At 42.5% G+C, this 235,448-nt stretch overlaps 11 protein-coding genes across 13 annotated transcripts in view; 10 read left to right on the top strand and 1 right to left on the bottom strand.

Moving 5' to 3' along the window:
* Positions 1-6,496: 6,496 nt before the first annotated feature.
* LOC308303007 (interferon a3-like) lies at positions 6,497-12,706 on the top strand (the record flags this gene model as incomplete). The annotated part of the gene is made up of 4 exons (XM_080747326.1): positions 6,497-6,520; positions 10,839-10,988; positions 11,598-11,675; positions 12,608-12,706. 4 exons carry the CDS (start codon positions 6,497-6,499, stop codon positions 12,704-12,706), a joined length of 351 nt encoding a protein of 116 aa, XP_080603452.1.
* Positions 12,707-20,687: 7,981 nt separating this feature from the next.
* On the top strand, positions 20,688-30,882 carry LOC308303331 (ras-related protein Rab-37-like; the record flags this gene model as incomplete). The annotated part of the gene is made up of 9 exons (XM_080747686.1): positions 20,688-20,849; positions 28,556-28,666; positions 29,145-29,186; positions 29,460-29,526; positions 29,661-29,713; positions 29,996-30,061; positions 30,186-30,242; positions 30,432-30,508; positions 30,777-30,882. The coding sequence occupies 9 exons, from the start codon at positions 20,688-20,690 to the stop codon at positions 30,880-30,882; spliced, it is 741 nt and encodes a 246-aa protein (XP_080603812.1).
* Positions 30,883-34,480: 3,598 nt separating this feature from the next.
* On the top strand, positions 34,481-55,092 carry nherf1a (NHERF family PDZ scaffold protein 1a). Its single transcript, XM_080747685.1, has 6 exons — positions 34,481-35,069; positions 47,534-47,704; positions 48,928-49,081; positions 51,042-51,085; positions 53,113-53,250; positions 53,391-55,092. Exons 1-6 carry the CDS (start codon positions 34,593-34,595, stop codon positions 53,547-53,549), a joined length of 1,143 nt encoding a protein of 380 aa, XP_080603811.1. The 5' UTR covers positions 34,481-34,592; the 3' UTR covers positions 53,550-55,092.
* A 2,333-nt stretch (positions 55,093-57,425) lies between these two features.
* Positions 57,426-128,075, bottom strand: LOC308303006 (caskin-2-like; the record flags this gene model as incomplete). Its single annotated transcript, XM_080747325.1, has 21 exons — positions 57,426-57,522; positions 59,008-59,257; positions 59,779-62,070; positions 62,856-62,994; positions 68,907-69,008; positions 70,905-71,015; positions 72,297-72,370; positions 75,871-75,946; positions 76,189-76,316; positions 78,883-78,969; positions 79,381-79,509; positions 81,937-82,054; positions 85,749-85,843; positions 86,457-86,565; positions 87,706-87,814; positions 90,378-90,508; positions 97,202-97,297; positions 98,085-98,230; positions 98,851-98,948; positions 103,084-103,135; positions 127,982-128,075. 21 exons carry the CDS (start codon positions 128,073-128,075, stop codon positions 57,426-57,428), a joined length of 4,533 nt encoding a protein of 1,510 aa, XP_080603451.1.
* A 9,687-nt stretch (positions 128,076-137,762) lies between these two features.
* On the top strand, positions 137,763-141,164 carry mettl9 (methyltransferase 9, His-X-His N1-histidine; the record flags this gene model as incomplete). Of its 2 annotated transcripts, XM_080748048.1 has the most annotated exons (6): positions 137,763-137,884; positions 138,166-138,333; positions 138,739-138,929; positions 139,024-139,233; positions 139,750-139,934; positions 140,253-141,164. In XM_080748048.1, 5 exons carry the CDS (start codon positions 138,223-138,225, stop codon positions 140,462-140,464), a joined length of 909 nt encoding a protein of 302 aa, XP_080604174.1. In that variant the 3' UTR covers positions 140,465-141,164. The 2 variants fall into 2 exon arrangements, with proteins under 2 accessions (XP_080604174.1, XP_080604173.1); XM_080748047.1 differs by lacking the exon at positions 137,763-137,884 and having other exon boundaries at positions 138,151-138,333.
* A 230-nt stretch (positions 141,165-141,394) lies between these two features.
* kdelr2b (KDEL endoplasmic reticulum protein retention receptor 2b) lies at positions 141,395-152,929 on the top strand. Its single transcript, XM_080748046.1, has 5 exons — positions 141,395-141,682; positions 148,818-148,918; positions 149,462-149,620; positions 150,201-150,453; positions 151,468-152,929. Exons 1-5 carry the CDS (start codon positions 141,592-141,594, stop codon positions 151,500-151,502), a joined length of 639 nt encoding a protein of 212 aa, XP_080604172.1. The 5' UTR covers positions 141,395-141,591; the 3' UTR covers positions 151,503-152,929.
* Positions 152,930-154,621: 1,692 nt separating this feature from the next.
* LOC308303005 (uncharacterized protein) lies at positions 154,622-164,169 on the top strand (the record flags this gene model as incomplete). The annotated part of the gene is made up of 7 exons (XM_080747324.1): positions 154,622-154,646; positions 155,224-155,363; positions 160,725-160,826; positions 161,218-161,313; positions 161,418-161,528; positions 161,621-161,744; positions 162,195-164,169. The coding sequence occupies 7 exons, from the start codon at positions 154,622-154,624 to the stop codon at positions 163,892-163,894; spliced, it is 2,298 nt and encodes a 765-aa protein (XP_080603450.1). The 3' UTR covers positions 163,895-164,169.
* Positions 164,170-166,251: 2,082 nt separating this feature from the next.
* LOC308303732 (TERF1-interacting nuclear factor 2-like) lies at positions 166,252-171,326 on the top strand. 2 transcript variants are annotated; one of them, XM_080748216.1, is made up of 7 exons: positions 166,252-166,633; positions 167,337-167,539; positions 167,877-167,978; positions 168,477-168,572; positions 168,669-168,779; positions 168,938-169,061; positions 169,180-171,326. In XM_080748216.1, exons 1-7 carry the CDS (start codon positions 166,609-166,611, stop codon positions 171,096-171,098), a joined length of 2,580 nt encoding a protein of 859 aa, XP_080604342.1. In that variant the 5' UTR covers positions 166,252-166,608; the 3' UTR covers positions 171,099-171,326. The 2 variants fall into 2 exon arrangements, with proteins under 2 accessions (XP_080604342.1, XP_080604341.1); XM_080748215.1 differs by having other exon boundaries at positions 168,938-169,083; positions 169,180-169,308.
* A 1,010-nt stretch (positions 171,327-172,336) lies between these two features.
* LOC308303730 (uncharacterized protein) lies at positions 172,337-178,421 on the top strand. The gene is made up of 7 exons (XM_080748213.1): positions 172,337-172,488; positions 173,248-173,444; positions 173,568-173,669; positions 174,259-174,354; positions 174,556-174,666; positions 174,787-174,910; positions 175,498-178,421. Exons 1-7 carry the CDS (start codon positions 172,461-172,463, stop codon positions 177,582-177,584), a joined length of 2,745 nt encoding a protein of 914 aa, XP_080604339.1. The 5' UTR covers positions 172,337-172,460; the 3' UTR covers positions 177,585-178,421.
* Positions 178,422-179,804: 1,383 nt separating this feature from the next.
* On the top strand, positions 179,805-202,912 carry daglb (diacylglycerol lipase, beta). The gene is made up of 15 exons (XM_080747065.1): positions 179,805-180,230; positions 181,168-181,319; positions 182,612-182,786; positions 183,136-183,403; positions 191,592-191,714; positions 191,855-191,982; positions 192,405-192,531; positions 193,310-193,393; positions 193,720-193,797; positions 194,053-194,133; positions 194,513-194,640; positions 197,203-197,271; positions 200,462-200,534; positions 200,903-201,156; positions 201,343-202,912. The coding sequence occupies exons 1-15, from the start codon at positions 180,136-180,138 to the stop codon at positions 201,536-201,538; spliced, it is 2,031 nt and encodes a 676-aa protein (XP_080603191.1). The 5' UTR covers positions 179,805-180,135; the 3' UTR covers positions 201,539-202,912.
* Positions 202,913-211,873: 8,961 nt separating this feature from the next.
* spag9b (sperm associated antigen 9b) overlaps positions 211,874-235,448 on the top strand; it is a 59,390-nt gene continuing 35,815 nt past the window's right edge. Inside the window, exons 1-4 of the mRNA XM_080746928.1 lie at positions 211,874-212,470; positions 227,602-227,722; positions 231,755-231,825; positions 232,308-232,402. Coding sequence (XP_080603054.1) covers positions 212,171-212,470; positions 227,602-227,722; positions 231,755-231,825; positions 232,308-232,402 — 587 coding nt within the window. The 5' untranslated portion in view covers positions 211,874-212,170. The remainder of the gene's footprint in view (positions 212,471-227,601; positions 227,723-231,754; positions 231,826-232,307; positions 232,403-235,448) is intronic.

Genomic DNA, 235,448 nt, shown 5'->3' with positions numbered 1-235,448 from the left:
ACCAGCAAAGAACTGGTTTGGGTTCTTTCTCCCGCCTATGGGATGCATTGAGCTTTTGGTTCCGAACCGTAAAAGTTGGTTCGGAACCGGAACCACAAAATCTTTGGTTCCTCTTGTTCAATCTTTGGTTCCTCTTGTTCAATCTTGGAACACAAGCCGGTTCGCAAGAACGAACCAAGGTTCCAAGAAAGTTGAACCGGCACTGGTTCTGGAACCGGTTCTTTGCCGGTGGAAAAGGCCCCCTAGAGTACAGTAATGCGGACAGCGAGAACAGACAAGATTAGCAGATCTACAAGCTCACAATGTGGCATGTAGGTCGGCTATTCTCTACTCGGGTCACCGTCCATGCGTCAAAGTATGAATCGGGCTTAACTCTTGGTAGTGAGGTCAAAAACAAAAGATATTGAAGCAAGCTGAAGGTCATTTTCACAAGAGAAGGTCTTACCAGTAAAGATAAGCTATCAGGAGATTATGGAAAGGAATAAGAGGGTGCGGAAAAAATATAGTATGGAAAAAAGTAAGTAGAGTATTAAAAAGTATTTAGTCCCATAGATGTTGAAAGTTGTGAATGGTCTATTATTGTGTGGATTGTGGAACATGAGGTACCTGGCAGCTTCAATCTCCTCTTCTTTCTCCTGCACTCCAGGTCTCCTTTGGCCTGCGAAAGCTCCAACTGCAGCCTCATCACCTTGGTCTCCTCAGCCTGAGACAGCAGTGAAAAGATGTAAAGTAAGAACAAAAGAAACAAAGAGAGAGCAGCAGGAGAAAGAAAGAAAGACATGAGGAGACATGAAGGTCAGAAAAAGGATGGGAGAGTATTTGACAGACAGGGTGAGTTTGAGGTGGGATAGGTATGTGTAAAAAAATGCAAAATGGTTTGCTACATCAAACATATAATTTTCCGAATGTCTGAGTGAGTGTCTGTCTGTCTGTCTGTCTGTCTGAAACAGCGTTTCTCATCAGTGGCTGGAGCAATTGATCTGAAATCGCATCACCATTAGCATATGAACACACCTGACATAACTGTGAAGCCCGTTTGTCACTTTCACAAATCATATGCTGTATATTAGCATTTTTATGGTGCACATCCCATAACCCACACACTGCACATCATTTCGGAGCTCATATCTTTGAACGGGTAAGGGCTAGTTTCCTGTAATTTATGATTTCTGTAGCATTGTCTTAACCTGTATGTATTGATGTCATTGCTCTAACAGCTACAGGTGGAGCCAGGGGTGCTGCTTGATGTGTAACCTTGAGATGTTAGTCTGTGTTTATACCAGAGCTGTGTTCAAAAGGTAGGTCCCATTTGTATATGGTATTTTGAATTGTGTGTTCTATATTACATGCTTGTGCTAAATGGTAAATGGTGCATTTAAACAACGCCTTATCCAAGGTGGTTTACATTCAACCATTCACAAGGCACCAAGCCGCGCCACCAGCTTCTTCCTGCAGAGGGCGCACATGGTGTTTTATTTATTTTTGAGCGGTGGTCACAACGCTCCTATACGTGGCCGTGTGTGTGGGTCTGTCTGTCTGTCTGTCTGCGTGTCTGTCTGTCTGTCTGTAGCCTGCAGTAACCTTTTCTGACCACACATGTTAAGGGAGGGGCGCTGTTGTTCAGGCCAGGCCAGACCAGGCACACACACACACACACACAGGGGGGAAGGGGGGGGGGGGGGGGGGGGGAACCACCGCTCAGTTCACACGGGTGTGATTTTTTCATTCTGCATGAATGTTAATAATTTCTGCTTTGATCCATCAATAAATATGATAATGAAATGTAACAGTATGTATATTTATAATAGTTTTCTGCTGTTCAGACCATTTCTTTAGAAGCATTATATCATTGTAGAACATACAGAAACATTTGTTGAGTATATATATCTTTCTTTTTTTAATATCAATAAATAATACAAAGGATGCGTAAAAAAAGACATACCACGCTTTCCTCCAGGTGAAAAGTGTTGGCGCAAGTAATGATGAAGTCAAAGGTGCGACAGAAGTGGTTCGAGTTTTGAGCGCAATCTGCCACATGTGTTGAAGAAGACTAATCGCTAACTTCTACTCTACTAGAACTACAGAAATGGCACCTTTAGTGGTCCGTGGGATGGCAACACTGGTTTTTCTTTTCAACAACCACCACGACCCGATCCGTGGTTGGAGCGTCGCTGGTCCAATGGCTCGTTTTGGATCGATGGACAAGCTTGTTCTGGGAGCTCTACCGGCTGTTTGTGAGAATCCGAAATTGGTACCCAGTATCTGTTCGCCGCCGTGCTCGTGGCCTTAATCCCGTGCTGCTTTGTGGGCATGATTTGCCTTCCCGCGGCCTCTACCTCCATGTCTGGAGAAGGATTGAGGCCTTTGAGGATGAATCCTACCATCCCGCAGAGAGTTCCAAGCTCTGGGTGGAGTGTTCTTGGCTCTGTTTTTTTTTATCTGATTATTTATCTCCACACAGAGCCAACATGGCGAGGAGTTTAAAAAAACGTTTTGCAGGGATTTTGCGGGACATGGAATCGATGATGATCCGCAACGATGACATGAGGAGGTCATGTGTGGCAAAGTACGGGGAAGACTTCTCTTAAAAATATACTGCAGACCAGTTAGCACCATAGAGTTAGCACCGGGTGGTCGGACTCGGCACACAGGTCCCGCAGAGAGTTCCAAGCTCTGGGTGGAGTGTTCTCGGCTCTGATCGACGACTGACAGCCCTCCACCTCCTCCACCAGCTCCTCCAGTCTCCCAGCTGGTTCTCCAACACCCGCTGCTGGCCACAGCTGCTGGCCTGCACAGGGAGGAAGGACATCAATTTACAGTTACAATACACTGCACTGTAGGGATATCTACTTTTCTTTGATGTCCTTTGTGTAACCCCTAGAGGGGGACATAGGAAAGTGATGTCATAAGTGACACAGGTATTTAAGGGCTTTCTAGACAGGCAGCTACCAGGTCTGAAATCTGCAGGTAGCGTGTTGTTGAGAGGAAGATGTGTGAGTGCTGCTCTGTTAACCAAGACTCTTTTGCTTGTGTTTTGTATCTGCTCTTTTACTGTTATTTTGGTTTTATGGTTTACAATGAGAATGGGTTTTATAAATGTTTGGGGTGTGGCTCCACCCTCTCCATATGGTGTAGGTAAGGTATTTAAACAGGAGAAATATGTATGTGCAGAGGTGAACATCAAAATGGTTTGCCACATTTCCTGTAATTTATGATTTCTGTAGCATTGTCTTAACCTGTATGTATTGATGTCATTGCTCTAACAGCTACAGGTGGAGCCAGGGGTGCAGCTTGATGAGTAACCTTGAGATGTTAGTCTGTGTTTATACCAGAGCCGTGTTCAAAAGGTAGGTCCCATTTGTATATGGTATTTTGAATTGTGTGTTCTATATTACATACTTGTGCTAAATGGTAAATGGTGCATTTAATTTAAACAACGCCTTTATGATCCAAGGTGGCTTACATTCACCCATTCACAAGGCACCAAGCCGCGCCGCCAGCTTCTTCCTGCAGAGGGAGCACAAGCACATGGTGTTTTGTTTTATATTTTATTTTAATTCATTCTGAATGAATGTTAATAATTTCTGCTTTGATCCATCAATACACATGATAAAGAAATCTAACAGTAGCCTATGCATATTTATAAAACTTTTATGCTGTTCAACACAGACCATTTCTGTAGAAGCATTATATCATTGTAGAACATAATCCTACAGAAACGTTTGTTGACTAAATGTTTTTTTTTTTTTTTTTTTCTTAAAAAAAATTATCCCGCTCCCTACCTCCGGTTCAGCCAATCCAATCAACTGTGGGACACATCCACTCATGGGCCCCGGCTGCAGCTGGACGCTTCTCAATCACAAGCTTCAGGGTGTTGTTGTTTGATACACGTATCTGACGCGTCCACATGTGTTGTTGAAGAAGAAGACTACTACTTGTCTACTTCTCTACGACTACTAGAACTAAAGAATGGCACCTTTAGTGGTACGTGGGATGAGAAGGCAGATTTTTTTTGCGCAACAACCTCCACAACCCGGTCCGTCGTTGGAGGATGGTCGGCGGGGTCCAATGGCATGATGCGCAGCGAACTTTGGACGTCGGCTCACTTCACCTCCCGTTTGGCAAAGTCGGATGGCTTGACTCCAGTCCAATGGCTCGTGTTGGATCGGTGGTGTCGCCTTTTCTGGGAGCTCTACTCGCTGTTTGCGAGAATCAGAAATTTCTTCCCACGATCTGCTCGCCTCCGTGCTCCCGGCCGTGCTCCCCTGCAGATTTTGGGGCATGAATTGCCTTCCCGTGGCCTCTTGCTCCATGTTTGGATAAGGAGGATCGAGGCCTTCGAGGATGAGTGCTACCAGGCGGTCGGCAGAGCCGAGAACACTCCACCCAGAGCTTGGAACTCTCTGCGGAGCAGCAGAACCTGTGTGCCGTACATCGGTAGGTTTACAAACAGCTTTTCCACATTTTGTCCACTCAGGTGCATAACATCTCCTCATCACCAGGCCTAATTATGCCTTGGCTGACAATCAACCAGGCCTGGGAAAGGCGTGCCCTTGGTGCCCAAAATCATTCAATTAACCAAACCAATAAGCAAACTACAACTAATAATGCCAAATAATATTACAACACAAATATTATAAAGCAAATTACAATAATCTAAAAGAAAATAAGTGCTAATTTGCAAGGCTAGGCCCAGCCAGCCAGCCTGAGCCAGGCTATATCACAGTTTATTTTTTCCGGCCATAGGCTATTAGTCTAGTAGCCAGCCCATAGAGCCCCATTGTGAACCCGGACATTTTGAGTACCCTAAAGTTTTATGTTAGAAATGTTGAGTATGGGTCCCCAGCATGTAGAAACTGCCGGATGCTAACTTGTATATGTTGAGCAATTTTCATAATTAGCATAATCAGCTTTAATTAGCATAATCACCTAGGCCTATAATAATGGATAATATGTCAAAAACTGATTGGCTGATTTGAACAATATTGGAGTGGTTTTGGGGGTTATTGAGGATGCTGAATCCATTTCTGACATTTTCTAAATTCAAAATGGCTGTTTTAAACCGGAAATGGCCATATACCAACTTAAATTTGGTATGATTTTGATCATTTTTTGTTGAGTTTCCAAATGATGAAGTGACTATTTTTGCTAGGCTATTGTGGCAGTCATTGTTCTAATCATTTTGTGTGGATTGGCTATATTTGGCTTTTGAAATGCAGATAATGTATAAGCATATAAATAACCACATTTATAATTTAATTCATAATCAAAATCAACAAAAAAGTATCAAAATCATCCCAATTTAAGTTGGTATATGACCATTTACAGTTTAAAGCGGCCATTTTGAATTTCGTAAATGTCAGAAATGGATTCAGCATCTTCAATAACCCCCAAAACCACTCCAATATTGTTCAAATCGTCCTATCAGTTTTCGACATATTAATCATACTAGCCCTTACCCGTTCAAAGATATGAGCTCCAAAATGATGTGCAGTGTGTGGGTTATGGGATGTGCACTGTGCACACAGTATATGAGGGATGGAAAGTAACTTTAACTGGTGCTTGCATGATGTACTGTAGGAGCATCAATGTAAGAAACCCGTTTCGTTTAATGGCTACAGAGATACTGTCTATTCTGAATCCATTGCAAACATTTGTTTTGCACCAAAAACATTCCTTGGGCTAGAAATGGACCCCCATATCACTGTGAAAAGTGATGACTCATCACTAAACCATCATTTTATGGGCTGTTTTTAGCCCAATGAATGTTCTTTTGTGCAAAACAAATGCTTGCAATGGATTCAGAATAATTAAAAACACCTAGTTAGACCCCTCACATCCCACTTAAAGCATATTTTTGGGGAGTGATTTTTTCCCCCTATAGTATAGTGAGTGAATGAGACCCAGAATTACCCTAGCTGTCAAAGATTTTCCTAGGGAAACTGAATTTCAGTCTTTGTGAGATGTGTTACTAGACACCTTTAAAACACATTGGTGAAGCAATGTTTTGGTAAGGAATTTATTCCAGGACTTTTTAAGATATCCCCTGATTACTACAATCAGCGGCCATCTGATGCTATATTTATGTAAAACTAAATTGCAAAAAAAAAAAAAAACTCTGTCCAACTTAAGTCTCTTAGGAGTAGCCATAAATCATAACACCGGTAGAGGTCGCTAATATTCGGACGTCTCTACTGGAGTTATAAGAGGGAGTCAGAGGGCTCTCGCTGGTTGAGCTCCAACGTCCATATTCATATAATGCACACTTGCCCAAAATACTGAAGTGGTATAGATACATTGATGACGTATTCTGTCTGTATCAAGGGTTATCCCCTTCTGCGGTGGAGGAAGTCATCAACAGCGGGCAGATAGGTCCATAGGACCTCACCTCGGAGCTAACAACAGATCGCCAGCGGAGGGTGAGGTTCTATATGGGGCTAGGCTGCGGCGCGCCAGGAAACGACATTGATGTTCCATGGATTGAATTGTTGCCATAATGACTGAATCTACTACACCACAGGTAAGGAAAGAATTTGCCTACAGTGGTGGAAAAAGTACTCAAATTCAATACTGCATTATAGAAAAACGGTTGTCGCTAGCCTACATTATTTTGCATGCTTTATTCCCAGTGAGCAATAGTTATATGTCTATTAGACGTCTAAAATCGGTCTAATCCAGTGTTTCTCAAACTTTAAAATTTCAAGGTCTCCCCTGTCCATACTTCGACCGAAACCGAAGATTTCGATTAGACCAAATGAGAGTTCGTAAATGTCCACGTCGGAAAACACAACTCACCGAACCTTTCAGTCGAAGTATAGACAGGCCTTAAAGGAGTAGTTCACCCCCAAAATGACTTTTTTTCTATTGATTAGTCATGCCATGGAGAGTAGAGTTCAATAATATTTTTTGGTTTTTGTCACATTCCTAAGACAAAAATTTGATTCGAGTAAATTTACCCCCATTGATTCCGGATGGTGACCCGTTTCGAAACGGGTCACCATCCGGAATGAATGGGGGTAAATTTATTGTTATCACATTTTTGTCTTAGGAATGTGACAGAAACCAAAAAGAATTATTGAACTCTAGTCTCCATGGCGTGACTAATCAATAGAAAAAAAGTCATTTTGGGGGTGAACTACTCCTTTAACTCTCTGACTGTTTACAAATGGTACAAAATGGTTCCATTTGTACACGGTCAGAGTTACAGGTTGTATGGGTCCATTTAGACCCCCCTAAAGGAACCCACAGAGTCCCTGGAATCCTCTTTGAGAAACACTGGTCTAATCAATGTCTTGTCTAAAGAAGACTGTTGTCTTGTCTAAAGAAGACTGTTAGTGCCTCTTGTATGTGAAAGGTTTTTATAATGATTTTTCTTTCCTTGCAGCGAGAACTAACCAAGAAAGGAAGGATGAACTCGACAGACACTCAGTATCTGCAACCAGGAGCATCATGAACAACATGTCATTTCATTAAAAATGTAAAAGATATACAACTTTTATTTACACAAGTTAAAATATACAATAAAAAATATATATACTGGTCTGTTGTACGTGGTTGTTCCAGGGACTCAGTCAGGGGTCTGATTTGGCAGGGGTCTCGGTGGACCATACCTATTTCAGACAGGTCGGGGAAGTAGGGTTCTACGTGGTTAGTTCTTTAGCAAATTCTCAGCTCTTGTGATGTTGTCAGCCAACATCTGTCCACGAACACACAGCTCCTTTTCCCTTCGCTCCAGTGTTCTTTCGACGCTGTCTCTCTGTCTCTCAGCAGCTTCATGTTTTACTTCTCCAACATTGTTTTTATACTTTTTATTTTATACTATTTTGTTTTTATGGAGTTTGAAATAAATGTATTTTTTTTTAAACCCACGAGTACCTACTGTTTCTGTTATTTATTTTTTGTAATGACTGCAGAAAAAGTGTGATGCCGTTTTATTTTTCTGACCCTTTCTGAACATTTAAACAATGTTCCTCAGTTGAAAGCAGAACAATGTCCTTTTCTATTTCAGTGTTTGGTCGTCATTTATTTCCCACGCACTGTATAGCCTATACCTGCTGCTCATTATACTGGAGCTACTTTTCGCTTTCACTTCGATTTGAAATCGTCATCGCACCAGAAGTGTCCAAAGTCCACATTCACATGGTTTCATCATCTGTGCTTGATGCATTTACTAATGGCGAATGGCAGCTTCTAATGGAAATTGTAATTGCTTTCATAATGAATGTAGGTCTGTGAGATTATGTACTGTATGGTGTAAAATGTTTGTTGTTGCAAAAATTACTGTATTTATATTAAACATTAGCAACACAAGCAGATACCCTGCATGGTATGGATATGTGTGGGTTTACTACAGGAGTCAACAGGTGGTCTGGGACCATAGGGGGTCCTAGAATTGCTACTGTGTAGCAAATGTAATTCATTTCCAATTGTCAGGTTGGGGTTCCCAGTGTGTCAAATAATTATGACAAATTATATTTTATTTACACTTTAGCGCTCTGCCAGCTTGTGTCAAGTCTGAAGCCATCTATGATGAAAAGTACCATTCACTCTGGGCACTATAACTATTCATTTGTGTTTTTTATAGGCCTATAGTCGGTGTGAAGTTATCCATTTGACCACAGTTTTTGTTATGGTGTGTGCGAATGGCCCTTTAATCTGCAACAGAATTGCATATATTTTGGGCCCTTGCTTCATCTTGGCTATTATAAACGTTGAAGACCCCTGTTTTACAACATGGGGTTATGAGTTCAATCATTAGTCCTTGGGCGCTGAATAGCCTTATCTATAAAGCAAACAACTATGAGCTACAAACTTGGGAAATGAAGCTCACTTTATGTCTCACATTTCAAAGTCCGGCATATTTCAATATTCCGAGGTACCAGTGCGTTTAGGGCAGGGGTCTTCCGTGACCCCTAGGGTGTCATCGGGGATACTGCAGGGGGTCCCCGAAATTGTTGGAGAGAAAAAAAACGTTATATATAGGCTATTTTTATATTATGTATTTTTATTAAAAAAAGAGGAAAGAAATGTAATTTGTCTTTAAATTTAATAAAGAAAACATGATTATTAATCTATATATTAATCTATTGTTTTAATAGTGTTGAATGTACAATAACAAGGTATGTTTATACACAATTGTATACATGCATATACAATATATGTTGTAGCCCCACCCCCACCTTACGAGGTAGGGGGTCCCTGCTCCATCTCCCCATCAGTGTGAGGGTCCCTGGCCTGAAAACGTTGAAGACCCCTGGTTTTGTAGCCTCGTGAACAGAAGGCAGGAGGAGTCAGTTTACAGGCTGCTTTGAGACAATGAAGTTAAGGAGAAGAGATTGGAGGGTAGGCTATAGAAAGTTTGACAGCTAAGTTAATTCTCCATTTAGATTAATTATGAAAACACATTTGGTAATGAGGGCCATAGAGCTAATTAAGAATGTTTATCAGCTGTACTTTCCAAGCTATCGGACCAGTGGACGCAGCTTTCTGAACTGTTTACAACTGCTGTCAGGTCCGGAAAGTGAAACAGGTGAGCCTTATTCGATTTGTTCAACTATAAATTCAACAGAGACATGGCTAATAATGGTATACTGGTCTCCGAAAACCTAGTAATCTGTCTATTAGTTAAAAAGGAAAAAAAACTGCCATTCAACATGTTCACAAAGATATTCTTCTTTTGCTTGTGTCTAAATTCATTCAGGCATGGGTTGTCGCTAAGTTGCAGATGGATGGATCATAAATTCAGACAATATAGTGATAACTCCTTGCTTTTGCTGGCTAGGCTGGTAAGTGGCCTTATATAGGATCATGAATGAAACATGTTTTTAAACTTTTGACATCTCGCACTGTCATAATGGATGCTTAATTTTTGTGTCAAACGTAGGGTGGAGCTTTTACAGAGGAGGATTCTGCTGCAGTTCCCTTCCCACATGGCATGTACACTCATGCATTACAAGCATCGGTAAGTTCTGATTGATTGATTGACTACTGTATTTTTAGCATTTCGCAGACGAAAAGCACAGGACAGTTGTAGACTACAGTTATAGTTCTCACTGAGTCATAAAATGTATTTTCAATTCTTCATATGGGAAACGTGCACATCTCCAATTCTCCATCACCCCATATGATGAAAACATACATAAAAGTGGTGTAATTCTTTAGTGCTGAATTGTATAATTGTATAATTATACATATATAATTATACAATTATATAATTGTATAATTTGTGCTGCTTCATTTTTGAGATACTAAGTTTGCTGAGCCTTGCACCCCCAATCTTTTGTCTCGAAATCCCCCCAAAATTGTGTCATTGTCTGCTCTAATTTGTGCGTTGAAATCATCAATTTTGTTTATATATATAAATATGTATATTGTTATGAATTAGCAGAATATAGCAGCCTAACAGTGGTGTGGCCTACAGAGGGCGGTGTAGAGCAGCAGTGCTTAATATTAGAACATAGCGGCAGAACAGTATGTAGAATAACTAAAAGAATGTACCAGCACAGATTATAAAATTGCAAGCAATTTCCCAGAATTGCATTCTTTCTATTTAATTGATCAACCCCCAAGAATAACTAACCATTACTTGAGGAGTAATAACTACTGCTGCCTGCATTACATTTATGTACTTACATATATGTAATGCAGTAGTATTTATTGAGGTGTTAACATGTGTTAAGTGTTTAATCAATCAAATCTACAAAGTATTACACTATTAGTTTGTCACTGCATTGCTACCTCCTATATAGAATAAAATATTGGTATTATGTTCTCATAATGTAATAATATTGGCCTAGCTCTACTGTAGTGGTTTTTCAGCCGTTTCTTTCTGTTCACAGCCGGAGGACAAGCTTGCCTTCATTGTGCAGACCATAGAGGAGATGGCTGAGCTATTTGAGGAGGACATGGACTCTGTGTCGTGGGACGACAGCAGAGTGGAGGACTTTGTTAATGTCTTAGTCCAGCAGGGCGAGGGCCTACGCTCCTGTGTAAGCATTGATGTTAACTAAAATTGTATTTTTCTTGTGTTTTGTGAAATCCTGCAGACAGTGGTGGGAAAAGTACTCACATTTTTTACTTAAGTAAAAGTATCAATACTGACCAAAATACCTAGAGTGGAATCCGCCAATGCATTTCAATGAGAATGGAGCGTTTTTTTTTTTTGCAGAAATCCTCTACTGGCAAAAAAAACCCCGCTCCATTCTTGGCATCACAATTTATTTAAAGTACTAAAAGTAAAAGTACAAAATGTTTGAAAATAGCAGATCCACAAGCTCACAGCGCGTTGCGATAGATCGGCTATTTTTAAATAGCATAGGTATGAAATAGGGATAAAGTGGTTTATGTATGTTTTAACATATTATAGAGTAGAAATAAAAGTATTGGAAATTGGAGATACTCAAGTAAAGTAATACAGTACTTAAGTAAATGTACTTACTTACTTTACACCACTGCCTGCAGAGATGTAAAATAGAATATTATATCACAATTATGTTATGGCCTCTGGCTTCCTGCCAAAGACTAAGTGTATTGTTGAAGAACTAATTAAGCGTTGGATCAGTGAGATGACCAATTATGGTCTTATTATTCTGTCTCAGGTGGTGAATCGGAAGAAAAAGAGCAGGAAGCTGCACTTGTACTTCAAGAGGCTGTCACACCATGTCCTGGAACACATGGTGAGAATAATCTAACCTCTGTTTGAGCTCTTCTGATTGAGGTTTATTAATGTAGGCCAGGGGTCTTCAACAGGGGGTCCGGGACCCCTAGGTGGTCCTCAGAGTCACTACAGGGGGTCCTCCAAATCATTGAGTGATAGAAAGTTTTTTTCTCCATTTTTTTATATTAACCCTAGTGTCCATATTCTCAGAACTTAAGCCAAAAATAGCAGATCTACAAGCTCACAACGCGCTTGTAGATCGGCTATTTTCAGCAAAAAGCTTTGGTGTAGAGGGGAAAAAGAGCAGACTAAGTACAGAGTGAAAGGTCAAGTTTATTAAGTGTGGACGGTTCAAGTGGTTAAATATCTGAAAACACAAATTGACATGAATCCAAAATACACTGATTGTGCTGTCAAACATTGAAACTATATGGAATCTATGAGAAGGTTGTGGGGGTCCCTGCTTCATCTCTCTCTCAACTAAGGGGTCCTTGGCCTGAAAACGTTGAAGACCCCTGATATAGGCGTTGACATTTAGGCCTGACATATGTTTTCTGAAAAACGTCAAATATTATTCAAAAATGTCAAAAACAAATATGTTGCTATTACTGTACATGTACTGTATTACACACAAATCATTTGTTCCCTGCCTGAATGGGTTAACCGAGGCCGATTTTAAAAGCGCCTTCTAAAAAGATTTATTAGAAAAAGACATACTGTTAAATATACAGTATTTAGACAAAATAGACAATCTACGAGCTCACAACGTGTTGCAATGCAACAGGCAACACGTTGTGAGCTTGTAGATCTGCTATTTTCAAAAAGTAATTTTAACAGTAGAAATCTTGTATAGGGGTCCCTGGCACAAAAATGTTGGGGTCCACACAGCCAAATACGTTACTAATTTGGGAGTCATTTACCTGACTGCTCAACACTGTTTCCTGTGTGCAGGGTCACAGCGCTGAGGCCTGGGAGCTGATCAGGAAGGAGATCAGAAATCACCTGCTGAGACTTGACCTGCTGGCTTCTTCCACATTCAACACAAACTGAAAGCTCACATTGTTTGACACTCAACCTTTGCATTTCTCTTGAATTTGATTTATTATCCAATTCATTTATTTTTATATTTATTTATTTATTGGTCCATGTATTATTTATTTGGTGAATTAAGGTAGATAATTGCAAACATAATTTATTGTACTTGTTATTTATTTATTGCAATTCAATATACAGATGCCACAAAACATGTATGTTTATTTACATATGCTATTTATTTGAACCTGTTACAGCAATTAAAAGATGAAAAATCAGTGATTGTTACTATTCCTTTTTATATTAAATACCGGTAAACATCTATCATGTGAGAAAGGGATACTCAATGGAGTGTATAGCTCGCCAGGTCGGATTGCCTACCCATGGTTGTGTAAGAGGCAGAATGTTGGCAACATTCCATCAACCTAAAAGGCATGTATGTTGTAATGTTGTATGCATGCACTATTGCACTTACAGAGTGGCGGAATTAATGCAACTAATTGTCATAGCAGAATTGGGTGGCATTTATTTTATTACATAACATTGTCAGATAATCGCAGTATGATCAAGTATCAGGAGGTTCTCTTATTGTCTGTGTGATGCACGTGTACAATTTCACATAGTACTCATATTATGTAAAAACCTGGAATTAAATAAATACAGAGATCATTATATCCAAGGTTTTATTGCAGTTTAAGCGATACAGGTTAAATCCAGTGCAGGTCCACGGAGCAAAGCAACTGCATACATACAGCAACAACATGACTCTAGCACCTCGGTATACCCATGTTCTATACCTTCTCATAATGTCCTGAGTCTGAATACTGAGGACATGATATAATATTTATAATAAGTCAAGGAAATACTGCTGGATATCTACTCCAATCTACTCCAATCCAATATCTGTTATTACGTCAGGAAGATAAGGACCCCAGTGTATTCCATTCATATATGAATTGTACACTTATCCATGCCAGAATCAATGAATGCAAAAATATGTATTTTTACGCCGTACTCATTAATCAAACTGCGACTGTCAACTCCCTGGTCCCTGTCTATTACACTTCAAGTTCTCAACGTCTTTTTCAGGCTTAAACTCCTGTCCACCTGTGACCTGAATAGGTTGTTCCACTATCAAGTGCAGGTGCAAGATAGAAATGGTTGTGACTTCTTAACCACTGTGCTTCTCTGATCACTCTAGCTGACCACACAAAAGTGTAGATCTGTCATGATGACAAACACCATATACTCTGTTACATGCAGTGTGCATTACAAAAGGTTATAATTTGGCATAAACTATTAGTTTTGTTGTGCATTATATTATATAGTATAGGACGCATGCATAAAGTGAATGGCAAATCGACTGGCAAATCAAGTGGCAAATTGAGTTTAACGTTGTTTAATGCAATCAGATAGGACTTTGCGTTCCCGCATAACTTCCGGGTATGTCACGCGCATACCCTCTATAGTGAGGATCCATTTTGTAATACCATTTGTAAATCATATTACAATGGTACATTTTTTTAGCCAAGACCCAAATGGGACAATTCTTACATTCTCAGAGTCTAAATTCACACTGAGACTTTGCTATGTGTGCGGGATCAGTGAGCAGTGCACTCAGTAAGCCAGGTGGTCTGTGTATGGCTCTCTAGAGAAGTGATCTCAGTCCCTTTCCCATGGGGCCTCCGCTCCCTCAGGTTCAGTGTACACAGAGATGTCCTGGTAAATGTCTCCTCCGCATGTCTCTATCGCCAGGCCCTGCTCCCGGAAAGAGACAGGAAGGAGAGGACAAATTTGAACGCTGTCTCGGTCTGTGGTCACAAGATGGCCCTGCCCCTCGTCTTAAGCAGCCACTAACAAATAATTACTTTTATAAATAATAATGGAAAAAAACAATCATCGCTATCATTCAAATGAAACCGAATGAGCTGAGGCAACGCCAGACAGACAAACATGGACAATCGTGCTCACTGGATTGAGTTGTGTGTGTGTGTGTGTGTGTGTGTGTGTGTGTGTGTGTGTGTGTGTGTGTGTGTGTGTGTGTGTGTGTGTGTGTGTGTGTGTGTGTGTGTGTGTGTGTGTGTGTGTGTGTGTGTGTGTGTATGAGTGCATGAACACAGCTGCGTGGGAACAAACCATGTTTCCTGTTTGTAAGTCAATTTAGCAGAAGTGTCAAGTTCATTTTTGAATAGATGGGTAAACACACAGTTACATTACATTTTTCATGATCTATAAAATATCATAATGGCAAAGTCTACCAACTCTTACAAACCTCATAGATGTGATCAATTTCAGGCTCCTCATAAATGGCTTCCTGTTTTTTCACCTGTAAGAGAAAAACACATTGTTCAACATAAAATAAAGTATGTGTCTGCACATGTTAATCCTTTTGAATTCAACCACCCAGGTCATAGCCACATGGATTTACACTCAAGTCATTTTGATAAATGGACAACTCTTCTTGAATGTGTCCTGCACTCTACTCACCAACAGATGGTTGTGGATCAGTGCAGCAGCAATACACATAGCCAACATCAGACCCTGAATGAAGATAAGACCATCTTTCATCTTACTCCTGTAGACTGCATTGTCAATGTTAATGCGTCCTATGAGTGTGCCAGAGAGAGAGAGAGAGAGAGAGAGAGAGAGAGAGAGAGAGAGAGAGAGAGAGAGAGAGAGAGAGAGAGAGAGAGAGAGTCTGTCTGTGTGACATATATACTGATAACTGAATTCACCAACAACCCAACTCAAATCTTTGTTGAGCAACAGATATTGCACATTCCTTACAATAACATTACTGAGCCCTTTCTCCCATATAGCTACTCACTGAAGACTTGTAGCTCAGTTCCTGGTCCCCATGTGTTGTTCATTTTACAGAAATACACTCCACTGTCCTCTATGTCCACATTTTGCAGGGTGATGGAGGCGGCCCTGTTGGGGGTCCTTCCCATTATACTGACCCTCTGTCCGGTCAACACTTGCCTCTCTGCGGGTGCCATGTCGTAACGAGAGGCTTTGTACCACTGGACTGGCAGGCTGTGGTCCCGGCACGAGCAATGGATGACCACGTTTCGGCTGGTTTTCACCCCATAGAAGCGTGGCTTCTGGCTGACCTGTAGGTCTGGATTCAGGGCCTCTGCTGGGACAGTAGGAGGTCACAGCTTTTAGAGCTAGTCACATGTCACAACTCTCTCTATCAACTATTTGCGGTGGTTTACATTTTTTAGGTCAAGACCCAAAAGAGGGATTAGGTGTTTGCCCCGTGACCCAAAATAGTGAAAATAGCAAATTTGCAAGCACACAATGCATATATATATATACTGTATATATATATATATATATATATATATATATACATATATATATATTTTTTATTTATTTTTTGATGTAGGAAAAGAAAATAGGATTTTTACTCGAGTCATGACCCACATGGTCCGTGACTCACATATGGGTCAGGACCCACTGTTTGGGAAACAGTGAACTATTACATTATGTTAACACCAGGCCTAGAATTTCGTTGTTTTAGGGGCAAGGCCAATTGGCCTTTGGTGTTGTCAGTTTTTTGAAGGCACAAAGGCCAAATGCTAGGGCAGGAAGGCCATCAAATAAAATAAATAAAAAGGTTTAGACCATTGAAAGAATTCATTGAATTTAGGGGTTAAGGATGATTTTGAAATGTAGATTATCTGCAGTGAAAGAAACCTCAGCCCTGCACAAATCAAACTTACTGCATTTGTCAGGGGTCATCAACCCCTGGGCTTGTGATGGGCATTTTCCTCAAAATATATTTTTGCCACGGACATACAAAAGGAGTGGTCAATAATACCATACTATGATATGAATAAAATACTAAATTTATACTAGTCAAGTAGACATGATGGAGAACACGTGTGTTTTTAAAGAGGGAAAGTGGTTAGTCCTCATCCCAGTAAGTAGGAAAGCTGAGAGAGAAGGCGTAGATGGAGCAATTTATAACCCATTTTCAAAAATTGCTTTAAAAGTCAAGTGTATTATTTCCATGGCCATCTCTGAACTTTTGTCTAATTTCTTACCTTCTTCACTTTCTATTTTTTCCTAAGTGATGGCTTTAAACCTTTCAAAGCACTAAAGACAATTAGAGAAGAATTGTCATATTGACGTCATCTACCGGTCATTATCCATTTGCGTAAAAAACCCGGTTCTTTATTAATAATACCATACTATGATATGAATAAAATACTAAATTTATACTAGTCAAGTAGACATGATGGAGAACACGTGTGTTTTTAAAGAGGGAAAGTGGTTAGTCCTCATCCCAGTAAGTAGGAAAGCTGAGAGAGAAGGCGTAGATGGAGCAATTTATAACCCATTTTCAAAAATTGCTTTAAAAGTCAAGTGTATTATTTCCATGGCCATCTCTGAACTTTTGTCTAATTTCTTACCTTCTTCACTTTCTATTTTTTCCTAAGTGATGGCTTTAAACCTTTCAAAGCACTAAAGACAATTAGAGAAGAATTGTCATATTGACGTCATCTACCGGTCATTATCCATTTGCGTAAAAAACCCGGTTCTTTATTAGAGTGTTAATGTCAAAGGGCATTTGAGAAACGTAGCTCTTAAACTCTTAAGTTAAAATTAAATCATTCATTGGCTTGGAAGATATTTTTTGGTATGTTTCTTTGCCATGACATTTCTGGGTGTACTGGCACCAGTGGCCAGTGGTTCTCAAATGTGTTTCAAAATAGTAAAACAAAGGCAAAGAAGTTTATAGCAATAAGGGGTAAGGCATGGATGAAGATATACTGTAGCTGAGAATTTCAACAAAAGACATTGTTGTCTACATGACAAGTAAGAGACACTGGTGTCTACATATTGACAAGAAAGAGACAGAGGAGAAAGTGGTAGGCCTACAGTCAGCTGGGGCATTAAGGCCACAGTGGCCTTAGGGCATGCCATTTCTTTGAGGGGCACAAGGCAAAACTGAGGGGCAACGACGGCCATCACATATTTATAGTCACAGTCCACTGTCCAATTGACAGAGAAAGAATGAAGAATGGATCCCCAGTTAGGAGAGAATGCTAAGTTACTTATGTAACATTCATAATGTGTAATCATAAGAAATTATAATGACAAGAGGAAACCTCTGGCTGCTCTGCTACAATGATTTTAATCAAGTCACTAAACAGAGTTTCAGTCATCATCATACAACAGAATGTCATACAAACATAAATGCAGACATACAGTATAAATAGTATAAATGTAATTTATAATAAAAAGGATTTACTGATGAATGAACCTTTAGTCATAGTATATAGCTTATTTTGCTTTTTTCTTTTGTGCAAAATGAGACTTCCTCATTTTGGTGACAGATGGCCGGGAAGTGCTGGTGTTGTGACTAAAGTAAAATGCAAAACAGTTGCATTTAGTTAACTATATGTGGTCAAAATACATTTTTAAAGATTAGACAAAGTAAGCAGGAGCACTATGATAATTGATTATTGAAATGATTAAATAAATAATATATGATTTTGATACTAATATAATGCACTTAATGTAGCCTAATGTGCTCCGTTCTTCAGACACTAATCAAAATTAATTTAGTGCGATAAAACTTACCTGAGAAACTGGCCAAGGCGAGTATGTATCCACAGCATCCAACCTGAAACCAGTACATGACGAAAATAAAACAGAGGTATAGCTGTTCTCAGGTAAAAGTATGAAGAATAGAAATCCTCTTCACAGTCCTTATGAATGTGGAGAGAAGTGGTGCCTTCAGTGGTGGGTGGTCCCAGCTGCTTAGTTCCCCTTTACATCATGCAGTCTGCAAATAGGGTAAACCAATTTGACCAACCTACTTTAGAGAAAGCCTAAAAGTTGGAGGTCTATTACCTCACATGGAGACCCTTTGAAAGATCTCTTTAGAGTTAAACCAAATATGAAACCATGACAAAAATACAACTAGAAAGATGCAATTGGAAATTGCGAGTGTGGTTGCTGACGGTTGCTGACTATATTCTACAGTAAGCTAACTGTCATGTGAAGCTCGACCAATTGATTCCCTATTGATTCCCACTCCCATTGAATCCCTACTGATTCCCACTCCCATTGATTCCCTATTGATTCCCTATCCCTGCCATTTCCAATGGCAGCGGAAAGGTTACCCTGTAATCCATTAAGTTTCCCGGAAAGGTTACCCTAGTAATAGATAAAGTTTCCCCAGGACTATAATGTGTTGCCCTGTTGGGCAACCACACTAACTAGTAAGGTGCAATTCTGGGAAAATGCAAGTGTGGTTGCATTGACGCAAGTCACGAGGAATCCACTGGGAAATGAATTCCGTCTTACCATTTTTATGACGTATTGGATGTCACAATCCTGGCTGATTGTTGGATATATAATGATTGAACTTATGGTGTAAACCAGGGGTCTTCAACGTTTTTCAGGCCCCTTAGAGCTGAGCCCTGCACACAGCCCTCCCTCAGAGGCCTCACAGCCTCCGAGTCAACCGCACCCACTCCAGAGACACTCCAGTTTGCACAGCTTTATAGAAAACGTCTTGTGGGGGCGCACGCTGCATGGCCTACTGGTCCAGGCGCATGCCATTTAGGCATTGCTACATAGGCATGGATGCCTGGCGGTGTCGCCGGTTCGATTCCCTATCCGGACGACCTTTGCCGCGTGTCACTTCCCATCTCTCCCCCCATTTCCTGTCAGTCTGTACTATCAATAAAGGCATAAAAGCCCCCCCCTCCCCCCCAAACATGCAGTAATCCTGGTCTCTATACTGCCTCCCCCTGGCCAGCCGGGGCACCAGATGGAGGGGGAAGGAACTGTTGAACGCGCTATGTTCAACAGAGGAAACTCCCCCGTCAGGTGAAAAAAAGCTGCTTGGACTCCTCATGCAAAGAAGGAAGCATGAGTTCAGTCCGTTGTCTCCCCAGGTTGGCAGAGGGATTGTAGCGCCCAGGATTACATTAGATAATTGACACCGGGTGAAAAACTAAACTGTATGGATTACACATCAATAGTCCTCATCAAGGATTCCTCTATGTTATCATTGATTTGCAGACAGTTTCCACAATCAGTTACCAGTGCTTCTCAAAGAAAAATATATATAAAAAAAAACTGAAATGTTTCAAGAAATATTAATTTCTTTTTTAATAGGGTTAAAGTGGTTAACAAATTTAGCTGCAGGGGACCACTTAACCCCCTCAAGGATCTGAAACCACACTTTTGAGAACACTGTAACTTACACATTACAGTGGTAATTACACACCTTGTAAGACTTTAATATGACATAATAATATAGTAATGATAAAATAATATAATCCCCTTTAGTTGTTACTAAAATATACAGTGGTATATTTGTCCCTGAATTTGCACATGTGAAATGTGTCTTCTGCCTTCTAGACTAGTGCAGTAGCCTACACATGGGTGCAGCCAATGACAGCGTGACATTAACATGCACATCCAATCAGACGAGGAGGTATCTCAAATCTTCAATAACTGGCTGTACTCATGCCCATCACAACACCACATTCACATTCAAAGCGATGAATAGGTCTAGTGACCACTGTCCACTGACCAGTCCCAGGCTCCAGCTGTTTTGGCGGGGCTGGGGGCGGGACTTAATACCCCCCTCCCACACACTAACACGCACACACATACACACGCGAGCCGGAGCTCTCCGTGGTACTGATTTAGTATGACATGTTTTGGTCACGACTGTAGGCACAGAGCCTACGGCTGGTGATTCACTCTATAGCAGCACTTGGGAGGCTCTATTGTAGTGCTCAAAGCCGGTTGGCTGAGGAGCTCCAACTCAAGTAAACGCAGAGAGAGAGAGACAGACAGACAGACAGACAGACAGACAGACAGACAGACAGACAGACAGACAGACAGACAGACAGAGACAGAGAGTGGGGGAGGGACAGAGTAGGAGAGTTGGCGTGGAATGGTGGTAGCTATATTAATGCATTTCCTCTGGCTCTTCCTTTAAAAACGTGGAGACGGGAGGACAATGGAGCGGATGGAATCTATGGAGCCGATCTCGGCGAACTATACCACGGCTTACCCCGAGATCCATCCCGATAGCACTTTATACGGATCTGAGACCACCACGACCACTGAGAGCCCGAAGACCCCCGTTGCTCCTGCATACGACGAGGATTTAATGCACAAGGTACTGTGTGAAATAGAATGGCGATCTTGTCTATATAATTGGACAACTTGAAATTCATAATTTATGTCAGTCAAAATGCTCACTCCATGGTGCTGCAATTGAGTTGGTCGGTTTCATTCAGGAATGTTTTCGTATATCAGGCAGAACAACACCATCAATCCTGATGCTTGAGTGGACAGTTTTGCAGTTTTAGGACTGCTGAAGCAGCAGCTCACATTACTCATATCAGTCTCTCCCCAAGCTGAGGTTCGGTTCAGTTGGCTCAGTCTGACAGAGGCAGTTAAATCAATCTGGGCTTGTGGCTCATTATATTTTGTCACTGGTCTGTAATGGCCTACATCATTTCTCCATTCCCTCAGCTCCTCACAGTCACACGTTAGATGCGCGTCACTGGAGTAGTGCACTGACTGCACTCTATATTGATTTTATCTCCAAGAGCTACTACTATAGTATCCACCTTGGATAATGTTTGGATAGTGTATTGTGAGTTGGAAATAGTTGACGTTTGGGGGGGGGGGGTCCAGGGGGATCAGACCAGATCTACAAACTCACAGCTTGCTACAAGCTCACAAGAGCTTGTAGCTCGGATATTTTGGGGAAAGAAAGATTTGGTGTTGATGGAAATTATGGTGGACCTAGCATAGAGCTCTGGGGGACCCCCGTCAACTGAGAATATAGGGTTTAAGTGGTTAATTGTCATTAATTGTAGTACTAGGACACCATAATTGTGTTTATATGTGTGTCTGGTTGTAAGACAGGCACACAGACATATGTTGCCCTCTATAAAACACCTGTTTTATAGAGGGCAACATTTACTATTAATCTCATATCTCCGCCACCATTGGACCTATCCATGCCAAACTTTGCACACACACTCCTTGGTTGCCAAACCACAACCTCCACCTTCTCACACGCCCCTCTTCTAGCGCCACCATGAGGCCCATTCTTGCAAAACACATTTTTGGCCACTGCTCCTACAGATTTTCCCTAAAATCACGCAAACCGGTACACAGTAACTCTAAAGTCATGTCATCAACATGGATCTGTCCCATTTACCATATTCCCTCCTGATTGGCTACCATTGCCTTCTAAAGTTTGTGTATGCAACCTGACAGTTGCTTATCTCCCGATTAGGGAGTCTTACTGGTATTATTTCTCATACGGTAGGTTGAGATAATATGTACAAGAAAACCTGTCCAATTGAATGTTTCCTTCACAGCAGAGCATCAAACTTTTCAGTCCATTTTGACCGTCTGTCTCTCTGCTGTCCCCCTACCCACCCCTTCCATTTCACTCATAATACCTCTTCTCTCTCCACCTGACTCGCTTTCTTTTTTTCACACACACACACACACACACACACACACACACACACACACACACACACACACACACACACACACACACACACACACACACACACACACACACACACACACACAGTTAGTGCATGATGACCCCAACATTACTAGCTTGTACCCAGGGGGCAACCAGACTTTTTTTAGGAAACCTGCATTTGCCCCGACATAAAAGGTTGTCCACCAGAAATATTATCTATGACCCAGTAGGATCACAACCTATATGGACAACCCGGTCAATTTGTACGGCAAAGTTCCAATATGGCCGCCTCAATATTAGCCCCTATTAGTTTTAATGGGGGGTGAATAGGGACAAATTTTAAACTGAGGGATATTTCCACGAGACTTCACAGGTTGATCAATGGTATACATATGAACATTTTTTGTATTGCAAGTTTCCATGAAATCCAATATGGCCGCCACAATATGGCCGCCATAATGTAAGGACCCAGAAAATAGGTTTTGCCTCTAACTTCTGAACCAGATGAGCTAGAAACGCAAACTTGGTGTCTATTTCATGGTGTCTGACCATGGGAGACTCAATGGAATAGCTAATTTTATTATTGGGTGTGTCTGGACCTTTATTGTGCATATTTGCAAGATGGTGGATTCCCAAAATAGAGCTTTAACATAATTTCTACCATGATTGTTGACTGCTTTTGCAAATACAAGCAATATGAATCCATTTGCTAAGATTTATGGCACAGAAGGGACTTATACCTGTATTATTCTCGAGTTTGCATGTTGTCAAAATGGCTGTAAACGAGATATTATATTTCCTGTCCGATTCTACTGTATGTAGTTGTAGCAATGACTTCAGATAAAATCAGAGACCAAAACAATGTATCTTAGAAATTATGTTTTTTATTTAAAAAATTAATAAAAAAAGAGAGAGATTATCTCAATGAAATGAATGCAACTGCCTTTTTGGGTCTTTCACACATATGCTTTCCAACAACTTCAGCTTCAGGGAAATTATAATGAACACATGATTAAAACAGGCTGCATTATAATGCAAATAATTGCTAGTCACTATCACTGTCATGTGTACCTATCCTGCTGCATCTTGTCTCCAGTCCTTGGCAACAACACCCCAAGTAGCATGCAATTCCCTTCTTCGCACATGAAGTTCAATCACCCGAGAGAGACTTGGAGTAGAACCGCTGCTCCTTCACTTGGAAAGGAGTCAGCTTAGGTGGTTCGGGCATCTAGTACGGATGCCCCCCGAGCGCCTTCCTAGGAAGGTCCTCGATGCACGTCCCACTGGGAGGAGACCCCGTGGCAGACCTAAGACCAGATGGAAGGATTATATCTCCAGACTGGCCTGGGAACGCCTCGGTATACTCCCAGAGGGAGTGGAGGAAGTTACGCAGGATAAGGAAATCTGGAAGTCTCAGTTGGAACCGTTACCCCCGCGACCCGATTCCGGATAAGCGGTTGAAGATGGATGGATGGATGGATGGCACATGAACAGTTTTTCTGGCAGCCTTTGATACAGCTACATGATATTGCCTTGTCCATTGATATAGGCCAGGCTGGCTCTGTAGATGGACAGGGGACTGCCTTCCCATCACTGAGAGACCATCCATATTCAGTGAAGCAAGGGATGTCTGGCTTCGCGATGTGTGCAGTTTTATCTATTATGGCTGCAAGAGCAGCTCTTTTCAGGTGCAGGCCAAAGGCATTTTCTGTAGGTGGCAGCAGCTTCAACAGGGTTGATCGGTTATTTAGGAACTTGTACACTCTCAGCTTTGCCAGGTCAAAGTCCTCCGAATGGTCAGCTTTTGATGCATATACAGCTATTGTGAGGTCTCTAGCCTGATTCTTGACATCCTCTGAGAGGGAATAAGAGGAATTTTCACTAAACTCCTGAAGTGCAGGGAGATCTAGACCCATGCTGGTCTTGAACCATGCCTTCTTTCCAGTGAAAAAGGGATAGCTGGTGGTATCTCTGCCACTCAGGCTGTGAATAAAGGGCAGGGCACGACACTGTGCGAGTCCAAGGGCTGAGACCATGTGATGGATAGGAAGATATGCATCCTGCTCTGTTCTCACCCACAGCTCTGGAAGGTCTAGGAGGTGGGTGGCAGCATGATATAGATGCCTATATCATGCTGCCGCCATGGGAAGGCAGTCCCCTGTCCATCTACAGAGCCAGCCTGGCCTATATCAATGGACAAGGCAATATCATGTAGCTGTATCAAAGGCTGCCAGAAAAACTGTTCATGTGCGAAGAAGGGAATTGCATGCTACTTGGGGTGTCGTTGCCAAGGACTGGAGACAAGATGCAGCAGGATAGGTACACATGACAGTGATAGTGACTAGCAATTATTTGCATTATAATGCAGCCTGTTTTAATCATGTGTTCATTATAATTTCCCTGAAGCTGAAGTTGTTGGAAAGCATGTGCATGTCTATGTGTGAAAGACCCAAAAAGGCAGTTGCATTCATTTCATTGAGATAATCTCTCTCTTTTTTTATTAATTTTTTTAATAAAAATATAATTTCTAAGATACATTGTTTTGGTCTCTGATTTTATCTGAAGTCATTGATACAACTACATACAGTAGAATCGGACAGGAAATATAATATCTCGTTTACAGCCATTTTGACAACATGCAAACTCAAGAATAATACAGGTATAAGTCCCTTCTGTGCCATAAATCTTAGCAAATGGATTCATATTGCTTGTATTTGCAAAAGCAGTCAACAATCATGGTAGAAATTATGTTAAAGCTCTATTTTGGGAGTCCACCATCTTGCAAATATGCACAATAAAGGTCCAGACACACCCAATAATAAAATTAGCTATTCCATTGAGTCTCCCATGGTCAGACACCATGAAATAGACACCAAGTTTGCGTTTCTAGCTCATCTGGTTCAGAAGTTAGAGGCAAAACCTATTTTCTGGGTCCTTACATTATGGCGGCCATATTGTGGCGGCCATATTGGATTTCATGGAAACTTGCAATACAAAAAATGTTCATATGTATACCATTGATCAACCTGTGAAGTTTCGTGGAAATATCCCTCAGTTTAAAATTTTTCCCTATTCACCCCCCATTAAAACTAATAGGGGCTAATATTGAGGCGGCCATATTGGAACTTTGCCGTACAAATTGACCGGGTTGTCCATATAGGTTGTGATCCTACTGGGTCATAGATAATATTTCTGGTGGACAACCTTTTATGTCGGGGCAAATGCAGCACACCTTCCTTTGCCCCCTGGGTATTGATGCTCAGTGCCACCTCAGGACCCACGGTTATGTTGCAACTTGCAAGTCACCAATTTATCCTCACATAATCTTTCTCTCTTCTCTGTTCCTCACTGTCAGTGTCTCTTCCCTCGCCGCCATGTCTCTCTTCCTCAATGTCATATCTAATATTTGACAATTTGGACAACGTTTAATTTGTCATTTTAGAGGTATTAAAAAGTCCTTAAATTGTCACTTTAGAAATGTGCAGATACCCTCTATACACTTAAACTTTATGTTGGTTTGTTTACTGTTGAGTGAGAAAACAATGCTGCACATTAAGTTAATCATCTGGGGACCCCCCCAAAAAAATTGGGGACCCCCTGGGGGTCCCGACCCACAGGTTGAGAACCACTGAGTTAGGGTTTGGTGGCAGCATGCTGTGACCTGATGACATCATTATGACAGCTTCGCTCTCCATCACAACAACAACTGAAGGAGGAGCCTCTGAGCTCTGGAGGGCGTTCAAATCAAAGGATCTCTTGTCCTTTCCCTGTCTTTTCATGCTCTCTCTCTCTCTCTCTCTCTCTCTCTCTCTCTCTCTCTCTCTCTCTCTCTCTCTCTCTATTTTACTCAGTGATGGAAAAAGTACTCAATTATTTTTACTTAAAGGGGAAAACCGCCCATTTTCAATATTGAACTATGTCATTAATATACTTTAGAGTATATTCAATCCTCCAGTTCTAGGCAACACAGAAGGGGGGGAACTTTTTTTTAAATTTCCACACTCCTCTAAGGTATTTTAATGACATAGTTCAATATTGAAAATGGGTGGTTTTCCCCTTTAGGTACAGAGTATCAATAGGCCTACTGCATTGTAGAAATACTGTTACAATAAAAAGTCTGCATTTTTTTTATTTTATCACAATGCGACGCGTTGTGAGCTTTTAGATCTACTATTAACCCTAACCCTAACCCAATAGCAGAAGTAGGTATATATGTAAGGCTACATTGGTCAGTGTATGTTTTGTAATAACAATCAAAATCTAAAAAGTAAAGTTTTTAAATAAATGTAGTAGAGTGAAATATTTTCCTCTGAGATGTAGCGGAGTAGAGGTAAAAGTATTGAGAATTGGAAATACACATTTTTCTACAATAGTAAAAATACCTCAAAAAGTAATATACTAATACTTAAATATAGTCCTTGAGTAAATGTTACTTTCCACCACTGATTTTACCCCCCCTCCTCTCTCTTGCTCTGTTTTTTGCATTGTCTCTGAAACGTGCATAATATCACTCCATGTCAAATTCCCAAACATCTGTTGTGCTTCCACCTAATTAGATCCAGTCCCCAGGGGGTTGTTATGAGCTTAGCTCACTTCCATTCTAGCCCGTTGTCACCGCAGTAACAGCATCATACCTCTTTCTCGCTATACTGTAACTAACTAGGGATGGGACCATATGAAAATGTCATGTCACCATTATTGTGACCAAAGAAATTGCGATTTACGATATTTTCGTGATAATCAAAATATCCCCAACATCCATTATCCTGGGGATAAATTGCAGATCTACAAGCTCTCAACGCATCGCGGCATGATACGTTGTGAGCTCGATCGGCTATTTCTTGGCTAAGAGATTTGGTGGAGAGTGAAAAAAAGACTATCAATTACGTTATTTCCAGGTCTGTCTTACCAATTAGTGGGTTTACTTTAAATGGTACCAGATATGCAGCTTTTTAAATAAAAGTGAATTGATCCCAGTGCATGGCGGAGGATAATTTCACAATAAATTCAAATCTCCACGATACGATTATTGTGAGTGTTTCTTTATCACGATAAACGATCATAACGATTATCGTTCCATCCCTATAACTAACACAAACACAAGCACATACGCACGCAGTGGTGTAGAAGTAATGGCAGTATTTATTTGTGATGTGTGCACATGCATGTGTGGGGTTATGCATCGGTTTCACCCCTCCCCCCACAACCTTATATCCAGTATCAACATACTGTATACTATGATGTAATCATGTTCTCTCTAATGTCAGCTGGGAAAGAGACAGCTGCGTACAAGTTGGCTCATGGATCAACTGAAATGTTGATATTGGACTTCAAACCTACACTGTTTACAGGATTATAACTATTTCTTTCCTTTACAAATTGCTCCAGATAAGATAACACCAAGGGCATCTTAACAGTCTATCATGTACAGTATGTTATAGGCTGGTTTCCAGAAAGCTTTGAGCATTTTATTGACTTTCGTAACCAAATATATAGAGCTCTCAATGGAATACTGTTCTCCACTTTATGTGACTTTATATTCCCTTAGTGGTCGCCCTCGTTCAGAACGCTTATGGCTGTTGCTTAGGAAATCCCTGATAAAGTTAATATGGTAATGCAACTTCAGATGGTGATTATGAAGGCTCAGCTCTCATCTTTCAGCATTAATCCGTGATCTCATAACAGCCTGACTGCATAAGTATTAAAAAAACGCAATTTATTACAGCTCTGAATACCTTTCTTCTTGCATGAATGGAGTTTCTGAAATGCTGAGATCAAAGAAAGCATTGCAAATCTGGTGTTTTTGGAAAAGCTGTTCCAATGGCAGTATCCAGTATTCAGAAACACTAATCCATGTCAGCCTGTCCATTCGTATGTCTGTCTGCCCATTCCTCTGTACGTGTGTCTATCTCTCAGTCCACCCATGTGTCTGTCCAACCATCTGTCCATCCGTCCGTCCATCCATCTATCCATCCGTCCGTCCATCCATCCAATCCGTTGATGTGCATATGGTTCAATAGGGAAGGTGCTTACCAGTGGCCTTGATGACAAGCGGCACTTTCTTTCATGCTGTGTTTTATTCATAGCATGAAGGTTGTGTCCTTGAACTTGCTGTGAATCGCACTCTGTCAGTGTTACTTTGTCAAGAGCTTTTCCTTTTTTTTTGTGTATTGTGTGCGTGTGCGTGAGTGCGTGCGTGTGTGTTTGTGACAGAATATCCTGCTGAGCTTGTTGATCTGCAATTTCTTGGCAAATGTTCCGCCCCAGGATAATGGATGTTGGGGATATTTTTATTATTGCGATAATATCGTAAATCACAATTATCGTGACATGACATTTCCATATTGTCCCATCCCTATTTGTGACAGACTATCCTGGTTGGTGACAGTGGAGTGGGAAAGACGTCTCTGTTGGTGCAGTTTGACCAGGGCAAGTTCATCCCAGGCTCCTTTTCAGCCACCGTAGGAATCGGCTTCACGGTGTGTATGTGGTATTTCTTTCTACATCGCCGTTGTCGGGCAGAAATCCTGTCCAAAAGTCCAAAGTTTAAAACTAGAGAAAATAGACGATCTACAAGCACACAACGCCTCGCACTTTGACATGCCACAAATGGGGACTCCAGATGGAAATTGGTAAAGTCTGTCTGTGGGTTTTGTAAATACTTAACCAATGGAAAATATTAACGAGTGCTGCTGACCAAACAGTAACTGCATTGGCTCCATTGGAACACAGGTTCTTTTTTCATTTCCTGACATGTAACAGCTTTGGACATACATGTTTTCTGCCCGACAGTGACAATATGTGTCTCTGTTGGTGTACAAGTATTGATGTAGGTACAAATAAATTGGAATTTGTCCGTCTCTATAGATAATTGCATCACTCAATTGTCATTCTGCCGTAGCCTCTAATAATCATTCTAACACCTGTCCCAATTTTCCTGTTCACTGCCTCCCTCAGAATAAAGTGGTGACTGTGGACAATGTAAAGGTCAAACTACAGGTCAGTAAATCACTTCCTTTTATGGATACTTGGTGGATTTCTGAAACAGTGGCCTATTTGTCAAGCACTGGCTTTTGTACTGGTTTTGTACTAGAGCTACACATTTGTTTTCCAAAATAGCAGCTATACAAGCTCACAACGCGTCGCAATTCGGCACCTTGTGATCTTGTAGAACAGCTACTGTACACTCAAAATACGGTATTAAGTACAGTATGTTATCTAAACATTGGCATGTGTATAATTATTTAGATGTTGTCCTCACTGTCTTTACAGATTTGGGACACAGCAGGCCAAGAAAGGTTCAGAAGTGTGACACATGCCTATTACAGGGACGCACAGGGTGAGGAGATTAGACCATCACTCACAAACAACTGTACTTTTATCCAGGGAGATTTCTTTAAATAATAATGTAATGTTTGATTGCAGTAATTTACGGTATTAATACCTTCATTTTGTATTGTTCATCCTCTAAAGCTTTGCTCCTGTTGTATGACATCACCAGCAAATCGTCCTTTGACAATATCAGGGTGAGTCATGCCTATTTCATACTACATTGTTGTACGCTATAAATAGCTAATCTACAAGCTCACACAAGCTTGTAGATTGGCTATTTGAATTTACCTCATACAGTGTAATATACATCGGGTTTCAGGCACATGGCTCAGCCATGACATGTCTTTGAGAAAATGAGGAAGCTGAAGTTACCTGTAAATATTCTTTCTTTCTTTCTTTCTTTGTTTCTTTCTTTGTTTCTTTGTTTCTTTCTTTCTTTCTTTCTTTCTTTCTCCTTCATTATCTCTTTTCATTAGGCATGGTTGACTGAGATCCATGAGTATGCTCAGAGGGATATAGTCATCATGTTGCTGGGCAACAAGGTGAGGAGGAGAGACAGTATGTATCAAGTGGCAACAATTGAATTATTATTAGTGTGGTTGCCCCTGCAGGGCATACCGACTATAGTACTTTATTCCATCCATCCATTGTAATTCTCTCTGCTAGGCTGACATGGTAGGTGAGAGGGTGATCCGAAGAGAGGAAGGAGAGAAGCTTGCCAGAGTGAGTTTATATTTACAAACCAGGATGGGCCGAAAAAGCAGATCTACAAGATCACAACGTGTCACATTGCAATGCATTGTGAGCTTATAGATTGGCTATTTTTGGTGTGCGAAACCATCATAGCACTAGATATAAACCAGACTTAAGCCTGCAATGCTCTATATTTGATTTCTCCTTCTGCATGTTTAGGAGTATTCAGTCGGATTCATGGAGACCAGTGCCAAGACCGGAACCAATGTGGAACTGGTTTTCACTACTGTGGCAAGGTCAGTTAGCAGTCCTCTCACACATATGTTTCTGTGATATTCACACACTTTAGTATTAACCACTTGAACCCTGTCATCCATATTCTGGGGGGACCATTAGCCAAAAATAGCAGATCTACAAGCTTACAACATGCCACAATGCGACACACAGAGGGCTTGTAGCTCATATATTTTTAGCGAAGAGATTTCATGCGATGGAGAAAAAAACATTTGTGAAATTGTTCACATTGAATATTTGTCCTGTACTATGTTGTTCTTTCTCCTGCAGGGAACTCAAGCACAGTTCGGTCCAACAGCCCAACGAACCCAAGTTTCAGATCCATGAATTCATTGATGCACAGAAGGAGAACTCGGGCTGCTGTAGCTATTTCTAAATCCTCTCTCCTTGTCGATGTTCTTCTGAGTCCTCCCCTGCTCTCCTCCTACGCTTGCCAGTGCCAACACTGGCAAGTGAATGTGTGAATGAACTTTGACGAATACAGACTCAGAGAGACCCACTGTGAGCAACTGAGAGAAGCAGACAGGAGATTCTCATCACAAATCATTCCATGCCCCCAAATTGGGATGACCAAGCCCAAAAATCAAAAAGGAAAGGAGAAACCAATTTGCAAGAATGGACAATGGAGAGTAATAGTATAGTTACCCCAAATCAGTGCCATAAACTAATAGAGAATGCAGAAGTAAAGACATTTGCATCTTGAGAATAGATCTATGTTAATGTGGTCCTTTTTTATTATAATCTTTATCCCACGATTTTTGTAACCCATTTTTTCACCCAGTGCCAATTGCCTAACCTGTAATCCTGGTTTCTGCTCTCCCTCTGCCACGCCTGGGGAGCCCCGGCTGGCCAGGGGGAGGCAGTATAGAAACCAGGATTACTGCATGTTTTTGTGAGGGTATCTACCCTAGGAGACACGGGGAGAACATGCAAACTCCACACAGAAAGGCCCTTTCGCCAACCCCACCTAGGGTGTGGGCGCTGATGACGCGGAGGAGGAAACACGCCCACATCGGCCCCCCGTGGCCCCTAGCAAATTCTGCCCGAACCCGACCATACCCGAACCCGACCCCACATTTAGGGTAAAATGGAAAGAAAATATATATTTTTTTATTATTTTATTACTATTACTCTGTGATAGAGTTCTCAAATTCTTTCCAAACCCGACCATAGCCGACCCCGAGCCTAAAATGTATGCTAACTAGTCGGGCCGGGTAGGGCCTCGGGCCGGCCCAGTTAGGGCCCATTTAGGGCCGGCCTTAATTTTCAGGCTCATCGAGAACTCTAGACAGCGCTACCAACGCTGTCGCCTCTCCATGTCAATGTGGTCCTGTGCCAACAGTGTAATCGACTGCTACAACTTTACTGGGAAACTTCAAGTGTCACTGAATCTTCTCTGGATTGAGACAAAGGCCATACACTGTGTTATGGATATTATTTAGTGCCAAGTGAATGGACTGAATCCCCCCCTGTCTATCTGATCTGAGCTGAGATGTTGTGTTCACTTGGCATTTGTTTCTTCTTGATGCACTGCAGGCAGCTGCTCGCACGCACGCACGCACGCACGCGCGCGCACACACACACACACACACACACACACACACACACACACACACACACACACACACACACACACACACACACACACACACACACACACACACACACACACACACACACACACACACACACACACACACACACAGGAAGCTCAGGGACACAATTGGTCACACTGAGTGGGCAAAACAAATGGGTTTATGGTGCTTGGCCAGCTAAGCTACAAAGCTCTGACTGTAGGCTCTGAGTTTGTTTTCAAGCTTTAATGAAATAGGGTTTAAAAACAAATACGGCAGGATGTTTTGGTCATGTGGTCAAACTAGAACTAGAAATATAAACCAAGATGAAACGACAAAAACCACAGTGACTGATTGAAAATACATATACATGCAATACATGTAGTAACACCTAATTGAATATGAACTACTTGTACAAAGGTTTACATGGTGGCTGTGGTGTCCAATTTTATGTCATATCCTCATATATGCCTCTTTCAAATAGTACACAGTGTAAACATTTTTACACAGAGCGTTAACTTAACAATGAGGATTCTGTTTGAATGCATTGTTGAATGTTTTGACAACCGTTGATGTGGTGTTTTGACATGCATGTTTTATTTGATTCCAATAATTTATATATTTCTGTCTTGTTTCATTGTCATTTCATGACATCGCATATGATTTGCAATAGTTCTACCGATTTCTATGTTTTGACTGAGACTTATTTTGAAAATGTGTTTACTGCATTGCATGGTACAAAATCTCTGTGCAGACTCAGTGCATGCAGTGCATATTTAAACCCTCTCATCTGTTACTAGATATCTCTGTTCTGATTTGCTTAGCTGTTGTAGAGCTAAACTGCTTTTTAGTGCTTCATTTGGCTTTGAATACAGAGGATTTGGGTATTACTTTGTTTTCTGGAGCTCCAACATCTGGCTTTGTCTTGTTCCCAAACTGGTGGGAATAATGACAAGTTAAGTTAAGATGCTTGATAAAATTAACTAATAAATACCACAGCTCACTTCACACTAGGCCTACAAAGACAATGCACTTCAAATTACAACGCTTTGGTGTAGTGTAATCATGTGCAATGGATTCATGATCAGGTTATACTCTAGACAACTTGTGAAATTCCTGGCTGCCTGTTAACATGAAATATGGTATAGCCTGTTGACCCCACTATATGCAATTATAGCCTATTATGGTCAGGATAGAATAATTATCACACATTCTTTACAAACAGTAATACGTTTATATTGCTTGGGCCTGTTGAATCTTTACTACAAAAGTATATATTAAAGGAGTAGTTCACCCCAAAATGACATTTTTTTCTATTGATTACTCACCCATGGAGACTTCAGTTCAACACAAATAGGTCCTACATTTGGGTCCCATCCGGAATCAATGGGGGTACATATACTATTATAATTTTTGTCTTAGGAATGCGACAAATACAAAATAATATTATTGAATTCAAGTCTCTATGGCATGAGTAGACTAATCAATCGGAAAAAAATGTTTTTGGGGTGAACTACTTACTCCTTTACGTAATTTGACAGTTATTTAAACATTGTGGGCTGATAGGCTGTTGTGTTATCAATATATATTTGACATACCCTATGCTGCATAACAATAAAAAACTATTTCTGAAGCTCATCGCCACACTTTCTACTTCTAGGTGCTCCAAGTGTTGTTGTTAGTATCATGGGCATAGAGTGGATCATGCACAATTTGAATTTGCAGTGCACTATACAACCACAAGAGGGCATTGTTGTCATATCAACCAACGGCCAGTCAGAGGTTTGGATTGGAACAGAACCAAGACAGCGTTAAATGCAAACAAACAACTGAGATGAGGGTCGTTTTACTTTATAGATTGTGGTCCCCTTCAAAAACGGGTCAAATGGAGTGTCCTTTGTCTAATCTAATGCGTATCAGATTTTCAACCGGAGCTTGGGGAAAGAAAGGGGTTTGAATAACTGCTCATAACTTCGATTAGACCGATTTATATGCAGCACTCGCCATTGGTCGTTTGGTGAAGGTTTAACCCTAAATGAGCTCACTGATTGGTCTTGTCACCCGTCAGCTAGAGAAAAGTCACCGCCTAAACAGAGGCGTCACAGCTGCCATACCTTGGCTACAGGGTGTAGCTACTGGTGTCTGTGGGCGCGCGTGCAAGACACCAGTCATATTGCCATACCTTAGCTTTTTCTGAACTGACGCCACTGCGCCTAAACGTGGTTGCGCTGCCTTGGAGAGGCGCGACAGCCAGGATCAACCGCAACCTATACGCGAATAGCGGCGGCTTGGCGCAACAACAACAGGGTGAAATAGTTACAAGATTGCAACATAGTTTCGGGGAGGATCTAAACGCTCCATTAGCAGCAGCGGAAAGTGAATGCTCTGCTGGCAGGAAACTGTGGAGGGCTGCGCGCAACAGGTGTCAGTCAGCTGTACATTGTGTTATAGCGTAGCCTACTAATAAGTCGCTGAAACGGTTCGGGAGACGGTTTGGGTCTGAATTGCCAACATGTCAAATCTCCGGCCCAGATTGTGTTTTTTAGAGAAGGGGCCGAGCGGTTACGGCTTCCATCTCCACGGCGAGAAGGGCAAGACGGGTCAGTTCATCCGGCTCGTGGAGCCCGACTCCCCGGCAGCAACCTCCGGGCTGCTGGCCGGGGACCGGCTGGCGTTCGTCAACGGGGAGAACGTGGAGGGCGAGAGCCACCAGCAGGTCGTGGGCAGGATACGAACCACGGTCGGGGCGCTGGAGCTCATCGTGATGGACGCCGAGATCATGGAGCTTCTCAAGAAACACAACTTGCAGTGCCGCAAGGAGTTCGTCACAGAGGGCATCCCTGTGCCCAGCAGCGGAGAGTCCGACCACGGGGACGCACAGAGCAACGGCACCCCACGGGCGTCCACGTCCTCCGAGAAGGAGGAGGGCTCCCCTGCTCCGTCTGAGAACGGAGAGTTCTCCCTGGAGAGGCTGAGTGTCAACTCAAAGGTAAACAATGTTATTTTTATTTTGTATTTTTCCCCAAAAAAAATCTGTCTGTCCAAGGTGGAGTGCATATTGACTTGGCCACTGCTTCCCAAACACTGTTTCGGGACCCATTTGTGGGCCCCTTAACTTTTGGTTTCCAATCTTTTTAATTTTTTATTATTACATTAAAAAAAAAGTTATCCTACAAACATAACATATTGCCCCACAAACCAAGCCAACAGATATGATGTGAACCTGTAGTCATTACATAGCCTATTTTCCTGATTTGTCATATCAGGATGTAGAGAGGATGTGTGTACGGTACGGTACTCCTAAGGTTACATGAAAATATATCCCCTGCTTGGTAGCCACTTCCAGGGTAGCTAGGCTCAGACAGAGATGGGACAAAACAGCAGAATAACACTTAGGCCTGAACAGATTCTTTGTGTGGTAATTGTCGGTAAAACTCCACGTTTCCTCTTTGAGCACCTGTTCAGGTTTGGCTTGTCAGACCAGAAGCTATGCTACTTTGAGTTTGATGTAGGCCAACCAACTGGAATGTCCCACCTAAATTACCTAATATTCCCATAACTATTGGCAAGGATTTGTTTATTATGGCCCAGGGACTAAAAGGGTGTCAAAGTCTTCACGGCACTTACTGTATGCCCTAAATAGTTTTAGAACATAATGAGAGCCTTGACTTCATTCAGGTCCATGGCATGTTGCTGTGTCTGTCTGCTTCTTTACAGTTTGTGAATATGTTGTTTGTACTGATGGCGTTTGTTGAAGGACACGCATAGTTTATGATTTAAGTCAAAACAACAGCTATGGCTTCGGTCAACATACTTAACTTCTCTCAGCATCTCCTTCTTCACATCTAACCAAAATGCTAGCCCCATATAGAACCTCACCCTCCGCTGCATACTGTTGTGCTCCGAGATGAGGTCCTACGGGGATATCACCAGGCTGGGGTAGAATGTGTCCACCGTTGTGCATGTTTTATGTATCTTGGGATGGAAAGTCATACTCTGGGAGCGTGGAACTACCTTTACTTTTTGGATACAATCTCGGGAAGAGGGTGATCTACCTCGGCGTCGAGGCATTCTACCCCAGCCCGGTGATATCCCCATAGAACCTCATCTCGGAGCACAACAGTATGCAGTGGAGGGTGAGGTTCTATATGGGGCTAACCTAATGCCAGCTCCCAGAGGCATCAGGGGTCAGGGGATTAGAACACCATCCAGGTTCATCCACGGCCACCAACGCTGAACCAACTCCTCAGGTGTCAGGTGCTACTTCTGACACATGTCAGTTGGCTAGGAGGACAATTGAGGAATTTGAATGCTACTTTACGTGCAGTATCTCATTCATTACTTCAGTGCATTTCTTTAGACAAGCAAAGGTTTCCATTGCACAAGTTTATTCAGCCATGAGTTTGCACAGATCACCATACAAAGGTCTGGGTGATTATTTTGCAGTTGCACAACAGCAATAAAAAAAAAGAAGAAAAAAAAAATCTTTTGGCTGTGCTGTGCATATCTCTTAGAATGTGATACTGCCCCTAATTTAGTTCAAGGCTTATCCTATACAAGCAGAAAACACGGTGGTTGTTATCAATTTGCCTGCCGTTGCCAGGGTTATTGCTTTGACAACCCGTCGCAAATTGGCCAACCGATCAGCATTTTCAGGTTTTGGTACGCGTTATTGTGTAAATGTTAAATGTTGCATTTATATAGCGCCTTTATCCAAGGCGCTTTACAGAGATTGTGCATCGCATCACATTCACCCAGTCACACACACATTCAATCATTCATACACTGATGGCGGAGGAAACCATGCAAGGCACCAACCTGCTCACCAGGAGCAACTAGGGGTTCAGAGTCTTGCTCAAAGACTCTTCGACACTAACTCTGGGGGAGCCCGGGATTGAACTCAAAACCCTTCTGGAACCCTCTGTGTTCTAATAACGGCTTCTCTACCCCTGAGCCTCTGTCGCCCCACTGGGTGAAATAGGCTTTCTCTCCCTCCCTACCTGTCTCCCTCTCTCTCTCTCACTGACCGAGCTCTGGACTGATGTCACATACAACCTCCGTCCGTCCGTCCGTCCGTCCGTCCGTCCGTCCGTCCGTCCGTCCGTCCGTCCGTCCCTCTCTCCCTCCCTATATCTCTTTACATTTGGCACAAGCTGTCAGAAAACCTGATTTAAAAGGCTGTGTTACATCAGATTTTTTTACACAACTCTGTCCTTACTAAAGACATACCTTTACATTTTTAGGCAACTTTAAGAAATGGGTAAAAAATAGACCCCCCCCCCCCCATGTCGGATGGTAATGCTACAGTATGTGAGCTACAATGAAGAGGAAGGTCATAGAGGGAGCTAGTCTGGCTCAATAAAATAAAAAGTACATTCTAAAAAGTACATTCTAGAGCCCGTCCAATACATCGGTCTGGCAGTTTTACTTTTATCAGTCATTATATGACTTTTTTGACAACATCGGTATTGGCAGTTATGCAGCTGATGTGTCCCAATGATGAACTACTTTCAACCTTTCCGTCCCTATATTTTCATTCTTGCTGAAAATGTTCAAAGGTTTTACTTTTTTTTCTTCTTCTTCAAAAATAGCAGATCTACAAACGACACATTGTGAGCTTCGGTCTGGCTCTTGTACATTCCTCCCTGATGGGGCACTTGGCAGAGCTGGTCCACTTACCTGATACAGACCTTTCCTTACTAGCCTCCCAGGTTTCTATTTAATGTACAGTACTCTACTGCCGGATTACATGAAAGTAGCCTGAAAGTGTGGAGTTATCACAACTTGTTTTTTACTCCGAAAAACAAAACAAAACGTATTCTTACAAATAATATTTTTTGCCCCACTAAACTCTCTGTTGCAAACTACCAAAACTGTAAACACTGACTGCAAAGAAAAACATCTTTGCAAGTTTTAACCTCTTAAAACCTCATACTTGTGCTGTACGACAAGCTCACAGCTTGTGTATCTGCTCTTTATACAATTTTTCAATAAAAAGAGAAAGAAAATAAAGTCAACATTTGCACAAAATAGGGATGTCTGGGTTAAAGGACAACTTGTAATTGTTTGATTGTAATTAAAGAAAAGAAAAAGTGAGAGTTAAAATGTTTTCATTTGCCTCGTTCTATTGTTTTATCGAGTTTACTGTGCTAAAATGTGGGGCATGCGTACGCATGGGGGCATGCGTACAAGTGGCGAAATATGTATTTTTAGACACAATAAGCTAGCAGTTTCTTTATTGCTATTTACAGTAAGACTTCTAGCCCCCATAAGTCACGTCCAACCATGAAAGGTTGCGTTGTATCTTGGGAATGGGCTTATTCTGTGTAAAATGACATATTTAGCCACTTGTACACATGCCCCCAACCACTGAAATAAGAATCTCTAAAACAGTAGAAAGAAGTAAATGCAATAATTTTAACACTCATCTTTTATATTCTTTTATTACAATCTAAAATATGAACCCTTGTTGTAAAAAACTAAAGTTGTCCTTTAATGTGGATAAAGGGTTAACTCTTCCCACATTCCCAGATTGGCAAAAAAGTGAACTAAAGTCTGTGCTAGGAAATAACTCAAGCGTATGTAAAATGTACTACTGAGGAAACCCGATCCTTTCGGTTCACGTGGCGTTGGATGAACGCATGAGCCAAGTGAACATGTCATCATATTATGGTAACATCCTGGCCTCTGGTGACTCAGTCCACTGCCAGCCTGACAGCAGTCCACTGGTTGCCATGGCGATTTCCCACAGCAGAATGAGGCATTGTCCACAGTGTTTGCCTGGGGAGAAAGGGACTCGGCCGGGAGGAAAGGAGAGAGGACTCTCACGCCTCAGCAAGGAGGCCACGCTGACCCTAAAATGCCTACACCCACCCCCCCACACTTAACACACACTCAGTGAGACCTGCGTTCTCGCTGAGTGCCAGCAAGGACTGTGTGTGTGTGCGCGTGTGCAAGCTCCCGCGCTCACACACACACACACACACACACACACACACACACACACACACACACACACACACACACACACACACACAGCATGCATTCATGTGTGCATGCGTGTGGCCATGGGTGGGAAGGGGACTGGCCAGTAGATTAAACAGCAATTTGTTCTCTACTTGAAAACTTGAAAAAACTACAAACCACGCGACCGAATGACAAGTTAAGTTAAGAAGCTGACCAATGCTCTTTGTTTAAAAGTGATTTGTTGTTTGTTGTTATTATTCTTTTGAGGGATTAAACAATTATGATTCATTCATGTAGTATAGAGACAGGAAACCGAGAGGGTTGGATCATCAAGTGTCAATTTAAGCTGAAATTGAACCTGGAATTATTGCAGTTATGTTGTCATCTACACACATTAGTTGATTGAATACTTTATTAACAGTCTGCAAGTAGTATAGAGGTATGATTATACAATGGCGCTAACTAAAAGGATAACACTAAAAGCCCTGAGGGCTTATTTCCATTGTGGTCATACATAGATATTCCAACACAATATCTGTTATTGTTATCTAATATTGTTCACAGAAGACATTCACACATTATATTTCTCTTGTGACTTCATGAGTACACATAGGGAGTGACAGAGGACTTTCGACTTCAGACTTTTACAGACCTTGAGGCTGGTCTTGCTTCACCAAGCTTTCTCCTTGAGGTTGCACAACACCCTTATCATTCGGCATAACATTTGATCTGACGTTTTATTGAAACTAAAAGAATAAAGCTGTCTTACCTAATACAGCCCATTGTATTAGTAGTTACATAACGGTTCTACATTTCTGGATTCAAGTTTCACTTCAGGTCATTTTATCCAGGGGAGTTGCCTTTGCCAACCGGTTTCCATGGAGATGTTTTTATCAGGGCTGCTTTCCCAAATAAACCCTTTTAAGGGCGTTTGACATCATCCGACCAAATCCTCCTTAAATTTAAATCACAGCTTGAACTGTGATATTAGCCCCCCCTCCCCCACAAAAAGCCAGCAGAACTGTCAAGATTAGCCTGTGACTTGACAGGGATTATGATTGCGTTTAGTGTGAATATTATGAGTGTCTTTGAAGTCTCTCTCTCTCTCTCTCTCTCGCTCTCTCTCTCTCGGTTGTAGCTACAATCCTTAACTTTTATGTCCTATCCTGGAATCGTACCTCAGGCCGCCCCCCACCAACGTGAGATCAGAAATTTCCACTGTTCAGCTGTAACAGAAATCCTGATTGGGCAGGGAATAAATTGTGCATGTAAAATTCATGCAATACTTCTTTTCAACAGGTAGTGGTCCCTACCTTAACCCTAACCCAACCACAGGATATACTGAACATATATATTATTATTAGAAGAGCAGGTAGACTAACTACAACCACTGACAGTTGTGTTAGGTACTGTATATTATATTAACATATTACTCTGCCATACAGATTGTTAAAAATATCATTTTATTCACTAATTTAAGACACATTTGTATACTGTGCATTTTTGTGCACACATTTTTTGTTCATTGTGTGCACTGTGTGCACACACACACACACACACACACTCACACACACACACACACACACACACACACACACACACACTCTCTCTCTCTCTCTCTCTCTCTCTCTCTCTCTCTCTCTCTCTCTCTCTCTCTCTCTCTCTCTCTCTCTCTCTCTCTCTCTCTCTCTCTCTCTGTGTGTTGTCAGTTCACTGACAATAGTTAGAAAACCACTTCCTGTCTAAACTTCTCAAATTGCTCCAACTCCTTCTGTGTATGTGTTCGATGGTAATGACGTTTGCACCATTATAGTCTGATCACACCCTCTCAGGCAACACAAACAGCTGGTACGTGTAATCATGTTCATGTGGTGAGAGAGACTTTTGTAGTCCTTCTTAGACCACCAATTACAGATGTTGTTGAAATCAATTTGAAAAAAATTTAACGTACAGTAGGCAAAAATGTAAGGCCTATTAAAAAAAGAAGAAAAGAATTAGCTGATGTACAAGCTTACAATGTATCACAACACGACATGTTGTGAGCTTGTTGATCTGCTATAGTTAGGCTACGACTACTGTATAATGACATGGCCAAAATACTAGACACCTAAGGCTGAAAGTGGTTATAATCGGGACACATCGGCTGCATAATTGCCAATACTGATGTTGTCAATAAAGTCTAATGACTTTGAGTGATTGAATACTAATAGTACAGGAAGTACAGTCAACGCTAATGCTAAAAGGATAACATGAAAAGCCCCAGGGTCTTGTTTTCATTGTGGTCCATTGTACTCTACATGTGACAAGCATGGGTGTATCTACTCGAACAACAGCCCTGTCTGATTTGGCTGGTGGATACTGATGGGTCACCACCACGGTATTACTGTACATTTTAAACTTGTCATTACCATTTTTCTTGTTTTACGGTGTTAGGGAAAGTATTGGCATTTTGGCTAAAAGTACTAATGGAACTTTGTAAATGTAAATAAATGATTAGTATCAAAATATTCCTTTTTCTGTTTTGAGTGAGCAAATTGGTTACACTATGCAATATGGAATAATATTATAGTATGGGTTGGGATGAATACAGGCATTGACACTAAGGCTTGCCCACCTGCCCCCGGTAGGTAAATAAAACCTTCGGGCAGGTGGAGTTTGCTTTCAGGTTGCCCGACCAGGCAAGTGCTTATTCGAGAAGGGACGCAACTGTCTAAAAACACAAAACAAGATTTCTGTCTAAGCACCTGAACGTAGCCAGTCTTCTGGTCAGTGGAATAGTTTTCCTATAATGTGCTGTTTTCACTGTTGCTACACTAAAATAGGTGTGAACCCATAGCCATATTCAGTCATAGCTATGTAGGTATTTGGATAATTTTTTTTTTTATAGGTATGACAGTTTTTATCGCACAGCCCCAGAAAGTAAAACAAAACTAGAAGAGGGCCATGTGAGAAATGAGGGGTGGGGTCTCCGCGCCGGCAAGGCGGACGAATAGGTACCGGCCCCGGCTGTCCCGGTCGCTCCTAGCCGGAGTTACGGCATTTTATGTGAGCTGCAAAATAAATGTTAAATTGAACGGTAATTCAAATTTGATCTATCATTTTATAATGGACAATTTACTTTTGGGGCAAGTGGGCATGACCTTTGGGCAAGTAGAACATGACCTGTACTTGCCCGATGTGCAAGTGCCTCTGAGACCATATGTCAACCCCTGGAATAGGATTGTGAATGTGAACGTAATATTTTGTCACAGTAAAATCATTGTAATAGTATTACCCATTATTTTAAAAATGATAGTTTTTAAAGTTATTACTCAAATATAACGGATGTATCCATTTGTACAACATTCTCATTTAGCTGTGTCATAAGGCTGTCGTGTAATGATTGATATCAAGGTGGGCCGTGGACTAACTATCCTAATCCTGTACCGTGTGACATGCAGTGGTCCCTTGACCTTTCTCAAGTTGAACATTATTTCAGGAGTCATGTGCAAGTGTTGAGAGTGTCACAGTGCATGTAATGTCTCTGTATTGCTGAGGCTACACAAATGTTTGGGGGTAAAGACCCCCATTTCTTCCACACTTGTCAGTTTTTAATATATAAGTGATTAACATACTGTACTTGTGTACTGTAGGTGAGTACACGTTAGATTTATATTTGACTTGATTATTTTCTGATATTATCACAGGCAATTGTCAAACTACATTCCTTTCTATCATTGGGTTAGTCCTCTGATGTGGTAGATTTATTTTTAGACTTGAGACACGTAAACAAAAGCATCAACGTTTAGTTGAAGGTCATTCAGTAAGTTAGAAATGATTATGGAGTGATTAGAGATGAGCTAGAGCCCTCACATTTTACTAGAGCAAGCCATAAAGCCATTAACCTTTGATATTGAACTCTGTGATATTCAACAGTGTTAGAGGGAATGTTTTCTGTTGCTGCCTTGTGCTACTGGTGCTTGAGCTTAAACAGACATACAGTAGTCAGCCTGAGCATCATGTGATGAAGTGTCCTGAACAGTGGGAAGACACAAGCCAGAGGCACTGAATCAGATACAGTATCATGTCACAACAAAGCACGTCCACAGACGATAATTGTCTGGACGCCATTATCACAATAGTCTGACTCTGTAATGTATTACAGCTCTTAACCACTTAAAGGAGAATTATCTGGTAAATCGCTTTCTTACATTGCTTTCTTGGTATTTAGCCTCCAAAAAATAGGTCCAGGTGTTTTTTTTATCCAAGAAAGCATTATTGTCCATTTCGGCCGAGCCTTGGGCCATATGCAATTCTGCTTATTTACATCGCTTTAAAATCCACTTTTTCGCCTCATATCGGCTCTCTATCAACACACTGTTGTTGTAGCAACAACATTGCACTGCAGGCTTGCGTCATTGTTGTGAATTGGCCATAAAACGATTCGGTCACGTCCTAAATCTCGTCTCGTGTTGAATCCAATAGGATTCTGAAGTCTCGCGAGGGGGGATTTAGAACCTGACCGAATTGTTTTTACGGCAGATATCCACAATAACATTACCATGGAGGAACTTCTGCATGTTAGCTCATCTGCGTTTTTATAAACAGCATAGAAGTATAGGAAAAAGGGATTTAAGAGCGACGTAAATAAGCGGAATTGCCTATGGCCCAAGGCTGCCGTTGTGAACTGTATACGGTTGCCGCGGCTCGGCCGAAAAGGGAAAATAAGGGTCCATTTGGTTCCATCTGGATCCTTGCATGCGTTTTTCAGATTTAGAAGACGGCCTCAGGTCTTAATCGGTTAATAAAACCTAGGGTGTCTTGCTCTGGGGAAAACATCCGGCGAAAATAACAGAATCTACAAGCTCACAAGCGTGTTGTGAACTTGTAGATCGGCTAAATGGAGCCTTAGGAGACCCTGGTCAATGTGTAAGTGATTAACAAAGAACGCTATCCAGTCTTACTGCATCTCGGAAATGCTGATGAGTGCCAATTTATGTCATGTTTGTTAGCCTACTTTTATGTCACAAATAATGCAATTAATGATCTCATGCTGTGGACATGTACCCTTTTAATAGCCTGTAATCCAGGAAAACACACACACACACACACACACACACACACACACACACACACACACACACACACACACACACACACACACACACACACACACACACACACACACACACACACAGACACACACAGAGTACTGTATGTGCCAGATGGCTGTTATTTACTCCTCATGGAGCCTATAGCATGGCAGAGGCTTGTCTGTGTTTACCCACTCATCTGTAAACACGGCTGTAGCCATGTTCAGGAAGAGACCAACTAGAAATGACTGACAGTTGGCCCATCTCTAGACAGTCAGTGAAGGGCAGTTTGTATTGAAGTTGTAGCCTACTGACTGATTGGTCAAGGTTAGTATAATAGTGTTTGTTTCCCAAACATACAGTAATCAAATCTACCAGAAATGGGTTGCAGACATTTTTGTATGGGTTGGAAATAAATATCTGTCTGTTTCTTTTTTCTTTTTCTTTTTTTCCTAACAGGACAATCAGACCATAGTACTTTCTTTCTTTCTTTCCATCTTTCCGTCGTTATTTTGCAGCGCTACTCTTCCCACAGCTTTGGTGACAAACACTTGACCGGCTGGCGGCTTCATCGGGACTCGTCTGCTTGCAATTTGTTAAAAGATACGTTATATCGTTTAATGTTGTTTTTCTGGTGTTTCTGCTTTAGGGCGGGAGTCAAACATTGGAGAGAGGCTGGACAGCAAGAGATTTGTGTCTCTGGTTTGACACAATAATTGTCAGTGTTTGAACACAATGTGTTAAAGAGTAGTGTGTTGTCCCAAATTAGAAGTGGAAATGCTTTGAAAATGACAGATCCTCTCTTAATTAACTGTGCGGTCAACATGAGGGCCTTTGAGAGCCACATGTACAGTTGGTGAAGTGTCTAAAACATTGAGTCTGGCCGGTAGGAACAGAAGAAATGAAAGAGAAAAGGGTGAACTGATGGAGAGAGATAGGGGGATAGATTTAAGGCGTCGGTAAGCGAAGGAGACGTCTCCGTTCTCGACTCTGGAAATACTTCCAAGGTCTCCCTGAGATCAGCTGTAGATTTACAGATTGGCAGAGGAACAGAGAGAGTAGGAGGCTATCTGGCTTGTTCACCTCCTGTGCCTTGGGCAGATTCCCTCTCCCCCTGTGGTGGGGTAACCGGATTATATGGCTCCTATTCACTTGCACTTACTTCAAATGCCTGTCGAGGGATTGTTGGGGACTGTTTAAGGATCTCCGTGTGTTCGTGTATCTATAATGGAGGGGATTGAGAGTGTGATCTTGCAAGTTTATGTTTGTGCCTTATGTTGCTACAACGAACTCTGAGAACCTTTCAATCATTTCTATGTCATAACCACTATATAAGAAGGAAGATACTGCAAGATGGCTTTGGCTGGAAAGGACTAAATTGGGAAGGATAAGACAGAAGGTTTATTTTGATCAAATCTCATCTCCTGCCAGATGTCTCACACCATTTGCGCATTCCGGAAATTTCATCAATCATAAACCATGCTGACTTATAAACCGGTCAATTTAATATATAAGCCATTTTGCAAGTGCGCAGATAGTGAGGCTGTCCGCCCATCTTGAGTGGATGTTAAGGCTGCAAAGGTTACTCTTAAAGGGCTGAGTGTCAGGGAATCATTAACGGATGGCTGGCGATAAGCGAAGCCGCTCCATAGATAGGAGCCTTGTTATCGGCAAATGCGAGTGCAACTGGTGGTTGAGGGACCTTTTTTATTAGGGGCTCAGATGTTCCCTGCCGTTGCTGTGTAATGCATATGATGGCTGTAAAATATAGTACTATGTCTTCATACTGGGGGACACATGAGCACAATGGAGTAAAGTACACAGTAGGCGTACAGGCCTGGACCGCTTGCAAAGCAGTCCAGGCATCGAGGCGCGTCGTGGATTCGTCCGATCCCGATGACTGGGATGCCTGTCACTCCCCATTTCCTGTCATTCTACTCTGTATACCCGTATTTTCCGGACTATAAGGCACACTTAAAAGCCTTTAATTTTCTCAAAAAACTACAGTGCGCCTTATAGTCCAGTGCGCCTTATATATTATGGATCATTCATTGACATTGACATTCCCTTTAGCACAGCTCCATCTGTTGGATGCATAACGCAACGGTAGCGTCTATTATGTGCGCCTTATAGTCGGGTGCGCCTTATATATGAAAACAGTTAGAAAATAGACCATTCATTGACAGTGCGCCTTATAGTCCGGTGCGCCTTATAGTCCGAAAAATACGGTACTATCAATAAAGGCAGAAAAAGCCAAACAAAAAAAAAGTACAGTGAGTAAAGTACCTCAGTGCACACATCTTGAGTTAAATTAACACTGAGGATTTAACTGCACAAAACTGCAGGATATGATGTAAGCATGTACAGTATCATGGTTGTTCATTCATGTTTTAAGCATAAAAAAGGGCTAGAAGTGACATAGTGAAAACTGACAGACAGTTTAAAACATTAACAAGGACAAAACGGAAATAGAAATTGTAACAAATTAGATGCTTAATTTTGAAGCAAAATATAAAAACTTGTTTTGTTTGACTTGATTTTCATTTGGCAAATTCAGTTTCTCCTAATTTGTGGACATCAAATTCTGCTTTAACATGAAATACTTTGCGTTCACTTTGTATTCGGTGGTTCAGCATTTTCTCTCTTTTTAGAAATCGCACACTCCAACTGGGAAATGATGAATGCATTATTTTGTGTGTGTGTGAATTTATTTCATACTGGTATTTGTGATAAAATAATTAGCATAGCTGCAGGGCCAAACTGCAGCATAAACCACATAGACTATTGTAGTGTTGTTGCCTTTTATGACAGGAAGTCATGTCAGCAGTTCTACACAATGTTGTGTACAGTATGCGCACACGCACACGCTCCACACACACACACACACACACACACACACACACACACACACACACACACACACACACACACACACACACACACACACACACACACACACACACACAGTTTATGAATATGAACAGTTGTGCAAATAATGACCTACATTAATTTGTTTTAGATGGATAAAAGAAATAACTAACTTTCCTTGTTCTGCTTTTTAAAATCATTAATGATATTTTGATTGTCTACATAATCTGTCAGGCACATGCCACAGGAAAGGGGAAGTTGGTTTGTGCCTCGACCTCTTTAGTTAGAACAAGCATGTAGTGTTAAGGGGCAGGGTCATTATAATTGTTTCCCTTTGTAGCACGTTACCTTTTGCTGAAAGATTTACTTCTACTTTTGCCATAAGGGCAAAGTGCTTTTTGTTTTTACATAATCCTAATCTTCAACTAAATCTTTTGAGATAAACACCCCATTATTTTTCGCTGCTAATGGTCAGAATTTGTTGTCTGGAAATGATGTGTGAGTCTCATTAAAACACACCACTCTCGCTCTCTCTCTGTTTCCCTAGGAGGGGAAAGCTGAGTTGCGACCTCGTCTGTGCCATATGAAGAAAACACCAACTGGCTACGGTTTCAACCTGCACAGTGAAAAGAATAAGCCAGGCCAGTACATCAGGGCTGTGGATGATGACTCGCCTGCACATGACGCAGGCCTAAGGCCCCAGGACAAGATTGTGCAAGTATGAAATACACAACCACCAACTTGATATGTGTTCCTATTAGTTGCTTGTTATACTACAAAATACAAGCTAACTGAAGAGCTAGTGAACTCATTCATGACTCATTCATTCTCACTCACAGTCACACCTTCTCGGACGGACACACACACACACACACACACACACACACACACACACACACACACACACACACACACACACTGGTATTGCTAGTAAACATGTGGCATTTTAACCCTTACTCCTAATACTAACCCTGACCCCCACCTTAATCTGTTACCAACTATAGCTCTCTAAATAACTTTAGCCATAAAATGACCATTTCCCTCATGGGGACCCAAAAACTGCTTAGTCAAGCTTATGTGGTTTTCACATGATTGCACTGTACACACACACACACACACACACACACACACACACACACACACACACACACACACACACACACATATTTGTGTCATATTTATGCGTGTGTTCCTGTATGTGTGTGAGATGAGAATGAGAAATTCATCTTTTGTTGACCGGTCTCTCAGGCCATGTTGTACATAATAGCCCCAGAGTTAATCCACTTACTGCGTCTCTGGGGTGAATTATACCCTGGTCAAACAGTCTACGGCACCTTTCCCACCAGCCTGGGAGGAAAAAGGTGAAGAGGAGCGAGAGAGGAATGTCTTTTGCTGTTTTTACTTTCCATTAATATGATTGATCATGCACCAGCTTTAACATCATGTATGCAGATTGGGAGGGAAGGTTGTGGGACAGTGGAATGTATATATTATATACACACACAGTCTCAAGCACAGTGTGTGTGTGCACGTATAGTACTGTAGGGTCTCTGTTGTCTGACACTGGGAGTGTGGGAGTCGGGAGATTTTCCTCCCACAGGGATTCCACAGCCTCTGACCTCTCTGGCACTCCGATTAGTTCCAAGAAGGCTGGGAGTATACGTGACTGAGAGGTTGCCCATAGATACGGCACCTTGTACAGCCTTACCAGATCATTCTATCACACCAGCTGTTTATACTCTGCTGTCCGGATCGAGGGCTGCATACTGTACTTTTTATATATGTGCTGAAAAGCTATTTGTGCTTCATCTTTGTTTTATGTTGTATAATTTTTCTACCCATTTCTTTCTGTCTTTGGGGATGATGTAATGCTTTTTCAAGGGTAGGCAAGAATTGACAAATCCTCTCCTCTCCTCTCCTCTCCTCTCCTCTCCTCTCCAGGTGAACAGCAAGTCTGTTATTGGCATGCAACACTCAGAGGTAGTGGCAGCTATTAAGGCCGGCGGGGACGAAACCAGTCTGTTAGTGGTCGACCCTGAGACGGATGCTTTCTTCAGCAGTTGCAAGGTGATCCCCACTGAGGAACATCTCACTGGTAAGTACTCATACCATTCATCCATTACCAATGGCCACTTTGTAAATGTATATAAGTCACCCTGGCATCGTTGTCATTCCTGAGTGTATCCCGCTGAATACAGATGTTATGCCGTGTACAAGGTTGGATAACGAGGGCAACGGATACCCATAGCTTTGTTTAATCGTTCAAAAAGACAACCAATAAACTCCTGGATCTCCTCAAATGTGAGCTTTGTCAAACCATCCACAGCTACTTTTATTGTAACCACGCATCACCAGTCTTTCCACCTCGGAGGAAAGCCTGGTATTTGTTTACAACAGGCCGGATGGTATCCTAGACCGGATGGCAGAAGAAGCGGCGTTGCTTTGTTTTGGTTCCCCCTGTTTAAATGCTAGAGAAGTGTAGTCTTGCCAGTCGCTGCGAGTTGGACTAAAAAAGATGGATATACCTAACAAACTTTTAAAAAAACAAGCAAAATTATGCCGCATCAAGGGTTTTATTGCATACGTACTAAGATTATGTCCTTGAGCGTGGGGAATTGTTTTGTGTTAAAACTGTTTCCGGTTCCATAGCTAGAAGGTCCTGGGTTTGATTCCCGCCGGGGGGCGCTGGGGGCATGTTTCCTCCTCTGTGTCATCAGCGCCCACACCCTAGGCGGTGTTGGTGAAAGGGCCTTTCTGTGTGGAGTTTGCATGTTCTCCCTGTGTCTCCTAGTGTAGATTACCCTCACAAAATCATGCAGTAATCCTGGTTTCTATACCGCCTCCCCGGGTCAGCCGGGACTCCCCAGGCATGGCAGAGGCAGAGCAGAAACCAGGATTACAGGTTAGGGGTTAGGCAATTGGCACTGGGTGAAAAAGATGGGTTACATAATCTTTGGATAAAATTATAAGAAAAATAAAAGTTTCCGGTTTGTTAGTTCCGGCCAAAGTGTAGTCTGTTTTGACTACAAAATGATGTAGGACACCATCGGCTCCCGACCAGATCAGAAGCCCGAAATTGGAAGTGATCCCAGGATACTTACGGTACCATTTAAACCCTCTAATTGATAAGACGGACCCAGAAATAACGTACTTGATACTTAAAAAAAAAAAAAAAAACTCTCCACCAAATCTCTTTGCGACACGTTGTGAGCTTGTAGGTCGTCTATTTTTCTGCAAATGTTCCCCCCCAGGATAATGGATGTTGGGGATATTTTGATTATAGTGTTAAAATCGTAAATCGCAATTTCTTTGGTCACAATAAGTGTGACATGAAATTTTCACATCGTCCCATCCCTTCTTGCAACCGGTTGCTCGGGGGGGGGGGGGGGGGGGGGGGCTATTGAGTAGGGAGAAGAACTAGGTCAGATAGTGTGTTTCCACGCTACTCCCTCCCGGGGGAACTCCTCTCCGCCAGGTGAAAAGAAGTGACTGGTGACATAACATGCGTTAAAGGAGGCACGTGGTTATCTGCAGCCCTCCCCAGGTCCCGCTGCATCGCAGAGACTTCATTTGGTCAACACCTTAAATTAATAGATTAGGTTTAACATTACATTACTGCCAATGTGGAACCACCCTGGCAAATGAAATGGTACAGTACAGTCCCACTGGAATTCCTTGGCTGTGGGGAGGGAGATGTCTCAAGGCAAGCATGTGTGGCTGCTCCTGGCAGTGCTCACCTTTTGTTGGTACACAACTATGAATAGCCGAACCTAGGTGTTTGAGCCTTCATCAACTCTCTTCAGCAGGGATTTTTCCCCTACCATCCTCAGCAACTGTGTTTTTTTTGTCGAGTTGCATCCGTATTTGACATGGTGAGTTCCTTAACAAGTGAGGCCGCCTGCGGTGGCAATTTAACTGCTCTGATCAGCAGTCGTATAAGCCCAAGGGAAGGTATGGCAGCTGACTGAGATAGGAATTGTAGTTCCGAATGTGAGTTCCATTGAAATGTTGTGATATAAACAAAGAGCTAATGAATTTACTTTTTTCCATCCTAGGACCTCTTCCTGAGCCTGAGCCGCATTCAACATCAGATGATGAGGTGAGGACTTTGCGTGTGCGAGTGTGGGTGTGTGCATGCTCGCTCTGGTGACACTATCTCATCAGTGTCCTCCCTGACATGGTGTCAGAGTGATCCACAGATAGCTCTAATTGTCCACTGGAATATTTCCTCCTCAGTGCATGTAGATAGCAGGCTGGAAAAGCCCTGCTGGCCCTCTGTAGACCTTCCTGGTTGGAGAGGAGAAGTTGTGGACTAGTGGTGGGCAAAACCAGCCATTTCAGTGAATGAATCATTTCGTTCATGTTCACGGCATTGATCAGTTCAAATGATTCGTTCACCGTTCACATTCCGTTCGGCGGCCTCGCGCAAAGACATGCATCTCTCACGCTGCCATCTCTCATGCACACAGACTAGCGACCATTACTGTCCATTCACTGATTTCGCTCCATTGATCATTGGCAAGGCGGCGGACCCACGCATCTACTTTATTCCTTTCATACTTAAATGTGGCATGCTAATGGGTCACTACCTGACTGTCTTTGTCCAGGAACAACAAACACAATCACATTAACACAACACAACAATAGTTTATTTCAATTCAAAATGCTAATGAATGCATGACGTCCGCTGACTGAGCGCACTCTGAGTGTGCGGGAGGCGGAGGGGAGGGGTGAATGAAAGCGTCAACGTAACGTATTGAGCACATGAGCGAATCGTTTACAAGTCTCAACGAATCACTCATGAACGACACATCACTATTGTGGACAGACAGTGTGTGTTGTGAGAAAGAGCCTGTTTATCAAAAGTACCCACACATGCACACACACTGCTGCGAGGAGAGAACCCCCCCCCTCACCAACTCGCATTCATGCACGTGCCTACACACACACATGCACACCAATGACACCATTGGAAACAGGGATTGTCCCCTGATTACATTGTTGCTGACCCCTCACTATGGCAACGGTGGTCGCCGTGTCTTTCTCTGTCTCACTCAGTGTCTTGTAGGATCATGGGATTGAAGCACCTGTAATTCCCAGGCTGTGTCTGGGATTATGCTAATGAGATGACTAACAAGGCATATTTACTCTCTGTGTGCATGCAGACAGACACACTCAAACTCCTGCTTGCCATGAGGGCAACTGCTGGGCTACTAATTAATTTGTGATTACATAATGCTGCACTCATTGTATAAAACGTATAATGGAAACCTATGACCTCATGCATGCTTCGCTTTATCAGTTGTACAATGCGATAATAATAAAAAAACACACACACACGCAGAAAACAAACAGATGGCCTTTGTTTTACCTACACATGCATGCTGACTGGACCTGTTGAAGGAAATGCCTCTGTCCCGATTAAGTTAGAGGGTCATGTCGGGGACAAAACATGTTGAACACTGCGCAAGTGTATAAAACAATTGCTGTTTTAAAGAATAATCCTCAATTCCGTCAAGTGGCTTGAAATGCTTACAAGGAGCTTTATCTTTCTGAAATGTGTTGTAGCAATTGACCAAAGCCACTTACAGCACCATGAGTGTATTTTTAGAGACGGCAGCCCAGAGGGAATTGCATGCCTGTTGTCGTTGTGTACCAGTGGGAGTCAGGCCGGGTAATAGGTTATGGCTCAGGACAAAGCGGCAAAATAATGTCAACATTATCTACTGTAGGACTGAAGAATATAAGGATTTCTTTCCCGACAGTGTGTTCTACTTGAGTGCATGCAATGTTTAGTGAATGTGTCATAGTTTTTAAGCAAATATTAGAGGGTTGTTTACGATTGAGTGGAGAGGTTTAGCTGTGTCGCTTTTGCCCCCTAGTGGACAATATCACACAGTACATTACAGTAATTCATGAGTGGCAGATCCACAAGCTTAAAACTTGTTGCTTCTCTCTGCGTTTTGAGCTTGTAGATCTTGGTGCTTTGGTGTGACGCTGTAGTATGATTAAGTATGATGAGTAAGGCATTTATTAACAAAATAACTGATACGGTTAATATTGTGGAGGTTTCTGCCCATCAGCAACGATACCATGAACTGTATGGGGTATTCCCTTGTGTTACAGGTGAATAAGACGGCAGCAGAGGTGAATGATAAGCCAGCAGAAGAGGCGCAGCCTAAAGTGTCTGTGAGCCCATCTCCTTCAAATGCCTCTTCCAATGCGTCCCTGCCAAACGCTGCCACTCCTACCCCCCCACCAGAGGTATGTGTGTGCATTTGGGGGGCATTTCACTGTAACTACACTGTACATACACCTGGGGCTTCAAATGTTGAAATATTCAGTTGTACAAATTGCAGCCGGCCTACTGTACATACACTTGACATTTCTGCGTGTGTGTCCAGGTTGAGAGGGCTCCGGAGCCGTCTCCCAAGGCCGCCGACGACCTAGCCTTGGGCCTGTCACTGGCCCAGGCCAAGGAGAGAGCCCGCCAGAAGCGCGCCGCCAAAAAAGCTCCGCCAATGGACTGGAGCAAGAGGAACGAGCTGTTCAGCAACCTATAAACAACAGAGCATTCTCCTCCCCTTTGATCACATCTACACAGCGGCCATTTTGCTCTTACGTAGTACCCAAAGGGCGGGGTTTCCCGCCCCCTCGAGTATGAAATAAAAGCAAAATAGTCGGCGTGCAAACGTGGTCAATACTCATCTATTTTCCCTCTCTCTCCACCAGCAAGCAAGGGACAGCCTATCTTGCACTATTCCCCCATCTATCTCTCTTTTGCATTTCTCTTGAGGTACGGTGCATAAGAAAGATATTTGTTGAGTTTGCTTAGAGCGTTTTTACAAATAATGTGAAACAGTGTTATTTTTCATGATTTTATTTCATTCACTTGTAATTTAGTGTTTTACCAGCTCTTTGTTTTAAATGGCTTAAATGTCTCTCCTTAGGAACGATCGATAATATATTGAGTATATTTTGAGAAAGGTGAAAATGGTGTTGGGGGGGGGGGGGAGTACCCATGTACAGTTTCATTTAGAAAAGGAAGGTGCAAAGCATGATGGTAAACAATGGGGGAAAGTACATTGACAGTTTTGGGATGCTAAGATTGTGAACAGATCTCTCACAAGAGATCTTTTAAATGCTGTCAGATTTTGCTTTCTGTAATCAGACTTGAATGCTTGCAACAACAGAAAATGCTCTGGTTGATGAACCAAATTTGCTACTATAGTCTATGCTTATGAATGATTAAAATAAACAAACTCAAACTACAATTATCAAACAAACAGCTTGACATAAATCCATTGATGGTCTGGAGGTTGCAATGTAGAATATTGTCTGACTTCATTGCCAAAATATGAATCTATTTTTGTATCCTTCAGAGCACTGGTTCTCCACCTGTGGGTCGGTACACCCAGGGGGGTGTCCATGTGATTTTGGCGGGGCTCCCCAGATGACAGTGAAGTGACAATTTAAGGACTTTTAAGCCAATCTACAAGCTCACAACACCTCGCCTCGAGCTGTTAGATCGGCTATTTTCACAATATTTATCAGTGGAACAGAGGCAAACAAAATTGAATGCCTCAACTCCTACATTCCAAGTGCTAATCAGGGTAGGGGAGGGGGTCCCCAGTTCAAATATGATTATTTGGGGGGTCACGGCCTGAAATGGTTGAGAACCATTGCTTCAGAGAATGCACATTTTGGTCATTTGTCCAGAATGTCATTCTTGCCCATGGTTGAGATGCACTTCTAAGAATGACAATGATATGCGGTCATACGAGGGTTGAAGGGACTGTGTGGTTTTCCAGAACCACCTAAGCCCTAATTTATAGTTGTCGCACAACGTTGCATCGTTGTTTTTCTTTTTTTTCTTCTTTTTTTATGTATCACATAATATGTTGAATCATCTGTTGTAAATCTTTTTCCCCATTCCATTATTTTTTTTTTTATGTCAGCATTTATTTTTCTTTGTTTTATAACAGCCCGATCCATATACTTTATCTCTTATTAGATTTGTACAGACAAATGATTTGACAGAAATGTATATTTTGATGAGAAAATCCTCTGTTTTGATTACTAAAACATTAAACTATGGAAATGTGATATTCAGGTGTTCTGGTGCTTGCTCCATGATTTAGAATGTCTTCATGAGGATTGATTCTCTCTTTTCTTTTTTCTTTTTTCAAATTCAACGCAACTCACACACCAACTACTTCAAGAGTTGAACGCAGTAGCCTACAGATGAGTAGAAATTTGCAATTTATTTGATTTCCTAAACAATAAAGACGAATGGAAATGTTTGGAAAAGGGAAAATCAGTAGGGTTAAGACTTTTGATTATGATGTCAAAATATACATGTCCAGTGAAAGGGCTCATGGATAAATAAGCACGATATACTGTAGAGAAGTACTGGCCTTGTAACCCTGTTTCTGAAGAAACGACAAAAGAAAAAAAGGTCCAACATTAACATAAGACAGTAAGCGTCTAGCTCATGCCATTGCTCAGTCAGGTATCACAAAATATATAATATATGAATGTGAAACTACAATGAATGGGAGCATATAAGTAAACAATAAAAACAAATACATCTGTACTAGAGTTTGTACTGGACAATACGGTAAATCCCATATAAGGTGCTTACAGAAGAGATGAAAATAAACAATCTATAAGCTCAACACATCGCAATGAGCTTGTAGATCTGCTATATGAAAAAATACATAAATGGGCGCATTACACGTCTTTGTCATAGATTTGTAATAACAGTACATGGCTAAGACACAATACAGTATACTGAACTGAACGGAACAACGGGTCCTGCTTTGGACCATACTGTATCTCTTTACTGTCAATAATACCCTTGTAATAATACGGCTGAACATCATTTCAACTCTATACAGCCATATTAGAATAATAGTGAAGATAACATTTCAAATGGAAGATGTTTTGAAAGAAAGAAAAAAACACCATAGCTAAAATTTCCCTTTTTGGAAAGGGGAGGTCACCTCCAGTAAGTGACTCATATCACCCCGAGGCAGTAAGCAATAAATCCTTACAGACTGACTGTTCTGGAGTGGAGTCTGGTGGACTGAGCTCTCAACCTTTTCAGGCCGCGACCCCCAATACAATCATATTTTAACTGGGGACCCCCACACCCTGATGAGCACTAAAGAGTTGAGGCATTACATTTTGTATAACACAGTTCTATTGTGAAAATAGCAGATCTATTTTCACAATTTCTTTCTCTATTATTTGACAATTTGGCCAAAGTTTAATTTGTCATTTTGGAGGTATTAAAAAGTCCTTAAATTGTCACTTTAGAAATGTGCAGATACCCTCTATTCACTTAAACTTTATGTTGGTTTGTTTACTGTTGAGAGAGAAAACAATGTTTCACATTAAGTTAATCATCTGGGGACCCCCCAAAATAATTTGGGGACCCCCTTGGGGGTCCCGACCCACAGGTTGAGAACCACTGCTCTAAATAACAATGAAACCTCTGCAGCAGGAACATGTGCTGTGCTTTCATCGATAATAGTGCTTTGAAAAATATAGAAATGTTTCCCCCACTTTGCATCGATGGCAATGAACCTCCCCTAATAGCTGACTAACTTTGGTAAAGACTTTGGTAGTAAAAAAAAGTACAAACAAACACACAAAAACATGGAGTGGAGTATGCTGCATACAACACAATAAACAGTATAGTTTAGATAAATATTTCCTCCCAAGTCGCAGACAATCAGCAGTGAAATATACCTAAAGGCTAATGCATGACAAACACCAAGTCAATCTCAGTCACTCCCAGTTGGTAAAAAAAACAAACCAAAAAACAAAAACGAACATATTATTTGTTAGTATAAATATAGTCTCAACTCAATTTACAATAACACTAGATATCAGAATACAAGTGAACATGGACATACAGTATACTGCACCAACATACACTACATTTTAATAGGACAGGATCTATACATGTACTCTATGTATGGGTACATTATGTGGATAAAGTTGACTACTTACTCCCTTTGTAACATGCCTCACACAGTGACATCTGGAGACTGATCCTGCGCACATAAAACACATCTCCGCTCCTGTTTGTTGGCGCTCCAATAACATTCTCAGGTGTGTTTCCTAAGGCTACAGTAAGTGCTTGTGTTGAGAAAAGGACAATATCACAAGAAAGGTGGGCAGGAAATCCTACAGCGTGCACTCTCTCTCTTTTTGCCTTTGTGACGCAGTTGAAAGGCTCCTGAGCAGCAAAGGTTTAAAACACTCTCTCTGTTTCGTTGCCAACGTCTAAGTTTCTCTTTCATTCCTCACTGCTACCTTTTTTTTTTTAAGTGTGTGTGTGTGTGTGTGTGGGGGGGGGGGGGGGGGGGGGGGGGGGGGTGTTCCCTTTAATGAACTAATCTGTTCCCGTGTTGCCTTTAGTGCAGAGGCTATTCCAACATGGCGTCCAGTTGATCGGCCAGGTCATCGAACATATTGCCGATATCGTCCAGAATGTTCCCCGCCACTGTTACCGTGCTGCTGCCACTGTTGAACCAAACAGAGACCCAAATGTTAATCGTAACATAATTGTAAGATCCATTTGAGCCTTATTTCTTATTCTGATGACATCACTGAAGGGGAGGGCATTATCAAGGCCAAATTGCCTGGGTAGCCTATTTAAGTGGGTCTGTGACAAGCAACAGGTGTTGTCTGATGAGAGAGGTAAACAGTTTTCGACTGTGTCTCTGGGCTGATGTCTGTATGTCATGTTTATTTACTTATTTTATGTAATCAAAGTATAGGACTTTGGAGATAATAAATATAAGATTTATGAACTCAAGGACAAGTTTGGGACTTCAGTTATTTAGAGCACACGTCTAACTTAATCCTGCCATCGGCAACCAGTAGTACACGATCCTGAATATAGGATTTGGGCACTACAATAATATTAAACAGTAAACACAGTCGTAGCTGTAGCATGATGTCTGTGTGCCTGTTTATCGACATAATGTGTGTTAATCGAAAATAGCTGGTCTACAAGCTCACAACTACTCATGAGCTTTAAGATCAGCTATTATCGTCATGGGGCCGGGACTGCAGGGCATTCTGTTGGAGCACCGGGAAATTGACACTGACCATGATACGGACCAATACTGTCATGATGCTGAAATGATACTGAGTATTACTGATCAACCATACTGTCATGATACTGACCATGATACTGACATGATGCTGACATGATACTGACCATGATACTGACCAACCATGATACTGTGATGATACTCACCATGATACTGACATGATGCTGACATGATACTGACCATGATACTGACCAACCATGATACTGTCATGATACTGACCATGATACTGTCATGATATTACTGACAATGATACTGTCATGATGCTGACATGATACTGACCATGATACCGTCATGATGCTGACATGATACTGACCATGATACTGAATGATACATGAACATGACATGGCCTGTCATTTGGTGTTGTGAGAGGGGCTTGATATGTGACGACAGGGGCTGACATCCATATACAATTCTACTAATAATCGGAACAGGCTTCTCTCCCTGATATACAAGCTCACAGTGCGGCACTGTGAGCTTCTAGATCTGCTATTTCTGAAATATCGTGAACATTTGTGCAAGTCTTTGAATATTCCTTATCCGATTCTATAAATGTCTTCTAAATCCTTCTAGGGTTTCTATCAGTGGTTCTCAAACTTTTTCATGTCAAGGACCCCAAGAATTACATGTATTTGGCTGCAGACCCTCTTCTCAAAATATTATGTATCAGGGACCCACCAGAAGCAAATATTTGAGTTACAAATGTTCGCTTTAAAAATATACAGTATAAAGATTTGCCAAAAAATATCACACATTTTCAAAAATGGCAGATCTACAAGCTCTCAATGCGGCACTCGGTGTCGCGCTGTGAGCTTGTATATCTGGCATTTTTCAACAGCTAAAGCATAAAACAATTCCAGGTCTTAACGGGGTAAAGATGTTAACGTCTTACCCATCGCAGCCACCGCCTTGTGCCAGCTTGTTCTCCACCACTTTCAGCGCTGCCTCCAGTGACGTGCTGGTCTCCTCTAGTCTCTGCTGAACCAGGACCTCGGAACAGGCCACAGCAGCAGCCTGGGCTTTGCCTGCTTTCGCTGGCTGACCTGGTAGGGCCGAAGATGGGTAAGATGCAGCTGACGACGATGATGACATGGAGGACGGAGAGCCAAAACCAACACTCTGGACCCCGTTGAGGGTGATTCCTGAGGGACGGGCTGGGGGTAACGTAGGAGAGGTAGGGAGAGAGGACATACCTGTAGATTAGTCAGGCTGATTTAACCCATTAAGATTTAAGACCTGAGGCCCACTCTGCAAATGGCTTCTAAAGCAGTAGTTCTCACACAAGATCTTTCAAAAATTTAAAAATTGCAGATGTGCAAGGTCACAGCACGGCACAAAGTGGCGCGCTGTGAGCTTGTATATCTGCTATTTTTGAATAGCCAATGCTAACATCTAAAATCATACAGATGCTTTCCCGGTTTTAATGGTTAATCAGACTGATTTAAAAATACATACTTGTACAACACTTGTAGATTGTCTATTTTTTGCTATTTGTCATATAACAAAGTACTGTATATGGAGTGGTTAAGAAAAGGCTCCTGCCCCTTTGTGGTTTTCTGTGTGTGTTTTTAATCAAACCCCGAGGCTACAGTACGTGATAATTTCCATTCACTCGGTAGTTCTATAAATAGGAGCTACTGCACAAACAATTCTTTTCTGTTACCTGCTGATGGAATAGACGTTGTGGTGGGCTGAGGGAGCCGTGACACAAACACACCCCCATGCTTCTGTGGACTCATTGGCTTGGCAATCATTGTTGCCGAAGACGGTGACGCACTCGCTTGCTTGGATGTCAGTGCCAGTGGGTGCCTGGCAGGTTTGGGACTCGGCACACAAGCGTGCATCTGAACACCACATGCTAGCTTAGGCGAAGCTGCGTGAATCTGTACACTGGTTGGTTTAGGGATGGCCGTTTGTGTCTGGGTGCCAGGCTGATAACGAACCGGTGATGACATTTTTGGTGGGATAGCTGGCTTGCTGGTGAGGGGTGGTTTGAGAGGACTGGAGGGTTTAGAGGACACAGGTGGTTTAGGGCCTTTTCCCATGGAGCCTACTCTCTGGAAAACGACGTCTGGCCTCTTCTGAGATTCCCCGTCGGTCAGTGTGTCACCGTTGGTGTGCGTGTGGAAGTTGCCGGTTCTGACTGGCAGGTGTGAGGGCGCATCATCCTGACTGGTGGGGGAGGTCGCCTCCTCTGGTGTCTGCGCATCTTTGTCTCTGGGTTTGTGGCGTCTTTTCACGGTGTCCGACTCCTTTAGGTTGAACTCAGGAAGCTCCAGGGTCTTTGGAACCTGGACAGAGCACTCTGGAGGATCCTGTGTTTTGATTTCTGCCTCTGCCTGATTACAGACTGCCATCCTGGGCCGCTGTTTTATTGTGAGGTTGCCTTCTTCGGCGAAAGGGAGACAGCGACCCTTTGGAGATAACGGGCTGTTCTGTGATACCGGACCACTTTTCACCACTCTCTTTTCTTCAAACGTACCTTCTGTTCCTCTGTCTTTCTGTGATTTGTCAACCCCCACCTCTGCCCTCCTCAGAGCCACCATGCCCAGAGTGGGGACAGGCCTAGGGGACGATGGGACAGCTACGACGGTGGAAGGCCCAGGGCTGTTCAGAGACGGCACGTGAGAATGAGGGGATGACAGTGGGCTACGATTGGGCAAGACTGGCGTGCGGGGTGGTGGAACGTCCATCCTCCTGGAGGGGCTGTTAGCACCTCCCTCTAGCCTGGCTGCGATGCTCCTCACGCTGCCGGCGCTCTCCGTCTCTATCCCTGCCTCCCTCACCACGTCTGGCTCTGACATTTTGATATCCTCCCCCAAAGAGCCGCTCACAGAGCTCATCCGCTTTGGTGGCGGCGGGGGCGGGCCTTTGCGCCTGGAGCGGACGGCGAACGAGTGGCTACGGTTAATGTGGCGCTGGGCGCCCGAGGCGCTGGCGTGCCCGCGCCCGGGCCGGCGTGCCAGGGTGGCATACGAGGGCACGGTCACAGCGGATGCCGAGCCAGCGCCACCGCCGGTAGATTCGTCGTCGTCTTCGTCCGGCTCTCCGTCAGAGAGGGCGTAGCGTGTCAGGCTCTGGGTGCGCTTCTTCGGCACGCAACGGAGAGCGTCTTCGGCGAGGCCGTCACCGGGCCTGGGACCCGGAAGAGGCACCGCTCCGGCCAAGGGCTTGGAAAGCATGCGTGGAACCCCGTCACTGCCCCCTCCCTGGGCGTGGTAAAGGAACTGCCTCTGGGTGGGAGAGGCCTGTGGGGAAGGTGAAGACAGGGAGGAGTGGTGAGGCTGGTAGAGGCGGGTTGGCGTCTGGCAGGGTTTGGACTTGGCGGGGAGCACTGGGTAGGCAAAGCGGGGCATCTTGCTCGGGGTTAGAGGCGGGGTGAGCGGGTTGAGCGGCAGTTTGGTTGGACTGGCCGATGGATACTGGTGGTCCCACGTCTCCGAGGGTCCATGTCTGCTCCTCCCTCTGGGGCTGTCTCCTCCGTTCTTTGCCTCTCCCCCGCTCGCCAAGCTCTCTTCCGATTGGCTCGGAGTCCGCGTCGACGACAGCGTGCCGTTTCCCGGGTAAGAATTCCCAGAGTTCCCAGAATTCCCGGACCCCCTGGACCGCATCCCAATGCTCTCCTGGCTGACGGACATGGCCGACGGTGAGGCCACTCCCCTCGCACTGAACGCCTCGCCCACCCCTCCCCCCGCCCTGCCCATCATGGCACTCTGCAGCTCAGCGCTCAACTCGCTGTCCTGGAAGGAGAGCAGCGCCCGAGGGGTGTGAGGGGAGGGGCAGCAGTCCTCTGAGGTGTGGGCGCTGTGTGCTGGCGCGTGCTCGATGGCCACCAGCTCCAGGGCGGCCGGGGGGTTGCGTCGCAGCGTGCCCCCTCCAGTCCTGTCTCCATGGTTGCGGCCGCGCTGCAGGTCACATAGCCTCTTCACCGCAAGCATCAGCTTCTTCTGGTGACCTGAGACACAGAGGTAAAAATCAGCAACCTCGATAGAGTCAGACTGACCTGTGACATTTCAGCATCATCGTCCTTTCGTCAATCTGTCTGCCTGCGAGCTCAAGCACAATACATTATCTTCTAGCTTGGGGTATGTGGCCTTGTATAGCCTCAGTAGGGGTGCTAGCCTTGGGCTAGCACCCCCCCCCCCCCCCGCCCCGCCCCTTACTGCCTTGTAGTGAGGCCCTGGAGCTCAGTGGTTCCCAACCTGTGGGTCGGGACCCCCTGGGGTGTACACATTTTTGGGGGGTCCCCAGATGACAGTGAAGTGACAATTTAAGGACTTTTAATATGATCTTTTTAATAGCTAAAATAAATAATAGACAGAAAGAAGGAAAAGAGAAAGACCATTACGTATCAAAACTAATGAACAAACTATATAAAAACTGGTAAACTAACATTGGCCAAATTGTCAACTAATATAAGAAAGAGGAATGCATGGTGAAAATAGCCAATCTACAAGCTCAAAATACCTCGCATTGCGAGGCGTTGTGAGCTTTTAGATCGGCTATTTTCACAATATTTATCTGCAGAGCCGAGTCAAACTAAATGTAATTCTTCAACCAGGTTGAGAACCACAGGGCTAAGGGACCTCCCCTGACAAGAAAACAGTTTCTAAAGAAGTTGCGCTCTCAGTACACAATTTATCATCATGAAGACACAGATCTTCAAGGTAACAATGTGTTTATATCTTGGAGGAGAATACAGTACGTTAGGCACAACTGGGCTTAAGTGAGTGAGCCTACCGAGTTTAGTGATTCCTATCTCCTGAAGGTCCTCCCATGTGATGTCTTTGACGATGGTGATGGAGTCGTAGCCATTCTCACACAACCTCTTCTGGTACTGGGGCAGTCCTATCACACTCAACCACTCCCCAAGGTCCAACTGGACAAACAGAGAAAGGGATGGATGTACAGAAGGTTAAGAAAGGAGCCAGAAGGAGCCTGGGGGAAAAGATTATCCAAGTAGATGTAATTTCCAGTGTTCTGGTGAATTTTGGGAGTTTGACACCTCCAGGAGAAATTCCCACAATTTGTTTGCTGTTCGTCTAATAAGAAAAAAAGATAATTATGTTTCAAGCAGCAAGTAGCTTAATGAGTTGGATACTGAGCTAATGATACAGAGGCCGTGGGTTCAAGCCCCACTGAAGATCTTACTTTAAAGACTGATTTCCAGCAGAATAACTTCAAAACCAGTTCAGAAAGTGTTGTGAGATGACCTTGCCGTGCTGGCGCAGCGGACTAGTAATGAGGTCTGTGTAGTAGAATACCTTTAATAGGTTTGTTCAGATCTGGCCATGGTCGAGGCGGGGTCTGCTTGGGGTGTGTGGGCAATGCATGCAAGATCATACAGATATTCATTTAAAGGGCCAGTTCACTTCTGGGACAACCAGATCTTATTTTATTGTTGTTTGGGACAAGATCAACACAATCCTGAGTTATTTTTTGTGTTCAATATGTTTTTTTTAGATATTTTAGTATTTCAGCATGAATGATGATGCATTTTGCATCATATGATTCATCATGCTGCATCATATGATGCAAAATGCATCATCATTCATGCTGAAATACAAAAATATCTCAAAACACAGATTGAACACAAAATATAACTCAGGATTGTGTTGATCGTGTCCCAAACAACAATAAAATAAGATCTGGTTGTCCCAGAGGTGAACTGGCCCTTTAAGTAATGACTTAAAGATGAGAAGTCAAGAGATGTCTTACTTTGCATCAAATCTGTACACCATTTGGCATTTTAAGGCTGGAATTGTACACACGCAAAAGCAAGCCTGATAAAAGTATCAAACATGTAAAAAAATGTAACAGAGCACAGGGAAATATTATATTTCTGTTAAGAAGTTTTGGGGGGAACCCCAGACCCTCGTTGTGGAGTTCCGTGCACCCCCACCGACCCAAAAAAGTATGTCCCAAAATCAAGGCGAAACACCTGGAAAAGAGTGAGTCCCATCAAGACGAAACACCCGGAGAAAAGTGAGTCCCATCAAGGCGAAACACCCAGAGAAAAGTGAGTCCCATCAAGGTGAAACACCCGGAGAAAAGTGAGTCCCAAAATCCCCCAAAATCCCCCAAAAAGTGAGTCCCAAAAGCAAGGCGAAACACCCGGAGAAAAGTGAGTCCCATCAAGGCGAAACACCCGGAGAAAAGTGAGTCCCAAAATACAAAAAAATCCCCCAAAAAGTGAGTCCCAAAATCAGGGCAAAACACCTGGAAAAAGTGAGTCCCATCAAGGCGAAAAACTCGGAGAAAAGTGAGTCCCATCAAGGTGAAACACCCGGAGTAAAAAAACTCATGCAAATGAGGTCCAAGTCAGACCTCTAGAAGGCCACTTCTGTCTGTAATCGAGAGATTCTAGGCTGACTTGGACCTCATTTGCAGGTTTTTTTTCCTCCGGGTGGTTCGCCTTGATGGGACTCACTTTTTTCAGGTGTTTCGCCTTGATTTTAGAGAGAGAGCTAGATCTCACATCTTTCAACAAAAAGAACAATCAAATACCCCCCCCTATCAAATAGCCAAGGTCAAAGGAACTACAGTATAATGGCTGTGGTTGCATATCAGTGGTCTTTGACACATTATCACACAAAAAGTGTGAAATGAGATATGGTAATAGAAAAATAAATGAGATGGTGTTGTGGTCTAAAGATCAGACTCTCAATTCAGTGGTTTTGTGTTCAAATCTCAGTCCTTCTACATTGCTCTTTTACTGACATTTTCAAGGTTAAAATACAAAACAATTACTCAAAAGCACCAAATGGAACCTGCAGTTAGACATTGTGTAATGGTCAGAAGTTTAGACTCTCAAGTCTCAACACAGAGATCCCATGTTCAAATACCAGGCCTCCTACAGAGCATTGCTATTATACATTGACATGTTCAAGGTTAAAATACAAAAGAAGTACTCAAAACCACAAGAAAATATTTGCAGAGAGATCATGTAGTGTAGTGGACTAAAGATCAGACTCTCAGTTCAGAGGTTCTGTGCTCAAATCTCAGTCCTCCTACCTTGCTTTAGTACTGACATTTTCAAGGTTAAAAATACAAAATAATTAGTCAAAAGCACCAAATGTAATCTACAGTTAGAGATGGTGTAGTGGTCTGAGGCTTTGACTTTCAGCGCTGCAGTCCTGTGTTCAAATCCCAGGCCTCTCGCTATTGTTACACTTTAACATTTTCTACATTAAAATACAAAACAATTACTTAAAAGCACCAAAAGATTCTTACTGGGAGAGATGGTGTAGAGGTCTGCATGTCAGACTCTAAGTGCAGAGGTTGCAGGTTTGAGTCCCATGCCGTTAAGGTATATAGATGATCATTGGTGCAAATCAATCGAATTTTTTTTCAGGTGACGGTTTCTTGGAATTTAGAAAAAAGTCAGTTGAAGTTCACCATTTAAGATACTAGTTCTTAGTGTAAACGTATAGCTGGACAGGGTTCTTTCAGACATAACCCCACACCTTTACTTCTCAGGAAACAGGGGGAGAGACACCCCTCCACGATGGTCCTCCGTGTACCTTGGGCATGGGACTTGAACCTGTCTGAAACCTGCCTGAAGCAGGGACAACCGATCAAGCAACCATACCATTGAGCCAAGGCACCTTTGGGCCCTCAACAGGTCTCACCTGGTGCTTTTGAATTGTTCTCTTGTATTTTAGCCTTGAAAAGGTCCAAATAATGGACTGGGATTTGAACACGGAACCCCTGAACTGAGAGTCTGATCTCTAGACCACTACACCATCTCACACTACAGCTATATTATGGTGCTTTTGAGTAATTCCTTTGTATTTTAACCATGACAATGTCAAAATACTACAGAAATGTAGAACTTAGATTTGAACATGGAACCTCTGCACAGAGAGTCTGAACTTCAGACCACCTCTCACTGAAGGTATCTTCTGGTGCTTTTGAAAGGACATAGTCAAAAACACCAGAAAATACCTGCAATGAGAGATGGTGTTGTGGTCTAAAGATCAGACTCCTAGTTCAGTGGTTCTGTGTTCAAATCTCAGTCCTTCTACATTGCTCTTTTACTGTCATTTTCAAGGTTAAAATACAAAACAATTACTCAAAAGCACCAAATGGAACCTGCAGTTAGACATTGTGTAATGGTCAGAAGTTTAGACGCTCAAGTCTCAACACAGAGATCCCATGTTCCTACAGAGCATTGCTATTATACATTGACATGTTCAAGGTCAAAATACAAAAGAATTACTCAAAACCACAAGAAAATATCTGCAGAGAAATCATGTAGTGTAGTGGACTAAAGATCAGACTCTCAGTTCAGAGGTTCTGTGTTCAAATCTCAGTCCTCCTACCTTGTTTTAGTACTGAAATTTTCAAGGTTAAAATACAAAAGAATTAGTCAAAAGCACCAAATGGAATCTACAGTTAGAGATGGTGTAGTGGTCTGACTCTTTGACTCTCATCACAGCAGTCCCGTGTTCAAATCCCAGGCCTCCCACTACTGTTACACTTTGACATTTTCTAGATTAAAATACAAAACAAGTAGTCAAAAGCACCAGAAGGTTCCTGAAGGGAGAGATGGTGTTGTGGTCTGCATGTCAGACTCTAAGTGCGGAGGTTGCAGGTTCAAGTCCCATGCTGTTAAGGTATACAGAGGACTGTTGGTGCAAATCAACTGAGATTCTTTCAGGTGACTGTCAATTTTTGGAATTCAGAAAACAGTCAGTTGAATTTACTCGGAAAGTACAAAATAATTACTCAAAAGCACCTGATGTTTTCAGGTTGGAGATGGTGTAGTGGTCTAAAGATCAGACTTTAGGTGCAGAGGTTCTGTGTTCAAAACCCAGTCACCCTACTAACTGCTGCTTTATTACTTGGATCTTTTCAAGGTTAAAATACAATATAAGTACTCAAAAGCACCAGAACACATTTACAGTGAGCGATGGCCTAATGGTCTAACGCTCAGAATCTCAGTTAAGAGGTTCCATGTTCAAATCCCACTCAACCTACAGACCATCTCTGGTGTACATTGACCTTTTTAAGGCTAAATTGTCTCAATTTTCTCAACTTATTCCAGTGCTCTCAAGGCATGTTGGTAGGATTTATTTTCTGTAAAATGTTTGTTGGAGTTCTTTCAGATATAACCCCCCACCTTTAGCTCTCAGGAAACAGGGGGAGGGACACCCCTCCACGATGGTCCTCCGTGTACCTTGGGCATGGGACTTGAACCTGTCTGAAACCTGCCTGAAGCAGGGACAACCGATCAAGCGACCATACCATTGAGCCAAGGAACCTTTGGGCCCTCAACAGGCATCTCCTGGTGCTTTTGAGTTGTTCTCTTGTATTTTAGCCTTGAAAAGATCTAAATAATGGACTGGGATTTGAACACGGAACCTCCGAACTGAGAGTCTGATCTTTAGACCACTACACCATCTCTCCCAGCAGGAACCATGTGGTGCTTTTGAGTACTTATTTTGTATTATAATCTAGAAAATGTCAAAGTGTGACAGTAGCGCTTTGTAGGGGGCCTGGGATTTGAACACAGGACTGCTGCGCTGAGAGTCAAAGCTTGAGACCACTACACCATCTCTAACTGTAGGTTTCATTTGGTGCTTTTGAGTAATTATTTTGTATTTTAACCTTAAAAATGTCAGTAAAAGAGCAATGTAGAAGGACTGAGATTTGAACACACAACCTCTGAACTGAGAGTCTGATCTTTAGACCACTACACCTTTATCTTGGTGCTTTTGAGTAATTTGTTTGTATTTGAATCTAGAAAATGTCAAAGTGTGACAGTAGCGCTTTGTAGAAGGCCTGGGATTTGAACACGGAACTGCTGCGCTGAGAATCTGATCTTTAGACCACTACACCATCTCACACAACAGCTTTATCATGGTGCTTTTGAGTAATTCTTTTGCATTTTAATCTTGAAAATGTCAAAATAGTACAGAAATGTAGATCATAGATTTGAACATGGAATTTCTGCACAGAGAGTCTGAACTTCAGACCACCTCTCACTGAAGGTATCTTCTGGTGCTTTTGTCAAAAAGCAACTGTCAAAGTACTACAGCAACTAACTATAGTAGGACTGGGATTATTTTAACCTTGAAAAGGCCCAAAGAATGGAAAGGGATTTGAACATGGAACCTCTGAACCAAGAGACTGATGTTTAGACCAGGGGTTCCCAAACTTTTTTGGCTCAGGGAACCCTATGAATATTTTTTTCATCCGAGGCACCCCTACATTATATTCGTAATCTTGACTCCCAGCACCTTATATTTATAGCATATTTTATCAGTTATGTTACGAGGAAAACGTTGAGATAATAGCCATTTTGTACTTCAAGATTAAAATGATACTAAATATTTTTTTAACTGTCCAAATAAATTCCAAATATTTCCAAATGATCTCGCGGCACCCCTGGACTGCCGTCACGGCACCCCAGGGCGCCCGTCACCCACTTTGAAAACCCCTGGTTTAGACCACTACTCCATCTCACACTACCTATTCTTTCTGGCGCTTTTGAGTAATTCTTTTTCGAAGAAAATGTTTGTTTAGAAGAAAATTTCTCAAATCATGAACAGTAGCGCTACCAGGAGGCCACAATAACCTGACCTGGTGGAGACCTGTGCTGGGAAGAGCTCTTCTTCTAGTTGGGTATTGTGATCAAAATAAGAACATTATTACGGTGTGTAAAACCGAAAATCAAAAATGTGCCACGGACAAGGCCACGTCTTTGCCACAGATACAATTGTCAGTGTACAGACATATTGATGACCCCTGTGTATATTACATACAGCAAGGTTGTTGTTTCCTTACCGGAATGTAGTCAGGCAGCCACTCAGGGATGCTCAGGTTGCCAATCTCTATTGAGATCTTCTTACGGTGGCCTGGCTTGGTGACCCCGATGGCTGTCAGATCCTGCAGAGCAAACACAGTGTTTAGATATCACATATCACAAGCTTTATGCTTTTTAAACACTGCTTTCTTTACGAGCTACACTCTAGTTGTCTCCACCAGCCGAAGGCTGAGGGAGAGTATGTTTTCCCCTCCGTCCGTCCGTCCGTGCGTCCGTCCGTCCGTCCGTTTGTCCGTTACCAGCTAATCTCCGGCGCCGTTGGCCCGGTCGCTGCCAAACTGTGCACACACACTCCCTCGATACCAATTCAGAACCTCTGCCCCAAATATTTCACATGGGCCTGTTCTAGCGCCACCAGGAGGCCGACTTTTGCAAAACTAACTTTTGCCAGTACTCCTACAGATTTTGTCCAAAAATCACGTAAATCAGTATACAGTATCTCTACAGTCATGTGATCGACATGGATGTGTCAGATTTTCCATATTCCATCCTGATTGGCTAAAACTGGCTTTCAAAGTTTGCAGGATTGGTCAGTTTTGAATAAAATGCCTGAAATCCTGAACGCAGTGTGCGATTTTGGTGAAATTGTGCATGCACATTCCCAATAGGCAGAGGAATAAATGCCACTTAAGAAAAATCAAATCAGCCTCATGGTGGCGCTATAACAGGCCGATTCATGTTTTCACCTATAACTCCACTTATTGAGAAATTGTGCACGCACATTCCCACTAGGCTGAGGAAGAAATGCCACATCAAACTTTTCAAATCAGCCTCATGGTGGCGCTATAACAGGCTGCCTGGCCTGGTGGAGACCTGTGCTCGGAAGAGCACTGCTTCTAGTTAGTCAGTTTGTTTCAGGGGGACAGTAAATAAATGTGAGATAAAACAGTGCAACTTAACAGAGAAACTTGCTGTATAGAAAACAGTATTATATGCACAACACGTATATGATGCGCACACACAGCGAGCATGTACAGTATGAGCACAGTGTGTGGAGGTTGTAAAATAGCACTGGGACTATTTTTACATGCCTAATATGCATCCAAAAATGGTCAACAAAGCCTTAGTGGTTGTACATTCTTGGTGTAAAATAACAAGAATAACATGAATTTCAGTATCCACAGTATAGAGTTTGCTAAACAGATACATCAGGGATGACATCAGAGACAACAGGCCATGATCAAAAGCAACAAATGCAAGTGTGTTAGCTATGCTATAACTGTCCCAACAACATTAAGGAATGTGTACTTTTCTCCAGAAAAAGATTATTGACATTCAAAATTGGTGTAGCATCAGCTTAGCTTATTAGGGAAACAGACACAAGTGGAAAAAAATCAAACCTCGGTTCGAAGTGGAGCGGTGAATCTGTGTGTGTGTGTGTGTGTGTGTGTGTGTGTGTGTGTGTGTGTGTGTGTGTGTGTTTGTGCCTGCACAACAGCGCCCCTCCTTTAACTTGTGTGGCCACTCAAGGTATTGCCAGGCTACAGACATACCCAGCCAGCCAGCCAGCCAGCCAGCCACATAGCCAGCCAGCCACAGACATACCTGTCTATTGGGAGCGCTTTCACCGCTCCAACAATATGATAAGCATAGCTTTTAGTCAATGTTTTTAATTTTGAAAATTTGTGCAAGTCTTTGAATATTTTAACCCGATTCTATAAATGTCTTCTGAATCCTTCTTCTCAAACTTCCAAAATTACATTTCCAGGGACCCCCCAGAAGCAGAGATTCAAGATCCAAAAGTTTGCTTTCAGAAATAGGCTACAGTATTCAATGATTTGCGACATAAAAATCTCAAAAATATCAGATCTACAAGCACTCGGTGCCGCGCTGTGAGCTTGTATATCTGCTATCTTTTAATTATACTTTTCTTTCTTTCTTTTTTTTTTTGCATAAAATAATTCCAGGTTAATATCACCAGTGCACACACACACACACACACACACACACACACAGACCTCAGGGGTCATCCTGCTGATGGTGGGTACATCGTATCCTGCGGTGATGAAGTTGGATGTGTACTGCTCCAGCTGGAACTCACACAACCACTGGTAGATGGCCTCCGAGTCCTGCATACACAGAGGACATTATTATCTTATCAGTGGTGGAAAAGAGCACTCAAATGTTTTACTTATGTAAAAGTACCAATACCGTAGTGTACAAGTTACAAGTAAAAGTCTGTAATTCAAAAGTGACTTGAGTAAAAGTACAAAAGTATTGGTATCAAAATGCACTGTAATTAAAGTACCAAAAGTAGAAAGTACTCATTATGCAGAATGTCCACTTCACACATTTTCAAGTGTATAAAATGTATAAAAACCTATTGAAAATAGCAGATCTACAAGCTCACAATGCGTCGCATCGTAACACATTGTGCGCTTGTAGATCGGCTATTTTCAAATGGCCGAAATGTATATAGGGCTGAAGTGGTTAATGTATGTTTTGTAATAATAATCAAAACCTAGAAAAAGTAACTAGTAACTAAAGTTTTCAAATAAATGTAGTGGAGAGTTAAAAATGTTTAAATTGGATCCGAGATGTGGTGGAGTAGAAGTAAAAGTATTGGAAATTGGGAATACTCAAGTAAAGTTCAAATACCTAACAATATTACTTAAATACAGTGCTTAAAGGACCACTTCACCTCTGGGACAACCAGATCTTATTTTATTGTTTGGGACACGCATGCAACAACTGGTCATGTGATGCAAAATGCATCATATGACCAGTTGTTGCATGCTGAAATACTGAAATATCTAAAAACACAGATTGAACACAAAAAATAACTCAGGATTGTGTTGATCGTGTCCCAAACAATAAAATAAGATCTGGTTGTCCCAGAGGTGAAGTGGTCCTTTAAGTAATTATACTTATTTCATATACAGTTTACACCACTGGTTGTACAGTAATAACTACTGGACATTCATGCACTACTGTACATACCAGTGACATGCAGGAAACATAAGGGTAGTCAATGCCGTGAAAACTCCGGCCAAGAACTAGCCGTGGTATTGTTTGAATGATGTCAGTGTTTATGGGTAAAATCCTCTAATAAAATCCTCCTAATTTAATCTCTTGAGAGTGTGTAAAATGTTACCAAATTGACCCGTAAGGGTTATTACTGTGGTAAAGGGACATTCACACTGAGCAATATAACTATAACTATAAAAAAAGGTGCAGTTTTAAAAATCAAGTCAAGTGGATGGCTGTGTTCACACCGACAATAAATGGTGAACGAGATAGTTATAGTGATCTTTATAGTTATCGTGTCCGGTGGGAAATGTATAAACACAATTATTTTGTTTATACGCATACAGAGACACACACACACACACACTCGCTGCAGAACTCACCTTGCCTTCCAGAAGTTGTGCTGGTCTCATAAAACCTTTCTGAGGAGCTCCGTTGACCTGCCGACGTGGACCACCTACAAAACATAAAAGATGGATCCTTGTATTTATATTCATTATAAGCATTTAAAGCTTTTGTGTCCTACCCGGGTTTCGAACGCCGATCTCTCACAACTCACATCATGAGACCAAATGTTTCCTGCTGAGCTAAAACAAAGGAGGTCAAGATATGGCGCTTATTAGCTTCTGACAGTACTTCTTGTCAAACAGTAGGTGTCCAGTGTCCTACCTGAGTAGGGAGACCTCCAGCCACTGCAGATGTATTATATGAATGTATTCTACCATAAAGATTGATTAAAACACCATTTCATAATAATTCATTATTATAATATGTTCCTGACTGCAGCTTTAACAAACTTTCACATTTTGGCAGCAAGGATCAATGTTTATTGTGTAGCTGTCAGGTCAGCCAGACCCCCGGTGACTAAACAAACCACAGCCACCATAAAAACACCAAGACAAATATAGAGGGAATACTCAATGTTGACCATATTCTGGCTGCCGAATCACAGCTATTGGTGCAATATGTGCATAATATGTGCTCTGTGTGTGTGCTCTGTGTGTGTGTGTGTGTGTGTGTGTGTGTGTGTGTGTGTGTGTGTGTGTGTGTGTGTGTGTGTGCGTGCGTGTGTGCGTGCGTGCGTGTGTCCGTGCCTGCGTGCGTGTGTTGGGGGCTGCTGTGCTGTGCTGTGTTGAGTCCTGTCTGCTAGTCTTTCCAGGTGAGTGAAGGTGTGTTATCTAAAGATGATCTGAAAGGCCCAGTGAGCTCGCTCATGACATTATCACCACAGCTCACTGAAGAATGCACCCCCCGTGGCCTCCTGCTCTGCCTTGTTTTGACCCGAGGCCAGGGTTTTGATCGCCCCCTCTCTGCCGGACGACTTTCTGTTACATACTGTAGCCCCGCTGGTTCCCAAACCCTGGGTCGGGACACATTTGTGGGTCCCTTGATGTTTTTGTATCCTACATTTTGTTTTTAATTAGTATTATTTCAAAACATTTTAAAAAGACGTTCCCCAAAAAGCTAAGATCTTCATGAATAAAAAAATGCAATGATTTCATTCATTAATAAATAAAATAAAAATCAAAGAAGTTCCATAAATTAGGAAATACATGTTTAGGAAATAGTGAAAATAGCTGATCTACAAACTCACAACGCACCGTGTAGATCTAGTGTTTTCACTAGTTTGGGTCCCGGGTAAACGTCTAATTTCTCTTTTGGTTCTTGACCTAAAAGGTTTTGGAACCACTGATACAGGCCCACTCTTCCCTCAGTCTCCATCTGCCTCTGTGTTGTCTGCACAGCTCTGTCACGGAATGCTGTTTTACTCTATCATTATTCGCTTTGTTTCTGTATTTCTAATTCTCCCTCCCCTGCTTTTCTGCCATCTCTACCTCACTCGCCTTTGTTGTCAACAAGTCAGGGGCCCCAGGTCTCCCAGGGGAGCAGAACAGCACCTAGCGATGACTTATTTGGCCCCGGGGGGAAGAAGAGAGACAGGCGGACAGGCGGAGAAAGAAAGAGAAGGACGGAAAAGGTGTTTGTGTGCATCTGCAGTTCTGCACACCTCGTCAACTCCAAAACAACACTCACTGCTACTCGCAAGACCAAAGAGGGAGATTATAACACACATGAGACAGTCCATACGAATCATCTGGTGTATTGTCATTATAAATAGCAAAAAGCTGCACACTTGATTGATTTATTTGAGACATAAAACAATGTTTAAAAAATATGCAGCTAACCTGCCTTTATAAGTGATGAGAGGTCAGGGACTCAACCATGATGAAGAAAAATATATATTCTCAATGTTTTTCTTTTCCGTATCCAGAACATCCATATTCTGACCATGTCTAAATCTGATCTCACAATTTAGCATTCATGTTTTCAGTGAGAAGTTACTTTTGAATAATTCATCACTATTAATAGCAATGACCTCTGGGCCTGGGCAGATTCCCCAGGGTGATGGCCTAAAACATGCAGGAAATGCTACCAAAGGAAATGCTAAAACATCCTGCCTAAAATGGAAAATAAATCAATTCGCAACTCTCACCCTTCAGGAAGAATACGATTGACCACATGCTGGTCGTTTTGCACTTCATTTGTCCTCCGTTTCTCGGCTCACCTGTAGAACTATCTGAACGCTGCCCCGCTCTCTGGCCTGATGCTCACGCTGTCAACGCAACACCTCTCAGCTTCTATCGCTCTCTTTTCACTCATTCTCTCGTCTTCCTCCCGGCTCCCTCTCTGTGTCCTCTTCATTTAACTGAGAGGTTTCACACTTTTTCGCTCCCTGCCGTGTGTTTTTCCGTCTCCTCCCCTCCACCCTTCCCCTCCCTCCCTTCCCTCCTTTCTTCTCCTTCTTCTCTCCTTATCCCCCCACCCTACCCCCGGGTCAGTTGAAATCCTTCACTCTGTCTTGCATGTCACTCCTTCGCTATGAGAGAGTTCCTTGGCCTTACTCAGCACAAACATCCTAAGCCAGGAGAAGATGTCCCAGTTCTTTTCCCTTTCTTTCTTTCATACCCAGAGCTTACGTAGATCAGATGGCTCATGCTGAGATGACCTCCTTTATGTTTCAAAGACATACTGTATATCCCTCCTCTGTTGTTCTTTACTAGCTTCTTCAGAGCAGTGATCTGTTGTTTATATTGGGTGTGGTGCGAGGGGGGAGCTGATGGTGTTTATTGGTTTCTGTGGTGGTGTGGTTATTCTGTCTCCTTTTGTATTTACCTGTAAAGACTCAACAGATTGGTCTTCGGGAAAGTGGAATACACTGGAAATATGTCATAGGACCTATATTTAGTAGCCAGCAGCAGCAGGCAGGCTGTCTGTGCATCTGTTTTGCTATGATTTCTCAAAAGATTTTAATTCATGACGTGAATGTACAGCAGTCTACCAGTAAGACGCCTAAGGGCGCAGGACGGAATTAATTTGGGTGTGTGATTCGAGTTGTGGCTGGTTGTTTGTTTACCCAAATATGGATATGAGTGAGGTCTGACATCATAGATGTCTTATGTTATAGACCACATGACACAATACGTCCATATATGGGCATTCCAAGCTATGGGCTTAATAAAATATTGATTGTATGTATATATATTGTGTCTTGGACTTTCTCAAGGACACACAACCCGGGGGGAGACGGCCGGGATGAACGTACTTGACTCCCCTTTCCCCGGTTCACTTTTAAGTGTTGCTGCCCTGAGTGCTCTCATCCCCTAGACATTTTCAGGATGTAACAGGATCACTTTCAAACACTGACAGGAATATAGGGTGTCATGTTTAAAACCCATTTAAATCTTTGCTTTGTGCAAGACCAAGATGTGCTTTATAAGCTTGGCCAAAGTCTCAGAATGTATTTCATGGCCGGACACCTTATCTGAGGAGGCACATAATTGGTTTTAGACAGAATTATATTTCCCTAAGATTCAAGTGTGCTGAACAATCATAACTGCCATCAGTATTCCACAAGGCAAATAAGAACAGGGACAGATGATTAGGACAGTGACTTACCTGAGGTTCCATCAAGCTGTTTGCTGTGGTCTGAGGTATGGTGATGGTCCCCTAGTTCACCAGCAGAGGGTGCCAGCTATATAGAAAAATTAAATGCAGTGGAAACAGTCTGGTAAGTAGGTGGGCTAGTGCAATGATCTCACTTAAAATGGATTAATTGCAACCTTTAAGGTGTTAAAATAAATCTTACACTGCTAAGCACTCATAAAAGTCAGTTAACTCTCTGGAACGTACAACAGTGAGTTTAATGTTCTTATCACAATAAAACAGTGGCTTGGAAGTATTTGCGTAAGCTTTCCATAGCATTCCAGATCTAACCTTGCCAGTATCAGGGGTATGGCGGGCATGAGTCCCATTCTGTTTGTGGCCACTCTCTGAGCTCTGCCCACTACCAGCGCTGCGACTGCTGCCAACACTGCCAGCACTACCCACACTGTTTCTGTCACCTGAGAGAGAGAGAGAGAGAGAGAGAGAGAAAGAGAGAGAGAGAGAGAGAGAGAGAGAGGGGAAATAGCAGTGGTGGAAAAAGTACTCAAATGTTTTACTTAAGTAAAAGTATCAATACTGCAATATAGAAATACTCTGTTAGGGTGCCCTCACACCAAAATATCTATGAGAGTGGAATCCGCGTTCCGCCAATGCATTTCAATGATAAGGGAGCATTTTTTGCAGAAATCCTCTGCTGGCATGAAACCGCTTCACTCTCATTGAAATGCATTGGCGGAACGCGGATTCCACTCTTATCCACGAGTTTCCTACGCCCCATAGTGCATTGCGCAAACGTCTGCACCGAGGTTCCGCCGCCGATTTACAAGCTCACAACGGGTTGCATCTGCGACGCAACGTGAGCTTGTATGTCTGCTGTTAAACCCGGAAGTTTGGTCCTGATAGTCTCCAGTAAACTCCTGCGGAAACTTGTGGATAGGTATTTTGGTGTGAGGGCACCCTTACATGTAAAAGTCCAGAATTCAAAATGTACTTAAGTAAAAGTACAAAAGTATTGGCATCAAAATGTACTTAAGTACAAGTAGAAAGTACTCATTATTATGCAGAATGTCCCATGTCTAAAAATCTTTTGAAAATACCCGATTTACAAGCTCACGATGCGACACATTGTGAGCTTGTAGATCGGCTATTTTAAAATTGTACTTGGACAGTACTTGAGTAAATTTACTAAGTTACTTTACTCCACTGGAGAGAGAGAGATGTGAAAATAAGAAAAGTGGCGTGTGAGAAAAGATTATTGCAAAGGAAAACAAGATGTAACCAAAATATCCAGTATCCAACACAGTTTGTCTCCAGGGGCCATCAAGGAGGAAAGCAGGGGGACTGGCAAACCTTGAACACTCTGTTCATGACCACATTGTGCACCACATTGAAATGGTAAATGGTGCATTTATATACAGTACACCTGGTATTAACCCAGGGACGTGCTGGGCCCCTGATTCAGCCCGGGAAAAAGAGTTGGAGAGGCCCTCATTGCGTGCTATAGAGAGAGATCTCTCTCTATAGCGCTGCTGCTACTCAAAGATTTGCCATTTCAGATCATGACAAGTGACAAGCCAGTGGGCCAATTACATGAGTTATATTTCGTCGTTATCGGGTGGAAATCTTGTATGTCCAAAACCGATGGTTTACCAATGATTTAAACAGCCGATCTACAAGCACACAACGCCTCGCACCGCGACGCGTTGTGTGCTTGTAGATCTGCTGTTTTCACTACTTTTGTGCGACGGCCTTGTATGATGAAGCAGGGCTTTACTTTGCGAAAAAATCGACAAATTTGAAACTTGGAGATACGAGAATGGAACGAAGGCCGACATTTTATTTTTATTTTTTTCCGAATGGACCTGGACCGGCCGGGAATGAACCGGCCGTTCGGGAGTTGTCCCGCTTTCCCCAATGGCCAGCACGTCCCTGCATTAACCACATGAACCCTAGAATCCCCATTTTGGGGCAAACATTCAGCAGGAATAGCAGATCAGCTATTTTCGGCAGACATTTGGTGTAGAGAAAAGAAGTGAGGGGGCCTAGTATAGACCTGGGGGACTCTGGCCAATGATGTATATAGGGTTTACTGTAAGTAGTTAAAATGCAATGTTTGTGGATTTCGAAGTGTCTGTGTGTATATGGTTCATCCATTATCAAGACAAGATATTCAGCTACAAGATCACAATTTAATAGAAGGTGTAACTGCGTTCTATGGATATGATGCACACACTTACTGTACCATGCTGTAATGCTGAGGAGGAAATTAGGGTTATTGGACCATTAGCCGTTTAAGTCAACATGTGCTGTTCATTAGGTGAGGATTTACTGGTAGGGGAGGGTCAGAAAGGTCAACACTGTGGAATACAGAGGGATGAGAGGGGGATATAAAGCTTCCTTACAGGATGGGGGTGCACATGGGAGATGGGATCCAGAGAGGGTAGCATGTTAGGCCACAAAAAGATGAATTAACCGAAACCTATTATGCGCTAGGCACATTGAGATCTGCATGTTGGTTATGCGCAAGCATAAGCGCAGAGGCGCTGCTTTTCTTCTCACTATTCTCACTGGCTCGTGCACGTAAAAATCCCCCACTCTGGGCGGAAAAGGGGTGTCTTCTCATAGAAATACAGGTGTATATAGGGTGACCAGACATCCCGGTTTGGCAAGAATAGCCATGAACAGTTGCACGCAAACCTGCATGTGCGAGTGTTTCTTTGGGGTGGTGTTCCATGCGTCGCTGTAACGTTTGAGGTTACTAGGAATGCAATCTGGCTACTAGGAATGAGATAGATGCTAGAATCACTGTCGCACTCAGAACCTCATGGGGTAAAGGCAAGAACTGGGAATGACTGTAGATCAGCGGGGCGGGTAAGGGCTCAACTCCTCACACACGGGAGGAAGGGGATAAGGGACAGAGCTGCTTAGTGACAACACACAGGTTGGGTGGCTGCTTTTTGAGGGTCATAGCGTCCACACGAGGGTGGGGGTGCGGGGGAGGGGGGGTGCACACAACACTCTTACCAGTGGGAGAGCTCCTGAGGACCCAAATGTCCTGAGTGGAGCAAGCAGGACTAGTTGGGGCTGAGGACTGTCTGCCAGGTGGTGCACCTAACAAACGGATGCACATATACGTATAAACACGCACACTTTAGCCAGGAGGAGCAGCCACTAACTAACACCAACATATTTGGTAGAGAAGGGCGCCAGGGTGGTGATGGTTGGTAGGAACTGGGTTTATCGAGCCTTCAGATGCTGTAAGGATATTAACTCTGGAGGATTTAACCACATGAACCCAATTCTGAGCGTCATAATAGGCGGAGAATCAGCGAATACAGGCGAACATTCGGTGAAGATTCCAGATCTATGAACTTGCAGATCGGCTATTTTCTGGAAATAAATCTGGAGTAGAGGGTAACCAAGTATAGACCACAGGGGGGCCTCGATCAATGAAGTATGTACGGTTTCATAAAAAGTGAGTGAGTGAGTGTGAAAACTGGGAGTGTACCGGTATGTGCGTACCTGCAGACTCATAGGCGAGGGTGTAAGTGTCATCGGTCTGAGGGGAGGGGTCAAGGCTTGAGGGAGGAGCTCTGGACAGGAACTGTTGGCGTTGGCATGGCAGTGAGGCTTGGCGGGAGAGAGTGCCCCCTAGGGACAGGGAAACAGGTATGGGAAATGTAGAACATGCAGGTTTGAGTGTTCATATACTGTATGTGTGCGCATCCGTGTGTACAAGAACGGCATGTGCAGCCACATGGATTCAAACCCGGGTCTACCTGATGGGAAGTTTGGGAAACCAAACATACTGCTTAACCAAAGGGAGATATTAGGCTTCTGGGCTACAGGCAGGGCTATTTTGCCACATTCACCCTGCTTTGACGCCCCTCACCGGGAAACCTGGTGTCAATGTGACCACCTGGGTTTGAAAACCAGGTCTATTACACACGCACGCACGCACGCACGCACGCACGCACACACACACACACACATATACCTAGGACTTGCGACGTAAAAAAAAGAAAAAACGTAAAAATACTTATTTGCGATGTTCCTTTTAGGCAGGGTGATTAACTGTACTTGTACTGCATTCTTTAATGTATTGACTATACTTGTTATGTTCTCCACTTTTGTCTAATAAAATACTCAATCAATCAAAACACACACACACACACACACACACACACACACACACACACACACACGCACGCACGCACGCACGCACGCACGCACGCACGCCCACGCACACACACAAGCACACACACACTATTACTGTATGTTTATTAACTGCAGCTGTGTTGCTCACTAGCCTGCCATGTTTTTAATCTGTATTCTTTGCTGTATTCTTTTATCTGAACTGTGCTCTGTTTGGTAACTACAAAATCAACCTCTTTTAAAAGAAAAAACTGCCTCTTTTGGCTGTAGAAAATGAATCTTGCAAGTACGTGATGAGTCTCATCACACATTCCATTCATTGAATGGAACAAACAACAACTTAAATAGGACATATTCAGTCTAAATCCCTTTTGGTGTTATATAAGGGCCTGCTGAATGGGAATGTAAGATCACCAGTACTTCAGAGAGGGCTTAAACACCCTTGTGTGCCTGTGCGCGTATGTGTGTGTTTTGCGTCTGTGTCAGTCCATGGGTGCTGACACCACTGACATTATCATCAAGTGCACACACACACACACACACACACGCACACACACGCACACACACGCACACACACGCACACTCACGCTGAGTTTGCCTCTAAAGCAAGTGAATTGTACGTTTCTTTCTCTCCTCTATAGCGCACACGCACGCACACACGCATGCACACACGCACGCACACACACACACACACACACACACACACACACAAACCTGCACACATAGATGGGGCACAATATCTCAACGCAGACTCTTGGGGCTTTAGCACTGTGCTGACACTTCCCAATCTGGCCCTAGTAATCCTATTAATGTGTGTGTGTGTGTGTGTGGGGGGGGGGGGGGGGGGGGGGGGGGGCTGGCTCACTTGCCTTAAAATGAAATTGAGCAGTGTGTCAGATAGGGTTGTATGTGTTTACTAACTAGTTCTTACTGTTGTTGCCCTGTTGTTTGAATGCTATAGCAGTGATTCTCAAACCTTTTCATGTCAAAATGTTTTGAGCCAGGTAGATTTGTTAAAAAATCGTCCAAACATTTCAGTGATTTTTGAATTGCCAACATACAAATGGATCCCCGTACCGAGAACCACTGTGCTAGTGTATATTTTGGGCTGCAAAACTAGTGGGGGATTTGTAATCCATTGTTTGTCAGAGTTAAATTAGAATGTCAAGCATGCCTACAGTAGTAGCTTGCCAGTGACCATGCCCCCACATGACACACTAGCTTGTCAATATCGCTGTTCACTGGGTGTAGGCTACTGCTTTGGTGAAAACGTGAGTGTGCTACATTTACTAAACAAAAATGATATATATATATATTTTTTCAACTGAAAATTTGCTACTATTGTCAACAGTTTAAAGCGGCAGGACAGCCCAGGGTTTTGCCCTACTTAATTCACCATTATTCCTCTATAAAAATGTTTGCTTTTGAGATGGTTAGGTACCCCAAACTTATACAAATCTGGTACATTTGTATTCTCTCAAGAGTTAGAAATGAAATAGATCAAAGGAAACACAGAAGATTTTATTGTGCATTAGCGCAATTAGATCCTTGGTTTACTGTAACAACAATATATAGAATGCAATTAATCTGGGGGTGAGGAGAGTGTGAAACATACACTATCTATCCTCAACTTTCCAACATCCCATCGTGCATTGCGCAGAATGTGCAGGCAGCTTCCGGCGCCGCAGCCGAGTGTGATCTACATGCTCACAACGGTTGCATCTGCGACGCGACATGAGCTTGTATGTCTGCTGTTAACCGGAAGTGTGGTGCAAAAAATTCTCCAGTAAATTCCCGCGGAAAGAGGTGGATAGGATTGAATCATGTATATGAGCAGATAGCCTATGTGTATTGTCTGTAGGTCTCTGTGAGTGCATTGCATTCATGTGATGGACAGCACAGGTGCATACTGGGTATTTCTACCTGCTCTCCTGCTGAGGACCTCCACAACAGAAGGGGGGAAGAAGCCCACCCGGTCCGTTCCCCTCTGGTTGTCATGGATGTAACCTTTCCATCGGCCGTCCGAGTGCTGTTCCACCACCTGCAACCAATCACATGTACAGTGTGTTATTATTGTTGATTCAGAACCAATATCTTCTGTCCCAGCGATTCCCAACCTGTGTGTGTGTGTGTGTGTGTGCGTGTGTGTGTGTGTGTGTGCGCGCGCGCGCGTGCGTGTGTGTGTGTGTGTGTGTGTGTTTAACTGTCCACACTTAGGTGCGGTATAGATCTAATCAGAGGAACACACGGGCGGCTGTCGCCTTACCACAACAGCTTAGCGCAGTGAGTGTGTGTGTGTTTGCACATCTCTGATATGCAAACATGACTGGGGGGGCAAAACCTCAACAAGCTGGATGGACTATGAAAGATCTGACACATCCATCTTGATCACATGACTAAATAGATAATGTGTACTAATTTGCATGATGTTAGGACAAATTTGTAGGAGTAATATCAACAACTTTTTATTTTGCAAAAATCTGCCTCCTGGTGGCGCTATAAAATGTGGGCCGTGCTTCTGCTCTGGCATCAAGGGAGTGTGCGTGCCGTGCAGTTCCGGTGCCGGAGATTAGCTGTCCGCAGACGGACGGGCGGACACACACGGACCGCGGGCAGACGGACGGACGGACAGACAGACAGACAGGGTGCAAAACACAGGGTGCATGCCATTTCTTTGGCCTGGTGGGAGATAAAAATATTCAGGCTCTTTCTTGTTGGGAGTCGCTCTCCATTCCGACATGTCGCCACTCCGAAATTGACTTCTAATTGTCGGAGTGGCGACACTCCCATAGGGGTTAAGTTCAGGGTTAGGGTTAGAGATAGGGTTAGTGTCGGAAAGGAGACATGTCGGAAAAGAGACATGTCGGAGTGGCGGGATGTAACCTTTCTTGTTGTACTGCACAAATGTTAAGTTTTCTAGTCAGCACTGAAATGTTTGCAAATACAGGCTATATGTTTTGCCATGATGACATTAAAATACGACCTATATAAATGCTGAGCTTGTAGAAAAGCATTACCGCGGGGGCAAGTTCATTGGAATTTATTTCTGTCAGGACCTGAGTTAATTTCTCCTTAAAGGTTGTTGGAAGTAGTTGGCGTTACTCTGCTGTAGGCGTACTGTACTCATGATCATCTGGCTGAAGAGGAAGATGAGTTGTCCCAGTGTATCTGGGCCGTGGTATTGGACCCTGACCCTGAGAGTGAAAGAGAGAACAGTGATCCCAATGACACAGACGAACCTGTCAGTAATTTCCACGCCTGAGCTGGATGTTGTCAAAGTTTTTGAGATGGAGGTTCTTGGTAGTCTGCAGAGAGGGTTTGGACGAAAATATCGGTTGCGACAAATCTGCTGCTAGAGATAAACTCCCTGAAGTAAGTAAGTACGCACACAACATCATCCTGAATGTTAACCAGTAATGTGCTTCCAGAGTTTCCCTTCCAGCAGCATGGCCCACACAGCTCACGACATCCCAATGCGTCATTCATCTTCTTCCTCTGATGAAGAAATGGTCACCTGTGTTTAAAAACTATGCAGAACGAGCACAAGACCATTTGGACTGCCTGGAGGCCTTTGAAGAGTACTTCCTGGAGCAGGAGAGTCACTGGGGGGGGCAATGGTCAAGGTGCTGATGAATATGTACCAGCTGGACATACTGGATTGATTGATTGATTGAAGACTTTATTAGAAGTTTGCATAGAAAAAGGTACAGTTTCATGACGGTACAGTTCACTGGTACAAGGTCAACTAAAAGGAGATCCTAGAAAAGACTAAGCTTATTTCCATAGGAAACCATTGAAGTATCTCATATAACATTGAATGACAGACGGATAGAACACAGTACTATGCAGTAGATACCGGTAGGTAGAATAAAATAAAATAAACAGTGCAAAAAATATATACAGTAGGTCATCTTGTATTGATTGATTGATTGATTGATTGTTTGTTTGATTGATTGATTGATTGATTGATTGATTGGTTGATTTAATACTTTATTAGAAGTTCGCATAGGAAAAGCACAGGACAGTACAGTTCAGATACAAGGTCTGCTATAGGATTTAAACCCAAGAAAGCACAATGGCTTGTATTATACTGTATATAGAGTATATACATCTGCAGAGCAGGAAGAGTTTCCATCGTCAACTCTATGTCAGCTCTAAGTGTGCATGTCAACGGGTCTTTGACTCCCCAGGGGCATATTTTTAAGACAATAATGAGAATGAACCGATGAGCTGAAAAATACCCATTGTGAGTGTTAACAAAACGCCTGGAGAAGCCAAAAAAACACGTCCCCCTTCTCAACAGGATAGGACAGCACAACAACATGCAAGTTCCAACAGGATCAGGGAGATGTCAAAGGCACTCTTATGACATACGGTCACAAACAAGCACATAAACCCCCACAAGACCCGCCCACACACAACTTGCACACAAACAACCGATGACTAAGAGCAAACAGTGGTGTGTGTGTGTGTGTGTGTGTGTGTGTGTGTGTGTGTGTGTGTGTGTGTGTGTGTGTGTGTGTGTGTGTGTGTGTGTGCGTGTGTGTGCGTGTGTGTCTGAGTGAGTGAGAGAAAGAGGATGAGTCTATAATGAAAGAGTGATGGGAGCGAGTTGTTACCTGCTAAGTCTGCTCAGTTCTTACTGAGGGTACACAGTCAAATTGTTCATTAAAACAAAAGTGCTCATTTTCCTTTGCCCTTAGGGGTCCATTTTCTACACTCTCTGAGTAAAATGAACACTCCGACACTTGACTGTGTACAGCAAATTACAGTGCAACATAACCCACAAAATGCTAATACTAGACTAACTTAACACCACCATTGAACTTTACCATTTATCACTTTATCCTTACATAAGCCGGTGTTTCCCCTGCTAATGAAATTGCAAGGAAATAGGAGTTGGTAGAACTGGTAGACTACACAGTAAAATACTTAGTTTTATTCTGAATAATGTACAAATCGAACCACATGTACACATTGAATCAAATGCACCCATAAGGGCCCATTTTGGTTCCATTTGTACAATCTTTGGAAAAAGATTCAGAATCCAAACTAGTTTCCCCTTGACAAGAGGATGCCAGTAGGCCTACTGCTAAATACGCCCAACAAACACAGCTGGAATTTACACATAGAGTAGTCTCAAATTTGGAAAAAGGCGCAATCAAAGTATCATTCAAATCCCTCCGAGATAACTAATCCCACGTCTGAACCCGGGACAGGCCTTGAAGAATGAATGAATTAAGTCACTGCATTAAAAATGTGAGGAAATGAGGTCAGAGAAGAAAAAAAAAACATCCATTCCGGGGAATCTCGTCAAAGACAGGCGCGCTAAGGAAAGATAAAGAAGAGGAAATGCGTGAATTCTATGTGAGCCTAAATGGATCCAGAGAGAGCCGCTGTAAAGACTTGACCCGAGGACATGAAGTATACTATATGAGTATGAGTCACTGCTGGAGCATGCATAACACCCCTCCCCCCCACAAACACATGGCACTCAGTGTACACTCTCATTTGAGATCAAAGGACCACTATGGAAATAATCACTCAAGCTTTTTTTTGTGTTTTGACCTTTTGACAGATAAGTACAAAAATACGTTCATGTTTCTGATTTGTTGTCAATAAAATGTCAATCGATCATTCAAACTCCAGACTGTTGGGAGAGAGAATGAAGCCAATCTATGACATGAGACTGAGACACAGAGACGCACCCATGCACACACACAAGCAACACGTACCATGATGAGGTCCCCAGCTCGGAGGTTGAGTGCGGTGGGGTCGTGAAGGTTCCAGTAGTCTTTCACCGCCCTGACCTGCAGAGAACTCGATGCTTCTATGTCAAGAGCAAGAGACAGAAAGACAGAGACAAAAGAGAGAAAGAAAAATAATACAAATCAGGTTGTTACGACACAAACTGAATGTCTTAGCTATTTGTAGGTCCAACGTCCTGACTGGAATAATAAAACACGTTCAACCCAAGGTAACAACAATTTCAAATCACTGGGTGCTGGAGCATCACAAGATAAAATAAAATAAATAGTCCAAGATGGCACACCAATTATTATAGTTTGGTTTATTAATACACAACGCCTCAGTCAAGTCCCCCTTCTGACAAACAAATGTCCAAGTAAATCTTCGACCCTTCATACAGTACCTGTTGGCATCATCATTCTAAGTACAGCTGCCACAGCCTGGGTTGAACATAGTACAGTTTAGCACACTGAGAGAGGCCGTCTTGTGCTTGTCTTGTGCTGACGCGCTTGTGCTGCAATTAACTGATCTATTATTATTGGAGTGCGGTCCTGGAATACTGTTTGATTAAGTCCAATATCCTCACATGTCCTGCCTCTCTCTGTCTCGTACTGAAATAGTAACTTCATAAAAACTACAGCAAAGCATAAAAAAGGACAAAGACTGCTACTGTTATCGTTTGAAGAGCAACTGACCTCTGAGAAGCTGTTTGATTTCCTTGCTTGCGGTAGAAGTGGTGAACTGGTTGACGATGTCCAGCGCCGTCTGGTTGTATGTGTTGCGCATGTTCACATTGATGCCCGCCTTGAGGCACACACACACACACACACACGCATGCACACACGCACGCACACACGCACACGCGCGCACGCACACACGCACACACGCACGCACACACGCACACACACACACACACACACACACACACACACACATACACACACACACACACACACACACACAGAGACTCGGCGTAAGCACTTAACACAATAACACACTCCCCCTTTCATAAACTGTGTGTCGACAACTGCCCCTCATATTAAAGAATAACATGGACACTGAGTGTGTCATTTTAAGTGAAAGGAAGAGCTACTGATATGGATAGAGCTTAATTCTTATATTTCAGGACTTTCAGGAGAGACGTTACCTCAACCTAATACAGGGACAAACAATATATCTGTCTGACAGAATTGAGTTGCACAATATTGTCCTATATCATATGTTTCAATATTACTTTCCACAGGACGTCATGACTACATTTCTCAATATTTTAAATTTCCTTTTCTTTTACCTGCCTTTGATTGAGGTACCTTTCTTTTCTTTTTCTTTCTCTTCTGCACTGTAACAGTAGCCTATATGTTATTTGTAATGTATAATTGTTTTACCTTAACTTGTTTTTTTTGTGTAAAGAACATTGAATTGCCTTCAGTGGTGTAAAGTAACCAAGTAATATTTACAGTACTTATACAGTTTTGAGGTATTTGTACTTTACTTGAGTATTATTTCCAATTTCCAGTACTTTTACTTCTAGGCCTACTCCACTACATCTTGTATCCAAATATTGTACTTTTTACTCCACTACTTTATTTGAAACCTTTAGTTACTAATTACTTTGTAGATTTGGATTATTATAATAAAACATACATAACCCCTTCAGCCCTATATACATTTTGGCCATTTTAAAATAGCCGATCTACAAGCTCAATGCTTCACAATGCGATGTGAGTACTTTTTCCACAACTGATTGCCTTGTTGTTGAAATGTGCTATACAAATAAAACTGCCTTATCTGCAGGAGTATTAGCATCCTAGCAGCCCAGCCCAACCCAATTTTGATATATCTTCTAAAGAAATATGTCAAAACAGTGACTGACATCGCCAGTGCAAATTCTGACAGTACTGTTGTTCTCAACATTGTGCAGTCTATGCCTGTGTTTGTGCTTACATCGAGCAGCAGCCGCACTACTTCAGTCTTGCCATAGAGGGCAGCCTCGTGCAGAGCGGTCCCAGCTTTGGTGGCTCTGTTGATGTCAATACCAGCTTTGAGAAGCAACCTGAAAGTAAAACAACAGCAACAACACACTCAAATAAGATGCAGTCGAAACAGTAACTACTGTAGTACCGCATAGAGGCAGATCACTCCACTCAAATAAATATCTAATTGAGTCCCCCATCTACCCACCCCCATGCACACATGCACACATGCACACGCACTCACACAATAACAAATCTTTCTCTTTTTGGCAGAGGTTGAGTTCAGTGTTGATTTTGACTAGAAATGTAGATGTAGTTTTAGTCATATTCTTTAGAATAAAAGATAATGTTGTTTTAGTCAAATTTTTGTCATCTGAAATGCTTTACTTTATGCTCTAGTTTTAGTCGACTAAATCTACAGTTGATTTTCTTGACTAAGATGTATTTTGGCAGTGCCTTGTGATGGCGTCGTAATGGCTGATTTTACACTTGGTTGCATGCTGAAAATAGACGATACTACAAGATCTGCCATTTTGAGCTGGTAGATCTGCCATTGTAGAACTGAGCTTAGGGATAACGAGTCATGAGCTTGTAGATCTGCTCAACCAAACATAAAATATGACTTGTCTTTTGGTACTACTGGATCTCTTACACTAGTCCCTCCCTAACATTTTAGTCTAGTTTTTATTTGTCATTATATTTAGTCTCAGTTTTAGTCGCGTAGCATAGTTTTTATTTAGTTTTCTTCACTGAAAAAAGGTAGTAGACAAAGATCTTTCATCATAGTTTTAGCCGACGAAATGAACACTGCGTTCCGTTGGTGCGAGCAGATAACATGACAAACTTCTGCCTTCTCGCTGAGTGGACTGACTGCGAAAAGGATGTGTCGCTGTTGTCTCAATCTTTACGGGGGACCTAGAATTCTGGGAGCCTCTGTTCAGCACGCCCCTGTTAAAAACCCAGCTGCTCTACAGCCAGGGAACATACTGTAAGTGGGAGAGGATCTCGCTGACAGACCACACCTTTTTTTTGGCGTCGATTAGTTGATATATAAGGAAAGAAATTATCAAAACAAACACCCCAAAAACGTGCTTCTCAATTATTCGGTGGAGAATTGGTTATTGGTTTTGAAGATTGATTTTCTATATATTTTCAATTAATTTCGCAAACCCTAACCAGCAGTCTCCTTCCATTCTTCCTCAGCAGCAAGCTCTAATCGCTTTAAGCCTCAGTTATACCTAGTTGTGTGCCGGTGTCGTGCTCAGTAAATAGCAGATCTACAAGCTCACGACGCGTCACATACGTGATGCATTATGAGCTTGTATATCTGCTATTTACCACATGCAACACCAGCATGACACCAAATCAGGCTTTACGATGAACTGTGAGGGTAGCCTGGGGGGTCTGAAGACTGCCTCACAGCTTCAACTTCTGAGAAAGGCACATGAGACACCTACTACTGCGGTTTGAGAATAGTTGGACATCACAGCTCTCACCAATGAATTCTATAGACGAAATTGGATTTTTGTGGAAAAGGATCTGCTTTACCCAAAGGAAAGGAAAGGAAAGGACATCATGTGTGGACCAACCCACATGTTTAAAACCACTGTACTAGTCCACATCCCAGGTCAGGGGGGCGAGGGATCCGTGGGAGGTTTGCAAGGGGGAATGTTGTGTTTTAGGGAGGCTGGGAGTCATTATCAGGTTGTCTGGGAAGCCGGGTGGAGCTGCTTGGCTGCATATACAGTACATACACATTTAGACACACACACACACACACACACACACACACACACACACACACACACACACACACACACACACACACACACACACACACACACACACACACGCAGTGGGGGCAGCCCTCCCCCTTCCAATACTCATTACACAGACTTGATAAGGCGAGTTAGCCGTCAAGGAGGATTTGAAAGATGAAGGATGCGCGGGGGGTGCAATGCACAGACGTGACAGGGAGGGATGGAGAGCATGTGAACACGTCAACACTCTGAGCTACAGCTCACTGTGATCTGGGGACTGCCCATAAGTCCGACATTTCATTAGGTCCTCAACGTTGTGAGCTTGTACTGTAGATTGTCTATTTTCACTACTTCTTAAACATTGTTTTCTAATTAATGGAATTTCTTAAGATTATAATGTATTTATTTATGGAAATGTATATATTTATTAGCCTGGTTCCAGCCCATAGACCCACCCACTCTCAGAGTGGACTGTTTCTCTGGTCTCGTCTGGTGTTGTGTTCATAATAAGCGCTATTTATCCCGTCTGAAATTACAGCTCCTCCAATGAGCACAGGGGGTGGGGGTGGGTTTAACGAATAACCAATCCGTGCCGCCATGGCCCGTTTTTCAAACGACGTCATCATCAGTGCGTCATCATCAGAAGACGAGGTGCTTTGCTTTGATCTGTAGTGAATGGTTTAGGGAAAGTCATAGTCCTTCCCCTCCAGAAATCGCTCAAACAGGGCACAATGTCAGACTCAAGCTTCAGCTGAGTCTGAAATCAGGCTATATATCTATTGTATGTAGAGAAAAAAAAAGATTTTTACTCCAGTTGTGACCCATAAAGATTGCTCTGTGACACCACAAATGGGTCCCACTGTCTGAGAAACACTGGACCAACCTGATGATGTCCTTGTGTCCGTTCCGGGCTGCCAGGTGGAGAGGCGTGGTGGAGGCGGAGTCTACACCGCCACGCCCCTCTCCCTCCAGCAGGGCGGCGACCATGTTGCTGTTCAGCAGCAGCTGAGCCACCTGGAGGGAGAAAGAGAACTGTTGTGATAGAAGAAGGCTAGAGCAGGGGTCTTCAACGTTTTCAGGCCAAGGACCCCTTAGTTGAGAGAGAGATGAAGCAGGGACCCCCACAACCTTTTCATAGATTCCATATAGTTTTATTGTTTGACAGCACAATCAGTGTATTTTGGATTCATGTCAATTTGTGTTTTCAGACATTTAACCACTTGAACCGTCAATACTTAATAAACTTGAGCTTTCACTCTGTACTTAATCTGCTCTTTTTTCCTCTCTACACCAAACCTCTTTGCCAAAAAGAGCCGATCTACAAGCTCACAACGCCTCGCAGCTGCTCTTTTTGGCTAAAGTTCTCAGAATATGGACGTTGGGGTTCAAGTGGTTAATATAAAAAAGGAGAAAAAACGTTTCTACCACACAAAGATTTGGAGGACCCCTGTAGTGACTCTGAGGACGGAATACAACCACCCTAAAGGCCCTTACCTACTGGGCGCGATAACTATATGACGACGACGACGGCGTTCACATCAATTATGATGGCTTTATCGTTGTGGTGTGGACGCTACAATTCACTTCAATTGAAAAAACGATATTTTTTTTATCGTTATCACACCCAACCATTGAGTGACCTCTAGACCTATTATAATAATGCACATAACAGAGCTGCTGCCTTTAAACCAGTGTTGCCAGACGTACGATAATTATCGTATTTGTACGATAATTTGACCCTCTGTACGATGTACGATCAATAATTCCAAAAATGCCCAAATGTACGATAATTTCGGCATATCATCAAAAAGAGCGTGAATTCACTATTTTCCCTGGCTGCTGATCTGGGATCTGGTTTGGCTTCTCAAAATAAGCCAGGAAATCAGTCAATCTGACCCTAGATCTGTACTTGGAGGCATTAAAAACACTGGTTGCATCTTTCCAGACCAGTTTCAGGCTTTTATTTGTGTAAGCTCCAAGAAGTTGCCTGCCTCCACACAGCAAATCTGATGCGTTTTTTGTCACGCAGGAGTCTAAAACGAGGTCGTTTCTTACACTAAAGACGCATTTTTTGGTGAAATTACGTTTCTACGCGAGTGATTTCTCTTTTTTGGCCGTGTACGATAGTTTCATGTCAAATACGATAATTCTGAGCCTCCGGTACGATAATTCAACATTTCCCATCTGGTAACACTGCTTTAAACTCATTTTAAATCTGAGGCTTTTTTTGTATACTACTTAACACTTATGTTGCAATGATTTTTTCTCTTCAATGTCTCGCGTTGCCATGGTTACCATAGACTTCCATGTAATTGTGCAAGTGTGTAAAAACTGCACGCCCATGCCTAGATGATGCACCACGTGTGTAGATGCTGTTCACAGCTTTCAAACAAAAAAATCCGCTTGGAAATCCGTTCAGGCATTCATGATTTATCAGCCATTATGTTTTCTTCAGATGTAAACAAACATGGCTGCCATGTTTGAAAGAATGGGTTGGTATGGGGGTTAAACATGCAATTTCGCGATCGCGATCATGCCTAATACATTTCTGGAGGTCCAAAAAAAAAAATTGAAAAAAAAAATGTTGAATTTTTTTTTTTTTTTTTTTTTTCAAAAACGGCCCAAACTCGGGAAACTCGGGGTTGGCACAGCACTAGTACCAATACAAACCCGGGAAACTCGGGGTTGGCACCATATGTGTTAAAATCGTTTTGAGGAAAAATGCTGCTCTTTTGTCCCAAAGCAACTGAAAATGATTGCTGCTATATTTGTTCCAAAAAGCTTTATACCCCGTACATGTACTGAATATATCGACACAATGTGACATACTGTAGCTCTGTTTAGACAATGCTGTCGAGTGAAGGCAAAGAGTGAAAACAGAATCACAGGCAAGGATTAGTACAGCAGCAATGCTGTAGTTGAGTGAAACTGTGGATGTGTGAAACTGAAAACACATCATGTACTTCTAAAGCCCTGTCAGAAACACAAGATACCACTGCATCTGGTGCCCATATACTGACACACGCACGCATGCATGCAGTCACGCGCATACACACACAAGTGCACGCACGCACACACACGCATGCACACACGCACACAGAGTCCCTATGTCAATTGTCTAAATCCTGCTGTTCTCTACCAGCCAAACTGAAAACTCAGACCAGAGTGCCAGAAGATTTAATGTAATAGGCATGGAGAAGAGTGTGTGTGTGTGTGTGTGTGTGTGTGTGTGTGTGTGTGTGTGTGTGTGTGTGTGTGTGCGTGCGTGCGTGCGTGCGTGCGTGCGTGCGTGCGTGCGTGCGTGCGTGCGTGCGTGTGTGCGTGCGTGCGTGCGTGTGTGTGTTTGAATCTGCATTGCAGGGACAGCTATACATTTCACAAGGCTTATCCACAGACGTGACAGGGAGACAGACTGCAATGCGTGCAATCCCTTTAACTTCACTGCATGAGTGTTCAAGTGTGTAAAATGTGCGTGGGCGCGCGTGTCCAAAAAACATACTTGAACCCCATTGCTCTTTATCTCTCAAACAAGCTTATTTTAGCGGGCCGGTTAATCTAAGCTATGTGAGATGTTTGACAGAGGCCTAGCCTTCGCAATCCATCACGTGCCCTTTGTAAGACATGGACAAATATACACACACTCACTCACTCTAGCACAGGAATATACAAAGTCCACGCAGTCACCACTTAGTCTTGGCTTTGATCAGAGGCTCTGGCATGAAGATGGAGGTGACAAAAGTTTATAACGGGATAACAAAGACTTGTGTGTGAAAGAGGGATATAAAAGCTACTGGGCATGTGCGCACATGCGCGCGACTCACTGTCTTTACTATATGGACAGTTAACAGTTTTGTTCTTTTGTTTTATGAGCAAGCACCACTGATGGTGTGGTACAGTGAAGACGTTGAGGGCGTTGACAGAACATTGGGGGCCGCTGGAAGCAATGTTCTTGAAAGGGGGGCGCTGAAGTGCTGTTGGGGGCATTTAAGGGAGTTTCATATTGTATGGGGGGGGGGGGGGGGGGGCTGGCACTAATGGCACTACTGAACTAAACTAATATTTAGTATGTTTCCTACTCGAAGTGTGACCTGCACACACATACTACAACATTAAACACTTAAACCTTACAGTATATATTTTTCTTTTTGACAAATAGACTTCACTTGACACACATACTGTATTAGCGGGGCTGTTAAGGAGAACAATACTTCAGTTCTGGAAAGAAGCACCACAATTTTACAGAGTGTACCTCTTGGGTCATTCTTTAGAAAAATCACATTAGACACTTAATTTTCAAAATGTCCGCCAGTTTTAAAGATGGCCGCCTTTTCGGATATGTTTTACAGTACGCCAGCCAGTTAATATCGAATTTTCATAATATTAGAGTTGTTTTGTAGGTTTTAAAACATCCTGAGTTCATTTATTACACTTTTAAAGCAGCCAGAATAACCTTTCTGACTTTTGGTTGGGGTCTTTCCTCACCTGGGACCCCCCAGACAGACCCCTGAGCCTATTTCAGTAATCGCTCTGCTCCTGCACCAGAACAATGTTAAATTAGATCTGAAATATGCTCTGAAATAAAAAATGACTAGTAGCAAATAACAGAGGTCTTCCACGGGGGGTCCGGGACCCCTGGGGGGGTCCTCAGAGCTATTACAGGGGGCCTGCCAAATCTCGATGAGATCTTTTTTTTTTCTTTTTTTTTTTACATTTGAAACTTTGAATGTTTTTATGTATCCTGGTTTTATGTATTGTACTTTGATGGTTTATTAGTATTCTCAGTATTATTTATAATGTTTTTTGTGTTAAAACAGTTATGGTTGACAGCTGTTACTGCAGGGATTGCAATAATGAAGGTATTGCAACTTTTCACTTTGGGTGCAGAACAACATTTCCATTTATTGCACTGCACTCACACTGACAACACACACACACACACACACACACACACACACACACACACACACACACACACACACACACACACACACACACACACACACACACACACACACACATTTTAACCATTTATTTATGTCCACACAAAGGAGATGCATACAAGGACACAAATAGTATAGGTGCAGTAGAGTAACATTTACAAAATCATGGCATTATGTCTTCATGATACAATAGCAAGGCACTTGGTACTCTACGGGTATAAGTAACAGCGTCTCCGCCATATGTGGCGGCTGCCGATTATAGCGGAGACGGAACAATACTTTGCCAGCCTTTTTGCCTCTTTTTTAGGCACTCCAAGTTGTTGAAACCCTCTAACAACCAGCCTGTGGGTATGTCCTAGGCTGCCAAATATGAAAACAAATAGTCTGCACCTGTACCCCAGCTCTGAGATCGTATTTAGGAGAGGTTGGTATTTAATGACCTTGGTCATGAAAGCTTCCTCTAGGCTAGGGTCAAAGGTGCAGGCCATCTCCAATACAGACACTTCCCTGGACTCTTCATCAACCACAACAACATCTGGTGTATTAGCTGTCAAAGATGCAAACATTTCCAAGTTATCACAGAGATGAAACATGGATGGAATGACACGGGAATGTTTGTACACACACACACACACACACACACACACACACACACACACACACACACACACACACACACACACACACACACACACACACACACACACCTCTTTGTTATTGTCACCCCAAAACCCTCACCTTATCCTCTTATAGAGCCCATGGTTAATTACGCCCAAAGAGATTCACTACACTACAGTAATTTCAGACATGCAGGATATATTCGTCTTCATCATCATCATCATCTTCAATGTCCAACCTAATAGTGTTGACACAGTCTCCACCATAGCATAGAGTGAAAGGCAGGTTATTTGAGCAGCTGCACCGTCCCTTACAACCTGCTTTGCAGACACATTTGATGGGCTCAAGTACTGCCTTTGGAGCAGGGAGAGCAAGAAAACTGAAACCTGGAATATACTCTCTCTGAATTCCATCTATTTTCTTTGATTGGTGGAAGCACAGGGAAATTTGTCAGGTATGATTTATCCTGCATTGTGACGGAGTTGGCACGGAGGTAATGTGGTAGCAGTGCAGCACGAGTTGGAGGTAGCATCTCACCCTCCAAGTTATTTGACAGAAATAGTTCCCATCTGAGTAATCCCAGGGTTGTTGGACCTTTTGAACTGTAAACATGGCATGCAAAATGTTCGGACTGCAATGTTGATGGAAGCTCACAATTTATAAGCTCAGGAGGAATGGCCAATGACCTTGCCAAGGTCCTTGAAGCGGTTAGTGGCTTGGTCATCATCATCATCATCATCATCATCATCATCAAGTAGGCATTGACCCATGTCTTTTTGGTGATTCCAACAAATGTTCTTCCCCAGTCAACACCTGAAAAACGCAAAGGAACCCTTGACATTTGTAACATCAACTTGAACTCACTCGAATATATCAATTTCCTTTTTTTGTACCGGAGGCAAGGACTTGATAAGGAATCGGGGTATCAGCCTCTTCATGTGTTTGCACTTCCTCAAAATCATGTCCCTTGATGAAGGTATCGTATTATGATGCCTACTTCGTCATACCTGACAAATTGCCCTGAGCTTCCATCAATTGAAAAAATAGATGGAATTCAGAGAGTGGAGGGTATGTTCCAGTCAGGTTTCTTGCCATCCCTGCTGCAAAGGCAAAGCTCATCAAATGTGTTTGCAAAGCAGGTTACAAGGGACGGTGCAGCTGCTCAAACAATAACCTGCCTTGCACTCTCCTCCCTGCAAATGATATAGTGGAAACTGTCAACATTATTAGGGAGGACATGTATAGTAGTGAATTTCTTTGGGTACAATTGACCGTGAGCTCTTTAAGAGGATAGGGTGCGGGTTTTGGGGTGACGATAACAAAGAGGTGTGTGTGTTGTGTTGTCAGTGTTAGTGCAATGCAATAAATGGACATGTTAGACTGTGCGCCCAAAGTGAGAAGTTGCAATACCTTAATTCTTGCAATACCTGTGAACCTGTCTGTCTAACACACACATGTTATAAATAATACTGAGAATACTAATAAAAACAGTTTCAAATGTAAAAATATATATACATATAAAAAAAAGGAACTTCCCCATCAAGATTCGGCAGGCCTCCTGTAGTAACTCTGAGGACCCCCTAGGGGTCCGGGACCCCTGTGGAAGACCCCTGGGTATTTGCTACTACTCATTTTTGCTTTCAGAGCCCAGTTACAACAACTTTAATGCTTCAGTTATGATCTAATTTAACATTGCTCTGGAGCAGGAGCAAAGCGACTACTCAGATAAGCTCAGGGGTCTGTTTGGGGGGTCCCAGGTGAGGAAAGACCCCAACCAAAAGTCAGAAAAGTTATTCTGGCTGCTTTAAAAGAGTAATAAATGAACTCACGATGTTTTAAAACCTACAAAACAACTCTAATATTATGAAAATCGGACATTAACTGGCTGGCGTACTGTTCAGAGGCAGCCATCTTGGAAACATGGCAGCCATTTTGATTTTTCAGTGTCTAACGTGTTTTATCATAGGAACAACCCCTAAGGAGTATTTGTGAAAAGTTTTAGGTTTCTTTCCACTTGTGAAGTATTTTAGTGCAAAAATGCATTTACCTGCCCCGCTATATCTGTAGTGCACGCGCACTCTCTCGCTCACAGCCACACACACACACACACACACACACACACACACACACAGACATCACATGGCCGTACCTTCAGTCTGCCAAACTCGCAGGAGAGATCTAGAGGGGTTTTCTTAGACTTGTTCATCAGGCAGGGATTCGACTGGTGCTGCAGCAACATCTCCGACTGCGAGAGAGAGAGAGAGATGGAGAGAGCACAAAGAATAGCATAAAGCGCTTAACCCATCAAGGCCGATTCTACAAATGCCTCCTAAATCCTAAATCGGTAGTTCTTCGACACCGTGAAAGGGGTCAGCGAGCACGAGTGAAAGGTGGGTTTAGACTAGAGACAACACAGCTGAGCTACACACGCCCTGGCCAGGTCGAGTTGAGATCCTCAGCGCTCATTTATCCATTTGTATCCCCGAAAAACGATCTATTTGGTTATTTTGAATGAAGACGTAGGACTTCACTATGTGTGTGTGTGTGTGTGTGTGTGTGTGTGTGAGAGTGAAGCCGTGTATCCAGTGACACATTCCAGGAGGTCAAATGATGAGTTTGCCAGGAAGGAATTTGTGTGTGTGTGTGTGTGTGTGTGTGTGTGTGTGTGTGTGTGTGTGTGTGTGTGTGTGTGTGTGTGTGTGTGTGTGTGTGTGTGTGTGTGTGTGTAAGTTTTAGACCCAGGACAGCGCTACTTTGTAAAAAGAAATCCCTGTGTCAAGGTATTGTTGGTGGACAAAGCAGGCCGAGACACAAAGGAGATATATTTCACTAAAAAAAGAGGACTGGACTAGTAAGGGCATGAAATCATGCCTTTGGCTGTGATGGTGTCCATATCCAGGTGTGTGTGTGTGTGTGTGTGTGTGCGTGCGTGCGTGCGTGCGTGCGTGCGTGCGTGCGTGCGTGCGTGCGTGCGTGCGTGCGTGCGTGCGTGCGTGCGTGCGTGCGTGTGTGTGAGTGATCCGTGCACGCACCACTTCGTAGTGTCCGTACTGGGAAGACAGGTGCAGGGGTATTTGTCCATCATGGGACGAAGAGTTGACTGAAGCACCACCTCTCAGCAGCAGTAAGACAGAGTCTGCTTTACCCTGCCATGCTGCATAGTGGAGGGGACGCATACCTGCAGAGAAAGAGAGAGAGAGAGGGACAGAAAGAGGTAGAAAGGGACAGAATGAGAGAGTGACGGAAATTACATAGGAAAGGCAACGAGAGAAAGAAAAACAACTTTCCCGCGTAGGAAAAATATAAAAAGGCAAGAAATCAGGAAATTGAGTGAATTCCAACAGGGGGAAAAGAATTAAGCCCCCAGAAAACTGTAGTTTAATTTCTAGACCAAGGGTCTTCAACAGGGGGTCCGGGACCCCTAGGTGATCCTCCAAATCTTTGTGACTTTTTTTCTCCTTTTTTATATTTACCACTTGAACCCTAAAGTCCATATTCTCTTTTGCCAAAAATAGCAGATCTACTGCGTATTGTAAGTATTGACTCTAATATTGACGGTTCAAGTGGTTAAATATCCGAAAACACAAATTGACATGAATCCAAAATACACTGATGATTGTGCTGTCAAAAGATGAAACTATAGGCCTATAGAATCCATGAAAGGGTTGTGGGGGTTCCTGCTTCATCTCTCCCAGTCTCAACTAAGGGGTCCTTGGCCTGAAAACAGTGAAGAGCCCTGTTTTAGACGAATAGTCTTCGACTGTTCACATGAGAGATAAACAGAGGCGCTGGGTTTACCATTGATGTCCTTGATGTCCACCGTGGCCTGGGCCTCCAGCAGCAGTGACAGCAGCTCTGTGGTGCCTGTCAGAGCCGCATGGTGCAGCGCCGAGAACCTGATGGAGACGAACCCAAAGACAAAGGATGAGAGGGGTTATAAATCTGGCTGATTACTTCACAGGCGCAAGCTCTCCGCGAAACTCTTAGATTAGATCAGAGCTGTGTGTGCGTGTGTGTTTGTGTGCATGCGCCAGACTGTGTCCCCATCAAAACTTTTATTTGTGTGTGTGTGTGTGTGTGTGTGTGTCTCTGGGTGTCAGGTCGCAGTATATTCCACAGTGGAACAAATTAAAGGCATAAATTCCAGCTGAGTTACAACCATGGCGGCCGCTCCTCGCCCGCCTGGCTGTCGTCGTCGTCGTCCCCCAATTTTGCCGGGGACCCCTGGCTGGAACCCAACCGACGACCCCACTTTGAGAACCACTGACGTAAACCTCAATGAACGATCATAACATCTCCGTATTGTGTATGTGTGTGTGTGTGTTTGTGTGTGTGTGTGTGTGTGTGTGTGTGTGTGTGTGTGTGTGTGTGTGTGTGTGTGTGTGTGTGTGTGTGTGTGTGTGTGTGTGTGTGTGTGTGTGTGTGTGTGTGTGTGTGTGTGTGAGAGAGAGTGCTTGCATCCCCATCTCAGGAGGAGTTCATTGCTAGTTTGATGACAGCCTGTAGCATCGGGAGACGATACACCTCCTTCACTCGATGTGCGCACAGAAAGTAGGGCAAAGTCTGATTATGAAAATAGGCAAAATAGCCTGGAGATTTGGTGCCAGATTGCAGACTGCAGACTTGTGTGGGACTATGGGGGTCGCAGTCATTAGTGAGAGACTGTTTATGTGTTGCGCCATGCTATCACACTGTGTCATCTCCAGCCAGGGCTTATCACTGAAGTTGTTTGGGCCTCCTTTACTCCTCAGTCATAAAACCATCCATCCCTCCATCCCACCATCCATCCATCCATTCATCCATCCTACTGTAGGTTCTGTCTGTCTTTTGTCTACAATACTCTCTTTATCCGTTTTCCAATCTTTGCCACACAGTGAATATACAGACACACAGACCCCACGCACACACAAACACACACACAGCTCATCTCATAGGGTGCGTTCGGAAACCCGCACCGAGTGTGTGCTCGGTGTAGTGAGTGCAGTGGGCGTGACGTTGGAGAGTGCGTTCAGTGTGGCTTATTTACGAACGACCAGTTTTAACAGGGAGCTGTGTGCTTTTTCACTCTGAACTCTGAAGGCAAACTTTCTTAAAAGCAGCAGTTGCTAAGTATGCTAACGTAACATTGAAAGGAGATGTAATTCATAGCAGTAGCATACCTGCTGTTAGTTTACACGTTAATGTGTGTGAAACTATCAAGGCCAAACTACCAATTAAGCTGCAAATGCTGCATTTTGCGGTAATTTCCTCCATTCTTCACAGCTGAGAAGCGTTCGAGACAAGGCTATGAAAACCAACCAATCAGAACACCGAACCACCGCACCACACCGCCTAACCCCATCTTCTGAGTAGGGTTGGTGAGTGCGTGCACTCAACACACCAGTGCGCCGCGCACTGGGTTTCCGAACGACAACGCACCAAGTGCACCGAATAAACGAACGACAACATGGCACACCAGTGCGTTGAGTGCGCATTTCCGAACGCGCCCTTAGTCACGGTCATGGGCGTCACTGGGGGGGGGGGGGGGGGGGGGGGGGGGGAGTGGGACTGAGTTACTAGGGCTCAAGGTGGAGGGGCCTTAATTATTATATACTTTAACTATTGGAAAATAGCAGATCTACAAGCTCACAGTGTGGCACCGAGTGCCGCGCTGTGAGCTTGTAGATGTGCTATTTTTGAAAAGTCGTGAAAATGTGTGCAAATCTTTGAATATATGTATTTTTTAAATGAACATTTGTAACTCAAATTCTGCTTCTGGGGGGTCCCTGGAACTAAATATTTTGAGATGGGTGTCCGTGGCCAAATACATATCATTTTGGGGGTCCTTCACATGAAAAAGTTTGAGCACCACTGACATAGAAACATACCGGTAGGTTTTTCAAATATTTGAAATATTCAAAGACTTGCCCAAATCTTCACGATTTTTCAAAAATAGCAAATCTACAAGCTTGCAGCGTGGCACTCTGTGAGCTTGTATATCTGCTATTTTTCAATAGCTCCTTCTAGTCATCTCCGTCTTCATTCCCTCTGTGCTCCTATCGCATATCTCAAGTTCTCTCCTCCTCCCTCCCTCTACGTGCACACAGACACCAAGTTCTCCCTGTCTACTTCATCGCACAATGAAAATCACAGTCAGATATTCGTCTTGCAACGTGGTCATGTGACTAAATATAAACTAGCCAGAAAACACGTGTGTGGGGTACTTGGCTTCAACACCCCTATTGTGTGTCAGCCCTCCCACATCATGCTGGACTGAGCCTGCATGCAGACACATGCAGGTCAGGTCCTCCACGTCAACTCAGGCACACAAACGACCTGCACACCCACCCACAGTCTGTTTTTCAGAAGGGTCTTCTTTGTTCAACCGATGGCCTACTTCGATACCTCTAACCCAGAGCCACTGAGAGAGTTGTAAACGGAGCGTTTTCATATAATATTCAATATTCAATCATTTATGGCCGAAAACATCTTTTTTGATTTGGAATTTGTGTCAGTGTGTTCCCCAGAGATAACAACAAAAACAAGTGTAATGACGGAAGTAATGCATGCCATGGGGAAACCATGCAGTAGTTCCAAACACTACTCCTGTATACAAGTGGTTCCCAAACGTTTTAAGCTTGAGACCCAAAAGAGAGATTAGACGTTTGCCCGGGACACAAACTAGTAAAAATAGACGATATACTGTACAAGCGCACAATGCGTCGCTTGTAGATCGGCTATTTTCACTACTTCATAGACATTTGTTTTCTAATTAATTGATGGAATTTCTTAGATTTTTCTTTTATTCATTAATGAAATGACTTATTCATGAAAATCTTAGCTTTTTAGGGGAATGTTTTTTTTTTTTTTTTTTAAATAATAATAATTAAAAACTAAATGTAGGAAACAAAAAATTAAGGGACCCATAAAAATATGGTGGGTGGCACGCAGCATAAGTCATCGGAATAGGGACTTGAACCCGCAACACAATGGCAGGATTACCAGCCTAGGTGCCTAGACCTAGCCCTGCTGCTAACACCTTTGTACATTTTGTCAAGTAAAATTTTGAAGCATTCCCTCTGCGGTTGTTTATCCGGCCTTGTGGCGTGGGACTCTGGGTGTAAATAGTGTAAATAGTATATGTGCTCTTTGTATCAGAATTATTTAATATTCTTATGTGTCGTGTTAGTGTCAGGTTTTTTGGTTGTTCTTTTTGTATGTTGTATTTTCTTTTTTTGCTTGTTTTGTCTGTATGTGATCCAGTATGGTCTTATATTATGTTGTTTTGTATGTCTGTAAAAAAAAAAGAATAAACATATTGTTTAAAAAAAAAAGTAAAATTTTGAACACATGGCTTTTCAGAGTACCTGTACTAATTCGACGTGTGTGCGTGCGTGTGTGTGTGTGCGTGCGTGCGTGCTTATGTGTGTGTTTGGGTTATGCGTCACTGTGTGCAGAGAAAAGACAAACATGATCTGACCCCCCTGGCGTGGGGTGTTTGCCGCATGTACTGTTCATCCTGCTATCGGAGCAGCGCGTCAATCAAGGCCGGCGGCGCGGCGTGACTCTTCCATGGCATTCCTCTGACTACATGGAGTGTTCACCTCAGCTATGCAGACGTGAGCACACAGGTCCATCTCACAGCTTGTCAGGCCCAAGACATGGGCACAACCCCCCCCCCCCCACACACACACACACACACACACACACACACAGCACACACACACACAGGGACGTAATACTGCACGTGGACAGTGCACGCTCTCACACTCCCATAGCCCACTGAGACCTGAGGCCGACCAACAAATGCTAGATCAGTAGTTCTCAAACACTTTCAAGATTTTTCTAATGTGTTCCGAAGTAGCAGATGTACAAGCTCACAGTTGTGAGCTTGTACATCTGCTATTGTTGAACAGCCAACGCTAAAATCTAAAAAATGACACAGATGCTTTCCTGGTTTTAAAGGGCTACAGGTTATTTGTATTTTTGGTATGGGGTTATTTTCGTTGCGTGGCATACTGTAACGTGCAAAAAACGAAATCAAAGCATTACCCATCAGAGTCTTGGTAGTTGATATTCAGTCTCTTGGTGGAGCCCAGCAATTCTGGAAAACAAAATAAAGGAAGAGGGTGGGAGGGCAGGGAGAGAAAGGTATGGAGGGAGGAAAGAGACATGGAAAAAGTCCATTAGTATTTGTCTTTTCATCAGACCAGCGATCCTTCCACCCTGACGGGACCCGTCTGTTTTCACAGCAGGAACACACTTGTTCCCCCTTCCGTCATCGGCCCTTTCTTCAAACAAACCTGACAGGCCAACTCAGCCAGGGGTTTGTCCTCACCTCTCGCTGCCTCTCCCTTCCTTCTCAACACATCAGAAACTGTACCTTGGACAGCCAGCCAACTGAGTCACGAACCAATCTTTGCTTTGCAGAAATCACAGTTGTATTTTGGTTCATCTATACCAGGGGTGGGCAACTTTGATGATGGCGAGGAGGGCCACTATATTTCCACCTTCACTCCAGAGGGCCACATTGCATGTTGCTACGTCCTACTTTGTCATTCTGGCATCTCATACAAAAGAAGCAAAAATAGCAGATCCACAAGCTCAAAACGCATCGCGCTGCTTGTAGATCGGCTATTTTAGCTTCTTTTAATTGGAATCCTGAAATGTAATATTTTGATTTAATTTCTAACGCATTTAGTTATATACTCATGTTAACTTTATGAACCTAAATACAAATACATTGGACATAAAACATACATTGTAATACTACTATACTAGTCATTAAGCTAATAATATTATAGACTGACGGAAAGCAGGTCATGTTTAGAATTTTAACAGCTGACACCAATAATATATCAGTATTCCGGTATTAACCTGCGGGCTGCATTAAGTGAAGGCAGGGGCCGCCAGTTGCCCATGTATGATCTATACTATAGCTACCTTCTAATAATAAATAAGTAATATTGAAGTGTGAACCTGTCACTTTTTTTAAACAACTGTTTTGTCTTGAAACTTACCTCCCAAAAGACAGGCTACTTGTCCCATGACTTATCCATTCATCTTTGGATCCATCCGTCAGGTTAACATCCAGTCACTCACTCATTACTCTCTTAAACACTTGTCTTATTTCCACTGTTTTCCATGGTTCAACACAACATCAATAGGAATTGCATGATACCATTCCAGTTCAGATTCAGCCTGTCTCAGTGGGAATCCATCCCCACAGGACCATCACTCATGTCTGGTCAATATCGGCCCAAGTTGCCCAACTATCTCCTTCAGCAATTCTTAAGACGTGGCCTCAAGTACTGTAAGCTGCTATTCTCCCTATAGGCCTAGGCCTAACATTATATAAAGTTAGACTATACAGTAGCTACACCAAAGGGCCACATCTTCCAATAGCATGGCTAGTCTCCTTCCATCTCTAAAGTTCCTCTCTCATCCCATATTTCAGGACATTGTGGCACTGAGTTCTTAATAAATATCCCAAGAACATCCTACTGCTCACAGGGCATCTACTGTATAGGGACCACTGTCAGCCCCACACCCAAGGAGAGCTGCCAACTGTGCCAAGGCGTCTGCTGAATACAGAGCCTTCATAGGAGTCAGCCCCTCTCACTGTTTTCTCTCCCACTTCTGTGAGAAAATCACAGCCGTGTGTGGGGGAAAGAGAGAGGCACAGAACAGAGAGAGAGAGGGATAGAGAGAGAGAGAGAGAGAGGAAGAGAGAGAGAGAGAGAGAGAGAGAGAGAGAGAGAGAGAGAGAGAGGAAGAGAGAGAGAGAGAGAGAGAGAGGAAGAGAGAGAGAGAGTGAGGGATAGAGAGAGGGGGAGAGAGAGAGTGAGAGACAGAGAGAATGTTTGCAATGCAGAGATACACTGGAAAAGGGTGATATTCAGCTTTATTACGTTGCTTTGTTGAATGCTCGAGTCTGATTGGTCAATGGTGACATTCTGTGGTCTGTTATTTGATGATAGCAGTCCTCTGTTCTCAATAACAGACCACTGCCTGCCTATGTTTACATTGTTATGGAAATGGAAAAAATAAAAATAAGAAAAATAAATACTTTTTAACCATGTAATAAGGGATAATACATTATATTTATATTATTTTATATACCCTTACTTAGCAGACAACGATCACCATAATTTCAATACCATACACACAATTACAACAATGTCATTTTCGTGAATGAATAATTCCAGGGTAGGCCTACTTCACAGAGGGGGCTAACAGATACACGTCCCCTGAAGCTATGCATGCGCACTAACCAATTGGGCACCTGTCTGTCTTATTTTATATTACAATGTGCTAATAAACTAAACTAAACTAGTAAGACGCCTCAGGGAAACAAGCGACCTCTCCCTAAAGGGGGAGGTCTCGCCACAGTGATGTGGACATCAGGGCTGTGGACATCAGGGATCTCCATATATGGGCATAAAAGGGATTTGTTCCCCTGGCATCACAGGGATCTCCATATCTCCATATATGGGCATAAAAGGGATTTGTTCCCCCTGGGATCAAAGGGATCTCTCTAATAGGGCATCATTAATATTGATGATCAAGGAACTCCATTTATGGGCATAAAAGGGATTATGTTAGTGTGACATCACAGTGAAGCCAGAGTGTGATGTCAGAGCGGCAAACCCATTCTGGCAGAGTGGTTCCCCTGATATCACAGTGACATCAGAGCATGATGTCAGAGTGGCAAACCCATAGACTGTAAAATTGTGTACACGTCTTACATGGACGGACGAACACGGACAAGCTGTGACGTTTCTCATAGCAAACTGCGACCTTCGGTCGCAACTAAACTAAACTAAACTAAACTAAACTAAACTAAACTAAACCAGTTAGACTCCTTAATCGGGAGATAAGCGACCGTTAGGTCGCATACACAAACTTTAGAAGGCAGTCGTAGCCAATCAGGAGGGAATATGGGAAATGGGACAGATCCATGTTGATGACATGACTGATGACGTGATTTTAGGGCAAAATCTGTAGGAGCAGTGTCCAAAAATGTGTTTTGCAAAAATCGGCCAGATGGTGGCACTAGATGGGACAAATCCATGTTGATGACATAACTCTAGACATACTGTGTACCACTTTAAATGATTTTAGGGCAAAATCTGTAGGAGCAGTGTCTAAACTAAACGAAACCAAACTAAACGTATCTCTCTCCGGCTTATGGGATGTACTGGTAATAGCCAATCACAGACATAAAAATATGCCAGCAGAAGAGTCTGTGGTTAGATTAACATTAAAATAATCATCAATGTGTCAGAATACCCTAAACCCCACAAAGCACAAGTCTTAATGTCAGACATCTGCTTAGAATGACTGAGTGATGTTCTGGTGCTCTGATGAACAGATTCTTAGCACAGAGATTCCATGTTCAAATCCCAGTCCCCCTATGGTTCAATGCTGGAGTATACTTTGATATTTTCAAGGGTAAATTACACAAGAACAACTCAAAAGCACTATAAGAGACATCTTTTTGCAGTGACTGAGTGATGGTCCAGTCGTCTAATGATCAGACTCTGACCACAAATCTTCCATGTTCAAATCCCAGGCAACCTGTTGTTCCATGTTAGTGCAGCTAATCTTCGCGCCGTTGGCTTGATGGCCGCGAAACTGCATAGACACTCCCTGGATGCCAGGGCAGAATCTCTGGCCCAAATTTTTCACATAAGCCTTTTATAGCCCCACCAGGAGGCAGATTTTAGCAAAACAATTTTTTTGATAGTCCTTCCACATATTTGTACACAGTATCTTTAGTCATTATTGCGACCGTAGGTCGCTACTTACTGTAGAAACCACCACAAAGTGTAACTCCCTCCGTCTGTCTGTCACACCTCACACTCATGTCAGCAACATGGATCAGGAAGATTTTGGCAAAACACTTTTTTGCCCTATTTGTGGAGATAAGTGACCTACGGTCGCTTATCTCCCGATTAGGGAGTCTTACTGGTCTAATATGATTGTCATAATTGCGACCGTAGGTCGCATTTACTATCAAACCCTGCACAAAGTGTAAGTCAGTCCGTCAGTCAGTCTGTCTGTCACACCTCACACTCTTGCCCTGCTCATATCTCCGCAACCGTTGCCCCGATCCATGCCAAATTTTGCACACACGCTCCTTGCCTGCCAAACTACAACCTCCAAGGACCCCCGCAGCTCCAGGGACCCCCAGGTCCCTGGGGGACCCCCAGATGTAAAAAATGACCAAATGTGCTAAACTGACCAAATGACCACCCCAACGGGGCTGCTCACGGGGAATTCCCGGGGACCACCGACTCCTGGTGCTCCAGAACGGATGCAAAAGTGGTGGCGCCCCCAGTGGAGGACCCCCTACACTGCAGCTCACATAAAATGCCGTAACTCCGGCTAGGAGCGACCGGGACAGCCGGGGCCGGTACCTATTCGTCCGCCTTGGCGGCGCGGAGACCCCACCCCTCATTTCTCACATGGCCCTCTTCTAGCGCCACCATGAGGCCGATTCTTGCAAAACACATTTTTGGACACTGCTCCTACAATTTTTGCCCTAAAATCACGCAAATCGGTACACAGTATGTCTACACTCATCCCATCAACATGAATCTCTCCCATATAGCGCCACCTCCAGGCCGATTTTTAAAAACACATTTTTGGACACTGCTCCTACAGATTTTGCCCTAAAATCACGAAAATCACTACACAGTATGTCTACACTCATGTCATCAACATGGATCAGGAAGATTTTGGCAAAACAATATTTTTGCCCTATTTGTGCCCTACGGTCGCTTATCTCCCGATTAGGGAGTCTTACTGGTAATATCTATGTTGAAAATACACATTTTCAATCATTTTCACAAAATAAGTGAAATCAGATCTACAAGCTCAAATTCCATCACGTGGAGATGTGTTTTGATTGACTATTTCCACTATTCATACTGTATAATTATGACGTTTTTAAATTATTGCGACCGTAGGTCGCATTTACTACCAAAACCTCCACGGGCTGTCTGTCAGTGAGGCGTGATTTGGAATTGCACACGCGTTCTGGGCAAACCCCGCCCATGGAAGCTTTTGATTGGCTGAACCGGCGCTAGGGAGCGCTCCTTTTTGGTCGCTTGGACCGCACGGCGGTGCGTTTATCGTGGGCTTGCCCAGGCCTTACGGCCTGGGCATAAATATAACGATTGCATTCACCACGGCTTCGTAACTCGCGCGGCGCTCCGCCGGCCGCGCGGCCTTCGCGCCGCTTGCAATGTCGTGGACAATAATCAAACGCCTCCGCCCAGAACGCATGTGCAATTCCAAATAACGCGTCAGTGAGTGAGTGAGTCAGTCAGTCAGTCAGTCCGTCACACTTTTGCCCTGCTCATATCTCCACAACCGTTGCCCCCATCCATGCCAAATTTTGCACACATACTCCTTGACTGCCAAACTACAACCTCCAAGGACCCCTGGAGCCCCAGGGACCCCCAGGTCCCTGGGGGACCCCCAGATGTAAAAAATGACCAAATGTGCTCACACGTCACACGTCACACTTTTTCCCTGCTTATATCTCCGCACCCGTTGACCCGATCCATGCCAGATTTTATACACACACTCCTTGCCTGCCAAACTACAACCTCCAAGGACCCCAGGGACCCCCAGATGTAAAAAATGACCAAATGTGCAAAAATGACCAAATGACCACCCCAACGGGGCTGCTCACGGGGAATTCCCGGGGACCACCGACTCCTGGTGCTCCAGAACGGATGCAAAAGTGGTGGCGCCCCCAGTGGAGGACCCCCTGCCACTGCAGCGCACATACAATGCCGTAACTCGGGCTAGGAGCGTCCGGGAGAGCCGGGGCCGGTACCTATTCGTCCGCCAAGGCAACGCGGAGACCCCACCCCTCATTTCTCACATGGCCCTATTGTAGCGCCACCTTCAGGCCGATTTTTAAAACACATTTTTGGACACTGCTCCTACAGTTTTTGCCCTAAAATCACGAATATCACTACACAGCATGTCTACACTCATGTCATCAACATGGATCAGGAAGATTTTGGAAAAACACATTTTTGCCCTATTTGTGGAGATAAGCCACCTACGGTCGCTTATCTCCCGATTAGGGAGTCTTACTGGTGTTATAAGGTGCTACAGTTTATTTGTCATGTTTTCATAATGTTCTAATGTTCTAGACAGAAACACAATTAAATTAATCACAATTATTGGAGCGTTAATTAATCGTCAAGCAAAATGTCATAATTGTGGCGCGTACTGCTGGCCTAAGCTCTATTGCAGGCTAACAGTGTGTCGCAGGTCTGATCTCGACTGCGTGCCACTCCCCGTCTCTCTTTCCCCAGTCCCTGTCTGTAGAAAATGTCATCATCATGACAGCCCTATACAATGAATGACAGAAATATGTTCAGCATTGTGTGCAGGATCTTACTCACATTGGAGCTGGGTGGGTCTTGCACACATTTCAATGTAGTAGGCTACATAAACATTACATTGCAACATGTTTGTCTTAGCGATGACCACATGCTGCATGCACTGCTATTTGTCTGTGTTCACAGACAAATAGCAGTGCATGCATGTCTCTGTATCATAGCTTATCTACTCTGGTTACACTGTAATGATGTAATGACAGTAGTTTATTATATCCATTCAAACAGTGTGGGCATTGCGGTTGTAACGGGGCCTTTCTGCACTGAGTTTGGGGGAAAATGGGTTTTTGTTTCCCTCATGGCAGGAGAGAGATGGAGAAATAGCCTCAGGTCAGATTCAAACCCAGGCCAGATGCTCAAGATAAATAAGCCTTAATGGTATGTGCTCTACCAGGTGAGTCACCGGAGTGCCCCATGCAGGGCCAAGAACTCACCTTAAACTACAAATGGTTTAATGTACTGACTTTTACTATGTTATACCCTGCAGGGGTGGATTGGGCATCTGAGATACCGGGCTGGGCATACTGTATGCCCGGTGGGCCTGTGGGCCCCTCGAAAAAGAATTATTTTTGTCCCCATTTTAGGTCAGTTAAAGTCATTTTTGGGCTAAGTGGAGAGGGCCAATCCTTCAGTAGCAGCAGCCCACAGAGCAAAGAGACATCACATGATTGGCCCACTGGCTTGTCTATCATCTAAATACCGGCCTAGTAGCCCAATCACAGGCTACGGTGGCCCAGGAGTCCCACCCAAACATATAACAGCTGATACAAGCCCACAACGTGGCGCTGCCTCGACGCGTTGTGGGCTTGTAGATCTTCTATGTTCGGGTCACGCCGGTTGTGGTGGGCCGGTCTGGGCCAAGATGCCAGGGCCGAATGTATGTCCCAGTCCAGCCCTGACACCCAGGAAAAGGCAAACCCAGAGGTCAGACACCTCTGACCTGTGGTTTGGTCAGACACCTCCCCTCCTGGGGAACGGCTGACTTCTTGCACACGGACCACACATGGTTGAATTCGTTTTTTTCTTGTTCTCTGTATTTGGAGCGCTCTTTTTTCCTGATCCACACCAAAATCTCTTCTGCGAAAGTAGACGATAGACAAGCTCACAAACACACATTGAAACACAGGGCTGTGTGAGCTTGTAGATCGTTGTGGGCACTGGGCAATGTCGGACGGGGCCTAAACTGTCCCAGTGACAGTCAGAGGAGAAACGCCGCCTTTCACAAACTCCAGTTACAACACAGGCGAGCGGGCATTCCTGGCATAGCACCATCCTACTCACTGTGAGGGAGACACTGAATGGATGTCTATCTTCTATTCTCTCCACTCCCCCACCCACGTCCTGCGGCTCCTGGTCCCCCCCCCCCCCCCCTACGAGTGGTCTCCCGCCAATGTTGACAGATTTTGAGAGAGCAACAACATTTTCTTGACATGAAAATGTTTGAGAACCACTGTTTTAAACAACATATAGGAAGCGAGCCCAATTAAGCAACCACCCCCCCCCCCCAAAGAAAACACAACCCGCAACTGCCAATATTTACAAGCAACTTTACAGAAAAACAAGCTTATAATAAGCGGATTTGGCAACGCTGTCTCCTACGCAACACAATGATGGTGTGTTTGTGTGTGTGTGTGTGGGGGGGTGGGCTTAGTCTGTCATCAGGATCAATTAAATTACCAGCATGTTGGCGGTGTGTGATTCCCCCCTCTCCCTACAGCGCTCCCCACGCGTTCAACCAATGTGATGATTTGCAATGCAATATACCGTCTGCAAAAACACAAAACCTTTCATTTACTGTGTGCTGCGGGGGCGTCGTTCTCGAGACATAATTCTCTCTCTCTCTCTCTCGCTCTCTCTCAAACACACACAAATATGAATGCACACCCAGACAGGGACATACACATACACACAAACAAATTAAACACCAGCTATGCTGCACCAACAGTATATGTGACGCTCACTTAAATTACAGTTTTATTTTTTTCCCCCAAAACTAAGCTAGAAAGAAAGAAAGCATTGAAACGTTCAACCAGTCAAACGCTATTCAGCTACACGCGTGCGTGCGTGCGTGTGCGTATGTGTGTGTACGCGCGCACACCCGAGCATGTGGTAATTCTGAAGCTCTGGCTTTAGAAGGACGGGGGTAAATTGTAGGGGCTACGCAAAGAAACAAATCTTTTAACATCCACCTCTCATGAGCAGATACTATGCAAACACAGCCTGAATGCAGAGTGGCATATTTGTTTTCAAATAGTTTTCAAGAGAACATGTCATACAGCCTTTCATGAACGTCATCCAATGCCTGGGAGTCGAGAGACCACAATAATAATTTGCCCACAAGCTGAGCTCAGATTTGCTCAGCATGCAAAGTCCTGAGCACACACTTACAGACAGTGGGCCCGATTCATCAAGCACTTTACGGCCAAATTACGCCCCTATTTTGATTTTACCGGCATTCCCAAGTTGGGGTCAGATTCAGTCTGGGATTTTGAAGCTAAGACAGAAATGTAAGCCAGATTTAGTCACTTTATTTACCCTATATTTATGACCAGATTGATGAATCGGGCCCAGTATGCCTAATTGTGTCCGCCAGGCCGAAAGGCATGGCTGAGACTATGTTTTGCACCCTGTCCGTCCATCCATGTGTCCGTCCGGACGGATGGTTTCTGTGACAGCTGATCTCTGGCACCATTGGCACGATGGCAGCGTTTGGTCCATTTTGAACAAAATGCCTAAAATATTAAACCCAGCGTGAGATTTCTGTGAAATTTGACATGCACATTCCCACCAAGTCGAGGAACAAATGCCACTCTTTTCACAGTGGCCTGTTATAGCACCACCAGGAGGCCACAATAAGCTACCTGATCTAGCGGAGATCTGTGCTCGGAAGAGCACTGCTTCTAGTTTATACTTGGTTGCTCAACGTGCTCACAACAACGTGATGTGAACTTGTAGATCAGCTATTTTCTGTGCGCAACAACCAACTAAGTATACATCGGGCCATAAGGGTCAATTTTTACACTATTTTACAAACTCAGGATTTTGCGGCATACAATCTTAAGAGGGCAGGACAAAAGCGATGTCAGGGCTTTGATGTGCAGAAAACAGTCGGCTTGTGCGGAGTAAAACCACGCTCAACAAAGGGGAGGGAAGAAGAAGGAAGAGAGGGGGGAGGAGGAAAAACACACAGATGCATCTTTTCAGGTGGGATAAAGGGGAATGTTTTGTGTGTCAGGTGAGTAAAGGAGCTGGGCACCGGCTTTTATATACATCTATAACAAGCAAGCAAAAAATCCTATGAATACACAAATAACTCCAGACTAAGAGGAGAGAAAAACAACAACACACAACAAACAAGCAGCAGGATTGCATAGTATCATTTCATTGTTTGACAGCACGATCTTCAGTGTATTTTGGAATCATGTCAATTTGCGTTTTCAGATATTTAACCACTTGAACCGCCAATACTTAATAAACTTGACCTTTCACTCTGTACTTAGTCTGCTCTTTTTCCCCTCTTTACGAAACACCTTGCGGAAAATAGCCGATCTACAAGCTCACAACACCTCGCAGCGCGAGATCTGCTATTTTTGTCTTAAGTTCTTAGAATATGGATGCTAGGGTTCAAATGGTTCATATAAAAAAGGAGGAAAAAAGTTTCTTTCACACAAAGATTTGGAGGACCCCCTGTAGTAACTCTGAGGACCCCCTGTTGAAGACCCTTGATTTAAATGCTTTTTGATTTAGAAATGTTTATGTTTTAGTAAATGGAATTGCAAACATTCCACAATAGTTTGTTCATCAGGTGCTCAACATACTGTACAGTAGCTGCTGTTTAGGTGTTTAGTGCTGTCAGACAGAACAGACAGTGGATTGTTGACATTTGCCCCTCATCTGCATGTCTGAGATGACTGGGAGGCTCGCAAAACACATCAGAAGCTTGTGTTAGTGAGTGTAACTGTTGTTCATGTATATCACTGATCGTATTGTATAACTGTTTCCTTCCTAGGACATACTCTATGTGGATAGTGTCCCTCCTAGCAACCCTTTGTCAAGCTCAACTGCTGTCCTAATAAGAAACCGAACCAAACAAAACACAGGAGACGAGACATAACAGGTAATATACAGTAACACACTTACTGTACAAAATCAGCTGAAGTGAAGGCTTGACTGGAGAGGACATGAGCTGATATGGCAAGAGGATACAGTTTAGCTGGTTAGCCTCATTACAATTCCATTCAAGATCTCTTTCTCTCTCTCTAGTCACACAACTGTTCCTCGGAATAATACTACAAAATGGAATTCTGAGACGTTTCCATACGGACTCCTATCATCAACAAAGTCTGGGAAGTAAACTTGATTCTCGAGCTGTGGCTTGGGATAACCCCCTTATAGAACGGTGAAGTGAGATGAGCCAACGTGCACACAGCAAAGCCACAGAGGCCCCTGAGGCACTAACCAAAATACAGAGCAGCGGAGGGGGGTAATTTAGGGCTGTCATCTGTCTCTTGAGATAAATGGTTTGTGGTCAGGTAAGGACCTCATCAAGGCAAACACTTATCTGAGAACAGTACACATCGATCTTCCTCCATGGATCACTGGGTAAACACATGCCCCCGAACCAAACCCAACCCAACCAAACCAAACCACCAAGACAGTTTGACCTCAACCCACATGTTCCAGGGAATGCCTACTAACACACCGAAAACATATGATTAGGAATGTGTCTGTCGGAACACTTATGTTCCTTCACTTTACTACAGACACACCAAAGTTGTTTATGCCCCAAGGTTCTTTGGTGAGATTGGTGACATGCAGTAGGTACACAGCAAATAAATAAATGTGACATGGAAACATATGGAAATATTTCTTGGGTAAACATGTACATGTATACTCATCTGGATTCAGTTGAGCTAGCTTCCAAGTCAGGTGGGGAGGAGGTCAGTTGAGTGTGTGCGCGTGCTCGCACACGTGCGAGTGCCATAGAATGTGATTAAAATGGGTTGTTAACTCTCAATGTGTGAAGCTCAAAGTGAGGAATAGAGAGAGACTGCCTATTTTAGCTCATTCTGTAGCTGTGATATCTTTTTTTAAGAGAGACTTCCTTTGCATAACACAAAGCTAATCATGGGACTTATGGAAGGAAGGTGATTACAGAAACTGAGAAAAAGAGAGAAGGGGAGAGAGAGGGAAGTGGCAAGTAAAAGATCAAGTGAAACAGTGTAATCTACAAGCTCTACGAGCTCCGTAAATCATCTATTTCCCATAGTGTTAGCCCCAGAATAGGGACACTAGGGTTCAAGTGGTTAAATCCTAATTAGGTTGCCAGTCTAATTATCCATAGTGAACCTATAAATAATTATACAACTGACTGTACAATTGATTCGTCAAGTCAGTGGGCTGGTAGGTCAGCAGATAATCAATAACCTGAGTGGCTGATGATTGCATGACATGTCAACCGAACAATACGGCGAGCAAACAAAGTAAACAGGAACATCCAGTAGGCTACAGTGTGCTTGGACAACATCCCATTTAACCCCACAGAGCTGTATTTGTTGAAGCACTGAATCAAGCATGTTCGAGAGCCACATGCTGAGTATGAGCCAGGCGCTGATGAGAGCGCCAGACGAGCGTGCAAAGCACCTGTGGGGATAAAAACAACCCCAAAGGTGAGATCGGAATACACTTTTAAATAAGTGAACCAGCAAATCTTTGTCTCCGCAAACCCTGCAAGGGATTTCCTCCTAACAGAGATGCACTGAAAATTAATATCTTGCCTTTTCTTTTATCTCTTCTTTTATTTTATCTTTTTATCTGGCTATATGCAGCCCATCCCTAAGTGGTGCATGTGGACTATGGAGGCGGGGACTTGTGCTCTGTGTGTGTGTGTGTGTGTGTTGTGTGTGTGTGTGTGTGTGTGTGTGTGTGTGTGTGTGTGTGTGTGTGTGTGTGTGTGTGTGTGTGTGTGTGTGTGTGTGTGTGTGTGTGTGTTTGTGTGTGTGTGTGTTATGTGTGGATGCAGCTGCAGTGTTTACTGAGGAGATTTTAATATCGTCAAGCTACTGTATAAAGGACAGCTCATGCAGTCGAGAGAGCAGAGTCAAGAGTGCAGTGTAACAAACATACACACATCATGCGCAAAAGCAAACACACACACACACACACACACACACACACACACACACACACACACACACACACACACACACACACACACACACACACACACACACACGTAGTATACATCAAATTTGCAATTTGACACACTTCATCTTCATCAATTCTTCATCAGCCTCTCTTATCGGTGCATCTGTCGATGCGACAACCGTGCACCGTTGCGAGGAGACCCCACATGCACCCAGCAGATAAGACAAGCTTGTGCATCAGATGAGGGGCCTTGTTATCCAACACACACACTCACTCTATTGTTAAAAATGTAGGGAGTAGTCATCTCCCATGGCGTACCTGGCAACTGGGTCATACAGGCTGAATATTCGCTGACAATGAGCGTGCGCGCGCGCGTGTGTGTGTGTGTGTGTGTGTGTGTGTGTGTGTGTGTGTGTGTGTGTGTGTGCGTGTGTGTGTGTGTGCGTGTGTGTGTGTGTGTGTGTGTGTGAGCGTGCGTGCGCATGTGTAGAACCACACTTTCATGTGTTTACTTCCTCCAAAACAACAAGAGATTAGCACAGGATAAACACACCTGGAGGGGTTGAAATTACATAACGTGTCTCAGCCCTGCACCTTGGGGACAAAACACTTTACATACCATTCAAATCCTCCGTGTTTACTCTGCTTCACTCACTCTGGAACCCATCAGTGGTGGAAGAGGTACTCACATGTTTTACTTGAAGCTGTGATGACGAAAAAATAAATAAATCAGGCTAACTCTTTGGCTAATATTGTTGATACACCTATGAAGGAGTGTCAATGACCGGATTGAGTGTAATGGAAAATGTAGATATTTTTATGTTGTGTGGTGTGGTGTAGTGTGGTGCTAGAGCTGTCAGTCGAAAAGAGGCTAAAGTGTACTCAAAGTACCAAAAGTAGAAAGTACTCATTGTGCAGAATGAAAATAGCAGATCTACAAGCTCACAGTGCGTCGCGATGCAACGCATTGTGAGCTTTCAGATCGGCTATTTTCAAATGGCCCAAAATGTATATAGGGCTGAACTTTGGTTTGTAATAATCAAAATCTACAAAGTAACTAGTAAATAAAAGTGTTAAATAATTGTAGTGGAGTCAAAGTACAATATTTGCCTCTGAAATGTAGTGGAGTAGAAGTAAAAGTACTGAAAATTGGAAATACTCCAGTAAAGTAAAATAACCTCAAAATCATACAAAAAATAAAAGTACAGTACTTGAGTAAATGTACTTAGTTACTTTACACCACTGGAACCAATTTTTTTACACAGCAGGAAAGGAAGAAAGAAAATCTGGTTGCCGTTTACGCAACCTCGAGACATACCAAGGCCACCATGTTTAGTGCTTATGACGTGTACATGTCCAAGATGATGTGTTGAAAGTGTTTGGTATGCTAACCAACAGTCTACAATGCAGGCATAATAGCGTTTTTATTATGGAAGAGCCATTCATTGTTTAAAATAATGTCCTTTACACTCACGCAGTAAGCATAATCATCCTTATGTGCAAATGGCCTAGATCATAACACTTCAACCAAGCATGTTTGGCAGCCTGCCTCCATTCGCAGTAACACTCTCCACAGTAGGGCAACTATGCAAAGTTCTTTGAAAGAGGCTGCGACTGTGCCCTGCAAATGAACAGTACGGGTCAAGTGAGCATCCACAATAATAACAACAAGAGAGCTGAGCCAGTGCAGGCTACAGAATAAACAGGACTGCACCATGAAACACATATCATGTTAGAACTTGCACGCTGAAGCCGGAGTTACTATATACTGTACTTATGGTTGCAAAATAGCATATTCAATGTGTCACGTTGCGTTGTGAGCTTGTAGTATTCATAGATTATCAATAAAGCAAAATTAAATCTCAAGACTGAAAAATGTATGACCAAGTCCTAATGCGATTTGTGATACTGTGTGCACACACACTCCTTGGCTGCCAAACCACAACCTCCACCCCTCATTTCTCACATCTCTTCTAGCGCCACCATGATACACGGTCGCTTATCTCCTGATTAGGGAGTATTACTGGTGATCTACCGGTACATACAGCCAACCAAGTGAATTAATCAAAAGGCTTTAACGTTTGCTTTTATGAAATGTACGAGACGAGACCATTAGGTTTTTATGGAAGATATTTCTGACACATTGAAAGCTTGTAGATCTCCTATTTCAGATGGGCACTTCTATGTAATCCAAATGGCTGAAATCAGTTGTGGCGACTGAGTACATTAATCTATGTGTATTATTTTCGCAACACGGGCATGCCACTAAGTATAAATCAGGCTATAGGAAGACACTATGACCTTATAGGAGAACAACAATGCATAGCTATTATCAACTATGGAATAATACACTGTCCTATTAGCCCTGATGAGCTTTTCTTTTCTTTTCTCTTTCGTCTCCTTCCTGTGTTTTGTGCCAAGAATTGATAGGCCCTGCAACTGCAACTAGCCCAGAGCGATCCTGGCTGTGGAAGATTTGGGTCTAATGAGAGAAATCTGACACAGGTTCGTGAGGAGTTCATCTGCCTCTTTGTTGTGAAGCCTTTGGCTTAAGCTTAAAATGCTGTTGGGTTTCATGTTATTGTGTGTGACATTTTGCAACCTCTATTGTTTTTTTGTTTTGTTTTCTCCCCCTATCTTTTACAAATTTGTCGATTACCATCTCGGTAGCATCGGTTATGATAGTAGGCTCTGAGCCCGTAACCACCCTAAACTGAGAAACATTTTGGGCCCAGTCTATTCCATCTTAGCAGAAGCATGCTGTCAGAACAATTACACAATATCTCCGTCTAGAGTTTAGGTCACAAGGCAGATTCAACTAACTTCATTTCACAATTCATGTCTGATGAAGCCTCCAGGTATAATCTATAATATAACCTGGTATATCCTGGTTTCTATTAGCGTGAGGCAGCTACATGTACTTGGACATGGCGCTAGTTTGTCGCAGGGACTTGAGCTCAGAGCCAAGCCAAGGGAGGCATCGGTCCCATTTTTATAGGCTTTGGTATGACCCGGCACGGGAATTGAACCTCAAGACACTCTAACCACAAGGCCACTGGTGGTTAGAGTCACCGGTCCGACAAGTCTACGCTAGCCCCCTCCCCCCCCCCCCCCCCACGACATCGCATGATGATTAAGCAGCATTACCCACTTTTCCTAATGATGAATAGCATAAGCTTCGATGGGGCATGATATTTTGAGTGGTGCTCCTGGAAAAGGAGCACAGCTCCAACATCTGGCTTCATCCAAATTTTGTTGTACGCCGCCCAGGGTCACATTGGCCAAGCATCGTGGGACGCTTAATAAAATTAACTCATAAATGCTGGGGTCTACTGTAGGTGTGATTGCGACCGTCAGGTCGCACTTACTATCAAAACCTCCACAAACTGTGAGTCAGTCAGTCAGTCAGTCAGTCAGTCAGTCCGTCCGTCTGTCAGTCTGTCTGTCACACCTCACACGTCACACTATTGCCCTGCTCATATCTCCGCAACCGTTGCCCCGATCCATGCCAAATTTTGCACACACACTCCTTGCCTGCCAAACTACAACCCCCAAGGACCCCCGGAGCTCCAGGGACCACCCCAACGGGGCTGACCACCCCAACGGGGCTGCTCACGGGGAATTCCCGGGGACCACCGACTCCTGGTGCTCCAGAACGGATGCCAAAGTGGTGGCGCCCCCAGTGGAGGACCCCCTCCACTGCAGCTCACATAAAATGCCGTAACTCGGGCTAGGAGCGTCCGGGAGAGCCGGGGCCGGTACCTATTCGTCCGCCAAGGCAACGCGGAGACCCCACCCCTCATTTCTCACATGGCCCTCTTCTAGCGCCACCATGAGGCCGATTCTTGCAAAACACATTTTTGGACACTGCTCCTACAGATTTTGCCCTAAAATCACACAAATCGGTACACACTATGTCTACACTCATGTCATCAACATGGATCTGTCCCATATAGCGCCACCATCAGGCCGATTTTTTCAAACACATTTTTGGACACTGCTCCTACAGATTTTGCCCTAAAATCATGCAAATCGGTACACAGTATGTCTACACTCATCTCATCAATATGGATGTCCCATATAGCGCCACCATCAGGCCGATTTTTTGAACCACATTTTTGGACACTGCTCCTACACATTTTGCCCTAAAATCACGCTGCGACCTGACGGTCGCTTATCTCCCGATTACCCCCCGGCTCCACCGGGCGCGTCGAGCGTCGCGTCAACGTCAACGTTGGGAATGCTCCCGTTTTAATCAATGAAGGGTGCTCCACTGCCGACGTCGACGTCCGCGTCGGACGCTCCCTTGACGGCGTCCAAACTCAAAAATCGCCCCGGTTCAATTTTTTGACGGCGTCCACAACGTCCAGTCATGTATAAAATATGAATAAATGCTTTGTGTATTAAATGTAGGCTATATACGTGCGTTTCTGCTGTTGGCTATCCATTCACAAGGGTGACTAGATGTCACAAATGTAATTATGTAATTACAGCGGTCTACTTTGATACAATTATGTATAAACACAACAGGCTATAATCATGACAAAACAAAGTGGTCAGTGGTGCATTGCTGCTCTCTGCTGTGAACATAGTGTGCTCTATACGTTCACATTCAGGTCACGAATAGTTATTCCTGTTTGAAAGTGATTTTCATGTTGTTTTGGAAATGGGCTATATTGGCCATAGAATGAATACCTACAGTCACAGCCGCTGCGCTGCGGTGGAGCCGGTCGGACGTCAAAGTGACGGCGTCAATGACGCCGTCAAGACGCAGAGCAGCGCGACGCCGCCTGTGGAGCCGGGGGGTAAGGGAGTCTTACTGGTTACTAATACTACTTTTGCATTTATGGCAAGACAGACAGTATGAGACCATAACCTGTGCCTGCTGATTCTCATTACTGCTACCTGCTACTGTATACCAATTCCCTTCAGACAGGCAAGCACCCAATCACACACACACACACACACACACACACACACACACACACACACACACACACACACACACACACACACACACACACACACACACACACGGAGAACGCTTAGATTAAGTTGCTCCCTCACACACGCGCGGCGCGCCGGCGCACGCACACACGCACGCACGCACGTGCACACGCACACGTCGCGCACACACACACACACACACACACACACACACACACACACACACACACACACACACACACACACACACACACACACACACACACACACACACGCGCGCGCGCGCACAATGTAGACACATCTCAGGGCAACTTCTTTGTCATACCATCATGTCAGGATGATATGTCTACAAGCACAGAACAAATTCAAAAACACTAGAACACCCATACAGACATGCATTTTTTAGTTTTGATATTATTTTGAGTCTTTCACCACATCTAATCAAAGATCCCAATCGGAACATGCAAGCGCATTGCCAGGGCATGCGGAGGAAGGGCAGAATGAGCACACGTTCTGTACAGCACAAATAAACAGGTGAATCTATGACACACTTTCTGTGATGGCTTGGTTTTAACAGCGAGAGAAATGAATAAGCCTAGATGAGGATGAGTGCCAGTCTGACTATGCAGCAAGCCTGGAGGTAGTAATAAAAGGCCTGTTATGATGGATTAGGTGACACTGTCTCACACGCACGCACACACGCACGCACGCACACACACACACACACACACACACACACACACACACACACACACACACACACACACACACACACACACACACACACACACACACACACCCACACACACACACACACACACACACACACACACACACACACACACACACACACACACACACAGGCACTACTTAACTCCTTCAGTAAATTCCTCAAGCAATCCCAGACAGGCTATCCCATCTGTCAGGAGAAGAAGATGGCAAGGATTAATGTGCAGTCGTGTGTGTGCACACGCGCGTGTGTGTGTGTGTGTGTGTGTGTGTGTGTGTGTGTGTGTGTGTGTGTGTGTGTGTGTGTGTGTGCGAGTATGGAACTCTCCCAAGGACCCATGGGGGTCCCCGGACCCAGTTTGAGAACCAATGGTCTAAAGGCCACTCCCCAATTAGCAGTTGCAAGGAGTTGCATTGGTTTGGACTGGCCTTAAAGGTGTAGTTCACCCCCAAAATGACTTTTTTTTTTTGTATTTGTCACATTCCTAATTTCCTAAGACAATAATTTGATTAATAAATGTACCCCCTTTGATTCCAAATGCATTTGGGTCCCCATCCGGAATCAATGAGGGTAAATTTACTATAATCAATCTTTTGTCTTGCAACAAAAACTAAAAACTATTATTGAACTCAAGTCTCCATGCATGGCGTGAGTAATCAATAGGGAAAAAAAGTGAACTTACAAGTAACAATAGAAAAAAAACTTGGGGGTGAACTACTCCTTTAAAACTGCAAGGAGTTGCGACTGGTTGCATTGGTGCGCTTGGCTGGCCTTAACAGAGGTCTATCCACAAGTTTCCGCGGGAGTTTACTGGAGACCATCTGGACCAAACTTCCGGGTTTAACAGCAGACATACAAGCTCACATCGCGTCGCAGATGCAACCCGTTGTGAGCTTGTAAATCGGCGCCGGAAGCTCGGTACACACGTCTGAGCAATGCACTATGGGGCGTTGGAAACTCGTGGATAAGTGCATGAGGGCTGAGACAATACATTATGCTTAATTGAGTTACACTGAGTTAATTACTGTATACTAAATACCTGATACAAGCTCACAATGAGTCACAGCGTGATACGTTGTGAGCTTGTAGATCTGCTATGTGCGGTGTGGTGAGGTGGAGGTATGGTATGATGCACCTATTCAGATACTCAAGAGTCTTGGGTCGGTTTGAGTAGCTTCCTCAAATCCTCAAACTTATATATTTATAGTTATAAATTACTAAACTAAGGTTTTCCAGTAAACTTTGGAATGCTTCATTTAATGGTGTAGCCTATTATATATTTTGGAATAATCTAATACACTGAAAGTAATCTGATTACAATACTTGCTAGGTTACTAGCATGCAAGTAATTAGTAATCTGTTTTACCAATTACATTACCAATGTAATCTTCCCAAACTTGCTCACGCACACACACACACGCACGCACGCACGCACGCACGCACGGACACACACACACACACTACACGCACAGCGTACACAATATTCTACACACAGACAGTCTCTCACACGCACAGTCGCACACACATACATAATCTCTTCTTACCCTTCAGTGCTACAGGCTAACTGCTCTCACCCTACACAGGGTATAAGCCTTATCCCTGATTTGAGGTAAAGAAATTAAGGCAAAAAAATAAAGGGCGGTTTCAACGAACAGCCAGCTGCTGATAATAGGAAAAAGGAGTTTGCATGACCTTTATCTTTGGCGTTAAGAATGCAAGAGTTAAAAGCACAGGTGATGATGAAGTGAGGTTTTGAGATAACGTTCCCGACCTGAGACTTTTGGCCACCACAGGAGTGTGCTAATAATAAACACTGATCTGCATGAAAAATGAATATCGAGTAATAATACATTTTGAATATGAAAATGTACTTTTTTTCCTGCCTAATCCACTGCATTGCATTTCCTCAATCACAAAAAATCGAATAAACTGGATTCCGCACTTCACTTGCAGCCAGCCAGTCACATCTCTTTCCTCTGCGTGTCTGTCTGCCCTCACTGACATGTAAGGCACACATCATTTTGCTTAGCACTACTTTGTATACATTCAAATATTATGTTCTGTTGCCTCTGCTGTCCATCTGTCCATTGAGAAGTCGCCAAAGGGCTCTGTATTTACCGTGACAGAATGAGGGGTGGGCCAGCGGGTGAAGATGAAAGCATGCATGTGTGACAACAAAGGACATTGTAATAATAAAGACCTTTGAAGATCTGGCCTCTAATGGTGTTCTTTTAGGGAGGGGGGAAAACCACACCCACTTCAGTCCTGTCGCCGTGTGAGTGTGTGTGTCTGTAAGGGGGCAGGGAACTTAGGGCAAAACTGCTTCATAAGCCAAGCTGTCACTTAAAATGCAATGTCACAAGAGAAGGGGTGGACAGAGGGTGTAACCTGGCCTGAAGAATACCTGATTGTTAATTGTAATTTCATTTCACGTTGTGTAATGTTACATATTCATGCACTCTGCACCTCACTTGGCGAGAGACGGAGACAGAGATGGAGTAAAAGAGAGGGGTGCGATAAGTCCACCTTAATTGACTGAAGCCAAACCTTAGGTCAGCAGATGGTCAATCACATAGAACCTCCCATCTCAGCTCCCTGTCCATCAGCCAGCCTCAGTGCCACTCATTCTCCCCAGGCCTCCTCCAAACTAGTTTGACCAACTCTTCTAGGCAAAAGGTTCTCAAAAGTCAAGGGTCCTTGAGAGGGTTCCAGGAGGGGGCCCTGTCAGAGTTAGTGTCGAAGTAGCCTCGGAAACCCAGACTTTTATTTTTTCGATAGTGTCGAAGAGTCCTTGAGCAAGAATGTACTTGTGGCCAGTGGTGTAAAGTAAAGTACATTTACTCAAGTACTGTACTTAAGTACAAATTCCAGTACTTTTACTTCTACTCCACTATACTACAGAGGCAAATATTATATTTTTACTCAACTACATTTATTTGAAAGTGTTAGTTACTAGTTACTTTGTAGATTTTTATTATTATTACAAAACATTAGCCACTTCAGCCCTATATACATTTCAGCCATTTGGAAAAAGCCGATGTATAAAGATTTGTAAACATTTTATACATTTGAAAACTGCATATTGGTATTTTATACGTTTGGTACCTTTGTACTTTTATTCAAGTAAATTTGAAATCTGGACTTTTACTTTTACTTAGTATTTCTTTCTACATTGCAGTATTGATACTTTTATTTAAGTAAACATTAGAGTAATTTTTCCACCACTGCTTGTGACAATTCTAACAATTATGTTTCAATATGTTTTCATATCAGGGCCCCATCATCTATAGAATAACTTAACCACTTAAAAGTCTATACTTAGTTTGTCCCTGGGGACTCTATACTGTACTAGGCCCCCTCCTGTTTTCGTTCTACACTAAAATATGTTAGCCTCAAATAGCAGAGATCTACAAGCTCACAGCGTGACACATTGCGGTGCATCGTGAGCTTGTAGATCGGATATTTGTTGCTCATCAGCACCCCTGTTCAGTACTCACTACAGCAGTGATTCCCAAACATTATTTTATGAAAATAAAAATGTGGAATTGTTTTTAATTGATTGGAAGTTGTGACTTTTTTGTTCAAACTTTTTTAAATCTATTGAGAAAAAAAAATATTAATAAAAAAAAATATATATATATATATAATTTTATTTTAGAAAAAGGAAAGATTTACTCGTGACCCAAACATGGGTCCCGACCCGCTGTTTGGGAATCTCCAGTGTTCCTCCATATGGTCCCGTACCCAACCATCTACCGTCCCACGCACCGTGTCCCCTCCGGCCAAGCCCCATGCACACCCTGCTAGGGCCAGCTGACCGGTCGCCCCCCGCCGTCAATACTTTGTGTTGTTCCATTAACCACGTGTCTGGTTGCTCTCTGACCCCCCCTAACCCCTCCAGGCCTCCACCCCCAACACCACCCATACTGTGTTAAGGTTCAGTCAGTAAACAGGCACCAGGCTCTGTCTGGAGGCTTACAGCACAACACCACCAAAACAGCTTAGAAACACCTGACTCCTTTCAGAGGGTAACACTCGGCACTACTTGCTGGCTGATTATGTTTGTTGTCAACACCCCCCAGATTCATCATGCAAGCACTCTCAGTGTTTGTGGTTTTGAAAAAAAGTATGGGGGAAAGAATCGTGTCATGAATTAGTATGACTATAATAATATACGGTAGTCATATTGTTATAAGAACAAACAAACAACAACAAAAACCTGCCACTGAACAAATCAATCCATCAACCAACTCATCAACCTTTATTGATGTGTGGCCACACAGCTATTCTGTAACTGGGTGACAGCGCGGGTCATGGTGACAGAGCATGACAGATAGCCAGCTGGAGCGTCTACTGTGCCCTCTGACAAGAGGGTGACAAACGTCTGGTCTGGTGTACACACCATTGACCATGTCCAAAAGGACCTTTGTTGTTTAATGATGTTGAAAAAAGTGTTTAGGTTTTTATGAGTGACAGAAGGGGTTGGTGGGGGATGTCTCTAATGATAATGTGCATGGGTTCATGACGAATCGTTTGTAAGGCTTAGGGTCTAAATTAGCCCCATATAGAACCTCACCCTCCGCTGCATACTGTTGTGCTCCGAGATGAGGTCCTACCGGGGTATCCCCGGGCTGGGGTAGAACGCCTCCACGGTGAGGTAGAAAACACTTTTCCCGAAACTGTATCCAAAAAGTAAAAGTGGATCCACGCTCCCAGACTATGGTTTTCCATCCCACGGTACATAAAACATGCACTACGGCATGAAACAACCGCTTATATCGCTAGTTTTGTAATGTTCATTCAACCGGAACTCCCCCGGCGGCAGTTGCCACTTGCCACCTGCGAGTTGGCACCTGCCGCAGGGGGCTTTTCCGAATTTTATGAGACTAAATAAGCGATTTAAACCGTTTCCCAACGCCGTAGTGCATGTTTTATGTACCGTAGGATGGAAAACCATCTGGGAGCGTGGAACTACCTTTACTTTTTGGATACAATTTTGGGAAAAGTGTTTTCTACCTCACCGTGGAGGCATTCGGGGAAATCCCGTTAAGGCAACCCCCGATAAGGCAACCTGGGCAAACGTACTGCCCGGGTCTCCTACCGGGATTTATGGCTCTTTGAAGTGAGCCGGGTCTCTGGGATCCGTTCCTTTCAAAGAGCCGTTCAAAAGACTGGCTCATTTTAGTTACTTTGTAGAATTCTAACATCAACCCTATAGCCTATACATTTATTTCGGACACATAGGTACATATACCTGCCATTTGAAAATAGCCGATGATAAGCTTAGTCTTTTCTAGGATCTCCTTTTAGTAGACCTTGTACCAGTGAACTGTACCGTCATGAAACTGTACTTTTTCCTATGCAAACTTCTTCTAATAAAGTCTTCAATCAATCAAATAGGCCTACATTTTAATACCATACTTTTGTACTTTTACTCAAGTACATTAGCATTCCAAACTTCTACTTGTGGCAGAGTATTTCCACATTGCAGTATTGATACTTTTAATTAGGTAAAGAATTTGAGTTCTTTTTCCATTACTGTTCATTAGAAAGGAACGGCTCCCCACTGCAAACCGGATCCCATCGTTAATTTCAAAGAGCCGTTCAAAAGACTCGATTCGTTCACGAACGTCCCACCTCTACCATAAACCCTGTTGGTACACTTGCATTTTGACGCGCCCGAGGCATTCTACCCCAGCCAGGGGATACCCCGGCAGGACCTCATCTCAGAGCACAACAGTATGCAGCGAAGGGTGAGGTTCTATATGGGGCTAGGTCTAAATACATCCTGAAACACATCCAGATTCCCTACTTGCATACAAAGAAAGAAACAATAACACTTCTTCAGTACTCAGCAGCAGTTATCGTCAGTACGGACGGTAAGAAGGAGTTTATCCTGACAGCCAGAGATTTGTTCCCAGCGCCTGCCACCAAGGTCGCAGCTACTGTGTGATGATGAAAGCCCAGAGCAGATAACGCCACAAAGGGAGGCTTCAACTTCAGAGCCTGCAGCTTGGACTTAAACTCTCCCCGCTTCTGGATAAAGCAGAACCCTATCATTAGCAGCAATACCGCAGTGAGCGAGCGAGCTTGTCGACTGGCGGAAATCGCTGCAGATAAGAAACTCTGCAAGGAAAGCTCCCTAAACCCACATTGCATGTAAACCATAGGGTCTGTGTTTAATAGATTAGCAATTTGAACCCGCTTTGTTTCAAATTGCCCCCAACCTCACTGCTGCAGCAGTGATAGGTAGTGGTCAGTGGCTGAACCAGAATCTGTTTTTCATGAAGATACTTGGTATGGTTCAGAGAAACATCACAGAGGGCCGCGGCTACGGCTCATCTGAGGTTTCTTTTGGTTAGTTTGTTTTTTGGTACTTTTTCCACCGCATCAACAAAAATTGCACAATTAAGCTACAGTTGCACAAACACTCACACAACACATGAATTTAACTACGCAAACATTCAGAAAGAAAAACATCAAACGTGTGCTAGAATGCACGTGTGCAAGGATGCATGTGTGCACGCGCGCATGCACACACACACACACACACACACACACACACACACACACACACACACACACGCACGCACACAAGCCGTAAACAAGGGCATCTGTAAAACCACAAATAAGCAGAATCGGCAGACAACACCATCAAACTGATCATATACCGGTATCTATCACTCTTGGTCATACTCACTTGTCTTGTTGCACTTGACTTTGGTGAGCATCTTGTGTGCCAGGAGAAGATCTCCATTTTTCACTGCCACCAGCAGATCTTGTTCTTTCCCCATTACTACAGCCGTGACCACAAGCACACGCACGCACACACACACACACACACGCACACGCACGCACACACACACACACACACACACACACACACACACACACACACACACACACACACACACACACTACTTATAGCGGTCAGCCACAAAACCAATGTTTCTATCCTTTCACTTCTGCTTCACACAGTGGGTCCAGCTGTACTGAGAAAGTGTTTTCCATAGACGTGCCCCCCCCCCTGCGTGATACTCGAGTTTCTAGAAAAACACCCAGATCCTTCCTTGCTGGAGGACAGAGCCGAGTTAATGGAGGGTGCAGACAAACGTCCACATGTGTCTTTCAGTTGACATCCTACCACGGGCAACTTGTGAGCTATCACGTCACCGATCCTATGAGGCCATCATACCGCTGGGTTCAGCAGCTGGGGAGGAGGAATGTGAGGTAAACAGTTCCAGGCTGCGGCCTTCCCTTGTTGTTGGAGCTTGGTCCCATTTCCTGACATGGGGTCCTCCGTGCATGGAAGTCCTGGTCGTTAGATGCTGAAAACCTCTCAAGTTCGAGAAGGCCCAGTTGAGGTTTAGTCGAGTTCATTCATTTCACTCATAGCCTCAGTGGAAGTGGATGGTGCAGCTGCCTGGCCTGACATCACAGAGAGAATGAAAAAGCAAGAGAGACAGAGAGAGAGAGAGAGAGAGAGAAGATAGAGGGATAGAGAGATGTCACATTGTCTGAATGCTTTTATTACCACACAAAACACTAATTTATTTCCCATGGCTGTGACAGTCTGACAGACATTGGCATGTATAGGCTTCCATGTCTGTATAATTTTGGGCTTTTGAAATATAAGCCCTCTAACACCCTTTTCCACAATCATAAACCCCCTGTTAACTCCCCCACGTCACAGGATGACTGCTAAGTCTTGAAATTGAGTTGTGAATTCATAACAGAAAAGCAACACAGACTCAGTTTCTTGCATGTAAGGGATTACGGGTGTCCCTTTAGAATTGACCCAACCTTTGTTTGCTTGCCTTTACGCAGGAAACCCAGCCAGTAAGGAATGTGAACTGTATCTGTGGATTTTTCCATTCAGGAATAAGGTGTTAGCCTGTGCATGTCATTCCCTTAACTTTAAGGAAGCATCTTTTCAGGCAGAGGGCTTTCTGGCACTCAGCCCGTTTTCTTTGTGGGGGGAAAAACACAACGTGGGTTCCTTATTTGTCCTCCCAAAAGGCAAACTGAGGCAGTGCTGACCTCAGCTTCACAACCAAGCTGCCTAAAGCATCTATCACGTTGGATGAGTTCAGAAATGGTACTTATGGGAGACAAAATAAGCAAGGATCATGTCGCAAAGTAAAGAAAATAAATAAATAAAAAGAGGAAGAAAAAAGTGGGGTCTCTGTCTGACAGTCAGACAGACACAAGACACAGGCCTTCAATTAAAACAGGTGTTTCTGTCTACCGTATAAAAGTGCAAGATATTGAAACTCTAAGCCAATGTAAAGGGCAGGCATGCACAGTGTTGCATTCTGCATTCTCTGAAAGTCAGCATTTAATCACTTAGGCCCTATTTTATACTTGGCTATTCGAAAACTGATAACACAAGACCTTGTATAGTAGGCCTACATCTGCTATTTTCCAAATACGATTTTGAAAATAATATAAAAATATATTAATATTTTGCTTATAATGACCTGCCCAAAACTCCCATTTGAGTAAGAAATAATTGAAGCAAAGAATAGCCCTATCGCTTACAATTGAATTTATTTGTTTTATGCTAGCCAGAGACAAAAACAAAAAAGAAATCTCTTTCCAAAAGAGGGAAATTTACAACAGAACTAATTCAGCTATGGGTTATTTTTACCATTCTATCTTATTCTCTTGAGTTTTGAATGCTATAGTATACTTAGCATGCACAAGCAAACAAGAGCAACTGCCTTGTTGGGTGGCTGGCCAAGCTATTCCTCCTTAACACATTATTTATTATGAAGCAGTGTAGCCTTGGAGTTGGAGCAGATGCCAATGCAAGTATTTGCACTGACACATGGTCTAAAACTAGACAGGCAACCTTGCCAATGTAGTAAACAACTGCATAGCCAAAATGACACATTCCCGATTGTAAACACCAAGTCCAAATTTGGTGTCAGACATATTGCCCCAGAATTGACTTGTTAACCTGAATATCTCTTGGTGGCAAAAGCTAACTGGGCAGGGGTCCATTTTGGATTTGCATAGTGTAAAAACACAAATAAAAACATAAAACTTGATTGATACCTCCTCGAATCAGTGCCACATTTACTTCATTTGTGTTAATACATGTTAATAGATAAGTGACGTGTACAGTCAGTGTAACGTAAACACTTTGAGTAGGCTATAGTTGATCTCAAAAGTTGTAAATCACTACTGGTGCACTGGTCTCTGAGTTTAAAACCATGGCAATAGGTTCAGTCACAACTTAAGTTAAGTTACACCGAATCAAGTTACACCGAAAGTTATTGGTTTGCTTGCTTTAGCTAAATTAATCCAAAACCATTCTGCCCAGACTGCCCCGTCTGTCTACTGCCATGTGTCATAGTCATACTACCACCAGGCACACAGTAGTCTGTCTATCCCAATGGCCCATAATACAGTTTAGGATAAGTAGCCTATTTTTTCTACAATGACTATCATATAAATGAGGTCCAGTCTCACCTGTTGTGTACAATGTTAGCAAGGCGTTGACAGATGCATGTGCTGCTGCAATACAAGTTGAGCAGCACTCGCACGTTACCAAGAGACGGGAGTCACTCCGAAGATCCTCTTGTGCTCGTTAAAGTCAGATAGCTTGGGAAAGTCACAGCTCACACTTTGCATGTATATATAGCCTAACAAAAGATTTGAAGACATTTTAAATATCTTGTTAATAATACCAAAACATCCTCTCGGTTCCTTCGTTGTACTGTAAATGAGACTCCAGCGACTCCACACACAGCGCGCACCGCGGAGTTTTGACAGCTCAAGTGCGCAAAAAGGCTCCTCCTTCACCAACCCCAGTCATCAAAACACTGGCTCAATTAAACGATTAATTAATTAAGTAATGCAATAAGGTCCATTAAACAGAAAACACATGTCACAATCATCAAATTACTGCGGATGATAAATAATTCATGGAGAGATTAACTGATGAAGTGATAAGTGATAAGTTTCAAATGCCTGTTGTTGTGGTTACTGTGGAGCATAAAACAATAGTTCTTTGGCGACATCTGCTGGTATAGAATTGTACATTTTATTTGTATTAGCAGCCTAGATTGACAAGATGTATAACTTTTCCCATAATAATTGCCATTTCCCTGACTCTTTCCCTGAATGTATAGCCTACGGTCTAAACAAAGAACTGACCTTGATAGGTCTGAGAAATATATATCATGGGACAACTTGCATTTAAATCTAAATCTTGCCAACCACATTTTGCAATCTGTGATTAAAATATGATATATGAGTGACAATAGTTTAAAGGGCTGAAGTTTAAGGTGCAAGAACATAAATAACATGTCAGTGATGTAAATGAATCAGATACACGTACTCTAAACCTCTCTTTATTGATGGTGAATAGGGATGGGACGATATGAAAATTTCATATCACGATTATTGTGACAAAAGAAATTGCGATTTATTATATTATTGCGATAAACAAAATCCATTATCCTGGGGGGGAACATTTGCCAAAAAATAGCAGATCTACAAGCTCACAACGCAGTACCTTTTACCAATTATAGCGGGTTTAATGGTACCGGATATGCAGCTCGGCAAATAAAAGGTGAATTGATCCCAGTGCATGACGGAGGACTATTTCACGATAAATTAAATCTCCACGATACGATTATCGTGAGTGTTTTTTATCACGATAATGTTACATTCAGATCATTAGGCGCACACATTTCATGGGATTTCTTCATGTGGACTTTCACCAACTCGGGCCTACTGAAAGCCCTTTCACAGATGGAACATTTGTAGGGCTTCTCTCCTGTATGGGTCATCTGGTGTCTTTTTAGAATCCCAGCACTTTTAAAACATTTGTCACAGGTATTGCATTTATATGGCTTCTCCCCTGTGTGCATTCTCGTGTGGGCTGTGAGGTAATACGACTGAACAAACCCTTTCCCACATTCCTGGCATTTAAACGGTCTCTCCCCAGTATGATAACGTACATGTATTTTCAGCTCCGATGTTGACCGGAAAGTCTTACCGCATTCCTTGCATGAATAAGGCCTTTCCTGCGTGTGTGTCAAATCATGTCTTGTCAATGAGCTGGAACTTCTGAACAGTTTACCACAGTGTGAGCATGGATATCGCACTCCGGCATGTATTTTAGCCACATGGAGGTCTAAGCTTCTTTTGAGTGCATAGGCTTTACCGCAATGTTCACAAGAGAAACATTTCTCCTGTGTGCTGCTGTGACAACACAGCCGGTGAATCCTCAAGGCTGCGTTGGACTTGCAGCCCTTTCCGCAATCCCAGCAAAGGTACGGGGCCTCCTTTGTGTGAGTCCTGTCGTGCAGTTTCAGTGCTGATGCATAACTGAATGCTTTTGGACACTTCGGGCATTGGAACGGGAGGTCACCTGTGTGAACCCTCTCGTGTCTGATCAGGCCTCTGAGGTCTGTGTAACTACGCTCGCAAAACGAGCAGGGGAACGGGCCGCTGAAGTCATGTACATCCACATAGTGTTGGTTAAGGTCTTTAAAATCACTGAAAGTCTCATCACACTTGGTGCATGAACGTGGCTTGTGCCTCAGATTGTGCGTTTGAAAACGTGCCATGTCTGGGAATGATCTATTACATTCTGCACAATAAAGTGGATTATCCCTAACTTTGCATTTCCTAAGCAGCCTTCTGAACTCTTTAAGAGCCTCCGCCTGTCTAAGATCGCTGGTCTTTGCATTACATGCAGTTATGTGCCTCCTCAAATCATTGAACTTGAACTCTACCTCACAATAAGGACAGGGGTAGCAATGCAATCTCATGTGACATTTCATGCTCCCAGTTACTGTTCCTCCACAAAGGCTACATGCTGTCACGCCATCGATTTCGCTCAGCTTGGTGGTTCCTGGTATGTTAGGCTCTTGATGTGCACAACCAATGCTCTCCTGTGATGAGGACTCAACAAGCTCATTGCCAGTTGGAGCTTTGTTGGCTCTAAACAATTTGTTGGTCATCTTTTGGTCCTCATTGTCAAATTTCACAGAGGAGCCCTTGCATCCTTCTGAATGCCTCTTTAAACTATCGGTACAGTCTGAGTGGGTCTCCATATGCTTCAACATAAGAAATGGATAAGCAAAGGCTTTGCTACAGAGTTTACATTCATGAGGTCTCTTGCTAGTTTTTCCAAGAGTCTTGGTGGTGACCTCGGGTTCCTCTCCTTCAGCTGGGTTTTCCTTGTGTGCAGTGACATCATTTTTGTTCTCAAGCAGTGATGGATTCAGATCTTGTGTATCTGTCAAATGGCCAGCGTGACCGAGTGGCTGCCTGTCCTTCTGCTCCATGGTTGGAGGAACTACCGCTTCGGAAATGCACTCTCCCTGTCGCATCTGACACGCTTTTTCATGAGTCCTCAACCTTTGTGCACTTTTGAAAATACCGTCACAATTGCTGCACTGATAAGGTTCAATGACAGGATCAATAACTTCACCCTGGCTGAGCTTTGGGATTTTACCCTCTGCCGTTTTGGGCATCTCCTCAGCCTGTAGCACTGTGATTCGGCAAACGTTTAACTCATGTCTTTTCAAGTCATACTGGTACTGAAATAGTTTCTTACACTGCGGACACTGGTATGGTCTCTCCCCTGTATGGGTCCTCTGGTGCCGCCGCATATCCGAGGCTCTGCTGTACGTCTTTCCACATGTAGGGCAAGTCTTGCTTATTGATGAGTCTTGGGGACTACTTTTGGACTGCTCATTCTCAGATGTTACCATTAAAACTGCTTTCATATTCAGACCTCTATTTTGCCTTACTGGCCGTGGGGACGCTGCAATTATTGGCTCGAGTCTTAGCACTTGCACAGTTGGTGTATACAGTATGGGAGAGAGGATCACATGCCCACTGTTAATCACATCACTTCCTTTTTGTGTGCATTTTTCCACCTTAACGGAGCTTGATCCACAGCTATTGGAATAATTGTTGGAAGCCGTTATGTCCGCTTCTCTAGTTTCCATCACTGTGGGCACACTTTCAGAAGAAGCCTTGTTCTCTGTGAGCCCTATCCCCTCAGCAGTTATTTCAACATTATAACCAACTTGAACCTCAACAGCACAAGAGTCTGATTCCACATTATCACTGTTCAAAGACCCAAAATGTTGAATGGTGCAAGCCAATTGTTCTTCTACTGCCTCATCACTGATAAGCGAAGACTGATTCTCAGAATTCTTGAGTACTGCATGTCTTCTTTCTTCTTTTTCTGTTGCCAATCCTGAGACTATTGACTCTTTTTCCAGCGCTGCAGATTCAACAATAAATTCTTTGCTGAACGAGTCCATGTAATCAGTCAATACATTTGATTGTAATGCTGTCTCTTCATGTGCTGTTGAGAGCGGTTCCATTGGAGGGAGACTGAGAGCTGTACAGATACTTTCACCAACTGTTAGATTCTCTAAAAGAAATTAAAAGAAAAATCAAAAGACAGAGTTAATTATATAGTAGTCCGTTTTCAGAATTGTGTGAACCACACATACACACTTTCTAAATTCAATTCAATTCAATTGGCTTTCTCTCTTTCTTTCCAATCAGTTAATATCATATCAATACACTCTCCAAAACCATCTTGTCATGACATTCTGATAAATATAATTAATAAGCATAGCTGATCAAATATCAGATACAATTAGCTTAGCCATTGTAAATTTATTATGTTTACCATTGTCACTGAGTTGACAGAGCTCTTTTTGATAAGCTAGAATAGATTTAAGTTCCTGAGCTTGTGGCAAAGACTCCATGCATTCCTCCAGAACAGAAGGAACTTCGTTTAGCATACACGTAACCTGGAAAGAGTGCAAAGACATGATCCACATTAACCCTGGCATCCCTATTTTGGGCATGTCATTTTCATGAGAATCTTTACTCATTTTGTGTTGTTAAGACGAAGTACAAGTGCTTAAGTGGTTAATTTCAGTGCTACATCTGTTTAGTGAAAACCCTCTAGATTGTATTATGAACTGTTCTTGTACTACCTGTTGACAATTTGGGACAGTAAGCAACTTCTCAAGCTGGGACAGGAATTTCCCCACAAGCATCTGAATAGCTTCATTATACTTGGGACCAAATTTCACTGGAAAAACATCCTGAAAATGAGCAATAGATCCATGTCAAGTGGCCTTCAATTGAAAATGTAAGAAAACATACCATGTTTAAGTTTAAAAGACAGACACACTAACCTGGAAGAACTGCTGCCTCTCATCCTGGTTTTTAATTAACATTTGAATTAGCCCCAAAATGTCTGATCCGTACAATCCATGCTCTGTATCATTTGTCTGAAACATATTGCATTTCACAAGTCTGTTAGGCCCTGTGCCCATTTCATGTTAGTACTCATTAAGTATCAGTAACATAGTAAAACACACCTCGGCATTCCATAATGAAGTGAGTGTCTGCAATCTGTCCAAATGTGGCTGAATTACTTTTGGGTCTATTGTTGACTCTTGGTAACACAACTCAAGGATCAGCTGAAAAACAAAGAAAGTGCGGTAAACTTAAAAGAAAATAAATCATTTTAAGTGCAGACACATTTGCCTTCTGTGCCTCAAGTGATTCTGTGCTTAGATTGCAATAGTGCTGGGAAATATGCGGATACGCATATGTACACTGTCTGCATGTGACATGATATTGTCACATTTCCTTGAAACTTCCTTAATTACACAATTTAACAGTGTGGTGGAATTTATTCATTTACTCAAATCAGACTTCTGAGCAGCACAGGGCAAGTTACACAAATATCAACAGAGACAGAGATTCTTTTGATTAATTATTTTCAATCACATCATTGAAAGATAAAAGTAAAATCATATTTAGAATATCTCAAATTGTTATTGCTAATTTAAGAATAATCTATAATATCCGACAATTAAATCCATTCTTTCTCACAAAGTACCTGTGTGCGAAGGCCAAGACTTAGCAAGGTCCTCTGTCTATGGTTAAGTAGTTCAGGGACAATCCCAGTCATGAGTGTAACAAAGTCATCCAGCAGCCCATATTTGGTGACAACTTTGTGCTGGACAGTGTGCCACATTGCTGCGGACGCCAGCCGCAGCGGTGGCACCAGGAGACGCAGGCAGGGAAGAGAAAGGGGGAGATCTGTGAAAACACAAACACACACACACACACACACACACACACACACACACACACACACACACACACACACACACACACACACACACACACACACACACACACACACACACACACACACACACACACGAAGGGAGAAGAATCAGAAGATTTGATGGAGAGGAGGTGGACACGTTCGTTGGGCATCCCTAGAGCGCCGTGTTGCGCGCATCATTCCTGCGCTAGTAGCGCTACTCATTATGCAAAAATGATAAAACTTACACATGCATTGAGAAACCTTAAAAAGGCAAATAATACTATGTTGTTTCTACTAAACAAGGTAGTACAATAAGATGGCAATTCACAATTTTTAAACAACAACACACTATCCGCCCTCGCTTTCCGCAGAAAATCTACTGCAGTTTTCAGAGGTTATGAAACGACGCCATGTCGCTTATCGCGTCACTTGACGGGATGGTGTTTTTTACTGGTGTTTCAGTCCGAGTGTGGGGAAAGGGTGCGTTCGGAAATGCGCACCGGACTGCGCGGGCGTTTATCGTGGGCTTGCCCAGGCCTTACGGCCTGGGCATAAATATAACGATTGCATTCACCACGGCTTCGTAACTCGCGCGGCGCTCCGCCGGCCGCGCGGCCCTGGCCCGCTCTTCGCGGCCACTCGCGCCTGCGGCGCTCGGGGGCGAAGAGCAGGACCAAGGTCCGCTGGCCTTCGCGCCGCTTGCAATGTCGTGGACAATAAAACGAGCGCACCCTTTCATACACTCTGACTGAATCACCAGTAAAAAACACTCTCTCGTCACTTGACAGGGAGTAACAAAACAGTCTGACTCTGTAGTGTAGTCTGTACACAACAGGTGCACACAATAACGCACACGTGTGTTACCTTTATGCCCAGTAATATGTTGCATATTTCAACTTCAAGTGTGTTCTGTCACGAGCAGTAAGAACAATAACGAAGCTATTTCAGATGACGGTGTCGGCGACGGACTCCGGAGACGTTCGGACATATTTAGAGGTAGCACCATGTAGCACAGGAAGAAAGAAGGCGGAAGAAGAACTGTCAAAAGAAAACCCATAGCTCGGAGGGATCATAGATATGGGAGAGATTGTCATATTGTGATCATGTGATCTTTTATACAGTCTATGCATTTGATTGGCTATTTGGGTTGTCAGGCAACGGCTGAAGCATGGAGACAACGTCCATTCCATAAATCATAATGCTTTTTTACTAATTGGACAATATTTAATTGCTGCATACACATTTGGCTTTGTAATGGATGTTGGATCCTCACGTTGTCAACAAGAAATTTAGCCAATCACAGCACAATCGTCCCTCCGGGCTATATGATGTAAAAGTTGTAAACGCTTTAGTGGGCAGCAGCGACTACACACACACACCACCTGGGCAGCAGCAAAAAAAATCCATTAACTACAGTTTACTCAGCAAATTAAGATGCCGAGTAAATAGCATGAGGACCCCTAAAGCCCACCACACCCTCAGGTTTGTTTATTTGTCGCATTTGACGCCGAAGAAGGCATGCATTTCTCGTTGCGTGTTCTTTTACAATTGGATACCATTACCCCGAATCATCTAAGCTTACATCTTCCCTCCTCTGTTCTCCTGGTATATATCTCCACTGGTCACTGTGTGGTCAGTCTGTGTCATTCAATCAGTCTCACGGCCGATCGACCTTCTCTCCACCACACACACACACACACACACCACCGGCTGTCTGTTCTGCTGAGTTGTTGTCCATTGTTATCGTTATGTGTCATCTACAGCTGAGGACGTTGCTTTTTGCAGCGTGGGTGGCGTTCTACGTCTTCTTTCTCTTCTCCATGAGAAGAATGTGGACGGGCAAGTATGTTCGCAGCCCCCTGGCTCGGTCGCTCTTCCTGAACATGGTGAGCGAAAGCGATGGTGCAGCAGCTCTGGAGGAAACACAAGAGGTAACCTTAGTGTTCTAGTGTTCTATTCTTCAATAAATTAAGCAATCAAACTCCCGAGAGTGAAGTGTCCATTTGGTTGCATTTGTACGCTAAACAGAGGATTTTAACTGTAATATTTAGGATTTGAGAATACATTTATGGTGGAAACTGTAGACATTCTAGGGCTACCTCTGAGTATGCTCTAAACGTCATCAAGTCTTTAGGTATTCCTCTTTACTAATGCAAGTGCTTACTTTAAACTTCCTAGATTAATATAGATGTAGGCAAAACATATAATCCAATCAATCCATCAATTTTAAGTGTAACAACACATTTTACACTGTTGCCCTTGAATGCTACGGTCATCATGTGAAGCATAAAGATTTAATGCTATATTTTCCTCTCTCCTCTCTGTCCTCTTCCTAGTGGTACCGATGTACTCCTGATCAGCTGGGAGAATCGGTACAGCCACTGTTCATTCAGAGTCACCTGGATTCTGACACCCAGGCATTTCTCAGGCGGAGTGTCGAGAAGTCCACCTGGTTGTTTACCCAGCTCTATCACTCTTTTGTGTCGACCGTCCTTGGCTCTATGGTCTCACGCACGTCAATCAACGGGTACAGTTACACAAATTGCTTCGCACTTTCCCGTTTCCAAATTATGCCTCCCCACAATATAACCCAAGGTGACACAGTCTTCTATTTATGTCAGGTTTCTAGGCCGTGGTTCTATGTTCGTATTCTCTGCGGATCAGTTCCAGCGACTTCTCAGAATCACGCCAGACTGGAAGGCAGAGAGACTTCTGGACCTGGGGGCTGGGGACGGAGGTGTCACAGATGTGATGGGAGCTCATTTTCGAGATGTCTATGCTACTGAGGTGTCCCCACCCATGAAATGGCACCTCCAGAGACGGAATTACAAGTGAGTACTCTGCGTGATTCTCAGAGAATAACTGAACTCTTTGACAGTGTTGAATAGCAGCAATTTGATGTATTGATTTATTACCTTGCTATCGTAAATCACCCTAGATCAGGGGTCTTCCAACGTTTTCAGGGCAAGGACCCCTTAGTTGAGAGAGAGATGAAGCAGGGACTCCCACAACCTGTTAATAGATTACATATAGTTTCATCTTTTGACAGCACAATCATCAGTGTATTTTGGATTCTTGAACTGTCAATACTTAATAAACTTCACCTTCACGCTGTACTTACTATTAGGGATCTTAATCACACAAAGATTTGGAGGACCCCCTGTAGTAACTTTGAGGACCCCCTAGAGGTCCCAGACCCCCTGTTGAAGAACCCTGCCCTAGATTAAGAGCGTCTGCTAAATGCCTAAATTGTAAATTGTAGCAGAATTGTAGGAAAACCTTAACCAGCACTAGTATTAGGGGGCAGAATAAAAACGACTAACTAGTCTCTCCTCTCTCTATTTCAGACTGTTGGGTATTGATGAGTGGCAGCACATGGGCTTCCAGTATGATCTGATCAGCTGTCTGAATCTGTTGGACCGCTGTGAGGATCCATTGGCCCTCCTGAGGAGCATCCGAAGTTCCCTTGTTCCTGGCACGGGGCGACTCGTCCTGGCCGCAGTTCTGCCCTTCCAGCCTTACGTGGAGATAGGTCAGTCAGCACTCACTTAGTCATCTTCTATAATTGTCATACTAATTGATCCTCTACATTTTTTATCAGTCAGATTAAGTGTATGGAACTGTTGTGTTTAGTATGTGTATATTCACATCTGCAAAGTAAGATCGTGATTTAATTTAACTATTGAAAGTGAACAAATAGAACCAAATGGACCCTTATTGACTTTATTTGGTTCCATTTGTACCATTTTTTTGTACAATGTTTTTACAGTGTATAAGGACACCAACAATGTGTCATGAAAATATGTAATGAATTGTGACCAAAATATGCCATTTGTGTGTTCGCTTGCAGGTGGGAAATGGGAGCGTCCGAAAGAGCGCCTGGCAGTGAAGGGGAAGACATGGGAGGAGCAAGTGACCAGTCTGTCCACTGAGGTGTTCCGAGGGGCTGGGTTTGAAGTGGAGGCTGTGACCCGGTTGCCATACCTCTGTGAAGGGGACATGTATAAAGATTACTACGTCCTCGATGATGCAGTATTTGTTCTCAAAGCTTTGAAGGACTAACAAGGCTGGTTGTTCACGACAAGAGCACATCTGGCTGCATAATACATAAAGTGAGCTGAGCACAGGCCTGGGCCAGCGTACACAAATGTTGTTTTGGTTTGATCGCTGCTCCTGAAAGGCTCTGTGCAATTTTGAGTAATTCCACTATCCATTGAACAGTGTATGGATGTAAACTGTACTGGTGAATCAGGTCTGAACTTAGCTCAGGTAGCGCCTACATTTACCAGCCACCATTATATGACAGTGATACCTCTCATTTTCTAAGCAAAAGAAAATTGCCACAAATGGAAAGCTTTAAGGATCCAATCTTCTAATCTAAGACATATCACTGTGGAGTGATCAAGTGTCTGTTCTGTACAGTATTATCTGTTATTGTTTTTGTCAAGTGTTCCATTTTGGTGGTTTTAATAGTTCATTCAGCTCACTAATAAGCTCATTTGTACAAGTTTGCATCATGTGTCAGTGTGTCTATGCCACTTTATCCATCTCAACTGGACTCGTTATCTTTCATGTGACCAACTCTTAATACTTTATCAATGAGGATATATGTTACTTTAATACAACATTTGTTATTTTAAGTGATCATCTGGGGAGTTATTGTACAAAGTTTTATTTTAAAAAAAGAAAAGAAAAAAAAGGGGCCACATTTAATGTGATGTTTTTATTGAAAGGTACAAGAAAAATAAAAAAATAAATACAACTTTGCGCGATTGTTGTTTCATGGTGTTTTAAAGATGACGTGTAATCAGTTGAAAGGATCTAAGGATGCTTGTCTGTCTACCTGTATTTGAATCCCCATCAGCTGGAGGAGTTGCCTGGAGTTACGGTTTTATCATGACAGCCCCGCCTGTGACGGGCGGCTCTCATTCGCCAGACGGGGAGCGTTTCCCGGCTTGCATTGGGTGCCGCTATCGTTGTTGGCCACGTCCCCGGGCCACGTCGCGCAGCGTTTCGCCATTTTCCCCATCATCTATACATAGAACTGGTATCTGTTGACAGCCACCGTCGCACCACATCACAAACTGGTACATCGGCGGCAGGGAGCCGAACATCAGGCTGCGTTTTGACGGAGTAAAATCGGCTTGCATTTGCAGAAGGTTTTGCGTTTGCATCCTGCAAGCAGCGACATGAACATCTTCAGACTAACCGGTGATCTGTCCCATCTAGCAGCCATCATCATCCTGCTGCTCAAGATATGGAAGACCAGATCATGTGCTGGTAAGGATCCATGAGATGTTAAATGTGTATCTTATTCACAGATACTGTATATCAGGAAACGGTATAGCTTACGGCAACTTAGCGATACAACGCTGTTATGATGATGCAGTACATGAGCACTGCTAACCAGTGTAGCCCTGGAGCTAGCTTCTCAGCTAGCAAGCTAATGCTTGCCGACAAGAGGCGAACTGGCGATCTACAAGCTCACAACGCGTCGCACTGCCTCGCGTAGATCGCCTCTGCTTTTTTTTTTTTTTATTGAATATACAATTTACAAGAAAGTTCAGGTATTCAAACAGCACAGGTAATAGACATAAAAACATTACATACAGGAACGGAAAAAGACAAAAAACCAACAGTACAACCATATTATATCATAACATTAATCAGAGAGATCGGGAAAATGGAAATGATACAGAGATAAGAGTTTTAAATTTTTTTTGTTAATTACTAGATCTAATGATTTAATTAAAAGATAGAACTCCAATTTGAAGTGGGTGAAAATAGGTGGGGATTTGGCGAATTTTTGCTTGTGAATAAAGAATTTGGCATAAAGAGTAATGAAATTAAAAATAAACTCAAATTCGTCATTGTCTGGGTTGCTGTAGTAGCAAATGATGTCCTTGAGGTTAAAGGAATAATTTAGGTTGACCGAATTGAAAAAGTGGGCTTCTAGATCTGACCAAAACTTACGAGTAAAATTGCACAGGAAAAATAAATGGGAAGTCGTTTCTGGAGCTTGATTACAAAATGAACAAGCGGGGTCAATGTCAGCATATGTAGAAATTGAGCTATTTGTTGGATAAATGTGGTGTAGTAATTTAAAATGCACTTCCTTGGCTTTGTTGGATATACAGTACTTATGGGGAAGGAGCCACGCTTTTTTCCAGTCAATGTCCAGAATATTAGATCTCCAAAAGAACTTCCCTCTAGGGACAACAGTTTTTCTTTTTTGTATCACCTTACGAATGTGACTGTTTGTACATTTTTTGTTCAAGAGATCAATTCCATCCAACATTAAGGAGGGTAGCGTAGTATCCCCTACATTGTAAGACAAATGGTTTTTTATCAACTGTACAAGACCATTAGGGATAGCATTAAACACAGATCTATATTCTCTAAAAGGAATTGGGAAGTTGTGAACTGTCATGAATTGTTCGTAGGACAACAAATTCCCAGAGTTATCAAAGAGACACAGTGCATGGTTAATGTCTCTCTGGAACCACTTAGGCAAAAATACTGATTTATTCCTGATTAAGATGTCACTATTATTCCAGAGTAAAGCTCTGTGTGGAGAAAAATTGTGAACATGTGATAACTTCCAAGCCAATAGTGCTTGCTGGTGGAATTTGGAAAGTTTAACTGGTAGTCTAGTTGGTGAGAAATTGCATCGTAACAGAAAAGAAAGCCCTCCCAATTTGTTAAAGATACAATTAGGTATGAAAAAGAAAATGGAGTCTGGTTTCAGAAGGCACCTCCTCAGCCAATTAATTTTAAAGGTATTAATAGTATCCTCAAAATCTAAAACCTCAAGACCTCCCTCCGCTCTAGGATTAGACAGTACATTCTTTTTAAGTTTATGGGGCTTGTTTTTCCAAATAAACTTCAAAAATGATCTATTTACTTCAATGGCAGTTGAAGCATTAACATACAAAGATAAGGCTGGATAGACAAAACGAGACAGACCTTCTGCTTTGGACAACAACACTCTACCCAAAATAGAGAGATCCCTTTGAAGCCAGCAATTAAAAATTGCTGTAGTCTTTTTTAGTCTATTTGAAAAATTTAGATCTTGCCTTGCCTTGATATCACGAGTCACATAAATGCCTAAATATTTGACAGTATTTTTAACCGGGATATCCCCAATGACTGTCTCAACACTGTCATGGAGTGGTAATAGTTCACACTTGGATCGGTTCAATTTAAGACCTGACGCACTGGAAAATTGTTCAACTAAACCGAGAGCAGTTGGGACTTGGGACTTGTCTTTTAAGTAGAGTGTAGTGTCGTCCGCCAGCTGTGAAATCCTTAGTTCCTTCCCAAAGATGGATATACCTTCGAAACCCACATCCTTAGTGATATTAATAGACAATAATTCTGTTACTAAAATAAAGAGAAAAGGGGAAATGTTACAACCTTGCCTAACTCCTCTGCTAATCTTAAATCTTTGTGATGTATTATAATTAACTATAACAGAACTATTGATGTCATTGTAGAACATGCTGACAGTGTCAACAAAAACATTGCCAAAACCGAAAGCCTTCATCGTGTGTAAAAGAAACGGGTGCTCAATTGTGTCAAATGCCTTATAAAAATCCAAAAATAAAATTAAGGCTTCAGTATTAACATTATCAGCATAATCCAACAAGTCCAAGACAAGTCTAATATTACCACTGATATGACGATTCTTCATAAATCCTGTTTGAGTTTCGGCTACAATCGAATCTAACCCTTTTTTTAATCTGTTTGCATACACAGAGGCCAGAATTTTGTAATCAATAGTTAAAAGAGTGATAGGGCGCCAGTTATCTATTAATAAATGGTCTTTATCTGGCTTAGGGATTAGAGAGATGACACCCTGCTTCATTGATGTAGTCATCTCTCCCTGACTAATACACTCTTTGTACATGTTTATTAAGGGCGATTGTATAAGCTCCCAAAAGTGAACATAAAATTCGACAGAAAGGCCATCTACACCAGGGGACTTTCCTTTCTTCATTGAGAACAAGGCTGTTTGAATTTCACCTATGGATAGATCAGAATCACAACTTGTTTTAAACTCTTCATTAATAGAAGGAATATTTGCCTTAATTTTTTCCATAAAGTTCAAACACATATTCTCATCATAATTAGATTTATAAAGGTTGCCATAAAATTTGGTAACAAAGGTAGAGATTTGTTTTGGGTCCTTAGAGAGCGTACCATCAATGTTTAAAGCTGTTACGGATTTCCTCTTAGCATTCCTCTTTTCAAGAGCAAAAAAATAACTTGTGTTCCTTTCTCCTTCCTCAAGCCATTTTGCTCTAGATCTAATAAAGGCTCCTTTAGCCATGTTTAAATAAATCTGATCCATCTGAGCTTGAATTCTTTTTAGTTCAATTTCCTCTTCCGAGGTAATATTTACTTTGGCTAACAGGTGAGTAAGTTTTTCAAGTAAATCGTTTTCCTGCCTACTTTTCTCTTTTTTTATTTCTTTGGATCTTTTAATAGCAGCTTGCCTGACCTCAAATTTGAAGTATTCCCAATCTTTTCTATGTTCTGTATTAAGTCCGTTTTTAAAAATGTCTTTTACTATGCGCTTAACAGACCCATTGAAAATCTCATCTTCTAGAAGAGAGTTGTTGAGTTTCCAATATCCTCGCATACCAGAGGGGTCCTGGATGTCTCCCAATTTCAAAACAATTTGTTTGTGATCCGTTAATGGTGCATAATTATGTTTAACTTCTTTAACATATTGAAGACAGGAAGAGGAGATTAAAAAAAGATCAATCCTTGATTTTAAATTAGCCCTATTGTTGCACCACGTAAAGTCTTTTACACCTGGGTTAAAAAACCGCCAAACGTCTGACAACGAAAGGTCTGAGCAAATATCAGAAATGAGGTTACTACCTTGGGAGGAATGAGATCTAGGGGGATATCTGTCTTCTGTTTCATCAGGGCATTCATTAAAATCTCCACATAGAGCTGTGTAAGCACCCTGATACTTAGTTTTTAACTCCCTCAATTTTACAGTCATGTCTTTAAATAGAATTTTGTTAGAGGCATGTGAGTTGAAACCATAAACATTACAAACGATAAAGACAGCATTGTCCTGTTTAACAACTAACACTATCCATCTACCGTCACTAGAGGGCACCATTTCCAAAATATCCCCTTTGAATCTGTGTGTGAATACTGACACACCAGCTGAGTGATTAGTACCATGGCTGAAGTAAGCAAGGTTGCCCCACTGTGACTTCCAGAATTTAGAATCAGAATCACAAGAGTGTGTTTCCTGCAATAGAATTAGATCAGCCTCAGACCTCTTGCAAAACAAAAACATCGCCTTTCTCTTAGTTATATCCCGAATACCTCTAACATTTAGAGACATAATATTAAGACATTTAAAAGAAAAATCCATAGACATATAAACCTGAATGAACAATAAACAAGAAAATAGAATGTGCTGAAAAGTTTTACCAAAAGAAAGGGGGTAGTGAAAAACAGCCATAAACTTGGCTAGAACAACAATAGAAAAGTCAGTACTATAACCTCATTTGTAAATTGAAATGCAAAGTGCAAAAAGTAGATGAGGCCATAAACATATAGTTATACCGATTGGGCTTTTGCTTAGATACCTACAAAAAGTTTCAATTAAAGAAAAAACGATAAGAGAAGAAATAAATAAAATAAATAAAAAGTGATCCACATCTTCAGGCTATCCTCGGCCGTTTACATTTTAAATACATTTCAAAAGAAAATTAAAGACAAATGAAAATCGATGTGGGATATTGTGCAAAAAATTAAACAAATAAAACATAAAGTAGACTTCCAAATGCAATAGTAAGCACTGAGTTAGAAACTCAAAGAGATAGTATAATAACCATAAATGTTATATAAAGTCGCTGAAACCTTAAGTAGAAAAAAGTGAACCAAAAAATAAAGATAAAATAAAAACCCTTATGTTAACAAACTTTTAAACACATGTAAACTAGAACCTGAGGATACATATTGCCACTTCTCAGTAGGTAAGAGAATCAAACCTCAAGAGCTAAGTTACCTCTGAGCAGTCAATTATTTTGCCGTCTATGACAGCTGATGATCCTCGGAACGATGCCTTCTTTCCTTCTTCTCTCGCTTTCTTCACCAACGGCCAAAGCTTCTCCCTTGCAGCCTTGTCCTCTGGAGACAGGGCTTCCGTGATTCTCAGCTTTTTCTCCTGCAGGTACTTGGATCCTTTTGCACCTCTCCAAACAGCATCACGAAGGCGTCTCATTGCAAACAAGACGATTGTAGATCTGCATGAGCCGTCCTCCCGTCGTTTCCCAATGCGATGAACGATGTCGATTCCTTCCTTCAGGCCATCCCGAAGAATGGGGGCCATTTCCCCCAGGGTTTCCACGATCTTACCCCGGATGTCTTCATCCTTCGCCTCCTTCACGCCGTGAATTTTCAGGGACCATCTTCTGCTGTACCGCTGGCAGTCAGCAACAGCTGCCTTCAGAGACTTGTTTTCAGCTTGAAGCTTGTAGATTTCGTTTTTCGCACTGTCCAGTGACTGCTTCTGTTGCTGCACATCTAAAGTAAGCTGCCTGACGGTGGCAGAGAGCTTCTCCAGCTGTTTAGAAGTTTCCTTTGTGGTTATTTCTATGGCAGAGACTTTTTGGAGGGTCTCATCTTGTTTCCCAGACAGCCTGAGTATAGCATCTAAAATGTCAGCGTTGTCGCTTTTACCTCTGCCACCGCGGCCCTGTTCTTCTTCACGTCTTGACTTCTTGGAGGGGGGTTTCACGGGAGTGAACTGGGTCTGGCCCGGGGACCCCAAAATTGGAAAGCTCAGAGGGTCGTTCAAGTCTGGAGTGGTCTCAAACCAGTTCGTATCGTCGCTCATCAGTACCTGCTCTTGGACAGCAGAAGCAGGGCCCATAGCCAGCACGCTGTCTTCCATGTTTACGCTTACACGTGTTGCTCGTCGATTCTTTGTTATCTTTTTCAAGGAACACATCAAAGTAAAACTGACTCAAATAGTGAGAAAAGTTGTTATAAGTTCTTTGCCGTCAAAAATAAAGTTATCTTGGCTGCTAAACACAAACCCTCAGGTTTACCCGACGGAGCGAAAACAAAACGCTCTCCTACGCTGCCATCTTGGCTCCTCCACCAGATCGCCTCTGCTTGGCATGGGACTTAATATAACGTTGACTAACCCCGGCCGGTTGCCCATCCAGCTCGGCCCGGCGTGACCTTTGACGTGGCGGCCAGCCTCTGTCACCCAATTAGTAAATCTTATTGATTGAGCTGTTGTTGCAGATGCAATGCAAATCTCGGGTTTCCCTTTTTGCCCTTGTGTGCAAGGACGAGTCTGCATGGCTATGCTTCATGTGTCCTGTGTCATAACTCATAAGGATGAAAGTTATGGTGCAGTTACTTATGTGCACCAACGGGGGTATTGAAAGATGTGCAGTCAGTCAACAACATTTGAGTGGTATCATTGTGATGTACAGCACAACATAGAGGGTTTAAGTCAAGACCAAGGGTACATTTTCTGCAAACTGGATCAACCATCACCTCCATAGTCTTTGGGATGATCTGTACCAGAAGTAGCTAAGGTGACACTAGACAGCTCTCTGCAACTCTGCACTTCCCTTTTCTGTGTGTGTGTGTGTGTGTGTGTGTGTGTGTGTGTGTGTGTGTGTGTGTGTGTGTGTGTGTGTGTGTGTGTGTGTGTGTGTGTGTGTGTGTGTGTATTGCTTGTTTTCACTAGTCAGTGGTTGCAGGCAAAGATACAGTATGTTATTTATATTACCATAGATTGCACAGGGCTTGAATACAGTAATGATGTTGTGTTCGTCTCAGTCATAACCCTGCCAATGGTATTTGGGGCGTGGGAACTGAATCAGGTGTTGTAGAATTAATACATGCAATCTGCTGTTGGGCTATAATCATTTATCTAAAGCAGCAATTCACAACCTGTGGGTGGGGCCGTGAGGATATTGCAAGTGGGCCCTCAAAGAATACAAGAACACTTGCCCCCAAACACGTTCGCCCCAGGTCAGATCTGGCAACCTCGGAACGCTCGCCACCAGGTATTCCTAAATGTAACCTCAGTAAAACTATGCCTAAACCTAACCTTATTCCTAAACTTATTCTCATTATAACTATGCCCTAAATGTATTCCTAACCTTAACCTCTGTAAAACTAGGATTACTGATGATGATTGGGGTGAGCGGTCCGTGAAAGAAAGGTGGTGAGTGTGTTTTGGGATGAGTGTAACCCCCTCAAACATTTGGCAAAACACTACGTTAAGTGTTCAGATGGGTGGGCTCAGTGTGAACGCTTTCAAGATTTTTCCCGTGGGCCCTGATCCAGTAAAGGCTGCGAACCGCTGATCTAATCGGATGGACACAATGATGAAAGGACATTTCTATCTGTCTGACAGGTATTTCCGGGAAGAGTCAGATCCTGTTTGCTCTGGTGTTCACCACTCGCTACCTGGACCTGCTCACTTCCTTCATCTCCCTCTACAACACCAGCATGAAGGTGAGGAACACACGCAGCCTTCCTCTTGTCCCTCATCATCATATCCAGAAGTACCTGATTCAAGAACCCATGGCTCTTGTTTGCGTTTGTACTACGCACACACAATTATAAGACAATGGTGTGCCACACCTAGACACACCTTTGTTTATCAAGGTGTAACAGGAGGCACAGTTCACACATTTTCAGCCTTATCTTCCTATACCTGTTAATGGTCCTCACTAATGCTCATTATAAGATGGCACGATATCCGTGTACTTCTCAAAGGTGGGTTGTGGACAGTTCAGAAACCTTCCTAACAATGAAATCATTGGTGGGGATTCCAAGCTAATGGATACAGTCTTTCTCTTCCTGGAAAGTTAGCATGCTGAAATAGACTACTGTTCTTGCATAAAAAAAAAAGACAAAATCTTGTCGTAAATCATCTATATGTAATGCAAACTGTTAGAGTTGGATCTCAACCAACAGAGCTGTTTGCTTGATATTTACTTTGTCAGACCAGTACACACCATGAGCAGTTTATGATAAAATCTTTGTGTTATACAGATTATCTACATTGGATGTGCGTACGCCACCGTTTACCTGATATATGCGAAGTTCAAGGCAACATATGATGGCAACCATGACACATTCAGAGTGGAGTTCCTGGTTGTCCCAGTTGGAGGCCTGGCTTTCCTTGTTAACCATGACTTTTCTCCCCTGGAGGTAAGAAATCTCTCAGTGATTCATCCAGGTCTCCCATCTCATACAAATACTGTATATTGCGAATGATCCTCATGTTTGTATCAGGGTCTAACTCCATTTCAATTTGCAGCTGCTTAACCACGGCCTTGTATACTTTGTTTTCTGACAAATTAGCTGATCTATAAGCTCACAAGGCGTTGTGAGCTTGAACATCCCCTACTTTTGTTATATTTGACAATTATTTTTAACCCGTTTAGACCTGGAACACATCTGTGTCAGTTTAGATTTTAACCTCTTTAACCATTATTTTATACTTTTACAATTCAAAATAGCTATTTTTGAAAAATCATGACATTTCTTATCAAATCTCAAATTGTGCCAAAACTATTTTGAGATAGGGGTCCACGGCTGAATAGGCTACATCTTATTTTGGGGGATCTTGAAATGAAAAGGTTTGAGAACCACTGAAACATACGTTTCTCAGAAAACTGTTAGGATTTAGAAGACATGTTTTGGGAATTGGCCTCAGGTCTTATAAACTCTGAAACTGACTTGTCTCTTCCACCAAACAACTCCATCACTCCATCTGTTTCCCCCTCAGATCCTGTGGACCTTCTCCATCTACCTTGAGTCGGTGGCTATCCTACCTCAGCTCTTCATGATCAGCAAGACCGGCGAGGCCGAGACCATCACCACCCACTACCTGTTCTTCCTGGGACTCTACAGAGCCCTTTACCTCATCAACTGGATATGGCGCTTTTACTTAGAGGGATTCTTCGACATGATCGCTATCGTTGCTGGAGTAGTGCAGACTATTCTGTACTGCGACTTCTTCTATTTGTATGTAACAAAAGGTGAGTCATTTCCTTTCTGTTACAAGCGCACAACAGTAATGTACTTGGTTGTCTCGGGTCAATGGCAATCGCATTGTCGCAAATGCACTGTTTCGCGTCATCGGGCGTATGGAATGTACAGTACATATTTTATGGAGAAATACACAAAGACATAGTTGTTGTTAAAAAAGAAAACTCCAACATCAGAACGAATGGGATTTTGAGGAGTCTAAAGTATTTCACTCTATGATATCAAGGGCCTATCAAGTATGTTGATTAGAATTTAGAACTGGATACTGCCAATTTTTAATTTGTTCTTGTACAACGTTTTTTTTTATCTTGAAAGGAGGTTTGATAAACTGTAGGGAAAATGTGTTTGTTCTCAGAGAGCATGGGAACTGAAGCTGTTGCTTTGATTTTCACTGTCAGAGTGCCTTGATGTTTCTTCATACTTTTCTCTTTCACCTTCTTGTTATCTAGGTGCAAGAGTTAATCGAACTAATCTATTTATTATTATAGTCAAATATTTTGCAACCATCCTTAGAAATAAAGAAAATTGTGAAAATAGCCGATCTACAATGTCACAATTCATTGCATCAACGCGTTATTGTGATGTGTTGTCTTTTCCTAGGCTGCATTAGTGATGTCATTTTCTGAACTTAACTTAACATTATTGATAATTATTTATCAAAAATATAATTGTGTAAATATTGTGAAAGGAAAGGACCAATAATCTTCCCCACAATATCGATACCGAGGTAGCCTTACATCATCATAGCTGTTATATGAACTTTGATCTCATAGCATGCCAAAGTGCAACTCCCAGCATAGAGTAGTAATGTTATCTCCAGATCATACCTACGGTATATTATTAGCCTGAAGCCTAACCAGGCACTTAACACCGCTCTGCATTTCATAATGTCTGTAAAATCCTCAGGTCCTGTGTGTGTATTGTTTGGTTCTTATTGTTATGGTAGTGTTACTACATGTGTCTTGGAAAGGGGTGTTAAACATGACTGTCTTCTTCATTTTCAGTACTGAAAGGAAAGAAGCTGAGTCTGCCAGCCTAAGTGCCAAAGAGAAGCGATTTGGCAGACTCAAAGAGGGGGGACCGGGGTTAGCACAGGACACTGTTGCCTCCCCGCAACCCTACTCCACCACCCCCCCTGCCAGTGTAAGATGCCTGAGACAGATAGCGAAAGGGAGCTGCTAACAGTAGGTCCTAGACCTTCTTCTGATCAAACGCGTTGGAATCAGGACACAACTGCAGAGGCCATCCCACAGCCTTTGGATTTCTGTTTGATGCATCTTGCCTTAACTTTTTTTATTACTCTGTATAAAGGAAGAAAAAGTGAGAGGTTTTCTACGTTGAAAAGTGTGATTTGACAAATATAAAAAATGCCTATGATTTGGCATTGTATGATATTGGAGCAGACTTCTTGTGGTGGGATATTACTGATTCAACCATTTGTAATAGTATTTGCAATCTAAATAAATGCACATTGTTTTCCTGAATCAAATTGAAGGGGATATGTTGATCCCCCAGCATTGGCTGGCAAACGTATCATCTTTTGTCCCACCCCATTCCCTGTATTCTGAACCTGTGTACATTCCTGTGAAAAAGAGGCTATCCCCAGGATCTAGGATACTCTTGTCAAAGCATACATTTGACAAATGCCATTAATTCACTATTGTGCTGTATATGGAAAATAACCCTGAAGTTAATTATGTTTTTGTGTTGTTGCCTCCAAATAAATGAATTTATTCATTAGTATGAATTGGTTTCAATTAAGCCAGATTTATACTTGATTGCAATCCGGTCACTCACTGCAAATAGCTTATTTACAACCTCAATGCATTATTGTTTTTCAGTGCACAACATGGCACGCATTTTAAGTCAGGCATTAGGGTTGCAAAAAACTTCATTTGAGAGGTGGAAAAAGATCTAGGATTGAAAAGGTGGTCCATTCATCTTTATTGCTGTAAAAAATAATGCTTTCATTTGGATACCCCATGACTTTCATACTTCACTGTGGAATTATCTTATTTCCCTGGGTTATAAGTGTACCATCGTCAGCAATTATACTTGCATTCATAAAGCAACTCTAAATGTTTGAAACTAGCAAATCCTGTGTGTGTGTGCGTGCGTGCGTGTGTGTGTGTGTGTGGTTGGACTATCACTACAGAATTGAAAGGAGCAATTTGTTTTTTTCTTCTTCCGTTGTTGCAGATGTGATTTATTTTTTCTTTCTGATAAACAATGTCTGTAATAATTGTCTAAATGATGTGCATAATTTTAAGCTCATATTATACCCATGTTGGAACGAGAGATGAGCAGGACCCTACGGACACGGTTTTATTGGATTCAAGAATAGTTATCCAGACATATCTGCCTTTATTTGTTTCATGCAGACCATTCCAGATTTTCCATTTTTTTTCCTTTTTTTCTAAAAACCAAGCTTTTGCATGATATTGCCACCACAAATAAAGATTTTATGGTAAATGCTTGTTTCTGATTCTGTGGTTTCAATAAGCTTATGAAATCCATCCAGCTGACAACGTACAAATGTAAGATACCATCTTTTATCAATTTTATTCTCTTCTGAGTTTGTGACTTGGTAAGCTGATGAAAGGATGCCTATGTGTGTCCGCTTACGTCTGTTCAGTGCATGCAGACATACTGTAGTTCTTTGAACTGATGGGTGTCATGATAGTGTTTGATGAGGAAACGTATCACGTCGAAAGTCTTGCTGCACATTGTGCATGCGACAAGCTTGTGCATGACATGCACAGCTAATGGTCTGAGTGTCTGGAAAAATGTTCCTGCACTCTGCAAAGTAGAGTGGGTTGCGGGTGAGTTTGTGTGCTCCAAGAGTTGACCTTCGCCCAAATTCTTTGCCACATTCCATGCATTTGTGGCTTTGCGTTGGGTGTATGCCAGGCTTTGTGCTTTGCACCTTGCAGGTTTCTGTTATGTGACACTTGCAGGCTTTTCTAGTCTTGAACGCTGCACCAAACCTGGTACAAGTGTTACCCTATATATAAATAAAATGTCTAGATGAGCTTACTGTATACCTGGCTGCTTAACAACCTACAGTATGGCTACAACATTATTCTTTTTCTTTTTTTCAGAAAGATTTATTTGGGGGATTTTATAACTTAATAGGACAGTAGACTGACAAGAAATGGGGAGAGACATGCAGCAAACGCCATCGGGAACGGGATTCGAACCAACGACAAGATTGTCAGGCTGGCAGCCTAGGGTGCCCGGAACACTATGACTGCGGCCCAGGCCCCATTAACAGTTTTAAACAGGGTCTTGAGTTATCAGTGGCTGATGGTGGATTCACTACACCTCACTTACACTTCCTGAATGGCGCTGCCTAGTATGTTAAAATAGACCCAAGAAGGTATACCTTTGGATTTGTAGTGATGCAATGACCAGCGCTGTGCCTCCAGTCCTCTGCTGTTATGGTACCATATATCCTGTATTTACCCAGAAACCTAGAAGAATGTATATGAAAACCTTTTACCTTAAAGACTACACAGGTCAACACTTGTTTACTACATAGAAGTATCATACATTAGTTTATCATTATTTGGCTGATATTTGTAAAATTGTATTATTGTAAGGAATTTAAATATTTGTGAAATTTCTGAAAGGTAAAAACCCAATGTTAGACACATTGTAGCCATATATACTTTATACTGGCTGATATGTTCATTGTGTATATATTGAATGCACTAATAAATTAAATATCAGCCAATCTAGGGCAAGATGAAAAGTTACTGTGTGTTCTGAAAGGACCCCTAACTTTACCTGTGTTCATTTATTTTTTTGCAAGAACCTTTGTGCTTATTATTCTCACCATACACGTGTTTAACAACAATATTTATATTCAGTGAAATATAATTTTGTAAGTTACTTGCTTGCAGCAGATCTGACTAGACTGGCAACATAATATATATCATATCATATCATAATATAAGCTCTATTGTCAGCCTGTGGAGGGCAGCATCACTCTTCGGCCAGAAAACTATGGCCGGAAACCAAGAAGAAGAATAGACTTCCGGAAAGGCGCCTAAACTGCTTTCGTCTCGGAATCGTTGTTGAAGTTCTAATCTATTGTTCCATGTTCACGTTCTATTCATTTTTGAATATTCATATGGCAACGCGTGAATTTACAGGATGGAGCCCAATTTAGATGTAAATGGTGAGTGAAAAGTGTCTATTTAAGCAATATTACACGAGACTAGGGTGTGCATTATCGCGGTTATTTGGCCCGACAGCCTGGCTCAGGAACGAGCCGAAAGCGAGTTCTGTAGGCAGGGCTGAAGGGACAAATAACCGCGATAAGGCAGACCCTCGAGTGTAATATTGCGATTATACAACCGTTGCCCTTAAAATTGTGATTCATTGTAATTAAGATATTCGATAGAAATTTTTAATTTTTGAATGCCTCATTTAGCGACTATGTTGAACTTCACATGAAAAGCGCTAGCCTAGCCGCCTAGCATAGCATAGTGTGGGGAGAGAGGCGCGCTTGCTCTCTTTCGTGACAAACGCAGCTGATTTCTTTATTTGAGGAGACAGTGCAGTAGTGCTCAATTATGCAGCACGGTTGGAGAGCCTGTTTTCCATTGAGAGCCTGACTACCTGTTGTGTTGTATAATAATGTTTACCTCTTCGTAACATTTAAGATGATGAAAATTGACGTTGCCTTGCAGGTCCCCCCCTTCCTCTCTCCTGTCTGCGTCTCTTGGTGTCTCCATTGCGGCTGGTCTCGGCAGCCATCTGGCAGACTGTCCAGAACAAAGTGGTGTCTGATTATGGCCTCCTGGAAGAGTTTGTGTCCACGGTGTTGGATATTGTACCTGAGCTGCTCTCCAAAAGACATAGAGCTCAACTCACTCTATGTCTCAGAGCGCGGGTGAGTAAGAATCACGGAAAACGGTTGCATGATCATGCCATGATTGTTTTCATTTAACTTATCTGTTTTTGTTTTATTTTTGTCTATGCTCTCAATAAGCTGTAAAAAATCAAATAAAAGAGAGATTAGGGACCAAAAATATGTCAGAATAAGTACTTGGTTGCCTTCAGAATCAACACGGTTCCCCAAATTAAGTGAGGTGCCTGCCCTTAATGATAATACAGTATCTGGCTTAAAATCCTGTTCGCAATTTGGTGTTAGGGGAGTTTCTCACCTGAACTGAGTCAGTGGGTCCCTAGACATGTAAAATCACTGAGGTGCTCGTCCGCCATAGTGCCACGAATGGCGCAATGGCCAAATCAAATATGGCTGCCATCGGCTATGATGAAAATCCAACTTTTCTGTTTCTGGGTGTATATGCACATGTAATACCTCTATTTGGACTAATTGTGGTGTGGGGAATTCATTTCTGATATTGTTTTGACCATGTTGGGTGATTTGGACCTCAAAAGGTTATGGTCAAGGTCATTGCTATTCCAAAGACCGTGGGCCATAGCTTGGCCATTGTTAGGAGTAAATACAGGTGCAGTAGGTCTTTTTTTTTTTTTTTATAATTTTTATCCCACAATTTTGTAACCCATTTTTTTCACCCAGTGCCAATTGCCTATGTAATCCTGGGCTCTGCTCTCCCTCTGCCAACCTGGGGAGGCAACGGACTGACCTCATGCTTCCTTCTATGCATGAGGAGTCCAAGTTGCTTCTTTTCACCTGACAGTGGAGATTTCCCTGGTTTGGACGTAGCGCGTGGAAGGAACACGTTATTCCAACCAGTTCCTTTCCCCTCCATCAGGCGCCCCGGCTGGCCAGGGGGAGGCATTATTGAGACCAGGATTACGTGCATGTTTTTGTGAGGGTATCAACCCTAGGAGACACGGGGAGAACATGCAAACTCCACACAGAAAGGCCCTATCGCCAACCCCACCTAGGGTGTGGGCGCTGATGACGCGGAGGAGGAACACGCCGCCAGTGCCCACAGCGTCCCCCGGCGGGAATCGAACCCAGGACCTTCTAGCTGTGAGGCGAAGCGCTAACCACTGCGCCACCGTGCCCCTCAGGTGCAGTAGGTCTAAATCAACTAATGCTGACATGTATAATTCATTTCTGACATTGTTTTGACCATTAAGGATCATCTTGTCTTTGAAATATCAATGTCAATGCCATTTTTTTAAAACGATTTTGTTCATTACTTGCACCTTTATAGTATTTTTTGTAAGTTTGTTACTATTTTATAGTAAGTTTGTTTTGTTTATAACAAAAGACATACTAGTGAGAAATACAACAAGTAAACATCCACATTTAACTTTAAAGGGGGGTTTTAAATGGGTGTTTAAATTTGCAAATAAGACTATTTACGAATAAAAGTGACAAATAAAATCACACAACAAAAGCACACACAAAATTAAATAACAATTTCCCTCAAAGTGCACCATATTGTGATTGTGTGCATCCAAGTTAGTATGATGTGTTTTTACAGGATGGATTTGCCATTGTTCCATGGCAAAATATGATGCACCGATATCCATCAGCAAGGCAGCCATATCCTCGAGAGTCGAAGTGTTCCTTGCATCCATCCATGTTCCATTGGTTCTAGTCTTTCCTCAGGTTCCTTGGCTGTTGCAAGCAGGTGGCAAGACATGCACTAGAAAGGTGCCTTGTTGGTATCAGCAGTTGTACTTCTCTGCTACCAATGCTGTGTCTTGTTCTGTCAAGGTCTTTGCCTCTCCAAAGTTTGTTAGATATTGTATTCGGTCAGAACCCATAGCTGCATGCTTAGTCCCCACCTGGCCCATGCAGTCATCTCCAGTTTCCAAGGCATATGTCCCCTGATCACTGTCTTGGCTAGTGGTGCTCCAAGATGAGAGACTGCTTGATGCTGTAGAAGCATGTGCCGCTGCACACCTAGTGCCATACTGCTACCAGATCTACTTAATCCCCAGTGCTTGGAAGTATCACTACGACAACTCTCTGGGGTCCACTCATAATCCTGGCGACCCATTATTCCCTCCATTAGGTTAGGGTTATGGGTAGGTTTAGTTATAATAGGGCCAGTTGACTCCACATGTACCAGCAGCTTGGTGACAGCCTCCTCAATCTAGTTCAATCTTTGGGATCTCTTCACCTCCAGCCCCTTTTGCATGGAGCCACTCATCATCATCAGAGATAACAGACGCACCCATCCCTCATCAACTTTACAAATTCTGGGTGTCTGAGGAGAACACACAGCTCTCCAGCTGTGTGTTCGGAATATGGTGTCCATTCAAGCTTGTGGCGATGTACAGTAGGTAGAACGGCTGCCTTGGAATCTGAAGGTTCCAGGGTCGATTTCTGGCTCCTCCTGCTTATTTGTCGAAGTGTCCTTAAGCAAGACACTGAACCCCTAACTGCTCCCGGTGAGCACCTTACATGGTTTCATGGTGTGAATGTATGTGTGAATGTGTGTGTTAATGGGCGAATGTGAAATACATTGTACAGTGCTTTGGAGAAGAGCGCTATATACTGTAAATGCAGTCCATTTACCATTATCAGCTCTGTTGTCTCTGTTGATGATGTCGCTAGTGGAGAAGAGATCCCAGACATCTTGAATAGGATTGAGGAGGCTGACACCTGGTGCATGTTCAGCCTCCATTATAACTAAGCCTATCCCTAACCTTCACTAACCTAATGGTCAGAATGGGATGTCGGAACTATGAGCGGACCCCAGAGAGTTGTTGTCTCCTTCACATTACTGCTATATTACACCCCATATTTCCAAGCACTGGGGTTGAAGGAGATCTGGCAGCAGTATGGCTCTGGTGAGACTCACTTCTACTGCATCAAGCAGTCTCATCTTGGAGCACCACTAGCCAAGACAGTGATCAAGGCACATATGCCTTGGAGACAGGAGATGACTGCATGGGCCAGGTGAGGATTAAACATGTAGTTATGGCTTCTGACTGAGTACAATATCTAACAAACTTTGGAGAGGCAAAGACCTTGACAGAACAAGACACAGTATTGGTAGCAGAGAAGTACAACTGCTGAGACCAACAAGGCACCTTTCTAGCGTGTTTCTTGCCACCTGCTTGCAACAGCCAAGGGAACCTGAGGAAAGACTAGAACCAATGGAACATGGAACAGGACATGACATAAAGGCTTGTCCTGTTGTCCGGGACAAGTGCCCATACTATGGAGTGGAGGGAGCAAGGGGGGTCATTAGCCGTCCTTTCGTTATTATTTCAATGTATGACATTTTTATCCGGACAAGTGACTTTTGTCCCCGGACAAGTGAATGGGAAATATACTTGTCCAAAGGACAACTGCCTCAAAAAGTCAATGTCAAGCTATGATGGATGGAAGGAGCACTTTGACTTTAGTACACTCCTGCCATGTCTGAAGCAAGACACTCAACACTGATGGAGTTCTGTGCATCATATTTTGCCATGGAACAATGACAAATCCATCCTGTAAAAACACCTCATACTAACTTGCATGCACACAATCACAATATGGTGCACTTTGAGGGAAATTGTTATTTAATGTTGTGTGTGATTTTGTTGTGTAATTTTATTTGTCACTTTTATTCGTAAATAGTCTTATCTGCTCATTTAAACACCCATTTAAAACCCCCCTTTAAAGTTAAATGTGGATGTTTACTTGTTGTATTTCTCACTAGTATGTATTTTGTTATAAACAAAACAAACTTACTATAAAATAGTAACAAACTTACAAAAAATACTATAAAAGTGCAAATAATGAACAAAATCGTTTTTGAAAAATGGCATTGACATTGATATTTCAAAGACAAGATGATCCTTAATGGTCAAAACAATGTCAGAAATGAATTATACATGTCAGCATTAGTTGATTTAGACCTACTGCACCTGTTTTTACTCCTAACAATGGCCAAGTTATGGCCCACGGTCTTCGGAATAGCAAAATGACCTTGACCATGACCTTTTGAGGTCCAAATCACCCAAAATGGTCAAAACAATATCAGAAATGAATTCCCCATACCCAAATTAGTCCAAATGGAGGTATTACATGTGCATATACCCCCAGAAACAGAAAAGTTGGATTTTCATCATAGCCGATGGCAGCCATATTTGATATGGCCATTGCGCCATTCGTGGCACTATGGCGGACGAGCACCTCGGTGATTTTTCATGTCTAGGGACCCACTGACTCAGTTCAGGTGAGAAACTCCCCTAACACCAAATTGCGAACCGGACTTTAAGCCAGATACTGTATTATGATATACAAATATACTCTAGGCATGACACTAGTATTTTCATAGGGCTTTTTCTCTCTTTCTCTTCTGTTTCTTTGCTATTCTTGCTTTCTCTCTTTTTATTTCTCTTTTATTTTCTCTTTTATTGATTTATATCAGTTATAATCCTACATGCTCAGCTCTGATGTATTACAGTGTTATCAATGCCTCCAGAGGTCTGTTTCACTAAAGCATAATCTTAGGGCGCGTTCGGAAATGCGCACTCAACGCACTGGTGTGCCATGTTGTCGTTCGTTTATTCGGTGCACTTGGTGCGTTGTCGTTCGGAAATCCAGTGCGCGGCGCACTGGTGTGTTGAGTGCACGCACTCACCAACCCTACTCAGAAGATGGGGTTAGGCGGTGTGGTGCGTCAGTGTGGTGTTTTGATTGGTTGGTTTTCATCGCCGTGTCTCGAGCGCTTCTCAGCTGTGAACAATGGAGGAAATGACCGCAAATGCAGCATTTACAGCTTGTAGCTCGTCGTTTGGGCTTGATAGTTTCACACGCATCAACATGTAAACTAACAGCAGGTATGCCAATATTATGAATTACATCTCCTTTCAATATCAACGTTACGTTAGCAACTGCTGCTTTTAAGGAAGTTTACCTTCAGAGTTCAGAGTGAAAAAGCACACAGCTGACTCTTAACTGGTCGTTCGTAAATAAGCCACACTGAAGGCACTCTCCAACGCCACGCCCACTGCACTCACTACACTGAGCACACACCCGGTGCGGGTTTCCGAACGCACCCTAAATAAGACAGAATTTAAACCAAATAAAAGTTTGACAAAGCCTGTTGCGTACAGCCTGGTTTATTCTGTTCCACTAACGCCAAGCCAGGCTGAGAAGGAGTGAGCCAGGATCGCAAAGCTAGGCGTAATGTTCACGTTCACGTATTCCTTTAAAAGCCCATGAGGTCTATCGTAGATTACTTGATTTTGACCAAAGAAAGGTCCAAAGACCAGACCAGCGTTCTTCTGGTTTAATTAATGCATGCATGATGTATGTATGAAGTTTTTTAAGAAGTATTATAGAGCATTTTTTTGGTTTTAGGTTATCGTGGAGTTATGCCGGTCTGAGGCTACTGCTGACTTTGATATCATTCAGCCACACCTGGACAGAATGGACACCCTCAACGCAAACTGGCCGATAGAAGTATGGGAAACGCTGCAGATACATATTTATTAGCCACATCGTTAATTAGGGCTGCAACTATCAATTATTTTCTTAGCAAGTATCCTATTTTTCTATCTTTTACTTTTTCTGTGAATTGAATAATTAATTATTTGTTGTGTCACACAAATGTCACACAATAGTAATGTGCAATAGTGTCACAGAAAAGCGTTTAAAATAGCCAATCTACAAACTCACTACTAAGCTATATTTGAACATTCTTTGGAAATCTTGATTATCGATTCATTATAAATTAAGTATTACATTTAGTTTTTGGGCACTCCTGCAAAATTTCAGCAGCATGATAAACAAGGAGGAAAAGCTGTTTAAGCCTATATAGTATACGTTGTTCAAGATTGTTTTCTTCTTACAGCCGGAAGCTACAACTATTGAACAGGCACGCTCAAACTTCTCAGATCTCATTAAAAATCTGCTGGAAAATCCAGAACAGAGACAAGACTTTTTCCAGGTCAGAGTTGATGTGGTACTTTTTATTTGTGCTTGTTTTAAACTGCATTTGTGCGTTACACATACTGTAAATGTTCACTGATGTCTCATATTACTTTCCATCAGAATGTTTTCCTTGAAGAATTTGGTCCAAGGTTTGACAAGGAGCTGAAAACCTTGATGTGGCTGTTTCTATCCAGATTTGAGCAAGTTCTTCCTCTTCAAACCCTTCAACAGGTTGACTATGAATTTAATATGTATTGTTATTGATAACCTGCAGTTCATATTTATTCAGACCTAGCTTGATTCCACATTCCACCTTTCTTCAGGTTGCATCCATGCTCGGCAATGTTCCATTTGTTCTGGAGGAATGCATGGAGACCATTTCTGACTCTCAAGAGCTTAAAACTCTACTGGACCATCAGAAAGACCCCAGACTACTAGAAGACAGTAGTAAGCTATAGATAATCAAATCCTGAGCAATTCAGAGTCATGTTTGAATTGTGATCACTTAAAGGGCCAGTTCACCTCTGGGGCAACCAGATCTTATTTTATTGTTGTTTGGGACACGATCAACACAATCCTGAGTTATTTTATTTTTTGTGTGTTCAATCTGTGTTTTGAGATATTTTAGTATTTCAGCATGAATGATGATGCATTTTGCTTCATATGATGCAGCATGATGACTCATATGATGCAAAATGCATCATCATTCATGCTGAAATACTAAAATATCTCAAAACACAGATTGAACACACAAAAAATAAAATAACTCAGGATTGTGTTGATCGTGTCCCAAACAACAATAAAATAAGATCTGGTTGTCCCAGAGGTTAACTGGCCCTTTAATGTCAGATACCTTTCCCTTATAATTGAGCTAAAACGTTTCTATTTTCTTTTTAGATTGTTTGTATGATGGTTCCCGCGTCTTTTCAGCGCTTGATCTCTTCTCTGTGGAAAAAGGACTGATAGAAATTGAAATGGAAGAATCAGAAACGGAAAACATTACCAATGTGGAGAGTAGCCAAGAGGCAATATTACTGAAAGAAATTGACACATCAAAGGCTTTTTATTCTAGAGCCTTAAGACGGAACAGAGATCTCACGATGAAAGTGCTTCTGCTGCAAGAGAAAAGAAGACTTCATGGAGAGGAAAGTCCTGCTTGCAGTCCTTTATCTACATTCCAGCCAGCTGCCTCAAAGTCTCTGTCCATCACTGGGTCAGTTGTGCCACCAGATAATGATATTTCACCATATAGTGGAAATGAAAGTCCCTCTGGCCCCGAGGTATCTGATGATGACATGGACCCATCTTATTTTCCTCCTACTGAAAGCCATGATGATGAAGAGTCATCATCCAGGAGCTCAGATGAAGAACCTTCCACCATTGTAAATGTTGATGAGTCAGTTACGTGTAAAGTGCAGAATCGACACCCCAAACCTGCCACTGCAAAAGTGAAAAAAACAGGAGGCAGGTGTGCCATCTGCAATGAGCAAGTGAAGGCTAACATGAAGGCACACATGAAAGTCCACTTCCCAAATGATGAGTATGCCTGTCCGCGTTGTGACACAAAGTTCAAGAATGTGTGGTCCTTCATGTTGCATATGAAAAGAACATGCTATGATCAGCAGCAGGTGAGCCAAGAGGAGGGCCAGGAGGGCGGTTCTTATTTCAAATGTGTCGACTGTGAAAAGGCATTTAGGTACAAACAATCACTGGAGGAGCACAAACGGACACATAATAAACTCTACTGCGAGGTGTGTGAAAGAGTGTTGCGAAACGAGGAAGCGTTGGAAAGGCACAAGGTTTCGCACTTGCAGCTTCAGTGTACACTGTGTGACGAGAACTTCCGTCTTTATAAACCCTTGGCTCGGCATTATGAAAATGTACATCTGATGAGCAGACCATTCAAATGTAACCACTGCCCCAAAAGTTTCTCCAAGTTAAGTAACTTTATCAGGCACGAGTGGAAACATACAGATCAGCGGCCATTCCAGTGTGCTCAGTGCGCAATGCGATTCACTAATGATGCAGACCTTGTAGCTCATTTGAGAGTGCACACACGAGAGAAACCATTCCTTTGTGCAGAATGTGGCAAGACATTCTCTGTTAGGACAAATCTGAAAAGGCACTGGGATTTCGTTCACGGCCACCTACGCAATGAGCGACGATATTCTTGCTCGCAGTGTGAGCTGTCCTTTAAAGAGAAAGGGTCCCTGAGAAAACATGAGAAGACCAAACATTTACACCAGTTGTTCCGTTTTCCATGCCCAGTCTGTGGGAAATTATTTTCCTCTTCAGGATTAGGTAGACATAAACTGATTCATACAGGGGAGAAGCCTTTCAAGTGCAAAATGCCTGACTGTGATAAGTATTTTAGGTCCACAGTTGAAGTGAAGAGGCATATGATGCAGACACATACTGAAGAAAGACCATTTCAGTGTGATGTCTGTAAGAAGGGCTTCATATGGCAAAATATGCTCCGTGCACATATGCATATACACTCAGGAGAAAAGCCTTTCGTTTGTTCCATCTGTGGTAAAGGGTTTCTTAAGTTTTATAACATGAAGAGACACACAAGGCTTGTACATACATTCTCATAGTCCTCCTTTCAAATATTACCTTAAGAGCTTTGAAAGGATAATATGGATTAAGGATTATATAATCCCTTATTGATCATCATATTGTAGGAAGTGAACTTCAATCTGACATGTTAAATGTACTTCAGTCATTTGTTTGATCGAAAACAAAACACAAAGCTAGAACGGCTAATGTAGGGCCTACTGTAGACTTTAGAAGCTCCAGTTGCTAGATTGCTTGATTATTTGACCTATTATATCCTTCTCTACTATTTGACCTTGTTTTATGTCATTGTATTGCTCCCTACCCCCTTCCCCAAAAAGGACCACAATAGAAATAAGCCTATGGGCTTTCTTGTGTTCTTTTTTTTATAATTTTAAATGTATTTTCAATAAACTAATCAATCAATCCCACAAAGATTTTATGTGGAAACACTTTTTTCTGACTGATTCTGTGGTTGCAATAAGATCCATCCAGCTGACAATGTACACACTGAGAAAATGAATGCGACATTGTGACATTTTAAGAAACCATCTTTTATCAATTTTATTCACAATGACACTTCCAGGCTTTTGTAGCCTGGACCGCTGCACCACCACACCTGGGACAAGTGTAACCCTATTATAAATACAATATCTAGTTGAGCTTACTGTATGCCTGCTGAACAACCTATGGCTACAACCCCCCCCCCCCTCATTCGAATTCGAACCCGCGACAGATTGTCAGGCTGGCATGTGTGTTTGTGTATGATCGGTGTTTGCTTCCAAAACCAAAAACGTATTTTATCATTGTGCTTCAATTTTAAGCCTCCTCCATTGCCTTTTTTTCTCCCAGTATGAATTACCCAAATATTTGTAACGTCATATTATTGTTAGAAATTTAAATATTTGTGAAATTTCAGAAATGTCAAAACTCAATGTTGACATATGTCTTCATGCACTAATAAATTAAATATCAGCCATTCTATATGGCAAGACGAGAAGTTGAAGTTGTGTTCTGAAAGGACCCCTAACTTTACCTGTGCTCATTTATTTTTGTAAGCATCTTTGTGCTTATTATTCTCATCATGCATGGTGTTTAACAACACCATTATTGATAGTCATTCAACTATTATTTTGAAGTTACTTGCTTGCAGCAGATTTGACTAGACTTCCCCGTAAATTTTTGAAGAGAATGGCAAACAGCTGCTTTTGGAGTTATCTGATCAAGGTTTTCTTTGCAGTCAATATTTGGGACAGAATAAAACAAAAGAGAACTTGTATGCAAAGCAGTGCTGAAATATTTTCACTCATAATATAAGAGTTATTGTCAGCCTGTAGAGGGCAGCATTAGGCTTCAGCTGGAAAACTATGGCCGGAAACCAACAAAGAAGAAGACTAGACTTCCGGAATGGTCCTACACCAAACTGCTTTCGTCTTGGAATTGTTGTTGAAGTTCTATTGTTCCACGTTCACGGGGTGCTCTTTTTTAGTTGCAAAATGTTAGAAGAAAATGTTATGATCTTCAAGCTATGATCTGTGTGTATAAGAACATTTATGTGAGTTGGGATTCATCGAGTGTTGATATGACCGCTTGATTTACAGCGAGCGGAACCATTTCAATCAATTCAACACGGATGTCCCAAACCCGTAGAACACCCGAAACGGTAAACAAACGAGACAGGAGTAACTGGAGGCTAAAGATGGCGGCGAATTCTGTGCTGCTGCGCAGATTGGGCGTTACTTGAGAGTTGGGAGTTACCGTCTGATATGGGAGTTACTTGTGTGGGAAAGGTCTTCAATAGTGTTGGGAGAGAGAGAGAGAACCAGCGGCTCGCCGCTCCACTGGCATCCGTCTTTGAGTTTGGGGTCTCGGCCGCGGACTGCCTCCAGTTACCCCTGCCCTGGCGATATAACAGGGGATATGGGGATATACAGTATAGAGAGAGAACCAGGGGCACGGGGCCGCAGCCGTTCCACTACTATCCGACTTTGGAGCATCGGAGTGGGACGGCTGAGTGGCTCGTATCGCGGACCACCTCCGCCCTCCGGGGACACCTGGAGGTATCGCGGAGCTCCGGGGACCCCCTGGCCGCGCCGCGCTACACCCTGTGCAGCCGGAAAAAAGACCCTTCTAACGGGGTGGCTCACGGACGGCGCCCGGGGACATCGCTCCGGGGGACGCAAATGTGGTCGCGTCGCTGCGGAGGACCGCCGCCTCTGCAGCCCACTTCGGATATGAGTGGAACGGCGGCCGTCCCGTGTCCCTGGTTCTCTTATATATCCGCATGTCCCCCTGTTATATAGCCAGGGGTCCCTGGAGGTGGTCCACGGCACGCGTGCCACTCGTCGCCGACACTAAAACTAACCCTAACTCTAACCCTAAACTTAACCTCAGTAACTAACCTGCCGACGCTAGTCGGAACAGCGGCCCGTCGGGATAGTGAGCGGACCCCCGGTAAAATGAGCCCCCGACCCCCGTCCAAAATTCGCTGCGCCTTAAGTTGTGTAATTACGGTAGAAACTGCGAGAGTGGGAGTGGGAGCCGAACCATCGCGCTACGCCCATTCGAAGACCGTACGCCACGCTGACGCCACGCCCATCTGCGCCCATCTGCGCAGCAGACTCGACTCCAGTTACCGGTACTTGAAACAAACACCAGAGCAAACCAGCGACGTACAAATAAACATTCACTGAAACACCTTATATTCATTTTTTTATCAGAGTTTGACTATTATTGTAGCGCGTGAATTTACAGGATGGAGCCTATTTTAAATGTAAATGGTGAGTGAACAATTGTGACAATATTAGCTGTATTCTAATGTTTTCTCCCAGTGAAATGGTATGTTTGGGGCCTAGCTAGCGCTAGAATGTCTGATCACAGACATTCTAGGGCTAGGGCCTAGCTAGCATAACCTCTCTGCAAAACAAGCACACATCATTGAGACCAGTGTTAATTTCGTTAACTTAAGACCAAAAGACTACAAGATTTTGATATGTTTTTCGATAAGATTAGGCTAAACTAAAACAATTTCAGAAGAAATAAGACTAAATGTGTGTTATTCAAAAGACTAAATCTAAGTCTAAGACTAATGGCTGTAAAAAGAAAATAACACTGGTATGCAACTACCACTACCGTATGCAATATAAGTAAAGCCAAATAAAATGTATCTTTAGATTTTGCACACAGAGTAGCAGACAGTGTCAGATGTGATTGATACTGTTACTATAGTATTTGCAGAGCAGAGATTGTGCACCTGGCAGTAGCACGCACTTAGGCATTGTAGCCTAGGCTAGTCCAAGCAGTTTTACTTATTTTAAGTTACTTGAACATTAACATAAGTATTGTATTTGCTGTCTAAAGACTAAAATATTTTGATATTTAGTTGACTAAACTAGACTAGACTAAAACATGACTAAGACTAAATGGTGTGTTGCAGTATGCAAAAGATTAAGACTAAATTATGAAAATGACTTTGCCTTGCAGGTCCCCCCCTTCCTCTCTCCTGTCTGCGTCTCTTGGTGTCTCCACTGCGGCTGGTCTCGGCAGCCATCTGGCAGACTGTCCAGAACAAAGTGGTGTCTGATTATGGCGTCCTGGAAGAGTTTGTGTCCACGGTGACGGATATTGTACCTGAGCTGCTCTCCAGAAGACATAGAGCTCAACTCATTCTGTGTCTCAGAGCACGGGTGAGTAAGAATCACATTAAATAGTAGTGGTAAATTGCTCTAGTTTTTTAATATGTTGAAACTAAAGTTGCAGTACCAACCATTGGCAGCCAATGCATCCAAACAGGTTTTTGATATCTGATTGTATTAAACAACGTCAAACTCACCAACATTGTGGCTGTATGGAAAGCTTGAATTATCCTCTATCTGCCAAGTGTTTGTTTCATAAAAATACACCGTAGACACGCTATGAGCTACTTTCTGTCAAGAAATTCTGTGCAGGTGATTTTGTGTTGGAGTTTTAAGTGCTTGTTTACTGCAACGTTTTTAGTTTTAAAGAGCATTGTTCTGGTTTCAGGTTATCGTGGAGTTATGCCGGTCTGAGGCTACTGCTGACTCGGATATTATTCAGCCACACCTGGACAGAATGGACACCCTCAATGCAACATGGTTGATAGAAGTATGGGAAACGCTACAGATACATATTTATCAGCCACATCGTTAATTAGTGCTGCAACTTTCAATTATATTCTTAGCGAGTATTCTATACATTTTTCTATCGATTACCCTTTCTATTCATTGAACAATTAATTATTTGTCATACAACAATGTCACACAATAGTAATGTGCAATAGTCACACATAAGTGGTGAAAATAGCCTATCTACAGGCTCACAGTCACAACTAAGCTATTTTTGAACATTTCTAGACATTTTGATTATTGATTATTAAAAAGGTAATTTTTTTTTATAATTGATTGTTGCACCCTTATTAATTCAAGGGTCAAGGTCAAATTGTTACATCTTGGGTACAGGTACACATTGGGTACTTATTTTAGGCAAAGAAATTGCAGCAGCATAGCAATATGATAAACAAGGAGCTGTTTAATATATATACATTAAGATGTATTAAGATGAACAGTCTATATTCATGTTCCTGTTTTTGTTTTCTTCTTACAGCCAGGTGCTACAACTATGGAACAGGCTATTTCAAACTTCTCAGATCTCATTAAAACCTTTCTGGAAAATCCAGAACAGAGAAAACACTTTGTCCAGGTCAGAGTTGATGTGGTACTTTGTCATTTTTTAAAACTGCATTTGCACAATACACATAAAAGTTCACTGATGTCTTCTCATATTACTTTCCATCAGAATGTTTTCCCTGAAGAATTTGGTCCAAAGTTTGACAAGGAGCTGAACACCTTGATATGGCTGTTTCTATCTAGATTTGAGGATGTTCTTCCTCTTCAAACCCTTCAACAGGTTGACTAGCATCATGAAATAAAATACTGGCAACATATTTATATACCTTATTTTTGTATTTCTTATAGCAGTTACAGATTTAATGTTTATTGTTATTGGTAACCTGCAGTTTATATTTATTCAGACCTAGCTTGATTCCACATTCCACCTTTCCTCAGATTGCATCCATGCTCGGCAATGTTCCATTTCTTCTGGAGGAATGCATGGAGACCATTTCCCACTCTCAAGAGCTTAAAACTCTACTGGACCACCAGAAAGACCGCAGACTACTAGAACACAGTAGTAAGCTATAGATAATCAAATCGTGAGGAATTCATAGATTCATGTTTAAATTGTGATCACTTAATATCAGATACATTTCCCCTATAACTGAGCTAAAATGGTTCTATTTTCTTTTTAGATTGTTCGTACCATGGTTCCCGTGTCTTTTCAGCGCTTGATCTCTTCTGTGTGGAAAAAGGGGAGATGGACAATGAAAAGGAAGAATTAAAACCCCATACTTTGTGTAATATGGTTTCTTTAAGATCAGGGTCAGAGAGGAAATCTCAAACCTCAAATATAAAGTGTACTGAAAACATTACCAATGTGGAGAGAAACCAAGAGGCAATAGTTGACAAACCTGGTCTCATTAATAGAAGTGATGAAAGAATGAGCCCTTTGTATGAAGAAACAACACCAAATGAAGAAAGCACAGACATTGTTCATACAGAAGCAAGGAAGACGTTTTTACCTCCAAATAACTGCAGTGTCTTACTGAAAGAACACGACACATCAAAGGCTTTTTATTCTAGAGCCTTAAGACAGAACAGAGATCTCAAGATGAAACTGCTTTTGCTGCAAGAGAAAAGAAAACTTCATGGAGAGGAAAGTCCTGCTTGCAGTTCTTTATCTACATTCCAGCCAGAGTCTCTGTCCATCAGTGGGTCAGTTGTACCACCAGTTAATGAAATGGCACCAAACTGTGCAACTCCCCCTGGCCCTGAGGTATCTGATGATGAGGCTTCAGTCAGCTCTAACATAGACCCATCTTATTTTCCTCCTACTGAAGGCTATGATGATGTAGAGTCATCATCCAGGAGCTCAGATGAAAAACCTTCCACCATTGCAGATGTTGATGAATCGGCGCAGAATGATCGACACCCCAAACCTGCCCCTGCAAAAGAGACCCACTTCCGAAAATCAAAACGTCTGTGTTCCATCTGCAATGAGCAAGTGAAGACTACCATGACGGCACACCTGAAAGTCCACTTCCCAAATGGTGATTACACTTGTCCGCGTTGTAACACAAAGTTCAAGATTGTGTCCTCCTTTATGTTGCATATGAAAAGAACATGTTATGATCAGCAGCAGGTGAGCCCAGAGGAGGGCCAGGAGGGCCGTTCTTATTTCAAATGTGTCGACTGTGAAAAGGCATTTAGGTACAAACAATCCCTGGAGGAGCACAAACGGACACATAATAAACTCTACTGCGAGGTGTGCAGGAAAGTGTTGCGAAACGAGGAAACATTGGCAAGACACAAGGCTTCGCACACTCCATTTCAGTGTACACTGTGTGAGGAGAACTTCCGTCTTTATAAACCCTTGGCTCGGCATTATGAAAATGTACATCTGATGAGCAGACCATTCAAATGTAACCACTGCCCCAAAAGTTTCTCTAAGTTAAGTCACTTTATCAGGCACGAGTGGAAACATACAGATCAGAGGCCATTCCAGTGTGCTCAGTGCACAATGCGATTCAAAAATGATGCAGACCTCGTATCTCATTTGAGAGTGCACACACGAGAGAAACCATTCCTTTGTGCAGAATGTGGTAAGACATTCTCTGTTAGGACAAATCTGAAAAGGCACTGGGATTTCATTCATGGCCACCTACGCAATGAGAGACGATATTCTTGCTCGCAGTGTGAGCTGTCCTTTAAAGAGAAAGGGTCCCTGAGAAAACATGAGAAGACTAAACATTTACATCAGTTGTTCCGTTTTCCATGCCCAGACTGTGGGAAATTATTTTCCTCTTCAGCATTAGGTAGACATAAACTGATTCATACAGGGGAGAAGCCTTTCAAGTGCAAAATGCCTGACTGTGATAAGTATTTTAGGTCCACAGGTGAAGTGAAGAGGCATATAATGCAGTCTCATACAGAAGAAAGACCATTTAAATGTGATGTATGTAAGAAGGGCTTCATAAGGCACACTCTGCTCAGTGTACATATGCGTATACACTCAGGAGAAAAGCCTTTTGTTTGTAGCGTCTGTGGTAAAGGGTTTGCACAGCTTTATAGCATGAAGAGACACAACAGTCTTGTACATACATTGACATAGTCCTCCTTTCAAATATTACCTTGTGAGCTTTGAAAGGATTGTAGGCCTATAACCCCATATTGATCACTTGGTCATGTTGTAGGAAGTGAGCTTCAATATGACATGTTAAACGTAGGCTTACTTCAATCATGTGTGTGTTTGAAACAAAACACAAGGCTGTTCTGTATACTGTAGACTTTAACAAGTAAATAACCTTCAAGTTGTGGACATTAAACATGATGCACCAGAATAAGAGCTCCAGTTGCTATATTGCACCAAGCCAGAGTGCCAGAAATAATACAACTTCTCTGTTTGCCTAGTCTGAGAATAAAACGTTCTGTTAAATTGTGACTGCCTTTTTCCTGTGTGTGTTGGGGGGATTATTTTACCTATCATTCTCTATACGTTGAATTATTTCTCTAAGGCAGGGGTCTTCAACGTTTTCAGGCCGGGGACCCCCAAACTGATGGGGAGATGGAGCAGGGACCCCCTACCACCTCGTAGGGTGGGGGGGTCGGGGCTACGACATATTGGGCCGTACCACTACCATTTCTAAACATACTACTTATTAACTGAGAACCAATGTCAATAATATCAACAATCTGTCAATTGCATAGTAATCATGTATTCAAGCTATTCAAAATTGATAGAATCATGATTAATTTTTTAACATAAATGTGAAAAAAAGAAGAAGAAAAAAACATTTTTTGAAATCTTTTTCTTTTTTTTTAAGCAATAATTTCGGGGACCCCCTGCAGTACCTCCGCGGACCCCCTAGGGGTCGCGGACCCCCTGTTGAAGACCCCTGCGGGGAGTAATCTCTTATCGGTGATGTTTTACCTGGCCATATGTGTAAATGTATATATAGATTTATAGATAAATATTTGTACATTGTGTGTTTATAGATAAATATTTGTACATTGTGTTTCAGAACACAATAGAGGCCTACTGAGAGATCATATTACAATAAAGAAACATGGTCATACAACACCTTTTTACACTGTGCTATAGGCCTATTGCACTGAATCCAAAATGTGGTTCTTAGTGAAACACTCACTATGTAACATCTATTATCTATTATAACTTTATTTTAATATGCTGTATTAGATTTTGTTTATGGACAAACGGCTTGTGACATCACATCAACTGTTGGGCATTTTCTAGACATAAAATGATGACCCTTCTGTCCCGAGAGAATCAGGGCCCCGGAACTGATTGTAGATACACTGCGTTTCTTGGGAGCGTTAAACTGGACGGAACAGTCAACACAAATACGCTAGCGATTTGTGATACTGCTAGTCTGCTACCCTGTGAATTTCGCATGTGTACTACTATTATTATATATAAAAACTATAGTAATTTAACTTCTGCTGAACGCAAAGGATGGAGGAATGTGTTTCGCATGTAAATGGTGAGTAAAAAGAACCCACACACATTGAACTTGGAGATACAGGGAGTTAACTAGATGACGCCATCACCCCCTCGGTCATTGACCGACGATTTGTTTTTGACAACATAGCCTATTCAGTGGGACAGTGGGGGTTGTGTGTTTTTAAATATGCTATAATATTTCATATGAAAAGATCCTTGACTTCATTGACATTTAATTAACGGCCATGATCTACCGTTTGTACTTGATAGCAGTGGTCTTCAGGCCAGGGACCCCCAAACTGATGGGGAGATGGACCCCCTACCTCGTACACCACAATGTATATTTATGTATACAGTTGTGTTCATGTGTATAAATATACCATACCATGTTATTGTGTATTCAATTAAGCAATTACAATATTGGACAGATTCATATATTCATGCTTTTATTTTACAAGGTACACCGAGTAGGGTGGCCGTACCACTGCCAGAGAACCAATGTCAATACTATGAATCTATCACTAACAATAATCATATAGCCTACAAGCTATTCAAAATAGACAGAATTGTGATTGATAAAAATAAAACGTATGGAAAAGGTTTTAAAAATAAAGACGATTTTATTTTTATAAAATTAAAAAAATAAGTAAAAAGATTTATTTGTATTTCTCCTAATCAAGCAACAATTTCTCGGACCCCCTGCAGTACCTCCACGGACCCCGTGTTGAAGACCTCGGGGTAATACAGAGCGTTTAGTTGTTAGATATCCATTCAATAATTGTGTTTCTGATATGTTCAGGTCTTCCTCCCTCCTGGCTGCGTCTCTTGGCTTCTCCACTGCGGCTGCTCTCAGCAGCCATGTGGCAGACTGTCCAGCACAAAGTGGTGTCTGATTATGGCATCCTGGAAGAGTTTGTGTCCATGGTGACGGATATTGTCCCTGGGCTGCTCTCCAGAAGACAGAGGGGACAACTCATCCTGGGTCTCAGAGCACGGGTGAGAAATAACCTCCAGTGTGGATGATTTGCAGTTCTTTTTTTCACTGATGAGCATTGTGACTATGTATATCAAACAATTGTATAATAATCCCTCATTAATCCTATTAACCTCTGGTTATAGTTGATCCTGGAGTTGTGTAGCTCTGAGGCCAGTGCTGACCCCCAGATTATTCAACCACATCTGGACAGGCTTCACAGCCTGAGGTCACTCTGGAATATGGAAGTGAGTCTAAACCCAGTGATGTTAATCTTTTCTAGATATCTGTTTGTTGCTCGGTGGCCTTATGGTTGTAGTGTCCGCCACCCTGACATTGAGAGGTTGTGTTCAATGTCCTGGTCGGGTCATACCAAAGACTAACAATGGGACCCAATGCTTGGCACTCAGGTGTTGGGGGGTGTGTCCCTCTGACATACTAGCATCATACCTGTACATAAAGCCGCCTCACACTACAGAAACAGATGATCTATGGGCCACATGGCTTGAGGCTACTTACTTACTATTTGTTGACATTCATTTCTGGTGTAATCAGTTTTACTGATTTATTTTCTCATAATTATTTGCCTTTTTTTGTTACAGTGAACCACATGAACCCTAGTGTACCTATTTTTGCCATGTTGTAGTCATTTGACCAAAATGGCTGAGCATTCGGCTTGTAGCTCGGTTATTTTCAGCAAACAGATTTGATGTAGAGGAGAAAAGGAGGGGGCCTAGACCCCTGGGGTTTAGTGGTAAAAGCATGATGTTTATAGCCAACATGTTATTACAAGACATTGAAATATATCATGAACCCCTTTGAATTTGTTTTCTACAGGCTGATAATGTTGATCAAGAAATGTCGGATTCTCATTTTCTGGATCTTGTACAAAGTCTGCTGAGAGATCCTGAGGACAGAGAGAATTTCTTCCGGGTCAGTGGTTATGGGTGGCTTCCAATCTTCAGGAACTATATTCAAAATAATGATCTTAATTTACATAAACATTTCCACATTTTTCCATTCCTGCATATTTAGCTCATTGTACATTCAGATATGTTACCAAACTTTGGTTAGGGTCCCACTCTGCTTAGTTTTATTTTTATTTGTATGGGTATTTGTGTCTGTGCATTTCAGAATGTTTTCCATGAAGACTTTGGCCCCATGTATGATAGTTCAATACAGAAGCTGATGTGGCACTTTCTGTCCAGACTTGAACAGCTGCTTCCTTCCCAAAACTTTGAACAGGTAGAGTCAGGCAAAGATTTAAAACATTAATCACTTGCTGCATCTACAGTACATATATCCATATCAAATAGCTAATTCCATATATAATGTCTATCTTTTATTTTTTTGCATTTCTTTTAGGTTGCCTCCCTGCTCAGCAATGCCTCGTCTGTTTTGAATGAAAGCAAGGCAACATTATTTCAACCTCAGGAGCTCAAATCATTGCTGGAATATCAAAACAAACTCAACCAGCTGGAAGAAGATGGTAGGTATTTTGTTTTTATCCTCACGACTGGTAGTGCTCTATAAGGATGTCAATGTTGATTGGTTGTTCGGTCAGTCCTTCCAGTAGACCAGCACTTTGGTTTCAAACAAGATATCTTAAAACCTACTGACTGGATTGCTAGGGAATTTGTTGGCCATCTTTATTCTCTGGAACCATACTGAGTTTGATGTCCCAATGGCATAATTTCCTCTAATGTACTAGGGAAATCTTTAGGCCAAGATTTACACTTGCACACAAGATAAACCCCAAATCTAGTGGGTGTTTATAAAGCTAGTCAGTTTCCACGTCTCAACATCCAATTAATTTTCTCCATAGAGAATTCCATTATCAGTTGTAATGTTGTAACAATCTAATGGGAAATTAATTACCATTAGGCTTGGTTGAAAAACTATTGTATACTGTATGTTCCTGTAGAAGCGTGATCTATATACTATAAGAGTTCTTTGCAGGGATTTTACATTCTTGAACATGTTAGGACTAAGCATGTGTGATTCTAGTGTCTCTATATTAACGTGTAGCTTTAATTGCCAGTAAGTAAATTCTTGTTATTTCTTGTCCCTTTCCAGACTCTTTCATTGAGGACACCTGCATTATGACAGCTCTGTGTCTCCCCCCAGTGGAGAGGGTGGTGATTGTCAAACAACAAGAAGATATGGATGCAATGGATGGATGGGTGGGATCTGAAAGAAAGGAGATGGATCTGGGGGAAATGGATGCAGAAGACGAATGTGAGGACGACCAGCAGTGGTTCTGTGTTGAAGTGAAATCAGGTGATACAGAGTTTGTTTCGGAACAAATTGACATTGAGCCCATTGAAAGTCAAAATGAAGGGGCACAAAATGACGAAGATGCTGCAGTGATAACGGTAACGGTGGAAGATGGGCCAGTGGACATGCTTGATGTGGTAACACAAAGCACAAAGGATGGCATGGGGAAGGAAAATGAATTATGTGAAAACACACATGATCATTCAAATGCTGGTTTTCAAATCCCAAGCCAACAAAGGAGTCGGCTACAGGAAATGGACTGCATGGTCAAGCTGGAAAGAGTTGATATGACAGTGCCTTCGACATCCCGACCAGTCAGACAGAACCGGGGCCTCAAGATGAAGACTTATCTATCACAAATGGTCAAGTCAAGGGACAGTGGCAGTAGTTGTAATGATATCAGCAGCCCTGGCATGTTTTCTAATGACCCACATTCATCCAAAAAGGATGACCTGGACCAGAGAACATGTAACATTTGTGGGAAGGTTGTGAGTCAAGCCAAATTCTTACAGCGACACATGAATCAACACTCGACACAGCAGTCCTATTCGTGCTCTGAATGCAAAAGAAAGTATAAGAGCTTGAGATATTTGCAGGAGCACAAATGTCCAGTTCAGAGTCTTAAAGATCTGTCAAAATGTAATGAAAGCGTTCAAGTGGATGAAAACGAGACAACTGCCAGTGTTCCAGAAACAGCTGGAGAAGAATCAGAAGATTTGTCATCAGAGAGTAATACCCAGGACTGCTCTTATTCAACCTCTGTGGAAAGCAAGACTCACAAAAAACTACGCCGTTGCAGCCCTGAACGTGACATAACCACGTCAAATGGTCCTTTCATCTGTCCCCATTGTAGTGTGGAGTTTAAGTGCCAGCAGACTTTAAGGTACCACTTAAGAAACATTTGCTACAATGAGCAGCAGGTCGATCCAGAAAGAGTTGATCACCCCAAGCAATGTTTCAAATGTGATGAATGTGATAAGGCGTTTAAGTACAAATCAACATTGGATTCCCACAAACACACACACAACCCACTCTACTGTCATGTGTGCATGAAATTGGTGCGTGACTCGGAAGCCCTGGCATTGCACAAGATATCACACACACCGTTTCAGTGTAACCTGTGTGAAGGGAACTTTCCTGTTTTTAAGGCCCTCTACAAGCATTACAACGATGCTCACAATCCCAGCGGACCGTTTGTGTGTGCACACTGCCAGACAACCTTTGACAGTTTAAAGCGCTTCATCAGACATGAGTGGAAACACACCGGTCACCAGCCATTCCAGTGTCCTCATTGCCCCAAACGATTTAGATCATACTCTGACCTGTTGGAGCATCAGAAGAAACACACCAAAGAATACCCATTCCTTTGCTGGGAATGTGGGAAGAAATTCAGACACAGTATAACATTGACTAGGCATGTGCAGCGTGAACACAAACCAGGCCAGCCTGCCCAGGAGAAACCCACATCGTCTTTCTCCTGTGCTCCATGTGGAAAGACCTTCACCTCCAGGTGGTGCTTTCTGAAACATGACAACTTTTATCACAAAGGAGTCCGCTACCCGTGTACACACTGTGGCAAAGGGTTTGTCGGCAAAGACGCCCTGGTGAGACACAATTTGATTCATACCGGAGAGAGGCCTTTTAAATGTGACGACTGCGACAAGTCTTTCAGATCTGCCTCTGAACTCAAGGTTCACAGGCGATATCATACCGGTGAGCGACCGTTCAAGTGCAGTGTGTGTGACAAGGGTTTTGTACAGTCCTGTTTTCTCACCTTGCACATGCGTACTCACACGGGGGAAAGGCCATACATTTGCACTGTGTGTGGAAGAGGGTTTGCGAGCTTGCACGGTCTAAAGAGACACACAAAACTTGTACATGCATAGCTTTGCGTGGTGTTATTGTATATAGTGATTTATTAATAAAAGGCCTCCCTAATGTTTTATTTTATTTTTTCTAAACACTACAGGGATTGTATCTGCTAGTCAAATTGTAGCCTATTATATAACTGGTAGTTTCGAGAAAGCAATCTGATTGGTTGAAACAATCATGTGACCGGTATGATAACTAGCATTATGTACCGCTCTCATCAAGCAAAAAAATCAGCTGTTTGCTGGTCGCAAAAGAGCTGAAGCGCTCCCCTCTCCCCACACTATGCAAGCGGCTAGGCTAGCAGTTTTCATGTGAAGTTAAGGGACATAGTAGCTAAATGTGGCATTAAAAGAATGACAAATTCCTATCGAATATGTTAATTACAATGAAATGAAGTTGACGAGTTTTTTAAGGGCAACAGTTGTATAATCGCAATATTACGCGACAGGGTGCTGCCAACGGAAGGCAACGCAGGGGTGATGTTTAATATCTGACGATATAGCACACCCTCTCATGTAATATTGCTTAATTAAACTGACTCCTCCTACCTTCTGTTCAGATCTGTCATATCCAGATTAGCCTCGGAAACCCAGACTTTTATTTTGGCGATAGGAAGAAAGATATCTAGATTGAAATCTGATTTGTTCCATGTGAATATGTGACCATTTAAACAGAGTCCTACCTGGATGTGGCACAGATCGGATTCAGGCTGGATTTGCCTGCCAGTGTAAACGGGGCCTTTAGATGTGAAGCATATTCTGCATTACTTAAGCTTGAATTTCTGTTGACTGAACGGAAATAGTCCTCTGATCTCTGAAATGTGTTCTACAAATAAAGACTGATTGACTGACTTTGGTTGTTATAGACTGATTTATTGACAAGTTCTGTTATTTGTTGCGAATAACGATAAAGTTAGCGTAGGTGTGTTTGGGGTGATTGCAAGCATTTGTTTTGCATGCAAAACACTCCTTGGGATGAAAATGGACCCACAAAAAATGGTTTGTGATGACAGTGGATTCCGAATCATGGAAAAAAAATCAAACCTCGGTTCGAAGTGGAGCGGTGAATTTGAGCAGCTGTACCCCATGTGAGTGAGTGAGTGAGTGTAAACTGTGCCTGTGAGTGAGTGGTGAGTGTGCCTGGCATGCACAAAACAGCGCCCCTCCTTTAACTAGTGTGTTGTGTGTGGCCACTCAAGGTATTGCCAGGCTACGGACACGGCCAGCCAGCCACCCAGCCACCCACCCAGCCACCCACGGACATACCCACGGATATACCTGTTTATTGGGAGCGCTTTCACCGCTCCAAAAACCTAGTTTGACACATGTTACTTAAGCTGATCTTTGTGTATGTTTTTCCTGTAGGCTATAGTAAAGTGAATGGGACCCCAACTTTCAGCAGCTGTCAAAAATTCCCCTAAGAGATAATTGAATTTCAAACTTTGTTTGATGTGTGACTAGACACCCTTGTAAACACATTGGTGAAGAGAGACATTTCTCGCTATGGAATTTATTCACAGATTTGAAATTATTCCGATAATATTCCCTGACTAATAGGGCAGTGGTTCTTTTGTTATATGAGATACTTAAAGTGTGGTTCCTGTGGAAATAAGCCTCGGCTTTCTAGGATCTCCTTTTAGTTGACCTTGTACCAGTGATTTGTACTGTCATGAAACTGTACTTTTTTCTATTGCAAACTTCTAATACATTCTTCAATCAATCAATCAAACTTTTTTCCAGGCCGAGACCCAAAATAAATCTTTGTCCTGGCTCCTGGGACCCAAACGGGCAAACGTTTGCTTTTCCCGGGACCCAAACTAGTGAAAACAGCAGATCTACAAGTTCACAACGGTCGTTTCACGATGCATTGTGAGCTTGTAGATGAGCTATTTTCACTTACTTCTTAAACATTTGTTTTCAAATTCAGGTGATTTCTTATTTATCATTTAATCAATGAAATCTTTAATTTTGGGGGATTCCCCCCCCCCCCCCTTTTATAGCCTATGTTTTGACATAATGTAGGGAAAAAATGAAGGGACCCATAAAGGTGTTCTAGGGTCAAACCAGGGTCAAACAAGGTTACTCAACAACAGATTTCCCCCCAAGACGCGTCTTGGCTGAAGCGGAACCGAAACTAACCTACGTTTTTGTTTTCCACGAGCATGTTGACTCAGCGGACACCACTGCGAGCAAAACAAAAACAACAGCTGAGGTTTTGTATAATGTTTGTGTAATTTCTGACATAGAGGGATAATAAATAGCAGAATAAGCAGGCGTCAAGACTCAGCAGCCGGAACCATAGCTTGTATTTCTTAATATGTAATGTCAAATAACAACTTTAGCGTTGGACAGTGTAGCTTACATTAGCCTAAGAAGCTACATGAGGCAACCAGACAACGCCTGTGTGAAGATGTACAGTAAATGTTGACGTGTCTGTCAAGTCATGCATTGTGTTAGCTGGCTTGCTGTGTGGTTTTTGCTCAAGACAGTTTGACGGCCTGTAGCCAACGTGAAGTGAATCACCCAATTTTGACGTTGGGTTGGACAGTCCGAGTCCGATCTCAACATGCCTGGGATGGTGGTGTTCGGTCGGCGATGGGGAATCGCCAGTGATGATCTTGTGTTCCCCGGCGCATTTGAACTGTTCTTCCGTATACTTTGGTGGGTATTTTTTCCCCCTCTCTCTCCAAGACTTAATATACGTGTTAATTTAATGAATCGAAGATTGAGGCAAATAACACATAATGTTATTTATTATATTATTTATGTATGGTTTAAAAATCAAAGTAGCCTAGACATAGACATTATAGGCCTATATATTTTTTTTTTAAATAAGAGATTAAGACTAAGAGATTAAAATACTGAGGGATAAAGGGAAGGAATTATGACCATGCATGTCATACATTGAAGAATACAATATATAATCAAAGGCTACAATACAATTTAGGCATAATCCAGAGGGGTTACAGTAAGCAAGGACAACACAAGCCACAAGGTAACACATCAAATGCATAGAAATGGTAATCTAGGATCATAGGTAAACCAAGACCTACTATCAGTCTAAACCAGGGGTTTTCAACTGATTGTGAACCAGGGACCACTGCCCTGACTAAAGAATCAACCAGGGGACCACTGTTGTTTTGGGTGGGGATATGGGCTAAGATTAGTGTTTTCGGTAACACTCGTCATGCATCCCATGTCTATAATGCACTATAATCGGCTCATAGCACTGTATGATTATACTTCTAAGAACTAAAATAAACGTGGCCTTTTATAAGGTTTCTCAACCAATTGTCCATTGGACACGTTCTTAAATAATGACTGAAATATTATGCTAGTGAGCAGAGCGTTTTTGAGTGATTGAGTGTTTTTGAGAATGTCTCTTACTTTATCCAGCCTATTCTATCTTTATCCAGCCTATTCTATAATAAACTCATATTAGCTGATATGCTGATTTGTAACTTATGTGTGAGTGAGCAGACATGGACACTTTTCCTAGATAACTACAGCAATCTAGTACACTTCCCCTTCTCCCTTTTCTGTGGAAGTACTTGACCTCCTCCTACTTCCCAGTAACTGATTATTCTCTTTCTTTCAGGTGGATCGGAACCTTCATTCTGTACACTATTCACAAGGGCAAATTTGGTTGTCCTGGTGGAGGAGTTCTTCACAGCTATCTGGTTGTCCTGTTGGTTCTGCTGGCGCTCATCATCCTGTCGATATGTGCTATTGTGTATGTCAGCGCTCAAGGTACCCTTTTTGATTTTTAAGCTATTAATCATTGACAACTTGTACAAAAATCTGCATATGTGGCGATGCGTCTCCTAATCCTAATATGAGCAGAGAAAGTGCCAGTGGTTCTCAAATTTGGAAGTTCAGCAAAAATGTGTTTATACAGCATCACAATCATTTTAACCACTTTATCCATATTTTATAGGTTGACTATTCAAAAATAGCAGATATGCAAGATCACAGTGAGTCACTTTGTGCCAGGTTGCAAGCTTGTACATCTGCTATTTTTGAACATTTTTGAAATATCTTGAAAGAGTTTGAAGTTTTTGTAATAATTTAGCTATTTTTTATTATTATATTACTATTTTCTCTGATGCGGCTACATACATACATTTGGGGGTCCTTAACATGAAAAAGTTTGAGAACCACTGCAAGCGACAGCGAGGGGGACAAGTGAAGCAAAGGAGGATTTGAAGGCTCTCTGTTAGGGCTGTCACAATTATTACATAATCGTCTAATCGCGATTATTTTACATAATCGCGATTATTTTTCATAATCGTCATAATCGTTTCCATGTTAAAAAAATAGGAAAAAAGTCAAACATAGTGGAAATAGCAGATCTACAAGCTCACAACGCGTCGCATCGCGACGCGTTGTGAGCTTGTAGATCGGCTATTTCCACTATCAAAGTTATTTTTTAAGTAGTAAGTTGTCAAATATGTCAGTAATTTCTTTGTATATTTAGGTTATGTGTCATATCTACCATGTACAACTTCAAAGCCTAAAAGCCAAACAGAAATGTAATTATCAACGACAAAAACACAATTAAATCGTTAATCGCCAATTATTTGAGTGACAATTAATCGTCATGTAAAATGTCATATCGTGACAGCCCTACTCTCTGTCACACAATGAAATGCTTTTAGGGCTGTCACGATTATGACATTTTACATGGCGATTAATTGTCACTCAAATAATTGCGATTAACAATTTAATTGTGTTTTTGTCGTTGACAATTACATTTCTGTTTGGCTTTTAGGCTTTGAAGTTGCACATGGTAGATATGACACATAACCTAAACATACAAAGAAATTACTGACATGTTTGACAACTTTATACTTAAAAAAGAACATTGATAGTGGAAATAGCCGATCTACAAGCTAAGCTATAGCTATTTCCACTATTTTTGACTTTTTTCAACATGGAAACGATTATGACGATTATGAAAAATAATTGCGATTATGTCAAATAATCACGATTAGAGGATTATGTAATAATTGTGACATCCCTAATTGCTGTGTCTTCTCCAGGTACCATTACTAACCCTGGCCCACGGCGCTCCATCCCTGCACTGGTGTATGTTCGAGCTCTGCTGTACATCCCTGAGCTGGTGTGGGCCTGTCTGGGGGCCATCTGGGTGTCTGATGACAGCCAGGGCTGTGAGCCTGCTGCAGTGGGTGCTGTCATTGCAGCAGTGGTTGCTAGGTGGGATGATGATCTGAATCTTTTGGGACACAGTCACACATATGCACATTACTTTTTGAATTCTTATGTTTTATGAAAATAATAACAATGTGTCATTATTTCCTGCTTTGTATTCTCTGTGATATGGACAATGATCATTGAATTCCATAGAAATTGCCTGATTTTGCCACAATTTTGACATATGTCAAATTGTTTTTAATTATAGTGTCCAAAACATAATTGTCAGGTGCATTTATTTCACAATTTCCATCAGTTGCCTTCGTGGTCCCTAAATTTTGCGTTTAGGGACATCGCTCTGATCGATAGCGCTTTGATCAAGTGCTTTTGTTTTTGTCCCCCCTCCCCTCAGCTGGATCCTGCTGCTCTTTACAGGGGTGGGTGTGGTGTTTGTGTTCGACCCAATGGGGAGTCCCCGTCAGCAGCCTGCTGCCGTGGAGCAGCTTGGGGTGCGAGATCTGGAGAGCAGCGAAGGCTCCCAGTTCCTGTCAACAGCCCGTTCATTGGCCATCAAAGTGTGGGAGAGCAGGCTGCGGTTGCTGTGCTGCTGCCTGCCGCAAGACGAAAGTCACAGAGCTGCATTCAACAGCATTGCGCAGCTTGTCAGCGGGTTTTTCTCAGTAAGGGCGTATTCGTTTGTATTTTACCTTTCTTTACATCTTTATGTTTTTTTTTGTTATCAATTATTTTTATTTTCCATAACATGAAATTAGAGACATACATATGAATAGAACAAGAAAAAGTAAATGCAGAAAAATGCAATTAACAGACAAACAACACAAACAATAGCAAAACAAGAAAAGGAAAAGAAAACCCACCCACCCCCTTTCCCCGGACCAACACGGAATGTACAATAGTGCATGCCTGTGCTAGGCTGTTACCACTATATAGTGATTTCTTGAATCATAGCCTTAAGCTTATCTGCAATGTCCGACCACATATTAATGTTTTCTTCTTTTGCTCCGTGTAACCTTGCTATCGACTGCTCTAAATATACTATATCTAGAAAGGTCAAGGCCCACTGGCGGAACGTTAACGTATGAGGAGGTTTCCACCGCGTAGCTACCATCTTCTTCGCCGCCGTTAATCCAGCAAAGAAGATGCGCTTGCGTATATTGTTTAGTTGCAACTGTGAGACGTCATTTAATAAGAATAAAGAAGGAGAAGATATGATATTAATACTAAAAATAGTTGAAAGTTTGGAGGCAACCATATTCCAGAATGACGACACATTTGGGCATTCCCAAACCATGTGAAGGAAGGTACCAATACTATTTGAGGCGCAGAGAGTGCAGTTGGGATTATTCAAAATCCTCATAGCACATAGTCTGCGGGGAGTTAAATAAGTCCGATGAACAAAATTTAAATGAATTTGTTGATGGTCTGGATTTCTAGAAGATAGCCTAATGTTAGACCATACTGTGTCCCAACAAAAGTCAGGGTCCAAATTTGGTACATCATTCCTCCAAACAGTATCAACAGATAGGGGCCCATAACTACAGTCTAATAAAAAACCATAGAGGGTGGAAACCAAACCTCTTGTTCTGTTACCATCACAGATAAACTCATGGAAGGGGTGCAATCTAAGGGGAGCTTGCCATGGGACCCCGTAGGTCCTCATGGACGTTCTCAGTTGGAAGTAGAAAAAAAGGGTATTTCCAGGCAGATTGAAGATGTCACACAAATCTCGAAAAGGTCGTAAACCATTTCTATCAAATAAGTCCCCTAATGTACGAATCCCCTTAGCCCTCCACCTTGGAAAGCGAATGGGGCGATCCTCGATTAAAAGTCTTTGATTATTGAACACTGGGGAAAATAAGTTCCATTTACAATCAATCTTACACATCTTTTCAGCTGCCCTCCATACTGCCACTAAATGAGAAATGATAGGTCCAAAGCGAACTTTGCATTGATGTGTAGTTATGTTTGAATAGATAAGATCTCTCAATTCAACAGGCTGCACTAAACTCTCCTCAAGCTCTCTCCAAGAAACCTTATTTGCTGGGTTAAACCAATTTAAAAGGGGGCGGAGCGTGAAGGCCCAATAATAAAATTTAAAGTTGGGCAATGAAAGGCCGCCATCATCTCTAGCACGTTGTAATAGAGAAAGTTTAAGACGAGGGCGTTTCCCTTTCCACACAAACTTAGATATCGAAGAGTGAAGCTTATTCCAGTATTGCGGCGGTGGTGGCAAAGGGAGCATAGAGCTTACAAAGTTAACCCTAGGAAGAACATTCATCTTTATGATTGAAACTCGAGCTTGGAGAGAGTTGGGCAAAGATGACCATCTATCTAAATCAAGACAAATCTTATTTAGAGTGTCACCATAGTTGTTCTTAACAATAGCCTGAAGAGAGGGGAAAATATCTATGCCAAGATATTTGAATTGGCTTACTACTGGGATTATGGGCGGCAGGATAGCAGATCTCATCTGATCATTTAGAGGTAGAAGGGCTGACTTCGTCCAATTAATTTTGTAGCCGGAAATGGAACTGAACTGATCAAAAATTTGAAGGACGTGAGTAATTGACTGTGGTGCATTCTCAATGAACAGTAGAATATCATCAGCATATAGGGAAATGCGATGCTGTGTGTTGTTAATCGAAACAGGAGTAATATCTGCAGACTGACGCACTGTCTGAGCCAAGGGTTCGAGTGAAAGTGCGAAAAGGAGAGGACTAAGGGGACAACCCTGCCTTGAAGATCTGCCAATCGTGAATAGCGGCGAACAGATCTTACCGGTTAGGACCATCGCTGACGGATTAGAATAAAGTACTTTAACAAAATGTATGAATGAAGCACCAAATCCCATTTTATCTAGTACAGCCCACAGGTAAGACCATTCCAGACGATCAAATGCTTTCAACGCATCGAGCGACAACACTGCGGCGGGGGTCCTCAGCTCCTTAGCCCTATCGATGATATGCAATAGTCGTCTAGCATTATCAGAGGCTAGTCTAGTTCCTATGAAACCTGTCTGATCACAGTGTACTAAGGTGGTCATAAAACCCTGCAAGCGACGCGCAAGCACCTTAGCAAAAACTTTTAGATCAGAATTCAAAAGTGAAAGCGGTCTATAGCTTGCGCAATCTGTGGGATCCTTGTTCTTCTTCAACAATAATGATATAATAGCTACATTCACATCCCTGGAGAAAGAGCCACTTTCAATTGCATATCGAAACATGTCTAGCATCAGCTGACCTAGATCTTCCCAAAAGATGGCATAAAGTTCAGGGGGTATCCCATCCAAACCAGGCGACTTGCCCCTACGCATTGCGAGCACAGCTTCCTGTAATTCCGCCAGATGGAGCGGTCTATCTAAGGCTTCCGCATCCGCCTCGCTAAGGGTTGGTAACTGTATGTTGGATAAAAAATCATTGCATACTGCATCATCGTGAATGACCTCGGAGGTGTAGAGCTCATCATAAAAAGCACGAAACGTGGCATTGACCTCTTTGGGTTCTGTAACCATGGCTCCCGTTGTTGATTTGACACTAACAATATCAGCAAAATGCTCATTGGATCTAAGACGTAAAGCCAGTAAGTGACTGGGTCTTGCACTATTAAAATAGTAGTTTTGCCTTGTGCGTTTCATTTGAAATTCTGAGCGGCGCTTGAGAATGGAGTTAATTTCTTTCTTAACTAGCTCTCTCTGGGTTGCTGTACTAACATCAAAGTTATTTTGGAGAGAATTATCCAAAGTAGAAAACCGAGATTCCAATTCCACCAGTTTGGCTGACCTTAATTTTCTCTGAGTGGACGCATAGAGGGTTGTATTACTCCTGATAAAGCCTTTAATTGCATCCCAAAGAATTCTGGGATCCTCAACTGAACCTGTATTGATATTTATAAATTCGCGCAAACCAGTTTGAAACTGAGCTACAAATGCCGCATCGCGCAGCAGTGTGGTGTTAAACCGCCATCTAGGAGCTCTATCTATAACCTGTTTCAGTGAAGCAACACACAGCACCGCCTTGTGATCCGAGAGTGACATTGGGAGCAACTCTACCTTGGCAATTTTATGAAACAAGCTAACAGGGGCAAAAACGTAATCGATCCTAGAGAATGAAGCATGCCTACCCGACAGAAAAGAAAAATCTCTAACCGTTGGGTTCATTAAACGCCAGATGTCGAGTAAGCCAGTTGAGTTTGCCCAAGCACGTAGTTCTGCAGACGCTAGTGCTTGTTCTCTGCTTTCTACCCCAGTGGATCTATCTAGGTTATGTTGCCATGTTGCATTGAAGTCAGCACCAACAATGATTTTGAAATCCGTCAGTTCCAATAAGGTTTTAGTTAGTAATTTGTAAAACTCTTTGTCTAAAACATTTGGAGCATACACAGAGACTAGTGCTAGCATTTTACCCTCCAAGCGGATTTTAGCAACAGCTATCCTCCCGTCACTGTCAGACCAATCACCCAAAAAATCCAACCTAAGGTTACGTCTAGCCAATATGGCTACTCCCTTGGTTTTGGAAGAAGCAGCTGAAAAGGCTAAAACACGATAATGTTTATTAGCCAATCGGTTGGAATGCTCTTTTAAAAGATGAGACTCCTGTATAAATGCAAAGTCAATTGATTTAGATCGCAAAACCCCCAAAATGCTGGTTCGCTTATGCGGTATATTCGCTCCCCTTACATTGAAACTTAGAAATTTATATTCTGTCATAATTGTGGTTCAAACCATACGCACAGCAAGCACAGTAGAACATTTTAGAATTTCCTAGTTGGTCCCTCACAACAAACCTTCCCCACAGAAAAACAAAACAACCCCAAAAGGAACAGAAAGGAAAAAGCAACATCAAACGAACATAAAAAAACACATAACATTGAAGCTTGAGGGGGAAAACCCCATTAGCATCAGAGTGCACAAAAACAGTTCCCCACCCCATCAACCTATTAGTCAACCTTCATTTCACTCTGTCAGAGAGTGCAAACAAGTAACTGCCCAAAAGTAACCATACATTGCCCTCTGGTGATTATGTAAATATATAACAGATCACCAAAGTAAAAACAACAACAACAAAAAAAGTGCCTTCTTGTGGCTGAATAGCTCTCAAACATTCCATCCGCTCAAATTATGATCAATCTCCCCACTTCATATCACTTAAATAAATGAGAATGGTATGTTAACATTTCTAGTAAAGAAGGGGGAGAGAAAAAAGAAAAGAATAAAGGGAAAAAAAATGAGGGGACTATAACAACTGTAATAATAATAATCAGTCCAGCATTAGGCCCACCTAGAATGTGATAAAGCCCTATAAGCCACGTTAATGCAAATAACCAAACACTTGTGACAGATAAGTGGAAATAAGGCTGTCACCACGACAAGGCAATAATATAATATTAATAATAAAAATAAATAAAAAGGAAATCAGTGTATATGATATAAAAAATATATGCACTTATATATGTAGTTAGAAATAGAAATTAAAAGCACATCCGGGGGGCCATATGCAGCAAAGCACACACAGTGTTAATGCATACTGCGCCACATACAGCCCCCCCCATGCATCCATGTATACAAACCACAATTACTAATTAGAAGGGGGAAAAAAAGAAAGAAAAGAAAAGTCTGTATACATAAGTATTTACATAAAACACAGTTATGTATGATCAGGAAACCATATACAACACAGCACACATAATGCATACTGCGCCATATACAGCTCCCTGTACATGCCCAAAAGGCCAGTGCAAACTTAGATAAATGTCAATCATATTAGTTAAGTCTGTTTCCGTCTTAAACAGTAAACTACCATACTTCAAACAGTGAACCTACCCAATCACGACTACAAAATAAATATCCCAATACAGAGCTCCCCTCTCCCCCCATCAAGAAATTAACATTTTAGAAGACAACAAGTAAAGTAGGTAAATAACTACCCCCCCCCCCCCCCCCCCCCCCAGACAGCGGATCCACAAGCACGTAGAGCCAACGCGCCACGAGATCGTACATCCGCCAGCTATTGAGATTAGAAAAAAAAAGGAAAAAAAAGAACGAGTCAATGAGCCAGGGAGAGAGAGAGAGAGAGGAGAAGCAGAGATAGGTAGAGAGACATAGAGAAAGGGCGGGAGAGCGAGTGGTCTCTGGAACCGCGGAGCCTTCACAATTTAGACCATATTATTTATATCTGTTTCACCTTAAACAGTAGGCTACATTACTCAATACAAAGGCCAAAGCCCAGTCTCGCCCTCCTACCCGAGAAAGTAGCGTTTTAGGAGGCATAAACGAACCATAAACTAACAACCAACATAGCCGCCATTACCTAACAGAAAGAGAGAGAGAGAGAGAGAGAGAGACACACACACACACACACAGCGAGAGAGAGAGCCATAGAGAGAGAGAGAGAGAGAGAGAGAGAGAGAGAGAGAGGGAAAGCCGAGATAGATAGAGAGACATAGAGGGAAGACGAGAGAGAGAGCAGGCTCCGTCTGAACCGCGACACGGAACCCGTTAGACAAAGCTTAACAGAGAGAGATAAAACCCTCTAGACCTATATAGTAAGCAGCACAACGCTCAATAAGAGCAAAGAAAAGGAATACAATAATAACAAGAACAATGTCCATTATATTCAAACAAAAAAGACAGTGAATTATGCTTATAGCTTTAGCAGCCCTAAATCCTCTCTCCTTGCGGTAACCTAAATTAAAACGAGTAACACCCATCTGCTTACAGATCTTGTTAAAAAATAAAATATATCTTATTCTTCGATACAAATAAAATAGGTATTATGAAACGAAACACTTGAAAACACAACGTCAAGTCAGATGATGAGTCCAAAACAATAAGTAGGCTTACATTAACAACTCACCCTTTGGGGAGGAGGAGGAGGAGAGAGTGAGGAAAGAAAGACGCTGCGTAAAAGTCATCTCCAAAGTCCCAGCCAGCTTACCAACAGTCCATTAAAGGCAAAAGGATATCACATCGGCAGAATGTGTTTGAAAGCACGCGATCACGAAAGCAAAAGTGTCCCTGGTAAAAGTTAGTTCTCTGTAACTGTCGTCTCATCATCCCGCGTAGCTAGAGTCTCGTCCGCAGCACCTGGAGTCTTGAACTTATCCTTGCAAAAGGCCAGAGCTTCCTTGGGTGAGTTGAAAGTAGAAGTCGCCTCATCCACGGTTATCCAGAATTTGCTCGGGTGCCTTATTCCGTATTTCACTCCTTCCGCGGTGATGGAACGTAGGAATTCCTTTACTGGCCCGAAAGCTGCCCTTCTCTTTGATGTTTCAGCAGACCAGTCGGGGAAAATATACACCTTTTTGCCATTGTATGTCAGTTGGCCTGCTTTCCTGGAGAGCTGGAGTATGCGTTCCTTTACCCGGAAAAAATGGATCCTTGCCAGGAAAGCCCTTGGCTTATCAGAACGTGGATTGCCGGTCCGATGAGCACGATCCACCTCCGGGGGGGAGTCGGGAAACTCGTCGGGGAATGTTTTCTGCAAAAAAGACTGGATAAAGGCCACTGGGTCAGCCTTTTCTAGACCAGGAGAGATCCCAATCACTCTTATGTTGTTCCTACGACTCCGGTCTTCTGCTATGACGAGCTTCTCCTCCAGATTAGCACATCTTCTCTCCAATTCAGTGATACACATCTGCAAACTGTCCATGGAGGAACCAAAGTTCTCAATGGCCTCCCCATGTTCAGCCACGGTCGTGTTCAGCGTGGCGACTGCAGGACGCAGCTCCTTTCCGAAGTCATCAATCTTCTTCAGTAATTTCTTCTCCAAGCCAAGCATCATGGGTTGAATAAAACCATCCATAAACTCTTTCAGTGATTCCTTGAGGACCTCGCGCAGCATGCTCTTTGTAACCGGAGCGTCAGCGTCGCCCTGCATTGCGCCGGCCATGTTGTCAGCGTTTGCGGTCGGAGACCTGGTACTCCTCGACCTCGTGTTAATCGTATTCGGCATGAAACACGAAACAACTGCAAAAACAGACGCTCACCAGTGTTTTGGGCGTTTAAAGTCTCAAAAGAACTATAAAGGCAGTAAAAAATGGGCTTAAAAAATGTGAAAACTATGCACCTCCACAGAGCTCAACAAACGCGTCCTACTCGGTCGCCATCTTGTCGGAACTCCCTCACATCTTTATGTTAATGTGTTTGATTTAAAAAAAAAAAATCTTATCTTATCCCCTCAAAGTTGAATAATCCAACTTGTCAGTTTAGTCTTATTCGACCAAGATCTTGTTTGTTGATTAGTGTTTTTTTTTTATATACTTTTTTCCATGCAGAATTATCATTCTATTATCATCTAACTACAAATAACAAATTACATCTAAATATCGCCCTTTAATTCTAATAGACCTAAGACCAGAAGCCATTGTGAAATAAACATTATGATGTTCAGTTCTTGATATCATCAACCTGAAAGGGCTGATCCCTGCCAGATTGTGTGTTGTGGCAAACACAATTTGACAGATTTGTTGGTTAAATAAACTACTAATTTAGGCAGCAAAATCCTATGACTATTAATCATCAGTCATTAGGCTGGGTTAGTTATGTTACTGCTGCAGGGTTTACTGGTGCAATGTCAAGATAGGTACAACTGTGTGTGTGTGTGTGTGTGTGTGTGTGTTGTGTGTGTGTGTGTGTGTGTGTGTGTGTGTGTGTGTGTGTGTGTGTGTGTGTGTGTGTGTGTGTGTGTGTGTGTGTGTGTGTGTGTGTGTGTGTGTGTGTGTGTGTCTCTGTCTGTCTGTCTGTCTGTCTGTCTGTCTGTCTGTCTGTCTGTCTGTCTGTCTGTCTGTCTGTCTGTCTGTCTGTCTGTCTGTCTGTCTGTCTGTCTGCGTGCGTGCGTGCGTGTTTTGCAGGACACAGACCTGGTTCCCAGTGACATAGCAGCTGGTTTGGCTCTACTCCACCAGGAGCAGGATAAGGTGGAACAGTGCAGAGATCCAGACAATCTTCTTGCTCACAGCCCTTCCTCTCCTATCGTGAGTATTTGAGTCAGTTTTTAGGCATGTGGACAGATATTCAAGCTGATCTCTGGACAATAAGTGAGTCAAAAGAATTGTTGAGGGCCTTGTAATTCAAGAAGAGCATAAAGGATTTTAACTGTTGTAACTGTTTATAGGAAGAAGATTTGGAGATAGAGTTAGAGAAGGCAGCCCACTGTATGAAGTTTGCTGGAGCAGCCTATGGTTGGCCCCTGTACATCTACTCCAACCCTCTCACTGGACCCTGCAAACTCACTAGAGACTGGTAAGGTTCCTCTGAAGACATTCTGTTGAGGGTGTCACTAATCTGACATATAATCATGATATTCAAGAATTCTGAAAGCATAGAATAAAAACATCAGTGTACGGTGATCTAACTCACAAATTATATAAATTGTTTTGCACTTTGAAACAGTTAGAACGTTTGTTACTCCTTGAATTGACGCTTGAATTCATAGCAACTGACTTCTTAATTTGTTTCAGTTCTAGGAAATCAATAGATACGGCAATGTACAGCATAGTTACAGCGTTACACAGCATGTTTTTAATTTACATTTTATTTAGCTGGTTAATTTTGTCAAAATGTAGGACTACATGCATGCAGACTCAAAGCAAATACTCTGAGACTGTGTCTTGATCTACTCCATTCTTGTGTGTGTGTGTGCGTGCGTGCGTGCTGGCGCGCAGCTGTAGGACCCGAGCAGCTGAGTATGATATTGTAGGTGGGGACCACCTTGGCTGTCATTTCAGTTCCATGCTGCACAGCACTGGTCTGCAATACAGAGATTTCATCTATGTCAGCTTGCACAACCAGGTAGTAGAAGTCTCTGTGTCCCCCCGTCTTCCAGCTACATAAATGTTTCCCTTTTATCTTCTTTCTTTCTAATACTTCTCTTGACAACAGTCTGATTGAGACTGTCCTGTAATCTTAGGCCATGGCTACACGGAGCTGGATATTTCTGAAGCTAGACATTTTTTTGTGCTGTTGGGGCTTGGAGCCACATGAAGCAGGATATTTCGGCCGCGAAGCTGGATATTTTTTAAACCGGATAAATAAGTGAAGACATTGAAAAATATCCGATTCACTGGATCCGTGTAGACATGGAATCCAGATATCTCTGAAGACTTTGCTGTGTGTGTGCTTGTTAGACCTAGATATCTTTGTCGTGTGGACCTAGATATTTTTCTATGTGGATATCTGAAAAATCGGTATATATGAAATATCCAGCTCCGTGTGGACCTAGATATTTTTCTATGTGGATATCTGAAAATCCGGGATATATGAAATATCCAGCTCCGTGTAGCCATGGCCTTAGCTATTTGACAGCCTGTCCATTAATCACGTACAGAATACACATAAAGTGTATTCTGTATTCTGGTCATGGTCCACCTGTACCTGCCTGCCCCCTCCTTTTTTTGCTATTAAGTTAATGATCTTTAATGCAAAATGCCAATATGGCTGCTGTGTGAATTTAGTCAATGGATCACTGAGGCTGCTGGCTAGCCAACAGTGGAGGCACATGCCCCATACACTAGGGTTCATATGGTTGATGCTGATTATTGAATGGAATTGTTTTTAACATTTGTCGTAGATCTACGAGATCCCGTTCTTTGTGGCCCTGGATCATAAGAGAGAAGCCATACTGGTTGCTGTTAGAGGAACACTGTCACTCAGGGTGAGTTACAAAGCAATGGTTAATAGTTGGATTTTTTTCCATTTGTTTTTATGTTTCATTGTCAGGGACAGACACTCGCAGATAAAATAGTGTTTAATAGTCTTTGAGGATTTGTCAAAAAGCACATTTATGTGGAATGGTAGATAGTTTTAGTATTGGTATCCTTGGTATAATCCGCAGTATTATAGTGTACTATGATCTAGAAAGGTTTTACAACTTCCTGTATATCCATGTGTCTCTCATTATGAAGTAGCTAAAGTTTGCTTTCCGTTGGACAGTGTACTCTGCTCAATTTATCAATGTGTCTCCCGTCATGTGTGATGCAGGACGTCCTGACGGACCTGTCCGCTGAATGTGAGAACCTGCCAGTGGACGGCGTGTCGGGTACCTGCTATGCTCACAAGGTGAACCAACCTGCCGCTGCATTTGTACCCATCTGTCTTTGTGTTTTGCAAAAGGCTTTTATCATATTGTTGCTGTCGGGCAGAAACATAGTGAAAATAGCAGATCTACAAGCATGATGCGTTGTGAGCTTGTAGATTTGCTATTTAAAAAAAAATAATAACAAAAGGGACGGTTTTGGACTCAAGGTCTCCACCCGACAGCAACAATATGAAACACCAGATCCCCAGAGGGTAATGTTGTCTCTACTCTTTCAGGGCATGTCTCAGGCAGCGACGTATATCTACAAAAAACTGGTCAATGATGGCATCCTGAACCAAGCTTTCTCCATTGCACCGGTAAGACTTGACTACACCATAGAATCCTCAGTGTCTGTTGAATTATCTATTTTCTAACTCTGAGAGTGTACTAATGTCCCAAGATTAATGGTTGATGGTTAGTTTTTAAAATTAACTCTTTAATAACCACTTTAATCTTGGCAAATATGTTAAGATCAGTAAAGATATTTGGGACTTTGGGTAGAAAGAAAAAAGAAGGGGACCAAGTACAGACCTCTGGGAGACCCTGATCAACAAAATTATATACAGTTTTAAGTGGTTAACAATCTGACTGTGAAACAGTTAACAGTTGTATTCTCTGTAGATAAAAAAAAAAAGGGGGGAGACAGCTAATAAACAATTGGTCATAATTATGGATTGTATGCGTGTGTGTTTCTAGGAATATAAGCTGGTCCTCACCGGCCACAGTCTGGGGGGAGGTACAGCCTCCCTGCTGGCCATACTGTTGCGCAATTCTTTCCCCACGCTGCGGTGCTACTCCTTCTCGCCACCAGGGGGCCTTATGAGGTAAGAAAGGAATATGCTGGGACTTAAGGATATTTCACTTTCAAACATGTCTGGGGTAATTTTAGAGGATTTTAAGTTGCTTGATTCAAGTATTTAGGTATTCGATATATTCATTCTACCAGACACTTCCTGTACAAACCCATTGTAACCCCATTCATCGAAATCATCTGTCCTTAGTTTAGTAGGACAATATCAGTCACCATTACCATAGACAGGCTATTTAGACGAATCTATAATGATTAAAGATGCCAGGTATTTATTAATTCAGGTCGGTAGACCTTGCCAGTGGTTCTCCTCATTCATTTTACCTTATTTTGAAGACCCACTGCTTCTAACGTCCACCTTCTTTCACCCAACAATGAAAATACCGATTGACGGAAGGAACTGGTTAGGCCCCAACCAGGCTAGGTGGCCTTCCAAGCACAACCTGCTTGTGAGGAGGAGAGAGAGAGAGCGCTGATCCTGAAATAAAAGTTTTAAGTTAGAATTGTTTTGTATAGGAAGTGTCTGATAAAAAAAAAATATATAAAATGTCTACATATAATGATTCAAGCCACTTAAAAACTGTCTGAGGTGCTCATAAAAGCCTGAGTAGATGTTAAATGACCCCAAACATGTTTAAAAGTGAGAGATCCCTTTAAACAGCATGTTTGCACTTCAAATGTGTGCAGTTGGCATTGTCACAGCCTGAGTTAAATTCCCAACTCTGCTATTAAACTGCACAGTCACTGTGAACTGCAGGGGAGTATAACCGTAATGCTTAATGAGATCAGGACTGACACAGATCTCCATAAACGTCCATTAATTTATTTGTGGATACATTTTCCCCATTGATTTGAATGGGGAAAATTCAAATGGTAAGACGGAATTCATTTGTGTGACCCGTGTCATGGTAACCACACTTGCAATTTCCAATTGCATCTTTCTATTTGATATTGGACTACACTGAACACCTATTTTCATTATAATGTAATATTGGACGTGCCTTGCTATGTTAAATAGTTCTTCCACATGTGTTGTATTTAGCTGTGGTCACACCGTCTCCATAGCGTGGATGTGTGTGTATGCGTGTATCCGTGTATGTGTGTCTGTATGTAGCCTGAGTACCGCTAGGTGACCAGAGAGGTGCTGTTGAGCAGCCTTAAAATGTACACACACACACACACACACACACACACACACAGACACAGCCTTGAAATTAATGGACACCACCCCTAGGCCTGGGGCGGTATCGACATTTTGTTACCGCGATTACCGTCTTCCCATTTACCGCCGGTACTGCGGTAATTACCGCACCCCCGTATCTATTAATTAAGGTTCGGCGATAAGCCAAAATATTGCAATCATCTTCCCAAAAGTCGCCTCTCCACAGCCTGACTGCCCGAGTTATACTTCTCCGCACAGCACAGCGGGTCTGGCTTTAAAAGGAGCAGATCTACAAGCTCAGAACCATAGAGTATATCAGATACGCGTCGCGGATGAGACGTGTTTTAGATCTGTGCCCTGTCGGGTTACCATAGTAACATAGGCTCCGTACTTTTCACACAGCTGTGTGTGAACAGGGGCGTCAATTGGGTATGGCAGGGATATGCAGCTGCCTTACAGGCCTGGGTCCAGGGGGGGGGGAGATAAAAGTTAGTTCTAAATGTAAATCCATAAACGTCTCTTTGTCTATCTGTACTGGTTATTATGTTGGTAAATTACAGTAAAATAACTACAAATGCAAAATGTAACAAAATGGTCACTTTAACAAGGTATTATAATTATATTATAGGTATATATAATTATATATTATATGTACTTCTTAAAATAAATATATCATGCCTGTTGCTAAGGTATGGCAACACCAGTCATGTTGCCATACCTTAGCTTTTTCTGAACTGACGCTACTGTGTGTGAACAAACCAGAAGAGAGAGACGGGTAGTCAGGATCGTGTAGGCTACAGTGATTCTGTAAACTCCATAACTCTATGGTAAACTCACGTCTCAAAACGCAGTGATTGAGTGCTGATACAGGTTTTAGTTACAAGAAGAAAAGGTTATAAAATCGCCGACGGGGCTCATCACGCGTCGCGGTTGAAAAAGTAAAATAGTTTCATTTTCGGTTAGTCCACGCGGCCCGCGCTCCGCTCGTAATCCGTATGAATAAAAAAAGAAACAGCCACAACACAAGGTATGTATTAACATACTTGTGTCGTGGATTACAGAGAAAGTTTACTCTGTTCCGTACTCCCCTACGACGCTGCTGCTGCTGCAGACCTGCACAGCAGGGCAGCAGCCACTCGGACAGTCACGAGTGACGTACACTGTATGTGGCTTCCAAACTGTGGTATACGGCCCAGAGCAGAGCGGCATGGAGCGCATGCGGTCCTCGCTTCTCCCCTGTTTTAAAACTCGCTTGTTTTCAATAAAAAAAATATACTATTTTTTGTCTTTTTTGACCGCGGTAAGGACCATGACACCGCGGTAGGCCTCGGTTTACCGCGGTACGGCGGTACGGCGGTTACCGCCCCCAACCCTAACCACCCCTCAGTTTACACTGGTGTGATTTCTTTCTTTCAGTAAAGCCCTGGCTGAATACTCCAAGGACTTTGTGATCTCTGTCGTGCTAGGAAAAGACCTGGTGGCCAGGTACGATATACTTAAATCCATACTGTGTGTGTGTGTGTGAGTGTGTGCGTGCGTGCGTGCGTGCGTTTGTTTGAATCTGCATTACAGGGACAGCTATACATTTCACTTGGCTTATCCACATATTTAACAGGGAGACAGACTGCAATGCGTCCCTTTAACTTCACTGCTTGAGTGTTCAAGTGTGTAAATGTGTATGTGCATGGGTGTCCAAGAAGAGGACTCGAACCCCATTTTGCATGTGACACACTGTCTTTACTAGTACCAGTAAGACTCCCTAATCGGGAGATAAGCGACCGTCAGGTCGCAGCGTGATTTTAGGCCAAAATGTGTAGAAGTGTCCAAAAATGTGTTTGTAAAAATCGGCCTGATGGTGGCGCTATATGGGACAGATCCATGTTGATGAGATGAGTGTAGAACTACTGTGTAGCGATTTGCGTGATTTTAGGGCAAAATCTGTAGGAGCAGTGTCCAAAAATGTGTTTGAAAACATCGGCCTGATGGTGGTGCTATATGGGACAGATCCATTTTGATGACATGAGTGTAGACATACTGTGTATAGATTTGCGTGATTTTAGGGCAAAATGTGTAGGAGCAGTGTCCAAAAATGTGTTTGAAAAAATCGGCCTGATGGTGGCGCTATATGGGACAGATCCATTTTGATGACATGAGTGTAGACATACTGGCCCTCATTTATCAACGTGGTGCAGATCAAAATTTGGGTGTACACCGAAATTTAGGGAAGTCTCGACATTTATCATTTCAACTTGACTTTGACGTTGGCGTAGGGTAGGATCAAATCTCACGTCAAGTCCAGAGGTGGTGTAGGATTCATCCTACACCACTTTGTTCCATTGTAGACGTGCGGAGCAGCATTGTCTAACTATTTGACAGGCAATGGACACATGTATCTACTCGAAAATGTATAGGCCTATCCAACACAATAATAAATAATCCCTTGAAAATATAACATTTTATAAAAGCATATTATTATAGCCACATCATGGACATGCACGCCGATTTTATTTCCAAGTTACAATGACAAGCAATTAAAATCGAGCAATATGGAAGCAATCTACTGTTAAGTGCTTTAACTTTTTTTTTTTTTTTTTTTCGGGACCAGCGCGGCGCCGCTGTGATCTTACATTTTCGTGGACCGTGAGCCTCCAATTTATACAGTGACGCGAGTCCTTTTAAATATGGATAAAACCCGAAGGTCCAAACCTGGCTGTGCCCAGCCCAGCGCACGCACACTGCGGATGATTTATTTGGGGGTCCACGCCACAGCCCACCGGGGAGAAGACCAGCCCGTGCGGGAACGGTACATGATTGCAAGTTCAAGCACTCAAACGCGCATTTTGCTCCTCGCCGAAATTGGTTTAAATTTAGGCCTATATCCAAAACGTAACTGTGGGGTCTCTCAATTTATACAGTAGCTACTGTAGTAGGCCTACACTATGCTGGAGTTAATGATGAAACCCGACATGGTGAGCCCGTGACATTCTTTTCGTGGACCGTGAGGTATAACTATTATACAAGTGTGTCCTATAAGGAGTTATGTATTAAGGATAAAACCCACCCGACGCTTCAAACCTTCAGATTATAACTTCCTCCTTTTCAGTATCTCACTCTCAGTAACATCACATGCACGGCATCCCGTGGTTTCGGCAATCCATGATGATGATCTTGCTTTCTTTTTTTCTTTTTTTTTTGTAACCACTCAAACGCGCACTGCGCCGTCGCCGATATTGGGTTAAATTAATATATTCCATTCGTGACAATGACTGGTGTGGTGTCACTCATGTAGGCTGCAAGCTTACTATACAAAATAAATGGTAATAAGGTTCCACAGTGAACCAAAATGCTGCTGGGCTTGGTGGTGTGTGTGTGCGTGCGTGCGTGCGTGCATGCCTGCATGTGTGCGTGGTCTGTGTGGGACGCGGACATGCGGGAGTGAACTTGAAGCGTGCTTTCCTTTCGTTGTTAGGTCGTATTCAGGTCGTTCTAGTCGTAAAATCGGGGCGTTTCAAGAATAATTAAGGGCGTGTTATTTAAATTTCAGCCTGCGCATTTATCAACGCTGGGATCAAATGTACGCCAGGTGTGTCTGTTTAGGACGTGTTCGTAAATGCCACGCAAACGTTGCCCTACGCAAAATTTGGTGAAAAAAATAGACCATTTTTTACACTCCATTGATAAATGAGGGCCACTGTGTAGCGATTTGCGTGGTTTTAGGGCAAAATGTGTAGGAGCAGTGTCCAAAAATGTGCTTTTAAAAATCGGCCTGAAGGTGGCGCTAAATGGGACATATCCATGTTGATGAGATGAGTGTAGACATACTGTGTAGTGTGTACCGATTTGCGTGATTTTAGGGCAAAAATTGTAGGAGCAGTGTCCAAAAATGTGTTTTGCAAGAATCGGCCTCATGGTGGCCATGTGAGAATTGATGGAAGAGTTGTGGTTTGGCAGGCAAGGAGTCTGTGTGCAAAATTTGGCATGGATCGGGGCAACGGTTGCGGAGATATGAGCAGGGCAAAAGTGTGACATGTGACGGAATTACGGACAGACAGACGGACAGACAGCCGGTGGAGGTTTTGATAGTAAGTGCAACCTGACGGTCGCAACTATGAACCATCAATTAAGATGATGGTGTGTTACAGTGAAGACCAAGGGGGCATTCACAGAATATTGGGGGCCTCTGGAAGCAATGTTCTTTTACTTGAAAAGGGGGACTCTGAGGTGCTGTTGGCGGGCTTAAGGGAGCTTCATATTGGATGGGGGGAGCTGGCACTAATGGACCACTGAACTAAACTAATATTTAGTTTGCGCAGCACAGGAGTTTATGCATGATTATGTGATTGCACCAGCGATCAATTTGCCTTATGGGAGATCATCAGCTTCCTTCATTGGCCAACCCAGCTGACCGGCTTTGTCAATTGGCCAATTGGGGTTTGAGGAGTGCCTTTAGATAGGAGGGAGCATTGCTGTGGCTGTTGTGGATCGCTCAGCTGGTTGTGCATGTGTGGGCTAATATGAAATGCTGTGAAGCTGAGTTTATTATAGACCCTTGGGGTGGTTATATTTGGCTCTGCCCTGCTATCACCACCACATGCAGAGAAAATGAGAGCAACTCAAAGTTATGCCTTACCTTTTCTTCTGCAACATTCTCTCCCATTGTACTCCCTTTAACCAGGCTGAGCATTCCCAATGTGGAGGATTTGAAGAGAAGGATACTTAAAATGGTTTCTAATTGCAATAAGCCCAAGGTGAGAGCTATTCAACACTTTAACCGAGAATACAAATACCAAAGAACAGTAATGTCACAACTGCAAGTGTCATACTGTACGTCGTCACGACAGAAATGGCGTATGTTCAAATGCATCATTTTTCGTCAAACGATAAGAGAAGTAGATTCAGCCTAAATGTCGGTGTGATCCTAGAAGGTATAGGCTACACTCACTTCCACTTGTTTGTGACATCACTGTCCTATCCATGGCATATAATACTACTAAATTTGTTACTAAATATAGTACTGCACATTGTTCAAAAGTTGACGTAACAGTTCCAAGTTCCATTGCAAAAAATGCCTGAATTCTGTTGCCGTAATCTTGACTTGGCCCTCTCTGTGTCCCAGTATCGCATCCTGCTGCAAGGCTGTTGGTACGAGCTGTTTGGAGGAGACCCAGATGATTTCCCCACAGAGATGGACAATAGAAGGGAGGAGGAGCTTAATCAACCACTGCTGGGGGAAGAGTCACTGATGATTCGCCACTCAACCTCCTATCAGAGTCTCGGTTCAGAAGATTCGCCTGCCCACACAGCTGCCCACCTACCGCTCTACCTCCCTGGTCGCATTTTGCACATCACAGAGGACGGACCGCCACGGAGGTTTGTCTGCCATAAAATTGCCCCTCTCTCTCTCACTCTCTCTCTCTCTCTCTCTCTCACACTTGCACTTGGTGAGCTTATAATTGCCTGCAAGGTGTACTTTTCCTGTGAGAGGGTGTGATAAGAACGGGCAGGACATTCTACAGTTTCCTAATCTACTGTTGCTGCTTTTCTCCTTCCTCCCAGATCGTGTTTTTCCCAGGTGAGGTACCGTGCTGAGTGGTCCAGTGAGATGGCGTTCCGGAGCATTTTGATAAGTCCCAGGATGCTTGCGGATCACATGCCCGATGCTGTGCTCCATGCTCTCAGCAGTCTGACCAGCGACAGGCCCTTTTCCCTCTGCCCGTCGTCATTAAGCAGCAGCCACCCTAACGTCATCTAAAGACGTACAACATAGGCCAACTCCTCATGCCGTCTCCTCTGTTCCCTATGATACTCCCTTCCTATTTCAAGCCTATGTCTCTCTATGACTGAGACACTCTGCTGAATTACTCTTCCATGCCTGGTTCAAGATTGTAATTAGGAGGAACAATGGACCAGGCCTCTGTTCCAAGCACCTGATCCCAGCTTTATTTGGCTTTGATCTACCTGCTTTCTTACACCATACACATTCAGAAAATGTCTGATTGTCAGTGGAAGGAATGATGATGTAGAGTTGTGTTCATCTGTGAATGAACCCGTCTCAACAAAGGACTCTAAAGTTGAGTTGCACTAATATTGTTTTATTTAATTTATATATAATCTATTGTCATTTTTAATGTTTTTTTTTAAGTGATTGCATAAACCATCCTCAATTCCCTCATTATTGATTGTGCTCTGTGTTAGATTGAAAGTTAGATTGTGATGCAGTTTTACTGTAAGGTCAGTGTGTACTGTAAGTAGTTTGTGTGACTGCTGGATTGTTGGTAGAAGCTTCCCTTGGTCACTGATAACAGTGGCCATTACTTTGTTCCTCATCTGTGCAAAGGACTTTAGATAAGTCTGCTCCTAGATCTGAGGATAAGGGCATCTTCTACCTCATAATGTGGACTTGACATTACTAGCAGAGGTTCATGTTGTCTTTGTCTCATGTTGAATGTAAGAGACTTCAAGAGAAATCAGGGTGAATAGTGCCTATGCATCACAAGGGAAGAAAAAAATGGTTAAGGCTGCACACACACCAAAGTATGGTCCCCAGCGGATAAACTCTTTTTTGTGCGCAGCTGACTAAAAACGCAGAGAGCGCATTCTGTCCAAAGCCTGTGACGTACCTGTCTCATTTCCAGGACCCTCCCCGTATTCAGCACCGACTCACCCGATTGGACAGAGTGGGAAAACCGGCATTTACGTGGAGAATTTATCTGCTCCAGCATAAACGCAACGTTCACGCTCCACGCAGATATCCTCTACGTTCATGAAACCGCCCATTGAAATGCATTAGCGGAATGGGGATTCCACTCTCATAGGTACTGTACTTTGGTGTGGGTGCAGCCTGAAATGTGTTCTGTACAATAATACATGGACATTGTTTTGCAGTTTTTGTAATGCCAATTACATGGTGCATGATATTTACTTTTTTTTGTTGGCATGGAAACATTTAGTCAAAGATTAAGTAAGATTTACTTAAATGCTACAAGCCCATTTGTGGGAAATGTTTACCTGCCATAGATGTCATTTTATCAAGTTTGAGTGGTATACAAATGTGATGTCTGTATAATTGTCACATCCTGAAAAGAATGAGGGACCTCTTAATGCAAATAAAACATGGTGGATTGCATGCTTCCTCTTTGCTTTGGTCTAAATAAAGTAACAACATATTTTATTAGTGTTGAACACCAACACAGAGCGGCAGTGGCTCAGGCGGCAGAGTGTCCGCTTCCGATTTGATCCACGGCTCCCCCAGTGTTGGTGACCAAGTGTCTCTGAGTAAGACACTTGACCTCCTGGCCTAACAGCTCCAATGAGTAACAGTGGAAAAAGTACTCAAATGTTTTAATTAAGTAAAAGTATCAATACTGGAATGTAGAAATACTGTTAGTAAAAGTCCTGAATTCAAAATTGACTTGAGTAAAAGTACAAAAGTATTGGTATCAAAATGTAATTAGAGTACCAAAAGTATAAAGTACTCATTATGTAGAATGTCACATTTCACACATTTTCAATGTATATAGGGCTTCAGCCCTATATACATTGGAAATGTGACTGAAGTGGTTAATGAAGTGGTTAATGTATGTTTTGTAATAATCAAAATCTACAAAGTAATTAGTAACTAAAGTTTTCATAGAATGAATGGATAGTTTTCTGCCATTCTTTGAATTTTCTGTTTTCATTGTCAACGTGCTACACTTTTGGATGAAAAACGTCACAATTTAGATACTAAAAACTGTTTTATTGCCTTAAAGGAGTAGTTCACCCCCCAAATGACTTTTTTTCTATTGATTAGTCATGCCTTGGAGACTAGAGTTCAATAATATTTTTAGTTTTTTGTCGCATTCCTAAGACAAAAATGTGATAACAATAAATTTATCCCCATTCGTTCCGGAATCAATGGGGGTAAATTTACTCAAATCAAATTTTTGTCAAGCATGTCCCAGTTCTTAAATTAGCTGTTGATTGTGTTCTGGCCTACCAGTGCCATCTAATGGCATAGAAAATAATTGTTTGTGCCACAGTGACACTGCCAGTTACAAAATCTCTGCTCTGCAATACAGTAACAGTATCAATCTGACACTGTCTGCTCTCAGTACAAAATCAACAAGATTGGAAAAGAATAGAACCAGTGCCATTCTCAAATGTAAAGACTAAATATGTATTTGGCTTTAAATCCATTGCACAGTTGCATACTAGTGTTAATTTTTACAGCATGTAGTCTTAGTCTTTAATCACACCATTTAATTAGTCCTGTTTTATGAAATTGTTTAGTCTAGTCAAGTCTTATCGACTAAACATCTAAGAATCTTTTAGACTTGTTATTCCACTTTCCCTCTGCATCCTAAAATAAATATTGGCACTTTGGCTGCAGTGAGTGCGGACGCTTCTTGTCTTTTAAAGACTATTAATGGGATCAACTTTGACCAAAAGAATTCACAGACCTGGTTGGTTGTTTGCAAGTTGGACAAAATGTGGACATATTTTCCCAAATATGTCCGCATAAATACTGACTGGCATCATAGATGTTTGATGTCATAGACCACATGAGACTGACAAAATAAGTCCATATATTGGCATTCCCAGATATGGACTTAATATTGATGACATCAGGGATCTCCATATATGGGCATAAAAGGGACAAGAACGGAATTCATTTGCAACATCATTGTGATGTCAGAACAGGTCAGCTATATCCTTTTTCTGAGCTGGATGATATTGAAGTCATCAGGGATCTCCATAAATGGGCATAAAAGGGACAAGGGACAGAAATTAATTTGCAACATCATTGTTATGTCAGAACAGGTCAGCTATCCTTCTGCTGAGCTGTGATGAGTTGATGTCAGAACAGATCAGCTGAGCGAGGGCACGGAGGCGCAGTCAGTAGCGCTGTTGCCTCACAGATAGAAGAAACCTGGGTTCGATTCCCGCTGGGGGCGTGTTCTCTCCTCCGCGTCATCGGCACCCACACCCTAGGTGCCATGTGGGCCTTTCTGTGTGGAATTTGCATGTTCTCCCCCCTTAGGGCAGATACCCTCACGAAAACAAGCAGTAATCCTGGTCTCTATAATGCCTCCCCCTAGGCACCTGCATGGAGGGGAAAGGAACTGGTTGGAATAATGTGTTCCTTCCACACGCTACATACAACCGGGGAAGCTCCCCCCTGTCAGGTGATAGAAGCGGCCCGCTCACTCCTCATGCACTGAAGGGAGCATGAGCTCAGTTCGGGGCCCTCCCCAGGTCGGCAGAGGGAGAGCAGAGCCCCAGGATTACAGTTTAGGCAATTGGCACTGGGTATAAAATGGGTTACAAAATCGTGTGATAAAAAAATAAAAAATAAACAGGTCAGCTATATCCTTCTGCTGAGCTGTGATGACATCACTAATGTCAGAAGAGTGACGGACAGACATCAGCTGGAGCTTGTCATACAAGTGAAGTAGCGACCTACGGTCGCAATAATTACACAGTATTATAAGTAGATTATAACTCAGCATTATAATTTACGCGTCTAGTCGGCGACCTGGCCAACTCGGGAACGATGTAAATAGGGAATGAATGCCCCGCCCTTTAATGCAAACCCCATTATACCTGTTGTCATAGGACCCGTTTTGACCATCTGTTTGCCTGTGTCCATTTATGCCCATATATGGAGATATCTGTTATCTGTCTGTCTGTCAGCGTCCATTTTATGTCCATATATGGAGATCTCTGCAGATATAGTTCTGGGTCCATTTTATGCCCATATATGCCCATATATGGAGATATCTGTCTATTTGCGTCCATTTCATGCCCATATATGGAGATCTCTGTATCTGTCTGTCTGTGTCCCTTTATGCCCGTATATGGAGATCTTTGTGATTCTGCGTAAATTTTATGCCCATATATGCCATTTGCGTCCATTTTATGCCCATTTATGGGGATCTCTGTATCCGTCTGTCTGTGTCCCTTTATGCCCGTATATGGTTGATCTTTGTGATTCTGCGTCCATTTTATGCCCATATATGCTATGTATGGAGATATTCAGAGTTTTTTTGTTGACTCATGTGGCGTACGTGATGTCAGAGCCTTTTATGAAGTGATGTCACAATGAGTCTGTTAAGATTAAAATGTTTAACACGGTATAGATATCATTTTCAGTGTTAAACGTCAATGTCATACTGTACCAGGGACAAATAGCTACAGTAATCCTCGCAAGGAGATGCCAATCAGGTCACAATGCCCAGGATCCAGGATAACAAAATGATATAACCAAGCCATGATATCTGGCCTTGCTAATGGGGCAAACAACACGAAAACATCTGATGCCCACTGTTATGCTTAATGGTCCAATCAGAATGTGACTAATGTATTCTGTAATTCCATATATCTGTGAATCATTATGCTTTGTACTCAGAGAGATACTATGGGTGAAAAAATGCTCTACTGTACTTGCTGTACAGTACTTTGAACTCTGACTATATTTTCAATATAACTTATCAAAAAACGCATATTCCCCGGTGTGGTCTCCCTTTATTGTGTCTTCAAATCAATATGGGATATTCATTGACTCTGACAAACTGTGGTTTTACTCTGTGGGTGGAAACGTCTTCTGGAGAAGGAATATACAAATATGGGAATTAAACCAAAATCCCATCAAATGGCCCATTCGATTGCCGGATTAGCTCCGAGGAGATATTGGGGACTCAACTTTGTTGGACTCATTTTCTTCTCCGCTGCTAGAACCAGTTACGGATTTCTACTGATTTGACGTTTATGGATTCGATACAGCTGCTGGACAGTTTGTTTTGGAATCCCACTTCGTTCATCTCTGCTAGTAACAACCAGCCGAGGATATTATCAGACGTTTCCCCTGCAAGCAAACTAGCTTTTATTTCATCCTCCACCTACCCGACCAGCTGCAAAATGGGAAATGCACAGGGAGGCAGAAAACACCTGCCGAAATCTAAACAACCTTTTTACAAACGGAACAACACCTTTGAGTTTGAAGCGTCTCTTCAAAGCTTGGAGAATGAACTGATAACAGCTTTAATGGCTAGATAGACAATGAGGAAATGAAACAGGTTGTTTCTAGGTGCCCCACAATTGCACCATTTTTGCCCATATGGAGAAAGGAATTCGGATATGATGACTCTCTCCCACATGTTTTTTTCCTCCTGCGCGCGGAGAAATTACCATGGGACTTGAGAAGTGTGTATAAAGCACACAGATTTTATTCATGCCTTTTTGGACTGAAAATCACAGATGGGTCAATTACTTAAAGATTTGTACCGGCTAAGTTAGAGAATTGCTACCTCTAGCCCAAGCTGCGTTTTGATTGTTTAATGTTTAATGTTTTTTTTAGTCTATTGTTTTGTCGCTTTTTGTTACACGTTTGGAATTCGCAGCCGTTTGGCCACGGATAACTGCGTTCCCTGTTGACGTTTCATTGCGCAATAAGATTCATCCTCTCAGTCCTCGTGTTGGACTGATGCCTAGGCGCTGAAACGTAACTAGTTGGCGTTATATGCACAAATCCCTCCCGATTGACCCACATGCAGGGGTAACCGTAAAAACAGTTTGCACCACAAATCCCTCCCGGTTGATCCCCTGGGATAACCGTAAGTTAGCAGTTTGCATGAATTTGCAATGTTAGGAGATTTTGGGGAATTTGCAATGTTATGGTAGGAGATTTTTGGTCAAGTGATATAACGCAACAATTCTCCCGGTTGATCCCCTGGGATAACTGAAGTTTGCATGAATTTGCAATGTTAGGAGATTTTCGGTGGTTATTTTTATAAATAATTGCTTTACGCTTACACGTCTTTGTTTTCGTCTCAGTCTTATCTTATTTTATTTTATTTTATTTCCGTCTCAGGCCACTCTGAGATGTTGAATACAGGAGCTTTTTATCTCAGCGCTCCCAAGAACATTTTTTTTAAGAAACATGACCATTCAAGCTAAAAAAGCCCCCTGCTCCGAGAAGCAGTGTTTTTATCGTGTAAAACCTGGACCCACACGGATGAGATGTTACAATCTAAACCCAGAACCTCTTTTTAACCCGGACCTCAAGTCATTCTGGAAGATCATCGGGGACTCCCAGTAATCAACACAACACATTCCGGAGCTGCGGAGAAATCGGACATTATTGCCACTGGATGTTCAAACCTCATTAGGAAGGAACAGAGGACGCAAACAATGTTTTCAGATGCTGAAGGGCTTGACAATGCCCCCCCCCCCCCCCCCCCCCCCAGCCGAACCTGGCTGGCCTTTCACTCACAACGCGATGGGACGCGTTGTGAGCTTGTAGATCTGCTACGTGACTTTCATGGATTACAATGTCCCGAAAAGAACAAACACTCTTTTGACCCTGGGGACGCCCCGAGATAATGGTACTATATATTTTGTTTACTTTTGACTAAGTACGACTTCTGAAAAAAAAAAAAAAAAATCAAGTTCTGACTGACAAACCCATGTGTTAAATGTTTTTGATATATTGTCTGTCTAATCATCTCTAATCCAATTTTCCTCCCCTGGTTACATTTCGGTTTGTCTATTATGAAAGCAGGAAAATCAAACCAAGTATGAAGTGAGCTGTGTACAATACTGTACAATATGTGCTTGGCTTATGCTGCTTGCTTGCTCAATGCCTGCTGCTCGCGTGAGCTGCTTACGCTGCTTATAGGCTGGCACGGCCTATGTGTTATTTTATTGTTTTATTTTGAAAAAACTATGAGGGGATTGCTGGAATGGCTCGATAATCTATGTTTTTATTTCATTTTTCTTATTTTTACTTTGAGAGGCCACGAGCCGCTTCTCAGTCTCAGGGTGCCTATTTTTACTCTCTTGATATGACTCCACATGCCTTGTACTGATAACAACCAACGCTTGTGTTTATTTGAATGGGTCTATGTGATGCTCCTAATGCTTTTCCATCAATGACAGGTGGTTACATACTGTACACACATATGACCTTTGGTCTTGGTTTCTGATTTCTCCCCCTCTCTCTCTCTCTCTCTCAAAAGGGGTTTCATTCGCTCTTGTTCTGTATAATCTACTTGTTTACATTCCAATTCAGGACATGATAACAACTGAACACTGGGGTTATATTTGAATCTGTCCCCATGTAATTCTCCTAATGTTTTTCTCCCTCTGCCTTAATTATTTTTCATCCATGACAGATGGTAGGGATTATTTTTACTTTATTTTATTTCATTTTATGGGACAGGACGGATTTGACCTGGATAGACAGGTATAGTGGAAACTCCACAACACTCGCTACTGACTGACTGACTGACTGACTGACTGTTTTATTTCAATTTTATTTTTAACAGGTTTTCTTCTGTCCTTCTGTTTTGTCGTGAAAGACACTATTTCCTGTAACAACTGAACGCTGGCTGACTTGTTGAGATTGTTTTCATTCCTTTCAGAACACAACAAAAAACAACTGATAGTGTGCCTGTCTGCTGGAAGACAGGCCTTCAAGGTTAGAGGGTCTGTGTGTGTGAGATTTATTATTAATGTTTTCATTCCTTTCAGAACACAACAAAAAACAACTGATAGTGTTTCTATTTCATTTTTCTTATTTTATTTCTTTAAGTTTCATTCATTTTCTGGTTTTCTAACCTTTTTAATAGAGAGGCCTTCAGTAGGCCTCACTAACGGTTGTTTTGGAAAAGCCTATCTTGTTATGGTACACTCCACCCCACAGGCCCACAGGCCTGGTAGCTCACTCTGAATCACTGTCATGTCCTGATGTACTGTACTTCCGTACAGTAAATGACCACCTAGACCATATTTTAACAAATTATCCAAACATCAACAAAACAATTTTTGTCACACCCAATTTTCAATGTTTGGCTGTGCCAAAACGGGAGGGAATGTGTTTGGAGAATTAATATTCAGAATTAATATTTTTTCATTTAATTTTATTTCTTTCATATTTTTATTTTTTGAATTCATATTTCATTTTCTGATTTCATATTTTCATATTTCATTTTGTTTTCATTTCATCCCATTTAAATATATTTCATTTTGTGAAGTTGATTCCAATCCTCAACAGGGTTAATCTGTTTCCCCTAACAGAACAAACTGACACAACTTGTGTCCTCTTTTGGTGATGTATCTAAACATTTCAATTTAATTTCTATATATAAATACCTTATTGCCTTACAGTATGGATTGAGTTGTCCCTGTCTTTTCCCTTGTCTTACAGATAAAAATATTTTGAGATGATAATTGAGAATGAGTTGACAGACACATACTTCACTGCATGTCTGTCCAAAGTGGAAATGTCAAAAAGGATGATTGGAAAGTCCATATGTATTTCGTGAGTATGAAACTGCATCACACACGTTTTCCCGCTGTAAAGTGTTTTCTTTCAGACCTTGACTCGGACAAAAGCCAGTAAAAGAAAAATCAGTTGTAAGGAGGAATAGACAGTTGGCTTTAAGGGGGCTCCGGTTTGACATCTCCCTATAGATGTCCCCAACCTGCAGGGACAATTTAACCACTCATTACCTAAAGGTAACCTCGGAGGTGTACGAATTATGACCGCCAAACGGCTGATCTTCGGATGCTGTCTAAATACATTTTGAATGCTTTTGTCTTTAACCTAAATTATGGTAAAGAGTCAAGTTTGTCTTGTTTTGACTAGAATCGGCCCCAAATTGTAATAACCACCCGGGAGCGTGATGTTGATGTGTTTTTATCTTGCTTGACATGGAATTTCAAATCAGTCTTGGACATATTGAACCTTTGTAAATATAATAATTAATAATTAAGATAATAAAAATACAGTCTTTTACCTCTACCTTTAAAAAGTTATCAGAATATTTTTTACTTATTGTTGTATTCTAATTTAAATACCTTTAAAAGGATTTAATTACCTTTGGAAATATACAGTTCTTTTGACTCTCCTCTTTAAAAACTATCGAAATGTTTTTTTTCTGTTTTCTGTTTCAAATACTTTTAAAAAGTTTAACCCATGTTTTATTCCCTTGTTGTTTATGTTCCTTTGACCCTTTAACACTTCAAATGCTATCTCACGGGGGATTGTTAAGATTAAAATGTTTAACACGGTATAGATATCATTTTCAGTGTTAAACGTCAATGCCATACTGTACCAGGGACAAATAGCTACAGTAATCCTCGCAAGGAGATGCCAATCAGGTCACAATGCCCAGGATCCAGGATAACAAAATGATATTACCAAGCCATGATATCTGGCCTTGCTAATGGGGCAAACAACACGAAAACATCTGATGCCCACTGTTATGCTTAATGGTCCAATCAGAATGTGACTAATGTATTCTGTAATTCCATATATCTGTGAATCATTATGCTTTGTACTCAGAGAGATACTATGGGTGAAAAAATGCTCTACTGTACTTGCTGTACAGTACTTTGAACTCTGACTATATTTTCAATATAACTTATCAAAAAACGCATATTCCCCGGTGTGGTCTCCCTTTATTGTGTCTTCAAATCAATATGGGATATTCATTGACTCTGACAAACTGTGGTTTTACTCTGTGGGTGGAAACGTCTTCTGGAGAAGGAATATACAAATATGGGAATTAAACCAAATCAGAGTCAGCGCTTGCGCCGATTTCCTCCGGAACAGCCTGATGTCAACAATCAACCCCGCATAAGGAGATTCCGAACGTTTCGCGCCAGTTCGGGAAAACCGCGCGTCGGGTCGGGTCGAGACCCGGCACTGCACTCCGTGCCGCGGCGGGGAACGCGCGTGCCGCATCTGAAGCGACGAACGGTTCTCGAGATACGCGGATTACAGACACACAGAGACTTCTCGCATTTATAGATAGATAAGTATGACATGGGATGCATATAGCACCTGCAACCCAGAGAGAACGGCGCTGGTGAGTTACCTACCAGGCAACCACTATGGTTAAACAAACAGGGGGAATGATTTAGCTCCATCTGATCCGTGTCCCTCTCATAGAGTTATAATATATCGGTCCCTCCCACTCTCCCAGCTCTCTTTAGTCCACGATGACGTCACGGTGACCCGTCAACAACACAGGAGCTCATCTGTTGGGAGTGAGTGAGAGAGAGAGAGAGGGCGACCAGACAGAAAGGAAAGGAGGACAAACTGTATTCCAGAGAACCAAACCAAGCGGAGGAGCGCACACACACTTTACAACGAACGACCAAAAGCGGAGAGAGACATTAGAGTCTAGTCTAGGAACTAAACAAAGTTGTTTAATTAACAACTCCAGCTTCTCTACGGCGGTGGACGGGTAAGCGAAGAACCATGTTGTAGAAAGAGAATATAGTTGTGTGGCGGATAGAAACAAGGAGGCGGGCTTGACTGGAGCTTTGCAGCGGCTAGCTGGTTAGCTGGGGAAGATAAGAAAGAGAGAAAGAACTTGGGAAGAAGGCAAAGAAAATGGAGCTAGACGACGTCGTCCTGTACCAGGACGACTCGGGGTCCTCGGCGATGATGTCCGAGCGGGTGTCCGGCCTGGCCAGCTCCATATACCGCGAGTTTGAGAGGCTGATCGGCCAATATGACGAGGACGTGGTGAAGGAACTTATGCCACTTGTGGTGGCCGTGCTGGAGAACTTAGACTCGGTGTTTGCCGTCAACCAGGAGCACGAAGTGGAGATGGAGCTCCTGAAGGAGGACAACGAGCAACTTGTCACCCAGTACGAGCGAGAGAAGGCGCTGAGGAAACATGTCGAAGAGGTGGGTGATGGTGTGCGCAGAAAGTACTCAAGAAATTAGTTTTGTTTTGCAGGGTAACAACAACGTCCATCATTGGAGACTGTCTGATCAGGTCAGACGCTTTTCCTCAAGGCCACACGACTTGACAGTGTGTTGTTTGGAGAGCACAGATTTGTGCTCCAACACACTGTTAAGTTATTTATTCTTTATGTTCACCCTCCCTGGTAAAATCATCAGTGTCAATTTAACTCTGAGAGTGACAGACTGGTCAATGTGGTTCCTAATCAATCATTTAGCTGGGGACACCTTGGAACCCCCAAAGGGACCCCATGGGAGTTCCCTGGAGCCCACTTTGCTATAGAGGCGAGGCCCACCACCATCAGCGGGGTTAAATAAATTAAATGGCTTTTCCACCAACCTTGCATTTTAATTTGTAATGCAACATCACTGATTTGATTTCCAGTTCTGCATCGGTGGCATGCGTTTCAGACCACAATGGGCTTGATTGAGATGCATGCTCTGCAGATGGATGCATTGTGAAAGTCCTACAGGCAGCTTTCAAGCTGCTCCCAATTTGAATATCATAGATGCAAAACATTGTGTATTTGTTTTGGATTCAGTCAAATTACACTCTTGTTTGAATATACTTCTAAACATAGTACACAAGTACTGTTCATTCAGTTGTATTTACCATGACTGACTTTGCAGACTACTAATCTTTCAATGTGCATTTTTGATCCATTGCCTTGCTTTTCACACACTTCTTCTTTATTGCCCTGTTCAGCTTCCTCGTTTCCCTTTCCCCCTCACTATTATGACTGTCTAGTGCCTAACTATTCTTATTATAACTGTGCCTATATTCTCAGTTCTCACTATTATAACTGTGCCTAGTGCCTAGACTATTCTAATTATTATGACTGCGCCTAGTGTTTATAGCCTCCTATTCTCGTTGCAACCCACAGGAACTTATCACAACGGAATCAGTCTTGAAGCACTGATAATTAAGCACAATTTAGTCCTACCCTTCACAGTAATGATTACCTGGACGTGTTAGTTTTTGTAGAAGACTATAGCATGTTTCATACAGTGAAACATTGACTACACTAAAATGTCCTGGATGCTATGCACCCCTTGTCTTTTGGTGCATTATATACTTATAAAGCATTATAATCTGCTTTAACAACACTATAACAATTTGATTGAATACTTTATTAGAAAAGTAAACAGCACGTGAAACACTAAGACATTTAAAGCTAAAAGGATAACACAAACAAGTCCTGGGGATGTATACAATAATCATAACACATTATAAAGCATTTTATAACGACTTAGGCTATATGGTCGTTTGCCCAGGAGTCAGGACTCAAACTAGTGAAAACAGCAGATCTACAAGCTCACAAGACATCGCAAGCTTATAGATCAGCTATTTTCACTACTTCTTAAACATTAGTTTTCTAATTTGTGAAATTTCTTAGATTTTAACAATCTTATTTCTTATCTTAGCCTTATTAATGTAAGTCGCTTTATTCCGTGTTATGATTGCACTAAGTGCTGAGTCCTTAAGAGTGTATATAACTGTAATTATACAGTGATATAAGCCCATTACAGTGCTTTTATACTTGACCTTATACGTCATTTTAAAATGTTATTGATTGTTATAAAGCACTATGAGTATTTTTGAGTTGTTATAATAAGTATACAGTGTTATAAGTAGATTCAGCAAGTTATCGTTTATGTGACATTGTGACACATTGACACCTTTTTTGCTAGGGGTGTCTCTCGGCTATTCATAATATTTTATTATTAAGGCCTAACTTGATAATAACAAAGGTCTGCATGGCCAAATGTCTTGTGTAAATTGGAAAAAAGGGTGACCCCCCCCCCCCCCCCCCCCCAAATCAGGATATAACTGAAGTGTAAGTAGTTTTGATTGATTGATTGAATACTTTATTAGTCAGAAATGTAAACAGCACAAGGTACAGTCAGACATTTATGCTAAAAAGATAACAAAAAAAAGTCCTGTGGACTTGTTTCCATTGTGGTCCTTTATTAAAGTCCTATGTTTAAGTCAAAAGACTTCAATTATTCCTACAATTACAGGCAGGCACGTATTTGACATGTCACGATTGGTCATATAGGGTGGAGTGAGTGGGAATCACACTTGGGGTGTGTGTGCTCTACTGTGTTTCCATTCCAGTATTGCTCTGCTGTTGACATTAAACCTGGCAAGGATAGGTTAAATGACGTGCACAACAGGTTTCAAATTAAGTTAGCCTACGCCTAGGTTAATACTATCAATTCTATAATTGATTACCTAAGACCTGTACATTGTCATTTGGTTTACTTAAAACCGGGAAAGCATCAGTTTAATTTAAGTTAATATCTATTAGCATCACAATCATTTTAAAGTGTTAGTTCACCTATTTTTGACATAAAGCTGTGTGAAATACTTGCCATTAAAATAGTGGTTACAAATGTATTTATTCATTACCAGAGTCCCGTGGTCAGAGTTCTGGTCAGTTTTAGATGAATATAAAGTAGTTCCGGTGATTTGGCAGGGGCTCATGGCCCAATTATTAAAAATAGATGAATCCACAAAACTAGCGTCATTTGTATTGTTGACCTATTTCTACCAAATAGACCAACTTTCGTTCAACTTTGACCTCTTTGTCACATGGTACTATTTTTTGTGTCCAGTATCACTACACCGCTGCAACGTATTTCCCCAAAACAAGGTGCTTTGCAGTCAGCTAATCAGAACGATATATGGTAGAAATAGGCCAACAATACAAATGACGCTAGTTTTGTTGATTAATCTATTTTCAATGATTGGGCCACGCCAAATGGCCCCCACCCCATTGGAACTACTTAATATTCATTAGAAACTGACCAGAACTCTGACCACGGGACTCTGGTAATCAATTAATACATTTTAACCACTATTTTAATGGCAAGTATTTCACACAGCTTTATGTAAAAAATAGGTGAACTAACACTTTAACCACTATTTTATACTTTGGCTATTCAAAAATAGCAGATATACAAGCTTTTAATTAGGAGCTTGTAGATCTGCTATTTTTGAAAAATCAGTCTATCATATATATAAAAAAAAAGAAAAAAGAAAATCATTTGATAGTGGTCTACACTGATATAGTAACATACGTGAGAACTGATAGGATTTAGAAGACATTTGTAGAATCGGCTTCTGGTCTTAATGGGTTAATGGGAGAATTAAAGGAGTAGTTCACCCCCTACTATTGTCATGCAATGGAGACTTCAGTTCAATAATATTTATTTTTGTATTTGTCGCATTCATAAGACAAAAAAAATATTATAGTAACTTTACTCCCATTGATTCCGGAATCAATATGGGTACATTTATTGTAATCAAATTATTGTCTTAGGAATGCGAGAAAAAACAAAAAATATTATTGAACTGAAGTCTCCATGGCATGAGTAATGAATAGGATAGTCATTTTGGGGGTGAAATACTCCTTTAAGTGAAGTGGTCTCCTCCTTGGAAGCCTGGAAGGCCATCTGCTCTGCACTCACACAATTGACAAGTCGGGTGGCCTCTGATGTCTTGCTTTTGCGTATCCTATGATTGTGTCATAGGCCTAATCCTGTACTGTGACCACTACAGAATAGAAGGTTAACTTCTGCCTTCTGGACACATCAGCATGGCAGCCGGATTGGACTTTCATGACTCAGGAATCATAAGCCATGGCCATAGGAAGTTATAATTATACCAGTCTGAGGTCTTTCAGACTGGACTGCTAGATGCACCACAGGTTCATTTATATATATTTGATGGTTTGGGGAAATTACATGTAATGACAGGCTTAAACTACATCAATTGATATGGTTGTGTTAGCATGCAAGTTTGCTGAGCAAGATAAGTCTGTCCTTGACTAAAGGGCCATTCACACGAGTCCTATAGCTATAAAAATATAGTTTAAAAAATCACACCTAGTGTGAAGTGAGCGGTGCTATCTATGGGTTAACTTCATGAAGCGTCCCACTAGCCAATCGCAGCGCTTCCTGCGAAGCTTGGCCAATGGGACCCTGGGCGTACAACAAACTTTGAGCCGTTTGTGCCAGATGTAGGCCACGCTTCTGTTTACTTTAGGGCCCTGACATTTTTTGGGAACGGGACAAAGCCAGATGTTGGAGCATGGCTCCTTCAAGGAGCACCTCTCAGAAATCGTTAAGTCAAATGGATGGAAGAGTTCACACCACAACTATAACACATACAGTGGTGAATGATAAAGTTATAGTTACAGTGCTTACAGTGTGAATGGCTCTTAAGAATTGCCTTAGATTTGGCTGTCGCTTCTCCAATTGTAAAGAGTGGATGCTTTCATTTCAGATAAATACAGTGAACAGAGACAGGAATGACGGGAAAGAGAGTAGCAATAACATGCATTAAAGGGCCTCAGTCTGTATTTGAACTGAGGTCAACTCAGCTGCAAGGATTACAGTCTCATTTATACAGTATGTGCTCTTACTCAGTGAACCAAATGTTTACTCTTTAATATTGTGTCTCTCAAACTGAGCTTTCTTTTTACCACTTTTCTTTCTTTCTTTATTTTTTGGTATTCGGTTTTGAGAGAGAGCGAAAATTGGGAAAAGAGCTGGAAAATGACATGGAGGAAATGGCCTCTAGTCGGATTCGAACCCCGGTCACCTGTAATGAACTGTCAGGCTTGGAGGATCTCTATTAAATGTGACTTGCGTCAGGTTGTCGTGACTACTGACGACAATATGCCTGCTTAGGGCTTTGTCCCTGCCTTCAGCTGTGCTTATGACATGTATGCTTGTGTGGACAGGCATGCATGAGACAACATTGTTCTATCCTCAGTTAATAGCCTCTCTTTGGGATTCTTCCTATTGCAAATTACATGGATAACTGTACGGCTGTTGATTCTGTTGACATGCACGCACCACAACCACACCTTCTGGCTTGGTTATGACTTTGGGGTCCTCAGCCACTGAACTCCCATCATCTCCCATCTGTTTATAGCACCTCTGATACTTTATAGGCTTGACCTGGGAATTGTGCACAAAACTAATGGGATTATGGAACTGAGAAAAGTTTCCCTTAAGGGCCTCACAGATGAGAGGCCGATGTTGGGTCAGATCAGATCTCGTGCCCGGGGTTTATCGGTGTTCATTTCAAACGACAGCGATCCTCTGTCTTGCGACCGGGCCCGGTATATCCCGCTGTGCCAAGTGAAATATCTCAGACCATTACAAATGAGACCGACGTCTCGCGATTCTAGCCACCCACGATCTCGGGGGGGGTGGTGCCATGAGAGACGTGACTAGATGAAGATTCCGCCCCCTCAAGAGGGATAAAATCAAGAGTGTTTTTCTCTCTCTCTCTTCACGTCAGTTTAATTGCCATTTGTTTAATGTTTTGACAATGAGGGTGTTCCAGGTGATCCCCAGCTTAATGATGGAGACCAAATGGTAACCAAAAGGACTATTATTTATACTAAAGGGAATCTTTCTCCAAAATAATCAATTAGGCCTACCGCATGCCAGCAAAGTCAACGAGCCAACGACCCAATTAGCGCAGAAGTCCTGCAGCTGCGGTGTTCTGACTCGCTATACTTTTTCCATCACTGCGCAAATTAGACTACAGAGGCGCACATGGGTATGGTATAACGTACCTTGATTACAGGAGAAAATAATAAAATGTACTTCTTAAAATGAATTCATCATGCTTGTGCTTGTTGCTAAAAAGTAGGTATTGGCAACATGACTAGTGTATCACATGCATGCCTTCACACGTGCAAGACAACAGCCATGTTACCATACCTTAGCATTTGCAGAACTGACGCTGCTGGCAGCCGGAGGAGGAGGACATTATGAGCGAGTGTGCAGGCCTATTCGTGGACTCTTTTTATTCTGACTTTGGTTGGTGTTATTACTGTTATGTTGATATGATTGATCTGAACCAAGCTGGACCCAGTGGATTATGTAGTCTACAAGGAAGCACGTTGGCTGTCTCACCCTGTCTGTCTGTCACAGCAATGGATTAATTGGTAGAAGTTGGTGTTACATTCTTCTTTCGTGTATCATCGTCCTTTGCACACAAGTGATAACTGCGCCATCATGACAAAACATTATAAAAACAAAGGTAGGTTTGTAGTCTTCTAGGTAAGCTACTGTGCGCACACTGGCCGCTGCTCACTTTATAGATATTATAATTATATATTCAGTTATGTTTTTGGCAAGCGAGACGCGAGATGTGATGCGCATCCAGCAAGACACGGCTGAGAGTGTCGCATCTCCAATATCATTGATTGACCAGTGTCCACTCCTAAAAAGCATCAACCAGCATTTTAACGGCAACCAGCCAGACATTAAACAGGCATGAGCTTAATCAGCTAATAGCAATTATGAATGTCCAAACCTCGCCGTTGTGGGCGTGCAGTCGCAGAAAAAAAAAAGTTTAACCTCTCGCTTTTTTTTTTTTTACTGTCCCACCAACATCCAAGCATATAGAATAGGGACAGGCCTAGGTTCCTCAATATCATTTAGCTGGGGACCCCCTGGAACTCCCCAAGGACTGGCGGTCCTCTTTGAGGACCAATGAACAAACTGACAGAACGAGAGGCGCAATGATGTGCCTGCAGCCCGCGCGTAAAAGTAAAAAAAAAAAAGGAATGCAATGGAATGTCTCTGACTTTGAGTATTACATTATATGAATAAGATATTATATATAGGGTGTCTGTCTGTCAAGTTGCACAAGGTCAATTTAGAGCCCTTATAATACACGGATAGAACAGCACTGCCCTAGCCAAATCTGCGCAGCAAAAAAAAAGACACTGCCTTGTTGCCAAATGACTGCGCAGAAGAAGAAAAAAGAAGAAAGAACGCTATAGGCTATAACGTTTTTGAACAAGTGATTACAACAAGGGAGAGAGTAGGCTAAAGTAAAAAGTAAGTAGGCTAATAATAATAATAAAAGTGTAGGCTGTGACAGAATAGCCTACACTCTGCGCAGCCTAAAAAAGGGAGGAGCTGGCTTCATATAATCTGATGCAATCCCGTGAGCTCATTCAGACGACAATAATTGTAAAGGATTCCTACCCGATGACCCGAAAATATCAAGCTTTTTTGATATTATCGTGAGCGCTCCCGACGAGTCCCGAGGTCATAAAAAAGCTAATTAACATAATCCGATCGTGTCGGGGTACTGTTCAAGCCCAAGACCGATCCCGGGGCCGACCAAACGATTTTCCCGGGGGGTCATCCCGATATCTGGTCGGGGATCCTCGGCCCCGGGATCGGCTCAATGTGAACGGGCCTTTAACTACACAGTACTTGTATTGATGTATTACCTGCTGATTGTAAATCGCTCTGGATTAAGATTGTTTGCTAAATGCCTAAATTGTAAATTGTAATTGTAGCACTGTGCAGGAAAATGGAAAAAAATGAACAATTCAGCAAACAAAAACGAGCCCAATGACATCTAGGTGGATGTCAGCCCTAGTTAAAGATTAACAACCATTCTCTGATATCTGTTATGACAGTAGTACTTTATAGGTAAATATACTGACTTTTGTCTGTGGTTGAGAACATGCCTAACAACATTTGAGCTCTGTGATTTACTCTAGGGAACACATTGTGCACAAAATCACTAAAATTCTCTTCATATCTCACCATCCTGTTTGACTGCATAGTAACATGGCCACAGTAACGTGTGACCTGCTGACCAACTGCTATGACTAAGGTAGTGATAGTTGTCTTTCCTTGGTGGCATTTCACACTGGAACGTCACAACACGAGAAATATTGTTGCAGGCTGATGGATTGCAAAGTTTGCAGCAGACAGAACAATTGCCTCTTTATTATGTGGAAATCCTTAGCGTGGTCTCGGTTACTAAGCTGCTCATTTGGGTGACAACAAGTCACACACTCGAGCAAAGTGACAGATTAATTTCACCAGTCAAACAAATTGAATTAGCGAAGTTCCATTTTCCCACACTACAAACCCAAAGGAATTTCTCTTCCTTTTAGTTCGACTCACTAGGAAAGGAAAGGAAACGGGCAGGGCAGGAAATTGTTGGGAAATCAGCCCTTCCCTTAGTTACTTTGGACTCCTCCTGGACCAAAGTGTCCTCGTCTCATTGCGCGGCAGCATGATCTCACACAATGTTATGATGTAAGGGATCTCCTCTCTTAGAAAAGACACCTGCTAGTGCTACTGATCCTGGTCATAAATAATACAAGGAGATTAACTAAGGTGGAGTCTAATGAAGAGAAAGCAGAATGCCAGGTGGTCAATATACATTGGATGACTTGAGTCTGTCTGTGCTTCGTTCATATACAGGAATAATTAAAACACATTTCAAATCCTATTTTAAAATTGTCTAATGAGTCAGTTTGCCGGCCTGTCAGCCGGTCGGCCAGTGCACAACCACGGCCCTTGAGGTCCCCTGTCAAGTCTCCCTTACGACCTCAGATCAGACGAGACGACCCGCAGAATTTAAGCATATTACTAAGCGGAGGAAAATAAACTAACAAGGATTCCCCCAGTAGCGGTGACACAGCTGGATTATGAATGAGCTGTTAGAGTTGTTAGAGTTGTACGGCTCCATCCCCTGTGTTTGCCTGGCTGGCATAGAGAAAATATAAAAAACAATATGCGTAGGGTAGCACCTTTAGCAACCAACTTGTAATTAACAACATGAGCCCAAGGCATCCCTATCCCTGCGCATAATAGTCAAACATTCTGCGAAATAGCAGATCTACAAGTTCAACTTCACAACATGTCGCAAGTTAACACTTGTAGATTGTGTAGAGGTAGATATAGACGTAAGAGACATTTTGTGTAGAGAGAAAACATTGAGTCGGACAAGGATGGACCCCTGGTCAATGAAGTGTATCCACCTATTTCCTTGGGAATTTACTGGAGAATCCTTTGCACCACACTTCCGGTTAACAGCAGACATACAAGCTCACGTCGCATCGCAGATGCAATTGTTGTGAGCTTGAAGATCACACTCGGCTGCGGCGCCGGAAGCTCCGTGCAACCTCTGCGCAATGCACGATGGGATGTTGGAAGGTTGTGGATACACTTAAGCGGGTAGCCGGGTACATGCATCAAGTTAACTTTGACTGACACGTCTTCGTTTTAGCGTACAGACTCTGGTTCAAGTTCTTGTTTGATTTTTCAGTTTTTAGATGTTCTGGCTGCATTTAGCCAGATTTATGTTTCAGTGACATGTTTGATGAAAATAACATATATTTTTGACATGAGTGATATTTGGACACAATATTGTATGCATATTTCATGGTCTGAAACCCACATCTTGTGTGTGTGTCAATATGAATTTGAATGGTTTAGAAAACCAGCGCTAACAAGCCTACTCACAACTATCGCTCCAATATGAAGGATTGCACTAAAGTCTTTCTATTGGTTAGTGTGATGAGGTTGTTTTTGAAATGTCCAAATTGATTGCACTCAGTTGTATCCCATTCATTGAATTTACATAGATACATTGATTACATAGCAGAGGCCTCTTATGGTCTGGCTACACAAGACTACATTCATACTAAGAATGTCACAACCTTGTCACAACCATATTGATAAATAAACAATAAACTACTGGAGTTTCTTGTGTGGAACATCAATGTTCCTTCTTATTTCAAAAAATGTAACCTGACGTTGGATAGGGTTGGGATCCGGAAACCGGACCCAACATTGAGGAACCGGAAGATCCGGAATCGGTTCCATCACATTTGGAACTGTTTGCAGAACCGGCGTATCACACTATCAGAGCTGGTATGTGGACTGCTATAGAATTATAAATACCAGTGGTTCTCAAACTTTAAAATTGTCATGGTCTTTTGGTTCCATTTGTACACTCAGAGTTACAAACCTTTAAGGCAGTGGTCCTCAACCTTTACAGGCCGGGACCCCCAAAATAATCATATTTTAACTGGGAACCCCCCACCCTGACGAGCACCAAGAGTTGAGGCATTACATTTTGTATAATCTACATGCTCACAACGCCTGGCCTCGTCCTTAAATTGTCACTTTAGAAATGTGCAGAATGCAGATACCCTCTATACACTTAAACTTTATCTTGGTTTGTTTACTGTTGAGTGAGAAAACTACGTTGCACATTAAGCTAATCATCTGGGGACCCACCAAAATAATTTGGTGACCCCCCCCTGGGGGTCCCGACCCACAGGTTGAGAAACGTTCAGAGGAACCGGAAACTTTAAAACCCATGCTGCTGGACCGGTCGTCCACTCCAGATTCCCCAGTAATATCCAGCCAGCCTACTGAAGACCAAGCGCAGTTCATCAGGCTCTCTGTCAATTGAGTGCCCATACAGTGGATCCCTATGTGTGTGTGGGTGCACATGCGCTTGTGCTGGAGCCACATGCCGCATGTGTGTCTGTGTGCATGTGCTTAGGGAGGGACAAAGGGAGCATTATACATCGGGGAGCCGGGGGAAGAAGATCGCAGTGAGAACGCAAAAAAAGTGGAGGAACACTCATTCTCTGGAGCACTGTCATATGATAAGAAGCTGTGTGTGTGCGCGCCTTTGTGTTAGATGTTAAGGTTTAGGCTATAGAGGTCTAAAGTAACGCATGATTTATACTTGGTAGCAGATCTACAAGGTCACAATGTGTATCAGCATGACCTCTTGTGAACTTGTAGATACTGTACGTCTATTTTTGGTGCACGACCCCATGCCCAACCGAGTATATCTCAGACTTTAATAATCTCTAGGTGTCATTGTGTGCTCATCTGCTGTATCTGGGAAACAAGTCTTGGGTTGAGTCACTCATAGAATAAACCTTCATAATTACTTGTTCCCGCCAGTCCATCCAGCCAAAGGCCGGAGACTTTTGCTCCTGTTTGTTTTTAAATACCTTTATACCAGTATTTACATATCATTGCAATTGTTTAGATTTTCTTTGATGTACACCCAGTGATACAAATAAGTAAAATTTGAACAAAATACACACTTTTTGATACTACTAATTCTGTCCAAAACTCACTTAGTACACATCTCTGGAGTCACGTGATCAAGATATATCAGTCAGATCTTTCGTATTCCTTTCCGATTGGCTATGAATGAATTCCAACCAGGGGCGTCACAAGGGGGGAAAAGTGGGACTGAGTTACTAGGGCCCAAGGTGGAGGCACTCTGTGCCATGCTGTGAGCTCGTATATCTGCTATTTTTCAGTAGCTAAAGCAAAATAATGCATTTCCAGTCTAAATGGGTTAAACCCCCCCCCCCCCCCTCTGTGCCATGAATATTGTGTATCATAATTTTGAATCCACGTTGCCCCGTGCCCTGCATTACTATACTGTCAACTAGGAAACCAGATGAACCTGCTGGACTGGAGTGAAATGCCAAGCTAGTTATACCTTTCTGACTGATGTTTCATAATTAATTCAATTGGTGTTGGTTCTGATATCTAACAAGTAGCTTGTGTCTAAACAAGATTTCAAATTTAAGTTTACGTCTTGCTTATCCTGTTTGCCTGGCCTGTTGTTTATTTAAAAGGTTTCCAGTGCTGCTTTTACACCAGACCATGTGTTTTGTGCATTCAGTAGGTTGCAATGTACAGATTATGGTGGTGTTACAGCCCCCGGCCCCTACAAACCCGGCCTACTGTCGTCTAGTCCAGCGCTATGTTAATGCTCTTAGTAGATTTAGGGGGAGCAGGTCCACTGCTAGGATATCTCCCTGGCCCTCCCACACACAACCAAACCCTACTTACCGTGATCCAACCTCCCCCAAAAGCCCCTACCCCCCAAAGTGCGCGAGGTGTTGTGAGCTTGTAGATCTGCTATTTTTGGCAGTTGTTAATATGAAAAGGATTGGAAGATTTGGACGACCCCCTGTAGTAACTCTTGAGGACCCCCTAGAGGTCCAGGACCCCCTGTTGAAGACCCCTGGTGTAGGGTGTATTGGGGTAGTGGTACTGGCAGTCATGGGTGTGTTCATCCTGTGTCTCTGTTGTTGCCTTCTGGCGGTCCACCTGTGAGTTAATTTGTACGGTCAGGAACAGCCTCAAGGTCCTCAGGCCTGATCTTGCACTTCTTCAGTGAAGTCTTCTTCAGCTGGTCCTTAATACCGCTTCTTCGGCCATCCTGCCAAGCGCCGGCCATGGTGTAAGTGGCCATACACTACAGCACTCTGCGGGGCAGTCGGCCGTGGTCTCCCGACCCACCGAGTCTCCCGACCCACTGTTTGGGAAGCAGTGGTGGTGTTGACAGCCACATCATCAGTGATGGTCTGCAGGTCGTGTGGAGAGTGCACTGCCAGAGCACAGTCAAACTGCTGCTCAAGAACCCTCTACATAGACAGTTTGGTAGTTGCTTTTAGTGAATCAAAGAGGTTCCTGTCCAGTCTGAAGTCCACTGCCACCCCCACTGCTATCCTCAAGCACCTTTTGGAGAAGCTGGGTGACATATAGGAGGAAGATATTAAAGACAGACAGACAGACAAGCATAATGCCATTCTTTGCATTACTATAACAACTAATTTATCCCCTGCATTTTGACTTGTGCGGGCATTAGTACATCAGTAAATAAAAGACTGCTAGTGGACCACCAAATCATTGTAAAAAAAACAAAGATATTAATGAAAATATAACACAAATATAAAAATGTAAAAAGTTGTAAGAACAAAAGTCAAGGTATTTTTCTTTTCTTTAAATTTGAAGGTAACATTTCTTGCTTTGTTATATTTTTGCAGGGAATGGGGTATTTTCTATTCTAAATTCTAATACTGATGGATTATCTTCTTACACTAAATCTTCAGGTCAAACCAACAGCAACAGACTCTATTTGAAGCGATTCTTCACAAAGACATCTAAGACACCACCACAAACACTTTTCAGCTGATATCCGAGGAAAGAATTGCCTGTTTGTTTTTCCATAAGGCCTCAGGAAGGGCAGGGGGCTCAGGTGATTGCTCAGCATTTGCAGATGACTTTCATCCCCCTACCTGTGGGCTGCCCATTGGGAACTTCGGATCACAAGACCTTGTGCCGAAAGGGAAACCTCTGCCCTTGTTAAGACACCTGACTTAACTGTGAATATGGGAAGGATGGGTGGGGCTGCTGTATATCTTCTCTCTGCAAGGGTGAACCATGTTATATCATACAGAGTCCCACGGTATGAATCCCACTGACTAATACGACCAGGCATAGCTGGTGGTGCATCTGTGTCGCTTGTATACAAGTCCCTTTCTTCCAGTTCCAAGTATGAACTAGTCTAGAAAGATGCAATTATGGGAAATTGCAAGTGTGGTTGCCGTTTTTGCATTTTCCCATTCAAGTCAATGGGGAAAATTAATTCACGAATAAATTATCTCAACAACAACGTATCGCACGATTCCCGATGAAGCTGTTGATTTGACATATGACTTGCGTGTGTGCCGTGTGGGAGGACTCGAGAGTAGTCCGACAAACTTTTGGGTTACCAAATAATAAAGTTGGACAAGTACTATAGTGTGTTGCCTATGTCTCTAGGTCGTCCTCAGACTGCCACACCACACTAATTGGCCATTAGGCTATGAGCCATGGCAGCTGGGTTTAACCGAAAACAACTTGACACTGAGACGTCATTGTCACAATCACCCCCTCTCTAAAAAAGACAAGGGGAGAAAAACAATCCAACTCAGTTACTTTTATCAAAACTGAGAGTAGAATTGTCCATTGTGTTATTGCTCCAGCAGGCTCTGAAAGATGCACAGTCTGTCTCCCAAAAAACATACTGTAACTGTGAAGGAGCAACACATACACACACACACACACACACACACACACACACACAGTGCCAAAAGACTGCCACTGTGCACCTGTTGTGTAGAGAGGTTAAATTACACTTACAATGGAGCTGAGGACAGATACTGTATGCCATGTGACTCCTCCTGTGATGTCAACACCAGGTCCCTCTCACTCTCTCTCTCTCTCTCTCTCTCTCACTCTCTCTCTCTGACGCTTTACCGCTCTTTCTATCGTTTTCTGTCACATTCACAGTAGTCAGAGTGGGTCGATGCGGTGTTAGTTGTGGTAAATAACCACTGAAAACAAGGCCGGTGTCAGACCGGTGTTGGCTGACAGGTGCCGGGGTCAGAGAGGACCCATCTGACCCAATTAACCCATGTTTCGGATTCTCCTTGTTTCTGTCACTGTCGAGATTTTGGTTGACCATCCATGTGGTTGAGTCTCCCTCTAACTAAGGGTGGTGAGTGATGTTTCAGTTGAGTCACGTGCGTGGAGAACAAGATGACACCTAGGCACTATCACACATGTTCTGAAGTTTATTACTCACATAGATAATATTTATAGTATTCGACACATGACGTGAGATAGAGATAAGGACAAAAACAAAGTAGTTGATTGTCATGGCGTCAAACGTATCGGTAGTGCTTAACACTTATGTTGCAATGATTTTTTCTCTTCAATGTCTCGCGTTGCCATGGTTACCATAGACTTCCATGTAATTGTGCAAGTGTGTAAAAAGTGCACGCCCATGCTTAGATGATGCACCACGTGTGTAGATGCTGTTCACAGCTTTCAAACAAAAAAATCCGCTTGGAAATCCGTTAAGGCATTCATGATTTATCAGCCATTATGTTTTCTACAGATGTAAACAAACATGGCTGCCATGTTTGAAAGAATGGTTTGGTATGGGGGTTAAACATGCAATTTCGCGATCGCGATCATGCCTAATACATTTCTGGAGGTCCAAAAAAAGTTTTTGAAAAAAAAAAAAAATTAGAATTTTTTTTTTTTTTTTCAAAAACGGCCCAAACTCAGGAAACTCGGGGTTGGCACAGCACTAGTACCAATACAAACTCGGGAAACTCGGGGTTGGCACCATATGTGTTAAGCAGAGGAAAGTGATTCAACACATTTATGCGCAGGGTCACTCAGATAAAGGTTAGTCCCATAATCATAATTCAGTCACCAACAAATCATTCGTCGATATCTCTCTCTCTCTCTCTCTCTCTCTCTCTCTCTCTCTCTCTCTCTCTTTCTCTCTCTCTCTCTCTCTCTCTCTCTCTCAGCACTAATGACAGACACTGAGCCCAAATAAAGTGCACTAACAAATAAGAGTTATTATTCATTCTTGTGTTTCATCTCGCTCTTCATTGCAGAGATATATGGCGTTTGAGGACTCCCAAGAGGGGGAGAAGAAGGAGCTCCAGTGTCGACTGGTGATGCTGGAGTCTCACACACGCCAACTGGAGCTTAAAACCAAGAATTCTCTAGACCAGAGTAAGTCCCATACTCACAAAACATACCCTCTCCCCGGATCTTTGATAAACCAACACAACTTTTATCACTGTGGGTTTACTTCTCCGATTATCTTCACTATGTGTTGATCTCGGTAGGTTGACCTGTTGTGAATCTTTCGTTTGTTTGTGTGTGTGGCCAGGATGGATTGCAGATGAATTGCCCCTCTTTAAAGTAGTATATGATGTTGACGCACACACACACACACACACACACACACACACACACACACACACACACACACACACACAGCGACACCCTGGCTGTTTGCTGGTCTTGTGACTGTTTGTTAGGCTGATATGCCTCAGGACAGATGGACTGACTTCCCTGTCGCTAATGAATAAAGACCATTATTAACCTTATGTTAAAGACCAGCTTCTCTTGTTTACTCCAACTGTTCCCCAACTAAGCCCAGCCATGTAAGCTAAAATCACATAACACTACATGCGGATATTATTCCAGCCCAAGGCCAGGTATTATACAAAGTGATTTAAACTTGTTTGGATTCAAATAAAGTTCTGGTTGAAGGCTGGATTTTCAAGCATCTTGCTTTTGATTGGAAATTTTACTTTTTGCAAGGTTGTCAGGTCTGAGAAATATTGGATTCTGGGCAATTGTGACATAGAGGATGACTTGTGTTTCACAGGATGTCAGTAAGCAAACACCACATGATGTTCACACAGGACTCATCTTCCCATTTGCATTGGCAGGAGGGATAGATGGTTTATATAAGTTTCCTCCTGCATGCCAGAATCAGAACTGCTGGCATCCGCACTCGACATGAACAGCCACAGTGCGCTTAATCTGATGCCATGCCATGTTGTTCTAAAATTTAGAATCTAAATGAAGTAAAAAATGTTGAATGTTGGGGAAACATTAGGCAATTTAAGCTGCCTGTTTCTACAACTGCAACGCGAGGCGGGACTACGGCTACTATGACGTAATCGCCATAGCGGTCAGAATCAGTAACTAAACAGCCGTCAACGACTGAACTCTTCAATGAACTCTTTGGTTCCCATGGCGACGTGTCTATGCAGCAGATGTTTTATGTAGACGCTACGTGGAAAGGGAGCTTCTGGCGTTGTAGAGACTGCTGCGACGGAGGCAGGTTTATCTATTGAGCGCTGATCATTTCCGGTTACCGTTGTCATCTGCCATAGCCGTCCAGTGCTTAAATAGCCTATTATTTGTTGCTATTACAAAGCATAGTCCAAAAGGTTACACAAACTCAACAGTGAACTTATTTACCAGTTTTTTCCTATACCCAGTAACTCAAATATTAGTTACACTTTGACTTATTCCAGAATGTATTTTATTTTACTTTGGGGATTTTTGTTTGGCATTGTACTTTCACTTCCCTGTAAACTCCACACATCTGTTTATCTGCTGTAGGTTATTTCTGTCTATTCTTTAATCTCCAGTTCCTCTATCAGTCTTCTCATAATGACGCAGATCACCCCTCACACCTCACTCTGAATTACCCATCTCCATTAATTAAAAAAGACCAGCTTCTCAACTTGTTTCAACTTGTGTTAATCCCAGGGAAGAGAACCGTTCTGTACAGTGCAACAAGGTAAACATACAAACCAGGAGGGCAAAGTGTTAACTATAGAAGGTGTGGTAACTCAGTTTGCTGGGTGAACTCTTGACTAGGGCTTGGCGCATAGCCGTCGTAACTGAGCAGATGGGACACTTTAGTGCTTCAATCTCCGTCTTTGTGTGATCGTGACATTGTCTGGCATAGCCAGACTAAGCGTGCACACATGCACAAAGATTGTCATGGTGTTTTGACTACAAACGGTCAATGTCAGCCAGCAGCCACAATGGAATAGCTAAGCTGTTGGCTACATATCACTGAGACAGACGGTTACTCCATAGATAAGTCTGTGGTTGTTTGTTTAGGATCTGCATGTAATCTGTGTGTATAAAATGGTAATTTGGGGCTAATTGTGTGTCACTTTCCAAAAGCAGGACACTATTACTGCTAACATCAGGGAATGTATTGGTGTCTGGGGCACACATATGGGTTATGGGAACCGAAATACGGTTTGTTTGAAAAACAAAAACAAAAAACATTAATGATGACATCATTGAACTTATTACTCATGGTGGTTAAACAGAAGGATAAATGCTCTTACACTATACGATTACTTATTTATTGAGGATAGTGTGTAACTACTACTGTCAAACTAAAACTACATGCACACTGCACAGCGAACAGTATACTTTAATAATGATTAAATGGCATAATAATTTCTTTAAGCTATATAGTATATAGTATGTTTTATTTCTGCTTCATGTAACACTTTTAATTGCCTTATGCTATACAAATACTGTACACTTGCCCTGGTTTTTCCTTTATAGCGCAGAAACACTGGAATGTTGGTGTTTGTGTTTTTTCAACTGTTCTACTGTAAACAATTAGGCATAGTTGTTAAAGGAGGGTATATATCACATGTATTAACTAGGAGTGTTTGGACATGATCTACGTCTAATACATTTGCACTACATAACCACAGTAGATGGTCAGTGGTGGAAGACTGCAGGGGATGACGACCAGGAAGGCAGCTAATGATGAAGAATTCAGCAGAGTGGTTGTGTTGTTTGGCCTCAGCTTAAACCTGATCACTGACTATAGTAATGTAGGATTGTGATTTAGGATGTACTTGATGACAAAAAGGGCTGCAATGCTGCATGTCTCCAAATCATCCTTTCTGGGGAAAAAAATGGGGAGAGCTTTCGTGGTCCACTGAGGACCCCTTGTGGCTCTGACATGTTGTTACAAATTCAAGTAAATGGATCTGAGAATATGGGCTACAAATGATTTTGAAGGATGTGGTGTCACTGGTGTGTCAGTAAATTCCTGAACTGAAATTTGTCAGAATGCTTTGATCCATTCTTGCAAAAAAAGGTTTGAAATCTCACTGCAGTCTTGCAATTCTATTCTAGTTTACTTTGGAGCACAATAATATTTTATCTTGGCGTAGAAGCTTTTTTTTTATTCGGCAATCTGAAGACTAACCTGAAGACTAATTGAAATTCCTTAAAATGGGATTGACATTCAAAATAGTCAATGCAAATCTGCCCTCCATCCCCTCAGTACCTGCATATCTGACCAAACATGTCCAAAAGGTTAGCGACACCCACAGCCACAACACCAGAGGGAGCGCACATAATGATCTGATAACACAAACCCATAAGACAAATATGGGTAAATTCTCCTTCTACAACACTGCCACCCAGGTGTGGAATTCCTTGACTACCTCCCTTAAGACATGTAACTCGCTCTTACTGCCCTGAAAACTCACCTTTCACGAGGCCAGAGAAGGAGGTAGTTATCACTTCTCCCATAGACAGGCGAGAAGTGACCTTACCTTAGCCCCACCCCTAGTTTCCCCTATCCTGTACATATAGTGTTTTTATAACTGCGATATTTTATTGAATGTTTCTTTGCTTGCTATTTGTTATGTCAATGAATTCCTAGTCTCGCGTAGCCAGACAACTATTCCACAATCTCTGAATGCTATATAGAGTCTGGAACAGCAGCTCCCGAATGGCGAGTATCGAAAACGGGCATTAACGTTCAAAATAATATATTTTAAAATGTCATTTCTGCTAAGCAGCAAGCTAAACATGCTTATATGATTTTTATTTATATAATGATAAATATGTGTGATGTGAGACTGAAACGGAAGTGACGTGGGGGCTTCACTTCCGCTTCATCTCGCACTCGCCGTTTCTTCCCCGGTGCGCCAGACTGTATGCCGGGAGCATTTGACCAAATCGCGGAGGCAACAGTCTGGCCACGCGAGACTAATGAATTACATACCAAGGACTTCCAACGTAGAAAAGAATGTAAAAGGTCTTATTTGGGATGTTCCTTTTAGGCAGGGTGTTTAACTGTACTAGTACTGTACTGCATTTCTATTGTATTTATTGACTACTTGTACTGTTCTCCATTTTTGTCTAATAAAATAATCAATCAATCAATCAATCTGTGCATTTTCTTTACAGTTAGCAGACTGGAGGAGAGGGAAGCGGAGCTCAAGAAGGAATACAATACTCTTCATCAAAGGCACACAGAGGTATGCTTGTATGTATACTAAAACCTGCCACCTACACACTCAGCAAAGATAGTTACCATATTTTGTCCCTGCCTGACTCTAGCAGCTGTGCACAGACACAAGGCAGTGAATACGGAGTGTAGTCTATGTGATGACTAAGGGCCTAATGTAAAATTGTTTGTTCTTCACTGTCATCAAAATGTTCCATGCGAATGCATACATGATTTACAGAAGACAGTGGTTCTCAAACTTGGGGTCGGGACCCCAAGTGGGGTCCCCAAATTATTTTGTGGGATCCCCAGATGATTGGCTCTAATAGAATGACCGTGGACACATTTGCTTGGACAATTCCCCAGGCTCACAGGAGAGCAAAATAAAATGAAATATTATTGATAGTGAACATTCTACCGCTTTGTGCAATCCAATTTCTATTCAAAATGATGGTGTATGCACCAGCAAGGAAATGTAATCCTTTCATTTATGGTGTTTTGTGTGTTGTCCAGATGATCCACAGCTACATGGACCACTTGGAACGAACCAAACACCAACAGATGATAGCAGCAGAGACCGCGGACACCAACACACCCAGTAAAGCACGGTGAGATACTGCTAGCCTGGCATAGCCAGACAAATATCACTGTGTCGAGAATAGTCTGAAATCTCTGTGTGGAACCTGCATTTCCAAGATCCAAATAAAAAAAATGCCTCTAGTGATCAACCCGCCCCACATTTGCATAATGGGCCCTGATTGGTCCCTCGCTACTTTGTAGGAAGTAAAATCCAATCACAACTGAGCGGTGCCAGACCAAATCTGCTAAGGGCATTATATATATTTATTACCCGGCTTGGTTGAATGCTTGATTCTGATTGGTCAAGCGCTGAAATCAGCAGTGAATTATAGGTGAATAATGACCGCTCCACTCTATTCACTATATTCCTGGTCCTCTCTATGGAGGCTGCCATTTGCTTTTACAGAGGGCGCTAGAGAGATTTTCTCTGTGTGCTGCTTCAAAAAACATCTTTTCACTTCCTCCCAAGTAAGGAAGTGACATCTGTTGCCAGATTTTGCCAAAGAAATAAGCTCAACAGAAGCAACTAGGCTATATACTTTACATTTACAATTGAAAATAGCAGATCAGCAAGCTCACAATGTGTCACATTGCGACACATTGTGAGCTTGTATATTTGCTATTTAAAAAATATTGAGGAAAAAAAAAGAAATTAGAATATTTTTGAAACATTTTAACAACATAAATCTGTATGGCGGTCCCTGGCACCACATATTTTCAGATGGGCGTCTGCGACTGTGGACAAATATGTTAGTCTGGGCCCTGGGGTCCTTGATATGAAAAGATTTGGGAACCACTGGTTTCCCAAATATTAGAAAGTAAGCCCAATAAGCAACTATACTATTTTTATAGACACACATTGCTTATTATAAGCAGACATGGCAACCCAGGTACATACAGAGCCCAGAGCCCAGAACGCCAAAAACTGACACTTTAATGCAAGGACAACAGGAAACAAAATGATGTTTTTCAGGCCAGCTTTTTCAGCCTCCGCCTCTTTCAGGATATGAACAGGAAGCCGGGGGCGGGGCCAGGAATAACGTGAATAATGCACCGCTGCCTAATCAACTGCTCAGAACACCTGCTGTATTCAGGCTGCACTGTGTAAATGTAGTGCTGTATCCAACATGTCAGCCATGTAAACAAACACACAGCGTCATTTACAACTAAACGTTGCTCTCAAGAATGTTTTTAGAAACATTTGAGGCGAGAAATAGACAACACAGTATCAGAAAATGGATTCTATTTGATCAGCGCTTCCTTGTTTTCCAAGGCGACCGTGTGGAATACTTTCAGCAGTCTGTAAACAAGGAAATACTTTGTTTTGTTTTTAGTTTTGAGTCAAATTATTAATTGTATTTATTAGCCGGGTAATAAGTGCTATGGGGGAATTATCAGCTTGTCGTGTCCATATAAGCCATAATGACCGCGCAGCAAGACCTTATCGCATACTTGATTTCCTGTAGTGTGCCCGGGTGTCAAAGGAAATTATTATATCATATCATCGATGTGGGGAACGTTTGGTTCAACAGGATGCCTGCCTCATGACTTAAATTATGTCTCATGTCTCAAATCATTTCCACAATTGTCTCAGCGAGGGAGTGCTCACATGACGTTGGATAATCCATGAATGAGGTTGTTGCACTGTGACTTTCTGGTTTGGGGATGAAATAACTGTCATCCCCTCCTAGATAAACCTTTTTTTTTTTTCTTTTTTTTTTTGCAGAGCTACTCCTCCCACATTTTCGGTGGCATGCACTTGGCCATATGTCAAATCGACCGGCTTCATCGGGAATCGATTCCTTGCATTTTGCTAAGATATACGTTATATATAGTTTAATTTATACCAGTAAGACTCCCTAATCGGGAGATAAGTTGGTCGCTTATCTCCACAAATAGGCCAAAAGTTTGTTTTACCAATTATCAAGACATACGGGCAGTTGACAGTTTGCCATGGTTACTCATTGAAGTTGAATCTCCATATATGGAGATAACCTACGCATCACACTAAGTCTGACCTCACCAGCCCATATTTGGGCATGAGCAACTTATGTCTCCATATATGGAGATATGATGACATCACACAGTCCTCAGCCGATGATGTGGCGTGATGTCATACAATACACAAACGAGCCCTACAGTATAAAGGGGCAATTCTTGCCAGGAAAGAAGCATTTCTTCGACTCAGACCTTATCGCCAGGGTTGGCTTATAGCAGCTGTCGGTAGGACCATATATGGATTCTGTTAGTGTGGATCTCCTAACAGGGCATCATCTGGGATACAATCCCTTTTATGCCCATACATGGAGATCCCTAACAGAATCCCTTTCATGCCCATATATGGAGATCCCTAACAGAATCCCTTTTATGCCCATATATGGAGATCCCTAACAGCATCCCTTTTATGCCCATATATGGAGATCACTAACAGCTAACAGAATCCCTTTTATGCCCATATATGGAGATCCCTAACAGAATCCCTTTTATGCCCATATATGGAGATCCCTAACAGAATCCCTTTTATGCCCATATATGGAGATCCCTAACAGAATCCCTTTTATGCCCATATATGGAGATCCCTAACAGAATCCCTTGTATGCCCATATATGGAGATCCCTAACAGAATCCCTTTTATGCCCATATATGGAGATCCCTAACAGAATCCCTTTTATGCCCATATATTATGGAGAAATCCCTGCTCTGAGTATCTGACATAAGTGTGATGTCACCTGTTTATGCCCATATATGGAGATACCTGCTCTGCGTATCTGGTTGCTATGGTAAACAGTTGGTTGCTAGGGTAAAAAAACATGGTTGCTATGGTAAACAGTTGGTTGCTAGGGTAATCAGTTGGTTGCTAGGGTAAAACCATGGTTGCTAAGGTGGTTGCTAACGTACACTAACAGACCAGCAACAACAGACTGTTGCCACAGCAACGTACACAAAGGTTTGTGTACACATGTGGTGTGATGTCATACTGATGCGGAGATATGAGCAGGGCAAAGGTGTGACGTGTGACGTGTGACGGACGGACGGACGGCCGGTGGAGGTTTTCATTGCGACCGTCAGGGAGCA

This window comes from Nannobrachium achirus (assembly GCF_963921795.1).
Source record: "Nannobrachium achirus genome assembly, chromosome: 18".
In the NCBI taxonomy this organism is placed as follows: domain Eukaryota; kingdom Metazoa; phylum Chordata; class Actinopteri; order Myctophiformes; family Myctophidae; genus Nannobrachium; species Nannobrachium achirus.
The sequence above is the reverse complement of the archived record's forward strand: the minus strand, read 5'-3'. Positions and strand labels throughout refer to the sequence as shown.

Excerpts from the sequence above, each read along its gene's own strand:
- LOC308303732 (XM_080748216.1), top strand. The coding sequence starts at position 166,609 with ATGGAGCCTATTTTAAATGTAAATG. Across the intron at positions 166,634-167,336 it reads GCCTATTTTAAATGTAAATG|GTCCCCCCCTTCCTCTCTCC; the intron begins GTGAGTGAACAA and ends TTTGCCTTGCAG. Across the intron at positions 168,573-168,668 it reads AGAGAAAACACTTTGTCCAG|AATGTTTTCCCTGAAGAATT; the intron begins GTCAGAGTTGAT and ends ACTTTCCATCAG.
- nherf1a (XM_080747685.1), top strand. The coding sequence starts at position 34,593 with ATGTCAAATCTCCGGCCCAGATTGTGTTTTTTAGAGAAGGGGCCGAGC. Across the intron at positions 51,086-53,112 it reads ATTCAACATCAGATGATGAG|GTGAATAAGACGGCAGCAGA; the intron begins GTGAGGACTTTG and ends CTTGTGTTACAG. Across the intron at positions 53,251-53,390 it reads CTCCTACCCCCCCACCAGAG|GTTGAGAGGGCTCCGGAGCC; the intron begins GTATGTGTGTGC and ends GTGTGTGTCCAG.
- daglb (XM_080747065.1), top strand. The coding sequence starts at position 180,136 with ATGCCTGGGATGGTGGTGTTCGGTCGGCGATGGGGAATCGCCAGTGAT. Across the intron at positions 182,787-183,135 it reads ATTGCAGCAGTGGTTGCTAG|CTGGATCCTGCTGCTCTTTA; the intron begins GTGGGATGATGA and ends CCCTCCCCTCAG. Across the intron at positions 194,641-197,202 it reads CCACCAGGGGGCCTTATGAG|TAAAGCCCTGGCTGAATACT; the intron begins GTAAGAAAGGAA and ends TCTTTCTTTCAG.
- LOC308303730 (XM_080748213.1), top strand. The coding sequence starts at position 172,461 with ATGGAGGAATGTGTTTCGCATGTAAATG. Across the intron at positions 173,445-173,567 it reads TCCTGGGTCTCAGAGCACGG|TTGATCCTGGAGTTGTGTAG; the intron begins GTGAGAAATAAC and ends CTCTGGTTATAG. Across the intron at positions 174,667-174,786 it reads CTTCCCAAAACTTTGAACAG|GTTGCCTCCCTGCTCAGCAA; the intron begins GTAGAGTCAGGC and ends CATTTCTTTTAG.
- kdelr2b (XM_080748046.1), top strand. The coding sequence starts at position 141,592 with ATGAACATCTTCAGACTAACCGGTGATCTGTCCCATCTAGCAGCCATC. Across the intron at positions 148,919-149,461 it reads TCTACAACACCAGCATGAAG|ATTATCTACATTGGATGTGC; the intron begins GTGAGGAACACA and ends TGTGTTATACAG. Across the intron at positions 150,454-151,467 it reads CTATTTGTATGTAACAAAAG|TACTGAAAGGAAAGAAGCTG; the intron begins GTGAGTCATTTC and ends CTTCATTTTCAG.